This window comes from Pseudophryne corroboree, chromosome 7, assembly GCF_028390025.1.
Source record: "Pseudophryne corroboree isolate aPseCor3 chromosome 7, aPseCor3.hap2, whole genome shotgun sequence".
In the NCBI taxonomy this organism is placed as follows: Eukaryota; Metazoa; Chordata; class Amphibia; order Anura; family Myobatrachidae; genus Pseudophryne; species Pseudophryne corroboree.
This window is the reverse complement of record NC_086450.1, coordinates 65,131,403-65,419,760: the sequence shown is the minus strand read 5'-3', so window position 1 is coordinate 65,419,760 and position 288,358 is coordinate 65,131,403. Positions and strand designations below refer to the sequence as shown.

Sequence of the window (288,358 nt, the reverse complement as noted above, 5' to 3'; positions counted from 1 at the left end):
TCACATGCCCCCGGTGCCAAATATAGCCCCCCCCATGTGCCAGGTACACATATACCCCCCCCCCCAGTGCCACATATGCCCCCAGTGCCAGATATTCCCCCCCAGTGCCACATATGCCCCCAGTGCCAGATATTCCCCCCGTGCCAGATATGCCGCCAGTGCCATATATTCCCCCCCAGTGCCACATATGCCCCCAGTGCCAGATATTCCCCCAGTGCCAGATATCCCCCCTAGTGCCAGACATCCCCCCCCAGTGCCAGACATCCCCCCCCCCCCAGTGCCATATATGCCCCAGTGCCAGACATCCCCCCCCAGTGCCAGACATCCCCCCCCCCAGTGCCATATATGCCCCAGTGCCAGACATCCCCCCCCAGTGCCATATATGCCCCAGTGCCAGACATCCCCCCCCAGTGCCAGACATCCCCCACAGTGCCAGACATCCCCCCCCCCAGTGCCAGATATCCCCCCCCCCCAGTGCCATATATGCCCCAGTGCCAGATATCCCCCCTAGTGCCAGACATCTCCCCCCCAGTGCCATATATGCCCCAGTGCCAGACATCCCCCCCCCCCAGTGCCAGATATCCCCCCCAGTGCCAGACATCCCCCCCCCAGTGCCAGATATCCCCCCCAGTGCCAGACATCCCCCCCCCAGTGCCATATATGCCCCAGTGCCAGATATCCCCCCTAGTGCCAGACATCTCCCCCCCAGTGCCATATATGCCCCAGTGCCAGACACCCCCCCCCCAGTGCCAGATATTCCCCCCAGTGCCGCCGCCGCCGCTTATTGGAGGGACACGGAGGGCACAGATCGCCTCTCCTGTGTCCCTCCTGCTGCATCATCTCCGGCGGCCGCGGGTCTAATAGGGGGAAGTGACGTCCGTGAGCCAATTAGAGCTCACGTACGGCACTTCCCCCTATTAGACCCGCGGCCGCAGGAGATGATGCAGGAGGGACACAGGAGAGGCACACGCTGTGCCGTCCGTGTCCCTCCAACAAGCGGCGGCGGGAAGGAGAAAGCAGACTGACATGCGGGCGCTCGTCCGCATGTCAGTCTGCTGTAATCAGTGGCGCCCCCGCAGCCCCTCGCCCCCAAGCCACCGCGAGGACTGCGGGGGCAGTAGTTACGCCACTGATTACAGGCAACAAAATATCATACATTTGCCTGGAAGACATACTGTAATTCTCTTAAGGTGAAGATCACCTTGAATAATTTTAGCGTTTAATCTGCTTTATACTTACCTTTAGTATCTTTCTTGCCAAATATTCTCAGTATACAAAATGAAATCAATAATTGAGTGGTAGTTTACAATTGGCCACAAAGACTTCTTTTGATATTCCTTTAACTGTTACTTGTGAAATTAAAGGCACTTTAATGTTGCAGAAAGTTAATAGATATAAAAATCTATTGCACATGTGTAATTTAAATAAATAGAAGAACAAAGTTTTTGAGTTTCTTCTGTGATGTCAGCACCTAAAGGAAAAAAATCAAGATACGAGTCACATTGGTGGCTCACGGGTCACATTAGCAGCTCATGGGTCACAGTCAGGGGCAGATTGGGAACGAAAAGCGGCCCTGGAAAAATTTGTACTAGTGGCCCCACATGGGCAGCACCAGAGGTGTAAGGTCTAGCCATGGGCCATGGCAGCAGCACCCTCCCCCCAAGACTTTCCGGATAGTGGGCATGTCCAGCATCAAGGGGGAAGTTAAAAAGAAATAAAATTAAATATTATGAGCACATTATATGATACACCTTCAGAATTTAGGAAACTACATAATTCTTTAGAAAGATATATTTTCTTGCTTATTACACCAACCGTATCCCAATCACTATTCACTCAATTTTATATGTCAGCCAAGCAGGCAGACAGAGCATACACTAGATCATCTGCAATCACAGGCTAAGTGGCAAAGTAATTTTCATATATGCAAATTATTTTGCATCTTATACATTATGTCTATAAAAAGGACCACATGTCCTCAAACAAACAGGCCCTACTGGTGCGTCGGCCCACCGGGAATCTTCCCTGTAGACCCTATGGCCAATCCGCCTCTGGTCACAGTGGTAGTTCACAGGTCACATTAGCTGCTCATGAGTCACAGTGGTGGTTCACAGGTCACATTAGCAGCTAATGAGTCACAGCGGTAGCTCATGGGTCACAGTGGTGGTTCAAGGGTCACATTAGCTACTCATGAGTCACAGTGGTGGTTCACAGGTCACATTAGCAGCTCATGAGTCACATTGGTGGTTCACAGGTCACATTAGCAGCCCATGAGTCACAGCAGGAGCTCATGAGTCACAGTAGTGGTTCACAGGTCACATTAGCAGCTCATGAGTCACTGTGGTGGTTCACAGGTCACATTAGCTGCTCATGAGACAGAGTAGTGGTTCACAGGTCACATTAGCAGCTCATGAGTCACAGTGGTGGTTCACAGATCACATTAGCTGCTCATGAGTCACAGTAGTGGTTCACAGGTCACATAAGCAGTTCATGAGTCACAGCGGTGGCTCACAGGTCACATTAGCAGCTCATGAGTCACAGCGGTATCTCATGAGTCACAGTGGTGGTTCACAGGTCACATTAGCAGCTCATGAGTCACATTGGCATCTCACGAGTCAAAATTGAACAACTTGGGGATGGTGGATACGCCAAATGTCAAGAAGTTGGATTGAAGCACCACTGATTGCATTTCTCACTACTTATCAGGAGCAGAGTCCATGATGTCATTAAAGTCTTCCCCACAAAGTAGGAGAGAACAATAAATTCACTACATTTCTTAAGATCATAGCTATTGTACGGGGGATGCCTATAGATCTCTAAAAGTGGGAATTTGATCTAGAACAACGCACAGTCTCCTGTGAAAGTGAATTTATGATACTCCCCAGGAACTAACCATTTGTTTGAGTGGAATTGTAGGATCAGCCAACCTAAGGACTTTGCAAGGCCAAGATCTTACTACATACCAAGTGTGCTTCTAGGAGACGTATCAGCATTAAATTTTTTAGCTTCACTGAGGATCAATGACCGCTTCACCTTGTCAACCAGTCCCATCACATTACAGCAGAGTGTCTGAAGCAAGTTATTACCCACAAGCTTTTGCCTGCAGCTTCACTCATGTGGATGCCTTTTATTGCTCGTCGGAACTCATTTTACAAAGACAGTAGTGGCATCTAATATTGTGATGTATATTTTATATTGTAGATGTTGATTACAAAATGTCTTTGTAAACAATATTTGCAATTTTTCCTAAAGGATTAACACAAAAAGACGCTTGGGACTACTAACTCGTAAAGCTGCCCATAGGAGAAGCAGCTGGTCCTGAGATCTATGCCTACAGCCCTGAACGTTTGTCTCTGTACAGTACACTGATAAGCAAAAATCCACAATTTTCTAATTTTCTGCATGTAAACCACAAATTTCAATTCCAGGGTGAATCAATCTCACAGTCCAGACTAACTTCACTTTAGTCAATCAAATATTAGACCTAATTTAGAGTTGATTGTAGCCGTGCAAAATTTTACTCGAACTGCGCCCCTAAAGTGGCGGCCAAACGCCGCCGGCACGCTGCCTCAATCAGGCAGAGGCGATTGCAGGGCTGAGACGGCCCTCGGCTGTCTGGCATGCGCCGGTGCACTGTGGCGCAGGCGCAGTTCAGACCTGATCGGCTGCTGTGCGAAAATGCACAGCAGCGATCAGGTCTGAGTTAGGCCCATTATCTTGTAGATCAGGGGTGGGGAACCTTTTTTCTACCGAGGGCCATTTGGATATTTAGAAAATCCTTCGGGGGCCATACAAAAATTCTCAACGCAAAAAATTACCCTGCCCCCCAGTAGGTCTGCCCCTTAGAGGTACTGTGTGTGCACGCCTGAGGCGCGCACGCGCCCCAAAAAATGGGAGTGGCCAGTTAAAATGGGACGTGATACACATATGCCCCCAATAGTGCGGTGCCAGATCCACAATTGGCCCCACAGTGCCAGGTATACAAATGCCCCCACAGTGCCAGGTATACAAATGCCCCTCACAGTGCCAGGTATACAAATGCCCCGTCACAGTGCCAGGTATACAGATGTCCCCACAGTGCCAGGTATACAGATGCCCCTCACAGTGCCAGGTATACAAATGCCCCTCATAGTGCCAGGTATAGAGATGTCCCCACAGTGCCAGGTATACAGATGTCCCCACAGTGCCAGGTATACAGATGCCCCCACAGTGCCAGGTATACAGATGCCCCTCACAGTGCCAGGTATACAAATGCCCCTCATAGTGCCAGGTATAGAGATGTCCCCACAGTGCCAGGTATACAGATGTCCCCACAGTGCCAGGTATACAGATGCCCCCACAGTGCCAGGTATACAGATGCCCCCACAGTGCCAGGTATACAAATGCCCCTCACAGTGCCAGTTATACAGATGCCCCCACAGTGCAAGGTATACAAATGCCCCCCACAGTGCCAGGTATACAAATGCCCCTCACAGTGCCAGGTATACAGATGTCCCCACAGTGCCAGGTATACAGATGTCCCCACAGTGCCAGGTATACAAATGCCCCTCACAGTGCCAGGTATACAGATGTCCCCACAGTGCCAGGTATACAGATGCCCCCACAGTGCCAGGTATACAGATGTCCCCCACAGTGCCAGGTATACAGATGTCCCCACAGTGCCAGGTATACAAATGCCCCTCACAATAACAGTTATACAGATGCCCCCCACAGTGCCAGGTATACAAATGCCCCCCCACAGTGCCACGTATACAAATGCCCCTCACAGTGCCAGGTATACAAATGCCCCTCACAGTGCCAGGTATACAGATGTCCCCACAGTGCCAGGTATACAGATGCCCCCACAGTCCCCAGGTATACAAATGCCCCTCACAGTGCCAGGTATACAGATGTCCCCACAGTGCCAGGTATACAGATGCCCCCCACAGTGCCAGGTATACAGATGTCCCCACAGTGCCAGGTATACAGATGCCCCCACAGTGCCAGGTATACAAATGCCCCTCACAGTGCCAGTTATACAGATGCCCCCACAGTGCCAGGTATACAAATGCCCCCCACAGTGCCCAGGTATACAAATGCCCCCCACAGTGCCAGGTATACAGATGTCCCCACAGTGCCAGGTATACAGATGCCCCCACAGTGCCAGGTATACAAATGCCCCTCACAGTGCCAGGTATACAGATGACCCCACAGTGCCATGTATACAGATGCCCCCACAGTGCCAGGTATACAGATGTCCCCACAGTGCCAGGTATACAGATGCCCCTACAGTGCCAGGTATACAAATGCCCCCTCACAGTAACAGTTATACAGATGCCCCAACAGTGCCAGGTATACAAATGCCCCCCACAGTGCCAGGTATACAAATGCCCCCACAGTGCCAGGTATACAGATGCCCCCACAGTGCCAGGTATACAGATGCCCCCCACAGTGCCAGATATACAGATGCCCCCCACAGTGCCAGGTATACAAATGCCCCCCACAGTGCCAGGTATACAGATGCCCCCACAGTGCCAGGTATACAAATACCCCCCACAGTGCCAGGTGTACAGATGCCCTCCCCCCTCCCCTCTCCCCTCCGTACTGCTTACCGTGGGACACGGAGGAGAGCGCGGCTGTGGGGGTGGGAGCGGCGGCGTGTAGTACTTCAAACCAGCCGCCGGTTCGAGAGCCAATCAGAGCTCGCGGACCGGCAGCCGCGGCTCCTGATTGGCTGCTGGTCCACGAGCTCTGATTGGCTCACGGACCGGCGGCTGGTTTGAAGTACTACACGCCGCCGCTCCCACTCGACAGCCGCGCTCTCCTCCCTGTTCTGACAGCTGAGACACGCTGCCGCCGGACTGAGCGGCAGCGTGTCTCACTGACACAAGCTGGTGGGCCGGACCAAACGGCTTTGCGGGCCGTATACGGCCCGCGGGCCGGAGGTTCCCCACCCCTGTTGTAGATGCTAGGTCTGTTGCTACTTAACTTACAGTAAAGGCCCCCATACATTACTGCGACTTGTCTGAGGCACAAGTCGGATCCGATTTCCATTGAACTCCCCCGGCAGCTTGCCGTGAGTGCTTCCATCCGATTTGGTACTTGATGTGCCATTTTTACATGCGATTTATCGCATTCGATATATTGCATGCGGCTGCTGCTGCTGTGTGGGTGGGTGGGTGGGAGGGTCCAGAGAGAAGCCACTCAAGCAAAGACATCCAAGAAAGCGTATGCGATATATTGCGGTTGCTTAAATACTAGCAGCGATGTGCACATGACGACTGCGATTCTGATTTATCCTATGTGCAGCACGTCTGAACACTGACTCAGGCCCCGATGTGCACAGGACCGCGCATCGGATCAGATGTCAAAAACATCTGATTTGGCCACTTTTCACCCGAATTCTCTGACCAATCCACCAGAATCGGGTGAAAATTGGCCGTATCAGACAAATGTATGGGGGCCTTAACACTTAAGAGGTTGCAAGTAACAAGACCAGCGACTCTATGATATGTAGTATTTGACTTGGGGGGTAATTCAGAGTTGATCGCAGCAGCAAATTTGTTAGCAGTTGGGCAAAACCATGTGCACTGCAGGTGTGGCAGATATAACATGTGCAGAGAGAGTTAGATTTGGGTGGGTTATTTTGTTTCTGTGCAGGGTAAATACTGGCTGCTTTATTTTTACACTGCAATTTAGATTTCAGTTTGAACATACCCCACCCAAATCTAACTCTCTCTGCACATGTTACATGTGCCGGCACATTGGCGGAGACTACTGCGCCGTGCAGAGGAAGGGACCCACCCGGAGGTGCACACGGTCTCCCTCCTCTGTTAAAGCGCCCCTGGGTACACCCTTCGGCAACCATCCTCAGCCGGAAAAAAAATCATAGCACACAGGAAGTTCAGAGCATGAAGCCTACTGTATATTTCACTTGCAGGAACTGTGTATACTTTTGGAATTCCAGAGAAAAATCTGCGATGACAGAGATTCTATAATCCTCGGTCCTCTGTACTCTTCCCAAAGGCAGTATAGAATCATGATCTTTATAGTGTAAAATTTTGACTATGAACATACTGGAAGGATCCCCGGGAGGTATATTTAATAGTGATGAGCGGGTTTGGTTCCTCGGAATCCGACCCCCCCCCCCAACTTCACCCATTTTTGCACGGTCCCGAGCAGACTCGGATCCTCCCGCCTTGCTCGGTTAACCTGAGCGCGCCCGAACGTCATCATCTCGCTGTCGGATTCTCGCGAGATTCGTATTCTATATAAGGAGCCGCGCGTCGCCGCCATTTTTCACTCGTGCATTGGAGATGATAGTGAGAGGACGTGGCTGGCGTTCTCTCAGTTTCTGTGTTCAGTGTGCTGCAAATATCTGTGCTAAGTGTGCTGCAAATATCTACGTTCTCTGCCTGAAAAACGCTCCATATCTGTGCTCAGTGTGCTGCAAATATCTGTGCTCAGTGTGCTTTATTGTGGGGACTGGGCACCACCAGTATTATATAGTAGGAGGACAGTGCAGAGTTTTGCTGACCAGTGACCACCAGTATTATACGTTCTCTGCCTGAAAAACGCTCCGTATCTGTGCTGCATTGTAGTATATAGTAGGAGGACAGTGCAAAATTTTGCTGACCAGTGACCACCAGAATTATATCAGTACGGTACAGTAGGCCACTGCTCTACCTACCTCCGTGTCATCAAGTATACTATCCATCCATACCTGTGGTGCATTTAAGTTTTTGTGCGCAGTATATATATAGTAGTAGGACAGTGCATAATTTTGCTGACCACCAGTATATAATATATAGCAGTACGGTACAGTAGGCCACTGCTCTACCTACCTCTGTGTCATCAAGTATACTATCCATCCATACCTGTGGTGCATTTAAGTTTTTGTGCGCAGTATATATATAGTAGTAGGAAAGTGCATCATTTTGCTGACCACCAGTATATAATATATAGCAGTACGGTACAGTAGGCCACTGCTCTACCTACCTCTGTGTTGTCAAGTATACTATCCATCCATACCTGTGGTGCATTTAAGTTTTTGTGCGCAGTATATAGTAGCAGGACAGTGCATAATTTTGCTGACCACCAGTATATAATATATAGCAGTACGGTACAGTAGGCCACTGCTCTACCTACCTCTGTGTCGTCAAGTATACTATCCATCCATACCTGTGGTGCATTTAAGTTTTTGTGCGCAGTATATATATATTAGTAGGACAGTGCATCATTTTGCTGACCACCAGTATATAATATATAGCAGTACGGTACAGTAGGCCACTGCTCTACCTACCTCTGTGTCGTCAAGTATACTATCCATCCATACCTGTGGTGCATTTAAGTTGTGCGCAGTATATATAGTAGTAGGCCATTGCTATTGATATATTACTGGCATATAATTCCACACATTAAAAAATGGAGAACAAAAATGTGGAGGGTAAAATAGGGAAAGGTCAAGATCCACTTCCACTAGTCATGGCCGAGACGATGAAATGCCATCAATGTCGTCTGCCAAGGCCGATGCCCAATGTCATAGTAGAGAGCATGTAAAATCCCAAAAAATAAAGTTCAGTAAAATGACCCAACAATCTAAATCAAAATCATCTGAGGAGAAGCGTAAACTTGTCAATGTGCCATTTACGACACGGAGTGGCAAGGAACGGCTGAGGGCCTGGCCTATGTTCATGGCTAGTGGTTCAGCTTCACATGAGGATGGAAGCACTCATCCTCCCGCTAGAAAACTTAAAAGAGTTAAGAGGGCAAAAGCACAGCAAAGAACTGTGTGTTCTTCTAAATCACAAATCCCCAAGGAGAGTCCAATTGTGTCAGTTGCGATGCCTGACCTTCCCAACACTGGACGGGAAGAGGTGGCGCCTTCCACCATTTGCACGCCCCCTGCAAGTGCTGGAAGGAGCACCCGCAGTCCAGTTCCTGATAGTCAAATTGAAGATGTCACTGTTGAAGTACACCAGGATGAGGATATGGGTGTTGCTTGCGCTGGGGAGGAAATTGACAAGGAGGATTCTGATAGTCAGGCACCCGGGGAGACACCTGTTGTCCGTGGGACAAATATGGCCATTGACATGCCTGGTCAAATTACAAAACAAATCACCTCTTCGGTGTGGAATTATTTCAACAGAAATGCGGACAACTGGTGTCAAGCCGTGTGTTGCCTTTGTCAAGCTGTAATAAGTAGGGGTAAGGACGTTAACCACCTAGGAACATCCTCCCTTATACGTCACCTGGAGCGCATTCATCAGAAGTCATTGACAAGTTCAAAAACTTTGGGTGACAGCGGAAGCAGTCCACTGCCAACTAAATCCCTTCCTCTTGTAACCAAGCTCCTGCAAACCACACCACCAACTCCCTCAGTGTCAATTTCCTCCTTAGACAGGAAAGCCAGTAGTCCTGCAGGCCATGTCACTGTCAAGTCTGACGAGTCCTCTCCTGCCTGGGATTCCTCCGATGCATCCTTGAGTGTAATGCCTACTGCTGCTGGCGCTGCTGTTGTTGCTGCTGGGAGTCGATCATCATCCCAGAGGGGAAATCGGAAGACCACTTGTACTACTTCCAGTAAGCAATTGACTGTCCAACAGTCCTTTGCGAGGAAGATGAAATATCACAGCAGTCATCCTGCTGCAAAGCGGATAACTCAGGCCTTGGCAGCCTGGGTGGTGAAAAACGTGTTTCCGGTATCCACCGTTAATTCACGGGCAACTAGAGAATTGATTGAGGTACTGTGTCCCCAGTACCAAATACCATCTAGGTTCCATTTCTCTAGGCAGGCGATACCGAAAATGTTCACAGACGTCAGAAAAAGAGTCACCAGTGTCCTAAAAAATGCAGTTGTACCCAATGTCCACTTAACCACGGACATGTGGACAAGTGGAGCAGGGCAGACTAAGGACTGGGGGCAAATTCCAGCACGTCCCATGTTTTGCACATACATTGAATTTGATGGTGCAGAATTATTTAAAAAACGACAGGGGCGTGCAAGAGATGCTGTCGGTGGCCCGAAGAATTGCGGGCCACTTTCGGCATTCAACCACCGCGTGCCGAAGACTGGAGCACCAGCAAACACTCCTGAACCTGCCCTGCCATCATCTGAAGCAAGAGGTGGTAACGAGGTGGAATTCAACCCTCTATATGCTTCAGAGGATGGAGGAGCAGCAAAAGGCCATTCAAGCCTATACAGCTACCTACGATATAGGCAAAGGAGGGGGAATGCACCTGACTCAAGCGCAGTGGAGAATGATTTCAACGTTGTGCAAGGTTCTGCAAACCTTTGAACTTGCCACACGTGAAGTCAGTTCAGACACTGCCAGCCTGAGTCAGGTCATTCCCCTCATCAGGCTTTTGCAGAAGAAGCTGGAGAGATTGAAGGAGGAGCTAAAACAGAGCGATTCCGCTAGGCATGTGGGACTTGTGGATGGAGCCCTTAATCCGCTTAACCAGGATTCACGGGTGGTCAATCTGTTGAAATCAGAGCACTACATTTTGGCCACCGTGCTCGATCCTAGATTTAAAACCTACGTTGTATCTCTCTTTCCGGCAGACACAAGTCTGCAGAGGTTCAAAGACCTGCTGGTGAGAAAATTGTCAAGTCAAGCGGAACGTGACCCGTCAACAGCTCCTCCTTCACATTCTCCCACAACTGGGGCTGCGAGGAAAAGGCTAAGAATTCCGAGCCCACCCGCTGGCGGTGATGCAGGGCAGTCTGGAGCGAGTGCTGACATCTGGTCCGGACTGAAGGACCTGCCAACGATTACTGACATGTCGTCTACTGTCACTGCATATGATTCTGTCACCATTGAAAGAATGGTGGAGGATTATATGAGTGACCCCATCCAAGTAGGCACGTCAGACAGTCCGTACATATACTGGCAGGAAAAAGAGGCAATTTGGAGGCCCTTGCACAAACTGGCTTTATTTTACCTAAGTTGCCCCCCCTCCAGTGTGTACTCCGAAAGAGTGTTTAGTGCAGCCGCTCACCTTGTGTCACGATCCGGGTATCTGGACGCCATTTCTTACCCATCAGATGCCTCCTAAGGCTGGCTCAGCGCTCCAGGACCGGATCCCATCTGTTATCCTGATGTTTACATTCCTGTATCCTCTCCTGTCACTCTGAGACGCTGTCACAGTAAACGCCATATTACACCTGGCATGGCGTCTCCCGCGGCCTCCGCCGCCGTCCCTGAGCTTCTGCATGCAGAGTGTCTGAGTGGCAATTACGTCAGCCGCGGCCTCCGCTGTGTCCGCGTGGTTGGATGTGCACCTGTCAGCTTGGCGCCTCCTGTCTCCGGTGGCCGGCGCCGCCATACTGTTTTCATTACCACATGGATTACAAACCAAACTTCCCTCCAAGTGTCTGCATGGGCGCAGCCATCTTGGATTCTGTCAGCTGATCATTTCCACCAATCTGTTCTCAGTATTGATAATCTGCATAATTGCCTAGCCAATCCCTTCCTTGCTGCAGGTATAAATACACTGTGCCTGAGCAAGGAAGGCGTCATTGCTTTGGTTGTCAAACCTAGTTCCTGTTTGTCTCTCTCCTGTGATTGTCTTCCAGGTTCCAGCTCCTGTCTCAAGACTTCCACCATAGAGACCCGCACCAGCATTCCACCTGCGGTGTAGCCTGACTCTCCGATCCATTGTGGATTCATCTGTTTCCAGCTACAACATTACCTGCTTCCAGCCCAGCTTCCAGCAGAGTACAGCTTCTCTTAAAGGGCCGGTGTCCTTTCTACAGTTTACCACTCTCCACCGGTATTATTATTTCTCCGCTCTCAAACTCTACATTTCATTCATATTGCATCGCTCTCAAGCTTCATTTATTATTTAACTGGTTCCAGCCAGTATCCACTCCGTGCCAACATCTGTCTGGTTCCAACCAGAACCCACAGCAGCTATTTTATTTACAGCAGTCCAGCTTTCCCTGGAACACCAGCTGGTACGATCCTGGGCTTTCTTCATTGCTACAGTCAGGCCTGGTAAGGACTTTCCAACTCGCAGATCATAAGAACTGTCTCATACTACCAGAGCTCTGTGGCCCCTGCCACCCTGTAGTACCCAGGAACTGTACTATTTCTCTGCTGATTTTATGTTTCTTTTACTGCTACTGTGATGCATGGAGTTTGTCATAAATAAACATCATTGACTTTTATTCAAGTTGTCGTGGTCACGCCTTCGGGCGGTTCTTCTTCATGTTACTTACATGTCCAGGGGTCTGATACAACCTCCCAGGTTCCGGTACATCTCAGCCCCTACAACTGAGGCTGCCTCCCGTCAGCTCAGGCCCTCAGTTGTGACAGTAAGCACTGACCTAATGAATCCAGCCGGAGACCAGGATCAAGCGGCCAGGCCGATGCAAGAACTGGCAGCCCGACTAGAACATCAGGAGGCTGCACAGGGCCACATCATCCGCTGTCTCCAGGATCTCTCTACTCGGCTGGATGGGATTCAGACAACTCTCCGTGGATCAGGCGCGTCTGGTGCGTCAACCACAGTGACTCCAGCTATAACCCCACCCACCTTACCCATTTCTGCTCCACGTCTTCATCTTCCAACGCCAGCAAAATTTGACGGATCTCCAAGATTCTGCAGGGGATTTCTCAACCAGTGTGAGATTCAGTTTGAGCTACAACCTGGCAATTTTCCCAGTGACCGTACAAAAATTGCCTACATTATTTCTCTTCTCAGTGGCTCAGCCCTTGATTGGGCATCACCGTTATGGGAGAGGTCCGACACCCTGCTATCTTCTTACACTGCATTCGTGTCAACATTCAGGCGCATCTTCGACGAGCCAGGCCGGGTAACCTCAGCTTCATCCGAGATTCTCCGTTTACGCCAGGGGTCACGTACTGTAGGACAATATCTGATACAGTTCCAGATCCTGGCATCCGAACTGGCATGGAACGACGAGGCCCTGTATGCTGCATTCTGGCATGGTTTATCTGAGCGTATTAAAGATGAGTTAGCTACCAGAGACTTACCCTCTAAGTTAGACGAGCTAATCTCACTCTGCACGAAAGTTGATTTACGTTTCAGAGAGAGAGCAACTGAGCGTGGAAGATCATCTGCTCCAAAATCTTCTGCTCCTCCTCCTCGCCAACTGTCACCAACTAAAGATGAGCCCATGCAAATTGGCCGTTCCCGTTTAACTCCTGCTGAGCGCCGAAGACGTCTCTCCGAGTCTCTCTGTCTTTATTGTGCAGCTCCGTCTCACACCATTAATGCCTGTCCCAAACGTCCGGGAAACTCCAAATCCTAGCTCGCCAAGGAGAGGGCCGGCTAGGAGTAATGATCTCCTCTCCATCTCCTCAAGATTGTAATCTCCCAGTCTCGCTTCAAGTTGCTCAACGTTATCGGAACGTCATTGCCCTCCTTGATTCCGGAGCATCTTGGAACTTTATTACCGAAGCCTATGTTAAACGGTGGTCCCTACCCACCGAGAGACTTCCTTCGTCCATTTCTTTAACTGCCGTGGATGGCAGCAAAATTTTTGATGCAGTTATTTCTTTAAGGACTCTACCAGTTCGTCTGAGAGTGGGAGTTCTTCATTCCGAACTTATTTCTTTTTTAGTGATTCCAAGAGCCACACATCCTGTGGTCCTGGGCCTTCCATGGCTCCGTCTTCACAATCCTACAATTGATTGGACGACTACGCAAATCCTGGCATGGGGTTCCTCCTGTGCTGAGACATGTTTGTTTAAAGTATTGCCTGTCTGTTCTTCCTCCCCCAGGTCGTCTGATGTTCCACCTCCTCCATATCAAGATTTCACGGATGTGTTCAGTAAAGCTTCTGCTGATATCCTTCCTCCTCATAGAGAATGGGACTGCCCGATTGATCTCGTTCCAGGGAAGGTTCCACCTCGAGGCCGAACTTATCCGTTGTCTCTGCCTGAGACGCATTCTATGGAGGAATACATTAAAGAGAACCTAGCAAAGGGGTTCATTCGACCTTCTTCTTCCCCAGCCGGCGCAGGCTTCTTTTTTGTAAAAAAGAAAGATGGTGGTCTGCGGCCGTGCATCGACTACAGAGGTTTGAACGACATTACCATCAAGAACCGTTATCCTTTACCCCTGATTACTGAGCTCTTTGACAGAGTTAGCGGAGCTACCATCTTTACAAAGCTGGACTTGAGAGGTGCATACAATCTCATCCGGATCCGTGAGGGTGACGAGTGGAAGACCGCCTTTAACACCCGTGACGGACATTATGAGTACCTCGTCATGCCCTTCGGATTGAGCAATGCTCCAGCTGTCTTCCAGCATTTTGTCAATGAGATCTTCAGAGACATTCTATACCGTCATGTCGTGGTCTATCTAGACGATATCCTCATTTTTGCCAACGATTTAGAGGAACATCGTTTTTGGGTTAAAGAGGTTCTGTCCCGTCTCCGTGTCAATCATCTCTATTGCAAATTAGAGAAATGCGTCTTTGAAGTCAAGTCCATTCCGTTTCTAGGGTACATTGTGTCCGGTTCCGGACTAGAGATGGATCCTGAGAAACTACAAGCAATCCAAAATTGGCCGGTACCCTTAACCCTCAAAGGGGTCCAGAGGTTCTTAGGGTTCGCCAACTATTACCGAAAGTTTATACGAGACTTTTCCACCATTGTGGCGCCTATTACTGCTTTCACTAAGAAGGGTGCTAACCCGTCCAAGTGGTCTGAAGAAGCCATGCAAGCATTTAATCTTTTAAAACAAAGGTTCATCTCTGCGCCTGTTCTGAAACAGCCTGACATCGACTCTCCTTTCATCTTAGAGGTGGATGCCTCCTCCGTTGGAGTAGGAGCGGTGTTATCTCAGAGGGCTAAAGATGGCCATTTACACCCTTGCAGTTTCTTCTCCCGGAAGTTCTCCCCAGCTGAGCGCAACTATGCCATTGGCGACCAGGAGTTGCTAGCCATCAAGCTCGCTCTAGAAGAGTGGAGGTATCTGTTGGAGGGAGCTTCTCATTCAATCACCATACTTACAGACCACAAGAAACTGTTATATCTGAAAGGCGCACAATGTCTCAACCCTCGTCAGGCCAGATGGGCACTTTTCTTTTCCAGGTTCGACTTTCCAGTTCTGTCCGGGCTCTCAGAATCGCAAGGCCGATACCCTTTCCCGCTCATGGGAGCAAGAAAATGAGTCAGAGTCTTCAGACAAGCATCCTATTATAAATCCGTTGGCATTCTCCACGGTAGGGATGGACTCTACGCCCCCATCAGGGAAAAGTTTTGTGAAACCGATGCTAAGGAAGAAGCTCATGCATTGGGCCCATGCTTCCCGTTTTGCCGGACATACAGGTATCCAAAAAACCCTGGAGTTTATCTCTAGGTCCTATTGGTGGCCAACTCTGAAAAAGGATGTCTTGGAGTTTATTGCATCTTGTCCAAAGTGTGCTCAACATAAGGTATCCCGCCAGTCGCCTGCGGGGCAACTGGTTCCACTATCTGTTCCCCGTCGACCTTGGACCCATTTGTCGATGGATTTTATTACAGATTTACCCATGTGCAACAAGTTCAATACCATCTGGGTGGTAGTTGACCGGTTCACCAAGATGGCACACTTCATTCCTCTCACCGGTCTTCCGTCAGCTTCCAAGTTGGCTCAAGTATTCATACAAGAGATCTTCCGACTCCACGGTCTTCCTGAAGAAATTATCTCAGATCGAGGAGTTCAATTCACAGCCAAATTCTGGCGAAGTTTATGTCAAGTCCTCCAAGTCAAGCTAAAGTTTTCCACGGCTTACCATCCTCAGACCAATGGTCAAACCGAGAGGGTGAATCAGGACTTGGAGGCCTTCCTCCGCATCTATGTGTCCTCCTCTCAAGATGACTGGGTTCAATTACTTCCCTGGGCCGAGTTCTGTCATAACAACCAGTATCATTCTTCATCTGCTTCAACACCATTCTTCACTAACTTTGGATTCCACCCTAAAGTCCCTGAGTTCCAACCGCTTCCAGCAACTTCTGTTCCCGCAGTGGATATCACCTTGCATCAGTTTGCCAATATCTGGAAGAGCGTACGATCAGCTCTGCTCAAGGCATCGTTCAGGTACAAGAAGTTTGCGGATAAGAAGCGTCGAGCAGTTCCTGCTCTCAAGGTGGGTGATCGGGTATGGTTATCCACGAAGAATTTGAGATTAAGAGTTCCCAGTATGAAGTTTGCACCTCGCTATATCGGTCCTTTCAAGATTGAACAAGTCATCAATCCTGTTGCTTACAGACTTCAGTTGCCTCCCTTCTTAAAAATATCCAGGACATTCCATGTTTCCCTGTTGAAACCGCTGATCTTGAATCGGTTTCATTCCTCACTTCCTCCAACTCCGAAAGTCCAAACTCAACGAGGCGTTGAGTATGAAGTAGCCAAGATCCTGGACTCACGTCACCGTTACGGTCAACTACAATATCTTATTGACTGGAAGGGTTATGGCCCTGAGGAACGTTCATGGACCAATGCTTCTGATGTCCATGCTCCTGCCTTGGTCCGGAGATTCCATTCCAAGTTTCCTCAAAAGCCAAAGAAGTGTCCTGGGGCCACTCCTAAAGGGGGGGGTGCTGTCACGATCCGGGTATCTGGACGCCATTTCTTACCCATCAGATGCCTCCTAAGGCTGGCTCAGCGCTCCAGGACCGGATCCCATCTGTTATCCTGATGTTTACATTCCTGTATCCTCTCCTGTCACTCTGAGACGCTGTCACAGTAAACGCCATATTACACCTGGCATGGCGTCTCCCGCGGCCTCCGCCGCCGTCCCTGAGCTTCTGCATGCAGAGTGTCTGAGTGGCGATTACGTCAGCCGCGGCCTCCGCTGTGTCCGCGTGGTTGGATGTGCACCTGTCAGCTTGGCGCCTCCTGTCTCCGGTGGCCGGCGCCGCCATTACTGTTTTCATTACCACATGGATTACAAACCAAACTTCCCTCCAAGTGTCTGCATGGGCGCAGCCATCTTGGATTCTGTCAGCTGATCATTTCCACCAATCTGTTCTCAGTATTGATAATCTGCATAATTGCCTAGCCAATCCCTTCCTTGCTGCAGGTATAAATACACTGTGCCTGAGCAAGGAAGGCGTCAGTGCTTTGGTTGTCAAACCTAGTTCCTGTTTGTCTCTCTCCTGTGATTGTCTTCCAGGTTCCAGCTCCTGTCTCAAGACTTCCACCATAGAGACCCGCACCAGCATTCCACCTGCGGTGTAGCCTGACTCTCCGATCCATTGTGGATTCATCTGTTTCCAGCTACAACATTACCTGCTTCCAGCCCAGCTTCCAGCAGAGTACAGCTTCTCTTAAAGGGCCGGTGTCCTTTCTACAGTTTACCACTCTCCACCGGTATTATTATTTCTCCGCTCTCAAACTCTACATTTCATTCATATTGCATCGCTCTCAAGCTTCATTTATTATTTAACTGGTTCCAGCCAGTATCCACTCCGTGCCAACATCTGTCTGGTTCCAACCAGAACCCACAGCAGCTATTTTATTTACAGCAGTCCAGCTTTCCCTGGAACACCAGCTGGTACGATCCTGGGCTTTCTTCATTGCTACAGTCAGGCCTGGTAAGGACTTTCCAACTCGCAGATAATAAGAACTGTCTCATACTACCAGAGCTCTGTGGCCCCTGCCACCCTGTAGTACCCAGGAACTGTACTATTTCTCTGCTGATTTTATGTTTCTTTTACTGCTACTGTGATGCATGGAGTTTGTCATAAATAAACATCATTGACTTTTATTCAAGTTGTCGTGGTCACGCCTTCGGGCGGTTCTTCTTCATGTTACTTACATGTCCAGGGGTCTGATACAACCTCCCAGGTTCCGGTACATCTCAGCCCCTACAACTGAGGCTGCCTCCCATCAGCTCAGGCCCTCAGTTGTGACACCTTGTCAACAATCGGCGTACGAGGTTACTTCCAGAAAATGTGGAGAAGATGATGTTCATCAAAATGAATTATAATCAATTCCTCCGTGGAGACATTCACCAGCAATTGCCTCCAGAAAGTACACAGGGACCTGAAATGGTGGATTCCAGTGGGGACAAATTAATAATCTGTGAGGAGGGGGATGTACACAGGGAAAGGGGTGAGGAATCGGACGATGAGGAGGAGGTGGACATCTTGCCTCTGTAGAGCCAGTTTGTGCAAGGAGAGATTGATTGCTTCTTTTTTGGTGGGGGCCCAAACCAACCAGTAATTTCAGTCACAGTCGTGTGGCAGACCGTGTCGCTGAAATGATGGGTTTGTTAAAGTGTGCATGTCCTGTTTATACAACATAAGGGTGGGTGGGTGGGCCCAAGGACAATTCCATCTTGCACCTCTTTTTTCTTTCATTTTTCTTTGCATCATGTGCTGTTTGGGGACTATTTTTTGAAGTGCCATCCTGTCTGACACTGCAGTGCCACTCCTAGATGGGCCAGGTGTTTGTGTCGGCCACTTGGGTCGCTTAGCTTAGTCACACAGCTACCTCATTGCGCCTCTTTTTTTCTTTGCATCATGTGCTGTTTGGGGACTATTTTTTTAATCTGCCATCCTGTCTGACACTGCAGTGCCACTCCTAGATGGGCCAGGTGTTTGTGTCGGCCACTTGGGTCGCTTAGCTTAGCCATCCAGCGACCTTGGTGCACCTCTTTTTTTCTTTGCATCATGTGCTGTTTGGGGACTATTTTTTGAAGTGCCACCCTGTCTGACACTGCAGTGCCACTCCTAGATGGGCCAGGTGTTTGTGTCGGCCACTTGGGTCGCTTAGCTTAGTCATCCAGCGACCTCTGTGCAAATTTTAGGACTAAAAATAATATTGTGAGGTGTGAGGTGTACAGAATAGACTGGAAATGAGTGGAAATTATGGTTATTGAGGTTAATAATACTATGGGATCAAAATGACCCCCAAATTCTATGATTTAAGCTGTTTTTGAGGGTTTTTTGTAAAAAAAACACCCAAATCCAAAACACACCCGAATCCGACAAACATTTTTCAGGGAGGTTTTGCCAAAACGTGTCCGAATCCAAAACACGGCCGCGGAACCGAATCCAAAACCAAAACACAAAACCCGAAAAATGTCCGGTGCACAACACTAAATTTATCATTGGAATGCAAGGTGCTCTTTCCATGAATTCTCCTTTCTATATCATGGAGTATCTGCTTAAAGGCGTTCAGAAAAGATTCTACAGAAGCCAACTGACCTTTAACTGGTGATGTAAGATCCTCCAAGAAGGGAATACGGGCCTCAGCCACTTCCATCTGTTGGCTGATATTCTCTAAGTCTTGCTGCAAAAAGGTCAAACCTTCCGGTACTGCACCAAATGTGACCTTTCTTTCTGAATCGCCTTGGCCTGCAAGACTTGTTGCAGGGTGATGTCAGACCCAGGTGCGATGCCCTCCTCCATGCATCACCTGACTGCCTGCACCACTGAACAAAGGCTGCTTTCCATTGCTATTGCTGGCAGAGACAGGCAGAATGTTCCAAGCTGCTAGCCGCAGAAGAGTGATTGGTCTACCCTACTTTAATGAGAATATTACAGTCTATAAGAAGAACAGCAGCAGAGTTATATAATTCGTACCATAAAAGTTAGTAGTTGGTTCTTTAGGTGCTAGATCTTGAACATATCATGTTTCACATGCTGTTGATCACGCATGAAATTGAAAAAAAGTATAAAAATAGTATACATGGTGTAATCTATCAATGGAAATAGTCCACACCAATATTAAGGACAATAGTGAATGTCAACCACCAGCGTATGAATGTTACTCTACTCATGGTCAGTCTCTTACTGAGAAATAACTGTCATCACTAGGGTGAAGTATTTGACTGTGTTGACACATGTAAAAAAAAGAGGAGAACACTAGTACAACACTGTAAGGTAAAAATAATTTATTATTGGTAATGTTTACTATTTCAGAAGTAATTGTTTAAATTGGTGGTGACTGTGTGTGTTTTTTTTTTCTTTCTTCTTTTGGCGTTGTGCTATTCACACCCCTCTATTTTGTGTGCAGGTATATAATTAGACTGTAGAAACAGCTATAGACCCAAGGACATTTAGTAGGTTAGTGCAGCACCCAGAGCCGGCCCTAACCAATATGACGCCCTAGGCAAGATTTTGGCTGGTGCCCCCTAGCACCACTGCTAGTTTCGCCTCTGACCCTGCACCCCTTTCCCAGCACCATCACCCCTCACTCATAGGTGTACTTTTTTTTTTTTTTTTTTTTACACCTCCTGTAATTTAAATAAGAACAGTGTGCACATTCAGCACACAGGCCATAAAGGTATGTGTTTTTGCTGGCAAGGGGCATGGCCACACAATAGTACCCCCAATTCAAATTATGCCTCACAGTAGTGCAACTTTATTCACAATTTATCATCCGATAGTGTCCCTTATTCACGTTACATCACACAGTAGTACCACTTTACCTTATATACGTTACTCCTCACAGTAGTGCCCCTCATTCACATAACATCATACTGAATTGCTTCTTATTCACATTACACCACATCCTATTGCTCTTTACTCTTATTACACCACACCATATTGCTCCTTATTCACATTACACCACACCAGTGGCGGAACTAGCGAGCAGTGGGCCCAGGTGCGACAAAATGCTGTGGGCACCCCCCCCCCCCCACATCCCATCCAAGTCCACCCCCTCACCCCTGGAGAGGATCTGGTGAGGAGGACCTGCTCAGGGCCAGAGAAATGGAAACCCAGCAACAGTGCCGTAACTAGACATTTTAGCACTATGTGCAAGAAACGGCATCGGAGCCCCACCCCTGCATGAAAAACAGGGGCAATGCGCGCCGTAGGCGCGCGCAAAAATACATAGTGGCGTGGCTTCGTGGGGAAGGGGTGTGGCCACAAAATAATACCAATTCATAAAACGGTGCACAGTAGTCTCCATTCTTCAAATTATGCCGCACAGTAGCACCACTACACCAGGTAGAGACCCTTTTACACCTTACAGCGGATAGATTCCTCTTTTTACACATTACGGCAGACAGCGTCCCCTTTTTACACATTACGGCAGACAGCGTCCCCCTTTTTACACATATCGGCAGACAGCGTCCCCCTTTTTACACATTACGGCAGACAGCGTGCACTTTTTACACATAACGGCAGACAGCGTCCCCTTTTTACACATAACGGCAGACAGCGTGCCCTTGTTACACATAGTGGCAGACAGCGTACACTTTTTACACATAACGGCAGACAGCGTGCCCTTGTTAAACATAGCGGCAGACAGCGTACACTTTTTACACATAACGGCAGACAGCGTCCCCCTTTTTACACATTACGGGAGACAGCGTGCACTTTTTACACATTACAGCAGACAGCGTCCCCCTTTTTACACATTACGGGCAGGCAGATTCCCCCTTTTTACACATAGCAGCAGGCAGATTCCCCATTTTTACACATAGCGGCAGGCAGTCCCCCCTTTTTACACATTGCGGCAGGCAGATTCCCCCTTTTTACACATTGCGGCAGGCAGTCTCCCCGTTTTTACACATTGCGGCAGGCAGATTCCCCATTTTTACACATTGCGGCAGGCAGATTCCCCATTTTTACACATTGCGGCAGGCAGTCCCCCTTTTTACACATTACGGCAGGCAGATTTCCCCTTTTTACACATAGCGGCAGGCAGATTCCCCATTTTTACACATAGCGGCAGGCAGTCCCCCCTTTTTACACATTGCGGCAGGCAGATTCCCCATTTTTACACATAGCGGCAGGCAGTCCCCCCTTTTTACACATTGCGGCAGGCAAATTCCCCCTTTTTACACATTGCGGCAGGCAGTCCCCCATTTTTACACATTGCGGCAGGCAGATTCCCCATTTTTACACATTGCGGCAGGCAGATTCCCCCTTTTTACACATAGCGGCAGGCAGTCCCCCATTTTTACACATTGCGGCAGGCAGTCCCAACAAAGAAAGAAAGAGACAGAAAGAAAGAGACAGAAAGAAAGAATTATACTTACCCTCTCCGGCGTCTCCGCTGGCTCAGGCTCCTCGGTGCAGCGTCAGACGATTCCTGGGCTGGAGAGAAGGAGGAGGGAGGTGGAGGAGGGAGCCGCAGCAGCGCTGTGTCATTGGTGGAGGCGCTGCTGCCCCTCTGCTTCACTATAGGCTGTTCTCGGAAGACAGCCTATAGTGAAGCAGAGGGGCAGCAGCAGCAGCGCCTCCACCAGTAGTAAAGCGCTGCTGCGGCTCCCTCCTTCGGCTCCCTCCTCCTCCTTCTCCCCCATACCGCTGCTCCTCTCCTCTCCGGGCGGCTGTGCGCTGCGGGCAGCGGTTGCCCGCAGCGCACAACGGCATGTAATGAGTCAGTTTGACTCATTACATGCTTTGGGCCCCTGGACAGAGGCGGGCCCCAGTGCAACGCACTGGTTGCACTGGCGGTAGTTCCGCCTCTGCACCACACCATATTGCTCTTTATTCACATTAGACCACACAGTAGTGCCCTTTCTATATGTTACACCACACAGTAGAGCACATTATACACATAATGCCACAAATTGGTAATGCATTTATACACAGAATACCACACAGTAATACCCCTTACACATATGACACACATTATTAATGCCCTTATAAACATAATGCATTAATGCATTACACATTATGCCAACCCTTATTAATGCCCTTATATGCATAATTTCCCTTACACATATGCCGCACATTGTTAATGCCCTTTTACACATAATGACACACATAATGTCCCTTACACATATGGCGCACATTATTAGTGCCCTTATACACATAATGACACACATAGTGCCCCTTACAGATATGTTACACATTATTAATGCCCTTATACACGTAATGACACATATAGTTCCTGGCGTGAGTCAACTGGCAGCTCTGCTAACGCCGGGTGCCTATTTTTTTTATGAAAATGCATCTTATTTGCATTGCTATGTGGCTAGGATGCACAAGCAGCTTCTGCTGATTAAAATGATATGCAGCATGCCTATATACTGTGTGCGACTGTGGCTGTATCTGCATACGAAATGCTACACACAGAATATAGACATGCCGCATATCATTTTAATCAGCAGAAGCTGCGTGTGCCCCTAGGCATACCAGATGCCCTAGGCAATTGCCTAGTTTGCCTATGCCTAGGGCCGGCTCTGGCAGCACCAAGTCCCAGCTAGGATAACATTTGTGATACATACTGTATGACTATAAACAAGGAAACTATGTACAGACTGTAGTACAATGTGGAAAAGGAGGGGTGTCTGGAAAATGACTGCCAATTTTTAGAGCAGAAGCAAGATTTCCATTTCACCTGACCTCCAAGCCATATAACCTACCTTGTGATAGAAGGCTTCTATTTACAACACCCCAAAATAGCTCCCTGGTTGTGTTATCTTCTGTACATCCGATATCACTCCTATACTTTCCTGCTGGAAGCTTTTTAGACAGCTTCCATTTATGTCCTCACTCTATGGCCCCTCAACTTCTTCCTTGCTAACCCTGTTTTCCCCCCAGACGTGGTCCACGGTCACTTTGCATTGTTGGCTAGTGTATTGGCCAGCTGGTGATCCCATCTGGGTTCCATCAATTTTCCGATAAACATGACAAATGGGCAAACTTCAGTGTTAGTTTTGGAGGTGCTTGCCAGGTATTTGGAAAACTTATTGGGCGCTGGAAAGGGAACGAGCAGCCTAGGTTACACCTACGGGGTTTTCCTTCTTACCCCAAAGAATACAAATGTCAAGGGATGGTGGTGTACCTCGGGCGCTTGACCTTTTGGTGGACTTGTAGCAGAACCAAAGCAATGGTCACCTTACAATACAGATGATTGTATGGGTATGTATTTGCAAAACTAATCACATACAGGGTAATAATAAAATTAACACATTGTTTAATATTCCATAAAACAATATCATAAAAAATACACAATACAATGAGAGCGTACCAAAACGGTAAGCTAGGAGCCGCAGGTGTTAACAATGGGGCAGGGTGCTTGAAAACTTTACCCTGCTCTGGCCCCTAAGCTTATATGTGGATCGATGTCCCCGAATGGATGAGAATACTCGTGGGATGTTATTCAAAAAGGTGAAAACGTACCGGTAGGGTAAATCAGGAGCCGCAGGTGTTTGAAAAAAGCAGGGTGGTCCAGACTTCACCCTGCTCTGGCTCCCAAGTATTACCACTGGTCGATGTTGGGTGTGGCAACGGTCAGAGTCCTTCCTTAGGTCTAGTTGCTGAAGATCAGGTAGCCAACTTGATCAAGCCCTGAGGAAGAGATTACAGATCTCGAAACGCGTTGGCTACCTGATCTTCAGCAACTAGACCTAAGGAAGGACTCTGACCGTTGCCACACCCAACATCGACCAGTGGTAATACTTGGGAGCCAGAGCAGGGTGAAGTCTGGACCACCCTGCTTTTTTCAAACACCTGCGGCTCCTAATTTACCCTACCGGTACGTTTTCACCTTTTTGAATAACATCCCACGAGTATTCTCATCCATTCAGGGACATCGATCCACATATAAGCTTAGGGGCCAGAGCAGGGTGAAGTTTTCAAGCACCCTGCCCCATTGTTAACTGTTATGATTCCAGCACTCTGGTCTGAGGAGATTTTATAACAAGGACCTGAGCACTGGAACGTAATGCTGGGAAAGGAAGTGGGAATGGAAAATAGCCCCTGGCCCCCTAACTCCGTTGTCTCGCCCGTGTTATCAGAAATCCCTTGCGAGACTATGGTTGCTTGAGCCCATGGCAGCCGCGTTTGAAGGGCGGATTACGTCTGCCCAACTCCGATGCCCCCTCAGGTCTTAATGGGAGACAAAGGGAAATCCGAGACAGGGTGATGACAAGGGGCCCTCTAACTCAGCAACAAGGCCAGGGGCTAAGGTAACTTAAAACTAGAATATGTGCGGAAAAACCGCCAGGGAAAAGGACAACCAAAATACCCACTTGTCCACTCTCCTACCCGGCACCGCCGAGTTCCGGAGAGGACTTGTGGAAGCGGAACCCTCCGCAAATGCTCCGAAACAGAATACAAAAATAAAGCGGGCTGAGCCGCAGCACACGGCAGAGCCGCAACTCACGAACACCACACGAGATTATCTGGCGACCGTGGCGGACAATAGAGGACCAGAGACTTCTTGGGATGAGATGACAACTCCAAGATTCAGGAACCCTGAGGACAGGAATGACCGGACACAGCAGGACTGGAACAGACGTTCAGCAAACCTAAGCAGCATGCAGGAAGCTATTACCGGCGTCTGTGTGAAGCACTGAGAAAGTATTTAACAGGGAGTCCTCCAATCAGATGTTACAGAGCCAAATTAGAAAACATGCCGTGCAGCTGCCAGGCTGCACGAGCAGAGACAAGTGTGTGTATGATTTATTGATTGACCCAGCAACGGGGAACGCGGTCCGCCCGTGGCGTCCCCGTTGCTAGGGTCCGGGCGGCTCAGCACGCCTGGCGTCCCTGCGTTGCTAGGGAGCCGGCGGCTACGCGCGCACGGCGTCCCAGCGTTGCTAGGGAGCCGGCGGCTAGCACGCTCGGTGTCCCTAGTAGCTAGGCGCCGGGCCGCGAGGACATCGCGGACCCCGGTGCCTAACAGTACCCCCCCCCCCTTGAGGAGGGGTCAAGGAACCCCCAAAGCCAGGTTTCTGAGGAAATTCTCGAAAAAATGCCCTCTTGAGCCTAGGGGCATGAAGATCCTTATCCAGGACCCAAGACCTTTCCTCCGGACCATAGCCTTTCCAGTGAACTAAAAAATAAAGCTGACCCCGGGACAATTTAGAGTCAAGAACTTTCTCTACCAAGAATTCCTGTTGTCCCCGTACATCCACTGGAGATCTACCCTGAGAGATCCTCCGAGGAAATCTACTGGAAGAAACGTATTGTTTCAACAGGGAACAATGAAAAGTATTTCCAATTTTAAGAGATCTTGGTAAACGTAGCCGAAAGGCAACTGGGTTGACCTTCTTAATAATAAGAAACGGTCCAATAAGTTTGGGTCCCAGTCTAGCCGAGGATTGTCGAAGCCTGATGTTGCGAGTCGACAACCACACCTTATCTCCCACCTTAAAAGTGCAAGGACGTCGGAGCCTGTCAGAAAATTTCTTCTCTCGGAAGGCCGCTTTTCTGAGAGCAAGGTGCACTTTTTTCCAAATAGCTCTGAGATGGGAGGTCAAAGTTAGCGAGGAGACTGGAGAATGATAAAAAAAAGAATTGGCTCTGGGGTGAAAACCAAAAACTGAAAAGAACGGAGACTCTTTGGTGGAGGAATGACAAGAGTTATTGTAAGCAAATTCAGCCAAAGGGAGAAACTCAGACCAATCATTCTGAAGTTTGGCTGAATACAGACGCAAATATTGTTTTAATGACTGGTTGACTCGTTCGGTTTGCCCGTTAGACTGTGGGTGGTAACCAGATGTTAAAGACAGTGTCATCTTCAATGAGGCACAAAAACATTTCCAGAATTGTGCGATGAATTGTGGACCCCGATCAGAAACAATATCAGTGGGCAACCCATGAAGCTTGAACACATGGCGGAGGAACAAAACTGCCAACCCTTGAGCAGAAGGCAATCGGGGAAGAGCAACAAAATGAGCCATTTTACTAAAACGGTCCACTACCACCCAAATGACACAAAATCCAGCTGAAAGGGGAAGGTCAACCACAAAATCCATGGAAATATGAGACCATGGCCTGAGAGGAACAGCTAAAGGCATGAGTTGCCCGATAGGCAACGAACGAGGAACCTTATGCTGTGCACAAACCTGACATGAATGAACGAATTCCTTAACGTCTTTAGAAAGACTAGGCCAACACACTGAGCAAGAGACTAACTCCAATGTCTTAGTGATTCCCGGATGCCCTGAGACTTTGCTGTCATGAAATTCAGTTAAAACCGTGGCTCTCAAAAATTCAGGGACATAAAGACGACCAGCAGGAGTAAGTCTAGGAGCTTGGTGTTGAAGCTGGTTTAACTGGGTAAATAAATCCTGTGTGAGGCCTGCCCGGATGACCGAAGATGGAAGTATGGAGGTAACAGCAGGATTGCTATTATGAACCGGAAGAAAGCTACGTGACAGGGCATCAGCTTTTGTATTCTTGGAACCAGGCCTGAAAGTGATTATAAACCTGAAACGAGTAAAAAATAATGCCCAACGTGCCTGCCGAGCATTAAGCCGTTTAGCTGATTCAATATATTGCAGGTTCTTATGGTCAGTCAAAACCGAAATAGTATGTTTAGCTCCCTCCAGCCAATGCCTCCACTCCTCGAAAGCCAATTTCACCGCCAGTAACTCCCGATTACCAACGTCATAGTTGGATTCAGCGGAGGAGAATTTCCTGGACATAAAGGCACAAGGATGTAACTCCAGAGACTCCGGATCCTCTTGAGAAAGGACAGCCCCCACTCCAACCTCTGAGGCATCAACCTCCACAACAAAAGGCAATTCTGGATTAGGATGTCTGAGGACTGGAGCCGAGACAAAGGCTTGTTTCAAGGCCTGGAAGGACAATTCGGCTTCATGCGACCAGTTGGTAGGATCCGCCCCTTTTTTTGTCAGAGCTACTATGGGAGCAACCAGGTCAGAAAAAGAATGAATGAACCTCCTATAATAATTCGCAAACCCTAAAAAGCGCTGAATTGCTTTTGAATTAGTGGGTTGCGCCCAATTAAGGATGGCCTGGAGCTTCTTTGGTTCCATGGAAAATCCCTGAGGAGAAATTATGTACCCTAAAAAAGATACTTCCGTGACGTGAAAATCACACTTCTCCAGCTTGGCATACAAATGATTCTTACGTAACTTTTGAAGAACCAGACGCACCTGGGTAACATGTTGTTCCATCGATTCAGAAAAAATCAAGATGTCGTCTAAATAAACGACCACGAATTTCCCTAGGAAGTCACGGAGAACATCGTTAATAAGGTCTTGAAAAACTGCCGGAGCGTTAGACAGGCCAAACGGCATCACCAGGTATTCGTAGTGACCCGACTGAGTGCTGAAAGCCGTCTTCCACTCATCCCCAGATTTAATTCGGATGAGGTTGTAAGCTCCTCTAAGGTCAATTTTAGAAAAAATCACAGCAGAACGTAACTGATCAAAAAGTACAGAAATCAACGGCAAAGGATAGGTGTTTTTAACGGAGATCTTATTCAGGGCTCTAAAATCAATGCATGGTCTGAGGGAGCCATCTTTTTTCTCCACAAAGAAAAAACCTGCACTTAAAGGAGATTTTGATGGTCTAATAAATCCCTTCTTTAGGCTTTCCTGAATATAATTATTCATGGCCGTAGTTTCTGGCCCGGACAAAGCATATAATCTCCCCTTAGGCAAAGTGGCACCTGGAACTAGCTCAATTGCACAATCATAAGGCCGATGGGGAGGCAGAATGTCCGCATTGCCTTTAGAGAAGACATCGGCAAACTCTTGGTATTCCACAGGAATGAGTTCTGGAATGATTGCTGCAACTCTGACTGGATATGAAATACATTCCTTAGCACAAAATGTACCCCATTGGGAAATCTCCCCGGACCGCCAATCAATGGTGGGATTATGAAAGGCCAGCCAAGGGTGACCCAGAACAACAGGAACTGCCGGACAATGTGTAAGGTAAAATTCAATATTTTCGGAATGTAAGGCTCCTACGGTAAGTACTACTGGAGGTGTACGGTGAGTAATTATCCCATTAGAAAGCGGACCCCCATCTAAGCCATGCATGGTGATACATCTATCTAATGGTAACTGCGGAATGCCTAAGGTCTTAGCCCAAGTTAAATCCATAAAGTTTCCTGCAGCTCCACTGTCGACAAAAGCCGACACCAAAGAACTGAGGCTGCCAAAGGAAACCTTAACAGGGACTAAGAGAGAGTTGTTCGAGGAGATAAGCTGCAGACCTAAGTGAACCCCCTCACAATTCACTTGGTCAAAGCGTTTCCCGACTTGTTCGGGCAATTACGAGCAAAATGTCCCTTACAACCACAGTATAAACAAAGACCGGAATTTTGTCTTCTGGTTTTCTCTTCAGGAGACAGCCGGGAGAGACCCATCGGCATGGGCTCCTCGACGTCCTCTGGAATGGAATATACACAAGGACTAGACCTTACAGATGCTCCTCTTTCAGCCCTCCGCTCTCGGAGACGACGATCAATCTTTATAGCAAGCTCCATGAGCTTATCGAGAGTCTCAGGAGCGGGGTACTGGAGGAAGCTGTCTTTAATAGATTCAGATAAACCGAGGCGAAACTGACTGCGCAGGGCAGGGTCATTCCAGCCACAGTCGTTCGACCAACGGCGAAATTCGGTACAATAAACCTCTGCAGGATTTCTTCCTTGTTTGAGAGCGCGCAGCTGACTCTCAGCGGACGCCTCTCTATCTGGGTCATCATACAAAAGCCCTAAAGACTTAAAAAAGGCGTCTACAGATAACAACGCAGGATCCTCTGTTCTTAAACCAAATGCCCAGGTCTGAGGATCCCCCTGGAGTAAAGAAATAATTATCCCAACCCGCTGAGATTCATTACCAGAGGATGTTGGTCTTAAACGACAATAAAGTTTACAGGATTCTTTAAAATTAAAAAATTATTTTCTATCACCGGAAAAACGGTCGGGCAAATGCATCTTTGGTTCAGGGACTATCTTCGGGGAGGCTCGCAAAAGATCTTCCTGCGATCTCACCCGAAGAGAAAGATCCTGAACCAACTGAGTAAGCTCTTGAATCTGGTTTACTAAAAGCTGACCGGGATTCGGCCCTAAACCTGACGGATTCATGAGGCCGATAAACTCTCACAAAAACTGAATGAGAAAAAATTAAACCCCGTTTAATTTTAAGTTTTGGTTTGGCCGGTAATAATGTTATGATTCCAGCACTCTGGTCTGAGGAGATTTTATAACAAGGACCTGAGCACTGGAACCAGTGGCGTAACTAGAAATTTTTCTCCCCCAAGCCAAAAAATTCTTTGGCGCCCCCCCCATAATTGGCACTAGGAAAGGGACAAACATGTGCGCGCCGAAGGCGCGCGGTGCCAAAAAAGGGCGTGGTTTTGTTTAAATGGGCGCGGCTTCGCATAAAGAGGCGTGGCATTGCAGGAATAGACTACCTTATACCCCAGTTTTGCAACCTGCACGCCCAGACGTTAGCCACCACAGGAAAGAAAAATAATCCTGATTCATGCCAGGGCCGAAACTAGGATTTTTGTCACCCGGGGCAAGGTAGTCATTTGACACCCCCCCCCCCCCCCCCCCCGGCAAAAAAAAAAAATTCTTTTACAATAAATAAATAAAAATAATAATAAAAAAAATTAAAATAAATAAATACATGAATAAAAATATTATATATATATATATATATATCTCTTTCAGAACTTTTTTACCTGAAAAATTGCCTTTTCTAACATGAATTTCATATCCAGGAAAAAGTGTCCCCATTTTACACAGTACGACAGGCAAGTGTCCCCATTCCCCATTTTACACATTGCGGCAGACAGGTGACCCCATTTTACACATTGCGGCAGACAGGTGTCCCCATTTTACACATTGCGGCAGGAAAAAGTGTCCCCATTTTACACATTGCGGCAGACAGGTGACCCCATTTTACACATTGCGGCAGACAGGTGTCCCCATTTTACACATTGCGGCAGGAAAAAGTGTCCCCATTTTACACATTGCGGCAGGCACGTGTCCCCATTTTACACAGTACGCTGGCAAGTGTCCCCATTTTACACATTGCGGCAGGAAAAAGTGTCCCCATTTGACACATTGCGGCAGGCACGTGTCCCCATTTTACACAGTACGCTGGCAAGTGTCCCCATTTTACACATTGCGGCAGGAAAGTGTCCCCATTTTACACATTGCGGCAGGAAAAAGTGTCACCATTTTACACATTGCGGCAGGAAAAAGTGTCCCCATTTTACACATTGCGGCAGGAAAGTGTCCCCATTTTACACATTGCGGCAGGAAAAAGTGTCACCATTTTACACATTGCGGCAGGAAAAAGTGTCCCCATTTTACACATTGCGGCAGGCACAGGTCCCCATTTTACACATTGCGGCAGGAAAAAGTGTCCCCATTTTACACATTGCGGCAGGCACAGGTCCCCATTTTACACATTGCGGCAGGAAAAAGTGTCCCCATTTTACACATTGCGGCAGGCACAGGTCCCCATTTTACACAGTACGCTGGCAAGTGTCCCCATTTTACACATTGTGGCAGGAAAAAGTGTCCCCATTTTACACATTGAGGCAGGCACAGGTCCCCATTTTACACATTGCGGCAGGCACAGGTCCCCATTTTACACATTGCGGCAGGACGGTGGTGGAGGGAGAGAGAGAGAGAGAGGAAGGGAGAGGGACTGACTTACATTTGAAGCGGTTCTCGCCGCTCTTCAGCCGCCTCTCCCTCCTCGTCCGGTCTGCGCGGCTCCCCCTTCTCCCTCCTCCGGCGGGGTTTCGTGGAATGACGCGTTTGCGCCGTGACGTCACGACGCAATCGCGTCATTCCGCGAAACCCCGCCCCCCGAGCTGGGCACTCGGGAGAAGGGGGTTTCAACGTTATAAAAGTGCCGCGGCGGGTGTTAGGGGGTCTCGGCGCCCCCTCCAATCCGGCGCCCAGGTCGCCTGCCCCCCTAGCCCCCCCCTAGTTTCGGCCCTGTTCATGCCCCTTCCATTATTTGTCATTTTTCCTCCTTATAGTAATGCCCAGTATACATTATGCCACATACTGCAAAGGCCCTCAGACATTATGCCACACACAATAATGCACATGACACAATATGCACACACCGTAATGCCCCCGACACATTATGCCACACACCGTAATGTCTGTGACACATTTTGACAGGAATCGCAATGCCCGTTATACATTATGCTACACACTGCAATGCCCCTGATACATTATAGCACATACCACAATGCCCATGATATAGTATACCATACACCGCAATGTCCGTGATACATTATGACACACACCGCAATGTCCGTGATACATTATGACACACACTGCAATGAACCTGAGACATTATACCACATACCACAATGCCCATGATATAGTATACCACACACCGCAATGTCCGTGATACATTATGACACACACCGCAATGCCCGTTATACATTATGCCACACTGCAATAACCCTGAGACATTATACCACATACCACAATGCCCGTGATATAGTATACAGACACCGTAATGCCTGACACATTATGCCACACACCGCAATGCCCATTATACATTATGCCACACACTGCAATGACCCTGAGACATTATACCACATACCACAATGCCCGTGATCTAGTATACCATACACCGTAATGCCTGTGACACATACCGCAATGCCCGTTATACCCTATGCCACACTGCAATGCCCCTGAGACATTATACCACATACCACAATGCCCGTGATATAGTTTGCCACACACCGTAATGCCTGTGACACATTCTGACACACACCGCAATGTCCGTGATACATTATGCCACACACCGTAATGCCCATTACACATTAAGTCCTACATTAAGGCTTCTAATTACTTTTAAATTACCTGCTCGTTGCCAGGGGTTTCATGCTCTTGGTTCCATGCACGGTGCCAGGGGTTTTCATGCTCAGGGTGTCATGCTCGTTGCCAGGTGTTTCATGCACTCGGTGTCATGCTCGTTGCCAGGGGTTTCATGCACTGGGTGTCATGCTCATTGCTAGGGGGTAGTGCTTGTTGCTAGGGCTGTGCTCCCAGTGCCACATATGTCCTCAGTGCCAGATATTCCCCCACGGTGCCAGGTACTCACATGCCCCCAGTGCCAAATATAGCCTCTCCCCCCAGTGCCACATATGCCCCCAGTGCCAGATATTCCCCCACAATGCCAGGTGCTCACGTGCCCCCAGTGCCAAATATAGCCCCCCATGTGCCAGGTACACATACAGTGCCATATATGCCCCCTCAGTGCCCCCCCAGTGCCATATATGCCCCCTCAGTGCCTCCCCAGCGCCATATATGCCCCCTCAGTGCCCCCCAGTGCCATATATGCCCCCTCAGTACCCCCCAGTGCCATATATGCCCCCTCAGTGCCCCCCCCAGTGCCATATATGCCCCTTCAGTGCCCCACCAGTGCCATATATGCCCCCTCAGTGCCATATATGCCCCCTCAGTGCCTCCCCAGTGCCATATATGCCCCCCCAGTGCCATCTATGCCCCCTCAGTGCCCCCCAGTGCCATATATGCCCTCAGTGCCCCCCAGTGCCATATATGCCCCCTCAGTGCCATATATGCCCCCTCAGTGCCATATATGACCCCTCTGTGCCCCCCCAGTGCCATATATGCCCCCTCAGTGCCCCCAGTGCCATATATGCCCCCTCAGTGCCATATATGCCCCTCAGTGCCACTCCAGTGCCATATATGCCCCCTCAGGCCATATATGCCCCCTCAGTGCCCCCCCCCCTGTTCCATATATGCCCCCTCAGTGCCATATATGCATACCTCCCGCAGTGTCCCGCGATGGGGGGGGCAGTTGGGAGGCTCGTACAGTCACTGCTCTGCATAGCAGAGCAGTAGTGAATAGACGCTGTGCGCATGCGCACAGCGTCTATTCAGCGCAGACAGTGGGAGAGAGGGCATGCCAGCAGCTCACAGAGCGCTGGGCATGCCCCCTCAGTGACGAAACGGGGGCGTGGCCCGCGATCGCGGGCCCTCCGCGAAGCCACGCCCCCTTTTCATAGGACATGCCCCCCGACACGCCGGAGACTCAGAGGGACACAGGAGAGGCGCACGCTGTGCCCTCCGTGTCCCTACTTCACAGCGGGGGGCTAGTAACGACAGATTGACATGCGGACGTTCGTCCGCATGTCAATCTGCTCTAAATCAGTGGCGGCGCCCCCGCAGCCCCTCGCCCCCAAGCCACCGCGAGGGCTGCGGGGGCAGTAGTTACGCCACTGACTGGAACGTAATGCTGGGAAAGGAAGTGGGAATGGAAAATAGCCCCTGGCGCCCTAACTCCGTTGTCTCGCCCGTGTTATCAGAAATCCACTGCGAGACTATGGTTGCTTGAGCCCATGGCAGCCGCGTTTGAAGGGCGGATTACGTCTGCCCAACTCCGATGCCCCCTCAGGTCTTAATGGGAGACAAAGGGAAATCCTAAACAGGGTGATGACAAGGGGCCCTCTAACTCAGCAACAAGGCCAGGGGCTAAGGTAACTTAAAACTAGAATATGTGCGGAAAAACCGCCAGGGAAAAGGAAAACCAAAATACCCACTTGTCCACTCTCCTACCCGGCACCGCCGAGTTCCGGAGAGGACTTGTGGAAGCGGAACCCTCCGCAAATGCTCCGAAACAGAATGCAAAAATAAAGCGGGCTGAGCCGCAGCACACGGCAGAGCCGCAACTCACGAACACCACACGAGATTATCTGGCGACCGTGGCGGACAATAGAGGACCAGAGACTTCTTGGGATGAGATGACAACTCCAAGATTCAGGAACCCTGAGGACAGGAATGACCGGACACAGCAGGACTGGAACAGACGTTCAGCAAACCTAAGCAGCATGCAGGAAGCTATTACCGGCGTCTGTGTGAAGCACTGAGAAAGTATTTAACAGGGAGTCCTCCAATCAGATGTTACAGAGCCAAATTAGAAAACATGCCGTGCAGCTGCCAGGCTGCACGAGCAGAGACAAGTGTGTGTATGATTTATTGATTGACCCAGCAACGGGGAACGCGGTCCGCCCGTGGCGTCCCCGTTGCTAGGGTCCGGGCGGCTCAGCACGCCTGGCGTCCCTGTGTTGCTAGGGAGCCGGCGGCTACGCGCGCACGGCGTCCCAGCGTTGCTAGGGACCCGGCGGCTAGCACGCTCGGTGTCCCTAGTAGCTAGGCGCCGGGCCGCGAGGACATCGCGGACCCCGGCGCCTAACAGTTAACACCTGCGGCTCCTAGCTTATCGTTTTGGTACGCTCTCATTGTATTGTGTATTTTTTATGATATTGTTTTATGGAATATTAAACAATGTGTTAATTTTATTATTACCCTGTATGTGATTAGTTTTGCAAATACATACCCATACAATCATCTGTATTGTGAGGTGACCATTGCTTTGGTTCTGCTACAAGTCCACCAAAAGGTCAAGCGCCCGAGGTACACCACCATCCCTTGATATTAATTTTGGAGGTATCTGCAACGTAGACATTTCCGGTCGACATCTGACAGGCTGCCCCTTGCTGGAAGAGAATTTACCCTCTTTTGCATATCCACCAGATAACCACACATACAATGTCTTCCTTTTATAGGCTGTTAATGGACAACCTCTCTAATACCTTTCCACCATATGTTAAGGCATAGGTACTAGACCAGGGTCTGTCATTGATGGACAATGATTGGCAAAAAAAACCTTAAAGCCCATTTGAGCTCCATCTGTCTTACAGTTATGTAGACATAATACAAGATCTTAATGTGATGGTAGAGACAGCACTCCCTGCTTCATACTATGTTCCCCCTCCACTCCTGGTATCTGCTGGATATGCTCCTGCTCCTTAGGTACACTACTACACATATGGTGGGATTGACCTTTGATTTCCCCTTTTTAGTTGGATGTTATCAAAGTTTCTAAACAAATTCTGGGTGCTGAAATACAAACTAATTTGCCTTATTTAGGCAATGATGCCAGACCTGTCATAGCAATATTCTGTAATTCTCCCAAACCAACCACACGTAAAGATTGGTTCCAGAGCCCACTGCAATACCTTCTGATGAAACCGTTGTATGGATTAATGGAGAAACGCATTAAGGATTAGTGACGCTGCCCACAGCAGCTCTTGCATGCTGACCTATTTACCTCCACAGCCAGAGCTTCTGCACCAGCGGCACCTGCCTCAACCATCTAGCCGAGAGCTGTGCCCTCCCTCCCCATCAATCGAGCTGACATCACCGCTCCCACACCTAACCACGGACCTTGCAAGCTGACTGCCGGTCTCGCTGAGACCGTATGGAATCAGTGGTGAGCTAAATCATAAGGCGGCTGGGGAGGTAGTAGCATAGCGCATTCTCCACGGCTACAGCTGAGCAAAAAACGGCATTACAAAAGCACTCTCATTCCAGCTTCTTTTGGAACTTTTGAGATCTATAAACGTGTGCTGTGAGTAAAATAGTGGACTAACATTTGAGTTGTATCCAGTCTATCTGGACTATATGGTGGTGCACTAGTTGGCTAAAAACGTGCTGCAGCGTGTTCTAATATCAGCAGTGTTATATTGTTTTTATAATCTATGCACTTTATTTATTTTTACATTTATTTCATTTAATAAATTGTCTGAGACAAATATATTTAGTATTTTAGCGCTCTCTTGTGATACTTTATATATCATAACTTCTACTTTGATTACGAGTACCACAGAATACTCATATGGGAGCTGCTAATTTTTAAAGGAGACCGATAAGATTGATATCAATCTGTATTGTGAACAGAGCGCCTGATATTATAATTATATAACTGTATAATTGTCATCTGCCTAGTTATTACTTTATGTTCCTGGAAGATATGTTTCTTTCCTGAGCTGATACACTTTCAGATTTTAATGGGACCTGGTAGTACCCATGGATGGACTATAAGCTTGAGAAGCCTACAAAACCTACATAACTGTCGTCTCTCCAGGTCCAAAAGCATATTCTGGGTTAGGAGGAGTTTATCACTCCTCAAGGTACATATCTAGTCTTTTTAAGGCTCACATTCTGTGATTATTCCCCTTTCCTTCCCCCATTCTTCTCTTCGGTTTTCTTGTGCTAGTCTTGTGTTACTATTCCCTAAATTCTACTTAATCTGTGTATGACATTACCATGCTTTCTGCAAGCCATTTTATTACTTATTATTCCATACTTTTCATATACTCTATTGTTTTCTTGTATATTGTAATGTCTTTATTCGATACCCCCCTGTTATTTCTTTATATTTCTCAATAAAAACAGACTATACAAAAAAGACCCACGGATACGGTATATACTGCACACAGAGACTAAAAGGATGATATAGCATTGGAAGTAAATTGGCTATACATTGTCCATACATTGCTCAAAAGAAGTATGCACTGAAAAATGTGTATACAGTATATGTGAATATGCAGAGCTGTACACAGTTCGACAAGCTGCTGCTTCTGCATCTGTAGCATATGCACTTGATTTGCTAATAGTTGCCATCATCATCACTCTTTGGCCATAAATGTAGATGATTTTGTATTGCCCAATGCCCTTGCTTGGATGTGCCCCTATTTTTGAGCATTTACACTGCAAATTCACAAAAGGGCGTAAGTTCAACTCTGCCTAACCCCCTATAAGTCATTCATTTATAGACTCATGGCAAACTCACTGTAGCTTAATGCTAGAGCAACATGATAAAGTTATGTTTATTTGAACACCATGTGGTGTTTGCAGGCCTCTCTGTGTACTGAGCATGTGCACCAGCTCCTGCTCCAGTAAGAGGTAAAACTCCATGTTGAGCAGTTTAAAACCTCTGTCTGTCCTTCCTGCTCCTATGTACACTGATTTTTTTTTAACCAGCTCCCATAGAGCCTATCGCTCCAGTAGCGCAAGCAGATTAACCAGAAAACCCACCTGACAGACCAAATTTTTAAATCCTTTACGGAGCAGCTGTCCGTGATTTAAGCCCAAGTCCCTTACAAAGTTTGGCCCAGCCCCCTCTAAAGACCCATGAATCATGCTGCAAGTGGGTGGGGCATAATGATGCTATGCACCCGGCTCCCTTCCCCTGACTTAGCTGGCTGCTTCAACTGCCTGGCGAGTTAAGGTGTGGACTGGGCTGGGGGTTGCAGCTGCAATTGTGTATTTATACATAATGTGGCAAAGTAACCATGGCAACGCCGGCTATTTTTCAGGCAAAGTGGATTAAAACCACGCAAAACCAAAGTAACACCATATTGAATCCATCATAATTCAGTGAAACAGATCTGTATGATATACCTTTATGATCCCCCTATTCTCCTGCACCCACCTTAATCCTTGGTTTGCGGATGGCAGGGCGGTTGTGTTATGATCATTGATTAGGGGGAGTGGTATTCTTATTGGCTTTCATTGCCTCATTCTTGTTAGGTTCCTGGTGCTCAGAACAAGGGAGATGTTGCGTAGTGAGTCCTGAGCACCAGAACGTGACGCTGAAGTAAGGTGTGGTGTGGAAATTGCCCCTAGCACCCTACCTCCGTTGTTTTACCCGTGTGGTCAGTTCACGCCTGAGTGACTATGGTTTCTTGGGCCCACGGCAGCCGCGTTTGAAGGGCGGATTATGTCTGCCCAACTCCGATGCCCCCAGGTCTTAGCGAGAGACAAGGCGTGAACCGAGACAGGATAATAACAAGGGGACCTCTGACTAAAACAGAAAGCTAGGGGCTACTAACTACCCTAAAACTAAAAATATGTGCGGCACGCCGCCAAAGGAAAAGAGCAACCAAGGAAATGCTGTCCACTCGCCGACACAATACTGTTGTATACCGGCGGTGACAGCATAAGCAGAACCCTCTGCAAAACACCAGTAACAAAATATAACCAAAGAATACTGCGGCCTAGGCCGACGGACGCGGCAAAGCCGCTACTCACGGAACCGGTACAAATACTGGCAAACGGACAGGAACCTCCAATGTAGCCGACACAGACTCTCAGAACCGGAGGAGGAGGACAGGCAGAATCCCAAACGACAGACCGGTGGACACCAAGAAGCCAGAAACTCGACTAGGCACAGACAAAGCCACAGGACTTCTGGACAGGAACACTTCACGGCAGGACACAGGAACCGACACAGGAATCGACACGGGAACCAACACTGGAAGCAGCTAGACAGACACTGCTAGACAGGAGCTCAGGAACTGGCAGGGACTAGCTCAGAACGCAAGAACTCTGGAAGTCTAGAAACCTGGAATTATCACCAGCGTCTGTGAATTGCACTGAGCCAGCATATAACAGAGAGTCTTAATTAATTATGTCGTGCAGCTGCCCTGCTGCACAACTGAGAGGTGCAATCAAGAGACAGGTGAGGCTGAACACATGGTAACAAGCTGCAATTACACAGACTCACCACTGGCAGCAAACAAGAATATTCTTAAACCAGAGCAACGGGAAAACCTGGCCTGCAAGACAACTATAAACATAAAATAGGAATAAACCACTACCTGTGGTTCATAACAGTACCCTTTCCTTAAGGGTGAACTCCGAACACCCCATGACACCCACGGGGAACATGAACAGAAGTATAACATAAAATACATAACCAAAAATGCAAAACAGGAATGAGCCACAGCTGTGGCTCATAACATTACCCCCCCCCCTTGAGGAGGGGTCAAAGGACCCCAAAATTCAGACTTTCCAAAACAAGGGATACAAAAAAAAACCTGACACACTGGTCTAACAGAAACAAGCTGTGACAACAGCTTGTAACGGTGCCCCCCCCCCCCCCCTTGATGGTGGCCACTGGACACAAGACAAGGAAAGGGAAAAAAAATATTTTTTTTTATTTTATTTTTTAACAAGGCAAGAGTCAATAATCATTTCTTTTTCTTCTTCTTCTAATTTTTACAAAGTTCTTGAGGTCTGACCAAGGTAATTCCCCAAACATTGTCTGAACTGATGGTACCTCCCAGCAAGGCTGGGTTCAAATCAGAGATTGGTTTCTTAACCTTGGGAGCTGAACTTTCAGGCAAAGTACTACTATTAGAAGAAGAGAGAAAAGCACATCCTGCAGTCAAAACAACGGGCTGAGACTCTTGTGCCGAATTTACAGAATACGGTGAACTCTCAGCAGATAAGACGGGTGACCTAGAGGAACCTGAACCAATTTCTTTGGAACCATATCTCTTAATAACTGCATCACTAAATGCCGGGGGATCCTGAAGAATGGGATCTTCAGCTTTCATTAGGCTGGTTGCCCACTCAAAAGGCTCTCCTCTAAAGGAATATATCAGATAGAGCACAAGGTTCTCTGAAGTGATGCCCAGAAATGGTCTAAACAACAAAATGGTGTAATAGTGTTTGTAAAGCGCCAGAAATTGGACTAAGTCCCCATCAAAGATTATAGATGTTGAGATATCAACAGAGTCAGGATCTGCTTCCTTCCCATCTGACTGACTAGAGTGCTTTGCTAGGACCTGGTCACTATTGACATTACTCGAGGCTAAGACTTTCTGAACCCCACCTGGGGCAGTGACTTTCTGAACCCCACCCGGGGCAGTGACTTTCTGAACCCCACCCGGGCAGTGGCCTCCGGGAACCCCGCTGGGGCAGTGGCCTCCGGGAACCCCGCTGGGGCAGTGGCCTCCGGGAACCCCGCTGGGGCCAGAACCTCGGATTCTTTTACTGGGACCGGGCCGTCGGCCTCCCTCACTGGGACCGAGCCGTCGGCCTCCCTCACTGGGACCGAGCCATCGGCCTCCCTCTCTGAGTCGATAATTATCGAAACTTCTCCCGGGACTATGACTTCCGGGACTTTTGCTGAAGCTATAACCTTCAGAACCTCCACTAACGCTATGCCTCTTGAGTCCTTTCCTGGGGAAGCGACTTCTAGACCCTTCTTTGGGGCTTTGTCTCTCGAGACCCCACTTGGGGATATTACTTCAAAGATCCCTTCTGGGGTTTTGCTTCTCGAGTTCCCTTCTAGAACTATGGTTTTAGACACCTTCTCTGGAGTTGCGCTTTTCAAGTCTCTACCTGGGGTAACAGCTTCTGAGACCCCTTCTGGTATTGACACCTGAGCTATAATATTCGATGTCCCTCTATAACCTAGAGCATCGGGTACCGCTCCAGGACTCTGGGCATCGGGTACCGCTCCAGGACTCTGGGCATCGGGTACCCCTCCAGGACTCTGGGCATCGGGTACCGCTCCAGGACCCTGGGCACCGGGCACCGCTCCAGGACCCTGGGCACCGGGCACCACTCCAGGACCCTGGGCACCGGGCACCGCTCCAGGACCCTGGGCACCGGGCACCACTCCAGGACCCTGGGCACCGGGCACAACTCCAGGACCCTGGGCATCGGGCACAACTCCAGGACCCTGGGCATCGGGCACCACTCCAGGACCCTGGGCATCGGGCACCACTCCAGGACCCTGGGCATCAGGCACCACTCCAGGACCCTGGGCATCGGGCACTACTCCAGGACCCTGGGCATCGGGCACCACTCCAGGACCCCGGGCATCGGGCACCGCTCCAGGGGCTTGCAACTCTGCTTCAACAGGAAAATCAAGAGAGGAGAGAAACATTCTCCTTTGGTTCCTGAATCTATAATGGGGCTCCCTAGCCCAAGGACCCCAATTATAGGACAGAGTGCTTTTTAGTGTGGGTTGTGTGACAAGTACCTCTGCCACAGTAGAGACAGGAGTAGGTCTTGTATCCTGACTAAACTTGGCCAGAGGGCAGGACTTGTCGCCACACTTTGGCTTGCGCAACTCACAGGTCTGCAGATAGTGGCCTAAACCCCCACAATATAGGCATAAATCTAAGTTTCTGTGACGCAGACGCTCCTCTTCTGAGAGCCTGGGCTGCAGAAAACTTTTAAACCTTTTCTCTTTAATTAAATCTGAGGATTCACTTGTCACCATACTGTGAGCAAGAGTCTCTTTATAGGATGAACTCTCACCAACTTCTGGCAAAATAAGCAACATTTTGGTCAGAAGGTTTTGCAGTTGCTTTAAGGATTGCTGCAAAACTTCCAGCCGCTCAGGTTTCAAAGCACTGAAAGCAGAGTTCAGGGCTGAGAGAGATGCTTGCAGGGCTTGCATAGTAGGCATAGGAGGATTTCAAACTAGACAAGACAAGACACGATTCTAGACACGATTCTAAGACAAGATTCTAGACAAGATTCTTAGACAAGATTCTTAGACAAGATTCTAGACATGATTCCAGACATGATTCTAAGACAAGATTCTAAGACAAGATTCTAAGACAAGATTCTTAGACAAGATTCTTAGACAAGACAAGACTGGACTGGATTTTTAAACTAGACAAGACAAGACTGGGCTGGATTTTTAAACACCGGACTGGATTCTGCACACTGAATTCTAGACAGGACTGGATTTTTAAACACCGGACTGGATTCCGCACACTGAATTCTAGACGGGACTGGATTCTAAACACCTGACTGGATTCTGCACACTGAATTCTAGACAAGACACTGGACTGGGCCAAAAAAAGAAAAAGCTTTATTTCTTTTTTGTTGTATGGCTGGTGATAATGTTAGGTTCCTGGTGCTCAGAACAAGGGAGATGTTGCGTAGTGAGTCCTGAGCACCAGAACGTGACGCTGAAGTAAGGTGTGGTGTGGAAATTGCCCCTAGCACCCTACCTCCGTTGTTTTACCCGTGTGGTCAGTTCACGCCTGAGTGACTATGGTTTCTTGGGCCCACGGCAGCCGCGTTTGAAGGGCGGATTATGTCTGCCCAACTCCGATGCCCCCAGGTCTTAGCGAGAGACAAGGCGTGAACCGAGACAGAATAATAACAAGGGGACCTCTGACTAAAACAACAGAAAGCTAGGGGCTACTAACTACCCTAAAACTAAAAATATGTGCGGCACGCCGCCAAAGGAAAAGAACAACCAAGGAAATGCTGTCCACTCGCCGACACAATACTGTTGTATACCGGCGGTGACAGCATAAGCAGAACCCTCTGCAAAACACCAGTAACAAAATATAACCAAAGAATACTGCGGCCTAGGCCGACGGACGCGACAAAGCCGCTACTCACGGAACCGGTACAAATACTGGCAAACGGACAGGAACCCCCAATGTAGCCGACACAGACTCTCAGAACCGGAGGACAGGCAGAATCCCAAACGACAGACCGGTGGACACCAAGAAGCCAGAAACTCGACTAGGCACAGACAAAGCCACAGGACTTCTGGACAGGAACACTTCACGGCAGGACACAGGAACCGACACAGGAATCGACACAGGAACCAACACTGGAAGCAGCTAGACAGACACTGCTAGACAGGAGCTCAGGAACTGGCAGGGACTAGCTCAGAACGCAAGAACTCTGGAAGTCTAGAAACCTGGAAATATCACCAGCGTCTGTGAGTTGCACTGAGCCAGCATATAACAGAGAGTCTTAATTAATTATGTCGTGCAGCTGCCCTGCTGCACAACTGAGAGGTGCAATCAAGAGACAGGTGAGGCTGAACACATGGTAACAAGCTGCAATTACACAGACTCACCACTGGCAGCAAACAAGAATATTCTTAAACCAGAGCAACGGGAAAACCTGGCCTGCAAGACAACTATAAACATAAAATAGGAATGAACCACTACCTGTGGTTCATAACAGTACCCTTTCCTTAAGGGTGAACTCCGAACACCCCATGACACCCACGGGGAACATGAACAGAAGTATAACATAAAATACATAACAAAAAATGCAAAACAGGAATGAGCCACAGCCGTGGCTCATAACAATTCTATGATCTCTGATGAAACTACACAACCAGCCTTATGGGCCTGATTCTGAGTCAAATGCAGCTATTGGCTACGAGTTTATGCAATGCCGCTACAAACTCATTCCCTCGTGTACATCCATTCAGCTGAATGTGCAAGGTCTGAGCTACCCACTTTTAGCATCATGCATGCAGCAATACTGTCCTTATATACCACCATTGCTGGTACCATCAAAACTTGCACCAATCCTATTGTCGAAATCAAAAATATTACACACACACACACACACACACACACACGTGCAAACTCCAAACAGAGTGGTCTCTGTTCGTGCGCGCTGCCGTATTAACGCATGGCAAGAGTATATACGCAGTGGCGGTTCTTGCCACGGGCAAGCGGTACTTTTGCCCGGGGCGCCGCCTTCCGGAGGGCGCCGGCGCCATCCGGAGGGCGCCGCACCAGGGCAAGATCCGCCACTGTGCCCCCCGCAGTGCCCTGCGGTGCCCCCCCCCCCGCTTTGAAGGGAACCAGATTCGTAGCGTCTAGTTTCCCTTCATTGAGAAGACCTTAGTTGTGCGGTGCGCGATGACGTCATCGCGCACCGCACAGCAAAGGTCCTCTCCATGAAGGGAAACTAGACGCTACGGTCTAGTTTCCCTTCATGTAGAGGACCTTTGCTGTGCGATGCGCGATGACATCATCGCGCACCGCACAGCATAGTGGCACAGACACTAGGGGTCATAATTGACCTCTAGTGTCTATGCTGTTCTATGGGAGAGACGTAATAACGTCTCTCCCATAGATCGAAGAGAGGAGAGGAGAAGAGCGGCGCCGCCGGTGGAGGAGGTCTGCAGCGGTCTGGATCAGGAACGAGGATGGTAAGTATACTTTTTTTTTATTTAATTTTTTCTTTCAGCGTCGTGTCCACGCCCCCATTTGAAGCCACGCCCTTATATTTTGCCCGGGGCGCCACAAAGCTAAGAACCGGCCCTGTATATACGGTAGCAAACGCATTTGCACAGAAAAGCCACAAAGACATATTCAATATTTTAGTCACATAGTGCATAATATACACATAGTCTCCACACACTTTGTCTGCAACTTACCTACACTTAAAAGGTAAAACAACAGAGCTATTCAGGATTACAGGATCTGAGGGGATGGAGCAAGGTCAGGACTTAGTGTTTGGTATCCAGATGTGCAGTATTTTGTGATCTTCATTCCGGTTGCTATTTGCCGTTGAACGCATGTTTCTGCGGTTAGATATACGCAGAAATGTAATATTCACAAACTGTTATGATACTGTACTCAGGATATTTGGCGGGAACCCAGTGGCGAACACCTGCAAGTACACCTGGACCATGCATCGCCCATTAATTTAAACCAACCTATGACCCCTCATGTACTGTATATGACCTGCCCTCTGACCTATGAAAGAAGAGCTTACAGTTCCCATTGTACTGTATTTGGACACATTGTATAAAAGAGAGGCCTCTTGACCAGGCTCAGTCTCTATTTCTCTGAAGGTCATCTTGCTAAGACTGACTGAGTCCTGGATCCAGAAGCGCCCACGATCAAACATATGTATTGTTGTAGCTCTTCTCTGTAATATTGTTGTACCTTTTATCTGTATCTTTTGAGTAAATACTGTTGCTGCGTTAGACCACAACATTACATTTAACTACTGGTGTCGCACTGTCAAAGTCGAAAATATTAGACGCACACGCACCACGTGCAAACACCACACAGAGTGGCCTCCGTGCGTGTGCTTGTTCTGCCGTGTGTGCGCATACTCGCACGTTGCATATATTGGCTCATGAAGTCCTGCGTATTGGAGCGCGGTATGAGTAAATACAGTAGCATACGCATTCGCATGGAAAAGCCACAAAGACATAACTGATATTTAATCCACATAGTGCATAATTTACACATAGCCTACACTCACCACACCAGCAAGTTACATTTACTTTGGAAGTACAGGTTGAGTATCCCATATCCAAATATTCTGAAATACGGAATATTCCGAAATATGTAATTTCTTGAGTGAGACTGAGATAGTGAAACCTTTGTTTTCTGATGGCTCACAAACTTTGTTTAATACACAAAAATCTTAACAATATTGTATTTAATGACCTTCAGGTTGTGTGTATAAGGTGTATATGAAACATAAATGAATTGTGTGTATGTACACAAACTTTGTTTAATGCATAAAGTTATTTAAAATATTGTCTAAAATGACCTTCAGGCTGTGTGTATAAGGTGTATATGAAACATAAATGCATTCTGTGCTTAGACTTGGGTCCCAACGCCACAATATCTCATTATGGTATGCATTTATTCCAAAATACGGAAAAATCCAATATCCAAAATACTGCTGGTACCAAGCATTTTGGATATGAGATACTGAACCTGTATAACAACAGAGGGATTCATCTTTACAGGATATGAGGGGAGAGAATTAGGTTAGGAGGTGGTGTTTGGTATCCAGTTGTACAGTATTTCAAGGGCAATATTCCGATGGCAGTTTGCAGAAAGTAGCACGCTCCTGCGCATAGGTATGTGCAGGAGTACAATATTAATGTTACACTGTATTTACTGTACTCTTGATATTCGGCGGGAACCCAGTGGAGGACATCTGCAAGTGCACCTTGACCAGGCATCGCCCACCTATTCAAACTGACCTATGACCTCTCATGTACTGTAAATGACCAGCCCTTTAACCTATGGATGAAGAGATTACAGTTTCCTTTGTTTCATGCTTTGGACTATTGTATAAAAGCCAAGCCTCCTGGCCGGCCCCAGTCTATTCTCTGAAGGTCATCTATCCAGATTGACTGAAGACCGACACAGGGTGGCGCAGGCGAACAAACGTATGTATCCATTGGTTGTAGCCTTTTTCTCTAGTATTATATTATTTCTCTGTGAACCCCCTTTTAAGTTAATATTTTTTGCTGCATTGGACCACAACATAACATATACATTTGGTGTAGCATTCCTTTCCTGTTAGGGGTTAAATTGTAAAGGCCGCACAGGTAGCTATTTTGTGCTTTCAGCGTGATGGTGTGCTTACGCAGCGTGTACGCATTTCATAGAGGTTTAACCCACACACGCTAAGAGGTTGCAGCAGCATGAACATTTCTGTATTTAAGGTATTGCTTTTTCTTCCTGTAAGTTAAACGAACTTAACAATTGAGGGCTATGTCCGGTTCACCACATACGTATAGACTTGCAAGCCACACAGACTTTGATCTAGCAACAAATGGTGGAGACGCATCTTAAGTAACCTTGCATTGTGTTCAAAACTATCTTGTGTTGTTAGACCAAGTCTGTGCTGTATAGTCTTAGAAGTGCTGGTGTGAACCAAGGGACAAACAGGAAAAAAAGCTGTTTATTATTTGTGTGTAACTTTTGGCGCGAAAGAGGACACAAAGTGTACACAAAGCGTACCGGTACTTTGCATACATTCTCACATATTGTTGCCATGTGTTATAATAGTCATTATAGATCTGTGTGAAATCGGATACATTTATTTGCTATATATATATTTGAATTGGTGTGTTAAGGGAGTAATTATAAAAACACGAAACGCAGTTCCAGCCTAAACGTTTAGGTATACATTCAAAAGAGGATCATCTTTGTGGGTGACTTCTGGCGAATGTAAGAAACAAGTGTGTGTTGTGTTAGTGAGCAATAGTATTTTGTTGCTCACATTTATCGTGATATAGTGGGGATCAGTGAGTTGCGAACGCACGTTGTACACGTGGTACGGTACGAGAGGAATGTGTACAGGAACGCGCACGTGGCGCAGGGACATGCACGGTCGCGTGTTTACGCAAGGTTGCATAGAGTTGCGAGCGCAAGTTATAACCGCACAATAGCAGTTCAATTTACGGCAGGATAGAATACATTTATACTATAGCACATAACTATCTGATTTTAAAAGCAGATTATTATAATATTTTGTTTAAAGTGTACTACCTCTGGAACAAGCTATCAGTCAAAGGGAGTGATATTTTTCTGTACAGAAAAAAACACAGTGTATTTGTGTGAGCTGAAAGTAGGAGTGAACGTATTGAACCCTGGAAGAAGGGATCCCGTGGAGACATTGGGGTATATTTACAAAGATTCGTGTTTTGGCCGTTTTGAAGGGTGTTTGTACTCGAATGGTATCGGGTGCATTTTACTGCAACTTTTTGAATCCTGATACGATCATTCACTAAGCTGCCGAGTTTTGCACAATCGTTTTTTTCCGACGTTGATTCGTAATATCAGGCAGTGTTTTACGGGAGTGATGAGTAAAACACTGCCTGAAAAAAACACAAGGAATCCCGGCCGGGTCTGTGAGATCCGTGCAGGGCTTCATTGTGTACCTTAAAAAGTTGAATAAAGTCTTAAAAAATCTGGGGGTCCCCGAAAGTAACCTCACCGCTGACCGCAAAGTTCCCACCGATGGCTACAATGGAGCGCATAGGCGCTACATTGTATCTGTGCCGTGTGCTGCCTCACAGACACTACAGGAGCACACAGCCACGACAAGGCGCTCCCTGATTGGCTGAAGGGACCCTCTTTGACAGGAGTCAAGGGGGGTACTGGCAGTCGGGGAAAGGGGTCCCATATGTAAACATGGGACCCCTTTCAGTGCGTGGTCGGGTTTCCGTTTTATTATTTTGCCAAGTACGTGGATTATACAAAGGTCTGATTCTACACTGGATTATGTGAGTATAATTTTTTTCACAGGTACCCCAAGGATTCTACATGGAGAAGAGGACCGAGCCTCATGGGAACATAGGTAAGTATGTATGTATGGAGGTGTGCATGTATGTAATAAAATTATACTTTCACGGTGTGTGTGTCCTGTTTTTTTGGGGGTATTTTTTTAGTAGTAGTACTACAGGTACCAGCAGGCCCGGTTTTCCACCGCATGCTGGTACTTGTGGTTCTCCAAGTACCAGCTTGCGGGGGAGGCTTGCTGGGACTTGTAGTACTGCTACTAAAAACAATATTCACATTTTTTCAAAAGGCTATCAACCCCCCATCCGCCGCCCTTGGACAGCCTCGGGCTTCACCCCTGGCCCTTGGGTGGCTGAGGGGGGGGACCCCTTGATTTAAGGGGTTCCCACTCCTCCAGGGTACCTCGGCCAGGGGTGACTAGTTGGGTATGTAATGCCAGGGCCGCAGGGACCAGTATAAAAGTGTCCCCCGGCTGTGGCATCATGTACCTGGCTAGTGGAGCCCGGTGCTGGTTTCAAAATACGGGGGTCCCCTACGCTTTTTGTCCCCCGTATTTTTGGAACCAGGACCAGGCGCAGAGCCCGGTGCTGGTTGATTAAATATGGGGGAACCCCTGTCATTCTTTCCCCCATATTTTTTCAACCAGGACCGGCTCAAAGAGCCCGAGGCTGGTTATGCTTAGGAGGGGGGACCCCACGCAATTTTTTTTTTCAGTTTTTACACTAAACAGACCCTTTCCCATAGATAACCATGCACAGATCTCACTAATCCGTGCCTGGTTATCCAAACTCGACTGGAAAAAGCAGGTCTATTTTTTTGCTGCTTTTTTTAACGAATCGAAAAAAAACAGACCCGCACTTGAGCACTCAGAAACTAACACCCAAATAAGAATGAATAGCGAATGCCCGTATTGTATGAAATAACAGCCGTGTTTGACCGATGGTCTATTCATTCGTATTTCGGAACTTTGCAAATCAAACCATTACGAATACTCCAAACACTGCCGAGATTGGTGCTTAGTGAATTCCCGGATTGGGACTTAGAAAAAACCCCACAAATCGGACAAACTCGAATTCTTAGTAAATATTGGCCATTGAGTTAGCAGAGGCTCAGTGGCGTGAGGCCAGCTACCTTACATTATAAGCAGTGGTGCAAGTAGAAAAAATGTCCTACGGGTACTGTGTGTGCGCGCCGAAGGCGCGCGTGCAAAAAAATGGGTGTGGCCAAATGCCACATGGGGCGTGGCCAATGAAAATGGGGGCGTGATACACATATGGGGGAGGGGCAGATACACGTATGACCCCAATAGTGTCAGATACACGTTGCCCCACAGTGCCAGATATACATTGCCCCACAGTGCCAGATACACATAACCCCACAGTGCCAGATACACATTGCCCCACAGTGCCAGATACACAAATGTCCCCAGAGTGCCAGATACACAAATGTCCCCAGAGTGTCAGATACACATTGCCTCACAGTGCCAGATACACATTGCCCCACAGTGCCAGATGCACATTTCCCCACAGTGCCAGATACACATTGCCCCACAGTGCCAGATACACATTGCCCCACAGTGCCAGATACACAAATGTCCCCAGAGTGCCAGATACACATTGCCCCACCGTGCCAGATACACATTGCCCCACAGTGCCAGATACAGAAATTCCCCCAGAGTGCCATACATTGCCTCATTGTCAGATACACATTGCCCCACAGTGCCAGATACACAAATGCCCCCACTGTGTCAGATATACATTGCCCCCCGTGCCAGATACAGAAATGCCCCTACAGTGCCAGATATGCCCCCAGTGCCAGATATCCCCCAGTGCCAGGTATACATGCCCCCCTGTGCCAGATATCCCCCAGTGCCAGGTATATATGCCCCCCTGTGCCAGATATGCCCCCAGTGCCAGGTATACATGCCCCCCTGTGCCAGATATCCCCCAGTGCCAGGTATATATACCCCCCCTGTGCCAGATATGCCCCCAGTGCCAGATATCCCCCAGTGCCAGGTATAACATGCCCCCCCAGTGCCAGATATCCCCCAGTGCCAGGTATAACATGCCCCCCTGTGCCAGATATCCCCCAGTGCCAGGTATAACATGCCCCCCTGTGCCAGATATCCCCCAGTGCCAGGTATATATGCCCCCCTGTGCCAGATATGCCCCCAGTGCCAGGTATACATGCCCCCCCAGTGCCAGGTATAACATGCCCCCCCCAGTGCCAGGTAAACATGCCCCCCTCCCCTACTCACCGCTGCCGTCGACGTCCTGTCTGTCATGTGAGGGAAGGAGAGCGCAGCCTGCGCCTCTCGTTCCCCTCAGTCTCCGGCGGGTGTCTCAGTTTAATTCAGCGCCGATCCGTGAGCCAATCAGAGCTCGCGGGTGCGAGCTCTGATTGGCTCACGGATCGGCGCTGAAGTAAACTGAGACACCCACCGGAGACTGAGGGGAAGGAGAGGCGCAGGCTGCGCTCTCCTTCCCTCACATCAGCGGCGGTGCGGCGGGGACGGCGGGTGCGGCGTGGAGCAGGGGAGGGAGGGAGGGAAGGAAGAGGAGCGGCGGCCCGTCGGTGTGGGTACGGCGTACCCACGGCTAAATTCTTACGGGTACGCCGTACCCACCCGTACCCGCCCACTTGCACCACTGATTATAAGACAAATACGCTAGTGAGGAAACTTGCACAGGAGCATGATAGAGTATAGATTGTGAAGTAATTGAAGTTTAAGGTTTTTGTGTTACGCTCCGGCTGAGGAGCGCAGCTTGTGAATTCGACTCCAGTGATCGTAGGGCAGATAGATAGCAAGTATCTATACGCTGTGCGATTGGGACGCGCGTTTGTGTGTGCAATACGTGGTGCAACGTGATACTATTTGCGTTCTTTTGCATAAATTGCGTCATCATACGCGTCATGTAAAGCATACGCAAACATGATTTGTGTATAGTAGAAGGAAGTTTTCGCTGTTTCTCTCTCAGGAAAATCTTCAGGTAAAACATTCACTGGAAAGGGTGATCGATAGTCTGTTTCTCATCCTACAAAAAATTCCAGTGAATAGAAACCAGAAGCTGGTAGGATCCTCACTATTGGAGTGAGTCGTGGTATGGCCAGCGGAGAAGGAGCGAGTGAAAGCGCTAGGTTGACTTTCACCGTCTGATCGCATTGTGCATTTGGGGATTGTGTTTAAAAAGTCTGCAATGAGACCCAAGTGCACAAGCGGGAGGCATTTGGCAGCCAGGGTTCAGGCTGGAGAGCTGCGGCCCAGGGGGTCAGCTCGGTTGATAATGTGTGGGAAGTATGGTCCACATGCGGAGGCTTTTTGTGATGAATGGGTATGTATGACTGCTGATGATAGGGCATCATTCCCTAGGATGGGTAGTTTTGAACCAGAGGTACTGCAGAGTGTAAGGATTAGGATATGTCTGATCAAATCTAGGAAACAAAGGATCAGACATACCGACTGTTTAAATCTGTGGCAACAAGAGGGAGATGTGCAAAGGGAACTGGCTCGCACAGCAAGTTCCAAACCTGACAGGAAGGTGATTGCGAGCGCACCACCACCGCCATATGTCGATGGGGAGAAACCGGCTACAACCAATGATACATCGGTAAATGATAGCAAAATGCATAATCAGTGTGTTAACCCTAAACCCTGCAAGTTGTATCCCATTTTGAATTCTCCCCAAGGTTGTGAGGAAGACGATGAGCCTAGCATGATATCAGCACTCTCTCTAGCAGCTATAATGCAGGACACTCAGGTGGGCAAGGCCCAACCATTGAGAACAGTGGCGATGCCCCCCAGCGGAGGGGCGAGTGAGGTCATGTCTACCGGTAAGTATGGAACAGTCCATTATGCAGAGACAATAGCTCCCCGTATTATAGAGACAAACAGAAATGAAGTGGTTGAGCTAAACCCAGTTAGGGTGATTGCAGTCCCCAATGGGAAGACTGATAATCAGGGAGTAACCCCCACCAGGAACATTGCAATGCATTGTCCTTGTTCCCGATCAGAACTGAGGTCAATTATATCAGAATTCCCCGTTCCCAGAAAAGATCTAGTCGGATGCCAGAAATTTATTAAAGAATTGGGCAATGCCCACGAGCCCACAAACAAAGATTGGCGGACAGTGCTAAGAGCGAGTCTACCCTCAAATATTGACATCCCAAAATTCATAACCGATTGCAAATTAGATGTAGAAATGCCTCTCACTGATGTGTACGCCCAGGAGAATGTAAGGCAAATTAACATACAATTAGGATTGTATTTCCCTACTGTTGTTAAGTGGAACAAAATTTTCTCCATAAGACAGAAGGAATGTGAAATGGCATCCGAGTATTTCAATAGAGCACTACAGGAAATGGCTAGATACACTGGGATAGAGGATATTAAGGAAAATGCCAACCACAGGGATGTAGCTGTCTCTGTACTAATGGATGGACTAAAGGAGACATTGAGGACCAGAGTGCAAACCTCTCTGCCAAATTGGAGAGGTATCACGGTAGCTGCACTAAGAGAGTCCGCAATCGACCATGATCGAAACATCAGTAAACACAGGGAGTCGCAAGGGGATAGGTTGATGATGGTAAGTATACAGGCTCTTGTAAGGATGTCCAATCAACCTAAACCCCAGACCCCTGATGGTAAGAAACGGTCAATAACATGTTTTCTTTGCAGGAAAGAAGGGCATTTTGCCAGGGATTGTAGAAGTAACGGGACACATAACATATATAGACCCCCTAGACCTGAATATGAACCACGTTACCAGACACATAGCCAGGATGAGGGAACACATGGGAGGGATTATGAGCCGCATAGAGTGGAAACAAGGAGGTACCCACCGAGGAAGGACAGGCAGACCTCCGAAAACCCACAGTTATCCCCCACACATATTGTAGCTGCCAATGCCCTGCGGGAGGGTCCCATAACACAATAGAGGTCAGGTCATATCTGTAGTCTGCAGCCGGTGAAATTGATTGCTGGCCTTGGAAGTGAACCTGAGGTCATGGTTAATGTAGCTGGCATACCACAACCTATTCTCGTAGATACAGGGGTGGCCAGATCAGTGCTAAATTCCACCACAGGTGTAACAACCACGGGTAAAACGATTTCGGTAATGAAAGTAATGGGAAAAGTGCAGCAATACCCTTTGAGTAGACCTACAGAGATTATGATAGGGCCCTTGCATACCAAACATTCTTTTCCTGTTGGCTGCATCGGCTCCGACTAATCTGCTTGGCAGAGATTTGTTGTGAAAAATGCAGTGTGTCATAAACTGTACCCCTGAGGGTGTGTTCTTAGATGTCCCTGAGAACCATGCACAGGAGGTACAAGATATATTAGACACCCCTCAAAGGCTAATGTTACACTCCACCACTATAGACACATGTCCATCGCAGGTAGAGGAAATGATCTCACAAACACCGGGTTCCCTTTGGACCAGAGATGGACAGGACACTGGATTGATGGCGAATGTAGCCCCAGTAGTAGTACAAATAAAAGGTGGCAGGATAGCTCCAAAAATCCCCCAGTACCCTCTGAAGCCAGAGGTGAAATTAGGAGTATACCCCGTCATAGAATGGCTGCTACAGCAGGGCATCCTAGTCAGGACGTCCAGCACAGCCAACAGTCCCATCTTCCCTGTGAAAAAGAGTGGGGGGAGGGGTTACAGGCTAGTGCAGGATCTAAGGGGGATAAACAAGATAGTTGAGAGTCAATTCCCCATAGTGCCCAATCCAGCTGTCATCCTCATGCAAATTCCCTCCACCTACAAGTTCTTCACTGTCATTGACCTCTGTTCTGCATTCTTTGCTGTCCCTCTTCACCCTGACAGCCAATACCTCTTTGCTTTCACCTACAGGGGAGTACAATATACCTGGACTCGTCTTCCCCAAGGTTTCATTGACAGCCCAAGTATTTTCTCTCAGGCCTTACATGACTGTTTGCAATCTTTCTCCTTCATCCACTAGGGGCCACTGGAGTGTAGTTACAATGGGGAAATAGTAGGCAGTAAATGGGAGCTGGCACTTTAAAATTCTCACACTGTGGCTAGCTCCTCCCCTACTATCTCCCCTCCAAGGCAGTCTTAGTTAGTGCCCGATGTGAGCTGGTTCACTTGGGTTTAGCTGAAGAAAATTTTTTCTTTTTTCTTTATTTTTCTTTCTTACACTCACAGACTGGCAGCTCTGCCACTGCCAGTCTGCACCGTGGGAGCTGCCGGCGGGGTCCCATCGCAGCTGCGTGCGGCTCGGGATGGGCCCCGGCTGAGGGAGACACTGAGCTCTCCTGAGTTGGCCGGACACCGCTGCGTGCGGCGCGTGTCGGGGCCACTCCATCCAGCAGAAGATTCCGGCAGCATGGCAGCGGTGAGTATAAAGGGCCGGACACCGCTGCGTGCGGCGCGTGTCGGGGCCGCTACACCAGGAGACACCGCTGCGTGCGGCGCGTGTCGGGGCCGCTCTGTCGAGCAGTGTAACACCGCTAAGTGCGGAGTGTATCGGGAAGGACAGCGGTGAGTACAATCTCTCCCCTCTCCCCCCCCCCCTCCTTCCATGATTTATTATTTTACACTGTCTGTTTTCATATTTGCATATGTGGCCCCCTATACCGGAGCGTATAAAGGGCGCATTTGGGGTTTTAGATGGGAGCTTCAGCCCGCTCTGTAAGCGGGCTCAGCGATCTCCACTCCCCGGCCGCAGTATACAGGCAGCCGGTTATGCAGAGCTTATTTTTACACAAAATAAAAAAGTTTGAATTGGGCGCCAATAGTGGAGGGGGCGGAGCTAACTCCCGCTCCGTTCGGCGCTAAGCACTCTCCGCTCCCCGGCCGCAGCATACAGGCGGCCGGGGAGATACAGTCGCTTCCCGCTTCATGTGCAGCGGGTTTCATTTTTGAAATTGGCGCCGGAGCGGGGGGGCGGAGCTAACTCCCGCGCTGTAGGCTCATCGCTCTCCGTCTCCCGGCCGCGGCAGCTGCAGCAGCGCGTACAAGTCCCCGGCCGCTACAGCAGCGCGTACTCCGGCCTCTCCAGCACTTCCGCTCCACGGCCGCTCCAGTACCTCCGCTCCCCGGCCGCTCCAGTACCTCCGCTCCCCGGTCGCTCCAGCACATTTAAAAGGTGAGGCTGACATTCCCGCTTTGCTCAGCGGGCTCCCGGCGGCGGCTCCCAGCGCTCATGGTCACAGAGGGGGATTTTAGCTTTCTGTGCAGGGAGATAAGATATTGTGTATATCTCACTTTGGCAGCCATTTCTTCATGCATGAGAGTCCTCTGCCCGGCATTCCATACAAAAGGCTGTAGATCAGGGAGCCTGCTATATAACAGGAGCTGGGGATCAGCTCATTAAGGATTTAAATCTAGTGTGCAATAACAGTTTTTCACACAGTATTTATCTACCCTGTTGGGTGTTTGTTTGTGTATATAGATATTTGTATGTGTGCGGGTGTATGTATATATGTGTATATATATATATTTAGATATATATGCATACAATGCCAGATATAGGGGGTAAAACAAACCACTTCCGCAATGTTTTATAACGACAAAATGCCCCGCCTTGCCACATAACACTTTCCCCCATCTCCTCTCGCAGGCTGGCCACCATTTTGAAAAGCCAGCGGAACCTCCGAAAACATCTGGTGCACCTTAATTAGCGATACGCTACATACAGGGCGGGGTGTTGCCTACCCTTTATTATTCCTTGGTGTCACTGGGTACTAATGCTATTGGCAATTTGGGGAATGTGTATATATATATATATAAAACAGTGTGGCTCAGCACACTAATCCCCTAAACACCCAATCACAGAGGCCTGGGTTCAAGTACCACAACAGATACTTTTAGCGTTGCGGCTCAGTACGCTAGTAGCGGGTATCTCAACAGGGGGACAGGGGTTTTGAATCCCAACAGAGCACAGATAGCTCAGTCAGTAGAACAGCGCAGCGCTACGGGTTCACTAGAAAGTTTATATGGAATTGTGTAGGTCTCTACACATTATAGTGCAGACCTTACATAGTGCTGTGTTTATTTAACCCACCTTTTCTCCTTTCGTTTGTCTCACCTGGGATAGTCAAAGAATTCCCTCTTAGGTGTGAAGTATGCGGTGGAGCCATCTGCTTAGCCCTCCACGCACCTGCAGGACACTCCTGTTGGAACAGCTCAGATTACGCAGGTAATGTCACTGTTAACCAGAGACCTTGTACGTCATTTCACCTCTCCAGGTTTCTAAAAGAACCTTGCTAGCCTCCCAGATTACACGACTCGGCAGTGGAAAGGCCCCTCGGGGAGGAGGCGAGAGATGCCCAGGATACAGTGGAATGTCTGTTTTCGGTGCAATCTCAACCAGTGTCTCAGAATATCCAGGTGCATTATACAGCAGTTTGTCTGATACTGCAGGTAAAGAAGGCGGACACGTCAGATCCATCAGGGTTCGGCGCAGATGACGAAATGGTCCAGTTTCGGATGAGCTGGACAGGCTCCGGTAGGCGGCTTGCAGACACCCGCATACACAATTTCAGGTATAAAACAATGTTTGTTTTCCTATCTTTTCCCCGCAGAAGGAGGGAAATGGTATCAGAACCTCTCCAAGGTTTACCCTCGATGTATCACCGGTCCAACAAGCTGCCGTTTTCCTGAGGCAACATTGCTCAGGTATCCATCGAAGACACATATACGGCAGCAGGGTTCTACCTTGTCCGGAGCAGGTAGGTTGTGGACCAATTGTCCTCTAGGTTACAGGAGGAAACTGATATTTTGGTACAGGTCAGAATCACGATTCTGCTTTATCTTCTTTGGAGGTCTCCACGTCTGCAGACTCGGAACCTGCATTTTCGCTTGGGCTGTCTTAACCAGACGACCTCTGGGGCTGCAACAGTGACAGGTGAACATGAAATCCTACGGGGCAGATGGTTCAGGGGAAGGAACTATCTGCAGGATTTCTTGAACCATTGGAGGTAAGTCCACTTTTCTTTCTCCTACTGCTGCCCCAGCTTCAGGACAGACCTTTACCGGTTTTTCATCTAGATCTTTCCGTGCCTTTCAAGCTTTCGACTCCACACACGATAGCTATGTCGCCAGGGTGACAGGCTGAAGCAGCGGTTCAACATCCTCGGTCCAGTCCGAGTTTAGGTCATCCTATACACTCACTACAGGTCAAACCTTCCTACCAGCTGGAGGGTCCCAGGGTAGGCACATGTCGGTGGTCCTACGGGGAGTACTGAGAAGGATTGGGCGGTTACAGACTAGATTTTGCTGTACAACCTTTTCAGGAATCAAGAGAGTCATACTGCAGGTGGCACTCCATATGCTTTTAACCAAAAAGGATGTTGATCCCTGTTTCTCAGATATCCTTTGAATCGGAACAGTACTCAGGCCTTTGTTTTCTGTTCACGTTCCGAAGCCAGTTGACTAGGCCAGGCCTATTCTGGCCTTACAATCCTTTCAGTCTGTGATTGCTAGTTTTGAACAAGAAAGGGGGTTTTACGTGTCCCTTGTCTTCAGGGATGCCTGTTTACTGATTTCCGTGGGACGGGCTTTTCTCAGAGTCGCATTACAGGATTCTCATTTTCGCTGTCAGTCCTTTCCTTTCGGTCTCTCTTCCGCTCCCACAGGGTTCAGGAAGATCACACAATAACTCTTTTTCAAGGACAGTAGGTGACGTTGGTTCCCTAATGGGACAATCTACTGCTACTATCCCACTCTGTACATTAGGTGGCTTCGGAATATCCGGAGGTTCCAGGAGCTTCTGGTTCGACACAGATCCTATCTATGCTCCTCGTAGACGTTTCTCAACACGGTTCGTCAGAGGATTTTTCCTTCCTCGGCACCAGGTACTCTATTCCTTCAATCAAGTTGCGACGCAATGAGTGGTCGCCTACATTCCTCTCTGAGCGGAGGACAACAATCTTCTTTCCAGGTCAGACTCCCGGGTGAGGGAACATTCCCCGGAGTTTTGTCAGCCGGTCCGCTGTGGGCGGAGATTTCGGATCGACCTCAGGGCGTTCTGACTGACTCTTTAACCCTTTACTACTCTGGGACGTGAGCTCTGGCGGCAGTAGCCGAGGAGGCCCTCAGGGCTCCGGGGAGTTTTTTCTGGTTACTCTATCCTGCCTCCTTTTCTATTTCTACCTCATGTTCTGTAACACAGGAGGGAATTATGTGTGCTAGTCCTCTCGGTGGCGCTGGTTGGGCCACGCATGACTTGAAGATACAGATACACCTGTTGTCAGTAGAGGAGCCTGGGCTCCTACCTCGACTGGACTGTCTACTTCAACTGGGTCCTTTTTCTTTGTTCAATCTTACACTTGTTTCGTTTAAACGGGTGACTGTTCACGAGACCTCAGAAGGGAGGAGTTCCCTAGTTCGGTTAGGCCTACTGGGCACCGATTTCAGAAGTCTGTTACCTCTTCTCGCTTTTGCCACTTTTGGAAAACTTTATGGGACATAATAAGGATAAAAGGGGTTTTTCCCCTTCTTTCAGTTACCATTCATCTGTGGTTTCTCTGGGAGATTTGGCTCCGCTGCGCTTCAGACCACAATGACCGGAATTTTAGCTCTCTGCCTTTTTCGGTTTTTCTTCCAAAAGAGATTAGTCTAGCGACCGTAGGTTCGGCCTCTTTTTCAGGGAGTACTCTATTGGCAACTCCCCCAGCTGAGCTTCGGCCTCAGCAGTCGTTTCTTCCAGAGGGGATATCCATTTTTCAGATAAATCTGACACTAGTGTTTTTCGGTCCTCTTTGAAGGCTTGTCAGGGCTCGCCGACTCTCTCTACAGAGGTCTTCGGCTATTCGACGAAGTGTTTTTCTTCTTTGTCTCTGTACGATGCTCCCGTGCTAAATAGCCGGGGTCCCAGCGTACGCTGGGCCGTTGGATACATCTGACCATCAGACAGTCTTCTTGCCAGTTGCTAGGGAGCCTCCGTTTTACATTTCAGCAAACTTTGCGCGCGTTGTAAGACCTTCGTGGGCGGCTGCCCGTGAGGTCTCCATGAATACTTTGTCGGGCGGCTACTTGGTCAGACCGACATTCGTTTTGTCAAATTCTACAAGTTTGACACTTTTGCGGCCTCTGCATCACAGTTTGGCCGAGCAGTTTTTACAGGACTCTCAGCGCTCTCCCACCCGTTTTTGGGAGCTCTGGGACGTCCCCATTGTAACTACACTCCAGTGGTTCCTAGTGGATGAAGGAGAAATCAGGATTTTGGTACTTACCGATAAATCCCTTTCTCCGATTCCACAGGGGCCACTGGACGCCCGCCCAGCGCTGTTTCTCCTTGTATTTTGCTTAAAGGTTTGCAGATCACCATATGACTGCTTGTTGAGTTCAGGCTAGCCTGGTTTTTTGTCAGGTTCTGTTCCAGGTTTAGTTTCTGTTATCCTGGTTTACAGGGCGTCATTAACCTCCTCTTCCTTAAGGTTTGTTTATTCCATCTCTCATCGGGCACAGTTTTACGTAGACTGCCTTGGAGGGGAGATAGTAGGGGAGGAGCTAGCCACAGTGTGAGAATTTTAAAGTGCCAGCTCCCATTTACTGCCTACTATTTCCCCATTGTAACTACACTCCAGTGGCCCCTGTGGAATCGGAGAAAGGGATTTATCGGTAAGTACCAAAATCCTGATTTTCAACCTGAGAGTGGGTCGGTGCTAATACAATATGTTGATGACTTGTTGTTGTGCTCTGACTCATTGGAGTCATCCCTGGCAGACACTTAACAGCTTCTGTTTCATCTCTCCCAGACAGGACACAAGGTTTCAAAGGATAAGTTGCAGTTATGCCGGACTAGGGTTAAATACTTGGGACACTGCTTGGCGAAAGGACTTAGGCACCTGACCACTGACAGAATACAGGCCATCCGCAACATGACTCTGCCGCAAACTCAGCAACAGATCCGCACTTTTCTAGGAATGTGTGGGTACTGTCGGAATTGGATTCCTGGGTTCTCTATTCTGGCACTACCTTTGCAGAAATGGTCTCCTCGAACAAACCAGAACGTGTCTCTCATACAGAAGAGTCCGAACTGGCGTTTGAGAGACTAAAACAGTGTTTGTCACAAGCACCAGCATTGGGGATGCCAGACTACGAGAAACCTTTTGAATTGTACGGTACTGAAAGCGCTGGGTGCGCGGCAGGAGTCTTAACACAGAAGCATGGTGATGCCAGCAGACCGGTAGCCTACTACAGTGCACAGTTGGACACTGTAGCACGGTATCTCCCCACTTGCTTACGAAGTGTTGCAGCCATAGCTTTGTTGGTAAGTATAAGCGAAGACGTAGTGTTAGGACATGACTTGACCATTCATACACCACATGCAGTATCAGCCTTGCTAAACTCCACCCAAACCAGACATGTCTCATCCGCTCGGTTTACAAAGTGGGAACTATCACTGATGGCCCCTTTAAACATCACCATAAAGAGGTGCAGCACACTAAATCCTGCAACTTACTTGCTGAGTGTGCCTGGTCATGCACAAAGGGTGGAGGATGAGAATGATGGTGAAGGAGGATTTAGTGCAGACACTGATATGCATGACTGTGTGGAATACCTGAACCAGACTTTCACTGTGAGACCTGACATCAGTGACAACCCACTGGAAGGTGTAGACTTTACCTTCTGCACTGACGGTAGTTGCCATCGACAGATGGACTCGGGAAACCTGTGCACTGGATACGCAGTTGTAGATGATGAAGGTATCATAGAAGCTGAACCCCTTGGCCCACCTCACTCAGCACAAGTCGCTGAGCTGGTGGCACTTACCAGAGCATGTGAGTTGGCAAAGGGTAAGTCAGCTAATATATACATGGACTCTAGGTACGCCTTTGGCGTGGTGCATGATTTCGGGGCCCTGTGGCACCTCAGAAATTTAATGACGGCAGCTGGCACACCTGTAGCGCATGCGTCATTCATCAAGAGGCTTCTGACAGCCATACAGGAACCGGACAGAGTGGCTGTTATCAAGTGTAAAGCACACACTTACAACCAAGACCCAATTTCACTTGGTAACAGCCGGGCGGATGAAGCTGCAAAATCAGCAGCAAGCACCATCATACAAACTAACATCACAAAACTGATGACATTTAACACGGTAAACATGCAAGAATTAATCAAAATGCTAAATTTGTGTTCCCTACAGGAAAAGGCAGTCTGGAAGGTGAAGGGATATGGTCAGGAGTCCTCAGGACTTTGGAGAGATGGACACGGTAAGCCAGTGGCCCCCAAGGCATATCTCCCACGCCTAGCTGAAGCAGCACACGGTCTGACTCATCTGGGCAAGGAAGGTATGTGCAAATTGGTAAGAGCCTACTGGAGTGCACCAGGGTTCAATTCTCATGCAGGTAAGAAAGCAATGACATGTCTTACTTGCTTGTGGAAGAATATTGGTAAGACAATACCAATGGAGCCCTCCCATATCCCTCCTACAGACGGACCTTTCCAGGTAATACAAATCGACTTCATACAGTTACCACCCTGTAGGAATTTAAAGTATGTGTTAGTATGTACCGATGTCTTTTCAAACTGGGTAGAAGCATTCCCCGCTGCCACAAATACTGCCGTGTTCACTGCAAAGAAAATCGTGCAGGAATTTGTGTGTAGATATGGTATCCCTAGAATGATTGAAAGTGATAAGGGTACCCATTTTACAGGTGAAGTATTTCAGGTCATGTGCAAACTGATGGGTATTAATAGTAAGCTGCATACTCCATACCGGCCACATGCCAGTGCGAAGGTGGAGAGAATGAACAGCACTATTAAGACCAAGCTGAGCAAAGTGATGGATGAAACTAGATTGTTGTGGCCAGAAGCACTGCCACTAGTGTTATACAGCATCAAAACCACTTCCAGGTCACCGCTTAACTTATCACCCTTCAAAGTTCTTTTTGGACGACAACCCCATGTAATGATAGACCCCCAGGATGATTTGAAGTGCAATAACGAAATAACTGTACAATATTTGGTTAGGATGAGCCAGCAACTGAGAAACCAGCATAGGAATCTAAAACTTTAAATTCCTGACCAACCAAACAGTAATTGTCATGACATTGAACCTGGGGATTATGTGATGATTCAAAATTTTCTACGCTCATGTTGCCTCATTGACAGGTGGGAAGGACCGTATCAAGTGTTGTTGACCAGCACCACAGCACTAAAGGTTGCCGAGAGAGAGACTTGGGTCCACTCGTCCCACTGCAAGAAGGTCGCTGACTCTGAGAAAACTCGTGACAAAAAGAAAGGTGAAGAGAACCTCGTATCACTAGAGAATCTATTCCGGGAAAGCTGAGAGGCAGGACTGTTGGATGGCACCTGAGCGTGGAGAGCAGCAAAATCAAGGATGGTTGTCATAACATTTTTCTTTTTTTCACCCCCCACTACATTTTTCTTTTTCCCCCTATTCTATTTTTGCTCCTTAACGAAATGGATCCACACCAAGAGACTGTGTTCCGGCTTTTTCTAGTGACTCTGTTTTTGATCAGGACAATTTGTTTTTGTGAGGGACCCCGAGACGTCGAGCAAGTATCTGGAATGGGTTCTGATGGAGAGTACGGATTCGTAGGACCCCAGGATCAGCGCATCACTTTGGTCAAAGCTGGTATCAGTAAGAGATCTGGTAGTCACGGAGCTCGGAGGCAATGTGAAGGGTTATTGTCTGATGAATACTGCATATGTGCGCACTGCGATAACATAGTCAAAGATGTGTGCATCCAGAGATGTCAGTCAAACAGTAATATCGACATGAGCGGACATCCTTTGAGTGATTACCACTCATTAGTGGGTACGGTCTTAAACCAAACAGAATGCTGGGTGTACTCACAAGTACCTCAAGGACAGAGTAAGTCGGGATTAGTGCCATACCCTTTAACAATAGATGAGGTACTCGAATTACCGGTGGGAGACCAATGGACAAGAAATTCAATATATCTAGGCACCCTAGCTTGAAGCTCCACCAGTACCACGTAGATAGGTCACTATTGTGCTTTAACGTGTCCAATTTCCAGAAATCAGGAAATTGGGAAGTGACATGGAATAACCAGACAATGACCTTTTCACATAGAGCTGATAAAATACCTATCAACTCCGAACTTGTACGTAAGATAGCCGCAAGTGGGAAGTATTTTCGATATTAGTATACACCTGGGATCAAAACCATGTGGGCTGGAAAAGTGTTGCAGGGGTATTGTGCCCACATCATCCAGCCCGATACTTGTACTGAGCAAATGAGAGAACTGGGGACCGGTTTCTTTATAAGGAAAATATGTGATATGGTTTTGTTGCATTTTGTCCCTTATGTTCTTCCAGACGATGCCTATTTCATATGTGGAAGGAAAGCGTACAAGTGGCTTACTTCGAGCTCTGAAGGCTTGTGTTATATTGGCAGAGTACTACCAGAGGTTATGACCATTGCACATGACAAAATGAAAGACATTCACTGCAACTCTCAGACTCCTTATACTCATACACATTATGAACACATTGTCAAGAGACACCTCATAGATAGGACAGAGCACGCAGCCTCTGATTTGATCCATGAATCCACCGGGATTCAAATTCTTCTCACATTAGATATCACCCGTACTGCCAGAGGAATTATACATTATAAGTACATCCATGTGCTAGCGAACTTGATAGATAATATCACTGAGAAGTATGATTACACCTTCAGGTACCGTATTTTTCGGACCATAAGACGCACCTGACCATAAGACGCACCTAGTTTTTAGAGTAGGAAAACTGGAAAAAAAATATTCTGAACCAAATAGTGTAATAAAATATTTCATATTTAATAAACTATAACAGAATAGCCCTGCCTCCCTAGTTTTCACTGACCTCTAAGAGATATTTCCAGTTCTGTGTGATTTCTCAGACTCCTACAAGGATTCTGTACAGTGCAGCCTTCTGTGAGAGCGCAGCCTTCTGTCAGAGCCAGCATACACAGACACACACACACACACACACACACACACACACACACACACACACACACACACACACACACACACACACACACACACATCAGAGCCAGCATACACATAGACACACACACACAGACACACACACACATCAGAGCCAGCATACACATACACACACACACACACACACACACACACACACACACACACACACACACACACACACACATCAGAGCCAGCATACACATAGACACACACACACACACACACACACACACACACACAGTACCAGTGGTTCCCCGCGTCCAGGCTCTCAGCTAACGCTGCCCGCTGTGCACTCCTGAGGAGGGAGGAGGTGGGGGGGAGCGGGGGAGTCACATGATGCCCGCTCTGCTGCTGGGCTCTGAGATGCGGGCGCTCTGCTGATGACGGCGCAGCAGCAGCATCCAGGACCCGCCGCTACCCGCTACCTGCAACCTTCATCTGTGCTGGCTCTTATTCGCTCCATAAGACGCACATACTTTTCCCCCCACATTTTTGGGGAGAAAAAGTGCGTCTTATGGTCCGAAAAATACGGTATACGGGTAGGTAGCTACAGGCCTACAAGAAGGAGCTGGTCCAGCACAGGATGGTCTTTAATTATGTCACGGCTGTGACAGATGGGTACTGTGTTACTCTGGCAACTCAATATGGTGTGAAGTGATGTACGTATATTACGAATAGTACTGAAGACCCAACGGAGATCATCGATCAAAAGATGGACGAGATCTTGCAGTTGAAGTGGGAGTTCAGAAGGAAACACAACCTTACCTTGACGGCTGTGGGTAATGAATTGACCGGCTGGGCCTCATGGTTGAACCCACTCAAATGGTTCCCTGGGTTAGGAGAGTGGGCACAAAACATAATTGCGAGTGTGGGAAAGTTTCTCCTCTGTATCCTGGGTGTCGTCATAATTATCGGTCTGATATTCAGATGTGTTCGAATTTTGACGCGGCGTAAACACAGGACAAATTTGATGAGTCTAAGGAGCGAGGGCATTGTTACAGCGGCAGATTTGATATATGACCCAACCATAGAAACAGTGTTGTGATAAGGATTGTAAATGAATTTCATGGCCTGTTTCTTTCACCATCTTTTTGTTTTTCCTTCTCCCCAGAGACATCCACAGCCGGAAACGACATCAATGTACATGAATTTATGTGAATGTATTTTTATATGTCTTACCCTAATCTCTGCAATCTTCAGTTAATAGCACACATAGTCGATAAATGTTATCCACATATAATAGCATACACATACATTTCCCCTCCATGTATCATCAGATAAATGTGCTCCCCATTTGTTGGTATAAGAAGCCGGAAAGGTGAGGGCTAATGGCCTTTGCCTAAAAAGAGCTCAGTAGTGTTTGTTTGCCCATGTACAGACCCTTAATACGGGATGAGAAGGATTTAATGTATACTTTGCAGTACCTCGAAGCTTACTTAGAACATATACAGCACGATGATACATGCCCCTCAGACATTTAATCATACATATATGCTTTATCCTATCCCACTAGGCTATACATTTCCCACCTACAAATCTCCCCCGGTCACCCGAACTTTGTATATAATGTATATGTAATATTTTCAGTTTTATTAGTTACAGTGTGTGTGGCAGTTATTGTTTACTGCCAAAGGGTGGACTGTCAACGTTGAAAATATTAGACGCACACGCACCACGTGCAAACATCACACAGAGTGGCCCCCGTGCGTGTGCTTGTTCTGCTGTGCATGCGCATATTCGCACGTTGCGTATTTTGGCTCACGAAGTCCTGCGTATTAGCGTGTGGTATGAGTAAATACAGTAGCATACACATTCGTGTGGAAAAGCCACAAAGACATAACTGATATTTAATCCACATAGTGCATAATTTACACATAGCCTACACTCACCACACCAGCAAGTTACATTTACTTTGGAAGTATTACAACAGAGGGATTCAACTTTACAGGATATGAGGGGACAGAATTAGGTTAGGAGGTGATGTTTGGTATCCAGTTGTACAGTATTTCAAGGGCAATATTCCGATGGCAGTTTGCAGAAAGTAGCACGCTCCTGCGCATAGATATGCGCAGGAGTACAATATTAACATTACACTGTATTTACTGTACTCTTGATATTTGGCGGTAACCCAGTGGAGGACATCTGCAAGTGCACCTTGACCAGGCATCGCCCACCTATGCAAACCGACCTATGACCCCTCATGTACTGTAAATAACCAGCCCTTTAACCTATGGATAAAGAGATTACAGTTTCTTTTGTTTCATGCTTTGGACTATTGTATAAAAGCCAAGCCTCCTGGCCGGCCCCAGTCTATTCTCTGAAGGTCATCTATCCAGATTGACTGAGGACCGGAACCGGGTGGCGCAGGCGAACAAACATATGTATCCATTGGTTTTAGCCTTTTTCTCTTGTATTGTTGTATTTCTCTGTGAACCCCCTTTTAAGTAAATATTTATTGCTGCGTTGGACCACAGCATAACATATACAATTGGTGTAGCATTCCTTTCCTGTTAGGGGTTAAAGTGTATAGGCCGCACATGTAGCTATTTTGTGCTTACAGCGTGACGGTGTGCTTAAACAACGTGTATGCATTTCATAGGGGTTTAACCCACACACACTTAGAGGTTGCAGCAGCCTGAACATTTCTGTATTTAAGGTATTGCTTTTTCTTCCTGTAAGTTAAACGAACTTAACAGCATTCCATTCTTTTTTGGGATAAGGTGTATTCAGCCACACGTGACGCTGTATTGTGCGTATACGTGTCGGCACGTATACGCAACGTGTATACATACTTTAGCGGTTATATGCATATGATTAGAGGTCCGCAGCAGCTCGAACCCTAGTGTGATAAGGTACTGCTTTTCATTGTAAGTTAAACAAACGTAACACTATGCCTGCGGCCAGGGCCGGATTAAGCCTTGGGGGGGGGCCTGGGGCACTTAGGACAGGGGGGGCCTGGTGGAGGGGGGGGGGGTGTATATTAGATTGTGCATACTCCTCAACATGACCCATTCCAGGAGGGACAAAATGCTCTATACCTGGATTTCCCATTTACTATATGATTGGCATCACATGTGTTGAACTATTTCATTGATAAAAATAGGTATTTAAGCACAGATGATTATAATTATAAATTAAAAGGGAAGTCCAGGGAAAGAGCATTTTGTCCCTCCTGGAATGGGTCATGGTGGGTGGTATGGATTGTGTATATTAAATATAAACCAATGGTGTATATTAGATTTAAACTAACAGTTTAATATGGCCTGGGTACTGTTTATATCTCCACCGAATAGAGAAACAACTATTTTATAATGTTTTCATGTAGGGAAACAAAGACAATTTAAGCTTAACATACACATAAAAAAATTAAATCTATAATTTACTTGCAAAAATACAATAGCAGCAGCCTCTGTACTGCTAACACACTGGGACAGGACTCAGGAGGACTCTGTGTGTGTCTCTAGCTAGACATGAACGCTCTCATTAGATAACAGGTTACACAGGAGCCTGACACCCAGGCGGGAGGAGAAGCTGGGATCCCTGGGTCATTTACAGCTCTCTCCCCTCTGCTATCTCTCCTCTGGTCAGGAAGCTCCATCGGTAGCTCATGAAACCTGATACTCCTGTGCATACTGTCCTGCTCACATTCTGGCAGTCTGGTTCTGCTGCTGCACAAGAGGGAAAGGTAGTAATGTCAGTATGGGGTTCCCTTGAAAGAGGGGGGCCGGGGTACAGTATGCCCTGCATCCCCACCCCCTTAATCTGGCTATGCCTGCGGCTGTGCATTGTCAGTGCAGCCGATTGCATTAAAAGGGGCATGACACTCCCATAACATGCCCACTGAGTGGACCATTTTTGCATACTGCTTGCACTACTAGTCACTGCCCAGTCAACGCCCAGGAACAGCCATCACTTTTATGCAACATTTCTAATGAGGTCTGACCCGATAGCATGAGCACCGCTGTGCATACACTGTGTGGAATGCATGCGCAGTAGGGTTTCACACATTTCTGTGCATGCGCAGTAGCAAAAAAAACGCTCAAATACTTGAACATTGGCATTGAGTGCGGATTGCTTGTGGCTCTGACTTAGGCCCTTTGCAATCTTTATGTATAATTGTTTCTCTAACGTCCTAGAGGATGCTGGGACTCCGTAAGGACCATGGGGATAGACGGGCTCCGCAGGAGACATGGGCACCCCAAGAAAGACTTTGACTCTGGGTGTGCACTGGCTCCTCCCTCTATGCCCCTCCTCCAGACCTCAGTTTGATACTGTGCCCAGAGGAGCTGGGTGCATTTCAGGAGCTCTCCTGAGTTTCCCGTAAGAAAGCATTTTTGTTAGGTTTTTTATTTTCAGGGAGCCTGCTGGCAACAGACTCCCTGCATTGAGGGACTGAGGAGAGAGAAACAGACCCACTTCTCTGAGTTTCAGGGCTCTGTTTCTTAGGCTACTGGACACCATTAGCTCCAGAGGGAGTCAGAACACAGGTCTCACCCTGGAGTTCGTCCCGGAGCCGCGCCGCCGTCCTCCTCACAGAGCCGGAAGATAGAAGCCGGGTGAGTATGAGAGGAAAAGATCTTCAGAGGCGGCAGAAGACTTCATTGATCTTCACTGAGGTAACACCTCACAAACGGCAGTCACTGTAAGGGTGCAGGGCGCAGGGGGGGGGGGGGGGGAGGCGCCCTGGGCAGCAATATAAACCTCTTATTTGGCAAAAGAGAGCTTATATGTGGCACCCCACTAAGAGTACCATCAGTTTGTGTGTATTTATGTAAAGCAATAGTGTACTATGGGGTCATTCCGAGTTGTTCGCTCTGTATTTTTTTCTCGCAAAGGAGCGATTAGTCGCTAATGCGCATGCGCAATGTCCGCAGTGCGACTGCGCCAAGTAAATTTGCTATGCAGTTAGGTATTTTACTCACGGCATTACAAGGTTTTTTCTTCGTTCTGGTGATCGTAATGTGATTGACAGGAAGTGGGTGTTTCTGGGCGGAAACAGGCCGTTTTATGGGTGTGTGCGAAAAAACGCTACCGTTTCTGGGAAAAACGCGGGAGTGGCTGGAGAAACGGAGGAGTGTCTGGGCGAACGCTGGGTGTGTTTGTGACGTCAAACCAGGAACGACAAGCACTGAACTGATCGCAGATGCCGAGTAAGTGTGGAGCTACTCAGAAACTGCTAAGAGGTGTCTATTCACTATTTTGCTAATCTTTCGTTCGCAATTTTGATAAGCTAAGATTCACTCCCAGTAGGCGGCGGCTTAGCGTGTGCAAAGCTGCTAAAAGCAGCTTGCGAACGAACAACTCGGAATGACCCCCAATGTGTCCTGTACTGCATGCTTAATTTGTATTGGTGACAGTGGGTAGTATCAGCATCACATGGTCCCTAGCAGCAGTGGAGGCTCATGGAACAGAAGGAGATAAAAGAGGCTGCACTGACAGTTAGTGGCAGTTGGTCCTCAGTGCAGGGGAGCAGAGCTGCGCTGCAAGGTTTTCCCAGTGACCTGCGGTGCTGGACCTGTGGTTGTTTGTGCTGAAACTGGCAGTGGGGTTTCCGGTGATACCCCTGGTGTCTATCGTGTCCTAGCAGGTGTAGTCATGCCAGGAAGTGGACCAGGAGGCAGCAGCAGCAGGCCAGCAAGAGAGCTGGGTGGTGATACATATACCTGCTAAGAGTAGAGGCAGTACAGAGGCGGGCCTGCCCCGGAGATGGACACTTAATTAATGGCGCTCTGAGGATAAGACCCTTCTCCTCAGCAAATCAGTGGTTAAATCAGCAGCCATTCGGAGGCAGCCAGAGAGACTGGCTATTGTGACTGGTACCAGAGAAAAGGTCTGTGATAAAACACCTTGCACCACCCTGTATCATCACTTACACTGCAACTGTAGCACTGATAAAGTCCCAGTTTACAGGATTTTTACGCTATACAGCCACTACATCTTGACAGCATAGTTGGAGCAGTTACAGGCAAGGAGCTACAAAGTATCAAATGTAAAGACTGTGTAAGTGAGACTACAGATTAGAGACAGTCAATGAGAATCTGGAGCTTTTATTGACTATAATCCCTGTAATTAGTCAGCCAGGAAGAGCTGTTTGACTTGCAGCAAGTTAGTTTTACCAGGAGCAGCGCTAATTCATATGATAGGTTGCATCACCATGGTATACCATTCAGGAACAGTTAACCTTTGTTTGCTACTTAACCCGGGTGAAAAACAATAAGAGAGCTCTCAATACTCATTCAGCCGTGCACGTGCTCTAGGGGACTCCTTACCTTACCGACTTAAAGCGATTTGCATGCATACCCTGGTACAGGTAGAAAGGGAATTTATTGTATGACCTGATGTCATTGCAACCTGTATATTTTTATGGTTCATTATATATTGAATGTTGTGTTTATATTAGTCTAAAGCTTGAATTACAAGATTAACTAGCGGTTCACTATACCTAGCAGCCGGTATTTACTTTAGTATGGAAGAGTTGGCATAGTTCAGGGAAGTGTGTAGAAAAGCTAACCCGTTTGCCGGAACGCGACGCAGACTGAGAGACAACAGCTATCATTCAGTTCCTGCGCTAATTGTGTGTTTTAATTTGAATTCATTTTGTAAGCTTTTATACTGATTTTATGTAACCATATTGTACTCGCTGAGAGTATCTATCGAATTAACTCCATTGTCACACATAATAAATCGAAACCTCATTTGAAACTTTAGTATTATTACTCTGAAGTTGACTTCATTCACTCATCCCTATCATCAGAGCAGAACCACAACCATCCTGCACCCATACTACTTCCGGGTGTCACATTTATACAGCTGGACACTGTATATATGCATGAGCCCCCGACAATTTTACACTTTTAGCGGGACTGAAGCCTGCCGCCGAGGGGGGGGGGGGGGCTTCTCCCTCAGCACTCACCAGCGCCATGTTTTTCTCCACAGCACCGCTGAGAGGAAGCTCCCCGGACTCTCCCCTGCTTATACCACGGTAGAAGAGATGGTTTTAAAGAAGAGGGGGGGGCACATAATTCGGCGCAGATAATAATAACAGCGCTACGGGGTAAACATTAAATTGCTGTGTTTTTCCTGGGTCACATTGCGCTGGGGTGTGTGCTGGCATACTCTCTCTCTCTGTCTCTCCAAAGGGCCTTGTGGGGGAACTGTCTTCAGAAGAGCATTCCCTGAGTGTGTGGTGTGTCGGTACGTGTGTGTCGACATGTCTGAGGTAAAAGGCTCTCCTAAGGAGGAGATGGAGCAAATGTGTGTGTGTGTGTGTGTGGTGTCTCCGTCGACATCGCCGACGCCTGATTGGATATGTGAAATTAAGTGCTAAGATGAATTTATTACACAAAAGATTAGAGAACAGACAGGGAATCTACCCATGTCTGTCCCTATGTCACAGAGACCTTCAGGGTCTCACAACGCTCACTATCCAAAATAATAGACACTGATATCGACACGGAGTCTGACTCCAGTGTCGACTACGATAATGCAAAGTACAGCCAAAACTGGCAGAAAAGTATTCAATACATGATTATTGTAATAAAAGATGTTTTGCATATCACTGATGACTCATCTGTCCCTGACACGAGGGTACACATGTGTAAGGGGAAGAAAGCTGAGGTAAATTTCCCTCCTCTCATGAAGGAAAAGAGCGGGAATCTCCAGACAAGAAGCTGCAGGTTCCCAAAAAGAATTCTCAGGGAGTATCCTTTCCCTAATGGGGCCAGGATACGATGGGAATCTTCCCCTAGGGTGTACAAGGCATTGACACGTTTACCCAAAAAAGGTAGCGCTGACTTTACAGCTATCCTCAGGGATCCTGCAGATAGCATGCAGTAAAAGTACTTTGAAGTCCATTTACACACATTCTGGTACACTACTCAGACCGGCGATTGTGTCGGCATGGGTTTATAGCGCTCTAGCAGCGTAGACAGATACCTTATCAGCGGAGATTGAAACCCTAGATAAGGATACCATGTTATTGTCCCTAGTATACAGGGCCGGCTCCAGGCCTACTAGTTGTTATGATTCCAGTACTCAGGTCTGGGGAGATCTTATAGCAAAGGACCTGAGTACCAGAACGTAATGCTGGGAAAAGGGGTAGGAACAGGAATAGCCCCTGGCACCCTATCTCCGTTGTCTCGCCCGTGCTGTCAGAACTCTCTTGCGAGACTATGGTTGCTTGAGCCCATGGCAGCCGCGTTTGAAGGGCGGATTACGTCTGCCCAACTCCGATGCCCCCTCAGGTCTTAATGGGAGACAAAGAGAGAACCGAGACAGGGTGATAACAAGGGGCCCTCTAACTGAGCAATAAGGCCAGGGGCTAATAACTAACCTAAAACCAAGTATGCGCGGATTACCGCCAGGGAAAAGGACAACCAAAATACCCACTTGTCCACTCTCCTACACGGCACCGCCGAGTTCCGGAGAGGACTGTGGGAGCGGAAACCTCCGCAAATGCTCCAAAACCAGAATACAAAATTAAGCGGCCTAGGCCGCAGCACACGGCAGAGCCGCCACTCACGAAACCAAATGAGATACTCAAACGACTGTTGCAGGTAAATGAGGACCAGAAGAACTCCTTGGGTTGAGATGACAGACACCAAAAAACTCGGGAACTCTGAGGACAGGAACGACCGGACACAGCAGACCAGGAACAGATCAGCAAACATGAAGAGCATGCAGGAAGCTATAACCGGCGTCTGTGTGAGGCACTGAGAAGGCTTTAAGCAGTGAATTCCCCAATCAGAGTACAGAACCTAATTACCATGAATGTCGTGCAGCTGCCTTGCTGCACGACCAGAAGACATGTGTGTCTAGTTCAGTAATCATCCCTGCAACGGGGAACGCGGTCCGCCCGTGGCGTCCCCGTTGCTAGGGTCCCGGCGGCTCGGCGCGCCCGGCGTCCTAGCGTTGCTAGGGAGCCGGCGGTTCAGCGCGCATGGCGTCCTAGCGTTGCTAGGGACCCGGCGGCTCAGCACGCTAGGCGTCCCTAGTTGCTAGGCGCCGGGCCGGGCGGAAGTCTTGGACCGCGGCGCCTAACACTAGTACCCTGAGCGAGAAGATGTAAAAGCGCCCCCCCCCCCACTCTAGTAGGAAAACTGGGCGTGGTCTCTGGAAAAGTGGGCATGGCCTCATAACTTTATATTATTAGACTATAAATAAATATATTTTCACACCCCCTCTACGCACACAATTAGCAGCCTTACACATAACAGCCACAGTAGTGTTCCTTACACACAATGTCTCCAGTGTAGTGCCAGATACACATAATGTGCAGTGCCAGATAGACATAATATACCCCCAGCAGTGCCAGCTACACATGACATGCCCCGCAGCAGTGCCAGATAGACATGACATGCCCCCAGCAGTGCCAGCTACACACAATATACCCCCCAGCAGTGCCAGATAGACATGACATGCCCCCCAGCAGTGCCAGCTACACACAATATACCCCCCAGCAGTGCCAGCTACACATGATAGTGTTCACTTTTTAGGGCAGGGTGCTGATCACAGGGAGGGCATATTTTTAAGTTAGGAGGGCAAAATGATGTACATACTGTAATGCTTGGTGCTCATCTACCGTCATGGTAAAGCATGGACAGTGCTAAAATTTAGGGGCGTTGCTTCGTGGGAAAGGTGCGTGGCCACATAATAGTGGCAATTCGCATTACACCACACAGTAGTGCAGTTAATACAAACTGCACCAGGTACAACCTCCTAGACACTTTGCGCCAGGCAGAGCACGTTAGACACTTTGCGCCAAGCAGAGCACGTTAGACACTTTGCGCCAGGCAGAGCACGTTAGACACTTTGCGCCAGGCAGAGCACGTTAGACACTTTGCGCCAGGCAGAGCACTGAGACTCATTGCCTAGCCACAGACGCCTAGCGGGACAGGGACGTGCAGTCAGGGGAGGCAGTGCCTCCCCTGTCATTAAAGGGATTAAAAGAATACAGAGAAGATACTTATGGCATCTTCTGTGTCATAAGTATCTTCTTATAGTAATCTAGTCTTTCATAGCGTTTAAAAAATGATTTTGGAGGCACCTTTAACGGTGCCTCTCGCTGCTAATACTAAATGGCCGGAAGCAGGGGGCGGGCAGGGGGCGTGGCCATGCAGAGGGCTGTAAAAGCCCATTAAAAAAGGATTAGAAGCGGCACCTATAGAGGTGCCGCAGTGCAGCAGGGACGTGCTTTCAGTCATGAAAGCACGCCCCTGTCACAGTGATTGGGCAGCAGCAGCAGCAGATGCAGCAGCAGCAGCACTGACAGTGACCTGCATGCTGCTGTCACCGTCAGTGCTGCTGCTGTTACAGGGAGAGACGAGAGAGTGCCAGTGTCTTCTGCTGCAGTTAGTGGCAGACAGTGCATGTAAGTGTTTAGCACACACTGTCACACCACTGATTTATTCTTGTCCACTCACTGTCTGTCAGGTCTTTCATTAACTTATTAGCGCCACAATCGCGGCGCTGCCAAGTTAATGAAATCCCTGAACTTTAACACACATAGTCACTCATTAGTACATTCATTTCCCTGCAGCCCCCCCCCCCCCCATTCCCCACTCGAATTAAAACTTGATTTAACTTTTTATTCATTTTAGCGGCTGGGGACTTATACGGCGGCGGGCGGCTGCGGTACGGCGGGGCTTGTGTGGCGGAGCCGGGAGTTATGCGGCGGCGGCGGGCGGCCTCGGCGGGGCTTGTGTGACTGTGGCGGAGCTGGGCGTTATGCGGCGGCGGGAGGCCTCGGCGGGGCTTGTGCGGCGGAGCCGGGAGATAGGCGGCGGCAGCGGGCGGACGCGGCGGAGGCGGGCAGCGGGACTTCAGCAGCGGTAAGCGGCAGAACTTCTGCGGCGGGCGGCGAAACTCAGCGTTGTGGCTGCAGGTCTGGATCATGGATCCAGTCCCTGCAGCCATTACGGAAACTTGCTTGAGGTTCTTTCCACTAACAAAAATGGCGCTGCTGTGCAGAGCCATTTTTTAAATCCAAGATGGCCGCCGCGAGCCAATCACGGCTCGCCGCGTCATCGCCCCGCCCACCAGGGGCTGGCTTATAAAAGCCAGCACGAGCCCGGAGCAGGCAGTTCGTCGGCTGTGTAGGAGCAGAGAAGAGCTCCAGAAGAAAGAAGTCCTGGTGGGCGGTGGCCATGTAAGAGCTTACAGGCTGCTGCCACCCAGGTGAAGACGTCAGAAGTCCTGGGTGAGGGCAGCAGCCATGTAAGAGCTTACAGGCTGCTGCCACCCAGGTGAAGACGTCAGAAGTCCTGGGTGAGGGCAGCAGCCATGTAAGAGCTTACAGGCTGCTGCCACCCAGGTGAAGACGTCAGAAGTCCTGGGTGAGGGCAGTAGCCATGTAAGAGCTTACAGGCTGCTGCCACCCAGGTGAAGTCGGCGGAAGCCCTGGTGTGTCGGCAGCCGCGCAAAAGAGCTATATGGCGGCCGACACGCCAGGCGAAGACGGCTAAAGCCCTGGTGGGCGCTGTCCCGCCAGGTGAAGACGGCTAAAGCCCTGGTGGGTCGGCGGCCGCGCAAAAGAGCTATATGGCCGCCGACCCGTCAGGCGAAGGCGGCGGAAGCCCTGGTGGGCGCTGTCCCGCCAGGTGAAGACGGCGAAAGCCCTGGTGGGTCGGCGGCCGCGCAAAAGAGCTATATGGCCGCCGACCCGTCAGGCGAAAGCGGCGGAAGCCCTGGTGGGCGCTGTCCCGCCAGGTGAAGACGGCGAAAGCCCTGGTGGGTCGGCGGCCGCGCAAAAGAGCTATATGGCCGCCACCCGTCAGGCGAAGGCGGCGGAAGCCCTGGTGGGCGCTGTCCCGCCAGGGGAAGACGGCGAAAGCCCTGGTGGGTCGGCGGCCGCGCAAAAGAGCTATATGGCCGCCGACCCGTCAGGTGAAGGAGCAGATCAATAAAATACTTTAAAAAGACAGTGTTTTGTTTTTTATTTTAATATTTCCATTACAGGGGGACTATAGGTACCAGCGGGCCTTTAATGCCTTACATGCTGGTACTTGTGGTTCTCCAAGTACCAGCATGAGTGGCAGGCTTGCTGGGACTTGTAGTCCCATTGTAAAGGACAATATTACTTTTACACAAGCTATCAACCCTGCACCCACCGCCCAGGGGTGTGGGGGATAGCACCGGGCTTCAGCAAAGGCCTGGGGTACCCTGGAGAGGGGGACCCCTGTATTTGGGGGTCCCTATTTCTCTAGGAACCTGTGGCCTTTGCTGACTGGTTAGGGGGGCCTGAATGCTTTGGCCACGGGACCCCGTAAAGTGTGTCCCCTGGCTGTGGCATTACCCGCCCTTACTGGAGGAGCCTGGTGCTGGTTCTAAAAATATGGGGGATCCATACAATTTCCCCCCCCCATATTTTTTTAGAATCAGGCTGGCTCCTAGGGCCCGGTGCTGGTCCATTAAATAGGGGGGACCCCTACATATTTTTTTCCCCCTTTAATTTAGTTTTCACCTGGACAGTGTGCATAGCGAATATGTATATTAGGTGTACATAGCAGCGGCACTCTCTGGTGGTCATTCCGAGTTCGCTCGCTAGCTGCTTTTACACGTTTTTACATTGCACACGCTAAGCCGCCGCCTGCGGCATTGGCAGTGGAATCGGACTGAGATGTGGATTAGCAGATGGAGGCTGGGCGGTTGATGGCGGAGATTTTGTAGGCCATTGGTGGGGGCAACGGTAGTAGCGGACATTGGCTCGGCAGTGGTAGTAGTCATTGGTGGGACTCGACGGACATTATGGCTGCAGTGCCTCACCAGCCACTGACCTCACCGCACGCCACTGTAGCGGGAACACTACATGATATGCTCCCCAGCCGTGCCAGCTACACATGACATGCTTCCAGCAGTGCCAGATACAGAAATGCCCCCATAGTGCCAGATACATAAATGCCCCCACAGTGCCAGATACGTCCCCACAGTTCCAGATAAATGCCCCCACAGTGCAGATATGCCCCCACAGTGCCAGATAAATGCCCACACAGTGCCAGATAAATGCCCCCACAGTGCCAGATAAATGCCCCCACAGTGCCAGATACATAAATGCCCCCACAGTGCCAGATATGTCCCCACAGTTCCAGATACATAAATGCCCCTACAGTGCCAGATACAGAAATGCCCCCACAGTGCCAGATATGCCCCCACAGTGCCAGATACATAAATGCCCCCACAGTGCCAGATATGCTCCTACAGTGCCAGAAATGGCCCCACAGTGCCAGATACAGAAATGCCCCCACAGTGCCAGATATGCCCCCACAGTGCAAGATACATGCCCCCACAGTGCCAGATAAATGCCCCCACAGTGCAGATATGCCCCCACAGTGCCAGATAAATGCCCCCACAGTGCCAGATAAATGCCCCCACAGTGCCAGATACATAAATGCCCCCACAGTGCCAGATACATAAATGCCCCCACAGTGCCAGATATGTCCCCACACTTCCAGATACATAAATGCCCCCACATTGCCAGATATGCCCCCACAGTGCCAGATAAATGCCCCCCACAGTGCCAGATATGGCCCCACAGTGCCAGATATGCCCCCACAGTGCCAGATACATAAATGCCCCCACAGTGCCAGATATGCCCCTACAGTGCCAGATATGCCCCTACAGTGCCAGATATGCCCCTACAGTGCCAGATACAGAAATGCACCCACAGTGCCAGATATGCCCCCACAGTGCAGATATGCCCCCACAGTGCCAGATAAATGCCCCCACAGTGCCAGATAAATGCCCCCACTGTGCCAGATACATAAATGCCCCCACAGTGCCAGATACATAAATGCCCCCACAGTGCCAGATATGTCCCCACACTTCCAGATACATAAATGCCCCCACATTGCCAGATATGCCCCCACAGTGCCAGATAAATGCCCCCTACAGTGCCAGTTATGCCCCCACGGTGCCAGATATGCCCCCACAGTGCCAGATACATAAATGCCCCCACAGTGCCAGATATGCCCCTACAGTGCCAGATATGCCCCTACAGTGCCAGATATGCCCCTACAGTGCCAGATACAGAAATGCACCCACAGTGCCAGATATGCCCCCACAGTGCAGATATGCCCCCACAGTGCCAGATAAATGCCCCCGCAATGCAGATATGCCCCCCACAGTGCCAGATAAATACCCCCACAGTGCCAGATAAATGCCCCCACAGTGCCATATAAATGCCCCCACAGTGCCACCCATCCATAAATGTGCCGCCTCCCCCCCTCCCCCCCAAATACCTGCGGCGCTGAGAGGGGGAGGAGTGCTGTCCGATGGCGGGCGGGCGGATGGCCTGCGAGTGTGTGTCCGGGTCCAGGTGAGGGCGGACGGGTGGGCGGCCTCCAAGGCGCTTGTGTGCGCTATGCGCGCGGTGCCGGCGTCTGACGTTAGACACCGGCGCCGCGCAGCGCACATAGCGCACACAAGAGGTCACGGCGGCCGGGCCAACAATGCACAGGGCCGGCTCCAGCCTCGAATATGGCGGCGCCAGCGCGTGGTGCCCATTAAGGGTGGCGCCCTGCGCGGCCGCTCTATTCGAACATGCCTAGAGCCGGCCCTGCTAGTATATATATATATATATATATATATATATATATATATATTTATATGTAAAAGATGTTGTCTTATATATATATATATATATATATATATATATATATATAGTTAGCACCTTCATTTTTTGTTCCTTTAAGGTTAATGGACAATACCCCCGCAGGAAGCTGGCTGTGGATCGCACTCTTAGCGGTATCCATAGTAACGGAGGCCGCGCACCAGGAAGTACAGCAGTTGGTACTTCCTCTATGGATAGAGCCAGTTTACTCAATCCGGTTAAACGTCATCAAGACAACATTATCCCTTGGGTCAGTAATTCACTAGATGATTTAAAATACTATATTATTGACCATGTGCCAGTATCCCTTCGGGGTGGGGATCGGGCTAAACAATTGTTGATAAAAGAATCCCGTTGGATCATCCGTTTGGGCACTACGAATCCTATGGGTCTAAATGAGAAGATCAATTGGAATAGTATGCTTTGATACATTACAGTCACTGTGGTCATATAGCTTAATTCCTTGTAGCATTGATACACAGTATTGTTTGCATTGACCCTGTTCTTTAGCCTCTGAGTATTTTCTCTGATGTTATATGTTTTTAAATCTGTTTTGTTATTGTTCCTCTTCCCTGCAGTTCTCGTGCTGCAGCCACATCGGGATCCTCTGCTGGCTAGATGGAGCGCAGGAAGCTGGCTGTGGAACGCACTCTTAGCGGTATCCATAGTAACGGAGGCCGTGCACCAGGAAGTACAGCAGTTGGTACTTCCGGCGGGCGTGTAGTTTGAGCGCTGGACGGAGCGGGAATCGAGGGACAGGTAAGGGTATTTATGTAAGTGTTTTGTGTTTGTCTTTTGCTGTAGATGTTGTCCTGAGGACGGGGCAGTAGCTCCGAAAACGTTTGATGTATCAACATCTAATACAGATGTCTTTTTTCACCGCTATAAGTCTCTGAGTGCCATCTCTATTGCTGGATATTCATTTATTTGGAAGGGCACCTGAGCAGCTGGGATCTTTTACATTGAGTGCCGGCATACTGTGGATGGGTATATATAAGACTCTGTGATAGTGTAGGACCTGCATGAAGATGGGGTACCTTGAAAATCGGTATGCAGGCTTCCGTGCATTGGCCAATCCACCAACTAAATCCCCATCATTTATTTATTGAATTGTTGAGGATAAGTGAGTTTACTTTGGTGAGTGCTGGGTTCTTTGTTTGTATTTATTAGAGCGATGTGGTCATGGGCTACATGCACCCCGCCCTGTGAGTGGTAAGTACAGCTGTGTACCCCGCTTCTGTGGTGGAGAGTGCTGTGTTACATGCACCCCACCCTGTGAGTGGTAAGTGCATAGCTGTGCCCCGCTTCTGGTGTGGTGAGTGCTGTGGTTTTTTCTCTGTGTATAAGAGACGTTACTCTATTGGGTTCTAGAGTCAACTCTATGTCGATTTCTGCTAGACGTGTCCTGTGGAACATGCAATGGACAGGTGATGCCGACTAAAAGAGGCATATGGAGTTGTTGCCTTACAAGGGTGAGGAATTGTTCGGAGAGGGCCTCTCGGATCTCGTCCCCACGGCTACGGCAGGTAAATCAAATTTTTTGCCATATATTCCCTCACAATCTAAGAAAGCGCCTCATTATCAAATGCAGTCTTTTCGTTCCAATAAAAGCAAGAGAGCATGTGGATCGTCCTTTCTTGCCAGAGGTAAGGTCAGTGGGAAAAAGCTGCACAACACAGCTAGTTCCCAGGAACAGAAGTTCTCCCCGGCCTCTGCTAAATCCACCGCATGACGCTGGGGCTCCCCTGAGGGAGTCAGCTCCTGTGGGGGCACGTCTTTGACTGTTCAGCCACGTCTGGGTCCACTCACAGGTGGATCCATGGGCAATAGAAATTGTTTCCCAGGGTTACAAGCTGGAATTCGAAGAAGTGCCTCCTCGCCGGTTTTTCAAATCGGCCCTACCGAAAAACCCCTGGAAAGGGAGATAGTGTTACATGCGATTCACAAATTGTGTCTGCAACAAGTGGTGGTAAAGGTTCCCCTGCTTCAAAGAGGGCAGGGGTACTACTCAACTCTGTTTGTAGCTCCGAAACCGGATGGTTCGGTCAGACCCATTTTAAATTTAAAATCCCTGAACCTTTACTTAAAACGGTTCAAGTTCAAGATGGAATCATTCAGGGCGGTCATCGCCAGCCTAGAAGGGGGAGATTTTTTGATATCTCTGGACATAAAGGATGCATACCTGCATGTCCCCATATATCCTCCTCATCAGGCGTACCTGAGATTGGCGGTACAGGATTGTCATTACCAATTTCAGACGTTGCCGTTTGGGCTTTCCACGGCCCCGAGAATTTTCACCAAGGTAATGGTGTAAATGATGGTGCTCCTGCGCAAGCAGGGTGTCACAATTATCCCGTACTTGGACGATCTCCTCATAAAAGCGAGATCACGGGTGAAGTTGATGAGCAGCGTATCACTTTAACTGAATGTGTTACAGCGACACGGCTGGATTCTCAATATTCCAAAGTCGCAGCTGAATCCTACAACTCGTCTGCCCTTCTTGGGCATGATTCTGGACACAGACCAGAAAAGGGTTTTTCTTCCGAAGGAAAAAGCGCAGGAACTCATGACTCTAGTCATGAACTTGTTGAAACCAAAACAAGTGTCAGTACATCATTGCACTCAAGTTCTGGGAAAGATGGTGGCAACATACGAAGCCATTCCATATGGCAGATTCCATGCAAGGGCTTTCCAATGGGACCTATTAGCCAATTGGTCCGGGTCGTATCTGCAATTGCATCAGAGGATCACCCTGTCCCCCAGGGCCAGAGTATCTCTCCTGTGGTGGCTAAACAGTGCTCACCTTCTAGAGGGCCGCAGGTTCGGCATTCAGGACTGGATCCTGGTGACCACGGACGCGAGCATCCGAGGTTGGGGAGCGGTCACACAGGGAAGAAATTTCCAAGGACTTTGGTCAAGTCAAGAGACTTGTCTTCACATCAACATCCTGGAACTAAGGGCCATATACAACGCCCTACGTCAAGCGGAGATCTTACTTCGCAATCGACCAGTTCTGATCCAGTCAGACAACATCACCGCAGTAGCTCATGTAAACCGCCAAGGCGGCACAAAGAGCAGAGTGGCAATGGCTGAAGCCACCAGAGTTCTTCGCTGGGCGGAGAATCATGTAAGCGCTCTGTCAGCAGTGTTCATTCCGGGAGTGGACAACTGGGAAGCATCCGGGAGAGTGGGGACTTCGTCAGGAAGTCTTTGCGCAGATTGCAAGTCGGTGGGGAATACCCCAAATAGACATGATGGCATCCCGTCTTAACAAAAAGCTACAAAGGTATTACGCCAGGTCAAGAGACCCTCAGGCGGTAGCTGTGGATGCCCTAGTGACACCGTGGGTGTTCCAGTCGGTATATGTGTTTCCTCCTCTTCCTCTCATACCCAAGGTGTTGAGGATAATAAGAAAAAGAGGAGTGAAAACAATTCTCATTGTTCCAGATTGGCCATGAAGGACCTGGTATCCGGATCTGCAAGAAATGCTCACAGAAGATCCGTGGCCTCTTCCTCTAAGGCAGGACTTGTTACAACAAGGTCCCTGTCTGTTCCAAGACTTACCGCGGCTGCGTTTGATGGCATGGCGGTTGAACGCCGGATCCTAGCGGAAAAAGGTATTCCAGATGAGGTCAATCCTACGCTAATAAAGGCTAGGAAGGACGTGACATCTAAAAATTATCACCGAATATGGAGAAAATATGTTTCTTGGTGTGAGGCCAGGAATGCTCCTACGGAAGAATTCCACCTGGGCCGTTTTCTTCACTTCCTACAAACTGGAGGGAATTTGGGCCTAAAATTAGGCTCCATTAAAAGTTCAGTTTTCGGCCTTATCCATTTTCTTTCAAAAGGAATTGGCCTCATTACCTGAAGTACAGACTTTTGTGAAGGGAGTACTGCATATTCAGCCTCCTTTTGTACCTCCAGTGGCGCCTTGGGACCTTAACGTGGTGTTAAGTTTCCTTAAGTCACATTGGTTTGAACCACTTAAGACAGTGGAGTGGAAATATCTCACCTGGATGGTGGTCATGTTGTTAGCCTTGGCTTCGGCTAGGCGAGTTTCGGAATTGGCGGCTTTAATACATAAAAGCCCCTATCTGGTTTTCCATATGGATAGAGCGGAATTGCGGACCCGTCCTCAATTCCTGCCTAAGGTGGTCTCATCCTTTCATATGAATCAACCTATTGTCGTGCCTGTGGCTACACATGACTTGGAGGATTCCGAGTTCCTTGATGTGGTCAGGGCTTTGAAAATTTATGTGGCCAGAACGGCTGGGATCAGAAAAACAGACGCACTGTTTGTCCTGTATGCAGCCAACAAAGTTGACGGCCCTGCTTCAAAGCAGACTATTGCTCGCTGGATCTGTAACACGATTCAGCAGGCGCGTTCTACAGCAGGATTGCCGTTACCAAAATCGGTTAAGGCCCATTCCACTAGGAAGGTGGGCTCTTCTTGGGCGGCTGCCCGAGGGGTCTCGGCACTACAGCTGTGCCGAGCTGCTACTTGGTCGGGGTCAAACACCTTTGCAAAGTTCTATAGTTTGATACCCTGGCTGAGGAGGACCTCCTGTTTGCTCAATCGGTGCTGCAGAGTCATCCGCACTCTCCCGCCCGTTTGAGGGCTTTGGTATAATCCCCATGGTCCTTACGGAGTCCCAGCATCCTCTAGGACGTTAGAGAAAATAAGATTTTAAACCTACCGGTAAATCTTTTTCTCGTAGTCCGTAGAGGATGCTGGGCGCCCGTCCCAAGTGCGGACTACTTCTGCAAGACTTGTATATAGTTATTGCTTACATAAGGGTTATGTTATAGTTTCATCGGTCTTGGACTGATGCTATGTTGTTTTTCATACTGTTAACTGGGTAGTATATCACAAGTTATACGGTGTGATTGGTGTGGCTGGTATGAATCTTGCCCTTGGATTACAAAAATCCTTTCCTTGTACTGTCCGTCTCCTCTGGGCACAGTTTCTCTAACTGAGGTCTGGAGGAGGGGCATAGAGGGAGGAGCCAGTGCACACCCAGATTCAAAGTCTTTCTTGGGGTGCCCATATCTCCTGCGGAGCCCGTCTATCCCCATGGTCCTTACGGAGTCCCAGCATCCTCTACGGACTACAAGAAAAAGATTTACCGGTAGGTTTAAAATCTTATTTTTTGCCAGCTACTGCTATGCTCGCCTTTTTTTGTGCTTCAACAAAAAATGTGTTTATACCCCGCTACCTGTTTCTGTCTTCATTATCCTACTTTAATCCATGCTTGTGATCAGAGGCATTTTAACAAAGAGGAGGGGGGCCCACCCGGAGTCTGCCCACGGGCCCCCTCCTCTTCACGACGCAGTAGGCTCTGGCATTGACCCAGAGTCTACTGTGCACGCGCAGGTCTCCGGAAACATGGCATCCGCCATGTACCAGAGACTAAGGGGCAGATGTATTAAGCCTGGAGAAGTGATAAAGCAGTGATAAGTGCAAGGTGATAACGCACCAGCCAATCGGCTCCAATATGTACATTGTCAGTTAGGAGCTGATTGGCTGGTGCGTTATCACCTTGAATATATCACTGCTTTATCACTTCTCCAGGCTTAATACATCTGCCCCTAAAACCCTAGTGAGCATGCGCGGTGGCCATTTTGCCGATTATTGGAAAAGGTAGACAGTACGATAGGTCAACAGGTGCAAAAGATCAATAGGGTTAAACCAGCGGTTCCCAACCTTTTTTCTCTCCCATATCCCTTGATTAGGCTTTTAATTTATGAGTACCCTCTCGTCTCATAAATCCCCCCACCTTTCCGTCCTCACCAGAAAAATTTGTTTTTGTTAGGTATATATATATATATATATATATACACACACACACACACACACACACACACACACACACACACACACACACACACACACACACACACACACACACACACACACACACTCACACACACCTCAATTCTCTTCTCTATTGTCAAAGCCATCTTCACTTGCCTGCAACAAAAAAAGTGTTGTAACTTTTGAACCATAACTGCTATTTCAAATATGTTTGCAGCAATAAACTTTTCAGCAAATTCTGATGTTGTTTGACATGTTACACTACCCCCTTTCCCTTTCAGGGAATTGCAGTCAGGGGAGGCAGTGCCTACCCTGTCATTAGTGATTAAAATAATACAAAGAAGATACTTATGACACATATTCTGTGTTATAAGGATCTTCTTTATATTATGGTAATCATTTTCAGAGAAAATACCTGTTTAAAGTGATTTCCGCTGCCAATTGCAAGTTGCCGGAAGCAGGGGTGGGCAGGGAGCAGGGCCAAGCAACGGGCTGAAAAAGCCCATTAAAAAAATCACTGTAAGCGGCACCTTTACAAGTGCCTCAGTGCAGGGACGTGCTTTCAGCCCATATGAAAACACGCCCCTGTCACTGAAAGCAGATGTGATTGGGCACCAGATTCAGCACTGACGTGACCTGCATCCGGCTGTTACTGTCAGTGCTGTACAGGGAGTTAGAGAAATAGTGTCAGCCAGGGGCGGATTGGTCTGGCGGGACGCCTGGATGAAATACCGGTGGTCCGGTCCCGTGGTCTCTGCTCTGCAGGCTTGTGGTACCTGCTGCAGTGTTTTTTTTTTTAAAGGTCGTGGCCACAGTCCGTGATTAGGCCACGCCCCCAACTATGCCGCGCGGCCTGTCAGCGGCCCTGCTTGCTCCTCATGTAGCTGGCTCCTCTTCGTCTGGCAGCCCCCTTCCAGCGCTCATGCAGACATGCACATTCGGCTCCTGCTCAGTCAGAACGGGCCCCAGACAGATCCACTGCTGCAACAGAAACTGAGAGGAGAAAGGTGACTGGGGTAGGGCTGGGGTACAGGTGTGCAGGGCTGGGGTATACTGTGTGAGGGAGGTTGCTGGGTGCAGGTACGGGTGCAGGAGGGAGGTTGCTGGGTGCAGGGCTGGGGTACATTGTGTGAGGGAGGTTGCTGGGTGCAAGTATGGGTGCATGAAGGAGGTTGCTGGGTGCAGGGCTGGGGTATATTGTGTGAGGGAGGTTGCTGGGTGCAAGGCTGGGGTATTGGTTTGTGAGGGAGTTGGGGGTTGCCGCTGCCATCAGTCAGTGCCTCACCAGTCACTGACCCCACTGCACGTCACTGTTCCCTTTCCATTTGAAAAACTGACTTAGATTCAAGATGGCCGATTTCAAGATGGCGCCCATGTTTGGTACATATACATACCCTAAAAGATAGCCCACCTCATTCATACCTTACTGGAATATTCAGTTTTCCCATTTCCTGCACAGTTTTTGAAACAAAATGGTGTACTGCGACTTTTGAATCACCCTGTATATTCAATTCCACAAAATTCACAATACTGAGTGATTCAAATTCTTTCAAATACCTCCAAGTCCTGACTCCTGCTGCCCTGGTCCCCGCCTGCCCCTCCCCCCCCTGTCGATTTTAATACGATCTTTTGTACCTGTTGACCTAAAGCATGTTAACAATATGATGTCGACACATTGACTGTCGATCTATCATCCGGAACCCACACCGGACTGTATACTTCATTGTACAAAGGCGAGTTCTCGCCATTATCAGAGACACATTAAAAGCTGAGATAGCTATTTATATTCCATTGATTCCCCAATCAGCCACATGTAAATGCGTTCTGTTATCATGACATTTGCCCTTTGAAATCAACATGTGTGCAGTTAATAGCTCAACCTTCTCAGCACAATGTCCGAGGTTATTGCTCAATAAAGTAGTATATATTAAAGTACAGCTCTTCAAAGGCAGTTGGCAGACAAGCCTTATTCTGCAGAGTGAGGACATGGCGAGCACACATCTCTTGTTATATATTACAGTTACCCTTCTGTTAGTTACTTTTAGTCATGTAATACCAGTTGATGGTGGTAAAATTCTCGTTGTGCCTATAGATGGCAGTCACTGGTTAAGCATGCGCCCGGTGGTGGATTTGCTGAGGCAAAAAGGACATCATGCTGTAGTGGTTGCACCAGACATCAATATCCATCTTAAGACGTCTCAAGACTGTGAGGTAAAGTTCTACCCTGTGTCCTACTCCTTGGAACATCTACAGAATCAGTTCTCATCTTTCGCAAGTGAGCTTTTCACTGAAAGACCTTTTCTGCAGAAATTCTTAAAGATCAACGAGAAGATGAGGGAAGGAGCAGCCCTAATGTTACAGAGTTGTGTAGGAATGTTGAACAATACTCAGTTAATACAGTCCCTGGAAAAAATGAACTTTGATGTTGTCTTCACAGATCCTGCGATTCCCTGTGGTCAGATACTCGCAGAGCACCTATCTGTGCCATCTGTTTTCTTCTTGCGTGGCTTACCTTGCCATCTAGATTCTAAGGCCTCTAAATGTCCATTGCCATTATCTTACGTCCCACGGATGTTGACAAGCTTGACTGATCAAATGACCTTTCCTCAGCGGCTGACAAATTCCCTGTTTGACTTATCCCTACATTTCCTGTGTGATTTAGTTTATGCTCCCCACCAGTTACTGGCCTCCGAGTTCCTTCATAGAGAGGTCACTCTGCAGGAAATTCTCGGCCATGCAGCCATCTGGTTGATGAGATATGACTTTGTGTTTGAATACCCAAAGCCGGTGATGCCCAACATGGTCTTCATAGGAGGAATCAACTGTGCCACACAGAAGCTTCTTAATCAGGTGGGAATGCAAATATACATACATATATATATATATATATATATATATATATATATATATACATCCCTGGTGCGGCACTCCACTTCAGTAATCACTGCCTCCATTCCAAATAAACTGAAGTTTATTTGGATTGGAGTCAGTGATTATTGAAGTGGAGTGCCGCACCAGGGATGGCTGTATACTGCCTATTTGGTATTGTATTGTGAGGGCACCCACGCCACTATTACTTTAATGGAGTGCCGGACATTGGGTTTACAATATATATATATATATATATTTATATATATATATATATATAAAATATCTTAAACATCTGTCTTCCATGTTGTAGATGATTTAGTTTAATTAAATATTTTTTATTTATTTATTTATATATATATATATATATATATATATATATATTGCATAGCGTTTTATAGGTTAGAACTTACCATCTAAATTTCCTACCACATGAACAGACACTAGGGTTAATGTCAATAGCCAATCACCTTACAAGTACTGTATGTTTATCGCACTGTGGGAGGAGTCCAGAGCACTGTGAGGAAATCAATGCAAATATGGTGAAAACACACAAATGTCACATAGGTAGTGCCCTTGACAGAAGCAAATCCACGGTATCAATGCTGTGAGGAAAATATGTTAATGTATCTGTATATATGTGAGGGCAGTGTAAGGGACTGTGATTCCGGATAGTGGCCTTGCCATGGTTCTGGCTGTGATCTGGAGGCGGGGGATTATCTGTTCTGAGCACTGTCATAAGCGCTGTTCCCCACCTCTCTAGAGATAGGGGTCTATTCAATTCATGAAGCAGTGAAAAGAGTGGAGAAGAGAGTCAGTGGAGAAGTTGCCTATGGCAACCAATCAATGTTGAGGTAACATTTAAAAAGTGCATTCTATAAAATTATACAGAGCAGCTAATTGGTTGCCGTGGGCAACTTCTCCACTGGCTCACTTCTCTACACTTTTCACTGCCTCATGAATAATAGACCCCAGTGTCTGTTTCTGTTTGTTTGAAGTTGGTCATTATTGTGGCTGTACATTATATTAACCACTATGCACATCAGTCTATTACTTCAGCTTTTGGAATTCAAAGCTTTTGGAAGCTTGTTTTAGAATGAATCACTAGTACCCTGGCTAGTTTTTTGGGATTTGTATAAATCTAAATTCTGTGTAAGTATATGTCCTTTCCCAAAACTCTTACACAGTTTGTATTAATTCCCCTTGTCTGGGTGTGAGTGTGTCTTGCAGGAGCCCCTTCATTATGTTGGTATGGATCCAACACAGTTCTAGTTACTCCCTTGACTACACGTTTCATCTAACTGGAGACGTCTTCAGGGGAGTAAGCAGACATATCACTGAGCATCTCTACATATGCATCCTCTCTAATGAAGCTTAAATCAAGTAACAAGTGGCACAGTTTTGCACATCTGCCATTACTACACCTAGCACTGCATTTGCAGGGTCCGTTGATGTCTGTCTATATCATAGTGTGCATGCGTGACCTGTCTGGACCTTGCACATGCACATACTAGCGCTGGACATTTAGTGAGGGTGTATAGTGGACTATGGCCCCCATTTATCAAGCCATGGAGAGTGATAAATAGCACAGTGATAAAGTGCCAACCAATCAGCTCCTAACTTCCATGTCACAGGCTGTGTTTGAAAAATGACAGTTAGGAGCTGGTTGGCTGGTACTTTATCACCAAATTATTTGTCACTCTCCAAGGCTTGATAAATCTGGGCCTATATTAGTATTTTTGAAATAATTGAGCCATATTGAGCCACATGGATTTATTACATCAGATGCCACCCTAATGCCACCTGGTAAGCTACAAGAGTCACTTCCTGCACCCTTTATGCCATCAGAACCACTCATGCTCATTTATATGCCATCAGAGACCCTATGTGCCTTTTTATATAACATAGGAGTCCCCACACTCCCTCTTATATGCCATAAAGAGCCACCTAATTCCCCTTTATACATCATCAGACCACCTCATGCTACTTTATATACCATAGCACCCTCATGGCACTATATATGAGGTGAGGCTGTTAAATAACGAGACTGTATTTGTAAAAAATAACCCATATGTAATATCTATGAAGATAGTTTATGTGCATTAGCTAGATGAGGTAGTGTGCCTTTAAGAATCTGGCTGCACAGATGAACATGTGATCAGGAAGTAGGAGAGAGAAGGAGAAGGAGTGCAGCATGTGGATTTGATGTCTATCTATAACCATACAAGTATTACTTACCAATAAGAAATAAAATACATAATCTTCAAGTGGGGCAACATTGACCTTGTATTATCCCAAAATGGTTTTGCAAGTGTCACCCCTCTCGCACAGATAGTTTGGTTCACTGTCACACAGTGTTCAAAGAAGTTGTGTTTTTCCCATGCACCGTATAAAAATGCTTAGTTCAAAAGTAGTGCAATGTGTTAAAAAAAATTTAGTTAAATTGAACAAAATGCCCACCGAAGCTTTCCATACGCTAATAATCGAAGCTTACAGGGAAGATTGTAGGTCACGTTGCACATGTGTTTGAGTGGTGCAAAGATTTCACAATATTTTAGTTTCACTTCAATATATTAAAGGACTTTTGCAGCATTTTTCATAAAAATCAGCTCCAAACCCTTTCACTTTTATTTAGTAATCAGATCGTAATGGGAAATGCAATCTAGGCCAATTCACTAAAAAAAATGAAAATGGGAAAAAACACAGCAATGAGCCCTGTGATAATTACGCCAGCTTCATCTGGTATTATCACAGGGCTCACTGCGATATGCAGCCTTCAGCACAGCTTTCTCTGTGCGGGGACCAGGGCAGTGTGATCAGCTCTGTGTGTACGATTGACACACAAGCTGATCACTGTGTAAAAAAAAAAAATATATATATTTTTTAAATATACTCACCTCCCCCAGTTATCGGTGCTCTCCTCTGGCTCCGGTCTTCTAATCTCCGGTTCCTGCACTCTGACCCCGGTCATGTGATGCTGTAAACCATTTGCATTTGCAGCAGTTTGTGGTGTCAGACGACCAGGACACAGTGCATGAGCCGGAGATCACGTGCCCGGATTCGGAGGAGCGCACCCGAGCGCCAATCACTGGGTCAATATGCGGGGAAGGGGGGCAGCGGCATAGGAGGGTAGTCACAACAGGGGGGTCAACTTGGCAGCGGTGGTAGCGGTGAAGTTGGCGGTGCATGTGCAGCACACACGTGGGATATTTTTCATGGAAAGAACCCTGATAGTGCTGCGGAGTGTCATCACAGGGATAGCGCTTTCTCACAAGCTCTGTCCCTGCATGCGATTATTGATACATCTATGCGAGAGTTTGGTCGAATTTATCACCTGTCATCTACATCTGAGGATGCAGATGGTGATAAATTGGCCTGTTAGTGGCGGTCGTAAGGATGTCGAAGATGATGAACATCCCGGAAGGCCTTGCACATCAAAAACAAATGAAAATGTGCAACAAATTGTAGAAAATTGTTCGAATTGACCGTCGACTCAGCATCCGAATGATAACAGAAATGGTAGACATCGACAAAGAAACTGTTAGGCAAGTTTTGCATCAAGCGTTTGTGCTAAGATGGTTCAAAACCTTCTCCCTGTCAGGCAGAAAGAAAATCAAAGAAGCAAATTTTAACAGACATTTTGGACCAAATTTAAGTAGATTTGCATTTTTTAGATAAAGTTACCTGTGATGAAACATGGATCTTTCAGTACAATCCTAAGACAAAACGCCGGTCCATGCACTGGAAAACACCATCATCACCAAAAATGAAGAAAGCACATTAAAGCAAATCCAAATTTAAAGTCATGTTAATTGTTTTCCTTGATATCAATGGTGTTTTATGGTAGACTGGGTACCAGAAGGCGCAACAGTGAATGAACATTATTAGTAAAATGTACTATAAACTTTGTGGGAAAGAATCAGAAAAAGGTCAGAGTTGTGGAAAAATGGTTTCATCCTCCACCAACCCACACAGCTCTCTACCTGAGGCAGTTTTTGGCCGAGAAACAGATTGCAGTGCTAGAACATCCTCCAAACTCGCCAGAGCTAGCACCGTGTGACTTCTTTCTTTTCCCTAAAGTCAAATGTGTACTCAGTGGAACCCATTTTGCATCAGTTACTGAAACAGCTGACAGATACAGCACGGCTTTGACCAATGGAAAATAAGAATGCAGCAATATGTGGATGCAGATGGGGAGTATATAAAAGGGGAACAGAGTTACACACAGTCTCATTATTTATCTTGTACACCAAAAAGAGACACCTAATGCCACTTTATATATCATCATAGTATTCACTCTAGGAGTGAAAAGGGGCAGGGCGCCGGACTCCGCAAATTAGGGGGCGTGGCCACGCCTACGTCATTTTAGGGGGCGGTGCGGACCACAGATGCTACTATAGAGAGCGTCTGTGGCCGGTGACGTCACTTGTTGGGGGCGTGCCCAGCACCTTTGTCGGTGCTGGGCTTCCCCCAGCCCTCTACCAATGCGTGAATGGATGCCGCGCGCATGCGCACGGCATCTATACACGCCGGGAGGGCAGGAAGCGGGCGGCTGTTTTAGCAGGGCGCCGCAAAAGGGGCAGGGCGGGTTTTGCCTGCTAAAAAACGGGCAGGGCGCGGCGCCCTGCTAAAACAGCCTAGAGTGAACACTACATCACATATATATCTACATATGCCAGAGCACCATCATAACCCTTTATATGACAAAACCCCCTCATGCTCGGCGCTACTATGCCACCAGAGACACCTGAGGCCCTCATGCCCAGCTCTTATGTGTCATTAGAAACCCCAGATTCCCTCATCCGTGACTGGATTTACTTATCTTGAGGTCTAGAAATTGACGGGAGTCTCTGCATATACTGTAGGAATGATCTCAAAGGTTATTATGTAAACTTATCTGACGTTTGCCCTGTAAAACCGACACGTGCAGTTAATAGCTCAACCTTCTCGGTACAATGTCCTAGGTTATTGCTCTGTGACGTAGTGGATGCTGTTATTGTATATATTAACGTACACATCTTCAAAGGCAGTTTGCAGATAAGCTTTATTCTACAGAGTGAGGACATGGCCACCACGCATCTCTCTTTATATATTACAGTTACCATTCTGTTATTTACATTTAGCCATGGAACACTGGTTGAAGGTGGCAAAATTCTCGTTGTGCCTGTGGATGGCAGTCACTGGCTTAGCATGCGCCCTGTGGTGAATTTGCTTAGGCAAAAAGGACATCACGTTGTAGTGGTTGCACCAGACATCAATCTTCATATTCAGACCTCTCTAGACTATGAGGTGAAGTTCTACCCTGTGTCCTACTCCTTGGAACATCTACAGAATCATTTCTCATCTTTCGGAGTTGAGGTTTTCACTGAAAGACCTTTTCTGCTGAAATTTTTGAAGTTTATAGAGAAGATGAGAGAATCATCAGCCATAATGTTAGACAGTTGTGTACGAATGTTGAACAATACTCAGTTAATACGGTCGCTGGAAGACCTGAACTTTGATGTTGTCTTCACGGATCCTATGATCCCCTGTGGCCATATACTTGCAGAGCACCTATCTGTGCCATCTGTTTTCTTTATGCGTGGCTTACCTTGCCATCTAGATTCTAAGGCCTCTAAATGCCCACTGCCATTATCTTATGTCCCACGGATGTTGACAAGTTTGACCGATCAAATGACTTTTCCTCAACGGCTGAAAAATTCCCTGTATGACGTAATCTCATATTTCCTGTGTGATTCAGTTTACGCTCCCTACCAATTACTGGCCTCTGAGATGCTTCAGCGAGAGGTCACTCTGCAGGAAATTCTCGGCCATGCAGCCATCTGGTTGATGAGATATGACTTTGTGTTTGAATACCCAAAGCCGGTGATGCCCAACATGGTCTTCATAGGAGGAATCAACTGTGTCACACGGAAGCTTCTTAATCAGGTGGGAATTCAAATATATTTCCATATTTATCAAGTTTTGGAGAGTGATAAATTGCACAGTGAAAAAGTAAAAACCAACCAGCTCCTAACTGCCATGTTACAGGCTGTGTTTGAAAAATAAGAGCTGCTTGGTTGGTACTTTATCACCGTGTAATTTATCTCTCTCCAAGGCTTGATAAATCTGAGGCCATAGTATTTTTTTTATCTGAAACATCTGTCCTCCATGTTGTAGATGATTTTGTTTGATTAAATATATTTTCCTTTTTATTTATATAGTGCCTACATATTGCAGAGCACTTTACAGAGAATATTGAATCACTCCCTGGCTGGATGTACCAAAGGATCGCGGTACATCCTGCCACTTGCCGTATTTATACTAATGACATATGTACTAACATATGTCATTAATATTGCAAAGGACAGCTCTAACGATAAGAGCTGTCCTTTGTGATGTGCTGCGACTGCTGGACTTCCAGGTCTACAATCCGGGAGTCCATCGGCGCATGTGCAGACCACGGGGGATGCTGGGAGGGTCCCGTGACAGAACCCTTTCCACATAGCATTACGGAAGAAGCCCCATAGGCTTCTACAGGGTAGTTACCCTGTGCGTTGGAGACCCGGCGGATGGAGGTAAGTACATCCCGCCCCGTCTGGTTAGAGCTTACCATCTAAATTCCCTACAACATTAACACACTCACTAAGGTTAATGCTGTCGTAAGCCAATTAGTCTAAAGTATGTTTATCGGTCTGTGGAAGGAGCCAAGAGCACTAGGAGGAAACGCATGCAAATATGGGGAAAACACACAAACTTCACATAGGTGGTGCACATCATGGCTGAAGCAAATCCATGGCCCCATTGCTGTGGGGCAGAAATGCTAACGTATCTGTATATGTGTGGCTGATTCAGGGGGCCAGATGTAATGAAGTCTGAGTTCGCCGGAGATACGGTTTCCCGGCTAAAACCATACCTTGTACATGATTGCCGCTTTAAATAAAACGTCCGAGTTCGGCCGGGAACTTGCATGAAGTTGGTGACAATTGTGACTTTGTATTATATTAGCTGGTATGCACATCAGGTGTGGTATAGAAGATCTACAGTATTTATGCCGACAGACAATAAGTCAACACCAAATAGCTGAAAAGGTCAACAGATAAGAGTTCAACATGAAAGTGGTTGACACACAAATGGTTGACACAAGATTTTTCAGGTCAAATCTATCAAACGTATACCATGTCCGTCTGTGTACCAAGCCTTGGAGAGAGATAAAGTGGAAGATAAAGTACCAGCCAACCAGCTCCTGTCATTTTTCAAACACAGCCTGGCCCTGTAACATGACATCTCTACAAGGCTTAGTTCACAGGTTCTCAAACTCGGTCCTCAGGACCCCACACAGTTCATGTTTTGCAGGTCACCTGTAGATTTGTAAAATGTGACAGCTGGTGATACACAGTGCAGCTGCTGGGTGACTTGGAACACATGAACCGTGTGGGGTCCTGAGGACCGAGTTTAAGAAACACTGGCTTAGTTCATAGACTGCTATATTCTGTATGATTCTATGGGGTCTATTCTAGAGATGAGCGCCTGAAATTTTTCGGGTTTTGTGTTTTGGTTTTGGGTTCGGTTCCGCGGCCGTGTTTTGGGTTCGACCGCGTTTTGGCAAAACCTCACCGAATTTTTTTTGTCGGATTCGGGTGTGTTTTGGATTCGGGTGTTTTTTTCAAAAAACCCTAAAAAACAGCTTAAATCATAGAATTTGGGGGTCATTTTGATCCCATATTATTATTAACCTCAAAAACCATAATTTCCACTCATTTTCAGTCTATTCTGAATACCTCACACCTCACAATATTATTTTTAGTCCTAAAATTTGCACCGAGGTCGCTGGATGACTAAGCTAAGCGACCCTAGTGGCCGACACAAACACCTGGCCCATCTAGGAGTGGCACTGCAGTGTCACGCAGGATGTCCCTTCCAAAAAACCCTCCCCAAACAGCACATGACGCAAAGAAAAAAAGAGGCGCAATGAGGTAGCTGACTGTGTGAGTAAGATAAGCGACCCTAGTGGCCGACACAAACACCGGGCCCATCTAGGAGTGGCACTGCAGTGTCACGCAGGATGGCCCTTCCAAAAAACCCTCCCCAAACAGCACATGACGCAAAGAAAAAAAGAGGCGCAATGAGGTAGCTGTGTGAGTAAGATTAGCGACCCTAGTGGCCGACACAAACACCGGGCCCATCTAGGAGTGGCACTGCAGTGTCACGCAGGATGGCCCTTCCAAAAAACCCTCCCCAAACAGCACATGACGCAAAGAAAAAAAGAGGCGCAATGAGTTAGCTGACTGTGTGAGTAAGATAAGCGACCCTAGTGGCCGACACAAACACCGGGCCCATTTAGGAGTGTCACTGCAGTGTCACGCAGGATGTCCCTTCCAAAAAACCCTCCCCAAACAGCACATGACGCAAAGAAAATAAGAGGCGCAATGAGGTAGCTGTGTGAGTAAGATTAGCGACCCTAGTGGCCGACACAAACACCGGGCCCATCTAGGAGTGGCACTGCAGTGTCACGCAGGATGTCCCTTCCAAAAAACCCTCCCCAAACAGCACATGACGCAAAGAAAAAAAGAGGCGCAATGAGGTAGCTGACTGTGTGAGTAAGATAAGCGACCCTAGTGGCCGACACAAACACCGGGCCCATCTAGGAGTGGCACTGCAGTGTCACGCAGGATGGCCCTTCCAAAAAACCCTCCCCAAACAGCACATGACGCAAAGAAAAAAAGAGGCGCAATGAGGTAGCTGTGTGAGTAAGATTAGCGACCCTAGTGGCCGACACAAACACCGGGCCCATCTAGGAGTGGCACTGCAGTGTCACGCAGGATGGCCCTTCCAAAAAACCCTCCCCAAACAGCACATGACGCAAGGAAAAAAAGAGGCGCAATGAGTTAGCTGACTGTGTGAGTAAGATAAGCGACCCTAGTGGCCGACACAAACACCGGGCCCATTTAGGAGTGTCACTGCAGTGTCACGCAGGATGTCCCTTCCAAAAAACCTTCCCCAAACAGCACATGACGCAAAGAAAATAAGAGGCGCAATGAGGTAGCTGTGTGAGTAAGATTAGCGACCCTAGTGGCCGACACAAACACCGGGCCCATCTAGGAGTGGCACTGCAGTGTCACGCAGGATGTCCCTTCCAAAAAACCCTCCCCAAACAGCACATGACGCAAAGAAAAAAAGAGGCGCAATGAGGTAGCTGTGTGAGTAAGATTAGCGACCCTAGTGGCCGACACAAACACCGGGCCCATTTAGGAGTGTCACTGCAGTGTCACGCAGGATGTCCCTTCCAAAAAACCCTCCCCAAACAGCACATGACGCAAAGAAAATAAGAGGCGCAATGAGGTAGCTGTGTGAGTAAGATTAGCGACCCTAGTGGCCGACACAAACACCGGGCCCATTTAGGAATGTCACTGCAGTGTCACGCAGGATGTCCCTTCCAAAAAACCCTCCCCAAACAGCACATGACGCAAAGAAAATAAGAGGCGCAATGAGGTAGCTGTGTGAGTAAGATTAGCGACCCTAGTGGCCGACACAAACACCGGGCCCATTTAGGAGTGGCACTGCAGTGTCACGCAGGATGTCCCTTCCAAAAAACCCTCCCCAAACAGCACATGACGCAAAGAAAAATAAAAGAAAAAAGAGGTGCAAGATGGAATTGTCCTTGGGCCCTCCCACCCACCCTTATGTTGTATAAACAAAACAGGACATGCACACTTTAACCAACCCATCATTTCAGTGACAGGGTCTGCCACACGACTGTGACTGATATGACGGGTTGGTTTGGACCCCCCCCAAAAAAGAAGCAATTAATCTCTCCTTGCACAAACTGGCTCTACAGAGGCAAGATGTCCACCTCATCATCATCCTCCGATATATCACCGTGTACATCCCCCTCCTCACAGATTATCAATTCGTCCCCACTGGAATCCACCATCTCAGCTCCCTGTGTACTTTGTGGAGGCAATTGCTGCTGGTCAATGTCTCCGCGGAGGAATTGATTATAATTCATTTTAATGAACATCATCTTCTCCACATTTTCTGGATGTAACCTCGTACGCCGATTGCTGACAAGGTGAGCGGCGGCACTAAACACTCTTTCGGAGTACACACTTGTGGGAGGGCAACTTAGGTAGAATAAAGCCAGTTTGTGCAATGGCCTCCAAATTGCCTCTTTTTCCTGCCAGTATAAGTATGGACTGTGTGACGTGCCTACTTGGATGCGGTCACTCATATAATCCTCCACCATTCTTTCAATGGTGAGAGAATCATATGCAGTGACAGTAGACGACATGTCCGTAATCGTTGTCAGGTCCTTCAGTCCGGACCAGATGTCAGCATCAGCAGTCGCTCCAGACTGCCCTGCATCACCGCCAGCGGGTGGGCTCGGAATTCTGAGCCTTTTCCTCGCACCCCCAGTTGCGGGAGAATGTGAAGGAGGAGATGTTGACAGGTCGCGTTCCGCTTGACTTGACAATTTTCTCACCAGCAGGTCTTTCAACCCCAGCAGACTTGTGTCTGCCGGAAAGAGAGATCCAAGGTAGGCTTTAAATCTAGGATCGAGCACGGTGGCCAAAATGTAGTGCTCTGATTTCAACAGATTGACCACCCGTGAATCCTTGTTAAGCGAATTAAGGGCTCCATCCACAAGTCCCACATGCCTAGCGGAATCGCTCCGTGTTAGCTCCTCCTTCAATGTCTCCAGCTTCTTCTGCAAAAGCCTGATGAGGGGAATGACCTGACTCAGGCTGGCAGTGTCTGAACTGACTTCACGTGTGGCAAGTTCAAAGGGCAGCAGAACCTTGCACAACGTTGAAATCATTCTCCACTGCGCTTGAGACAGGTGCATTCCACCTCCTATATCGTGCTGAATTGTATAGGCTGGAATGGCCTTTTGCTGCTCCTCCAACCTCTGAAGCATATAGAGGGTTGAATTCCACCTCGTTACCACTTCTTGCTTCAGATGATGGCAGGACAGGTTCAGTAGTTTTTGGTGGTGCTCCAGTCTTCTGTACGTGGTGCCTGTACGCCGAAAGTGTCCCGCAATTCTTCTGGCCACCGACAGCATCTCTTGCTCGCCCCTGTCGTTTTTTAAATAATTCTGCACCACCAATTCAAGGTATGTGCAAAACATGGGACGTGCTGGAATTTGCCCATATTTAATGCACACACAATATTGCTGGCGTTGTCCGATGCCACAAATCCACAGGAGAGTCCAATTGGGGTAAGCCATTCCGCGATAATCTTCCTCAGTTGCCGTAAGAGGTTTTCAGCTGTGTGCGTATTCTGGAAACCGGTGATACAAAGCGTAGCCTGCCTAGGAAAGAGTTGGCGTTTGCGAGATGCTGCTACTGGTGCCGCCGCTGCTGTTCTTGCGGCGGGAGTCCATACATCTACCCAGTGGGCTGTCACAGTCATATAGTCCTGACCCTGCCCTGCTCCACTTGTCCACATGTCCGTGGTTAAGTGGACATTGGGTACAGCTGCATTTTTTAGGACACTGGTGACTCTTTTTCTGAGGTCTGTGTAAATTTTCGGTATCGCCTGCCTAGAGAAATGGAACCTAGATGGTATTTGGTACCGGGGACACAGTACCTCCAACAAGTCTCTAGTTGGCTCTGCAGTAATGATGGATACCGGAACCACGGTTCTCACCACCCAGGATGCCAAGGCCTCAGTTATCCGCTTTGCAGTAGGATGACTGCTGTGATATTTCATCTTCCTCGCAAAGGACTGTTGGACAGTCAATTGCTTGGTGGAAGTAGTAAAAGTGGTATTACGACTTCCCCTCTGGGATGACCATCGACTCCCAGCAGCAACAACAGCAGCGCCAGCAGCAGTAGGCGTTACACGCAAGGATGCATCGGAGGAATCCCAGGCAGGAGAGGAATCGTCAGAATTGCCAGTGACATGGCCTGCAGGACTATTGGCATTCCTGGGGAAGGAGGAAATTGACACTGAGGGAGTTGGTGGGGTGGTTTGCGTGAGCTTGGTTACAAGAGGAAGGGATTTACTGGTCAGTGGACTGCTTCCGCTGTCACCCAAAGTTTTTGAACTTGTCACTGACTTATTATGAATGCGCTGCAGGTGATGTATAAGGGAGGATGTTCCGAGGTGGTTAACGTCCTTACCCCTACTTATTACAGCTTGACAAAGGGAACACACGGCTTGACACCTGTTGTCCGCATTTCTTTTTTTGGTATTTTCACCAGGCATGTCAACGGCCATATTCCTCCCACGGACAACAGGTGTCTCCCCGGGTGCCTGACTTAAACAAACCACCTCACCATCAGAATCCTCCTGGTCAATTTCCTCCCCAGCGCCAGCAACACCCATATCCTCCTCATCCTGGTGTACTTCAACACTGACATCTTCAATCTGACTATCAGGAACTGGACTGCGGGTGCTCCTTCCAGCACTTGCAGGGGGCGTGCAAATGGTGGAAGGCGCATGCTTTTCACGTCCAGTGTTGGGAAGGTCAGGCATCGCAACCGACACAATTGGACTCTCCTTGTGGATTTGGGATTTCGAAGAACGCACAGTTCTTTGCGGTGCTACTGCTTTTGCCAGCTTGAGTCTTTTCATTTTTCTAGCGAGAGGCTGAGTGCCTCCATCCTCATGTGAAGCTGAACCACTAGCCATGAACATAGGCCAGGGCCTCAGCCGTTCCTTGCCACTCCGTGTGGTAAATGGCATATTGGCAAGTTTACGCTTCTCCTCCGACAATTTTATTTTAGGTTTTGGAGTCCTTTTTTTACTGATATTTGGTGTTTTGGATTTGACATGCTCTGTACTATGACATTGGGCATCGGCCTTGGCAGACGACGTTGCTGGCATTTCATCGTCTCGGCCATGACTAGTGGCAGCAGCTTCAGCACGAGGTGGAAGTGGATCTTGATCTTTCCCTAATTTTGGAACCTCAACATTTTTGTTCTCCATATTTTAATAGGCACAACTAAAAGGCACCTCAGGTAAACAATGGAGATGGATGGATACTAGTATACAATTATGGACGGACTGCCGAGTGCCGACACAGAGGTAGCTACAGCCGTGAACTACCGTACTGTACTGTGTCTGCTGCTAATATAGACTGGTTGATAAAGAGATGTAGTAGTATGTATGTATAAAGAAGAAAGAAAAAAAAACCACGGGTAGGTGGTATACAATTATGGACGGACTGCCGAGTGCCGACACAGAGGTAGCTACAGCCGTGAACTACCGTACTGTACTGTGTCTGCTGCTAATATAGACTGGTTGATAAAGAGATGTAGTAGTATGTATGTATAAAGAAGAAAGAAAAAAAAACCTCGGGTAGGTGGTATACAATTATGGACGGACTGCCGAGTGCCGACACAGAGGTAGCTACAGCCGTGGACTACCGTACTGTACTGTGTCTGCTGCTAATATAGACTGGTTGATAAAGAGATGTAGTAGTATGTATGTATAAAGAAGAAAGAAAAAAAAACCACGGGTAGGTGGTATACAATTATGGACGGACTGCCGAGTGCCGACACAGAGGTAGCTACAGCCGTGAACTACCGTACTGTGTCTGCTGCTAATATAGACTGGTTGATAAAGAGATGTAGTAGTATGTATGTATAAAGAAGAAAGAAAAAAAAACCACGGGTAGGTGGTATACAATTATGGACGGACTGCCGAGTGCCGACACAGAGGTAGCTACAGCCGTGAACTACCGTACTGTGTCTGCTGCTAATATAGACTGGTTGATAAAGAGATGTAGTAGTATGTATGTATAAAAAAGAAAGAAAAAAAAAACCACGGGTAGGTGGTATACAATTATGGACGGACTGCCGAGTGCCGACACAGAGGTAGCTACAGCCGTGAACTACCGTACTGTACTGTGTCTGCTGCTAATATAGACTGGTTGATAAAGAGATGTAGTAGTATGTATGTATAAAGAAGAAAGAAAAAAAAACCACGGGTAGGTGGTATACAATTATGGACGGACTGCCGAGTGCCGACACAGAGGTAGCTACAGCCGTGAACTACCGTACTGTGTCTGCTGCTAATATAGACTGGTTGATAAAGAGATGTAGTAGTATGTATGTATAAAGAAGAAAGAAAAAAAAACCACGGGTAGGTGGTATACAATTATGGACGGACTGCCGAGTGCCGACACAGAGGTAGCTACAGCCGTGAACTACCGTACTGTACTGTGTCTGCTGCTAATATAGACTGGTTGATAAAGAGATGTAGTAGTATGTATGTATAAAGAAGAAAGAAAAAAAACCACGGGTAGGTGGTATACAATTATGGACGGACTGCCGAGTGCCGACACAGAGGTAGCTACAGCCGTGAACTACCGTACTGTACTGTGTCTGCTGCTAATATAGACTGGTTGATAAAGAGATGTAGTAGTATGTATGTATAAAGAAGAAAGAAAAAAAAACCACGGGTAGGTGGTATACAATTATGGACGGACTGCCGAGTGCCGACACAGAGGTAGCTACAGCCGTGAACTACCGTACTGTACTGTGTCTGCTGCTAATATAGACTGGTTGATAAAGAGATGTAGTAGTATGTATGTATAAAGAAGAAAGAAAAAAAAACCACGGGTAGGTGGTATACAATTATGGACGGACTGCCGAGTGCCGACACAGAGGTAGCTACAGCCGTGAACTACCGTACTGTGTCTGCTGCTAATATAGACTGGTTGATAAAGAGATGTAGTAGTATGTATGTATAAAGAAGAAAGAAAAAAAAACCACGGGTAGGTGGTATACAATTATGGACGGACTGCCGAGTGCCGACACAGAGGTAGCTACAGCCGTGAACTACCGTACTGTACTGTGTCTGCTGCTAATATAGACTGGTTGATAAAGAGATGTAGTAGTATGTATGTATAAAGAAGAAAAAAAAAAACCACGGGTAGGTGGTATACAATTATGGACGGACTGCCGAGTGCCGACACAGAGGTAGCTACAGCCGTGAACTACCGTACTGTGTCTGCTGCTAATATAGACTGGTTGATAAAGAGATGTAGTAGTATGTATGTATAAAGAAGAAAGAAAAAAAAACCTCGGGTAGGTGGTATACAATTATGGACGGACTGCCGAGTGCCGACACAGAGGTAGCTACAGCCGTGAACTACCGTACTGTGTCTGCTGCGACTGGATGATAAATAATGATATAAAAAATATATATTTCTCTAACGTCCTAGTGGATGCTGGGACTCCGTCAGGACCATGGGGAATAGCGGGCTCCGCAGGAGACAGGGCACATCTAAATAAAGCTTTTAGGATCACATGGTGCGTACTGGCTCCTCCCCCTATGACCCTCCTCCAAGCCTCAGTTAGGTTTTTGTGCCCGTCCGAGAAGGGTGCAATCTAGGTGGCTCTCCTAAAGAGCTGCTTAGAAAAAGTTTTTTTTAGGTTTAAATCTCAGTGAATCCTGCTGGCAACAGGATCACTGCATCGAGGGACTTAGGGGAGAGATTTCCAACTCACCTGCGTGCAGGATGGATTGGAGTCTTAGGCTACTGGACACTTAGCTCCAGAGGGAGTCGGAACACAGGTCCTCCTGGGGTTCGTCCCGGAGCCGCGCCGCCGATCCTCCTTACAGACGCTGAAGACGGAGGTCCGGAAAGCAGGCGGCAGAAGACTCCTCAGTCTTCATGAAGGTAGCGCACAGCACTGCAGCTGTGCGCCATTGTTGCTACACGTCTCACTGATTCAGTCACGGAGGGTGCAGGGCGCTGCTGGGGGCGCCCTGGGCAGCAATATTAAATACCTTTAGTGGCAAAATAAATACATCACATATAGCCATTAAGGCTATATGTATGTATTTAACCCAGGCCAGTTTTCTTAAAACCCGGGAGAAAAGCCCGCCGAAAAAGGGGCGGAGCTTATTCTCCTCAGCACTCAGCGCCATTTTCCTGCTCAGCTCCGCTGGTGAGGAAGGCTCCCAGGACTCTCCCCTGCACTGCACTACAGAAACAGGGTAACAAAGAGAAGGGGGGCATAATTTGGCGATATTGATATATTAAAAGCGCTTATATCAAAAACAACACCTTCTAGGGTTGTTTATATACATTTATAGCGTTTTTGGTGTGTGCTGGCAAACTCTCCCTCTGTCTCCCCAAAGGGCTAAGAGGGTCCTGTCTTCGATTAGAGCATTCCCTGTGTGGCTGCTGTGTGTCGGTACGTGTGTGTCGACATGTATGAGGACGATGTTGGTGTGGAGGCAGAGCAATTGCCGGTAATGGTGATGTCACCCCCTAGGGAGTCGACACCGGAATGGATGGCTTTAGTTATGGAATTACGTGATAATGTTAGCACATTACAAAAGTCAGTTGACGAAATGAGACGGCCGGAAAACCAGTTAGTACCGGCTCAGGCGTCTCAGACACCGTCAGGGGCTGTAAAACGTCCCTTACCTCAGTCAGTCGACACGGGTACCGACACAGATGAATCTAGTGTCGACGGTGAAGAAACAAACGTATTTTCCAATAGGGCCACACGTTATATGATCACGGCAATGAAGGAGGCTTTGCAGATCTCTGATACTGCTGGTACCTCAAAAAGGGGTATTATGTGGGGGGTGAAAAAACTACCTGTAGCTTTTCCAGAATCAGAGGAATTGAATGACGTGTGTGACGAAGCGTGGGTTAACCCAGATAGAAAACTGCAAATTTCCAAGAAGTTATTGGCATTATACCCTTTCCCACCAGAGGTTAGGGCGCGCTGGGAAACACCCCCTAGGGTGGATAAGGCGCTCACACGTTTATCAAAGCAAGTGGCGTTGCCGTCTCCTGATACGGCCGCCCTCAAGGATCCAGCAGATAGGAGGCTGGAAACTACACTGAAGAGTATATACACACATACTGGTGTTATACTGCGACCGGCAGTAGCCTCAGCCTGGATGTGCAGTGCTGGGGTAGTGTGGTTGGATTCTCTGACTGAAAATATTGATACCCTGGATAGGGACAGTATTTTATTGACTCTAGAGCAGTGGTGGCCAACGCGTGGCTCTAGAGCCACATGCGGCTCTTTCTTTATTCAAATGTGGCTCCCAACACTCAAAGTCACGTGACCACAAGAGATCTGTAAACCGCTGCACTCCAGCCAGACATGCAGCAGCATTACGTAGACTGAGAACTGAGTGAGCCAAATACACATGGGGGAGCTGGCTGGAGTGACACAGGCGGGTGCTGGCTGGAGGGACACATTGGGGAACTGAAGTGCATTATGTGAATCTGGCTTTTCAATATATTTTATGCTGATCTGGCTTTTTCAATGAATTGATGTAGAAGTGGCATTTTTATTGTATTTTATGTTGGATCTGGCTTTTTCAATGTATTTTATACCAGGGGCGTGGCCTAGCAGGCACAAGGTCACACCCCATTTTTGCAAGTGCGCCTTCGGCTCGAAGTCGGCTCTTTGATGTACCTAACAAGATTTCTTGGCTCTTTGTCTCTGACTGGTTGGCCACCCCTGCTCTAGAGCAATTAAAGGATGCTTTTCTTTATATGCGAGATGCTCAGAGGGATATTTGTACTCTAGCATCAAGAGTAAGCGCGATGTCCATATCTGCCAGAAGAAGTTTATGGACGCAACAGTGGTCAGGTGATGCGGATTCCAAAAGGCATATGGAAGTATTGCCATATAAAGGAGAGGAATTATTTGGGGTCGGTCTTTCGGACCTGGTGGCCACGGCAACTGCCGGCAAATCCACTTTTTTACCTCAGACCCCCTCCCAACAGAAAAAGACACCGTCTTTTCAGCCGCAGTCCTTTCGCTCCTATAAAAACAAGCGACCAAAAGGACAGTCTTATCTGCCGCGAGGCAGAGGAAAGGGTAAGAGAGGGCAGCAAGCAGCCCCTGCCCAGGACCAGAAGCCCGCCCCGGGTTCTACAAAGCCCTCAGCATGACGCTGGGGCTTTACAAGCGGACTCAGGAGCGGTGGGGGGTCGACTCAAGATTTTCAGCAATCAGTGGGCTCGCTCACAAGTGGACCCGTGGATCCTGCAGATAATATCTCAGGGTTACATGTTGGAGTTCGAAAGGTCTCCCCCTCGCCGGTTCCTAAAGTCTGCTTTACCAACGTCTCCCTCAGAAAGGACGTCGGTTTTGGAAGCCATTCACAAGCTGTATTCTCAGCAGGTGATAGTCAAGGTACCCCTCCTACAACAGGGAAAGGGGTATTATTCCACACTATTTGTGGTACCGAAGCCGGACGGTTCGGTAAGACCTATTCTAAACCTGAAATCCTTGAACCTGTACATACAGAAATTCAAGTTCAAGATGGAGTCACTCAGAGCAGTGATAGCGAATCTGGAAGAAGGGGTCTTCATGGTGTCCCTGGACATAAAAGATGCTTATCTGCATGTCCCAATTTACCCCTCACACCAAGGGTATCTCAGGTTCGTGATACAAGACTGTCATTATCAGTTTCAAACGCTGCCGTTTGGTTTGTCCACGGCCCCTCGGGTCTTTACCAAGGTAATGACCGAAATGATGGTTCTTCTACGAAGAAAAGGCGTATTAATTATCCCTTACTTGGACGATCTCCTGATAAGGGCAAAGTCCAGAGAACAGCTGGAAGTCGGTGTAGCACTAACCCAGGTAGTGCTTCAGCAACACGGGTGGATTCTGAATCTTCCAAAATCTCAATTGACCCCGACAACTCGTCTGCTGTTCCTGGGAATGATTCTGGACACGGTTCAGAAAAAGGTGTTTCTCCCGGAGGAGAAAGCAAGGGAGTTATCCGAACTTGTCAGGAACCTCCTAAAACCAGGAACTGTGTCAGTACATCAATGCACAAGAGTCCTGGGAAAGATGGTGGCTTCTTACGAAGCGATTCCATTCGGCAGATTCCATGCACGGACATTTCAGTGGGATCTGCTGGACAAATGGTCCGGATCGCATCTGCACATGCATCAGCGGATAACACTGTCACCAAGAACAAGGTTGTCTCTCCTGTGGTGGTTGCAGAGTGCCCATCTGTTAGAGGGCCGCAGATTCGGCATACAGGACTGGGTCCTGGTGACTACGGATGCCAGCCTACGAGGCTGGGGAGCAGTCACACAGGGAAGAAACTTCCAGGGCGTGTGGTCAAACCTGGAGACGTCCCTTCACATAAATATACTGGAGCTAAGAGCGATCTACAATGCTCTAAGCCTGGCAAAATCGCTGCTTCAGGGTCAGCCGGTGTTGATCCAGTCGGACAACATCACGGCAGTCGTCCACGTAAACCGACAAGGCGGCACGAGAAGCAGAAGAGCAATGACAGAAGCTGCAAGGATTCTGCGCTGGGCGGAGAATCATGTCATAGCACTGTCAGCAGTGTTCATCCCGGGAGTGGACAACTGGGAAGCAGACTTCCTCAGCAGACACGACCTTCACCCGGGAGAGTGGGGACTTCATCCAGAAGTCTTCCACATGATTGTGAACCGTTGGGAAAGACCAAAGGTGGACATGATGGCGTCTCGCCTCAACAAAAAATTGGACAGATATTGCGCCAGGTCAAGAGACCCTCAGGCAATAGCTGTGGACGCTCTGGTAACACCGTGGGTGTACCAGTCAGTGTATGTGTTCCCTCCTCTGCCTCTCATACCAAAGGTACTGAGAATTATACGGAAAAGAGGAGTAAGAACAATACTGGTGGCTCCGGACTGGCCAAGAAGAACTTGGTATCCGGAACTTCAAGAGATGCTCACGGAGGATCCATGGCCTCTACCTCTAAGAAGGGATCTGCTTCAGCAGGGACCTTGTATGTTCCAAGACTTACCGCGTCTGCGTTTGACGGCATGGCGGTTGAACGCCGGATTCTAAAAGAAAAGGGCATTCCAGAGGAAGTTATTCCTACCTTGATTAAGGCTAGAAAGGAAGTGACTGTACAACATTATCACCGCATTTGGCGAAAATATGTTGCGTGGTGTGAGGCCAAGAAGGCTCCAACGGAAGAATTTCAATTGGGTCGATTCTTACATTTCCTGCAAGCAGGATTGTCTATGGGCCTAAAATTGGGGTCCATTAAAGTTCAAATTTCGGCCTTATCAATCTTCTTCCAGAAGGAATTGGCATCAGTGCCTGAAGTACAAACTTTTGTCAAAGGTGTACTACATATACAACCCCCAATAGTGCCTCCAGTGGCACCGTGGGATTTGAACGTAGTTTTGAATTTTCTCAAATCTCATTGGTTTGAGCCTCTAAAATCGGTAGATTTAAAATACCTTACATGGAAGGTAACCATGCTATTGGCCCTGGCTTCAGCCAGGAGAGTTTCAGAGTTGGCGGCTTTATCATACAAAAGCCCATATCTGATTTTCCATTCGGACAGGGCAGAACTGCGGACACGTCCTCATTTTCTCCCTAAGGTGGTTTCGGCTTTTCACTTGAACCAGCCTATTGTGGTGCCTGCGGCTACTAGCGACTTGGAGGACTCCAAGTTACTGGACGTTGTCAGAGCATTAAAAATATATATTTCAAGGACAGCTGGAGTCAGAAAATCTGACTCGTTGTTTATATTGTATGCACCCAACAAGATGGGTGCTCCTGCGTCTAAACAGACGATTGCACGTTGGATCTGTAGCACAATCCAACTTGCACATTCTGTGGCAGGCCTGCCACAGCCTAAATCTGTAAAGGCCCACTCCACAAGGAAAGTGGGCTCATCTTGGGCGGCTGCCCGAGGGGTCTCGGCATTACAACTTTGCCGAGCAGCTACGTGGTCAGGGGAGAACACTTTGTAAAATTTTACAAATTTGATACTCTGGCTAAGGAGGACCTGGAGTTCTCTCATTCGGTGCTGCAGAGTCATCCGCACTCTCCCGCCCGTTTGGGAGCTTTGGTATAATCCCCATGGTCCTGACGGAGTCCCAGCATCCACTAGGACGTTAGAGAAAATAAGAATTTACTTACCGATAATTCTATTTCTCATAGTCCGTAGTGGATGCTGGGCGCCCATCCCAAGTGCGGATTGTCTGCAATACTTGTACATAGTTATTGTTACAAAGATCGGGTTATTACTATTGTTGTGAGCCATCTTTTCAGAGGCTACTTCGTTTTTTGTTATCATACTGTTAACTGGATTCAGATCACAAGTTGTACGGTGTGATTGGTGTGGCTGGTATGAGTCTTACCCGGGATTCAAGATCCTTCCTTATTGTGTACGCTCGTCCGGGCACAGTACCTAACTGAGGCTTGGAGGAGGGTCATAGGGGGAGGAGCCAGTACGCACCATGTGATCCTAAAAGCTTTATTTAGATGTGCCCTGTCTCCTGCGGAGCCCGCTATTCCCCATGGTCCTGACGGAGTCCCAGCATCCACTACGGACTATGAGAAATAGAATTATCGGTAAGTAAATTCTTATTATATCACTACTGCAGCCGGACAGGTATATATTATATAATGACGGACCTGCTGGACACTGTCTGTCAGCAGAATGAGTTTTTTATAGAATAAAAAAAAAAACACCACACAAGTGAAGTCACACGACGAGTGTTTAACTTTTTCAGGCAATCACACAATATAGTATACTACTAACTAACTATACTGGTGGTCAGTGTGGTCAGGTCACTGGTCAGTCACACTGGCAGTGGCACTCCTGCAGCAAAAGTGTGCACTGTTTAATTTTAATATAATATGTACTCCTGGCTCCTGCTATAACCTATAACTATTAACTGGCACTGCAGTGCTCCCCAGTCTCCCCCACAATTATAAGCTGTGTGAGCTGAGCACAGTCAGATATATATACATAGATGATGCAGCACACTGGGCTGAGCAGTGCACACAGATATGGTATGTGACTGAGTCACTGTGTGTATCGTTTTTTTCAGGCAGAGAACGGATATATTAAATAAAACTGCACTGTCTGGTGGTCACTGTGGTCAGTCACTAGTAAACTCTGCACTCTCTACACTTCTACAGTACTCCTAAGTTCCAGTAAATCAGGTCAATCTCTCTCTCTCTCTCTTCTAATCTAATTGGAGAGGACGCCAGCCACGTCCTCTCCCTATCAATCTCAATGCACGTGTGAAAATGGCGGCGACGCGCGGCTCCTTATATAGAATCCGAGTCTCGCGAGAATCCGACAGCGTCATGATGACGTTCGGGCGCGCTCGGGTTAACCGAGCAAGGCGGGAAGATCCGAGTCGCTCGGACCCGTGAAAAAAAACATGAAGTTCGTGCGGGTTCGGATTCAGAGAAACCGAACCCGCTCATCTCTAGTCTATTCATGAATCAGTGAAAAGTGTGGAGAAGAGAGCCAGTGGAGAAGTTGCCCATGGCGACCAATCAGCATTGAAGTAACATTTATAATTTGCATACTATAAAATTATACAGAGCAGCTGATTGGTTGCCATGGGCAACTTCTCCACTGGCTCACTTCTCCACTCTTTTCACTGCTTCATGAATAGACCCATGTCTTTTTCCAAAACTCTTACGCAGTTTGTATTATTCCTCCTTCTCTAGTGTGAGTGTGTTTTCCAGGGGCTCCTTTGACATGTTGGTCTGCGGCCCACAAAGTTCTAGTTATTCTCTTGCCTACATGTTTCATCTAACTAGTCATTTGGGGAGTAAGCAAACTTATAACTTAGCATCTCTTTATATGCACCCCACATAATGAGGGATTCATCAAGTAAACATTGGCACAGTTTTGCACATCTGCCATCAGCACATGCTAGAGCTGCATTTGCAGGGTCTGTAGATGTCTGCCTATATCAGGCATTCCTAACCTCAGCCCTCAAAGCACACTAACAGTCCAGGTTTTAGCGATATCCATATTTGAGCACAGGTGACTTAGGGGGAGATGTACTAAGCAATGATAAAAGTGAAGAAGTGAGCCAGGGGAAACGTCGCCCATGGCAACCAATCAGTATTGATGTAACATATATAATTTGCATACTATAAAAGTATACAAAGCAGCTGATTGGTTGCCATGGGCAACTTCTCCACTGGCTCACTTCTTCACTTTTATCACCGCTTACTACATCTCCCCCTTAATTTTGATTCAAGCATATGTAATGAAGCCTGGATATCACTAAAACCTGTACTATTATACCCATTTTCCACTGTGACGGGTCTATCAACCAAGCAAATTTACTGGTCTCAGTTCCATGACCCTGGTCGAGAGCAGGATTGGGGACCCAGAACTTAGTCCGGGAAAGTCTCCTTTTCCACTGACCAAAATCCGTTCACGTGCAAAAATCCTAGATTTTTTTGTCAATGGAAAAGGGGTATCAGTGTGTACTGAGGACCAAGGTTAGGAATGCCTGGCCTATAATATAGTGTGCATACGTGGCATGTCTGGACCTTACGCATGCATTTACTAGCGCATACCTCCCAACATGACCCTCTCCGGGAGGGACACAATGCTCTGCTCCTGGACTTTTCTCTTAATTTATGATTGCCGGCACCTGATTTGAACAGGTTAATGGATAAGAAAGGTGTTACAGCACAGGTGATGGCAATCATACATTAAGAGGGAAGTTCAGGAGCAGAGCATTGTGTCCCTCCTGGAGAGGGTCATGTTGGGAGGTATGTACTAGCGGTTGCCATTTTGAGAGGGTCTATTGTGGACTATGGGGGTAATTCAGAGTTGATTGCAGCAGCAAATGTGTTAGCAGTTGGGCAAAACCATGTGCACCGCAGAGGGGCAGATATAACATGTGCAGAGAGAGTTAGATTTGGGTGGGGTGTGTTCAAACTGAAATCTAAATTGCAGTGTAAAAATAAAGCAGCCAGTATTTAACCTGCACAGAAACAAAATAAACCACCCACATCTAATACCCCTTTTCCACCTACGAGCACGGGTCGCAGCCGGTAGCCTGACACGGGAGCTGCCCGGCTGCGACCCATGCTCAGCCCCTTTCCCATCAGCAGTCACCAACCCGGCATATTGTTGGGTTGGTGACGCTGCTAGTGACGCGGCAGGGGCGGCGCTGGGAGATCACATGATCTCCCAGTGCCGCCCTTCCATACAGTGTAAACGGGAGCCGTGTCGCATCGACACGGCTCCCGTTTACACTACAACCCTACTCGGATCATTCCCGTGTTCTACCCAGGTAGATAGCCAGGTAGGATTCACGGGTCACTTGATCCGGGTTTTTGCGGGGGGACCCTTTTCCACTTGCAAAAAACACGGGTAAATGCACGCCCCCGTGCATTTACCTGTGTTTTTTGAGCTAGTGGAAAAGGGGTATAACTCTCTCTGCAAATGATATATCTGCCACACCTGCAGTGCACATGGGGGGTGATTCCGAGTTGTTCGCTCGCAAGCTGCTTTTAGCAGCATTGCACACGCTAAGCCGCCGCCTACTGGGAGTGAATCTTAGCTTATCAAAATTGCGAACGAAAGATTCGCAATATTGCGAAAAGACTTCTCTGTGCAGTTTCTGAGTAGCTCCAGACTTACTCTGCCAGTGCGATCAGTTCAGTGCTTGTCGTTCCTGGTTTGACGTCACAAACACACCCAGCGTTCGCCCAGACACTCCTCCGTTTCTCCAGCCACTCCCGCGTTTTTCCCAGAAACGGTAGCGTTTTTTCACACACTCCCAGAAAACGGACAGTTTCCGCCCAGAAACACCCACTTCCTGTCAATCACACTCCGATCTCCAAAACGAAGAAAAAACCTCGTAATGCTGTGAGTAAAATACCAATCTTCATAGCAAATTTACTTGGCGCAGTCGCAGTGCGAACATTGCGCATGCGCAATTAGCGGAAAATCGCTGCGATGCGAAGAAAATTACAGAGCGAACAACTCGGAATGACCACCATGGTTTTGCCCAACTGCTAACAAATTTGCTGCTGCTATCAACTCTGAATTAGGCCCTATATTAGTTGTTTTGAAATAATTAGGACATGTTTAGTCATTGTAATACTGCTTTGGACTCATACACAGTGCACTGTTGATAGCTGCTGACAGCTTTTTTTTTTTAACAATTTTTGGGTTGACAAACAATAAAGATTCATCCCAGGTGAGGTCATCTAAGATGCTAGATGCTAGGGGTATATTTACTGATTATTAGCAGTGGAGATGTTGCCTATAGCAGCCAAATAGATATTTCTTATCATTTATCTAGCACCTCCTAGTAGATAATAGGTAGAATCTGATTGGTTGTCATGGGCAACATCTGCATTTCTAAAAACCGCACTTTAGTAAATATACCCCTTAAAGTGGTATATTTACATCACCGACGCAGGCTTATACTGACTACATTGCATACGGACTATATAGCATACCTCCCAACATAACCCTCTCCAGGAGGGACAAAATGCTCCGATCCTGGACTTTTCTCTTAATGTATGATTGCCAGCATCTGTGTTGAACAGGTTAATGGACAAGAAAGGTGTTTTAGCACAGGTGATGGCAAGCATACTTTAAGAGGGAAGTCCAGGAGCAGAGCATTTTGTCCCTACTGGAGAGGGTCATGTTGGGAGGAATGTATATAGTCCATATTGCACCGTGTGTATGCTTTAGACCAGAGCTGGCCAAACCAGTCCTCGAGATCTACCAACAGTTCACATTTTCCAGACCACCTAGCTGGTGCACAGGTGTAGTCATTACTAATTAAGATGTGCTGCATTCATTCCTAACTGACAATTCTACATCTCTCCAGGAGGCCTGGAAAACATGAACTGTTGGTAGATCTCGAGGACCGGTTTGGCCAGCCCTGCTTTAGACTGTCAACTTGTGTGTGTGTAGTGCTATGGGGGTATATTCGATTGAAGTCGGATCCATTCCGACATGCATTTGTCGGAATGGATCCGACAAGGGCTATTCAATGCCATCTCAATTCCATACCTCCCAACATGACCCTCTCCAGGAGGGACACAATGCTCTGCTTCTGGACTTTTCTCTTAATGTATGATTGCCATCACCTGTGTTGAACAGGTTAATGGAGAAGAAAGGTGTTTCAGCACAGGTGAGAGCAATCATTTATTTAGAGGAAAGTGCAGGAGCAGAGCATTCTGTCCCTCCTGGAGAGGGTCATGTTGGGAGGTATGCAAACCGACTTTAAAAAAAGTCAAATTGAGATGCGGGAGCTGAGACGGGGGAGAGCCGTGGGCACACAGGGAAAAGCAGCGCTACAGCAGCGACTATAGCAGCGCAGCCGGAGGATGTGTCATTGCCGCAGCTCATGGCAGCGTCCACCCGACAGACGGACGCTTTTCGACAGACGGCAGCTTTCGACTTCAGTTGAATATACCCCTTAGACCAGGGCTGGCCAAACCAGTCCTCGAGATCTACCAACGGTTCACATTTTCCAGCCCACCTTGCAAGAGCACAGGTGTAGTCATTACTAATTAAGATGTGCTACATTCATTCCTAACTGACAATTCTACAGATCTCCAGGAGGCCTGGAAAACATGAACTGTTGGTAGATCTCGAGGACCAGTTTGGCCAGCCCTGCCTTAGACTGTCAACTTGTTAATAAAACATACCACACCCATAGTAACGCCCTTATTTATCAATGAATGATACATTTCTCTGTGAGTGATAAATTGCACCAACCAATCGGGTCCTGTCATTTTTCAAACCCAGCCTGTGATATGGAAGTTAGGAGTGGATTAGCTGGTGCAATTTATCACTCACAGTGAAATTTATCATTCATTGATAAATTAGGGCATAAGGCTGTTATAATTAGGTGCTCAAAAGAGTTTAATAAGTAATACAGCATTGAGAAGTTACATTCTAAATAGCACTAATTAAGCATATATAAGTATGGCTATATGGGAGTCATAACAGCTAATCACAAATAGAAAAAACAATAGAAAAAAAATAGGTAAGTCAGTTATGTGATCTAATAATAGACATAAATAAGGGTGCAGTAAGGAAGTATATATTGTCAAAGTCAGAAAAATATCTCTATGCACACTACCATATTTGCACCTCACACAGGTCCGTGCTGCGCATGCGTACGCTCTCCCGTACGTGCGCATACTCACAGTCGCGGGCACCCGCAGGCGCATGGTATGCGTATTTACGGTAGAGTTTATGCGATCGTAGCGTGCGACTCAATCATTACATATTTTCACTAATAATGTATTTTGTAGATCATGGTCCCTTTGATAGATTCTGAAAGTTTGGTTAATATAGAATGTTCATGAACAGAGAAATCCCTCTTTGTTTGATACGAAGGGTCAGACAGGAGTAATACAGTGGTGTTTAGTATCCATCGGAAGAATATTTAATTAGAAATATTCCGGTGTTGGTTTGAAGCAGATCAATCGCTCGTGCGAATAGTTATGGACATAAGAAGTTTATGAACATTTACTTTATTTGCACTTTATTACCCATGCGGCGGGAAACCCAGTTTCCCTCCCACCTGAGCAGTTGGAAATAGTCACAGCCCACCTGTATGAATCAACCTATGACCTTTTGTTATAATGCGAAGCCGAATTCCTGTGTCCAATGAACAATGAGATTGTAGGGACCATTGAATTGTATTGTGTGTGGGGCATAAATAGGCAGGCCGACCATATCCAGTCCACTCTCTTCAACGGTTCTCATTGCTGATAATCGGGAGCTGGATATCGAGGCGCATGCGATCGTTTCCCCTTGTGCGTAAGTGTTTCTCCGCAGCTATATTGATCTTCTTGTTATTGTGGGCCAATCTCTCTCAATTTCTCTCTCTCTCTCCTTCTCTTTCTCACTCATTTTTCCCTTAAATTGTATTGTATTGTATTTCTTGTGTAGTTATCTGGTTAGGTAGTCTATGTTATATTGTAGTGTATGACTTGTATTGTGTTTAACTCTTTTGCAAGTATAGCATTCATAATATATACTTTAGGCGTTGGACCCTGAGCACGGTATCTGTGTGTTTCTTATAGTATTAAGTATTCTCAGAGTGTCGGTGACGCTCAAACAGCTTTTAAGGTAATAAGGTTATACTGTGTTGCATTTACTCTCTAATATTACACTAAGGTTTTACTGCACAATACACTGTTTATGGTTTAGATACAAAGGTTTAATATAGTGAGCGTCAGCGCCGCTGGTGATCTCCTCGTGGTCCCGAGCGTTCGCTACGCTATAGCGAATCATTACTTTAGTCAACAGCCAATAACGTGCCTGCCTGTGATCTCTTGGCCGTGAGTGAACGTGACGCTTGAGCGTCTCGATCACGGCAAAGCGATTGTTACGCAACTAGCGTACCCTTACGGTACTTCATACATAAATAGCGTACAGTGTTCTTAGACCTCATAAAGGGTATTATATACGATAAATATTTAGCTTTATCAATATGGTATTGAAAAAGTTGTTAAAAACATAAAGGTGTACCATAAAAACAATATAAAACATTTGTAAAAAGTACTAAAGAGAAAATACAATAGAACAGTGGTTCCCAAACTCGGTCCTCAAGTACCCCCCAGCAGTTCATGTTTTCCAGGTCTCTTAACAGGACTGCAAGTGACATAATTTGCTCCACCTGTGGGTCTCTTAAAATGTGTCAGTGAGTAATGAATACACCTGTGCAACTGCTACGTGACCTGGAAAACATGAACTGTTGGGGGTACTTGAGGACAGAGTTGGGAACCACTGCAATAGAGCATAGATTCTCGAACTCAGTCCTCCGGACCCCCAAACAGTTAATGTTTTCCAGGTCTGCTCATAGAATCACAAGTGAAATAATGAGCTCCACCTGTAGATCTTTTAAAATGTGTGAGTAATCAATACACATGTACAGTTGTGCTCATAAGTTTACATACCCTAGCAGAATATGTGATTTTCTGACCATTTGTCAGAGAATATGAATGATAACTCACAAACTTATCTTTCACTCATGGTTAGTGGTTGGGTTAAGTCATTTATTGTCAAACAACTGTGTTTACTCTTTTTAAATCATAACGACAACAGAAACTACCCAAATGACCCTGATCAAAAGTTTACATACCCTGGTGATTTTGGCCTGATATCATGCACACAAGTTGACACAAACGGGTTTGAATGGCTACTAAAGGTAACCATCCTCACCTGTGATCTGTTTGCTTGTAATCAGCGTGTGTGTGTATAAAAGGTCAGTGAGTTTCTGGACTCCTGAAAGACCCTTGCATCTTTCATCCAGTGCTGCACTGACGTGTCTAGATTCTGAGTCATGGGGAAAGCAAAAGAATTGTCAAAGGATCTGTGGGAAAAGGTTATTGAACTGTATAAATTGGAAAGGGATATAAAAAGATATCCAAGCAATTGAGAATGCCAATCAGCAGTATTCAAACTATAATTAAGAAGTGGAAAATGAGGGATTCTGTGAAAACCAAATCACGGTCAGGTAGACCAACAAAAATTTCAGCCACAACTGCCAGGAAAATTGTTCGGGATGCAAAGAAAAATCCACAAATAACTTCAGCTGAAATACAGGACTCTCTGAAAAAAAGTGGTGTGGTTGTTTCAAGATGCACAATAAGGAGGCATTTGAAGAAAAATGGGCTGCATGGTCGAGTCGCCAGAAGAAAGCCATTACTATGCAAATGCTGCAAAGCATCCCGCTTACAATACTCCAAACAGCACAGAGACAAGCCTCAAAACTTCTGGAACAAAGTCATTTGGAGTGATGAGACCAAAATTGAACTTTTTGGCCACAACCATAAACGTTCCATTTGGAGAGGAGTCAACAAGGCCTATGATGAAAGGTACACCATTCCTACTGTGAAACACGGAGGTGGATCGCTGATGTTTTGGGGATGTGTGAGCTACAAAGGTACTGGAAACTTGGTCAAAATTGATGGCAAGATGAATGCAGCATGTTATCAGAAAATACTGGAGGAAAATTTGCACTCATCAGCCCCGAAGCTGCACATGGGACGTACTTTGACGTTCCAGCATGACAATGATCCAAAACACAAGGCCAAGTCGACCTGTCATTGGCTACAGCAGAATAAAGTGAAGGTTCTGGAGTGGCCATCTCAGTCTCCAGACCTCAATATCATTGAGCCACTCTGGGGAGATCTCAAACGTGCAGTTCATACAAGACAGCCCAAGAATTTACAGGAACTGGAGGCTTTTTGCCAAGAAGAATGGGCAGCTTTACCATCTGAGAAAATAAAGAGCCTCATCCACAACTACCACAAAAGACTTCAAGCTGTCATTGATGTTAAAGGGGGCAATACACGGTATTAAGAACTGGGGTATGTAAACTTTTGATCAGGGTCATTTGGGTAGTTTCTGTTGTCATTATGATTTAAAAAGAGTAAACACAGTTGTTTGACAATAAATGGCTTCACCCAACCACTAACCATGAATGAAAGAAAAGTTTGTGAGTTATCATTCATATTCTCTGACCAATGGCCAGAACATCACAAATTCTGCTAGGGTATGTAAACTTATGAGCACAACTGTACACCTGCTAGGTTGCCTGGAGCCGTCTGGGGTCCTGAGAACCGCGTTTGAGATATACTGCAATAAAGAAAGCATTAGGGGGGTGATTCATAAAAAGGATCTATTTCCTAGCTCTCATTTAAAAACATAAGTGGATAACGGAATGCAGTCAGGAGACCGTCGATCACAATACCTCCCCCGACATCCCGCCCCCTCACAATCCCAACGGTTGGCATGCCGACCAACAGGGACTATTCCCATTCAGGGGTGTCCACGACAACCATAGAGTGTAAATAGAACCTGTGGCGACTGCAGGTCATCACAGAGCCTGCAGCGTGGAGAGTGCAGCGAGCACGCAAGGGGCTTGTTGCACTCTCCTCCCCCCCCCCCCACTCCCACCCCCTTCCCCGCCAGCATTCTGCTGCCGGGATACGTATAGCACACCCGTGGATAACATAGAGTTAGACTGCGTAGGGAATATAATATGACAGTAGCAGCATAAACGCACCGTCTGGGATTGCGGAGCGCTGCTCAGTGCATCACTTTGGCCTGGAAGGGGTTAAGGTTTTTGTAGTGGGAGGAACGTAGATGGAGGAACCGGGAGGCTATTGGCTGGATTGTGGATAGGGGCTGTACTGCCATGGATATAGGTTGCTAATCCACCATTTCCTGCCTCTTTCAGTGTCTTCACGTAAGGCTGCAAGTATTATCCATTTAATTCAGTAATTTCCAGTTTCATTTTCCTTCTCTTTTTGCCATTTCTATCTTTCCTATTCCTACTTCTGCATTCACTCCTATTCCTAACTCTTTCATTTCCTACTGTGCCTCTCCTCTCCCCTGTGTATTACTCCGTGCTGTGACCCCTCAGCCCCCCCCTCCCTGGTACTATGGCGGCCCGTTCCCGTCCTACCCGCAGCGCTGGCCTCCCCGCCCGGCTTTTAGACTCCTCTGATGTCCTGCCGGGTCGGGGTAGCCCTGCTGCGGCTGCTACAAGGGAGACGAGTGCTGTGCGCGGCCGAGCTCGGCCGCCCGCCCGCGCTCCCCCACGTGCGCACTCTCCGTCTCCTTCCTCGCTGTGGTCAGCGGCGGTGGATGGAGCGCCGGGGAGCCGGAGGCGTCTCAGGCGGCCTGCCAGGGACGGTGTTCTGCCGTCCCTGGCCCCGCCGCGTGTTTCAGCGGATGGCCGCTCGGGTCACGTGGGGCGGGGACGGAGCTCCCGCCCTGCGGCCCGGCGGCTCTCCCCAGTCCCCAGCCTTGGCGCTGTATCTCCCAGTGGGCGGGTGGGGGGTTGCGCGGCTGCCGGACGCAGGCAGTCCGGCCAGCCAGCGCGTGCTGCAGACCTACCACGCAGCAGGGGGGCCCACAACACATCTCACATGGACCTGATTCAGATTAGGAACAATTTAAAAACAAGCAATTACTCCTGGAACAATGATGCAATGCAAGGGGTGCATTTATGTTTTCTACATACAGAGAAAATACTGATTCATTTTACATGTAGTGAATAACAGTCCTGTAACATGGCGCTGCACTCGCCCTCTGAGCACATTCAAGCCATCATCACTAAGTGCCCCCACGGGATGGGTGGGCCTTTCTTCCTCCTGAGAACCACCAGCCTGCTGCTCCGCCTAACATTTCTGCCTGTTTGCAGGGGGTGAAATGCAGGTAGTAGACCTCTGGTGAATGCCGTGACTCAAGACTCACCTGTTTGCTCACATACTTCATTAATGTCCATTTAGTTCCTAAAAAAATTACAACCCAAATACTTAGCTCTCTTTTCTGTTAACTTTATTATGGGGTATATTCAATTGAAGTTGAAAGCTACCGTCTGTAGAAAAGACGGCTTTTTCCTCCTTTTTTAGGTCGGAAAGGGGTTTCGACCTATTCAGTATAACCCCAAATTACATGACAAGTCGAGGAATTCGACTTGTTGAAAAGCAGGTGGATCGGCGGAATAGCTGCCGATCCACGTGCTTCTGTCGAAAGTGGTTTTGGCCCCCTTTTCGACCATCTCAATCCGACTTTAAAGACAGTCGAATTGAGATGAGGGAGCCGAGAGGAGGAGAGGGGGGAAACCAGCGGGGAGACGGGGGAGAGCCACGGGCAGACGGGGGAGAGCAGCGCTACAGCAGCGGCTATAGCACTCACAGCAGTGTCCACCCGGCTCCAGCAAGCGAGACCTGCTGGCGCTGGGTGGACGCTGCTGTGAGCGGTGGCTATGACACATCCTCCGGCTACGCTGCTATAGCCGCTGCTGTACCGCTCCTCTCTCCCGTCTGCCCACGGCTCTCCCCCGTCTCAGCTCCCGCATCTCAATTTCGACTTGTTTTAAAGTCGCATTGAGCTGGGATTGAATAGCCCTTGTCGGATCCATTCCGACAAATGAATGTACCCCTATGTATCTTGTGGGGTTTTTTTTAAATTCAAATGTAAAGTATTTTGAATCTTATTGATAAAAAGTACTATATAAATAACTATTACTATTATTATAATTATTACTATAGCCCCTGACCACATCTCAATCACTGAACACGTCTAAGACACAGTTATGCAACTGTAAAGTTGCATTGCCATAATGGGGTAAATTTAAGAGCTTTACAGTTTTGTAAATTTAGGTTTTCTGTAACGTTTCTGGCAAGTTGGAAATCATCATATGTATATGGTACCCCAGTAATGTGTGGGTGTTGTGGGTGCAGAATGTACAGACTGCAGGGACGTCTGGTGAGGTAAATGGCTGAGAAGGCATTGGTTGGTATCAGAGCCAGATTTACACACAATATATGAGCCCAAGGGTTCATGTGGGCAATATACACAGATGCAGCAGTATATACATGTGGGCATTATACACAGGTGCAGCAGTATATACAGTTGTGCTCATAAGTTTACATACCTTAGCAGAATTTGTGATTTTCTGGCCATTTGTCAGAGAATATGAATGATAACTCACAAACTTTTCTTTCACTCATGGTTAGTGGTTGGGTGAAGCCATTTATTGTCGAACAACTGTGTTTACTCTTTTTAAATCATAATGACAACAGAAACTACTCAAATGACCCTGATCAAAAGTTTACATACCCCAGTTCTTAATACCGTGTATTGCCCCCTTTAACATCAATGACAGCTTGAAGTCTTTTGTGGTAGTTGTGGATGAGGCTCTTTATTTTTTCAGATGGTAAAGCTGCCCATTCTTCTTGGCAAAAAAGCCTCCAGTTCTTGTAAATTCTTGGGCTGTCTTGCATGAACTGCACGTTTGAGATCTCCCCAGAGTGGCTCAATGATATTGAGGTCAGGAGACTGAGATGGCCACTCCAAAACCTTCACTTTATTTTGCTGTAGCCAATGACAGGTCGACTTGGCCTTGTGTTTTGGATCATTGTCATGTTGGAACGTCCAAGTACGTCCCATGTGCAGCTTCGGGGCTGATGAGTGCAAATTTTCCTCCAGTATTTTCTGATAACATGCTGCATTCATCTTGCCATCAATTTTGACCAAGTTTCCAGTGCCTTTGTAGCTCACACATCCCCAAAACATCAGCGATCCACCTCCGTGTTTCACAGTAGGAATGGTGTACCTTTCATCATAGGCCTTGTTGACTCCTCTCCAAATGTAATGTTTATGGTTGTGGCCAAAAAGTTCAATTTTGGTCTCATCACTCCAAATGACTTTGTTCCAGAAGTTTTGAGGCTTGTCTCTGTGCTGTTTGGAGTATTGTAAGCGGGATGCTTTGCAGCATTTGCATAGTAATGGCTTTCTTCTGGCGACTCGACCATGCAGCCCATTTTTCTTCAAATGCCTCCTTATTGTGCATCTTGAAACAACCACACCACTTTTTTTCAGAGAGTCCTGTATTTCAGCTGAAGTTATTTGTGGATTTTTCTTTGCATCCCGAACAATTTTTCTGGCAGTTGTGGCTGAAATTTTTGTTGGTCTACCTGACCGTGATTTGGTTTCCACAGAATCCCTCATTTTCTACTTCTCAATTAGAGTTTGTACACTGCTGATTGGCATTCTCAATTGCTTGGATATCTTTTTATATCCCTTTCCTGTTTTATACAGTTCAATTACCTTTTCCCGCAGATCCTTTGACAATTATTTTACTTTCCTCATGACTCAGAATCCAGACACGTCAGTGCAGCACTGGATGAAAGATGCAAGGGTCTTTCAGGAGTCCTGAAACTCACTGACCTTTTATACACACACACTGATTACAAGCAAACAGATCACAGGTGAGGATGGTTACCTTTAGTAGCCATTCAAACCCGTTTGTGTCAACTTGTGTGCATGTTATCAGGCCAAAATCACCAGGGTATGTAAACTTTTGATCAGGGTCATTTGGGTAGTTTCTGTTGTCATTAAGATTTAAAAAAGTAAACACAGTTGCTTGACAATAAATGGCTTCACCCAACCACTAACCATGAGTGAAAGAAAAGTTTGTGAGTTATCATTCATATTCTCTGACAAATGGCCAGAAAAATCACAAATTCTGCTAGGGTATGTAAACTTATGAGCACAACTGTACATGTGGGCATTATACACAGGTGCAGCAGTATATACATGTAGGTATTATACACAGGTGAAGCAGTATATAAATGTGGGCATTATACACAGGTGCAGCAGTATATACATGTGGGCATTATACACAGGTGCAGCAGTATATACATGTAAGCATTATACACATGTGCAGCAGTATATACATGTGGGAATTATACACAGGTGCAGCAGAACATACTGCAGGGAAATTTGAAGAGTTTTGATCACAGATATGTAGAAAAGGTACAAAATAGCAATATGGAATTATGTGTTCAATCCTGCGCTTCCTTGTTTAAACATGTAGAAAATGATACACCACAGTGATGACAGTATTTGATATGGGTGCACACAACACAAGCCACATATATATATATATATATATATATATATATATATATATAAATACTAAGCTTTTTAATATTTGTTAGAATGATCCAACATCTCTTTTGAAAATCTCATAGATACGAATGGGAACAAAAGGCGTCCTTTAGGTGATTAATGATGTTAGGGAAAAAGCAGATTTATTTAATAAATTCTTTTCATCAGTATTCACGAAAGAGGACAGGTTGACAAGAGTAGAGCATAACATAAATAATAATAATGACCCATTGCTTGGTACTTGCTTAAACGAGGGAGTAATCCGGGAGAGACTAAGGGCTGTAACACACTGGCTGTAACAAACTTTGTCCGGCTTTTTGCCATCCGGGAGAAACCGGCAGAGTCTTGCACACAAGACGGCTTTGAGCCGTGTGTGATGCTCTGCGCATGCGCAGCATTAGATACGGCTTGGGAAAAAACCGTTGTGTGTGAAAGCTCCCCTTCACACACACGGTTTACTGGCTGCAAAGACGGCCCGGCAGCCGGGCCTTCCAGTGGATAGTTCCGGCTGCAACCCAGCAGCCGGGCCGGGGCCGTGCAGTGTGAAAGGCCCTGTAGCCTCACACTGTTCATTACAATGCCGGCACGGGAAAAAGCCATCCGGCTTTTCCCGGCCGGCAAAAGCCGGCTCGTGTGTTTTAGCCCTTAGGGGCTAATTCTGAGTTGATCGCAGCAGCAAATATGTTAGCAGTTGGGCAAAACCATGTGCACTGCAGGGGGGGGGGGGAGATATAACATGTGCAGGGAGAGTTAGATTTGGGTGGGGTGTATTCAAACTAAAATCTAAGTTGCAGTGTAAAAATAAAGCAGCCATTATTTACCCTGCACAGAAACAAAATAACACACCCAAATCTAACTCTCTCTGCACATGATATATCTGCCCCCCCTGCAGTGCACATGGTTTTGCCCAACTGCTAACAAACTTACTGCTGCGATCAACTCAGAATTACCCCCTAGGTAAAATTAAGATAAATAAATCTCCTGGGCCGGATGGACTCCACCCCAGGGTTCTTATGGAACTCAACATGGAGATATCAAAACCTCTATATTTGATCTTCAGTGAGTCAATTAGATCAGGAATGATACCAAAGGACTGGCGTATAGCAGATTTAGTCCCAATATTTAAAAAGGGTATTAAAACGCTCCCCGGGAACTATAGACCAGTTAGCTTGACATCTATAGTGGGGAAAATACTAGAAGGTATATTAAGGGATAGCATTCTAGAGTACTTGGATACCTCCAAGGTTATTACTAGGAATCAACATAGATTTGTGAAGGACAGGTCATGTCAACCTAACTTAATAAGCTTCTACGAGAATGTGAGCAATAATATTGAACAGGGTCAAGCAGTGGATGTGATCTTTTTAGACTTCGCAAAGGCTTTTGACAAAGTTCCACACAGGAGACTAATTCTCAAACTAAGAGAGCTTGGGGTAGGAACCAGTATCTGTACTTGGGTGAGTAATTGGCTGTTTAATAGGGAACAGCGAGTGGGAGTTAAAGGGATGTACTCTGAATGGGCTTCAGTACTCAGTGGAATACCGCAGGGCTCAGTACTCGGGCCATTGCTGTTTAATATATTCATTAATGACCTAGGAGAGGGACTGGAAAGCACAGTGTCAATTTTCGCAGATGATACTAAACGATGTAGAGTAATTAATTCAGACAAGGATGTTGAGTCTCTACAGAAAGACTTATCTAGACTGGAGGCCTGGGCAGATAAATGGAGAAAGAGGTTCAATATAGACAAATGTAAAGTTGTGCACTTTGGGACTAAGAACAATCAGGCAACTTATAAACTAACTGGGGAAAAATAAGAATTTACTTACCGATAATTCTATTTCTCGTAGTCCGTAGTGGATGCTGGGGACTCCGTCAGGACCATGGGGAATAGCGGCTCCGCAGGAGACAGGGCACAAAAGTAAAAGCTTTAGGATCAGGTGGTGTGCACTGGCTCCTCCCCCTATGACCCTCCTCCAAGCCTCAGTTAGGATACTGTGCCCGGACGAGCGTACACAATAAGGAAGGATTTTGAATCCCGGGTAAGACTCACACCAGCCACACCAATCACACTGTACAACCTGTGATCTGAACCCAGTTAACAGCATGATAACAGCGGAGCCTCTGAAAAGATGGCTCACAACAATAATAACACGATTTTTGTAACAATAACTATGTACAAGTATTGCAGACAATCCGCACTTGGGATGGGCGCCCAGCATCCACTACGGACTACGAGAAATAGAATTATCGATAAGTAAATTCTTATTTTCTCTGACGTCCTAAGTGGATGCTGGGGACTCCGTCAGGACCATGGGGATTATACCAAAGCTCCCAAACGGGCGGGAGAGTGCGGATGACTCTGCAGCACCGAATGAGAGAACTCCCGGTCCTCCTCAGTCAGGGTGTGCCCCTGACCAAGTAGCTGCTCGGCAAAGTTGTAAAGCCGAGACCCCTCGGGCAGCCGCCCAAGATGAGCCCACCTTCCTTGTGGAATGGGCATTTACATATTTTGGCTGTGGCAGGCCTGCCACAGCATGTGCAAGCTGAATTGTACTACACATCCAACTAGCAATCGTCTGCTTAGAATCAAGAGCACCCAGTTTTTTGGGTGCATACAGGATAACAGCAAGTCAGTTTTCCTGACTCCAGCCGTCCTGGAAACCTATATTTTCAGGGCCCTGACAACATCCAGCAACTTGGAGTCCTCCAAGTCCCTAGTAGCCGCAGGTACCACAATAAGCTGGTTCAGGTGAAACACTGACACCACCTTAGGGAGAAACTGGGGACGAGTCCGCAGCTCTGCCCTGTCCGAATGGACAAACAGATATGGGCTTTTGTGAGACAAATGCCGCCAATTTTGACACTCGCCTGGCCGAGGCCAGGGCCAACAGCATGGTCACTTTCCATGTGAGATACTTCAAATCCACAGATTTGAACGGTTTAAACCAATGTGATTTGAGGAATCCCAGAACTACGTTGAGATCCCACAGTGCCACTGGAGGCACAAAAGGGGGTTGTATATGCAGTACTCCCTTGACAAACTTCTGGACTTCAGGAACTGAAGCCAATTCTTTCTGGAAGAAAATCGACAGGGCCGAAATTTGAACCTTAATGGACCCCAATTTGAGGCCCATAGACACTCCTGTTTACAGGAAATGCAGGAATCGACCGAGTTGAAATTTCTTCGTGGGGCCTTCCTGGCCTCACACCATGCAACATATTTTCGCCACATGTGGTGATAATGTTGTGCGGTCACCTCCTTCCTGGCTTTGACCAGGGTAGTAATGACCTCTTCCGGAATGCCTTTTTCCCATAGGATCTGGCGTTCAACCGCCCTGCCGTCAAACGCAGCCGCGGTAAGTCTTGGAACAGACATGGTACTTGCTGAAGCAAGTCCCTTCTTAGCGGCAGAGGCCATGAGTCCTCTGTGAGTATCTCTTGAAGTTCCGGGTACCAAGTCCTTCTTGGCCAATCCGGAGCCACGAGTATAGTTCTTACTCCTCTACGTCTTATAATTCTCAATACCTTGGGTATGAGAAGCAGAGGAGGGAACACATACACCGACTGGTACGCCCACGGTGTTACCAGAACGTCCACAGCTATTGCCTGAAGGTCTCTTGACCTGGCGCAATACCTGTCCAGTTTTTTGTTCAGGCGGGACGCCATCATATCCACCTTTGGTCTTTCCCAACGGTTCACAATCATGTGGAAAACTTCCCGATGAAGTCCCCACTCTCCCGGGTGGAGGTCGTGCCTGCTGAGGAAGTCTGCTTCCCAGTTGTCCACTCCCGGAATGAACACTGCTGACAGAGCTATCACATGATTTTCCGCCCAGCGAAAAATCCTTGCAGTTTTTGCCATTGCCCTCCTGCTTCTTGTGCCGCCCTGTTTACGTGGGCGACTGCCGTGATGTTGTCCCACTGGATCAATACCGGCTGACCTTGAAGCAGAGGTCTTGCTAAGCTTAGAGCATTATAAATTGCCCTTAGCTCCAGTATATTTATGTGGAGAAAAGTCTCCAGACTTGATCACACTCCCTGGAAATTTTTTTCCCTGTGTGACTGCTCCCCAGCCTCTCAGGCTGGCCTCCGTGGTCACCAGCATCCAATCCTGAATGCCGAATCTGCGGCCCTCTAGAAGATGAGCACTCTGTAACCACCACAGGAGAGACACCCTTGTCCTTGGAGATAGGGTTATCCGCTGATGCATCTGAAGATGCGATCCGGACCATTTGTCCAGCAGATCCCACTGAAAAGTTCTTGCGTGGAATCTGCCGAATGGAATCGCTTCGTAATAAGCCACCATTTTTCCCAGGACTCTTGTGCAATGATGCACTGACACTTTTCCTGGTTTTAGGAGGTTCCTGACTAGCTCGGATAACTCCCTGGCTTTCTCCTCCGGGAGAAACACCTTTTTCTGGACTGTGTCCAGAATCATCCCTAGGAACAGCAGACGTGTCGTCGGAAACAACTGCGGTTTTGGAATATTTAGAATCCACCCGTGCTGTCGTAGAACTACTTGAGATAGTGCTACTCCGACCTCCAACTGTTCTCTGGACCTTGCTCTTATCAGGAGGTCGTCCATTTTCTTTGAAGAAGAATCATCATTTCGGCCATTACCTTGGTAAAGACCCGGGGTGCCGTGGACAATCCAAACGGCAGCGTCTGAAACTGATAGTGACAGTTCTGTACCACGAACCTGAGATACCCTTGGTGAGAAGGGCAAATTGGGACATGGAGGTAAGCATCCCTGATGTCCCGGGACACCATATAGTCCCCTTCTTCCTGGTTCGCTATCACTGCTCTGAGTGACTCCATCTTGATTTGAACCTTTGTAAGTGTTCAAATATTTCAGATTTAGAATAGGTCTCACCGAGCCTTCTGGTTTCAGTACCACAATATAGTGTGGAATAATACCCCTTTCCTTGTTGTAGGAGGGGTACTTTGATTATCACCTGCTGGGAATACAGCTTGTGAATTGTTTCCCATACTGCCTCCCTGTCGAAGGGAGACGTTGGTAAAGCAGACTTCAGGAACCTGCGAGGGGGAAACGTCTCGACTTTCCAATCTGTACCCCTGGGATACTACTTGTAGGATCCAGGGGTCCTGTACGGCCCCAGCGTCATGCTGAGAACTTTGCAGAAGCGGTGGAAGGCTTCTGTTCCTGAGAATGGGCTGCCTGCTGCAGTTTTCTTCCCTTTCCTCTATCCCTGGGCAGATATGACTCTTATGGGAACGAAAGGACTGAGGCTGAAAAGACGGTGTCTTTTTCTGCAGAGATGTGACTTAGGGTAAAAACGGTGGATTTTCCAGCAGTTGCCGTGGCCACCAGGTCCGATGGACCGACCCCAAATAACTCCTCCCCTTTATACGGCAATACATCTTTGTGCCGTTTGGAATCTGCATCATCTGACCACTGTCGTGTCCATAAACATCTTTTGGCAGATATGGACATCGCACTTACTCTTGATGCCAGAGTGCAAATATCCCTCTGTGCATCTCGCATATATAGAAATGCATCCTTTAAATGCTCTATAGTCAATAAAATACTGTCCCTGTCCAGGGTATCAATATTTTTAGTCAGGGAATCCGACCAAGCCATCCCAGCTCTGCACATCCAGGCTGAGGCGATCGCTGGTCGCAGTATAACACCAGTATGTGTGTATATACTTCTTAGGATATTTTCCAGCCTCCTATCAGCTGGCTCCTTGAGGACGGCCCTATCTGGAGACGGTACCGCCACTTGTTTTGATAAGCGTGTGAGCGCCTTATCCGCCCTAAGGGGTGTTTCCCAACGCGCCCTAATTTCTGGCGGGAAAGGGTATACCGCCAATAATTTTCTATCGGGGGAAACCCACGCATCATCACACACTTCATTTAATTTATCTGATTCAGGAAAAACTACAGGTAGTTTTTTCACACCCCACATAATACCCTTTTTTGTGGTACTTGTAGTATCAGAAATATGTAACACCTCCTTCATTGCCCTTAACAAGTAACGTGTGGCCCTAAAGGAAAATACGTTTGTTTCTTCACCGTCGACACTGAAATCAGTGTCCGTGTCTGTGTCTGTCGACCGACTGAGGTAAATGGGCGTTTTAAAGCCCCTGACGGTGTTTGAGACGCCTGGACAGGTACTATTTTGTTTGCCGGCCGTCTCTGTTGACATTATCACGTAATTCCTTGAATAAGCCATCCATTCCGGTGTCGACTCCCTAGAGAGTGACATCACCATTACAGGCAATTGCTCCGCCTCCTCACCAACATCGTCCTCATACATGTCGACACACACGTACCGACACACAGCACACACACAGGGAATGCTCTGATAGAGGACAGGACCCCACTAGCCCTTTGGGGAGACAGAGGGAGAGTTTGCCAGCACACACCAAAAACGCTATAATTATACAGGGACAACCTTTATATAAGTGTTTTTCCCTTATAGCATTTTAATATATATATAGTCATATCGCCAAATCAGTGCCCCCCCTCTCTGTTTTAACCCTGTTTCTGTAGTGCAGTGCAGGGGAGAGCATGGGAGCCTTCCCACCAGCATTTCTGTGAGGGGAAAATGGCGCTGTGTGCTGAGGAGAATAGGCCCCGCCCCCTTTTCGGCGGGCTTCTTCTCCCGTTTTTCTGAGACCTGGCAGGGGTTAAATACATCCATATAGCCCCCAGGGGCTATATGTGATGTATTTTTAGCCAGAATAAGGTACTATCATTGCTGCCCAGGGCGCCCCCCCCAGCGCCCTGCACCCTCAGTGACCGCTGCTATGAAGTGTGCTGACAACAATGGCGCACAGCTGCAGTGCTGTGCGCTACCTTATGAAGACTGAAAAGTCTTCTGCCGCCGGTTTCTGGACCTCTTCACTTTTCGGCATCTGCAAGGGGGTCGGCGGCGCGGCTCCGGGACGAACCCCAGGGTGAGACCTGTGTTCCGACTCCCTCTGGAGCTAATGGTGTCCAGTAGCCTAAGAAGCCAATCCATCCTGCACGCAGGTGAGTTCACTTCTTCTCCCCTAAGTCCCTCGTAGCAGTGAGCCTGTTGCCAGCAGGACTCACTGAAAATAAGAAACCTAACAAAACTTTTACTCTAAGCAGCTCTTTAGGAGAGCCACCTAGATTGCACCCTTCTCGGCCGGGCACAAAAATCTAACTGAGGCTTGGAGGAGGGTCATAGGGGGAGGAGCCAGTGCACACCACCTGATCCTAAAGCTTTTACTTTTGTGCCCTGTCTCCTGCGGAGCCGCTATTCCCCATGGTCCTGACGGAGTCCCCAGCATCCACTTAGGACGTCAGAGAAATGTAGGAATAATGGTAGTGGAAAAGGATTTGGGTGTGCTCATCGATAATAAACTCGGTAGCAGTACGCAATGTCAAAATGCAGCAGCAAAAGCTAATAAGGTGTTATCATGCATAAAACGGGGTATGGAGACAACGTATGAGAGTGTAATCCTGCCTCTGTATAAATCATTGGTGCTACCACACCTGGAATATTGTGTACAGTTTTGGAAACCATATTATAAAAAGGATATCTTGGAGTTCGAAAGGGTTCAGACTGGGCGAGCCTCTAAACTGGTTAAGGGGTTAGAGGCATGGGACTATGAGGAAAGACTTAAAAGGCTTGATATGTTCACACTGTAAAAGAGGCGACTGAGAGGGGACATCATTAATATTTATAAATACATTAAGGCACAATACAAGGATCTATCAAACGACTTGTTTACCAAAAAAACACTACATAGGACACGAGGACACCCCCTGAGGTTAGAAGAGAAAAAATTCCATACCCAATGGAGAAAAGGATTCTTCACAGTAAGTGCAGTAAAGATTTGGAATTCTCTGCCAGAGAAGGTAGTAATGGTGGACTAAATCAATAAGTTTAAAAATGGATTAGATAAATTCCTGGCGGAAAAAAATATGCAGGGATACAGCATTTAATTAATATTAAAATAAAATATTTTTTTTTTTTTTTTTTAATGTACAGTAGGTTGAACTCGATGGACATTTGTCTTTTTTCAACCTCAACAACTATGTAAACTATGTAATCTGAAAAGACAACTGTGCTTCCCTCACATATGCATTTTCCAGCAGTGGATGGACAAGCACAGAGAATGATAATAATAGTACAGTAGTTTACGTAAAACAAGTAGATTTAATACAGATTGCACTTACAAAATAAAAAGTTAAAAATCACATGTAAAGCATCCTTATTGGCAATCACAGGAACACTGCGTATATCTCACGGAGTCCCACAAGTGTTTCAGCGTGGTACCAGCAGCTACAGCTCCGGAATCTGCAGTCACTCCTCCAGGATGATAATACACGCCAGCGGATGTCCAACAATAGGAAGTCACAGGGACCACACTTAACGCGTTTCGGATCTCACTGGGTCCTTCGTCAGAAGTGTGGTAAATGTCTCTAGCTGGTCCTTATAAAGGGCTTCCTAATTGATCAAACGTGTAAAACACCGGTATTGGTGTTCAACAGAGCGGAAATTATGTCATCCGGAAGTGAACGCTCTTTCGACGACAGATTGCCTTCCACCAATGCGTTCCACAGCTTTCCTCACAAAGGCGGGAGTGATACAACCAGGAAGTCAGTGTGTATCCTGGCGACGGTCTGCGTCCCCAATGCGTTCCACTTCACGAGTCCTGATCATATGTCCATATTTAAATTAAATACTAAATAATAGAACTCTGCAAAACATATAAAAACGGTAGTGAGGATAATGGTGATAAAGCTGATTATTTATCTTGAACTTAAGCTATATACTTATTAAAGACAACATACGCAATAGGCGCACGAGGTGCCGTAATGGTACGCACTTAGCGTAACAGACGCTAGGCCGTGGTCGAGACGCACGAGCGGCACGTTCGCTCACGGCTTACGCTTTTGGTATCGGGCACGCTATAGGCGGTCCGAGTACCGTAATGCTACGCTATTAGCGTAGTGGACGCTGTACCGCGAGAGCGGGATACAAGCGACGCTGACGCTCACAGATCTACACACAGACAACCTTGTAACAATACACTGTAAGGGTATGCTTACGCTGTAAACCTTATTACTGTAATACTACCACAATGTAACGCTGATTAACCTTTATGATATGAAAGCTGTTTGAGCGACTGAGACGCTCAATAACCCTTAGTAATAAATGATGAAATACACAAGACATGATGTAGATTTAAAAACCACTCCGGCTCTAACACCAGGTGGATGATTCTTTTAGTATAAAAAGGGGAAAACAATACATCTGATACACTACAGATCTAACATTAATACCTAAACAGAATATCTAGACATAAATACAAACATTAACAAATGATTGAAAATACAGATACATAGAATGAGAATGACTGGCATACATTAACCGGGTAACAAAGTGACCACAGAGAAACATACCATACGGGGAAACACTCGCAAGCGCGGCCGGATCCAGTCCTCCAATTATCCGACTGATAATTGTTGATGAGAGAGAGTCTTGTGTCACCAAGCCTATTGCAAGCTATATTTATTTACTAACTCAAGACATACTACAATAGATACTGTGTGCTCTCTTTCCATTGGTTAGGGGGTGGGACATGTACTGCACCTGGGATCATTGGTTAGTTCAAGAAGTGGGCGATGGCTAGGACTTGTTAGTATTCTAAATTCCTCTCTGGTTTTATTGTGGAAAGCTATTTGTTTTGGATCTTCCAAACAAACTCTGTCTCTGGGCTTTGTTTACCCCACCTTCAGTTGAGACAATTGACAACTCAGCACTCATTATTCTGGAGAGAAACCTGGTTCTATTCATAAACAAAGGTGTAAGCCCTCTTCATAGAATCTCAAAGCTTAGTGTAAATAAGGCTATTGTATTTAGTCTGTGGGAAATAAATGACTGAATTCTATTCACCTACCCTGCACTTGTGTAATTTATTCGGAATGCAATTAATCTTATTTTCTACTTCTGTGCATAACCATGAGCAGGAACTATGCGAATCCCTCCCAATTATCATAGGCACAACACCCCTTCAATACCCCACAGCTGGACACCAAACATTACCCTCCAAACTTTGTCTGAGCCCTCCCAGCATGCAAAGAGGAATCTCTCTGTCTAAGAGGTTTTAACTTACCATACTTGCTGACATTGTTTAAGGGGAATATTAACTATAATATATTATTACGCTATTTGGGTTAAATATGTCGCGATCGAGTCGCACGCTACAAGCTCACAAACTCCGCCGTATTTACACATCCCATGCGCACGAGACGCTGGAGCGTCCCTTACAAAATCTGCGGGGATGTGTACGCACGGGCGACCAGGCGACGAGCAGCATGCGCACACATTAGGGGTTAATACAAGGCATATGAATCATGATATTTTTCGACTCTGACAATGGGTTTTGACTTTAACCCTTATATTAAGGTAAACCACCACCATAGCAAGCAAAAGATCAGGTCTCTTAAAGTGACAGTGCATATAGAAAGGTAAATTAAATTACCACATAATATTAATAAAATCATTAAAAATACACCAAATAAAATAAAAAAAAGAGAACATTAAGTTAAAAAGCATCCTAGTTCGAAATCACTATTCAAGCCTTTAGGAATTAGAGTTTTTAATTGGTAAATCCAACGCATCTCAGCTTTCAAGAGTCGTTTTTCTAAGTCCCTTGTCCTAGTCTTTGGTAGGACTTGTTCTTTTCCACAGAAAAACTTAATGTGGCATTCTTTACATTGTGGGACTTTTTAAAGTGCGCCGACACAGTATGTGTGTCAAGGCCTTTTTGAATGTTGTATATGTGTTCGGCCAGCCTTGGTTTTAGGGCTCTCGTTGTTTATTTTTTATATATATGTGGTTCGTGCTGTGTGCACCCATATCAAATACTGTCATCACTGTGGTGTATCATTTTCTACATGTTTTAACAGGGATCCGGTCTGAAGATCGACAGTGTCTAGGTCGACAATGTTTAGGTCGACCACTATAGGTCGACAGTCACTAGGTCGACATGGATGGAAGGTCGACAGGGTTTCTAGGTCGACATGTGCTAGGTCGACAGGTCTAAAGGTCGACATGAGTTTTTCAAAATTTTTTTGGGGGGGGGATTTTTTCATACTTAACGATCCATGTGGACTACGATTGGAACGGTAAAGTGTGCCGAGCGAAGCGGTAGCGGAGCGAAGGCACCATGCCCGAAGCATGGCGAGCGAAGGCACCATGCCCGAAGCATGGCGAGCGAAGCGAGCCATGCGAGGGGACGCGGTGCACTAATTTGGGATCCCGGTCACTTTACGAAGAAAACGACACGAAAAAAAAATAAAAATCCTCATGTCGACCTTTAGACCTGTCGACCTAGCACATGTCGACCTAGAAACCCTGTCGACCTTCCATCCATGTCGACCTAGTGACTGTCGACCTATAGTGGTCGACCTAAACATTGTCGACCTAGACACTGTCGATAAAACGAACCACACCCGTTTTAACAAGGAAGTGCAGGATTGAGCACATAATTCCATATTGCTATTTTGTATATATTGCATTCCCTTACGTGTTTCTCTGCTGCATATCTTTGTTTTTAACAGCGCACATTTTTAACAGTTGAAAAAAAAACCCCTGTGTAGAGAAGGTAGGCAGGGGAGGAACTGCTTCACCTGCCAGAGACTTTTGCTCCAGTTTTAACTATAAAAATGATTAGAATAATACAAAGATGATATTTCTAATATATACTTTGTATTTTTCATATACTTTATACAGTCAAAACTCTGGCGTATACATTAGTATGACAGGAAAGGCTCTGCCTCACCTGCCTGACTCCACCGCATGTCACTGGTACAGGGATGTCGGGTGGTTCTCTTCTGGAAATTATTTCCTACTGTACCATGCCTCAGTGAAGAGTTAGAGTTTTCTCCAAAGCAATAGAGATACACCTGTGATACAAAGAATAACACGGTTTATTCCACAAACTGGGCCAACCAGTCACGGTTGAATAATCAGCAGGGCCCAATTAAGGGCCACATGGGCATGGGTCTGCAAATGTTCAAGGGCCTATTTATACTGAGAAGAGAAAGACCTGTGACCAATGCTGTGTGGGTGTGGCCAGAGCCATGTGTCTACACCCTACACCAGCGGTGGCCAACCCGCGGCTCTCGAGCTGCATGAGGCTCTTTCTTTAATGTGATGCGGCTACTGCTCCCATAACCGACATTGACAGCCTGCCTCCTCTGACAGGCGCACCACTGCCCCGCTCTGTGGGAAACGTGACATCACATCACATGAGGGCAGAGGCGGGGCTGAATACATGAGGAGGATGTGGATGCCAGAAGTCTCCTTCCCTGGATGCCGCATCATTCATTCCTTGTTAGAGCTGCGTGTGTGGGTCTTTTTTTTTTTTTTTTTTTACAGATGTGGTGCTGCTGCCTGAGTGGCAGCGGCGGCGGAGGGGGGCATCATTGTTTGGCCCTCATCACTGTTTGGCCCCATCACTGTTTTTTATGTTGGATCTGGCTTTTTTAATGTATTTTTTTAATGTATTCTATACCAGGGGTGTGGCCTAGCGGCCACAAGGCCGCGCCTCATTTGTGCGCGTGCACATGATGTCGGCTCTTTCATGTACCTAAAAATATTTTTTGGTCTTTTTTTGGCCTTTGTCTCTGAGTGGTTGGCCACCCCTGCCCTACACTATCAGCTTCAATGCCCCCTACATACATAACAATAGAAAATTAGCATGATTTGTGGAAAAATAGAAAATCAATTTTATTATACCTAGATTATGGCTGACTGTGTGGCCATGCTGCTTTGATGGGTATCCGTTCACATGGTCGACCATGTTATGGTCGACAGTCATTAGGTCGACCACTATTGGTCGACATTGACATGGTCGACATGGACACATGGTCGACACATGAAAATGGTCGACACATGAAAAGGTCGACATGAGTTTTTTTTACTTTTTTTCTTTTGGGGAACTTTTCCATACTTTACGATCCACGTGGACTACGATTGGAGCGGTAATCTGTGCCGAGCGAAGCGAAGGCACCATGCCCGAAGCATGGCGAGCAAAGCGAGCCATGCGAGGGGACACGGTGCACTAATTGGGGTTCCCAGTCACTTTACGCAAAAAAACGACACCAAAAAAAGTAAAAAAACCTCATGTCGACCTTTTCACGCGTCGACCATTTTCATATGTTGACCACGTGTCCATGTCGACCATATCAATGTCGACCAATAGTGGTCGACCTAATGACTGTCGGCCATAACATGGTCGACCATTCATACCGGAACCGCTTTGATGATGGGCCTATTTTTATGTGGGGACTGGAGTTTATGTTGAGGGCTATAGTTATATTCAACACCATTGTTAGTCTGGAAGTCTGGTACTGATAATCCGGATAAAGGAAATACCTCTAATATAACCTTTTCAAAGGTATAGTTCCATAACGTACATTTAAACAATACATTTCATAAAATTGCTTTAAAACAGTTGCAGCAAATAGTGCAAAATGCATAAAATGCAGCAGTGCTCTTGCATGTCAAAGGCACGTTTCTTCTTCTGAACACTTGAAGACCTGGGGCCAGATGTAATGAAGTCCAAGTTGGACTTGTACATGATTGCCGCTTTACAAAATAAATTTCGGACGGGAACCCGCACTTCCAGTCAACTCGGACTTCATTACATCCCGCCCATGGAGCTCAAACTGCACTGCATGGGAAATTATTGGGATGGCACTGGAATCCGCCACAATAATAAGGCTATTAGACAACGAGCATAGTTATTTATTACCAGTTATTTATATAGCACACACATAGTCCGCAGCGCTTTTGTCGGGAGTCAATTAACCTACCAGTATATTTTTGGAATGTGGGAGGAAACTGGAGTACCCGGAGGAAACCACGCAAGCACAGGAAGAATATACAAACTACACACTATTAGGACCATGGTGGGAATCGAACCCATGACCTCATTGTTGTGAGGCAGTAATGCTAACCATTTCACGCTAACCTCGTACTGCCTGTAAACGCACAGAGACAGAGCTACATGTGACTTTGGACTGCTAATTTGATGCATACTGTACACAGCAAATCCCAGACCAAGACTCATACACAGTATGGAATAAATTTGCAGATTAAATGAATGAACTCCTTGCGCAACAACAGACAGGGCTATTTTCCAAGGTCACTTTCCCAATAGCCGGGGAACTTGATTTGATGTCTATTACTGGCCAATAGGTGTAACCAGGTATTTGGTGGGCTTAATATCTCGGATTCGTCCAAGTGTCTCTGAAACTCTGCAAGTTGGATCGTCATCACCTGTGAGCCTGTGTCCAAAAGAGCAGACACCTCCACCCCTTTAACTTGGCTCTTTAGATGGCGACACTCTCCGACATATCGAGGCCACCACCCCGGCTTCGATGAACCTACTGACACATCTCCTCCCGAGGATTGGTCCCTCGCCTCGGGGTCGGGTCATTTAAAGACTCAATGGGACACTGCCTTTCGATGTGCCCACTCTGTTTGCACCGCCTGCAGATAGGTCTTCCTTGGGCATCAAATTGGTCCGTGGGGCGTCACCCCGATTCAAGTGGCATATCCCACCGCTGTCGTCCTTTTCCGCCTTGATCCCGGCGCCATTCCTCGTGTTTAGCTTCAGCCTGTTCCAGCCGTATTTCCTTTAATTCCTTCATCATCTCATGGATGACACTGGTGAGTGCCCCCAGTTGGTCCTAATCAGCTTGTAACTGTTGCATGGCGGTTCCTCTGGAGACAAAGGGTTCAGCCATCAGACTTAATTGCGAGTCTCCGTACACTCCCTTCTCAAGTGGCCACAACACAGTGCCATACTCGACGCCTGTATTTTGATTAAGGCCTAAGATGTCCATCATCGCCTCCTGGAACTCTGAAAAAGTGCACACAGGGTTTTGACGCCTCCACATCTGCAACTGGGCTCTTGTTGCTTCCCCTCTGGCTCCTTCTATGAGTAAATTTATCATAGTCTCATCCGCTTCCTCAGTCTCTTTTGGATCTCTAGCCTGTATTGCCCGCATGGCTTCTTGTAGCCCCAGTGCGAACTCCCATAGGGACTCATGTGGTTGTTGCTTCCGGACATACAGATGACCCTTTAACTCTGCAATTGTCTGTAAGTTGAAGATACCGGCCAACTTTTTCAAGATGCCATCAGCTGTCTCTCGCTCTTCATCCGACCAAGATCTCACTTCCCGTAATGCTGCACCTTTTAATTGCCCAATAATGACTTACGTTTTTTGATCCTCATTAAGGGGGTACAGCCTGAACATAGATCTTAATTTTTCTTTAAATTCTTTAACTGAACTCGTGCCAGCTGTCTTAGTATCTCCCGAGTATATGGGAAGTCATGGAGCCCCAAAATAATAAGGCATCGCAATTGGTGCAGTCTGTGATGTTGCAGCTGGTGGTGACTGGCCGTGTAAAGCGGGTAGCCTCCTTCTGCCTGTGGTCAATGCGGGCGTCTGAGGTTCCTCTGGTTCCGATATCCTGAATCCTGTTCGTGGACGCCAAGTTGTATTAGGTAAGTACTGAGGATGTGTTGTGCAGGTGCAGGTGGACGTACCTGGATTCTTCGCCTGGAGTCACCTTTCTAACCGAACCTCACTGCTAGAACCCTAGGCAGAGGAATGAGGAACCCCAACCCCAGAGGAGCCAATACAATGGTCACCACGCGTTAGGACGGTGACAGAAAGATTAATTATTCAGGAACAACTGGTCACCACTGGGAGATCAAGTGATCAAAGGCAAATAACATTTCACATATAAGGTAAAATAGTACATATGAAGAGGTACGGTACTGTCACGAACAGTAAGACTAGGTCACCTTATAATCAACCAAATCATTATACCATGTATGTAAGCATTACTAAACTGGTAGCTTGCAATCTTCCATTATGCTCACACTGGGCGGTCTAAACCTAGTGGTACCTATAATCTGCTTTTACCTAAGCATACACTCAGTTTATAGCGAACCGGAAGTCAGCTGAAATATCACAGACAATAGCCCAGTTCTGAAATGCTGAAGTTCAGACAGCAAATATACATCATTGGGTCAGCAGTTCAGTGAAAGTAGGCATGCGGATTCCTAACAGTGCTCAGTCAATAAAGGGAAGCATGCTTAAACTGAAAATGTTAGCAAGAGCAGTTTCTAAGCAGAACAGAAGGATTGAGGCAAAGCTGGCAATGCAGGCAGAAGGGTTCCGTTCCAGTGCACGAGGTAAAAGATTGCAAATGTGTTTCACAAAAGCAAGCTGACAGAATTTGGCAGTCTATAGGGAAATGCCGCTCATGACACAGCTCCGCCTACAAATAGGCACTGTAGCAGTCTCCAGTTAAATACCAAGCAAAGGTGAAGTAATAAAGCAATGCCGGTTCAAACATGCAAGCACTCAGGTAATTGCAGAAATTAGGAAGCCTTTAAGTTAACAGAGCACGGTTCCTTCTATAAGCAAGCCTCCTGTACTTTGTGCGCTGTACTGTAGTGGATCTCTATGCTGAGTGTCTATCTCTTTGGTTGGGATCTTGTCTGAGGAAAGGCAAGTCCCTTTTTAACTGAGGGTGTCTTTTAGTGTACCTAACTCACTCTCATGAGGTAACTTGCGGTTAAGTTGGCTTTAGACTGCGACGTTTACTGGCTGAAGCACTCAGAAGTCTCACTGCACTACAGGGATCAACTCAATCTTTCTCTCCCTCCTCTAAATCCTGCTCAGCGTTGTATAATGTCACTTGTTGGAGGGTGCTGGCTGGGGTAAATACCTGTCAGTGGCGGCAGTGCTCGGCGAATCCCCAGCTCACTAACAGTGGGACTGTCCCTGGTGCGGGTCTCCTCTTACTGCAGTGCAGCTTCTGTGGCTCTGGCTTCCCCGGCGGCTCTCCTGAGCGGCAGCAGGCGGCTCTCGATATCAGCGGCAGCTGGCGGCTCTCCCTTTCAGCGGCGGCTCTCCTCAGCGGCCTCTTCTCTGCTGCGGCTCCTCCCAGCAGCAGGCAGGCTGGCGGCAGTGGTTGGGTCCCGGCTGTGGTTGACGGCTTCCGGCTCCCGTCCTGTCAATGGCTGGCAGCTCCCGGCGCCCCGCTCTCCTCAGCGGCCTCTCCTCAGCAGCTCCACCGCGTGCGGCTCTCCTCAGTGGCTCTCCGTGCACCACCCCACATCTCACTCTTCCCGCTCTCCGGCAGCCAATCAGCTAGCTGTCAGCCTTCCCGCTCTGAGGGCCGCGATGGAAATTCCCTGGGTCCCAGTGTCCTCAATGTTAGAGGCGGCCAGTGACGTCACCTGTTTGGAAGGAGGAGGAGGAATTAACCCCTTCAGTGTCTGGGCTAGCAAGTGAACAAGGGCTCCTTTAGGAAATTAGGGGAGTCCAGTTCAGAGTGTCACATATTTACTAAAGTGTTTATAGAAGTGTTTATAGAAGTGGTGATGTTGCCCATAGCAACCAATCGGATTCTGGCTATTATCTTCTAGGAGGTGCTAGTTAAATAAGTAGAATCTGACTGGTTGCTATGGGCAACATCTCCACTTCTTTAAACGCACACTTTAATAAATATACCCCTTAGGGTTAAATTTAATGTCTTTGTATTAACCATTATGTTCCAGTAAAAATGGGCCCACCAAAATGGTGGCGCCCATGCAGTGTTCCCCCAAGATGGCCATTGCAATGTGGATAGAGGCTCTGCTGTTCCGACAAAGTGTACCACCACGATTTTTGGCTAAATCCAAGTTGGCTGAAGGACCTTTGACGTCACCACCACCTGACCCATGACAATAGGGGGGAGGAGCCATGCTTCAGACTCGGTGGCTCGCTTCGATCACCACCGGGTAACTAAAGGGACTAGTTGTTGATGTGCATAGTGAAAATGCCCACCGGCCTTGCTCCACCCCTGATTTCAGAGGTCCTTTAGCCCACTTGATTCTAGCATCTACCGCAACACAACCGCCAGAGCTGGTAGCAGGACAGTGCTGACGGGAAGCTGCAGCCAAGAGGGCATAAAAGGGGGCACTTTGGCGCCACTGTCTGCACACTGAGGAAGGGGAGCAGAGCCAGGGGACTGACTGTGGAGCAAAGGTCAAGTTAGCCTGGATGCAGGGCTGTAGAGAGGCAGACGCTGGGAAGCTGCAATGCAGGGAACATCAAACCTGTGCTAGCTGGGCAGCGGGCTATAGATCAAGGCAGCATATTCCTCAAGCCAGAGCTAGGCAGAACCTAAGAGAGCCAGTGCAAGGTTATCTATCTGGGAAGTTCAAGCAAGTTCCTGGACCAAAGAGGGAGACTCTTCTGGGTGAATGATGTGGAGGGTGTCTTAAATTAAGTCAGGAATGACTATTATTGTTCTAAGCTACCTGCTTTAATTAAGCAACTTGGAAACACAGAGAGAACTCTGCTTAAGCTATTTATAGCCATACAGAACTATTATACAGAAAACGGTAGGGGGGGGGGGGGGGGGGGGGGGAGGGGGCACTGACTGAGTCCTGTCTTAAATGGCCTGTACCAAAAGGGGTGTTACACCTGTTTGAAAGATTCTCCAGCAAGAGTATTCTGGTGTTAAGTTAATGGGAAGTCTCTAAAAAAGGGGTACTACAATGAAACACAGAACCTATCAGTAGGGTAAGAGGTTTACCAAGCCAACACTTGATAAATTGTTGGTTAATATCTAGAGACTTGGGTGGAGGCACTAGAAGACCAACATTAGCAAGAACATTACCCTTGGTAGAAGAAAGACCTCAGTCCAGTGAAGGTGATTCATGGTTACACCTAAACTCATATGAACATTAAAAAAATAAAAAAGAAGTATGTCTATCATTTTCTTTTTGTAAAATGTCTGTGGGAATAAAGAAAGTGGGTGTAGACCCTCTGCGCTGGTGTTTTGTATGAGGATTTGAAGTTGCAGCTGCTGTTGTTTAGAGTAGATTGTGATTCTAACCTCTGTGTGTGTGGTTATTGGGGGTTTCCAGGGTACAGTCAGGTACAGCCATTGGACAGTTATTTTTGCTTTGAATGTGTCTCCAGCACTGGTGAGCTGCAGTCCTATGCAGTACAGTGTTCTTATATACAAGATAAAAAAATTGGAGATAGACCTGTGTTGTGGGTGATAGAATAGACGTGGTAACCTCTTTCGCTTTTCTTGCATAGAAGATCATAAACGCACAACAACAACAACTCGATAATAATGAAAGTACCAGCAAATAGACTGTAAATTATGAGCACATATAGAGGGTTATTCAAGTTTGTTAGCAAAGCAAAAAAGTTAGCATTTGGGCAAAACCATGCTGCACTGCAGGTGGGGCAGATGTAACACGTGCAGAGAGATTTGGGTGGGGTGTGTTCAAACTGAAATCTATATTGCAGTGTAGAAATTAAGCAGCGATATATCGCATGCGATTTCTCGCGGCTTGATCAATCACATGCGATATATCTTATGCTAAAATAGCACAAAAGTACAAAATCGTATGGAATCACTCCCGGGAAATTTCAAGGGAAATCGCAACCGACCTCAGCCTCAGACATATCGTTGTAGTGTATGGGGCCCTTCCCTCTTTGAGCTATAAATGTAGATGCAATCAAAATGCACACGATTCTGTATTGCCCGTACACACTAGGTGATTCGCTCCAGGAGCGATATTGCCTAGTGTTTCCTCTCCAGGGTCGGGTCGTCAATAGTGTGTGTGTGATATCGCACAGTGACATCATGTTGCGGCTGACCCTAACATGCAGCTACTGACGATATTGTCAGATTGAGCTGCATCAACAGACGACACAGTGGGGCATTAATGCCCCCCCACCCCCAACCCCCGGGAGCGCGCATCAGCCGTCGTCAGCAGCATACACACTGGGTGATATTGTAAACAATATTTCTCTGGAGGGTAAAATGAGCGATATTGCTTACAAAATCTCCTGGTGTCTATGGCCCATTAGATGCGACCCTTTTTCTAAGCATGTGCTTTGCGAATTCATAAAGAATCCGGACTTCGTACGGACGTAATGGCTCCCATACATCAGCAATATCTTGCTGCAATTTCCAGATCCCATGATGGCTGGGTCGGGAAATCAGCGGATTCAGTTGTCGGATCGGCGGTGTTGTCGCGGCCATACTTATGGCAGCGCAGAGCCGGCCCTAACCAATATGATGCCCTAGGCAAGATTTTGGCTGGTGCCCCCTAGCACCACCGCTGGTTCTGCCTCTGACCTTGCACCTCTTTCCCAGCACCATCACCCCTCACCCATAGCAGTCCTTGTACCCCCTATATTTTAAATAGGAACAGTTCGCACATTTGACGCACAGCCCAAAAAGGGGCATCTTCTTGCTGGGAAGGGGCATGGCCACACAATAGTAACCCCAATTCCAATTACGCCACACAGTGCTGCAACTTTATTCACATTTTATCTTGCGATAGTGTCCATAATTCATATTACATCCCACAGTAGTATCACTTTACCTTATAAACGTTACTCCTCACAGTAGAGCCCCTTATTCACATTACATCACACTGAATTGCTCCTTATTCACATTACACCACACCTTATTGCTCTTTATTCACATTAGACGACACAGTAGTGCCCTTTCTATATGCAACGCCACATAGTAGAGCACCTTATACACATAATGCCACACATTAGTAATGCATTTATACACAATTCCACACAGTAATGCCCCTTACACATATGAGACACATTAATATCCTTATAAACATAATGCGACTTACACATTATGACAACCTTTATTAATGCCCTTTTACACATAATGTCCCTTACACATATGCCGCACATTATTAATGCCCTTATACACATAATGACACACATAGTGCCCACTACACATTTGCTGCACATTATTAGTGCCCCTATACACATAATGACACACATACAGTAGTACCCTGTTACACATATGCCGCACATTATTAATGCCCTTATACACATAATGACACATAGTGGCCACTACACATTTGCTGCACTTTATTAGTGCACCTATACACATAATGACACACATACAGTAGTATCCTGTTACACATATGCCGCACATTATTAATGTCCTTATACACATAATGACACATATAGTGGCCCTTTACACATATGTTGCATATTATTAATGCATTTTTACATGACACACATAATGCTCCTTACACATATTCTGAACACTACTGCACAACCAACCCACTCAAATGCACACAGCACTCACACTTCCACTAACACTGTGACCTCTGCCTCTGCTTGGATACAGATGTGTCCTCATAAATCTTGCATCAATGCTAACGTCGGGCACCTTTTTTTTAATGAAAATGCATCTTATTTACATTGCTATGTGACTAGGATGCACAAGCAGCTTCTGCTGATTAAACTGATATGCAGCATGCCTATATACTGTGTGAGACTGTGGCTGTATCTGCATATGAAATGCTACATACAGAATATAGGCATGCCGCATATCATTTTAATCAGCAGAAGCTGATGATGCCCATAGGCATATCAAATGCCCTAGGCAATTGCCTAGTTTGCCTATGCTTATGGCCGGCTCTGTGGCAGCGTATGTATGGAGGCCATAAGCAGGGGTGTATCTACCCATTGGGCAGGATGGCACTCGCCAAGGACGCCAGCCGAGCAGGGGGCGCCGCCCGACGGTGCCACCCTCGGCCAATGGGTGGAATCCCTTCATCCGTAGTGTCTGGAAATACTTGCTGTGCTGAGCTGCCTGCGCATTGCCTGGGATGGAGGTCGGAGGATCACTCAGCAGGCAAGGCGATGGCGCTGGTGTCCGGCACTGAAATGCACTACAGGGAATAAACTGAAAATAAACTACAACTCCCAGCAACCCTTGTTGTCGGGAGCTCCCGGCGGCAAGGGCTGCTGGAAGCTGTAGTTTATTTTCAGTTTCTTAACGTAGTTTGGTACGGTGCCGGACACCGGTGCCAGCTTCTGCCTGCTGAGCGATCCTACAACCTCCATCCCATGCAACTCAGCACAGCAGGTATTGCCAGACACTACGGCTATCTGCTGGGATGTTGTGGGGTGGGGACTAGGGCTATGTGCTGTGTGGGGAGGCTATGAATGTGCTGGGAGTGGCGGAGACCACTACTATGTGCTAAGGGTGGACTATAGCTATGTGCTGGGAGGCGGATGGGGACTATGGCTATGTGCTTGGGGAGGTGAAGGGCTATGTGCACGGAGGGGGACTATGGCTATCTATGCTGGCTGGGAACTATTGTTATGTGATGGGAGGGGGGTGGGGACTACTGTATGACTGTGTTGGGTGAGGTGGAGACTACGGCTATGTGCTGGGGGACTACGGCTATTGCTTGGGGAGATGGGGGCTATGGCTATTTCCTGGGAGGGGACTATGGCTATGTGCTGGGAGGGGGATGGGAACTATGGCTATATGACTGTGGAGGCTTATCTGGCACTGCAGGGGCATATGTGTATCTGGCACCATGGGGGCATATCTGGCACTATGAGGGCATATCTGGCACTGTGGGGGCATGTGTATTTAGCAATGTGGGGGCATATCTGGCAACATGGGGGCATATCTGGCACTGTGGGGGCATATGTGTATCTGACACTGTGGGGGCATATCTGGCACTGTGGGGCCATATGTGTATCTGGCACTGTGGGGGCATATCTAGCACTGTGGGGGCATATATGGCACTGTGGGGGCATATCTGTATCTGGCACTGTGGGGGCATGTGTGTATCTGGCACTGCGGGGGCATGTGTGTATCTGGCACTGTGGGGCATATGTGTATCTGGCACTATTGGGGTCATATGTGTATCACGCCCCCATTTTCATAGGCCATGCCCCATGTGGCATGTGGCCACACCCATTTTTTGGCATGTGCACGCCAAAGGTGCATGCACACAGTACTACTAAGATTGTTTTTCTACTTGCACCACTGGGTAGTGCACTGCACTGCACTTCTTTACATTACTATTGGGTGGCATTGCCTCCTCAGCCAGGCCAGGCACTGCTGATGTCTCCTCAGTGTTATAAGAATTACTGTGTGGGCATAATGTGTAAAAGGATCTGCTACTATGTGGGCATAATGTGTACAAGGGTTACTAATGTGTAGCGTAATTTAAATTGGGGGAACTATTGTATGGTCATGCCCTTTTCCCACAAGATCATGTCCCTTCTTTGCACATGCACCTTCCCTACTTCAAATATGGGGGGCGCCAGTCCCTTACTTTGCCAGGGGCGCCTGGACCCCTAGATACACCCCTGGCCATAAGTTCAACTCTGTATCAGCCCCTAAGTAATTATCTTTCAGACTCCTGGCAAACTTATACTGCAGCTGAATGCTAGTGCACCATGATAAAGTTAGGTTTCTTCTTTGAACACCATGTATTGTTTGCAGCGATCTCTGTGTACTGAGCATGTGTGTCAGCTCATGTAGCACTACAATAGGTGAAGCGCCATCATGATGAGTAGTATACAACCTGTGCCTGTCTTCTCCATCCTGCTGGAATCTGGGCCTTTGCTCCACAATAGACGTGAGAGCATTGCATTAGAGCGATGAGATAAAAGATGAACATCACAGGCATGGCAAAAATAAAAACAAAACTATAAAAATATAGCAGAAGAAGAGTGAAATCCCCTCACCACCACCACCACCTCATGAAAGGACATTCCAAAATTAATCGGTTTTAGCAGTAGCAGAAGTTTACAAAGAGAGAGGACTACTATCAGGACAACTGTCGCACTGGATTATACACCTTATTGCACAAAGGCGACTGCTCAAGTTAAGAGCTGAAATCTCTATTTACATTCATCTGACTCCTTAATCAGCCACATTTACAGCAACTTTGCTCTGTAAATGGGAATGGTCTCAAAGGTTGCAGTGGTTAATCCAACACATGAGGTTGATAGCTCAACCTTCTCAGTGACGTAGTTAAGACATAAATGAAAGTACAGATCTTCACAGGCAGTTTGCAGATAAGCTTTAGTCTGCATCGTGAGGACATGGCGATCTTGCCTCTCTCTTCATATTTGACAGTTACCGTTGTCTTATTTACTTTTATCCATGTAACATTGGTGAAGAGTGGTAACATTCTCGTTGTGGCTGTAGATGGCAGTCACTGGTTAAGCATGCGCCCTGTGGTGGACTTGCTAAGGAAAAAAGGACACCTTGCTATAGTAATGGAACCAGTCACCAGTATCCATCTTCAGACATCTCAAGACTCTAAAGTGAAGTTCAGCCCTGTGTCCCACTCCTTGGAACAGCTACAGAATCAGTTCTCATCTTTCGCAAGTGATGTTTTCACTGAGAGACCTTTTCTGCAGAAATTTCTAAAGATCCACGAGAAGATGAGAGAAGAAGCAGCCATAATGTTACAGAGTTGTGTAGAGACGTTGAACGATACTCACTTAATACGGTCCCTGGAAAAAATGAAATTTGATGTTGTCTTAACAGATCCTATGATCCCCTGTGGTCAAATACTTGCAGAGCGCCTATCTGTGCCCTCTGTTTTCTTCATGCGTGGCATACCTTGCCATCTAGATTTGAAGGCCTCTAAATGTCCATTGCCATTATCTTATGTCCCACGGATGTTGACAAGTTTGACCGATCAAATGACTTTTCCTCAACGGCTTAAAAATTCCCTGTATGACGTAGTCTCATATTTCCTGTGTGAATCAGTTTACGCTCCCTACCAATTACTGGCCTCTGAGATGCTTCAGCGAGAGGTCACTCTGCAGGAAATTCTCGGCCATGCAGCCATCTGGTTGATGAGATATGACTTTGTGTTTGAATACCCAAAGCCGGTGATGCCCAACATGGTCTTCATCGGAGGAATCAACTGTAACACACGGAAGCTTCTTAGTCAGGTAGGAATTCAAATATGGTATTTTTTTATTTAAAATATCTGTCCTCCATGTTGTAGATGATTTTGTTTAATTAAATATATTTACCTTTTTATTTATATAGTGCTTACATATTTTACAATGCTGTACATTCCCTGTCCGGTGGGAGCTTACCACCTAAATTTACTACCACATGAACACACTCACTAGGGTTAATGTTGTCGAAAGCCAATTAGCCTAGTATGTTTATTGGTCTGTGGGAGGAGCCTAGAGCCCTGGGAGGAAATCCATGCATATTGTACAGCCCTTTACAAAGAATGGTTAATTATTCACTGTCCGGTTAGCGTTTACCATCTAAATTATCTGTCAAGTGAATACACACTATAGGGTTAATGTTGTCAGAAGCCAATTTACCTACACGTATGTTTATCGATCCGTGGGAGGAACTAAGAGCACTCGGAGGAAATCCATGCAAATATGTGGAAAACACACAAACTCCAAATAGATTATGCCCATGGCAGAAGCCAAGCCCAGAGCCGGCCCTAGGCATAGGCAAACTAGGCAATTGCCTAGGGCATCTGGTATGCCTAGGGGCACAAGCAGCTTCTGCTGATTAAAATGATATGCAGCATGCCTATATTCTGTGTGTAGCATTTCGTATGCAGATACAGCCACAGTCTCACACAGTATATAGGCATGCCACATATCATTTTAATCATTAGAAGCTGCTTGTGCATCCTAGCCACATAGCAATGCAAATAAGATGCATTTTAATAAAAAAAATAGGCACCCGACGTTAGCAGAGCTGCCAATTGACTCACACTAGGAACTATATGTTTCATTATGTGTATAAGGGCATTAATAATGTGTAACATATGTGTAAGGGGCACTGTGTGTGTCATTATGTGTATAAGGGCACTAATAATGTGCAGCATATGTGTAAGGGACATTATGTGTGTCATTATGTGTATAAGGGCATTAACAATGTGCGGCATATGTGTAAGGGAAATTATCTGTATAAGGGCATTAATAAGGGTTGGCATAATGTGTAAGGCACAATATGTTTATAAGGACATTACTAATGTGTGTCATATATGTAAGGGGCATTACTGTGTGGTATTATGTGTATAAATGCATTACCAATGTGAGGCATTATGTGTATAAGGTGCTCTACTGTGTGGTGTAACGTATAGAAAGGGCACTATTGTGTGGTGTAATGTGAATAAAGAGCAATATGGTGTGGTGTAATGTGAATAAGGAGCAATATGGTGTGTTGTAATGAGAATAAAGAGCAATATGGTGTGGTGTAATGTGAATAAGGAGCAATATGGTGTGGTGTAATGAGAATAAAGAGCAACATGGTGTGGTGTAATGTGAATAAGGAGTAATTCAGTATGATGTTATGTGAATGAGGGGTACTACTGTGAGGAGTAACGTATATAAGGTAAAGTGATACTACTGTGTGATGTAATGTGAATAAGGGACACTATCGTATGATAAATTGTGAATAAAGTTGCACTACTGTGAGGCATGATTTGAATTGGGGGTACTATTGTGTGGCCATGCTTCTTGCCAGCAAAAACACATACCTTTTTGGGCTGTGCGCTGAATGTGCACACTGTTCTTATTTAAATTACAGGGGGTAGGAAAACAAAAAAAGAACTGCTATGGGTGGGGGGGTGATGGTGCTGGGAAAGGGGTGCAGGGTCAGAGGCGGAACTAGCGGTGGTGCTAGGGGGCACCAGGCAAATTCTTGCCTAGGGCATCATATTGGTTAGGGCCGGCTCTGGCCAAGCCAATTATATGACAGTATTAACAACTACATTACAGTGAAAATAGGCTCTGCTGTTCCAACAAGGTGTACCATGGTTATGGCTAAATCCAAGTTGGCTGAAGGACCTTTGACATCACCACAACATGACCCATGACAAAAGGGGGGAGAAGCAAGGTCAGAACATGGGACCCAAACTTCCGCTCGTCACCAGGTTAATTAGGGACTAGTTGTTGACGTGGATAGTAAGAGTGCTATCCCACCAGCCTTGCTCCTTCCCCTGACGTCAGAGGTCCTTTAGCCCACTTGGTTCTGGCATCTACTTCAACACCACCGCCAGGGGCAGAGAAAGCTGGGCAAATGGTTCCTTATCCCAGTGCTGTCCTGTGATTTCGCCAGCCTGAGCTGGCGTTATTATCACATTGCTTACTGCAGTGTTTTTTGACATTTATGTTTTAGTAAATTCGGCCACATAGCATTTCCCATTATAAGTATGGGGCATGCAAATGTGGGTTACAAAAAAAAAAAAAATTACAAAAGGTTTGGAGCAGTTTTTCACAAAAACTGCCCCAAATGCCCTTTAATACATTCAGGTGATCAGAGCCGGCCCTAACCAATATGATGCCCAAGGCAAGATTTTGGATGGTGCCCCCTAGCACCGCTGCTAGTTCTGCAGGAGATGCCTGGCATGAGTCAGTGGCAGCTCTGCTAATGTCAGGCGCCTTTTGTTTACAAAAATGCATCTTATTTGCATTACTATGTGGCTAGGATGCACAAGCAGCTTCTGCTGATTAAAATGATATGCAGCTGGCTAGGATGCACAAGCAGCTTCTGCTGATTAAAATGATATGCAGCATGCCTATATTCTGTGTGTGACTGCGGCTGTATCTGCATATGAAATGCTACATTACAGTGATTTCCAGGACTACACTGCAACGTAGCATTTTGTATGCAGATACAGCCGCAGTCACACACAGAATATAGGCATGCCGCATATCATTTTAATCAGCAGAAGCTGCTGGTGCCCGTAAGCATACCATATGCCCTAGGCAATTGCCTAGTTTGCCTATGCCTAAGGCCGGCTCTGCAGGTGATACTAAAATAATGTGAAAAGGGTATGAAAACACACACTTTTTCACATTATTTTAGAAAAAATAATGTTAATAAATAGGCTTCTTAGCCTCTACCACCTCTGATGGGAGGCTATTCTACTTGTCCATTACCCTTCCTGTTAAGTAATTTTTCCACAAATTTTACCTGAACCTCCCCCCCTCCAGTCTCAGTGCATGTCCTCGTGTCCTATTACTTCTCTTCATTTGGAGAATATTTCCCTCCTGCCTCCTGGACTTTGTTAATACCCTGATATATATGAAAGTGTCCATCATGTCCACCTTACCCTCTGCTAAAAACTATACATATTGAGATCTTTTAGTCTTTCTGGGTCAATTTTGTGATGTAGACCATGCACCATTTTAGTTGCCCTTCTTTGTAGAGTCTCTAATGTATTAATATCCTTCTGCAGATTTGGGGGCATATTCATCATCCTTTCAATGACACAATTTCTATGTTTCCCAGTGACAGGGCCGGTTCTAGACTTTGTGGCGCCCAGGGAGAAAGTTTCCATTGGCGCCCCCAATAGACAAAACAGGGTTAGTGCACACCAAAAATAGGGGCGTGGCTTCATAGGTCATAGGGAAGAGGCGTGGCACAGTTGTGCCCCCTGTAGTTTTGCACCGTGTAGCTGTGCCCTCAGTAGTTGTGCCCCCTGTAGTTTTGCCCTCAGTAGCTGTGCCCCCTGTAGTTTTGCCCCCTGTAGTTGTGCCCACAGTAGATTTGCCCCCTGTACTTTTGCCTCATGTAGCTGTGCCCTCAGTAGTTGTGCCCCCTGATGTTTTGCCCTCAGTAGCTGTGCCCCCTGTACTTTTGCCCCCCCTGGCTGTGCCCCTGTAGTTTTGCCCCCTGTAGCTCTGCCCTCAGTAGTTGTGCCCCCTGTAGTTTTGCCCTCAGTAGCTGTGTCCACTGTAGTTTTGCCCCTTGTAGCTGTGCCCCCAGTAGATTTGCCCCTTGTAGTTTTGCCCCCTGTAACTGTGCCCTCAGTAGTTGTGCCCCCTGTAGTTTTGCCCTCAGTAGCTGTGCCCCCTGTAGTTTTGCCCCCTGTAGTTGAGCTCCCCAGTAGTTTTGCCCCCAATAGCTGTGCCCTCAGTAGCTGTGCCCTCAGTATTTGTGCCCCCAGTAGTTTTGCCCACAGTAGCTGTGCCCCCTGTAGTTGAGCTCCCCAGTAGTTTTGCCCCCAATAGCTGTGCCCTCAATATTTGTGCCCCCAGTAGCTGTGCCCCCAGTAGTTTTGCCCCCCTGTAGATGTGTGCCCCTAGTAGCGGCGCTTACAAAAAATTAAAAATACTCACCAGCTCCGCTACTGCTTCCCGACCGCTGCTGCTGTCCTCCGTCTCCAGCCGCCGCTCCTTGGATCTATGGGAGAGACGTCATGACGTCTCTCCCATAGCGCCGCACACTGCACAGACCTCTAGCGTCTGCGGCCACTCTCACAAATCCGTGAAGTGCACAATGATGTCAGGCGCACTGCACGGCACCAGTAGAAGCTCTTGCCACGGCAGCGGCGACAACGCTCTCAGAACAGTGGCGCCCCAGGCAAAAAGCCTGCTTGCCCGTGGTAAGAGCCGCTACTGCCCAGGGAATGTAGAAATTGTGACAGTCATCAAACTCCCAAAAATATTTTTTTTCGGAGTTTGAAAGGGAAACTGTTTTCTTGAAAGGAAAACTGAGATGGTGTCAGCAGTGGGGGGTGCGGGGTGGCCGTGCGGCAGCCTGTTGGGACACACACAGGTGCCAGCAGCGGCGAGTGTGTGGTGGCCGTGCAGTAGTCGGCCAGCCCCGGGAGACATTATAGGTTCCGCCAGCAGGGTTTGCAGAGGGGGTGAGCCAGCTGCTGCATGGAGTGTGCAGCAGCGGCCAGCCCTGGAGGCAATCAGGTAAATAAAAAAAAAATATATATATATATATATATATATATATATAGATCAATATGCATTCGGCACTCCAGTTAGTTATTCAAAATAAATGCCCGGTGCCTTCTCAAATAGGGAATTCCCCTGAATCATATGCAAACATGAACGAGCGGCACTCACAGGACTTACATAAATGAATGGGACCTCAACTCATCAATTGCAACGTTTCGGTATTTATTACAACCGTCGTCAGGCTATACCTGACGACGGTTGTAATAAATACCGAAACGTTGCAATTGATGGGTTGAGGTCCCATTCATTTATGTAAGTCCTGTGAGTGCCGCTCGTTCATGTTTACATATATATATATATATATATATATATATAATTATAGAAGAACGGAGGAGACTTCTCAAAAAGCCCAGTTTTTCGGAAGTGATAGTTTTCTTATGGGGGCATGATGACTGTTTGTTTATTACCCAGTTTTGTTGTATCATTGTGTCCAATTGTAAAGCGCAACGGAATTTGCTGCGCTATATAAGAAACTATTAATAAATAAATAAATGATGAATACTGAAACAATTGTGAGAGAATTCACTGAGCATTGAAAACTAAAAATTCTCATTGCACAATTTTTTCATGATGAATATGCCCCTAGGCCTCAAGAATTGAACACAGTATTCTAGATGAGGCCGTACCAATGACCTATACAGTGGCATTATTACTTCTTTCTTTCTGCTGCTGATTCCTCTCCCTATGCAGCCAAGCATCTGACTAGCCTTCCTCATTGCTGTATTACACTGCTTACCTGCCTTTAAGTCGCCTGAAATAGTGACTCCTAGATCCCTTTCCTCCTCAGTAGTTTTCAGTGTAGTGCCATTAATACTACATTTAGCCTATGGATTTTTGAGACCCAAGTGATTGCGTCTGTACCGTATGTTTACGATTGTTGCAGCTGACCACTGTTATTCTTTTGATAGTTCAAAGGTAGCCCCCAATTTTTCTACATCTAATATATAAATAGGTATACCATTGTGGTTTTAGCAACAAGCACTGTGTGGTTTGTACTGGTTGAGTATAAAGGTTAGAGGTGCTAGGGCAGAGGTTAACTGAACCAATCTCTAGCGGACAGAAGACATGTCCATTACCCCTTACAACTGTTCTGATTCAGATGGAGGCACTGCCAATATAAATGGTGAGACCACAGGATGTTAGTAGCTACGTGAACATCACTTGTACACCTCATCACTCAAAAAGCCTGTACCAAAAGGGGTGTTACAACTGTTTAAAAGATTCTCCGGTAAAGGTATTCTGGTGTTGAGTTAATGGGAAGTCACTAAAAAAGGGGTACTATAGTGAAACACAGAACTTATAGTGTAAATCAGTAGGGTCAGGGGATTCCTGAGTCAACCCCTGATGGACTGTTGGTCAATATCCAGAGGCTTGGGTGGAGGCACTAGCAGATCAGGGGTGACCCCATCTGTGTCACCCCTGTCTGTCTACCCCTCCCCTTAGAATGTAAGCTCTCATGAGTAGGCCCCTCTTCCCTCATGTGCTTATCCTTTTCTTACTTTAATAATCCTCAACTGCCCAAATCCCGCAGTTTTTTGGCCACCTTGGAACTTATCTCTATGTCGTTTACTGGTGTAGTTATGTTTAGTTACTCTGTACTTGTCCTATATTGTCTTCAACTGTAAGTCACTGTTTTCCTGTTTTGATTATTTGCATATGTACTCTGTAAGTGGGTGCTGCGGAACCCTTGTGGCGCCATATAAATAAAGGATAATAATAATAATAATAATAATAATAATAATAATAATAATAATAATAATAATAGTAATAATAATCAGCCTTAGCAAGAACATTACCCTTGGTGGAAGAAAGACATCAGTCCAGTGAAGGTGAGTCAGGGTTACACCTAAACTGATATGAGCATTTACCAAAAACTAAGAAGCATGTCTATCATTTCCTTTTTGTAAAATGACTGTGGCAATGAAGAAAGTGGGTGTAGACCCTCAGCACTGGTGTTTTGTAGTGATGAGCGCCTGAAATTTTTTGGGTTTTGTGTTTTGGTTTTGGGTTCGGTTCCGCGGCCGTGTTTTGGGTTCGACCGCGTTTTGGCAAAACCTCACCGAATTTTTTTTGTCGGATTCGGGTGTGTTTTGGATTCGGGTGTTTTTTTCAAAAAACCCTAAAAAACAGCTTAAATCATAGAATTTGGGGGTCATTTTGATCCCATATTATTATTAACCTCAAAAACCATAATTTCCACTCATTTTCAGTCTATTCTGAATACCTCACACCTCACAATATTATTTTTAGTCCTAAAATTTGCACCGAGGTCGCTGGATGACTAAGCTAAGCGACCCTAGTGGCCGACACAAACACCTGGCCCATCTAGGAGTGGCACTGCAGTGTCACGCAGGATGTCCCTTCCAAAAAACCCTCCCCAAACAGCACATGACGCAAAGAAAAAAAGAGGCGCAATGAGGTAGCTGTGTGAGTAAGATTAGCGACCCTAGTGGCCGACACAAACACCGGGCCCATTTAGGAGTGGCACTGCAGTGTCACGCAGGATGTCCCTTCCAAAAAACCCTCCCCAAACAGCACATGACGCAAAGAAAAAAAGAGGCGCAATGAGGTAGCTGTGTGAGTAAGATTAGCGACCGTAGTGGCCGACACAAACACCGGGCCCATTTAGGAGTGGCACTGCAGTGTCACGCAGGATGTCCCTTCCAAAAAACACTCCCCAAACAGCACATGACGCAAAGAAAAAAAGAGGCGCAATGAGGTAGCTGTGTGAGTAAGATTAGCGACCCTAGTGGCCGACACAAACACCGGGCCCATTTAGGAGTGGCACTGCAGTGTCACGCAGGATGTCCCTTCCAAAAAACCCTCCCCAAACAGCACATGACGCAAAGAAAAATAAAAGAAAAAAGAGGTGCAAGATGGAATTGTCCTTGGGCCCTCCCACCCACCCTTATGTTGTATAAACAAAACAGGACATGCACACTTTAACCAACCCATCATTTCAGTGACAGGGTCTGCCACACGACTGTGACTGATATGACGGGTTGGTTTGGACCCCCCCCAAAAAAGAAGCAATTAATCTCTCCTTGCACAAACTGGCTCTACAGAGGCAAGATGTCCACCTCATCATCATCCTCCGATATATCACCGTGTACATCCCCCTCCTCACAGATTATCAATTCGTCCCCACTGGAATCCACCATCTCAGCTCCCTGTGTACTTTGTGGAGGCAATTGCTGCTGGTCAATGTCTCCGCGGAGGAATTGATTATAATTCATTTTAATGAACATCATCTTCTCCGATTGCTGACAAGGTGAGCGGCGGCACTAAACACTCTTTCGGAGTACACACTTGTGGGAGGGCAACTTAGGTAGAATAAAGCCAGTTTGTGCAAGGGCCTCCAAATTGCCTCTTTTTCCTGCCAGTATAAGTATGGACTGTGTGACGTGCCTACTTGGATGCGGTCACTCATATAATCCTCCACCATTCTTTCAATGGGGAGAGAATCATATGCAGTGACAGTAGACGACATGTCCGTAATCGTTGTCAGGTCCTTCAGTCCGGACCAGATGTCAGCATCAGCAGTCGCTCCAGACTGCCCTGCATCACCGCCAGCGGGTGGGCTCGGAATTCTGAGCCTTTTCCTCGCACCCCCAGTTGCGGGAGAATGTGAAGGAGGAGATGTTGACAGGTTGCGTTCCGCTTGACTTGACAATTTTCTCACCAGCAGGTCTTTCAACCCCAGCAGACTTGTGTCTGCCGGAAAGAGAGATCCAAGGTAGGCTTTAAATCTAGGATCGAGCATGGTGGCCAAAATGTAGTGCTCTGATTTCAACAGATTGACCACCCGTGAATCCTTGTTAAGCGAATTAAGGGCTCCATCCACAAGTCCCACATGCCTAGCGGAATCGCTCCGTGTTAGCTCCTCCTTCAATGTCTCCAGCTTCTTCTGCAAAAGCCTGATGAGGGGAATGACCTGACTCAGGCTGGCAGTGTCTGAACTGACTTCACGTGTGGCAAGTTCAAAGGGCAGCAGAACCTTGCACAACGTTGAAATCATTCTCCACTGCGCTTGAGACAGGTGCATTCCACCTCCTATATCGTGCTCAATTGTATAGGCTTGAATGGCCTTTTGCTGCTCCTCCAACCTCTGAAGCATATAGAGGGTTGAATTCCACCTCGTTACCACTTCTTGCTTCAGATGATGGCAGGGCAGGTTCAGTAGTTTTTGGTGGTGCTCCAGTCTTCTGTACGTGGTGCCTGTACGCCGAAAGTGTCCCGCAATTCTTCTGGCCACCGACAGCATCTCTTGCACGCCCCTGTCGTTTTTTAAATAATTCTGCACCACCAAATTCAAGGTATGTGCAAAACATGGGACGTGCTGGAATTTGCCCATATTTAATGCACACACAATATTGCTGGCGTTGTCCGATGCCACAAATCCACAGGAGAGTCCAATTGGGGTAAGCCATTCCGCGATGATCTTCCTCAGTTGCCGTAAGAGGTTTTCAGCTGTGTGCGTATTCTGGAAAGCGGTGATACAAAGCGTAGCCTGCCTAGGAAAGAGTTGGCGTTTGCGAGATGCTGCTACTGGTGCCGCCGCTGCTGTTCTTGCGGCGGGAGTCCATACATCTACCCAGTGGGCTGTCACAGTCATATAGTCCTGACCCTGCCCTGCTCCACTTGTCCACATGTCCGTGGTTAAGTGGACATTGGGTACAGCTGCATTTTTTAGGACACTGGTGACTCTTTTTCTGAGGTCTGTGTACATTTTCGGTATCGCCTGCCTAGAGAAATGGAACCTAGATGGTATTTGGTACCGGGGACACAGTACCTCCAACAAGTCTCTAGTTGGCTCTGCAGTAATGATGGATACCGGAACCACGTTTCTCACCACCCAGGATGCCAAGGCCTCAGTTATCCGCTTTGCAGTAGGATGACTGCTGTGATATTTCATCTTCCTCGCAAAGGACTGTTGGACAGTCAATTGCTTGGTGGAAGTAGTAAAAGTGGTCTTACGACTTCCCCTCTGGGATGACCATCGACTCCCAGCAGCAACAACAGCAGCGCCAGCAGCAGTAGGCGTTACACGCAAGGATGCATCGGAGGAATCCCAGGCAGGAGAGGAATCATCAGAATTGCCAGTGACATGGCCTGCAGGACTATTGGCATTCCTGGGGAAGGAGGAAATTGACACTGAGGGAGTTGGTGGGGTGGTTTGCGTGAGCTTGGTTACAAGAGGAAGGGATTTACTGGTCAGTGGACTGCTTCCGCTGTCACCCAAAGTTTTTGAACTTGTCACTGACTTATTATGAATGCGCTGCAGGTGACGTATAAGGGAGGATGTTCCGAGGTGGTTAACGTCCTTACCCCTACTTATTACAGCTTGACAAAGGGAACACACGGCTTGACACCTGTTGTCCGCATTTCTGTTGAAATACCTCCACACCGAAGAGCTGATTTTTTTGGTATTTTCACCAGGCATGTCAACGGCCATATTCCTCCCACGGACAACAGGTGTCTCCCCGGGTGCCTGACTTAAACAAACCACCTCACCATCAGAATCCTCCTGGTCAATTTCCTCCCCAGCGCCAGCAACACCCATATCCTCCTCATCCTGGTGTACTTCAACACTGACATCTTCAATCTGACTATCAGGAACTGGACTGCGGGTGCTCCTTCCAGCACTTGCAGGGGGCGTGCAAATGGTGGAAGGCGCATGCTCTTCACGTCCAGTGTTGGGAAGGTCAGGCATCGCAACCGACACAATTGGACTCTCCTTGTGGATTTGGGATTTCGAAGAACGCACAGTTCTTTGCGGTGCTACTGCTTTTGCCAGCTTGAGTCTTTTCATTTTTCTAGCGAGAGGCTGAGTGCCTCCATCCTCATGTGAAGCTGAACCACTAGCCATGAACATAGGCCAGGGCCTCAGCCGTTCCTTGCCACTCCGTGTGGTAAATGGCATATTGGCAAGTTTACGCTTCTCCTCCGACAATTTTATTTTAGGTTTTGGAGTCCTTTTTTTACTGATATTTGGTGTTTTGGATTTGACATGCTCTGTACTATGACATTGGGCATCGGCCTTGGCAGACGACGTTGCTGGCATTTCATCGTCTCGGCCATGACTAGTGGCAGCAGCTTCAGCACGAGGTGGAAGTGGATCTTGATCTTTCCCTAATTTTGGAACCTCAACATTTTTGTTCTCCATATTTTAATAGGCACAACTAAAAGGCACCTCAGGTAAACAATGGAGATGGATGGATACTAGTATACAATTATGGACGGACTGCCGAGTGCCGACACAGAGGTAGCTACAGCCGTGGACTACCGTACTGTACTGTGTCTGCTGCTAATATAGACTGGTTGATAAAGAGATGTAGTAGTATGTATGTATAAAGAAGAAAGAAAAAAAAACCACGGGTAGGTGGTATACAATTATGGACGGACTGCCGAGTGCCGACACAGAGGTAGCTACAGCCGTGAACTACCGTACTGTACTGTGTCTGCTGCTAATATAGACTGGTTGATAAAGAGATGTAGTAGTATGTATGTATAAAGAAGAAAGAAAAAAAAACCACGGGTAGGTGGTATACAATTATGGACGGACTGCCGAGTGCCGACACAGAGGTAGCTACAGCCGTGAACTACCGTACTGTACTGTGTCTGCTGCTAATATAGACTGGTTGATAAAGAGATGTAGTAGTATGTATGTATAAAGAAGAAAGAAAAAAAAACCACGGGTAGGTGGTATACAATTATGGACGGACTGCCGAGTGCCGACACAGAGGTAGCTACAGCCATGGACTACCGTACTGTACTGTGTCTGCTGCTAATATAGACTGGTTGATAAAGAGATGTAGTAGTATGTATGTATAAAGAAGAAAGAAAAAAAAACCTCGGGTAGGTGGTATACAATTATGGACGGACTGCCGAGTGCCGACACAGAGGTAGCTACAGCCGTGAACTACCGTACTGTACTGTGTCTGCTGCTAATATAGACTGGTTGATAAAGAGATGTAGTAGTATGTATGTATAAAGAAGAAAGAAAAAAAAACCACGTGTAGGTGGTATACAATTATGGATGGACTGCCGAGTGCCGACACAGAGGTAGCTACAGCCGTGAACTACCGTACTGTGTCTGCTGCGACTGGATGATAAATAATGATATAAAAAATATATATATATATCACTACTGCAGCCGGACAGGTATATATTATATAATGACGGACCTGCTGGACACTGTCTGTCAGCAGAATTAGTTTTTTATAGAATAAAAAAAAAAACACCACACAAGTGAAGTCACACGACGAGTGTTTAACTTTTTCAGGCAATCACAATATAGTATACTACTAACTATACTGGTGGTCAGTGTGGTCAGGTCACTGGTCAGTCACACTGGCAGTGGCACTCCTGCAGCAAAAGTGTGCACTGTTTAATTTTAATATAATATGTACTCCTGGCTCCTGCTATAACCTATAACTGGCACTGCAGTGCTCCCCAGTCTCCCCCACAATTATAAGCTGTGTGAGCTGAGCACAGTCAGATATATATACATAGATGATGCAGCACACTGGGCTGAGCAGTGCACACAGATATGGTATGTGACTGAGTCACTGTGTGTATCGTTTTTTTCAGGCAGAGAACGGATATATTAAATAAAACAAAACTGCACTGTCTGGTGGTCACTGTGGTCAGTCACTAGTAAACTCTGCACTCTCTACACTTCTACAGTACTCCTAAGCTCCAGTAAATCAGGTCAATCTCTCTCTCTCTCTCTCTTCTAATCTAAATGGAGAGGACGCCAGCCACGTCCTCTCCCTATCAATCTCAATGCACGTGTGAAAATGGCGGCGACGCGCGGCTCCTTATATAGAATCCGAGTCTCGCGAGAATCCGACAGCGTCATGATGACGTTCGGGCGCGCTCGGGTTAACCGAGCAAGGCGGGAGGATCCGAGTCTGCTTGGACCCGTGAAAAAAACCATGAAGTTCGGGCGGGTTCGGATTCAGAGAAACCGAACCCGCTCATCTCTAGTGTTTTGTATGAGGATTTGAAGTTGGAGCTGCTGTTGTTTAGAGTAGATTTCTAACCCTTGTGTGTGTGGTCATTGGGGGTTTCCAGGGTACAGTCAGGTATAGCCATTGGGGCGTCAATTGAACAGTTATTTTTGCTTTGAATGTGTCTCTAGCACTGGTGAGCTGCAGTCTTGTACAGTGCAGTGTATAGTACGTATGTTGTATTTATAAGATGCACCAAGATAAAACAAATTGGAGATAGACCTTTGATACCTTGCTGTGGGTGGTACAATAGACATGGTAAGTAACCATTCTTATTTCTTGTGTGGTACCCACGTTTGGGATACCACTACTAACCCCATCATGGCCTTAACCACAGCCAGTGCTGCCCGAGGAGTTCTGTCAGCTGGGCAAGTGCTGACAGTATTAAAAAATCCCCTCTCCGGTTGCCTACCAACGGCCCGGATCCTGGAGAGCGGGAATCCCTGGGGATGGGGATTGGAAGACGGAGGACGCTGGAAGAAAAAGGGGGAGGAGAAACCGAGGATATAGAAGGGTGCAGTGGGACCAGCGCAGGGGGAAGAGAGCCACCGCGCTGAGGAAGGGAAGCGGCTGTGTCCAGTGGTGGCTGGGAGACGAGACGCTGCAAGGATCAGTGGCAGCGGAGGGACGCGCTGACCGCGCGCAGGAGAAGAGAGCCGCTGTGGGGAGTGCCAGAGAGGGAGAGCTGCGGGTGTGACAGCCGTCACCGTACACCCGCAAGCAGAGCCACCAGCCGCCGCACCGAGCAGAGGGGCGGACGCAGGAACCAGGGGGACGGCTGGAGTTGCCCGTTCACTACACTGCGGGCAGATAACGGAGCCACAGGACCGGAGGGAGAGCCGCAGGGTGATCTGACTGGCAGGAGCCAGCAACACACACAGGTACTTTATCCACAGCCCCCCGAATTTGTGACACAATAGTACCTTCCCCGCACCATTCTACAAGCCAGGCCGCTCCAACCCATATCCCACCAGTTAACCAGCAACATATAGAAGAGACTGCCGCCAGAGTTTAGAGGCGAACAGCGGGAGCCTCTACGTTGATATAAGCACCCCGTGGCCATGACATCAGGGTTCCACCCATAGGGCACTACACCCGAAGCAACTTGATTTCCCCTGCCTTTCCTTTGCTGTGGAATACAAACACGGTTAATACCGTTGACCATTATTGTTGTGTGTACTACAAGCAGTCCGAGCCGCACACCTTCCTACAGATACTTACCTTACATCCACCGACGTCCGCCCAGGAGTCCACCGTTAGGATACAAGTGTTTTGTTAAAAAGGACGCTGACCGCAAACGCCCACTGTGGCGCAGGAACTGAACATTTGTGCCATTATGTGGACAGCTAGGAGGTGCTCCCACATTACTGCCAGGACATTCCTTACCCTAAGATAACGTTACCCTCCGAATTATTGTTCTTGCATGTGAAATATTTGATTGTTTGATCCAGTCATAGTTATACTTTTGAGAAATCTAAACTGTGAGCACTGTTATACACAGGGAAAGAAGCAGGGTATTGTGTTGATGTTTAACCTATGAAATTGATGCAAATGAGAATTGAGTTATAGCGGTGACTGATATTTTCAGTGCAATAAATGGTTGTCACCGCCTCCATGTGTAGTGGTCTTTGAGTATATTGTGTTTGGGTTGTCCTTCCGGGGTCCTCCTGGTCCTTCTGCCCCAGCCTCACAGGTGATGGGAAGAATAGTCGCTGGCCTCGACATCGTTGAAGAGCGGATACGGCTGACCACGAAAACGACAGAACTTCAGGTACGAACCCACTTTATAGTGATATTACACTTGCACAGAAGAGCATTAAGCACCACAACAAGACCTTGATAATAATGAAAGTACCAGCAAGTAGACTGCAAATTATGAGTACATATAGATGCAGAACTAAAGACAGACTTAGCGATGGTGCAGCGATAGAAGTAAATTGGTCATTCATTGCTCAAAAGAAGTACGCACTGATAATAAATGATATATGCCCATACGCCGAGCTGCATCCCAGCAAGCTGTCTCATCTGCATCTGTAGCAAATGTGCCTGACTTGTTTCCAGTTCTCATATCATCAGTGTGCAGTTTCACAGACACTGGCGTAACTACATCCCCCGCAGCCACTGCAGGGACATGGAGGCGACAGGCTTGGAGGGGCGCAGCAGATTCCCATGCGGATTAGCCGTCCACATGTAAATCTGCTAATGTGCCACCAAAAATGGCTGCCGTCTTGGAGGAGACAGATGTTAGAGGTCATACTTGACCTCTAGCGTCTGACTTCCCTGTCCCTGCGCAGCGCTGCAGCATTTAGTTGATTACTCCCATGCTGATCTTCGCCTACATGAGAACGCCCCACCCTAATCCAGTTCTGCCTCTTGTAGAAGATGTAGAAGCAATCAAAATACACATGATTCTGTACAGGGCCGGTTCTTGCCCTTGTGGCGCCCTGGGCAAAAGATAGGGGCGTGGCTTAATACAGGGTCGTGGTCAGTCACGCCCCCATTTGTAGCGCAAATGAAAGGAAGAAAAAAACAAACAACAAAGTATACTTACTATACCCCCGCTCCTGATTCCAGACCTGCAGACCTCCGCCGCCGCCACTCTTCTCCTCAGATCTATGGGAGAGACGTCAGTCATGACGTCTCTCCCATAGCACAGCATAGGCACTAGAGGTCAATTATGACCCCTAGCGTCTGTGCCACAATGCTGTGCGGTGCATGATGACATCATCGCGCACAGCACAGCAAAGGTCCTCTCCACGAAGGGAAACTAGACGCTTAGCGTCTGATTCCCTTCACAGCGAGGGGGGCAGCGCCACGAGGGGAAACTAGACGCGTAGCGTCTGGTTCCCTTCTCACAGCGGGGGGTGGGGGCACAATGGGGGGGGGGCACTGCTGGGGGGCACACTGCACAGTGGCGGATCTTGCCATGGTGCGGCGCCCTCTGGATGGCGCCGGCACCCTCCGGAAGGCGGCGCCCCGGGCAAAAGTCCTGCTTGCCCGTGGCAAAATCCACCACTGATTCTGTACTGCCCATGCTTGGAGCGCCCCTTTTTCTAAGCATGCGCATTGCAAACTCACAAAATATACAGTCTTCAAATGGGTGTAATGGCTCCCATACATCCAGGCCCGGCGCTACCCACTCAGCAAAGGGATGCAGTGCAGGTAGGCGCCAGGCTTGAGAGGCGCTCTCCGTGCCCTGCATCCCCGCAGCTGCGCTGCCTATCCCCCCTGCTGCTGCTGCCGGCAGCGGCACCGGCAGCTTTAAGCATCCTCTCCCCCTCCCTAACTGTGTGACAGCGCGCAGTGTTTACTCACTGTGCAGGAAGACCCAAAAAGGGTGTGTGGCTACACAGAACCGAGGGGCGGAGCTACAAGGGACCAGGCTGATCATGAGGAGGAGCAGGAGGACGGACAGCCAGCCAGACTTCCTTTTGTTAAGAAGGAGTAAAGAGAGTGAGTGAGTGAGCTTGAGAAAGTGTGTGTGTGTGTGTGTGTGTGTGTGTGTGTGTGTGTGTGTGTTTGTGTATGTAATTATGTATGTGTGTGTATCTTTGTGTATGTATGTGTGTGTATTTATGTGTGTGTATGTGTGACTGGGTGGGCAAAATGTGTGTAAGCGGCACTACCACAAGTGGAATTTTGTGTAAGCGGCACTACTACAGGGGGGATTTTGTGTAAGCCGAACTACTAAGGTGGCATTTTGTGTAAGCGGCACTACTTCAGGGGGGATTTTGTGTAAGCGCCACTACTACAAGGGGCATTTTGTGTAAGCGGCACTACTACCGGGGGATTTTGTGTAAGTGGCACTACTAAGGGGGCATTTTGTGTAAGCAGCACTACCACAGGTGGAATTTTGTGTAAGCGGTACTACTCCAGGGGGGATTTTGTGTAAGCACCACTACTACAAGGGGCATTTTGTGTAAGTGGCACTACTATGGGGGGATTTTGTGTAAGCAGCATTACTAGGGGGGCATTTTGTGTAAGCGGCACTACTACAGGGTGGGATTTTGTGTAAGCAGCAATACTACAGGGGGAATTTTGTGTATAAAAAGCACTACTAGGTGCGGTGTTATGTGAATGTGGGTACTATTGTGTGGCCATGCCCCTTCTGTGTAAGACCACCCCCCTTTTATGGTGTGCACCACAGACGTGCCTTTGTAAAGTATGGGAGGGCACAAATTTATAGTTTGCAGGGGGGCGCCGAACACCCTAGCACCGGCCCTGCATACATCAGCAATGTATTGCTGCAATTCCCAGATCCCCCGGCGGCTGGGTCTGGGAATCGGCAGATTGGCGGTGCTGGCAGGTCAGGGAATCAGTGGATTGTGGATTGACGGTGCCGACAGATCAGGGAATTGGGAAATCATGACTGTAGATGTATGGGGGCCAGAAGCATCAGCCCCTATGTCATTGACTTATGGACTCCTTGCAAACTTACTTAACTAAACGCTAGAGCAACACAAAATTATGTTTGTTTGAACACCAGAGGCCAGAGATGTAATGGTTTTGCTTTCTACATGATTGCCGCTTTTAAAAAAACTTCATAGTTTGTCCAGGAATCCGCACTACCGGCCAATTCGGACTTCATTACATCCGGCCCCATGTGACATTTGCAATCTCTGTGGACTGAGCATGTGCACCAGCTCCTGTAACACTGTAACGGGTGACGCGCCATCCTGGGCAGTATACAACCCTTGCCTGTCTTCTCCATCCTGCTGTAATCCGTGCCGGTGCCTGTGCTCCACAATAGTCATGAGGGCATTTCATTAGCGCTATGAACTCGCAAGGAGAGAAGAGATGACCATCGCAGCTATAGCAAAGCAAATAAAAGCTGTAAACATGCAACAGTAGAAGAGAGAAACACTCCTCCCCCCCCCCCCAATTGCCCCATCAAGAAAGGAATTTCTAAAATAAATCATTTTACCAGTAGCTATAACTAAATACCGATTCCGATGCTGGGAATCCTGATGTTAGATGGCCGCAGGGGGAACAAGCGCAACGGAGCTTGCTGCGCTCGCCACAGGTCCTATTCCCACTCTATGGGCGACCGGTGGGACTTTTAGATGCCAGGATCCCGGCGCCAGCATTGTGTCTCCTGACCGCCGGTCACATAAACGTATCCTGTCAAGACACCTGGCTGGTACACCGGACTGTACACTTTATTGCACAAAGGTGACTGCTCACATTAAAAGCTGAAATAGCTATTTACATTCATCTGACTCCCTAATCAGCCACATTTACAGTACACTTGCTCTGTAAATTAGAATGATCTCAAAAGTTGCAATGAGTTAAACACTCTCATGACATTTGCCCTTTAAACCCAACACACGCGGTTAATAACTCAACCTTCTCAGTGAAGTAGTGGAGACATATATGAAAGTACAGATCTTCATAGGCAGTTTGCAGATAAGTTTTATTCTGCAGAGTAAGGACATGGCGAGCACACATCTCTCTTTATATATTGCAGTTACCGTTGTGTTATTGACATTTAGCCATGTAACATTGGTTGAGTGTGGTAAAATTCTTGTTGTGCCTGTGGATGGCAGTCACTGGTTAAGCATGCGCCCTGTGGTGGATTTGCTGAGGCAAAAAGGACATCATGCTGTAGTGGTTGCACCAGACAGCAATATCCATCTTAAGACGTCTCAAGACTGTGAGGTGAAGTTCTACCCTGTGTCCTACTCCTTGGAAAAATTACAGAATCAGTTTTCATCTTTCGCAAGTGAGGTTTTCACTGAAAGACCTTTTCTGCAGAAATATCTAAAGAGCCATGAGAAGATGAGGGAAGGAGCAGCCATAATGCTACAGAGTTGCGTAGGGATGTTGAACAATGGGCCTCATTCCAAGTTGTTCGCTATTTTTTTCGTTCGCACAACATATTTGCAAAGTTGCGAATACGTTGTAAAATTGCGAACATCCGCCCCCAACGGTATTTTGCAATGTCGTACACAGTACTACACAAAGTAGGCGTATGCCAAATGACAACGCATTAATGCGAACCCATCGCATAAGCACAAACATCATCGTTAAAATCCGAACTCATCGTAGATTTACACATTCCTCTTAAATGTGCTCAAGTTTTTGCGGAAAAACGCACAGCAATAGGGTTTTTTCCCCTAATTTATATTACACCTTGCAATTCTAACTCAACAAGCGTACCTCAATTACAAATCCAATTAGTGTAATGATTGATTGTGTGCATGACCAATTAAGTCTGCAAAGAATACCTCAAGAACACTTTGTAGGCATAATTGGACATTACCATGTTTGTTTATAAATAAGTGTAATAGATGTGTAAACTGTGCCTGACATAATGTTAAATAGCATAATTTGGAGTGGAAGTTTAGTGTGTGAATGTATGTGTTTACATGTTTTTTAAAACAATAAGCTAATAACTGACCTAATTTGTATGTAATTAATAAGACTAATAATGGTAAGTTTTATGTGTGTTTTTTGTAAGGTAACCAATTTATGCTTGGCAATATGCTGTTATTTTATTGAAATTAAAAACACAACAAGCGCTTAACTGGAAAAAATAGTATTTTATTTGTATAACTTTTTTTTTTTTTTGGTAATATGTGTAAACTTTTTAAAAATAAATGATCAAAATTTTTCCAGCCTTTCAAGGTCAGACAGCATTGCCTGCAAATGTCCCTTTAGGCTGGCCACGATGCCTGCCAGGCTTGTGGGACCTCTAACGGCACCATCTGAAATGCAGAATATAAATAAAATTTACAACATAACTCACATTACCTATTACACCAGCAATCCACAAAGCACACTTTCATAGCAAAGGAAATACATCATGGATGTTTGAATGTAAAAACACTAGCATACCAACACACAAGCATGCTCAGCAATGTTTGTCATTGATAAATTACAATGTGTAAAAGTGTACCACACCATGATGTACATTTACTAAGATGGGATTTCTATTTAAGATGGGACGTTGCCCATAGCAACCAATCACATTCCACATCTCTTCTAGAAGGTGCTAAATAACTGAGACGTTGATTCTGATTGGTTGCTATGGGCAACATCCCATCTTGAATAACATTCCCATCTTAGTACATGTAACCCCATGCTGCCCTTCATTCACATCTGGAGTGAAGCAGACTTGTCTTTTGTGGTGTTTGCCCAGCATCATCACACTGCATATCAACATCTTCAGAAGGACAACATATCCTAGCATGCCCACACTCCCTGAAAGGCTGCCTAACTACCTAAGGTCAAACAGATTGTAAATTTTTACAAAAACATTTTGTGACTGTAACTTTCACAACACAAATCATTGTGTCCTTAGTCTGGCTAACAAAGTGAAGCATGCAAATTGAATGTGCAAATATTAGGAATACCCAGGCACAAGTGTAAAAGACCTACAACATACTAAACTCCACTCAGGTCTAACTGTTTCACTGGCAACCTAGCACATATAAACCCTGTTGTCCTGGCAACCCTGTCGACCTAATGAGTGTCGACCTAGAGTGGACAGCCTAAACATTGCACACATAGACACTGTACATCTAATGATACTCACATAAATGTTAATGCCACATCTATACCATGAAGACGAACACAAACATTTTCCTTGGGCCAAGATTGGCCACAGTACAACACTGCATGTATTTTAATTTTAAGTTTAAGTAGGTAACCAATACCTTTTTAAATGTTGATAAACTTACTTTCATCTGCCACATGCGGACTCCCCGGAATCTCCGCTGGGGCTTCTGCTGCCCACTCACTGGGTGGGGAATGGGGCTGGATGGGGGAAGGAGGCTGGATGGGGGTAGGAGGGTTGATTGGGGAAGGAGGCTGGATTGGGGGGGGAGGCTGGATTGGGGGAGGAGGCTGGATTGGGGATGGAGGAGGGATTGGTGAAGGAGGAGGGATTGGTGAAGGAGGAGGGATTGGGGTGCTTTTTTCAGAGGGTGGGTCAGATTGAGAGAGGGAGGGGGGCGGAGAGGCTGTTTGGGCAACAGAGGGGGAGTGGGCCAGAGAGGGGGACTGGGAAAGAGAGGGGGAGGGGGCCGGAGTGGTAGTTTGTCCTTCAGAGGGGGAGGGGGACAGAGAGGGGTATTGGTAAAGAGAGGGGGAGGGGGGCTGAGAAGGGGACTGGGAAGAAGAGGGGGATTGGGCAACAGAAGGGGAGGGGGGCTGAGAAGGGGACTGGGAAGAAAAGGGGGATTGAGCAACAGAAGGGGAGGGGGGCTGAGAAGGGGACTGGGAAGAAGAGGGGGATTGGGCAACAGAAGGGGAGGGGGGCTGAGAAGGGGACTGGGAAGAAGAGGGGGATTGGGCAACAGAAGGGGAGGGGGGCTGAGAAGGGGACTGGGAAGAAGAGGGGGATTGGGCAACAGAAGGGGAGGGGGCTGAGAAGGGGACTGGGAAGAAGAGGGGGATTGGGCAACAGAAGGGGAGGGGGGCTGAGAACTGGGTTGGTCTGGGCTCCCAGCAGCAGCAGCTTCCCGTTGTGCTCGGCCTAGAATGACATATGTAATATTTAGGTTGTAGCATGAAAAATTTAGTCCACAGCATATTCCTAACACACTGTTCTGTCCCATGTTAAAGACACAGGGGTAACATTAATACGTGTTTTTTGTTATTAAACGGATGATGTTGCCCACAGCAACCAATCAGATTCTACGTAACATTTATTAAGCTGGTGCTATCAGAAAATCGATAAAATCTGATTGTTTGCTATAGGCAACATGACCAGTTCTTAAAACCTCCCACCTTATTAATTTTTGCCCACTGAGCAAGTTATTGGGTTCAGTTGACAGCCTGTGTAGCAACTCTGTACAACAACATTCACTTTTTCAGAAGCACCTTGCTACACAGTTAGTACTGCTTGCCCTAACCACACACACTGTGTCATGTTTATTCTACAATAGTTTATTGTCAGTGTGCAAATTTTCACACTATCACTCAGTGAAAATAGGCACAGTTTAGGCTAAAATTCTCGGTGTTATTTACTGTAATATTTTACTTACTGCGCCTACGTATGTCACGGATTTGTTGGCGGAGTTCCGCCAACAGGTCCGGCATGCGCCTGCGGAGGTCGCTCCAGCGCCTCTCCAATTGAATGATGGTCCTCCTGCTGCGGACGCGGGTTCTCAATAAGCGGCGGACCTCCGCGTAGGCCTCGCGCTTTACCCTATTTGGGATAAAGGGCCCTGCGCGGCCTACGCGGCGGTCCATTACCGCAACCAGGACGCGCAGCTTGCGGCGGGAAAAAGCTGCTGCACGCATGATGGCAATGGCGTTTTCCATATATGGGCTTATATTTATAGTGTGTGGTGGCATGTGATTGGTTGTAATTGCATAGTGTCATCTGTAATAAACTTTATTGATATGTTTACATTAATGTGCAGGACAGTCTGTACAGTTTGCATGGGCGGAGATTCGCACCCGCGGAAACACACACACACACACACACACACACACACACACACACACACACACACACATATCATTGAGATATGGCTGCAAATCATAAACATATAAGTCTACATATATATATATATATATATATATATATTTAAAACAACACACACATTTTTTGATGCCCTATTTTTGGGCTTAGAAAAAACACAACTAAGTGTAACAATCTGTTTACTCACCACATTTTGCTGTAACAAACAGCTACACAAAGTCACAAATTTGTTGTTTTTTAGGATCAGATGGTGTTGATTTTTTAGGGTGAACAGATGCACAAGCCAAACAGAAAATGTAAAAGAAAATTTAAAATTTTTGATGTTTACATTCAAAACTACAAAATAATTTTTTTATTTTAAAAACATTGTAGACAACAATCTTACACAACATACATGATAAGGAGAACATTACATAAAAAACTGTACTGAAACAATATAAAATACTCGCAAAACTCACTCAGAAATGTGCTCACTCAGAAATGTCCACCTTGCTTCAGTAATTTTCAGCACCGGAAAACACACGCAGCTATAAATAGCTAAACACTCGTGCATACACACATGCCACCAGCAACATGGCTACTCGTGAGCAGATGGCAGCAGAGATGGACGAGGTGCAGAAGCAGATGGCAGCTTTAGCACATAGAAGCTTAGCACTGCGGAGGCAGATGCTTGACTTTGGCAATGCTGAGTTAGAAATAGCAGGACCCAGTACTAGACAAACTCCATCTTCTGATACCCAGGAGTTAGGAGTGAATCCCCTGCCAGACATAGATAGTGGGGAAACTGAGGGTGATTCCGGACTAGCAGCTCAAACACAAACTACACAAGCAGCTAGTGAAGAGGAAGATGGTGAGGAAGGACAGGACGATAGCTCACAGGCTACATCCAAAAAAAAGAAAAGACAGCCCGCCTTTACTAAGAGGGAGTTATGGGTTTTGGTCACACAGGCCATGCAAAAAATACATTGAGGACCCAAAAACATGGGTGCTGCAACCAAAGAGAGAATTTGGAGGGACATCACTGATTCTGTTAATGAAGTCGGCTCAATAGTCCGCACCTCGCAGGAAGTTCGAAGACGGTAAGTGTATATTGCCAGTTCATTTTATGTGCCAAGTATTATTAAAAAGTTAGTTAGATGTGATGTTGCCTATAGCAACCAAATGCATAACATGTGTACTATATATTAAAGCAGGTATTCATAATTTTTCTCTACCTTGCCCCTATTTTTCACCACATATGTAGTTGGGCCGACTTCAAATCCCGCCTGAAGGGCAAGAGGGCTGCGGAGTGGAATGCCTCGAGGGCAACAGGGGGAGGTCCTGCTGCCACTGTGGAATACACAGATCTTGAGGAGATGGCGATGGACTGTGTGAGCTACGAGGAGGGGGTTGGGGTGTCTCATATGGACACGGACCTGCCTGAAATACTCCATGCACATGACTTGCCACACATTCCATCTGTCCAGATACCAACTGGCCCCCCCACCCAACCCTCTGCTATCCCGGAAATCCTGACTGAAATAGCCAGGTATGGTGAGAGCCTGAATGCTTTTCAGGACAGGATGCTCTGGGGGGTAAGCCAGATACCTGTCTGGCTCACCGAGCACAGAACCAGTGTGGAGCAAGGTGTAGCTCAACTCTGCCAAGGTCTGGCAGAGATCAGGCAGGGCCAAGATCAACTCGCCTCCTCCTTCCAACAACTTGCCAATTCGATTCGGCAAGGGCTCCAGGACATCGCTGTCTCCCTTGCCCACAGTGGCAGAGAGCCAGCCACATCGGCTCCCTCCCCTCCCCCTGCCCAGGAAGAACATCCCACTGGGCAGGGCCCTCGAAGGTTGCTGCGCAGACCGAGCCATGAAGAACTACATCAGGCGGGGGGGGAAAAGAGAAAGTGATGTCTCTCCAGATGGGCAGCACCCATGTTTTACATGTTGCCTCGATGTTTTTTTTTATTTTTGGCTTGCGTGGCCAGAATGTAGAACTCCCTCAAAGTGAAAGGTTTTCTTTAAATTGTAGCCTGTGAGTTATTTGGCCCTACACCTGAGCCATCTTCCTCTTCCTAGCGTGCTGTGTATGTTTGTGTTTGTGTGTTGGTTCCGGAATCTACCTCAGTTCTCCTAAAAGTTTAGTCTGACTGGGGGTTCACTTAGTTAATTTAAAACATAATATTTTGTCAGAAGATGGGGTTACCATAGTACTGGGTTCTGCTATGTGCATTTTGCCACTGCCATCTGCTTGCTGCTATGTCCATCTCTGTATGTGATGCTCATTTGTAGCCATGTTGTGTTGGTGGTTTCAAATTTTTTATAAGTAAAAAAAAATTACTTTACAATTGTTTGTGTGTTTTATTAAAGGTTATGCACTCAGGAAAACTGTGCCCTGTAAACTTGAACATGGCATATTGCCATTTGTGGAACAAGGGAACAATCAGAATATTAAGACAAACATTGCATATTGTAATGTTAAATCTGTATGCCTTGCACAACACTTAATTGGCCATATAAAAAAACAAAAAAGAAAAGGAACTTGGGTTACTAGGGGCAACATGCCATAGTATTAAATATGGACACATATTCACACCAAAAAAAAAAAAAAACAGATTAAGTCACATTAAATGTAGGCTGCATTATGTTGCTCATGTCATTTGGTATGTACAAAGGAATATGTCTATGTCGAGAAGATTTAGCTGATGTAGTTTATAAGTTTGTTTAGTCACATTTGATATTATTTAACAAATAATTAAAACATGCATTTAACATCAGTTAATTTTTATTGGTCCCAAAAATACAGTGCATTATTTGTGAGTGTGTCAGATTTATTTGTGGTCACAATACAAATGTTAAGTGGCCATATAATTGCTGTTTGTAGTATTTTGTAAGAGCAGTGTTTGGCGAGTAATTGCTCAACAGGTGAATTCAGTTGCTAATTAATTGCTAATTAGAGCAGACACACACTTGTAACAGTACTTCGCAAGTGCTGAGTAGCTGCAGAATTATAGGCCCTACACACATGCCGATATTCTGAAAGATATGAACGATCTCGTTCATAAATGAACGAGAACTCGTTCATATCTTTCAGTGTGGAGACTCCAGCGATGAACGATGCGCGGCCCCGCGCTCGTTCATCGCTGATCTCCCGTCGGCTGTGCATGCAGGCCAATATGGACGATCTCGTCCATATTTGCCTGCACTTCAATGCAGCCGGGTGACGGGGGGAGTGAAGAAACTTCACTCCCCCCGTCACTGCCCCCCCGCCGCCGGGTTGCTCGTCGGCCGTATCGGCCGTCGGGCACCTCGGCGGCGCATCGCCGAGTGTGTAGGGCCCCTTACTCTTCGGCTGCGTCAAGATAGCGAACATTTCTTATGTACTTTTAACATAGGATACGCATTTTTGCCAAAAACACGCCTACTACTGGTTGCATACTCCCACACTAGCCGCCCACTTTCACGCCCATTTCGTTGGATTGCGAAGCCGTGCCTCTGCCACGCCTCTGTCACTCCCTGTTTTCGGTTATGTATTACGAGCAGATTTTAGTTTATTAATTCTGCACAAGCGTCGTATCGTTCGCGTATTTCCGCTTTTGCGCATGCGCAGTTTGAGATTTTTTGCCGTTTGCGATGCGATGAACTGCTGCGAACAACTCGGAATGAGGGCCAATACTCAGTTAATACGGTCGCTGGAAGAATTAAACTTTGATGTTGTCTTCACGGACCCTATGATCCCCTGTGGCCAAATACTAGCAGAACACCTATCTGTGCCCTCTGTTTTCTTCATGTGTGGCATACTTTGCCATCTAGATTCTAAGGCCTCTAAATGCCCAATGCCATTATCTTATGTCCCAAGGATGTTGACAAGCTTGTCCGATCAAATGACCTTTCCTCAGCGGCTGAAGAATTCCCTGTACGACGTAGTCTCATATTTCCTGTGTGATTTTGTTTACGCTCCCTACCAAACACTGGCCTCCGAGTTCCTTCACCGAGAGGTCACTCTGCAGGAAATTCTCGGCCATGCAGCCATCTGGTTGATGAGATATGACTTTATGTTTGAATACCCAAAGCCGGTGATGCCAAACATGGTCTTCATAGGAGGAATCAATTGTGTCAAATGGAAGCTTCTTAGTCAGGTGGGAATTCAAATATAGCATTTTTTATTTAAAACATCTGTTCTCCATGTTTTAGATGATTTTGTTTAATTAAATATATTTACCTTCTTATTTAAATAGTGCCTAAATACTGCTCAGTGCTTTACAGAGAAAGGTTAATTATTCACTGTCTAGTTAGAGTTTACCATCTATGGGGGAGATGTACTAAGCAGTGATAAAAGTGGAGAAGTGTGCCAGTGGAGAAGTTGCCCATGGCAACCAATCAGCATTGACGTAACAATTATAATTTGCATACTATAGAAGTATACAGAGCAGCTGATTGGTTGCCATGGTCAACTTCTCCACTGGCTCACTTTTCCAATTTTATCACTGCTTAGTACATGTCCCACTATGTTCTCTGTTACGTGAATACACACACTAGTGTTAATGTTTTCAGGAGCCAATTTACCTACAAGTAGGTTAATCGATCTGTGGGAGTAACCAAGAGCACTGAGAAGAAATCCATGCACATATGAGGAAAACACACAAACTCCACATAGATAGTGCCCTAGGCAGAAGCTAATTGCCCCAGTGTTGTGAGGCAGAAATGCTAATGTATCTATATATGTGTGGATGTAGAAAATATAAGGGGCCAGGACCGTAGACAGCATAGCCGGGCCTGGGTAATGCAGGGGGCATAGCCTAATTGTGAAGGCTTGACAACGCCACCTTCAGAAAATCAACAAAACCAAATTGTACTTTTGGAGCCCCAACCTGTACAGTGGAGCATCATGCCCCCCCAGCCAGGGGCAGTTCCAAAGGGGGTGATGATCATTGCGGTCGCCCTCTCCCCGTAGGTACAAAAGCCTCCCTGAACCTTCCGCAACCCAGCACAGAACAACGTATGCTGGGTTGGGAAGAAAAGCTACAGCTGCTTCCAGGTAAGAAAGCGAGGGGTGGGGGGTGGGGGGGTTGTGCGGCAGACCCAGGCCCCGCCAACAAGCCTGGTCCTGGCTATGAAGCACTTCTCCCCACATCCCTGCCACTCTCAGTGCCTCTGTAATTGGCTGAATAAAGATAATGAAAACAGATGTAAAACATTTTATATAATCTCTCATAGATCTCATTGAAATCATCAGGAGAAAATTTATTGTGTTAAAATAAAAATACAGCATACCTCACATTGGGCCTGCTTCAGACTAGGAGCAAATAAAGAGGAGCAAACAAGCAGTTTGCTCCTGGGACAAGCCATATTGCAATGCAAGGGGTGCAAATGTATGGGTGTTTTTTTTTACATGTATAAAAAACACTGATTTTTATTACATGCAGCGTACATATACTGGGCAGCTTTGTTTTCACACTGAAATGAAGAACTAAGCTAGGTCACACCTCTTCCTATCCTTATATCTCTGCACATTTTACATGTTCCCCATGGGTTCTGGTTGTAAACACAATTTGTGTGCCCCCCCCCCCCACTTATTTATTTATTTATTTACTTTTTTTTTTTTTTTTTTTTTAATGTTGCGGGCAAGCTTTTAGGCAAAATGTTTCTTTTGCCCTTGGGCTTACAGCGCATTTTGCCATAACGGCTTCATGCCTGAAAGAAGCCCAGATGGGGTTTGAAGGGGATAATGTAGATTTATAGTGCAGTTAGGGCATGTTATTGCCAGATGTGTTTCAAAATGGCCGCCAAACATTTGCTCCTGTTTGCAGAGCATTTTGTCCCTCCTGGAATGGATAATGTCTGAAGATCTGCATATATATATAGTACCCTGGTGGTGTTTGGGTGTTGTCAGTGCAGTCCATACAGAGTTGTAGGATGGTTCTCTAATGGATATTATTTCCCACTGTACCATGGCCCCGGCACAGAGTCAGAGTTTTTCCCAACGCAAAGGTTTTCCAAGCTAACGGCTAGTGGATTGCTGGTTTATATCCAGAGGCAATATAAAATCAGCCTTAGTAAGAAGGGTAAGCTTGGTGGAAGAAAATCCTCAGTCCAGTGAAAGTGAGTTAGGGTTACATTTGAACTGATAAGCATTTACAAGCATGTCCACCACGTTATGTTTGTAAAATGACTGTCTATGGGATTGAAGTAAGTGGGCGTAGACCCTCTATGCTGGTGTTTTGTATGAGGATTTTAAGTTTTAGGGTTCTTACCATTGTCCGTTGTTATTGGGTGGTTTCCAAGGCACACTCAGGTACGGTAGAAGGTGCACACCTGTATGCATTACTCACTGACACATTTTAAAAGATCCACAGGTGGAGCTCATTATTTCACTAGTGATTCTGCGGAGAGACCTGGAAAACAATAACTGTTTAGGGTCCTGAGGACAGAGTTTGAGGACCTGTGGTGTATAGCACGGTGCATTTATGTTCTTATATACAAGATAAAACAAATTGTAGATACAACTTTGATACCTTGCTGTGGGTGATAGAATAGACATGCATAGAAGAACATAAACGCACCACAAGTATTCAGCAATAACAATTTAAAGTACCAGCAAATAGATTGCAAAATATATAGATGCAGAACTACTGCAAAGAGATACTAAAGGCTGATGCAACGATGGAAGTAAGTTGGTCATACATTGCTCAAAAGAAGTATGCAGTGAAAAGATGTATACAGTATATGGGCCTATTCAATTGTTTTGGGCGTCCAAAAATCCAGCCTAAACGGGACTTTTTAGATGACCAAACAATTGTCACAATTCAATTGTGTTTGGGTGCCCATGAACATCGCGCATGTTGAACCTAAATAGACCGGGTTTAGCTGCCTAAAACAGCTAAACCCATCTAAACTCCCTACTTTGGGCGTTGAAACTCCCGTTTAGACGCCTAAAGTGCCCAGTTTCAACTACAACTGAGCGGTTCTGATTCCACAGAATCTGAACTGCTCCAAACAATGGGAATCTAAGCGCACCTGAGCCGCCAAACGCGGATTCGACATCGAGGCCGAGCGTCATCTTCCTGGCGTCAGATTCTTGTGGCACTTGCCACTTGGATTCCATATAACGTGCCGCGGACGGGACTCGGTACCATTCCTATCAATGCACACTGCTGTTTGCTTTGCTACTCTCTGCTGTTTAGGCTGCGCTGTAGCCATCCAGACTCCAGACTAATTCATACTTGCCTCCTCTCCCGGAATGGCCGGAAGGCTTCTGAAAATCGGGTGGTGCTTCCAGCCACTCGGAAAAGTTTGCAAGTCTCCCGGCTGGCAGCCAAGTCCCCACACGCCCAGGTGAAACACTCATAGACCCCTCGCAGTAGGGGTGCCGATGATGCGATTCGCATCATCGTGATCCCTTCCCCACTGTGCCAATAATCTCGGCATAGTGTAGCAGGGGTAGCAGGGGCGGGGCCATGATGACACAATCTCGTAGTCATGCCCCCTGCTCCTCCCTATCATGCCTACCTGTGCTGTGCCACATCCCTTGGTGCTCCCCACCCTGTGCTGCACCACGCCCCCTGCTGAGCCGACCTCCCAGAAGAAGCAGCCAGAATGTCAGCGACTATGGACTAATTGTAGCTGTGCAGTAGTGACTGACTGTATGTAGGGGCACACTGGGCTATACTCTGCTGTGCTGTATCCATCCAGACTCCAGATTAATTGTAGCTGTGCAGTATAGTGACTGACTGTATATAGGGGGACACAGCGCTATACTCTGCTGTGCTGTGTCTATCCAGACTCCAGACTAATTGTGGCTGTGCAGCAGAGGAGTCACTTTCTGTAATGACGCCCGGTGCAACGTTGCGCCGTGCAAAGTGGGTGGAGCTTTGGGAGAAGGGGTGGGGCTTCACAAGAGAGGCGGAGCTTCACTTCCTTTGACCCCCGTTTCTCTATCGTCCTAAGTGGATGCTGGGGTTCCTGAAAGGACCATGGGGAATAGCGGCTCCGCAGGAGACAGGGCACAAAAAAGTAAAGCTTTTACCAGATCAGGTGGTGTGCACTGGCTCCTCCCCCTATGACCCTCCTCCAGACTCCAGTTAGATTTTGTGCCCGAACGAGAAGGGTGCAATCTAGGTGGCTCTCCTAAAGAGCTGCTTAGAGAAAGTTTAGCTTAGGTTTTTTACTTTACAGTGAGTCCTGCTGGCAACAGGATCACTGCAACGAGGGACTTAGGGGAGAAGTAGTGAACTCACCTGCGTGCAGAGTGGATTTGCTGCTTGGCTACTGGACACTAGCTCCAGAGGGACGATCACAGGTACAGCCTGGATGGTCACCGGAGCCGCGCCGCCGGCCCCCTTGCAGACGCTGAAGAGAGAAGAGGTCCAAAATCGGCGGCTGAAGACTCCTGAGTCTTCATAAAGGTAGCGCACAGCACTGCAGCTGTGCGCCATTTTCCTCTCAGCACACTTCACACAACAGTCACTGAGGGTGCAGAGCGCTGGGGGGGGCGCTCTGAGAGGCAAATAAAAACCTTATTAGAGGCAAAAAATACCTCACATATAGCCCACAGAGGCTATATGGAGATATTTAACCCCTGCCTAACTTCAAAAATAGCGGGAGACGAGCCCGCCGAAAAAGGGGCGGGGCCTATCTCCTCAGCACACAGCGCCATTTTCTCTCACAGAAAAGCTGGAGAGAAGGCTCCCAGGCTCTCCCCTGCACTGCACTACAGAAACAGGGTTAAAACAGAGAGGGGGGGCACTGATTTTGGCGATATTGTATATATATAAAAGATGCTATAAGGGAGAAACACTTATATAAGGTTGTCCCTATATAATTATAGCGTTTTTGGTGTGTGCTGGCAGACTCTCCCTCTGTCTCCCCAAAGGGCTAGTGGGTCCTGTCCTCTGTCAGAGCATTCCCGGTGTGTGTGCTGTGTGTCGGTACGTGTGTGTCGACATGTATGAGGACGATGTTGGTGAGGAGGCGGAGAAATTGCCTGTAATGGTGATGTCACTCTCTAGGGAGTCGACACCGGAATGGATGGCTTATTTAGAGAATTACGTGAGAATGTCAACACGCTGCAAGGTCGGTTGACGACATGAGACGGCCGACAATCTATTAGGACCGGTCCAGGCGTCTCAGAAACACCGTCAGGGGTTTTAAAAACGCCCATTTACCTCAGTCGGTCGACACAGACACAGACACGGACACTGAATACAGTGTCGACGGTGAATAAACAAACGTATTTCTCATTAGGGCCACACGTTAAGGGCAATGAAGGAGGTGTTACGTGTTTCTGATACTACAAGTACCACAAGAAAGGGTATTATGTGGGAGTGAAAAAACTACCTGTAGTTTTTCCTGAATCAGATAAAATAAAATGAAGTGTGTGATGATGCGTAGGGTTACCCCGATAGCAAATATTGGCGTTATACCCTTTCCCGCCAGAAATTAGAGTACGTTGGGAAACACCCCTTAGGGTGATAAGGCGCTCACACGCTTATCAAGTGGCGTTACCGTCTCCAGATACGGCCGCCCTCAAGGAGCCAGCTGATAGGAAGCTGGAAAAATATCCTAAAAAGTATATACACACATACGGTGGTTATACTGCGACCAGCGATCGCCATCAGCCTGGAGATGCAGTGCTGGGTTGGCTTGGTCGGATTCCCTGACTGAAAATATTTTATTCATGTAGAGCATTTAATAGGATGCATTCTATATATATGTATGTGAGATGCACAGAGGGATATTTGCTCTCTGGCATCAAGATAAGTGCGTTGTCCATATCTCCCAGAAGATGTCAGGGACACGACAGTGGTCAGGTGATACAGATCCCATACGGCAGATGGAAGTATTGCTGTATAAAGGGAAGGAGTTATTTGGGGGTCGGTCCATCGGACCTGGGGACCACAGCAACAGCTGGGAAATCCAACCTTTTTTACCCCAAGTTACATCTCAGCTAAAAAAGACACCGTCTTTTCAGCCTCAATCTTTCCTTTCCCATGAGGGCATGCAGGCAAAAGGCCAGTCATATCTGCCCAGACATAGAGGTAAGGGAAGTAGACTGCAGCAGGCAGCCCTTTCCCAGGAAAAGAAGCCCTCCACCGCGTCTGCCAAGTCCTCAGCATGACGCTGGGGCCGTGCAAGCGGACTCAAGGTGGGGGGGTAGTCTCAAGAGTCTCAGGGCGCAGTGGGATCACTCGCAAGTTGACCCCTAGATCGTACGAGTATTAACCCAGGGGTAAAGATTGGAGAGTCGAGACATCTTCTCCTCGCAGGTTCCTGAAGTCTGCTTTACCAACGGCTCCCTCCGACAGGGAGGCAGCATTGGAAACAATTCACAAGCTGTATATCCAGCAGGTGATAATCAAAGTACCCCTCCTACGACAAGGAAAAGGGTATTATTTTTCCACACTATATTGTGGTACTGAAGCCAGACGGCTTGGTGACACATAGTCTAAATCTAAAATGTTTTGAACACTTACATAAAAGGTTCAAATCGAGATAAAGTCACTCAGAGCAGTGATAGCGAACCGGAAAAAAGGGGACTATATGGTGTCCCTGGACATCAAGGATTACCTCCATGTCCAAATTTTGTCCTTCTCATCAAGGGTACCTCTGGTTCGTGGTACAGAACTGTCAATATCAGTTTCAGACGATGCCGTTTGAATTATCCACGGCACCCCGGGCCTTTTTACCAAGGTAATGGCCGAAATAGATGTTTCTTCAAAGAAAAAAGGCATCTAAATTATCCCTTACTTGCACGACCTAAAAAGGGCAAGTTCCAGAGAACAGTTGGAGGTCGGAAGAGCACTATCTAAAGTAGTTCTTCGACGGCACGACTGGATTCTAAATATTCCAAGAATCGCAGCTGTTTTCCGACGATACGTCTGCTGTTCCTAGGGATGACTCTGGACACGGTTCAGAAAAAGGTTTTTCTTCCCGAGGAAAAAGCCAAGGAGTTATCCGACCTGTCAGGAACCTCCTAAAACCAGGAAAGGTGTCTGTACATCAATGCACAAGAGTCCTGGGAAAAATGGTGGCTTTTTACGAAGCAATTCCATTCGGCAGATTCCATGCAAGAATTTTCCAAAGGGATCTGTTGGACAAATGGTCAGGGTCGCATCCTCAGATGCACCTGCGAATAACCCTGTCGCCAAGGACAAGGGTATATCTTCTGTGGTGGTTGCAAAAGGCTCATCTATTGGAGGGCCGCAGATTCGGCATACAGGATTTGATCCTGGTGACCACGGACGCCAGCCTGAGAGGTTGGGGAGCAGTCACACAAGGAAGAAACTTCCAGGGGGTATGGACGAACCTGGAAAAGTCTCTTCACATAAACATTCTGGTACTAAGAGCAATCTAAAATGCTCTAAGCCAGGCGGAACCACTCCTGCAAGGAAAACCGGTGTTGATTCAGTCGGACAACATCACGGCGGTCGCCCATGTAAACAGACAGGGCGGCACAAGAAGCAGGAGTGCAATGGCAGAAGCTGCCAAGATTCTTCGCTGGGCGGAGAATCACGTAATAGCACTGTCAGCAGTGTTCTTCCCGGGCGTGGACAACTGGGAAGCAGACTTCCTCAGCAGACACGATATTCACCCGGGAGAGGGGGGTCTTCATCCAGAAGTCTTCCACATGCTAATAAACTGTTGGGAAAGACCAATGGTAGACATGATGGCGTCTCGCCTCAACAAGAAACTGGACAAGTATTGCGCCAGGTCAAGAGATCCACAGGCAATAGCTGTGGACGCACTGGTAACACCTTGGGTGTACAAATCAGTATATGTGTTTCCTCCTCTGCCTCTCATACCAAAGGTATTGAAGATTATACGGTGAGGAGGAGTAAGAACAATACTAGTGGCTCCGGATTGGCCAAGAAGGACTTGGTACCCGGAACTTCAAGAGTTGGTCACGGACGACCCGTGCCCTCTACTTCGGAGAAGGGACCTGCTACAACAGGGTCCCTGTCTCTTTCAAGACTTACCGCGGCTGCGTTTGACGGCATGGCGGTTGAACGCCAGATCCTAAAAGGGAAAGGCATTCCAGAAGAAGTCATTCCTACCTTGATTAAGGCAAGGAAGGAAGTCACCGCGAAACATTATCACCGCATTTGGCGAAAATATGTCGCGTGGTGCGAGGATCGGAGTGTTCCGACGGAGGAATTTCAACTGGGTCGTTTCCTACATTTCCTACAATCAGGATTGTCTATGGGTCTCACATTGAGATCTATTAAGGTTCAAATTTCGGCCCTGTCAATATTCTTCCAAAAAGAATTGGCCTCAGTTCCTGAGGTACAGACTTTTGTTAAAGGAGTACTGCATATACAGCCTCCTGTGGTGCCTCCGGTGGCACCGTGGGATCTAAAAGTAGTTTTAGATTTCCTCAAATCCCATTGGTTTGAACCATTGAAAAAGGTGGATTTTAAATATCTCACATGGAAAGTGACTATGTTACTGGCCCTGGCTTCCGCCAGGAGAGTATCTGAATTGGCGGCTTTATCTTATAAAAGCCCTTATCTAATCTTCCATTCGGATAGGGCAGAACTGAGGACTCGTCCGCATTTTCTCCCTAAGGTGGTATCAGCGTTTCACCTGAACCAACCTATTGTGGTGCCTGCGGCCACTGGCGACTTGGAGGACTCCAAGTTGTTGGACGTTGTCAGAGCCTTAAAAATATACATTTCAAGGACGGCTGAAGTCAGAAAATCTGACTCGCTGTTGATACTATATGCACCCAACAAGTTGGGTGCCCCTGCTTCTAAGCAGACGATTGCTCGTTGGATTTGTAACACAATTCAACTTGCTCATTCTGTGGCAGGCCTGCCACAGCCTAAATCTGTTAAGGCCCATTCCACAAGGAAGGTGGGCTCATCTTGGGCGGCTGCCCGAGGGGTCTCGGCATTACAATTCTGCCGAGCAGCTACGTGGTCGGGGGAAAACACGTTTGTAAAATTCTACAAATTTGATACCCTGGCAAAAGAGGACTTGGAATTCTCTCATTCGGTGCTGCAGAGTCATCCGCACTCTCCCGCCCGTTTGGGAGCTTTGGTATAATCCCCATGGTCCTTTCAGGAACCCCAGCATCCACTTAGGACGATAGAGAAAATAAGAATTTACTTACCGATAATTCTATTTCTCGGAGTCCGTAGTGGATGCTGGGCGCCCATCCCAAGTGCGGATTATCTGCAATACTGTATATAGTTATTGTTAACAAATTCGGGTTATATTGTTAAGGAGCCATCTTTAAGAGGCTCTTTCTGTTATCATACTGTTAACTGGGTTTAGATCACAAGTTGTACGGTGTGATTGGTGTGGCTGGTATGAGTCTTACCCGGGATTCAAATTGCCTCCCTTATTGTGTACGCTCGTCCGGGCACAGTACCTAACTGGAGTCTGGAGGAGGGTCATAGGGGGAGGAGCCAGTGCACACCACCTGATCTGGTAAAAGCTTTACTTTTTTGTGCCCTGTCTCCTGCGGAGCCGCTATTCCCCATGGTCCTTTCAGGAACCCCAGCATCCACTACGGACTCCGAGAAATAGAATTATCGGTAAGTAAATTCTTATTTTTTGTCACTCTGGGTGTCCGTGAGATGCGAGCTGCCCACACGGACTGCAATGCTGGCTTTTACACAGTGACAGGAGCCAAGTGTTGCACATAATGTTACAGTGCAGCCCCTGGCTCCTGTCACTGAGGAGGAGTTGGCATTTTGGTGTCACCCTTCGGCGGGTGACACCCGTGTTCGGGTCGCAACCCCTCGCACCCCCCTTGTGACGCCACTGCTGTGCAGTATACAGGGCCGGTGCAAGGTTTCTAGACACCCTAGGCAAAACTACATAATACCACCCCATCTCCCCCAAATACCCTCCGCCAGCCACTCACATACATAACTGACTTCTTTAAATATTATTAAATTAACTTTTAGATTTATGAACATCAAGCTAAAAATAATAACACTATAAAAATAATAGCAATTTCATTAATACTGTCTGCTGGACCACCATGTAATTCTAAGAGCATTTACGTGTCAGCCAGACAATACAGATAACATTTTAGTGACAGTAAGACAATACGAAGAGCGTTTAAGTGAACATGAGACAATACGGAAAGCATTATTGTGACCGCCATACAATATTGACAGCATTTTAGCGAATGCCCCACAATACTAAGAGTATTTTTGAACACCAGACAAATCCGGAGAGAATTTTTGTGACCAACAGCCAATATGGAGAGCATTTTAGTGACTGTCAGACAATATAGAGAGCATTTAAGTGAACGCCAGACAATAAGAGCATTACTCTGACAGCCATACAATATTGACAGCATTTTAGTGACTGCCTCACAATATTAAGAGCATTATTTTGACCACCAGGCAACATGGAGAGCATTTTTGTGACCCTTAAACATATCCTCTCATCATTAAATAACCTTCCTAAAAAATCATTAATTTCTTCAGCAACAACCCCATTCAACATAATTAGCCAATAATCATTAATTCCCTCATACCCACCATACCCTTACATTATTACATTTATAGTCATTAAGCAGCTCAATCTGCTCAATGTAATCTAAAGAATCAATTCATAACCTCAATAAAAATATTAAGATAACTATACAGGACTAACCCCTTACCCTATAATAAAATCCACATAGCTTACCCGTTAGATTTATTAACAGCCTCACCATCTCTCCCCTGCATCTCTCAACCACACCATCATCTCCCCCTTCATCTCTCACCACCCCCCTCACTTTGTGTCCCTCAGCCTCACCCTTCACTCTGTGCCTCTCATCCTCCCACCCTTCACTCTGTGCCTCTCAGATTCCCACTTTCACTATGTGCCTCTCAGCCTCCTACACTTCACTCTGTGCCCCTCAGCCTCCCCCCTTTACTCTGTGCCTCGCCGCTTCCCACCCTTCACTCTGTGCCCCTCTTCACACTGTTCCTTTCAGCCTCCCACACTTCACTCTGTGCCTCAGCCTCCCACCCTTCACTCTGTACCTCTCAGCCTCACCCCTTCACTCTGTGTTTTTCAGCCTCCCCTTCACTCTGTGCATCTCAGCCTCCCACTCTTCACTCTGTGCCTCTCAGCCTCCCACCCTCCACTCTGTGCCTCTCAGCCTCCCACCCTCCACTCTGTGCCTCTCAGCCTCCCACCCTCCACTCTGTGCCTCTCAGCCTCCCCCTTCACTGTGTGCCTCTCAGCCCCCCTTTACTCTGTGCCTCTCAGCCTCCCACCCTTCACTCTGTGCCTCTCAGCCTCACCCCTTCACTCTGTGCCTCTCAGTCTCACCCCTTCACTCTGTGCCTCTCAGCCCACCTTTACTCTGTGCCTCTCACCTTTCACTCAGTGCCTCTCAGCCTACCACCTTTCACTAAGTGCCTCTCAGCCTCACCCCTTCAGTCTGTGCCTCTCAGCCTCCCATTGAATCTGTGCCTCTCAGCCTCCCATTGAATCTGTGCCTCTCAGACTCCCCACTTCACCCTGTTGCTATTAGCCTGCTCCCCCCAACTCTATGTCTATCAGCCTGCACTGCACCCCCCCACCTCATTCTGTGTCTATTAGCCTGCACTGCATGCCCCCACCCTCATTCTGTGTGCCTCAGATCTCCCCCATCCCCATTAATTGGCAGCCTCCCTTGACTATAGTCTGTGTGAGTCGGTGGATGATAAGGCCAGCCATGTGCTGCAAGATAAACAGAAGAACAGAGAAGGCAGCTGGAGTCGCACAGACCAAGGAGCGAGATGTAATATCAGCATTGCGCTCCCGACAGCCTCCTCCGCTCCTCCTATGCCTCTTCCATGTTCGGGGGTGGGGTGGGGTGGTGGAGCTGCCTTCTTGCCTCCCGCGATACGGCGCCACTGTACTCTGGGTGTGATCACTGGGGTTGCGAGGGTCCACTATGGGAGATGCGATCGCGGAAGGATAAATACACAGTGCGGGGGTGTGTGGGGTGCTTACTGTCATGCGGAGTGGGAATATGCCGGCTGCTATCGGGGGATGGGGGTGTTAGGAGTACGGAGTTAGAAGCAGGCAGTGCAGAGCATGAGCCGGCTTATCACCAGCACACGGCTTACTTAAATAGAGCAGACTGCCTCCCAGGTAAAGTGTCTCCGGTCCCTGCTCCTCGTCTGACTCTCGCCTGAAGGAAGAGGAGGAGCTCAGCTAAGTAAAATATAAAATAGAGGAAGCCATTCATCGGAAGTGTGCGGCGCCCTCCAGTGGCCGGCGCCCATAGGCAGCTGCCTAAAGTTGCCTAATGGTGGCGCCGGCCCTGGCAGTATAGTAACTATATATAGGGACACGCTGCACTATACTCTGCTGTAAATTGTACTATTTGGTGCGCTGTTTTCATGCACATCTATCAGCCTTGTGATTCTACACAGTGATCTGCAAACTGCTAGTTAAAAATACAAAAAATATGTATATAGCTATTGTTTATTTGTTTGTACTGTTTGCACTGCAGTGCTTTATCCCATTGTGCTGTGTTTATGCGCATCTATCAGCCTTGTTATTCCACGCAGTGATCTGCAAGTTAAACATACTATATATATATATATATATATATATATATATATATATCGTAAAGTTCTATTGTTTGTACTGTTTGGTTCGTTGTACGCTAGTGCGCTTTCTTCATGTGTATCTAACCCTGTGATTCATGCAGTTAAATCGGATAACAGTTTAGAGAACACCAACTTGCTGCCACCAGTCATGATGATGACGATAGTCCAGCATCTACTAAAGTCAGTGCTCAAGGGCATAGCGGATCTAAGTCACGGCATCTAAAACCAAAAACCCAATATACAGTGGTAAGGAAAAAACACCTCTTATAAAGGGAAGCCTTCATGCTGAAAAACATAAAATTGCCAACATGCCATTCACCACATGCAGTAACAAGGAAAGGCTTAGGCCTTGGCCTTTATTTCTGAGTGGTGGTTCTGCAACTGTCAGTGATGCATCGTCTTCTGCCTCTCATGACGATGCAAGAACTTTTCACTCAGAGTATAGAAGAGGTGTCAAAAAAAAGAAAAGAAAAGAAAACCACTAAGGCAGTAGAACAAACTGTGTGACACGCCTGTGGTCAGAGACTGACCGGGGGAAGCCTCAGGCATAGGAGCAGACGTGTAGCCTGGATGGCTGGATAGGGTTCCTAGACATGTAAGATACCCTTGGAGCATGCACCTGAAGGCGTGACCAGAATAAGAGAGGATTGTGTAAAAGGTAAGTCTTATATTAAGCACACAGGTAAAGCAATCACAGCGGCAGGTGGTAGTAGACTCAAATATTAGCAATCGGTTAAACCCCAATGGAAGCACACAGAGTAGGTATCACAAAGTCAGTAATTGTCCTCAATGCACAGAAGTCAGATAAATGCTGTTGGTAATATTCAACACCAATATGGTGGCAATCATGGAAGATGCGTTGCTGGTAATGGGAGTCCATAGATGCAGACAGCTAACAACTGATACCGAGGTAATGCACCGATACTGACCAGAGAGAGATGATAGTACTGATGGTGCAGGGTTGATAGTGAATTACCAATGATGCTGAACCGATGGTGATGAGGAATCAGTGATAGAGCACCGATAGTGGAATGAATCGTTGATTGCACACCGATGGTAACATGAGTCGATGATGACACACCGATGGTAACAGGAATCGATGATGACACACCAATGGTAACAGGAATCGATGATGGATAACTGAAATTAACCAGAATCAATGATAGGTCACCGATGATATTGGGAACGATGCTGAAACATCGATGGAGTCAGACGGCATCACTGGATAAAAATTGGTGCAGGTCTATAAGTGGATGGAATCACAGGAGCTGGTAACCTGGAACTGCAGAGCAGAGAGAACAACCACAGACAGCAGAGACAATAAACACTAGGTTAGACAACCATAGCACTGACAACCAGGAAGTACTTTCTCAGGAATCTTACAACCACTGGGAAGTGGTGATTGGCTGAGCAATCAGTTAGGAAGCAGACTGTAGAGGATTGGCTGTAGAGACTCATGTGATCTGACCAAACATGGCTGCACCCATGTTTGGATATTGGAGGGAAAGTCTGTTTGGAAACAGCATGCTTGTGGCCTACAGTAATGGCGGTGGCAGCGGAGGCCGCGGGGAGCTGAGAGTGACATCCACCCGGACAAGAGGGACATGCTGCACGGCGGCAGCATCAGCAGTACTGGTTGACCTCAGGAGTGACTGTCGGATGCTGTGCTGCGCACTGCACACATACAATGCAGACGATAGCCGGACCTGGAATGCAGGAACAGTCTGGAGAGACACCTGAAAGGCAAGTACGTTTGGCCTGTCACCTGGATCGTAACATTGTGCATTCAGAACTGTCAAACATTCCGGACGAGCGATTAGGCATGTCCACGTTAGCTATTTGTGGGTATGACATTTCTCACACTGTCCTCATAGAGAAGCCTCTTTCACCTCCTTTAACCATATCTGCACCATTTGCACATGTGGGGAACAGTACAAGTAAAGATGGTGATGAGGGCATAATAGAAATTGAGGATTCATGTATGGAAGTGGAACAGGATGAATGGGATATGTGTGTACTACTACTATCTGACACTCAAGATGAGGATGTTGATAATGTTGTTTGTGTAAGTCAGCCACCAGTGGCTGCAGTTCTTGCCCGTGATAAAAAAAAGCCATTGTGATGCCTGGTCATAAGACCAAAAAAGCCACCTCTTGGGTGTGGGATTATTTTTAACTAAATCCTGACAATGTTTGTGAAGGCATCTGCTACATTTGTAAGACCAAAGATTATAGAGGTAGGGTTGTTAGCCATCTAGGCACCTACTCCATGTTACATAATTTGCGGCAAGTTCATGAAATTTATTTTACAAGAATATCATGTAATTAACACCCTCATCATCAACCTCCTCATTAGTGATCTGAGGTAGTCCATCCAAAAAATTGTATTATGGAGGCCCAAACAAAGCAAGCACTTCAGCCACAAATGTGTCAGTCCTTGTCGCTGAAGTGCTTGGTTTCTTAAATTGTGCATGTCCTTTAATATGTAACATAAGGGTGGATGGGGACACTAAGCACAATTCCATCTTGCACCACTTTTCTTTTCTGTCACTGCTGTGTGACAAGGGGCCTAATTCAGACCTGATTGCTGTTGTGTGAATTCGCAAGGCGGATGATTATCGATCAACTGCGCATGCGTATGGATCGTAATGCGCATGCGCAAGGCCAATCTGCTAAATAAATCAGCTTCTTTTTTGATTGCTAGGCGTACACAGGTTGATTGACAGGAAGCGGACATTTGTGGGTCCTCTGCAGCCGCTGGGCTGCCAAATGGCTAAACAACTGAATTGCTGCCACTGGGTGCCCTTTAGTGGTGGCTGCAGAAAAAAAACACTTGAATCAGCCCATATATGTCCATATGCTAAGCTGCATGCATCTCGAGAAGCTGTCACATCTGCATCTGTAGCAAATGCACCTAATTTGCTTCTAGCCCTCATCACCAGAGTGTAGATTCATAGAGGTGTTTTTTCGCTGATGTCCAGGTCAGCATAGTCTGCATTAAATGGCTAAACGCTACAAGCTGGTTCTTATCTGAGAGTTATTGTCATGACTCATCAACCACAATAATATCACTTCAGTGTTATTGTGCATGACCCATTAGCCACAATAACATCACATGACTGAGTCACCAGACTTAAAGGTCAGGCTGATGACACTTTAGGTGCATGTTGTTTACTTGTCTCTATAAAAGGTCTGGATATGCCCAAGACTGTTACTGTGCTATTGTAGCATCACAGAGCTGTACAGCTGTACAGTACATAGCCCAGGAGAGATTGATATCTTATCATATTGACTGCTGTTTATTTTCTGTCACCTATATCCTGTTATTTTCAGTAAAACCTATTTTGGCTTATAGTCAACTTGTGGACTAACCTCTTTGCTTACATCCATGGCTGGTTCTAGACCTTGTGGTGCCCATGGTGAATTTTTCTTTTGGTGCCCCCTTCCCCATTCAAAACAGGGACAGTGCACGCTGAAAGCATGCATAAAAAAATTAGGAGCGTGGCGTCATGGGGGAAGGGGCATGGCCCCTGTCATGAGCCACCGCTGTGGCTCATTCCTGTTTGCGTTCTGTTTATGTTTTTATGTTGTATTTCTCTATCGTCCTAGTGGATGCTGGGGTTCCTGAAAGGACCATGGGGAATAGCGGCTCCGCAGGAGACAGGGCACAAAAAGTAAAGCTTTTTCCGATCAGGTGGTGTGCACTGGCTCCTCCCCCTATGACCCTCCTCCAGACTCCAGTTAGATTTTTGTGCCCGGCCGAGAAGGGTGCAATCTAGGTGGCTCTCCTAAAGAGCTGCTTAGAGAAAGTTTAGCTAGGTTTTTTATTTTACAGTGATTCCTGCTGGCAACAGGATCACTGCAGCGAGGGACTGAGGGGAGAAGGAGTCAACTCACCTGCGTGCAGGATGGATTGGTTTCTTGGCTACTGGACATCAAGCTCCAGAGGGACGATCACAGGTACAGCCTGGATGGTCACCGGAGCCACGCCGCCGGCCCCCTTGCAGATGCTGAAATCAGAAGAGGTCCAGAATCGGCGGCTGAAGACTCCTGCAGTCTTCTAAAGGTAGCGCACAGCACTGCAGCTGTGCGCCATTTTCCTCTCAGCACACTTCACACGGCAGTCACTGAGGGTGCAGGGCGCTGGGAGGGGGGCGCCCTGGGAGGCAAATGAGTACCTATAAAGGCTAAAAATACCTCACATATAGCCCTAGAGGCTATATGGAGATATTTAACCCCTGCCTAATTTTTCTAAATAGCGGGAGACGAGCCCGCCGGAAAAGGGGCGGGGCCTATCTCCTCAGCACACGGCGCCATTTCCTCTCACAGCTCCGCTGGTCAGGACGGCTCCCAAGTCTCTCCCCTGCACTGCACTACAGAAACAGGGTAAAACAGAGAGGGGGGGGCACATTTATGGCGATATTTTGATATAACAAAGCAGCTATAAGGGAGCACTTATTATAAGGCTATCCCTGATATATATATAGCGCTTTTGGTGTGTGCTGGCAAACTCTCCCTCTGTCTCCCCAAAGGGCTAGTGGGTCCTGTCTTCGTTAGGAGCATTCCCTGTGTGTCTGCTGTGTGTCGGTACGTGTGTGTCGACATGTATGAGGACGATATTGGTGTGGAGGCGGAGCAATTGCCAAATATGAGGATGTCACCCCCTAGGGAGTCGACACCAGAATGGATGCCTTTATTTATGGAACTACGGGATAGTGTCAACACGCTAAAGCAGTCGTTTGACGACATGAGACGGCCGGACAATCAATTAGTGCCTGTCCAGGCGACTCAAACACCGTCAGGGGCTGTGAAACGCCCTTTGCCTCAGTCGGTCGACACAGACCCAGACACAGGCGATGACTCCAGTGGTGACGGTGACGAATCAACCGTATTTTCCAGTAGGGCCACACGTTATATGATTTTGGCAATGAAGGAGGCGTTACATTTAGCTGATACTACAGGTACCACTAAACAGGGTATTATGTGGGGTATGAAAAAACTACCTATAGTTTTTCCTGAATCAGAAGAACTAAATGACGTGTGTAATGAAGCGTGGGTTGCCCCTGATAAAAAGCTGATAATTTCAAAGAAATTATTGGCATTATACCCTTTCCCGCCAGAGGTTAGGGAGCGCTGGGAAACACCTCCTAGGGTGGACAAGGCGCTAACACGCTTATCTAAACAAGTGGCGTTACCCTCTCCTGAGACGGCCGCACTTAAAGATCCATCAGATAGGAGGATGGAAAATATCCAAAAAAGTATATACACACATGCAGGTGTTATACTACGACCAGCTGTAGCGACTGCCTGGATGGGCAGTGCGGGGGTAGTTTGGTCAGAATCCCTGATTGAAAATATTGATACCCTGGACAGGGACAATATTTTACTGTCGTTAGAACAAATAAAGGATGCATTTCTTTATATGCGTGATGCACAGAGGGATATATGCACACTGGCATCACGGGTAAGTGCTATGTCCATTTCGGCCAGAAGAGCTTTATGGACGCGACAGTGGACAGGCGATGCGGATTCAAAACGGCATATGGAAGTTTTGCCGTATAAAGGGGAGGAGTTATTTGGAGTCGGTCTATCAGATTTGGTGGCCACGGCTACAGCCGGGAAATCCACCTTTCTACCTCAAGTCACTCCCCAACAGAAAAAGGCACCGACTTTTCAACCGCAGCCCTTTCGTTCCTTTAAAAATAAGAGAGCAAAGGGCTATTCATATCTGCCACGAGGCAAAGGTCGAGGGAAGAGACAGCAACACGCAGCTCCTTCCCAGGATCAGAAGCCCTCCCCGGCTTCTACAAAAGCCTCAGCATGACGCTGGGGCTTCTCAAGCGGACTCGGGGACCGTGGGGGGTCGTCTCAAAAATTACAGCGCGCAGTGGGCTCACTCGCAAGTAGATCCCTGGATCCTGCAGATAATATCTCAGGGATACAGGTTGGAATTAGAGACAGATCCACCTCGCCGTTTCCTGAAGTCTGCTTTACCAACGTCCCCCTCCGAAAGGGAGACGGTGTTGGAAGCCATTCACAAGCTGTACTCTCAGCAGGTGATAGTCAAGGTACCTCTTCTGCAACAAGGGAAGGGGTATTATTCCACTCTTTTTGTGGTACCGAAGCCGGATGGCTCGGTAAGGCCTATTCTAAATCTGAAGTCCTTGAACCTGTACATAAAGAAGTTCAAGTTCAAAATGGAGTCACTCAGAGCAGTGATAGCGAACCTGGAAGAGGGGGACTTTATGGTATCCTTGGACATCAAGGATGCGTATCTCCACGTTCCAATTTACCCCTCACACCAGGGGTACCTCAGGTTCGTTGTACAAAACTGTCACTATCAGTTTCAGACGCTGCCGTTCGGATTGTCCACGGCACCTCGGATCTTTACAAAGGTAATGGCCGAGATGATGATTCTTCTTCGAAGAAAAGGCGTATTATTTATCCCATACTTGGACGATCTCCTAATAAGGGCGAGGTCCAGAGAACAGCTAGAGATGGGATTAGCACTGTCTCAGGAAGTGCTAAAACAGCACGGGTGGATTCTGAATATTCCAAAATCCCAGTTAATGCCGACAACTCGTCTGCTGTTCCTAGGGATGATTCTGGACACGGTTCAGAAAAAGGTTTTTCTCCCGGAGGAAAAAGCCAAGGAGTTATCTGACCTGGTCAGGAACCTCCTAAAACCAGGAAAGGTGTCTGTACATCAATGCACAAGAGTCCTGGGAAAAATGGTGGCTTCTTACGAAGCAATTCCATTCGGCAGATTCCACGCAAGAATTTTCCAAAGGGATCTGTTGAACAAATGGTCAGGGTCGCATCTTCAGATGCACCTGCGGATAACCCTGTCTCCAAGGACAAGGGTGTCTCTTCTGTGGTGGTTGCAGAGTGCTCATCTATTGGAGGGCCGCAGATTCGGCATACAGGATTGGATCCTGGTGACCACGGACGCCAGCCTGAGAGGCTGGGGAGCAGTCACACAAGGAAGAAACTTCCAGGGAGTATGGACGAGCCTGGAAACGTCTCTTCACATAAACATTCTGGAACTAAGAGCAATATACAATGCTCTAAGCCAGGCAGAACCTCTGCTTCAGGGAAAACCGGTGTTGATCCAGTCGGACAACATCACGGCAGTCGCCCATGTGAACAGACAGGGCGGCACAAGAAGCAGGAGTGCAATGGCAGAAGCTGCAAGGATTCTTCGCTGGGCAGAGAATCATGTGATAGCACTGTCAGCAGTGTTCATCCCGGGAGTGGACAACTGGGAAGCAGACTTCCTCAGCAGACACGATCTTCACCCGGGAGAGTGGGGACTTCATCCAGAAGTCTTCCACATGCTGGTAACCCGTTGGGAAAGACCAATGGTGGACATGATGGCGTCTCGCCTCAACAAAAAACTGGACAGGTATTGCGCCAGGTCAAGAGATCCGCAGGCAATAGCTGTGGACGCGCTGGTAACGCCTTGGGTGTACCAGTCGGTGTATGTGTTTCCTCCTCTGCCTCTCATACCAAAAGTATTGAGAATTATACGGCAAAGAGGCGTAAGAACGATACTAGTGGTTCCGGATTGGCCAAGAAGGACTTGGTACCCGGAACTTCAAGAGATGATCACGGAAGATCCGTGGCCTCTACCTCTAAGGAGGGACTTGCTTCAGCGGGGTCCCTGTCTGTTTCAAGACTTACCGCGGCTGCGTTTGACGGCATGGCGGTTGAACGCCGGATCCTAAAGGAAAAAGGCATGCCGGAAGAAGTCATTCCTACTTTGATTAAAGCAAGGAAGGAAGTAACCGTGCAACATTATCACCGAATTTGGCGAAAATATGTTGCGTGGTGCGAAGATCGGAGTGCTCCGACGGAGGAATTTCAACTGGGTCGATTCCTACATTTCCTGCAATCAGGATTGTCAATGGGTCTCAAATTGGGATCTATTAAGGTTCAAATTTCGGCCCTGTCGATTTTCTTTCAAAAAGAATTGGCTTCAGTCCCTGAAGTCCAGACCTTTGTTAAGGGAGTGCTGCATATACAGCCTCCTGTGGTGCCTCCAGTGGCACCGTGGGATCTCAATGTGGTTTTGGATTTCCTAAAATCTCATTGGTTTGAACCACTAAAAAAGGTGGATTTGAAATATCTCACATGGAAAGTGACCATGCTTCTAGCCCTGGCTTCTGCCAGGAGAGTGTCAGAATTGGCAGCTTTATCTTACAAAAGCCCATATCTGATTTTCCATTCGGACAGGGCAGAACTGCGGACTCGTCCGCATTTTCTCCCTAAGGTGGTGTCAGCATTTCATCTGAACCAGCCTATTGTAGTGCCTGCGGCTACAAGTGACTTGGAGGACTCCAAGTTACTGGACGTTGTCAGAGCATTAAAAATATATATTGCAAGGACAGCTGGAGTCAGAAAATCTGACTCGTTGTTTATATTGTATGCACCCAACAAGATGGGTGCTCCGGCGTCTAAGCAGACGATTGCTCGTTGGATCTGTAGCACAATCCAACTTGCACATTCTGTGGCAGGCCTGCCACAGCCTAAATCTGTAAAGGCCCACTCCACAAGGAAGGTGGGCTCATCTTGGGCGGCTGCCCGAGGGGTCTCGGCATTACAACTTTGCCGAGCAGCTACGTGGTCAGGGGAGAACACGTTTGTAAAATTTTACAAATTTGATACTCTGGCTAAGGAGGACCTGGAGTTCTCTCATTCGGTGCTGCAGAGTCATCCGCACTCTCCCGCCCGTTTGGGAGCTTTGGTATAATCCCCATGGTCCTTTCAGGAACCCCAGCATCCACTAGGACGATAGAGAAAATAAGATTTTACTTACCGATAAATCTATTTCTCGGAGTCCGTAGTGGATGCTGGGCGCCCATCCCAAGTGCGGATTATCTGCATAAATTGTACATAGTTATTGTTAACTAATTCGGGTTATTGTTGAAGGAAGCCATCTTTCAGAGGCTCCGCTGTTATCATACTGTTAACTGGGTTTAGATCACAAGTTGTACGGTGTGATTGGTGTGGCTGGTATGAGTCTTACCCGGGATTCAAAATCCTCCCTTATTGTGTACGCTCGTCCGGGCACAGTACCTAACTGGAGTCTGGAGGAGGGTCATAGGGGGAGGAGCCAGTGCACACCACCTGATCGGAAAAAGCTTTACTTTTTGTGCCCTGTCTCCTGCGGAGCCGCTATTCCCCATGGTCCTTTCAGGAACCCCAGCATCCACTACGGACTCCGAGAAATAGATTTATCGGTAAGTAAAATCTTATTTTCTGTTAGCATTTCAGGTTTTCACATGTACTCGTTTAGAGTACTGTGGTCAGTCTGTGTAGCTGCATCCTGTCTCCTGTATGTGTGGCCTGTGCAGTCTCACCTGTCAGATAATTAGGCCTCTATGTGGTGAGTCTGTGTAATTACAGCCTGTCTCCTGTATATGTGGCCTGTGCAGTCTCACCTGTCAGATAATTAGGTCATTACCTTGTGTCTGGCTTCCAGCCATCCTGATTGGGGCTTGCTTCCTTTATTACTCAGCCTGCCCTTCACCTGACGCCGGTGATAGATACATGTTCCTGCTTGTACTTGTGTCCGTGCCCTGTCCTATGGTAGAATCTTGAACCTGTGCAATTGGTACTGTAATACTACTTGTGATATCCTGTCCAGTTGGAATCCTGTGTACCCTGTGCTGACAGACTCCTGAGTTCATTACCTATCACCTGATTTCCTGCTTCAGTTAGACCCTGTCAGCTTGTATGGGATCCTGTCTGCCTGTGTTGGACCCATGATCCGGAGACCTTGTCAGATTGGTACCTGACCAGAACCAGCTGGCCTTGTATTCAGGTTTTTGTGGACTTTCAACACAAACACTGCTTGCCTGTATTTCTGTATTGTGACACCTTTGAGCATTGTTGCTTTCACAGTCTTAGTTTTGGTTTCCTTTTGTTCACTCTTGGTCTCTGTTGGTGCATTGTTATCTCGTAAGACCTGGGTGCATGGAGTCTGGGCGGACCTAATTTGCCCATTCAAACGCGGCTGCTATAGGAGAAGACTAGCTTTGCAGGTGCCAACCGACCACTGGGGGGAATAACAGAGTCAGAGGCTAGAGTAGATACTCAGATTGTAGCAGCCACAGAATAATACCAATTCACATTACACCGCACAGTAGTGTCCGTCAGTCACATTACACCACACAGTAGTACCCCTTATACACCCCAGGTAGACACCCTTATACACATTGTGCCAGGTAGAGCCTCTTATACACATTACTCCAGGTAGAGCCCCTTATAAACATTACTCCAGGGAGAGCTACTTTTATACACATTATGCCAGTTAGAGTCCCTTTTGTATACGTTGGCCAGGTAGAACCCCTTACACATGTTGTGCCAGGTAGAGCCTCTTATACACATTGCGCCAAGTAGTGCCCCTCTATAGAGAGAGAGAGTGTGTGTGTGTATATGTGTGTGTGTGTATGTGTGTGTGCCATCTGCCCCGCTGCCTGTGTTCCCATCACTCACCATCTGTCACCGGGTCCTGTCCACGAAGGGAAAATAGAGTCACCTGGTAGATCTCCTACCTCTTTCCTCTGTTCTACCCAGCTTTACGCAAGTAGCAGGGGTGGGTGGGGGGAGGACAGCCAATGGGGGTGGGGTGCTGGCAGTGGGAAGCGGCTAGTGCAGGCATCGGGTGGGCACATGCAATTCAGATGGTGCTGGCGTGGTGACTGCGGCCACGCCTTTAGGCAGCAGCACCCTGGGTGCCCACCCTGCTAGAGTGCATCTAAAACCACCACTGCTTACATCCGTGGTGCACTTACCAACTTGTAGGAATCTGCCAATATCATTTAGGTGAATACGACCCACTGATCTACGCCTTCATGAGTTTCTGCCTCTTTGGCCAAAAATGTAGATGTGACCAAAATGCACATGATTCCGTATTGCCCATGCTTGGCTGTGCCCCTTTTTGCTAAGCATGAACATTACGAATTCGCAAAGATATGTGGAGGAATGTAATTGTTTCCGAGATCACCGGAGGTGTGGGATGCCATATGATCTCTGATATATTTTTAAAGGGGCAATCACTTACTATGCTAAACCATGCTTTGTAAGTAATTGACCCTTTAAAAAATATCTGAGATCGGCCGGCATCCAGCATCTCCGGCGATCTCGGATGCCATACATCCCACTGAAGGTCCTCAACGGGGCATAACTTCAACTTTTTATCAGCCCCAAAATTTCATTTACTTTTATAGACACCTGGTATATGTACCACAGCTAAATGTTAGAGCAACACAATAAAGTTATGTTTGTTTGAATACCATTTGACACTTTCAACTCTCTCTGTGTATGAGTATGTGCACAGGGCCGGCTCGAGGGTTTTGAGCGCCCCGGGCAGGCGATGGGGGCGTGGCTTCATACAGGGGGCGTTGTCACTTACGCCCCCAGTACAGTAGTAGCGCCGATGAAATGATGTGCGGTGCGCGATGACGTCATCACGCACCGCACAGCAAAGGTCCTCTCCACGAAGGGAAACTAGACGCTTCGTGTCTAGTTCCCTTCGTGGAGAGGACCTTTGCTGTGCGGTGCGCGATGACGTCATCGCGCACCGCACAGTAAACGTCCTCTCCACGAAGGGAAACTAGACGCTACGCGTCTAGTTCCCTTCACGGCGGGGGACAGCGGCAGCAGGCAGCGGGCAGCGGAGGGCGCACGGCACATCAGCAGCGGATCTTGCCATGGTGCGGCGCCATCCGGATGGCGCCAGTGCCCTCCGGAAGGCGGCGCCCCGGGCAAAAGTCCTGCTTGCCAGTGGCAAGATCCGCTACTGTATGTGCACCCGCTCATGTTCCAGTAAGAGGTGCAACTACAGCTCGAGCAGTATACACATATCCTCCAACTGTACCTCTTTGGCCGGTGCAGTAGTTTTTTTATGGTCTGTACCGACCAAAAAGGGCTTTGTACCGGGTTTTGCCATCTCCCAATCCTATTCATTCCTACGGGAGTGTTGTGGGGCCACGCCCCCTTTACAAATTTGTACGGGTTTTCTGCTCAGCAGCTTTGAAGGGTATGTATACAGTGTGTGCCTGTCTTCTCCATTCTACTGTAATCCGTGTCTTTGCACCACAACAGACGTGAGAACATTACATTAGAGCGAAAAAGGTGAACATCGCAGCTGTAGCATCCCAAAAAAAGGTATAAACATATAACAGAAGAATGCTTTAAGAAACATAGTGATCTATGTACTAAGCCTTGGAGAGAAATAAAGTCGACGAAGATAAAGTACCAACCAACCAGTTCCTGTCATTTTTCAAACCCTGCCTGTAACATGGCAGTTAGGAACTGATTGGCTAGTACTTTATCTCTATCTTTTTTATCTCTCTACAAGACTTAGGGGTCTATTTACTAAGCCTTGGATGGAGATAAAGTTGCTGGAGATAAAGTACCAGCCAATCAGCTCCTAACTGCCATGTCACAGGCTGTGTTTCAAAAATGGCAGTTAGGAGCCGATTGGATGGTACTTTATCTCCAGTGACTTTGGGGCCAATTCAGACTTGATCGCTAGGCTGCGTTTTCGTACAGCGAGCGATCAGGTCTAAACTGTGCATGCGTATACACCGCAATGCGCAGATGTGTCACACGGGTACAAAGCGGATCGCCGCTCAGTGATGGCTTTGTGTGTTGGATCCATTCGCACGGGCCTTTGCAAGGAGATTGGCAGGGAGAAGGCGTTTGTGGGTGTCAACTGACCGTTTTCTGGGAGTGTTTGTAAAAACGCAGGCGTGTCCAAGCGTTTTCAGGGAGGGATCCTGAAATCAGTTCCGGTCCCAGACAGCCTGAAGTGTTCGCATCGGCTAAGTAAGTCCTGGGCTACCCAGAGACTGCACAAATTCTGTTTGTACCGCTCGGCTGCACATGCGATCGCACACTTGCAAAGCGAAAATACACTCCTCTATGGGCGGCGACTATGCAAATGCAGGACTGCTAAACACAGCTAGCGAGCGATCAGGTCTGATTTAGGCCCTTTATCTCCATCCAAGACTTCGTAAATAGACCCCTTAGTACAGAGACCCCATAATCTCCCCTTCCTCTACCCAAACAAAGTCTGTTTCAGAAATGGTTTACCAGAAGCAAAAACTACAAGGACAACTAGTACACTGGACTGTACACTTTATTACACAAAGGGGGTAATTCAGATCTGATCGTAGATGTGTCCCGGATCGCAGCAGCTGCGTTGTCCAGACCGCGCCCCACCAACAGTGTTCTAACGCCGTTGGCACGCCCCCTCCTGCAATCAGGCTGAGGAGATCGCAGCCCTGAGATGCTTTCGCATCTCACTGGGCTTCACGGGGTGCGCCCGCTGCAGCGATCCAGTCTGAATTAGGCCCAAAGGCAAGTTCTCACTTCTCACATTAAAAGCTGAAATAGCTATTTACAGTCAACTAATTCCCTAATCAGCCATATGTAAATGCGCTTCGCTAATGGGAATGATATCAAATGTTGCAATGGTTATTACACTAATCTGACATTTGCCCTTTAAAATCAACATATGCAGTTAATACTAAACTTAGCACAATGTCCAAATGTATTGCTCAATAATGTAGCAGAGACTATTACATATAAAAGTACAGATCTTCAAAGGCAGTTGGCAGATAAGCCTTATTCTGCAGAGTGAGGACATGGCGAGCACACATCTCTCGTTATATATTACAGTTACCCTTCTGTTAGTTACTTTTAGTCATGTAATACCGGTTGATGGTGGCAAAATTCTCGTTGTGCCTCTAGACGGAAGTCACTGGTTAAGCATGCGCCCTGTGGTGGATTTGCTGAGGCAAAAAGGACATCACGTTGTTGTGGTTGCACCAGAAGTCAATATCCATCTTCAGAACTCTCAAGACGTTGAGGTGAAGTTCTACCCTGTGTCCTACTCCTTGGAACATCTACAAAATCATTTCTCATCCTTTACAAGGGAGATTTTCACTGAAAGACCTTTTCTGCAGAAATTTGAAAAGTTCCATGAGAAGCTGAGAGAAGCAGCAGACCTAATGTTAGATTCTTGTGTACAAATGTTGAACAATACTCAGTTAATACGGTCGCTGGAAGAATTTAACTTTGATGTTGTCTTCACAGATCCTATGCTCCCTTGTAGTCAAATACTTGCAGAGCACCTATCTGTGCCCTCTGTTTTCTTCTTGCGTGGTATACCTTGCCACCTAGATTCTAAAGCCTCTAATTGCCCATTGCCATTATCTTATGTCCCTCGGATGTTAACAAGTTTGACTGATCAAATGACTTTTCCTCAACGGCTGAAGAATTCGCTGTTTGACGTAGTCTCATATTTCCTGTGTGATTATGTGTACGATCCCTACCAAAGACTGGCCTCCGAATTCCTTCACCGAGAGGTCACTCTGCAGGAAATTCTTGGCCACGCAGCCATATGGTTGATGAGATATGACTTTGTATATGAATACCCGAAGCCGATGATGCCCAACATGGTCTTAATAGGAGGAATCAATTGTGTCAAACAGATGTTTCTTAATAAGGTGGGAATTCAAATGTAAGGTCTATGTACAGTAGTAAGCATTGGAGAGTGATAAAATGGAGAAAGATAAAGTACCAACCAACCAGCTCCTAACTGTCATGTTTCAAACACAGGGGCAGATTTATTAAGCTCGGTGAAGTGATAAATTGGAAGGTGATAAAGGACCAGCCAGTCAGCTCCTAACTGTCATTTTTTAAACCCAGCCTGTAACATGGAAGTTAGGATCTGATTGGCTGGTACTTTATCACCTTCCACTTTATCACTTCACTAAGCTTAATAAATCTGCCCCTCAGCCTGTTATATGGCAGTTGGTGTAGCAGTTGGTGTGGTTTCCCTATTTGAATTTTGGGCTGCCTTCAACTGTCACTGGAGAATAGATATTTATCTTTTTTTTTATCAAACTTATCTCCATTTTTTTTTACATAATTATGTTTATTGAATATCCTCCTTAGTACGTAGACCCCATAGTATTTAATGTTTTTTTTTATACATGTAAAACATCTGTTCTCCATGTTGTAGATGATTTTTTTTTATTTCTGTAGGGCTTACATATTACTCAGCGCTTTACAGAGAATGCTTAATCACTCCCTATCTGGTTAGTGCTTACCATCTAAATTCCCTACCACATAAACACTCACACTAGGGTTAATGTTGTCAGAAGCCAATTAGCCTCCTAACAGAGTTATTCCCTGACCTACACATGTTTTGCAGAGTTATTCCCTTGCCTACACATGTTTTGGACAGAGTTATTCCCTTGCATATACGTTTTGGACAGAGTTATTCCCTTGCCTAGTGCCTACACATGTTTTGGACAGAGTTATTTCCTTTGCATATACGTTTTGGACAGAGTTATTCCCTTGTCTACTCGTTTTGGACAGAGTTATTCCCTTGCCTACTTATTTGATCTAACTGGAGACTTCATCAGGAAGTAAGCAGACATATCACTCAGCATCTTTACATATGCACTCTCCATAATAAGGGATTAATCAAGTAAGCACTGGCACAGTTTTGTACATCGATCTGCCATAAGTACAGGCTAGAGAGATGTTTGCAGGGTCTGTAGATGTCTGCCTATATTATAGTGCACATTTGTGGTCCATCTGGATCTTCCACATGCACATGCTAGCAGTGTCCATTTTAGGCCCAAATGTACTGCTAAGCCTTAGAAAGTGATAAAGTGCTGATGGGTAAGAGTGATAAATTACCAGCCAACCAGCTCCTGTCATTTTTCAAACACATCCTGTAACATGGCAGTTAGGAAGCTGACTGGCTAGTGTGTTATCACTCTTTATCCGTCTCCACTATATCACTTTTTAAGGCTTAATACATTTGGCCCTTTATTGGTTGTTTTAAAATAGATGGGACATATTTAGCAATTGAATACTGCTTTGGATCACACACTGTATTGATAAATGCAACCTGTACAGATAGTTAAAAAAAAAAAAAAAGAGTCAGACTTTTTTAAATCGCTTTTATCGTTGAACAATGTTTGGGGTGGAAGAAGTCAAACAAAATAGATTCAACTCAGGTGAGGTTGTCTATAGGGTTCCTACATCTTTATTTTCAGAATCCCAGATAGGGAGTGTAGTCAAAATCAGAATAGTGTCATAACCAATTTTAGTTCTCACATTTCAGACCATTTTCTTAGTACTCTAATAAAGACAGAAAAATGGATTTATGATATCAGATTCCACCCACATGACCCCTGATATGCCAAAAAAGACTCCTCATACAACTTGTATGCCGTCTGAGCTCATCATGTCCCTTTATATTACCTCAGGGCCCCTCATACTCTTTTATATGCCATTAGAGACCCTCATGCCCCTTTATATGCCATAAAGAGCCCTCAGTGCCAACTTATAAATCATCAGACCCCTCATGTTCCTATATATGCTAGTGTACCGTCATGCTCCTTTATATGCAAAGGCTCTTATAAGCTTAAAGAGAACCACCAGTCACCTCAGGTCTGGAGCTTTTAATCCATCAGATACATCTAATCTCCTCATGCCCAACGCTTATATGCCATCAGAGACCTCCGACCCCATCACCCTTGGCTGGGCTTACTTACCTTGTGATCTAGATGATCATTGCGGTCTTTGGAGATGCAGCAGTAGCACTAGAGCATCATGTGACTACAGTCGTCGGCGCAGGCGAAAGCCTGACTCAGAGGGTGTGGTGGACCACGGGTGGGGTCAGAGAGGTACAGTGTGGATTTCCAGACACTGGACATTCGGGATTACTGACAGACACAGGCTATTCAGGATTATTGACAAAGAGCCTGAATTCCAGACTGTCCAGAGTAAAACATAGATTGTAAAGCAGTTTTGGAATCTAATAGACATCAATAAATGTGCAGTAAGGAAGTATACATGATAGTGAAACAGTTGTTAAAAAATAAATATAGGAGTGGCATAAAAATAGATTACATTTTTTTTTATAAAAGGTAGAAAAGTACCAAAGATGAGATATGAGGGTCATAGGCGTGCGCAGCACATTTTATTAGGTGGTGCACCGTTGGAGGGGTGTGTCTAGCAACGCCTTTTGGGCGTGTCTAGCACCATCTATTGACGTCAACGCAATATAAAATATCCACCCTTGTGCCAATCCTAATAAAGCAGATACATTGTCAGATGTTGTGGTGTGCACCAAACAAACACCCATGATGGCACTCACTGACTCACTGCAATTGCACTGCTTCTCTTCAGCCTGGTCTGGCTCCCCCTCTCTTTCCCCTGCAAGCTGCAGCAGCTTACTTACAAGTCAGTCACTCACTGACAATGACAGTCGCAGACTAGTACTGCTGCTGCTGCTGGAAAAAACGAGTGACGTGTCAATGCTGCTGCCGACTGCCTGCCAGTATTGAATTTGTCTTCCTAAGAGGAACGCTGGCTGCATGCTGCTCCTCATCAGTGGCTGGTGTAGGCATAGCATAGAAGGAGAGAGGTTGGCATGTGTGACGGGTGGGCGGTGGCATCATTGATTTACCCAGGCGTCAGGTCAGTAATGCGGTCCTGACAGGGTGCAGCGCAGAGGGGACAGTAATCAGCCTGCTCTGCAATTGCTGCATCAGGCATGTGAGATCGAGGTGCCAGACATTAGGGGGTGCCTGTGCGCACCAAGCACCCCCCCTGCGCACACCTATGATGAGGGTGTTTCAAGTACGGTAACAAGAACTCTCATGTTTGCAGTGTTCTCTATTCATTATAATTTCCCACCAGGCCAGAGCAGGTAGATCACTGCTTTCCCACACGGCCATTAGACTGCGCCTCATATCAGTCATATTGTCCCAATATCAGGTCCACAATGTAATGAAGTCTGCTGAACTCAGACTTTTTTTAAAGGGGCAATCCTGTACAAGGTTAAACCATGCCTTATACATAATTGCCCCTTTAAAAACTGTCCGAGTTCAGCCAGCATCCCGTACAGCCGCCGAACTCGGACTTCATTACATTCTGCCTCAGGTGAAAGATAGCAGGGCCGGCGGAAACATGGCCACATACTGAGGTGCATAGTGTATCAGATTTTTGCATCTAAAGGCCACATCAGCAGCTGAAATTTCTAGCCAAATTGAGGTGCATGGTGATAATGTCACGTCACGGAAACAAGACTGGGTGTGGTGCACTCCCTGCAGTGGATGTGCTTGGCCAGCCGGATCGCTGCTCATCTTAAACTTCTGTCCTGTTTCCAAACCCGTTTCACATTATTTTACCTGAATGTACAGTATTATTGTGAAAAACTGCTCCAAATCCTTTAATTCTCATTTTGCAATTACCAGATCGCATTTCCCATACTTATAATGGGAAATGCGGTCTCAAAAAATAAATAAATTAAAAAACACAGCTGTGAGCCCTGTGATAGCGTAATCACAGGAATCACTGCGATATGCTGCCTCCTGTACAACTGTCTCTACAACTGTAAAATAACTGAAGTAGTCAAGATGAGTATTCCTTAACATAGGTTGGAAGTGTATATACATATATATATATATATATTCTTTTTATTTTTTATGTTATACAAATTATAACAACAGGTGCAGTTCACAGAACACACATATTTGCACTTAGGATATTTGCACGTTGTCGTCATCCAGTCTCTGCCGTGTGTGAGACAATACTAACACCTAATCAAACACATTATACCGAAACTGCTTGGTCTTTAGCATTAAATGATCAGTCACCTCAATGCTAACCACTCTGCAGTTCTCTCAATCTATGGCAGGCCTGATAATTGCTGATATAGGAAGGAGTGTTCAGCTCCTGACTCACCGTGATATTGACATAGTTCTTTCTGACCAGTCATTCCCAGAGGCCAGGCAGCTTCAAATGCAGAGAACTCACAAATGGCACCGACTTTCCCTTCTCTCCTGTTTCTCTGGATCTCTGTCCTGCTGGATTCCCCCAGGCCAGTTGAGAGTGGAAATTTACTGGTAATCGCTCAGGACACAGAAGTCTGGCTGGACATGCGAGCTATGGTGGAGAAAATCCAACAAAAAGGACACAAGATAGTGCTGGTGATCCCAGAGAACACAATGATCATAGACTCCTCCGAGGGTTTGACGGTGAAAACGTACACTGCACCCACTCTCCAGCATGGGCTAAGTATGGATCTAGAACCGTTGCCAGATCAGTCTCTGATGAGTTCCTTGCTGAGTGGCATAAGTACAGACTATAGAAGGATGAAGTATAGCGCATCTGTCCTTTCTCATACCTGTCTGGATCTTCTGGCAGACAAAGATTTGCTGAGTTACCTGGAGAGAAGCCTCTTTGACGCTGCACTCATGGATCCATTCTTTCCATGCGGCCCCATCCTTGCAGAGCACCTCCATCTCCCGTCCATTTACTTTTTATCATTGCTTCCTTGTGGATGGGGTAACAGGGCCACCAAGTGCCCCAGCTCGGATAACTATAATTTAGGTCACGTACAGATGGGTTTTGTGCAGAGCCTGCTCATTCGCTCACTGGCCTACATAGCTTGTCAACAAATTGAGACTGAGTTTTCAACCCTGGCCTCCCGATATCTACATAAAGAAGTGAAGATACTTCAGATTTTTAGTCAGGCTGAACTCTGGCTCTACAAATATGATTTTGCCTTGGAACCAGTCAAACCGTTTATGCCGAATATGGTGTTTGTTGGAGGACACAGCTGTGGTCTGAAGAGGAAAGTTGACCAGGTGAGTAGCCTTCCACCACTGCCAGCCACTGGGAGCTGTTTTTTGGCTGTTAATGTTTAGAACTTAACAAATCATACTTTCACTACTCAGCCTGTGAAGTAATCTGATATAATTGGTACCCAAATTGTGCTTACACAAGGATATCCTGAAATTATGCCATCTCATTAGAATGGACTATCTGTGTCAGCTGCACAATACTGTTATTAGCCTCATTCATAGCCTGTTTGAAGGAATCCACCTGCTCCAGCATCAGAGAAGCCATGGTCTCCTTAATAGCCCTCACTATGTCTACATAGGGGGCTGAGGAGGTCTGTGTGTCCCCTGCAAGGACAGGTAACTGCAGCAAATGAGAAGGGGGAGGAGAGGATGCAGGGAAGCACCCATGCTCAGGGGAGACAGTAGGAGATGGGAGAGGTGAAATCATAGGAGCTGTGGTGGCCATCTTGGATTTTCGCCTCTCAGCTTACCGGCGCTGCTGCGTTTGAGGGCATTAAAAGGGGAAAAACTTTTCCATATGGTGGAGGGGACCTTCCCCTACTCGGTGGAGGTACTGGTCTGGCAAATCAGGCCCTCAGGAGGCCTGGGTGAGGCTATATTGCTGCGGCTAGTGAGGATCTGTCTCACACTGCAGCCATCTCCAGAGGGGGCGTCTGAAATCATGCCCTCATTTCTATACAGTAACGCAAAGTGTAGAAAATTCACTTTTGTTGAAAATTTTAACTCAAGACAAATTTTGTTAAAAACATATGGGGACATCCCAGCTGATCTGGCCTTCTACGCGTCATTTGTCACTCCCGATGAGCAATGATCGTGCACATTCTGTAGTGTATAGTGTACATGATCTGTCTGACATAGTTCATCTTAAACACCTTAGATGACCTTTAGAACATACAGGGCCTGATTCTGCGTCAGGCACTGCAGCATCCGTGTGTGCATCTTTTGCTGGTCTTGCTTCTGTAACTTTATGCAAATACTGATACAGGTCCCTTTCTTTTCTACATACATGCTTCTGCGGGATGTAGTCAGGTGACCGTCAGTCCGGATCCCGGCGGTCAGCAGGCCGATGCTAGATCCCGGCAGTCCATGACACCCATAGACACCCACAGACACCCACAGAGTGGGAACAGAACCTCAGCGAGACACCAAGCCCGCAAGGGGCTTCGTTGCGCTCGCCCACCTGCCGGCATCCTGACGGCCGGGATACTGGTGTCGGTATGCTGACCGCTGGTCACCTGACCCCAACCCGCTTCTGCATGTGCATTCACTGAGATGCCCACTTTCATTGTCCTTAGACGCTTTAATATTGCTCAGCCCCATAGTTGTTAAGATAGGAAGTGATTTTACAATTTGCTGCGTTTTGTCTGTGTGTTTATGAGATTGAATAACAACCCTGATCAAATGACGAGGCACAGAGTAAAAGTTACTCCCACTTTCTTACCATGCAAAGTGCATCATTTTAGGTGCAATTTTAGCGCTTGTTTGCTGTGATAAAGGCATGGGACACCACAGCTAAATAGCTTCAGTGATAAGGAGATTGATATAAAATGATCAGTCGTTGGCCCCATGCATAATAGTCTTACACAACATTTCATAGGCACCGTTTCAAAAAAAAATAATGGTAATACCGCCAAATAATGAGTAACTGCTTTTATGTTAATCTTTAAAAAGTTTGCTTGATAAGCAAAGTTCATTTGATACTTTCCAATAAGTTAGCAATGATTATAATAGTATTGCACCAGATATTCAGCCTCTCTTCAGCAGACGCACAGCTGTAAGAGCTTTTGTACAGTTCAGCTCCTTAGCTGTGGACACAGACATGAGTGGCCAGTCCCTCTCCTGCATTGGCGTTCTAAGTCTGCTTTGTGTTGTGGCATTCAGGCTGACCGAAGGAGGAAAGCTGCTTGTTATACCACAAGATGGAAGCCACTGGCTCAGCATGCATAACCTGGTGGAGAAGCTATCTCAGAGAGGTCACCAGATTGTTCTGGTTGTGCCTGAAGTTCACTTACATATAAAGGACATAGATCGTCACACAGTGAGGACTTTTTCGGTGCCGTACACCAAAGAGTTTATGGACTCATTGATAACCGAAGCTGGTAAAGAGGTATTTGAACAAAGGACCTTCCTGCAGAATGTTAAGCGGGTACATGGTAGAATGGTAAATATTACCAACATGTTCGTAGGTGCCTGTGAGAGCTTGCTTCACAATGACACTCTCATCAGGTACTTGGATTCATGCAATTTTGATGCTGTGTTGAGTGACCCTCTCTCCCCATGTGGAGAAATAATAGCTCAACATTTATCTCTTCCTTCCGTGTTTTTCTTGCGGGAACTATATGGGCTAGACCATGTAGCTACGAAGTCTCCAACCCCACCTTCCTATGTACCCAGATTTTTCACCACCTACACTGACCACATGGACTTCAGCCAGAGAGTAAAGAACTTTCTACTGAGATCTTTTGAACATGTTGGATGTCATGTTTTGTATGGACCCTTTGTCCGTCTAGCTTCGGACTTCCTGCGCAGGGATGTAACCCTTGCGGACCTTTACAGCAGGGTCTCTATCTGGCTCTTGAGATATGACTTTGTGTTTGAGTTCCCCAGACCACATATGCCAAATATGATTTTTATTGGAGGCATCAACTGTGCCAACAAGAAGCCCCTGAACCAGGTAAAAACTATATTCATTTTGTAACATTGGGCGCAGCAAACTAGTACCTTTCAGGTTGGCTAGGTAGTGGGCATATCAGGAACTGGTAATTTTTTTATTCATTTTAAAAAGCGGTGTCATCTGCGTCATCAAAAGTATTCTGGCCCAAGTAAGTGTTGATTGTTGCTCAGCCATACAAATAGCCATAATATAGGTGAAATGTGCAATAAATGATGGTGTAATATGCTCTCTGCAGTATTTTATAGTGCATCTCTGCATAAGATGATCAGACTAACTGCTTATTGAGCAGAGTACACCACCGAATCACAGTTTGTAAGCCTGTCACTGCAAAGGTATCCGTCCATTTGGCTGGACCCATGGTAAGCTTAGATAAATATAGTTTCCGCCGAGTGTGAGAATGTATTAGGGATGTGGAGTAAGGGAAACTAATGCTGGCCATACACTACTAGGTCGATATGGGGGTATATTCAATTGAAGTCGAAACTGTTGTCTTGTTGGAAAGACGTCAGTTTCCGAGTGATTTAAGTCAAAAGGGGTTCCGACTATTCAATAGGAATTCCCGACTTGTCGGAAAACACGTGGATTGGCGAAATAGCTGCGGATCCACATGCTTTTGTTGGAAACGTGGTCAAATCCAACAGGTTTTGGCCCCGTTTCCGACAATCTCAGTACGACTTTAATTAAAGTCGGATTGAAGAGATGAGATGGTGGAGCGGGGACATGTTTCGAGGGGTGTGGGGACAGAAGAGGATTAGGAGGTAGAGACGGCAGGCTATAGGGCAGCAGGACAGCAGACTGGCTGTCTCCGCTGGTCTGTCACTCCCCCAGCAGCTATCTGGACACCGAGCCTGCTGCTTTAGTAACAGCACCGCTTCCTGTCCTACCTGCTCCTACATCCAGTCATGCGGATAGGTCAGCGCCTTGGCTGCCAGGTTTCGTGCGTGTGTGTGGGCATCTCTGATGACACCACCTCCTACCTCCTTCCTTCCTCTGCGGCGTGGCAGCGCCCGAAGCAGCCTACATCCTCCCAGCGGCAGCACCTCCTCCAGACTCCCATTTCCCCCTCAACGACGGCTGACGATCCTGGCACGGCTCCGCCATCTGCAGTTACCCAGGCACTCTCACCCGCTGGTCAGTAAGCAGATCTGATGTCGGGAACGGCCAAATCCGACAGTCGGATTTGTCCGCTCATTGAATAGTGGTTTGTCGGATCCTTTCCGACAATGGGGCTAATTCAGACCTGATCGCTGCTGTGCGCTACGGCGCCGGCGCATGGTAGACAGCCGATGGCTGCCTTAGCCCTATGATCGCCTCTGCCTGATTGACAGGCAGAGGCGGTCGCTGGGTGGGAGGGCCGGCAGCATTTGGCCACCATTTAGGGGGCGCGGTCCGGACAACGCAGGCATGCCCGGACCGTTGGGGGGGGGGGGGGGGGGGCGGTCCGTGGTGACTAGTAGCTCCATACCAACGCACAGGAGCTGCGCTGGTAGGGAGCTACTGCTACAGTACAAAAGCATCGCTGCTGTGCGATGCTTTTGTACTTGTATGACGGGGTAGGGACTGAAATGCGGGGCGGACGTGTCAGGGAAGATGATCGTAGATGTGCTAAATTTAGCCCCCAATGCTTGTCGGAAAGGATCTGACTTGAATTGAATATACCCCATGGTATGCTAACATTTACAAAGGCAGGTTTCTGCAGTTATTAATACTAATTAACTTGTATTACCTCTGTTCCTCTCAGTTCCTTAACAGGCTGTGCCAGACCCACCCCCTAAACCCATGATGTCATGACTTCGTGCCTAGGGGGTGGGCAGGGCCGGTGCAAGGTTTCTCGGCACCCTAGGCAAAACTTCTGCCTTCTGCCCCTTCCCCCTACCCACCCTTCAGATGAAAGGCATGCTGCTCTCACCCCCTCCCCCTACTCTGTTAAATATCTGCTGTTCTATCCCCCCAAAATCTGTGTGCATGCTGCTGCTCATCACCCCAGACTGTGTGCATGCCTGCTCCTTATCTCAACCCCCCCACCCCGCCCCCACCGCCTCACCACACCGCTGCTCTCGCTCTCTTTCCTTATCAATGCAGAGAGTGCACTGTGCAGCCACCCAGGGCCGTTTCTTGGGGCAGGCGAGCAGTGCAACCGCACTGGGCGCCCGCCGCGGCACTAACTGTGGCTCCCTGATTCCCCCTCCTATTTCTCCCTGAGTAACCCGCTCGGGGGGCGGAGTTTCACGGAATGACACAGTTGCATCGTTACGTCACGACGCAACCCCGTCACTCCGCGAACCCCCCCCCCCCCAGCGGAGTACAGAGGGGGATCCAAGTTAGGAAGAGGGAAAGGCCGGCGCGAGGAGCGACTGGTGAGGCGGGCCGAAGAGCGGTAATCGCCTCTGTAAGTATTCTCTCTCTCAATGTGTAAAATGGGGACTCCTGCCGTAATGTGTGAAATGGGGACTCTTGCCTGCCGTAGTGTGGGGGATTTAATGTATCAAGGGCATTGCGGTGTGTGGCATAATATGGTGCAGGGGGCATTACTGTGTGGGGCTTAATATGGTAGAATTTTTTTTTCCTGTGGTGGTCGTGATCTGTTGGAGCAGGGTCAAAAACTGGATTGTGAGGTAGTCTTTTCAGACGAGGCCATGCCCATTTAAATGAGGTCACACCCATTTAGATGAGGCCACGCCCCTTGCCGGGTGCGCGCGCAAGTTTTTTTTATCTAGGTGTGTGTGTGTGGGGGGGGGGGGGGGGAGGGGGCACATTTTTTTATGTCATGGGGGGGCGCATTTTTAAATCTCGCACTGGGAGCCAAATTGGCTAGAAACAGCCCTGCAGCCACCTTACCTGCAGGCTGCAGTGCAGAGTTGGAACTGAGTAGTCTGTGAAAGAGCCTGGAATGAAGAGCAGTGCCCCATGTCACCCCCAGCCAGGACTCCAGGAGCTGTCAAAGTTACTGCCTGTGTCGGGTGGAGGTGGAGCTGGAGGCTGCAATACGGGAGCTTAGCAGTCACGGCTACTGTAAGATACGCATTCTGGGGGATTGCAGTGGCTGTGAAAGGTAGGACTATGTTACCTTTTTTAGGCAGCTGTAGCAGGCCGCCCCCTCAGGTTCCGGCGCCTCTAGACTGCTGCCTAAAGCTGCCTAGTGGAAACTCCGGCCCTGGGGGTGGGACTGCCGGCTCTAGGAATTACAGCTCTGCCAGAAGCATCTGAAAGACACTCTGGGCAGCTGCACGGACTGCCATGGGACACTCCGGGTGGCACTGCAGTAGCACTACTGGCTGCAGGTGCTGTGGGGCAGTGACAGTGCAGCCCCCAGAAATCCTGCACTCTGTGCGACTTCTGTGCTTGCACACTCCTAGTTACAGCCCTGGTTCCTCTGCAATAGTATGCCATCCTGTTTTAGCACAGCTTTTGTCGGAAATGACGTCCATGCCGCTCTATTATGAATTTCAAACATAGTAAGCATGGGAGATCAGTGGCAAACGCAGGATTTGCATGGGGGGGTTTCCAGAACTGGGCGGAGCCAATCACGGGGGTGGGGACTGAGGTGACCCAGTATATGCTGGGTCCGTAAAACTAGTGTGTGTGTGTGTGTGTATTTATATATATATATATATATATATATATATATATACATACATATATCTACACACATATATATATATATATATATATATATACATACACACACACATACATATATACATATACATAGCATATTAAACATGCATACATATATATATATATATATATATATATGTACACACACATACAGTACACATATATATACACATGTATATATATATCATATCTGTGTGTGTGTGTTTATATGTATGTATGTATATACATGTGTATATATGTATGCACATGGATATATATGTACTATAATTAAAATAAAGTAGACTTTTATTGTACTTGCAAGTGCCACCAGGAAGACAGCAGGCTGCAGAGGACGCTAGACAGTCATTAATAATACTCATGCAGCTTAAAAAAAAAAAAATTTTTTTTTTTTTTTTTTTTTTTTTTTAGTGGAGGGGGGTTTCTGGGTACTCGGAAACCCCCCCTGGGTGCGCCACTGGAGATATTGGGATCATTTACATAGAATAAACAGCTGTCGTAGACCAGCAGCACGATAGTGCAAAGTGCACAAACTGTGGCAAGAATATTACGGGGGTAAATTGCAGGTAGTAGAACTCTGGTGAAGGTTGCGATGATAAACTCTCTTTCTCACAAAATTCCAACGGCCTCCACTCTATAAACCTTCAAAAATAGACTCAAGGCTCACCTATTTGTTCACACATTTAATTAATGTTTATTTAGCTCCGTAAAAATATACAACCAAATGCTTTTCTGTTTATTTTGTATCTTGTGTTTGTACGCAATCAAAATGGCTCTGGCATCTCAGTACACTCGGCCATTCTGTGCGACCGTGTGGTTACTTAGATGACCAATAATTGAAGGATCTGCGGACGCTGTGGCATTTGCATATTTTCACACTTTAGCTGCGTACAAATTTGCAGCAGCGAATGCATTAACGTTAGAGATGAGCGGGTTCGGTTCTCCGAGATCCGAACCCCCCCCCCCGAACTTCACCTATTTTACACGGTTCTGAGGCAGCCTCGTTATCTTCCCGACTTGCTCGGTTAACCCGAACGCGCCCGAACGTCATCATCCCGCTGTCGGATTCTCGCGAGATTCGTATTCTATATAAAGAGCCGCGCGTCGCCGCCATTTTCACTCATGCATTGGAGATTTAACGGAGAGCACATGGCTGCGTTCTCTCCCTGAAAAGCTCCGTAATCTGTGCTCAGTGTGCTGCAAATATCTGTGCTCAGTGTGCTGCAAATATCTGTGCTCAGTGTGCTGCAAATATCTACATTCTCTGCCTGAAAACGCTCCATATCTGTGCTCAGTGTACTGCAAATATCTGTGCTCAGTGTGCTGCATTTTGGTGACCAGCAGTATACATATAGGGGGTCATTCCGAGTTGTTCGCTCGCAAGCTGCTTTTAGCAGCTTTGCACACGCTAAGCCGTCGCCTACTGGGAGTGAATCTTAGCTTATCAAAATTGCGAACGAAAGATTAGCAGAATTGCGAATAGACACTTCTTAGCAGTTTCTGAGTAGCTCCAGACTTACTCGGCATCTGCGATCAGTTCAGTCAGTGTCGTTCCTGGTTTGACGTCACAAACACACCCAGCGTTCGCCCAGACACTCCTCCGTTTCTCCAGCCACTCCCGCGTTTTTCCCAGAAACGGTAGCGTTTTTTCGCACACACCCATAAAACGGCCAGTTTCCGCCCAGAAACACCCACTTCCTGTCAATCACATTACGATCACCAGAACGAAGAAAAAACCTCGTAATGCCGTGAATAAAATACCTAACTGCATAGCAAATTTACTTGGCGCAGTCGCACTGCGGACATTGCGCATGCGCATTAGCGACTAATCGCTCCGTTGCGAGAAAAAAATAACGAGCGAACAACTCGGAATGACCCCCATAGTACAGTACAGTAGGCCATTGCTGTATCTTGCAGCTCTGTGTCAAGTATACTTTCTCTGTGCTTTATTGTGAGCAGTACTGTATATAGTAGGACAGTGCAGCATTTTTGTGACCAGCAGTATACATATATAGTACAGTACAGTAGGCCATTGCTGTATCTTGCAGCTCTGTGTCAAGTATACTTTCTCTGTGCTTTATTGTGAGCAGTACTGTATATAGTAGGACAGTGGCATACGCGCACGCAGGGGGGGTTTCCGAGTACCTAGAAACCCCCCCTGGTCTCCGATCCATCGGCGCTCCCGTCCGTTTTTTTTTTTTTTTTAAATGAGGAGAAGTTTATGCAGCAGCTCCCTCCTCTTTACACTGTCCGAGTGACAGTGTGAACCTGGCTGCTGCCGCTGCTGGCTGCCTGTAGGGGGAGCTGCAGCGGAAGCGCGCAGCTCCTCTCAGGCAGTTCAAGGGGCCATGAGACAGAGCTACGTGAGGCAGTGTCTGCTGTTTTCGGCTCCCACTGTAGTGTAAGGTGAGGAGGGGGTTCTGTTCAATGTTAATGGATGTGTGTATTGCTATGTAAAATGTATAGTGTGTGTGTATTAATGTATGTATGCTAAGTACATGTATAGTGTGTGTAACTATGTATGTTTGCTGTGTGAATATATAGTGTGTGTATGTATATATGCTGTATGCATGTGTACTGTGTGTGCATGTATACTGTGTGTATGTACAGTATGCTGTGTGCATGTATAGTGTGTAACTATGTATGCTGTGTGTGTATGTATATATGCTGTATGCATGTGTACTGTGTGTGTTGTGTGCATGTATACTGTGCGTGTGTGGCTGTGTGCATGTATACTATGTTTGTATGTTTGCATGTATACTGTTAGTATGTATACTGTGTGTGTGTATGATGTGTGCATGTAAACTGTGTGTGTACACATGTATGCTGTGTACAGTATGTGTGTATGTCTATGTACAGATGTTCTGTCTGTGTCTGTGTGTGTGTATATATATGTATGTGTGTGTGTGTGTGTGTGTGTGTGTGTGTGTATATATATATATATATATATATATACACACACACAGCTTGTGCAGTGTGCTGGCTACTCAATTACGAGCACACACACACATACACGCGCGCGCACGGAAACCCCCCCATGAAAATCCTGCGTTTGCCACTGAGTGCAGCATTTTTGTGACCAGCAGTATACATATATAGTACAGTACAGTAGGCCATTGCTGTATCTTGCAGCTCTGTGTCAAGTATACTTTCTCTGTGCTTTATTGTGAGCAGTACTGTATATAGTAGGACAGTGCAGCATTTTTGTGACCAGCAGTATACATATATAGTACAGTACAGTAGGCCATTGCTGTATCTTGCAGCTCTGTGTCAAGTATACTATCTCTGTGCTGCATTATTGTGAGCAGTATATAGTAGGACAGTGCAGCATTTTAATGACCAGCAGTATACATATATAGTACAGTACAGTACAATAGGACATTGCTGTGTATCTTGCAGCTCTGTGTCAAGTATACTATCTGTGTGCTGCATTATACCATCCACCCAAGTGCTGTGGATTAGCTCTGGGGAGAGATCCACAGCAGCTGGGCTTTTGCAGAGTGGAGATTGCTACTGAGTTTTGGTCAATTGTCCTTCTGGCAGTATCACAGGTAAAGAGGAGATGGGTATGGACTATGGAGCAAAATCAGGGATGGAGGATACCCCTAAAAAGCTGTTTCATTTTCCCTGTGAGATTATTTTAAGAGTGTTCATGATGACTATTCATTAACATAGGGTGGAATTATCAATATTTTTATATATGTTATTAATTTTATATTGTAAATTATAACAACAGGTGCAGTTGACAACACAAACTTAAGATAGAGCTTTAGAATTAGATTATCAGTCACCTTAATACTAACCACTCTGCAGTTCTTTCAATCTATGGAACGGCCTGATAAATTACTGATATAGGAAGGTGTGCTCAGTGGAAATTTACTGGTAATCACTCAGGCTATGGTGGAGAAAATCCAACATAAAGGACACAAGATAGTGCTGGTGATCCATAAGAACACAAAGATCATAGATTCTTCCAAGGGTTTGGCGGTGAAAATGTACACTGCACCCTCTCTCCAGCATGGGCTAAGTATGGATCTAGAACCGTTGCCAGATCAGACTTTGATGAGCTCCTTGCTGAGTACCATAAGTACAGACTATAGAAGAATGAAGTATAGCGCATCTGTCCTTTCTCATACATGTCTGGATCTTCTGGCAGACAAAGATTTGCTGAGTTACCTGGAGAGAAGCCTCTTTGACGCTGCAGTCATGGATCCATTCTTTCCATGCAGTCCCATCTTTGCAGATCACCTCCATCTCCCGTCCATTTAATTTCTTATCATTGCTTCCTTGTGGATGGGGTAACAGGGCCACTAAGTGCCCCAGCTCGGATAATTATGATTTAGGTCACGTACAGATGGGTTTTGTGCCGAGCCTGCTCATTTGCTCATTGGCCTACATAGCTTGTCAACAAATTGAGACCGAGTGTTTAATCCTGGCCTCCCGGTATCTACATAAAGAAGTAAAAATACTTCAGATTTTTAGTCAGGCTGAACTCTGGCTCTACAAATATGATTTTGCCTTGGAACCAGTCAAACCATTTATGCCGAATATGGTGTTTGTTGGAGGACACAGCTGTGGTCTGAAGAGGAAAGCGGACCAGGGGCGGGATGTATTAACATATATTGCCGCCCCTCGCAGCGATGTTGATCGCATATGTACTAACACGGAGGCCCCCTGTGATACCTGTGAGGTGGTGTGCGGGGCGTCTCCGTCACCTCCCGCGGGTCTCCACACTGCCCGCATGCCGGGAAGCAGCAGCAGGCTGTCCCCGGCGCCTCCTCCTCCCCCCTGCAGCAGGAAGGACCTCCAGCTGCGTTTCTAGTGGGAGAAGATTACCTTCCAGGTCCAGACTGCCTAGAGGAAGGTATGCCGGGGGGTCAGCATCTGCGGTGGGGGGACGGCGGGTTGCAGCGGGCGGCGATACGAAGCCCATAGGCTTCTATGGGGTATCAAGGAAGGCGATACCCTGGGCGTCGAAAACCCGGCGGCCCAATCTTAGTACATTTGAAAATGCGGTAAAAATCCAGAAAACGGGGCTTTTACCGTATTTTTCCCTTAGTACATCCCGCCCCAGGTGAGTAGCCTTCAACTACTGACAGCCATTGGGATCTGCTTTTTTTTGTTAACGTTATATTATGGTTCAGAACATATACTTTCACTGATCAGCTTGTGAAATAGAGTCCGGTTTATCACCATTCGCATCTGATAATAACAGCCAAACTCGCACTGCACTGTATCAATTACCGCATGCAGGGACAGATCTTGCAAGAAAGCTCTGTCCCTGCGATGCCTCTCCGCAGCATCATCGGGGGACTTTAAAAAAAAAATATCCTGATGTCCTGCTGTGCATGCCATGCTCCACCATCGGGGTCCCCCTCACCCCGTCAAGACTACCCCTGCACAGCAAACAGCACCACCCCTTCCCCCCGGACTTATACTTACCAGTCCCAAGAGCCAGTGTCCGCTGCTTCCAGGAGGCTGCCGGGCGGGGGGTCCTTCTTCTGCGCTGTGGCCATCAGTGCTGTAGAGTGAGCTGGCGCTTTGCAGCGACACTTTACTGCACTGGAGTCACAGCGCAGCACATGGAGGACCCAATGGCAGCACTCACCGGAGCACCGATCCCCGGCTCCTTGGACTGGTAAATAGGTATTTATTTTTCTACCAGTGATCAGCTTGTGTGTCAGACACACAGAGATGATCACACTGGCCGAGTCCCGCACAGCTTTCTCTGCTGGGAGGCAAAGGAAACTGAGTAGAAGGCAGCATATCACAGTGCTGCCCTGTGATTTCGTGATTATCACAGGGCACACTGCTGTGGGGTTTTTTGTGTTTACTTTTGTTTTTGGTTTTTCTTAGTAAATTCGGCCATATCGCATTTCCCATTATAAGTATGAGGAATGCAGTGTGGGTTACTACAAAAATGTCAATTAAAGGGTTTGGAGCAGTTTTTCACGAAAACTGCTCCAAAAGCCCTTTAATACATTTCAGTGATGTGTGTTTCTAAAAATAATGTTAATAAATAAGCCCCTTAATCTGATACAATTGGTACCCCAAATGTGCTCACACAAGGATATCCTGAAATCATGCCTTCATTTATATACAGTAACGCAAAGTGTAGAAAATACATTTTTGTTGGAAATTTAGACTCAAGACAAATGTTTGTTAAAAATGTGTCGGGACAGCTCAGCTAATTTATCCTTCTGCGCGCCATTCGTCAGTCCCAATGAGCAATGATTATGCACATTCTGTAGTGTGTAGTGTACATGGGGGGTCATTTCGAGTTGTTCGCTCGTTGACGATTTTCGCAACGGAGCGATTAAGGCAATAATGCGCATGCGCATGGTACGCAGGGGTGGTCTTCAGTATGCCGACTGACGGGATCCCGGCGCACAGTATACCGGCGCCGGGATCCCGACAGCCGGCATACCGACACTTATTCTCCCTCATGGGGGTCCACGACCCCCCTGTGGGGAGAATAAAATAGCGCGGTGAGCGCAGCGAGCCCGCAAGGGGCTCATTTGCGCTCGCCACACTGTCGGTAAGCCAGCGGTCGGGCTCCCGGCGTCGGTATGCTGGTCGCCGGGAGCCCGACCGCCGGCATATTGTAGTGAACCCGGTACTCAGTGCGCATGCGGTAAGTATTTTAGCACAAAACTTACTAGATTTACTCACGTCCGAACTAAGAATTTTCATCGTTGAAGTGATCAGAGTGTGATTGACAGGAAGTGGGTGTTTCTGGGCGGAAACTGACCGTTTTCTGGGAGTGTGCGGAAAAACGCAGGCATGCCAGGATAAAATGCGGGAGTGTCTGGAAAAACGGGGAAGTGGCTGGCCGAACGCAGGGCGTGTTTGTGACGTCAAACCAGGAACGAAACGGGCTGAGCTGATCGCAGTGTAGGAGTAAGTCTCGAGCTACTCAGAAACTGCTAAGAATTTTCTATTTGCAATTCTGCTAATCTTTCGTTCGCTATTCTGCTAAACTAAGATACGCTCCCAGAGGGCGGCGGCCTAGCGTGTGCAATGCTGCTAAAATCTGCTAGCGAGCGAACAACTCGGAATGATCCCCATGATCTGTCTGACATAGGTGGTCATTCCGAGTTGATCGCTAGCTAGCAGTTTTTAGCAGCCGTGCAAACGCTATGCCGCCGCCCACTGGGAGTGTATTTTAGCTTAGCAGAAGTGCGAACGAACGGATCGCAGAGCGGCTACAAAGTTTTTTTGTGCAGTTTTAGAGTAGCTCAAAACCTACTCAGCGCTTGCGATCACTTCAGACTGTTCAGTTCTTGTTTTGACGTCATGAACACGCCCTGCGTTCGCCCAGCCAAGCCAGCGTTTTTCCTGGCACGCCTGCGTTTTTTCAAACACTCCCTGAAAACGGTCAGTTGACACCCAGAAACGCCCACTTCATGTCAATCACTCTGCGGCCAGCAGTGCGACTGAAAAGCTTCGCTAGACCCTGTGTGAAACAACATCATTCGTTGTAATAGTACATCGCGCGTGTGCATTGTGTCGCATACGCATGCTCAGAAGTGTCGATTTTTTGCCTCATCGCTGCACAGCGAACTAATGCAGCTAGCGATCAACTCGGAATGACCCCCATAGTTCATTTTAAACTTTATCACTTTTGATGACCTTTAGAACATATAGGGCCTGAATATACAAGTGTGCATCTTTTGCTGGTCTTGCTTCTGCAACGTTATGCAAGTACTATAATGACTAAACATGATTCTTTATGCAAGTACTGCTTCAAGTCCTCCCCTGGTGTACATACCTGCTCCTCTACTTTCATTGTCCTTAGACGCTCAAATACCGCGGCTCAGCCCATAGTTGTTAAGGAGAGAGAATTGACTACATAGGAGAGGAATGAGTTAAACATCCTGTGAGGGGTGGACCTAGCTGTGAGGAAGTACAGCCCTTAGGAAAAGGGGAGGGTTAGGATATATATAGGCCAGAAGTGGCCATTTTGGGTCTCTTTGCTAGTGATTTGTCTTCCCGCCCTCCCGCCCTATGGGTAGAGGTTGTGTTTTGGACACGGAGTGCATTGGCGTCTAATTGTCTGGCTGGGTTTATTCGTTGGCTATTTATCGGCGGAAAAGAACGGCAGTTTGTTAGTTGTATGGTTTTTTATAGGTAGTAAGTTTCAGTGCTATATGGTTTAGGTGCACTCACCTCCATCGACTTAATGGCCGCTCGACCACCCATCCGGGAGGCATCGGCAGGGCACCCAGGAGCGGTGGGAAGTCACTGTGGGGGTTGTGTTGACACCTATTACCGATTTTGATAGGGTGCTGGACGGTTCGGTCAGTTTACCATTTTAAGTTTACCAATAGTTTAATAGAGCCGTTCTTTTTTCTGCCACCATTATGCCGGCTGATTCGGCATCTTAACAAACTTTTTTCCAATTACAGGTTTTGCTATGGTTAGGGTCAAATAAATAGCTAGCAATTTTTCTGCCAAAATCAAGTCTCCGTGTCTTTATTTACTGGTATAAGAGGTATCTAAGGTTTACTTGAATAAAGGGGGTCCACCAAATATCACTAGGATGTTTAGATAGGAAGCGATTGTACAATTTTTCTGTGTTTTGTCTGTGTGTTTATGAAGTTGAAACTACCCAGATCAAATGACGAGGCGCAGAGTATAAGTTACTCCCACTTTATTACTATGCAAAGTGCTTAACTTTAGGTGCACTTGCACTTGTTTGCTGTGATACAGACATGGGTCCCTGCAACAAAATAGCTTCAATGATAAGGAGATTGATATAAACTGATCGGTAGATAGCCCCATGCATAATACTCTTACACAACATTTATTAGGCACCGTTTCAAAAAAAAAAAAAAAAAAAAATTAGTATCACCGCCAGATAATAAGTAACTGCTTGTTCATTTTGTACTTTTAATAAGTAAACAATGATTATAATTATGGGCTGAATTACACCAGCTATTCAGCCTCTCTTAAGCAGACGCACAGCTATAGTATCAGGGTTGTATTTAATTGAGCTCCTTGCCTATGCTGTGGACACAGACATGAGTGGCCAGTCCCTCTCCTGCATTGGCGTTCTAAGTCTGCTTTGTGTTGTGGCATTCAGGCTGACCGAAGGAGGAAAGCTGCTTGTTATACCACAAGATGGAAGCCACTGGCTCAGCATGCATAACCTGGTGGAGAAGCTATCTCAGAGAGGTCACCAGATTGTTCTGGTTGTGCCTGAAGTCAACTTTAATATAAAGGACATAGATCGTCACACAGTGAGGACTTTTTCTGTGCCATACACCAAAGAGTTTATGGAATCATTAATAACTGAAGCCGTTAAAGAGGCATTTGAACATAAGAGCTTCCTAGAAAATGTTAAGCGGGTACATGGTAGAATGGTAAATATTACCAACATGTTCGTAGGTGCCTGTGAGAGCTTGCTTCACAATGACACTCTCATCAGGTACTTGGAATCATGCAATTTTGATGCTCTGTTGAGTGACCCTGCCTTCCCATGTGGAGTAATAATAGCTCAACATTTATCTCTTCCTTCCGTGTTTTTCTTGCGGGAACTATATGGGCTAGACCATGTAGCTACGAAGTCTCCAAGCCCACCTTCCTATGTACCCAGATTTTTCACCACATACACTGACCACATGGACCTCAGCCAGAGAGTGAAGAACTTTCTACTGAGCTCTTTTGGATATGTTGGACGTCATGTTTTGTATGGGCCCTTTGTCCGTCTAGCTTCGGACTTCCTGCGCAGGGATGTCACCCTTGCGGACCTTTATAGCAGGGCCTCTATCTGGCTCTTGAGATATGACCCTGTGTTTGAGTTCCCCAGACCGCATATGCCAAATATGATTTTTATTGGAGGCATCAATTGTGCCAACAAGAAGCCGCTGAACCAGGTAAAACTATATTCATTTTGTAACATTGGGCACAGCAAACTAGGTAGTGGGCATATCAGGGATGGGTATTTTTATTTTTTTTGTCTTAAAAAGCAGTGTCACCTGCGTCCCTCAAAAGTATTCTGGCCCAAGTAGGTGTTGTTTGTTGCTCAGCCATACAAATAGCCATAATATAGGGGAAAATGTGCAATAAATGTGTTAGATATACAGTATATATATATATATATATATATATATCAAACCTATGATGTCATGACTATGGGGTGGGGCGATGGCTCTTGGAAATAGAGCTCTGCCCATAGGAGTTTTAATTTAGTCAACAAAAATTGTGATTAAAACTATTTCAAAAATAAGACTACAATTAGACTAAAATTAGACTAAAATGAAAACTAAAATCCACTGACTAAATCTTAACTAAGACAATGCAAAAAAAAAAAGTGACTAAGACTAAAACTAAATTTAAAATCTTTGGCAAAATTAACACTGGAAGTAGTATTTTACATTTTTAAAGAACAATTATGTGTTCTAGATATTTGCAGAAAATAAATATGACCTGCTGTGAAGGAAATAGGATTGTGTATTATGTATTGAACTTGTTTGTTCTAACAAACTTAAGGCATTCATTTTTATATGATATATGAGATTACTACGGTAAGTCAGACTCAGTATGTAACACATTCTGAGCCTAGATTACTAAACACATAGTTGATACCGCCTGTTGGGATGACGGTGGTCACATGATTGACAGCGGCAGAGGCGGGCTGGCCCGGGGGGCAGGGTGCCATGTGCCCCCCTGGCCACGCTACTGCCAAGGGTCATGGGCCGGCCGCCCCTTCCACTACACCAGCGGTGGCCAACCCACGGCTCTCGAGCCGCATGCGGCTCTTTCTATCTCTGCATGCGGCTCGTAAGCTCCCGCAGCGCCTCCCGCTGCCCTAGTCTGCAGTGCATAGCGCCGGCCCGTAAGCCAATCAGAGTTCACGGACCGGCAGCCAATCAGGAGTCTTAGTTGCCGGTCCGCGAACTCTGATTGGCTCAAGGACCGGCGCCTAAATAGAGAGAATCAACGCCGACGGAGAGTGGAGACTGAGGGGCAGAAGAGGCGCACACTGCGCTCTCCTGCCCTCACAGGCAGCATACTGAGCAGAGCAGCAGCGCAGCGGTGAGCAGCACTTGGGGGGGGACGGACGCAGTGTGGGGACATGTGTATCTTACACTGGGGGCATATCTGGCACTGGGGGGACATGTGTTTCTGGCACTGGGGGCATATCTGGCACTGGGGGGGGACTTGTGTATCTTACACTGGGGGCATATCTGGCACTGGGGGGACATGTGTATCTTACACTGGGGGCATATCTGGCACTGGGGGGACGGGTATCTGGCACTGGGGGACATGTGTATCTGGCACTGGGGGCATATCTGGCACTGGGGGGACGGGTATCTGGCACTGGGGGCATATCTGGCACTGGGGGGACATGTGTTTCTGGCACTGGGGGCATATCTGGCACTGGGGGGACGGGTATCTGGCACTGGGGGCATATCTGGCACTGGGGACATATATGGCACTGAGGGGACATGTGTTTCTGGCACTGGGGGCATATCTGGCACTGGGGGGACATGTGTTTCTGGCACTGGGGGGACGGGTATCTGGCACTGGGGGGACATGTGTTTCTGGCACTGGGGGCATATCTGGCACTGGGGGGACATGTGTATCTGGCACTGGGGGGACGGGTATCTGGCACTGGGGGGACATGTGTATCTTACACTGGGGGCATATCTGGCACTGGGGGGACGGGTATCTGGCACTGGGGGACATGTGTATCTAGCACTGGGGGCATATCTGGCACTGGGGGGACGGGTATCTGGCACTGGGGGCATATCTGGCACTGTGGACATATCTGGCACTGAGGGGACATGTGTTTCTGGCACTGGGGGCATATCTGGCACTGGGGGGACGGGTATCTGGCACTGGGGGCATATCTGGCACTGTGGACATATCTGGCACTGAGGGGACATGTGTTTCTGGCACTGGGGGGACATGTGTTTCTGGCACTGGGGGCATATCTGGCACTGGGGGGGGACATGTGTATCTGGCACTGGGGGGACGGGTATCTGGCATTGGGGGGACATGTGTTTCTGGCACTGGGGGCATATCTGGCACTGGGGGGACATGTGTATCTGGCACTGGGGGGACATGTGTTTCTGGCACTGGGGGCATATCTGGCACTGGGGGGACATGTGTATCTGGCACTGGGGGGACGGGTATCTGGCATTGGGGGGACATGTGTTTCTGGCACTGGGGGGGACATGTGTATCTTACACTGGGGGCATATCTGGCACTGGGGGGACATGTGTATCTGGCACTGGGGGCATATCTGGCACTGGGGGGACGGGTATCTGGCACTGGGGGCATATCTGGCACTGGGGGGACATGTGTTTCTGGCACTGGGGGCATATATGGCACTGGGGGGACATGTGTTTCTGGCACTGGGGGCATATCTGGCACTGGGGGGACATGTGTATCTGGCACTGGGGGCATATCTGGCACTGGGGACATATCTGGCACTGAGGGGACATGTGTTTCTGGCACTGGGGGCATATCTGGCACTGGGGGGATGGGTATCTGGCACTGGGGGGACATGTGTTTCTGGCACTGGGGGCATATCTGGCACTGGGGGGGGGGGGGGCGTGTATCTGGCACCGGAGGCATATCTGGCACTGGGGAGACGTGTAGCTGGCAGTGGGGGCATATCTGGCACTGGGGAGACGTGCAGCTGACAGTGGGTGCATATTTGGCACTGGGGGCATATCTGGCAGTGGGGGGACGTGTATCTGGCAGTGGGTGCATATTTGGCACAGGGGGCATATCTGGCACTGGGGAGACGTGTAGCTAGCAGTGGGGGCATATCTGGCACTGGGGGCATATCTGGCACTGAGGGGACGTGTATCTGGCACTGTGGTCATATCTGGCACAGGGGGTACATGTGTATCTGGCACTGGGGCAGAGACGGAACTACCGCCAGTACAACCAGTGCGTTGCACTGGGGCCCGCCACTGTCCAGGGGCCCAAAGCATGTAATGAGTCAAACTGACTTATTACATGCCGCTGTGTGCTGCGGGCAACCGCTGCCCGCAGCACACAGCCGCCCGGATAGAGAGGAGAGGAGCGCAGCGGTACGGGGGAGAAGGGAGGTGGGGGATGGAGCCGCAGCAGCGCTTTGCTTCTGGTTGAGGCGCTGCTGCTGCTGCTGCTGTCCTTCTGCTTCACTATAGGCTGTTTTCCGAGAACAGCCTATAGTGAAGCAGAGGGACAGCAGCAGCAGCGCCTCCACCAATAACACAGCGCTGCTGCGGCTCCTTCCTCCACCTCCTTCTCTCCTGCCCGGGAATCGTGATCAGAAGCTGCACCGAGGAGCCTGAGCCAGCGGAGAGGGTAAGTATAATTCATTCTTTCTTTCTTTCTTTGTGTAAAAAGGGGGAATCTGCCTGCCGCAATGTGTAAAAAGGTGGAATCTGCTTGCCGCAATGTGTAAAAAGGAGGAATCTGCCTGCCGCAATGTGTAAAAAGGGGGAATCTGCCTGCCGCAATGTGTAAAAAGGGGGAATCTGCCTGCTGCAATGTGTAAAAAGGGGGAATCTGCCTGCCGTAATGTGTAAAAAGGGGGAATCTTTGCCGCAATGTGTAAAAGGGGGGAATCTGCCTGACGTGATGTGTAAAAAGGGGGAATCTGCCTGCCGCAATGTGTAAAAAGGGGGAATCTGCCTGACGTGATGTGTAAAAAGGGGGAATCTGCCTGCCGTGATGTGTAAAAAGGGAACGCTGTCTGCCGTTATGTGTAAAAAGTGTACGCTGTCTGCCGCTATGTTTAGCAAGGGCACGCTGTCTGCCGTTTTGTGTAAAAAGTGTACGCTGTCTGCTGCTATGTGTAACAAGGGCACGCTGTCTGCCGTTATGTGTAAAAAGGGGACGCTGTCTGCCGTTATGTGTAAAAAGTGCACGCTGTCTGCCGCTATGTGTAAAAAGGGCACGCTGTCTGCCGTTATGTGTAAAATGGGGGACGCTGTCTGCCGTAATGTGTAAAAAGGGGACGCTGTCTGCTGTAATGTGTAAAAAGAGGAATCTGTTCGCCGTAAGGTGTAAAAGGGTCTCTGCAGTGGTGCTACTGTGCGACGTAATTTGAATAATGGAGACTACTGTGCACCGTTTTATGAATTGGTATTATTTTGTGGCCACACCCCTTCCCCACGAAGCCATGCCACTATGTATTTTTGCGCGTGCCTACGGCGCACACTGCCCGTTTTGTATGCAGGGGTGGGGCTCCGATGCCGTTTCTTGCACACACTGCTAAAATGTCTAGTTACGGCACTGTTGCTAGGTATCCATTTCTCTGGCCCTGAGCAGGTCCCCCTCACCAGATCCTCTCCAGGGGTGAGGGGGTGGACTTGGATGGGATGGGGGGGGGGGGGGGGCAAAGCCTTTTGTCGCACCTGGGCCCACCGCTCGCTAGTTCCGCCACTGCACTGGGGGCATATCTGGCACTGGGGGGGACATGTGTATCTTACACTGGGGGCATATCTGGCACTGGGGAGATGTGTATCTGGCAGTGGGGGCATATCTGGCACTATGGGGACATATATGTATCTGGCACTGTGGGGGGCGGGGCATATATGAATCTGGCACTGTGGAGGAATATATGTATCTGGCACTGTGGAGAAATATATGTATCTGGCACTGTGGGGACATATATGTATCTGGCACTGTGGGGTATATATGTATTTGGCACTGTGGAGGCACCCATTTTTTGGTGTTTTTATATGTATGTGGCACTGCACAGGGCAGGGGCGGATTGGGAACAAAAAGTGGCCCTGGAAAAATTTGTACTAGTGGCCCCACATGGGCAGCACCAGAGGTGTAAGGTCTAGCCATGGGCCATGGCAGCAGTACCCTCCCCCCAAGACTTTCCAGATAGTGGGCATGTCCAGCATCAAGGGGGAAGTTAAAAATAAATAAAATTAAATGTTATTATGAGCACGTTATATGATACACCTTCAGAATTTAGGAAACTATATTATTCTTTAGAAAGATATATTTTCTTGCTTATTACACCAACCGTATCCCAATCACTATTCACTCAATCTTATATGTCAGCCAAGCAGGCAGACAGAGCATACACTAGATCATCTGCAATCACAAGTGGCAAAGTCATTTTCATATATGCAAATTATTTTGCATCTTATTCATTACGTCTATAAAAAGAACCACATGTCCTCAAACAAAACAGGCCCCACAGGTGCGTCGGCCATCGGGAATCTTCCCTGTGGACTCTATGGCCAATCCGCCTCTGGTACAGGGGCTTTATTTGTATGTGGCACTGTACAACATGACTAAAAATGGGGTAATGACACAAGGTCATACTCCTACAAACGTCAAACCGAAAGGTGTGCGCATAAAAATGGGGTGTGGCTTTGTGACAACTATGCCACGCCCCCATTTTTGCTTGCGCGCCTTCGGCACGTGCATGATATGGCTCTTACCCTTAATTACAGATCTTTTCTGGCTCTTTGACACTGACTGGTTGGCCACCCCTGCACTACACAGCTCTATTGAAGCCGCGGCCGCACTGACAAATTTATAATAAAGTATCTTTGGGATAATTTACACCAGGCCTAATTTTTTTTAAATTAATAAATATTTTTTAAACAAAAAATACTCCATTTAAGATGGCGCCATTACTCATGGGCCAGTGCTCTGGACTTGCCCCCCAGGCTAAAAGTTGTCAGCCAGCTTCTGGATAGCGGCATCATGACAATGAAGATCCCGAGGACGGAGGGGATAAGTATAAGTACTTCTACCGCCCCCCCCCTTCCCCTACCCTAACCCTCAGAGGGTGGCAGCTAGGGCTAACCCTCCGGGGGGTGGTGTCCAAATCCTAACAGGAGCCCTGATATTTACTTTCCAGATGACAGCTATCAATTTTCTGACACCGGTCTCCCAAGGGGTTTTCTTCTCAAGGGCATTTTAGAGAATGATCTTCAGCATATCCAGTAAAATATCATTAAACTGTTTGCAATAGTTACTGTATGACTAAAACATTGACTAAAATTAGACTATAATGGAAATGTAGTTAAAAAAATTCAAATTGAGTATCTATAGTGTAATGTAATAGCAGTAAGCTGGAGCAAAGTGGTTGTACTCTTTTGGACTATCATGAAGAAACGCTGACGTTAGACAAAGAGACATTCAAACCTTTTCGGTTTACTATGTATTTATTCTTATTTTTCTTGTACTTAATAATGGAATATGTGGCAACACTAGAGTCCTAATTTATGTTTTATAGTGTTTAAATTCTGAACATTGCTCTACCTGGTCATTACTTTACTTTCTATACACTCAGTTAAAGCACATTTAAGATAGCATGCTTCCCACCATTTAGTAATGCAAAAGCAGGACAAAATAAGCTCCACCCCCCTCCCATCAAATCAGAAGTGCCAATGTCTGAACAACATGCTGGTTACTTTTGTGTAAGTTCAGGTCATTTCCAGGTCGTGATTGCCTAACCTAAACTGAGAAACTGGGACGTTTGCCATAGTCATATTACTTTTCACATACGTGTCAACTGTTCTGGTTTCCATTGGATAGTTTCAAAAATAGGTGAAGTTTTGTCCCAAAGTGAGTGTTTTGAGGAAGACTAGGGTTGGGATTTGTCTAGATCGGATGGAGCTTATTTTGTACCTATTTCACGATTCACATTGTTGAATATTGGTGCTTGGGTAGGCTTTGCATGACCAATTGCATTACTTTCCTGACTAGCTCTTGCACTTTTCCTTTTTACCACTGGTAATATTGGTATAACCCAGTATACACATACTGTATGCCTTTCTACTTTGCATCTGGGAGATTTATGGATTTGATGATGCAGTTTGTATTAAGACTCTAAACAATCTCTTGTATGATGCGTTCCCAGGAGGTTTGTTTACTCTGTTAAATGACCACAAGGTCTCTTGAGTCCCCAACATCCAAGAAGAGTAGTCAACTATGATTATAAATACAGTAATTGATATGCATCAGTACCATAGCTATAATACATTATCATACCTCTCCTCTTGCATCTGTGCATACTAAAGGGCCTAGTCATTTAGCAGAAAAAAAACCCATCTTTTGCGAAAAACAGGGCTTTTCCCTGCTTTGTGCTATTCATAGAGCGGGTTACTGTGGAGAACTTCCTGACTCCAGCGGAACCCCCGCTCCGTTGCTAAATTGCAGCACCATACTGTAGCATGGTGAGTGTGATTCATTGAAGGACGGAAAGCAGATTTGCCATCTGAGAATGGTGTATTCTGAACACCGTGATGAAACGTGATGATGTCTTCTGCCCAACATCCGTTCTGGCTATTCCCCCTTGATGTCCCAGTAGCCACTGCAGCCTCCCAGAGCTCAGCCACCGGGCATGCACAGGAAGGACCTGCCGCCTTCGCCTCCACGCTTTTCCCACTGGACCGCAGGAGAAGACAGGACCGCCGTAGACCTGGATACTGAATCGTATCACTGGAAAGGTAAGTATACATGAATTACTACTTAACTAATATGTATATCGTGTTGCGGTGTATAGTGAAAAGTAACAATTCTGTTTTGCTTTCTTTATGAATCGACCCCTAACTACATTTGTAATCATTTGGATTAAATATTTGTAAATACAGAGACTACCGCATGTCCATCTTCAGTGAACAACTTCTTCTACTTGTATACTCTGTAATTGCACTGTTTAAACACTTAAACTGGGAACGCACCTATACAATCGTCGGCCCATTCCATCGATATTGAGTGGACAGCTGATTGTATAGGTGTGTATGCAGTACCGATGCAGGAGCTTTAGCTGATAAACAGCTTATAACGCAACTGCAACAGTTGGGGTTGGGAGGTCGCATCTTATGTACTGCACAGCCACTGGCGGATCCAGGGGGGAAGAATAGGGCGATCACCCCCCGTAACACAGCCACTGACGCAATGAAGTGGCCAGAAGCCGGCAGCCAGAACATTGCCCCAGCAGGCTATCTCTCAGGCAGCCCTGCAAGCTCATTTGCCGGGCACCTGCTGAAATGCATAATGCGCTACCGCCACCCCCACCTCCGGCCGTCAACAGCTCCTGCTCCCGCCTCTGCCGTCATCAGCTCCCAATCCTGTACTGTCATCGGCTCCTGCCTTCTGCCGTCATCAGCTCCTGCTCCCACACTCTGTTATCGGCTCCTGCTCCTGGCCTCCCTCCTTCTGCCGTCATCGGTTACTGCCCCCGCACTGTGTTGCAGGCAAGCTTATACAGTACTCAGGTGTATGCTGATAAATTTACTGTGTGTAATAACACAGTGTACATACTGGATTGGTTACCTGTGACAGTTTACATTAGTTGGATTTTGTTGTGATGAGTGGTGTGCAGGGGTATTATTATATTGGGGTGTAGGGGTATTATTATATTGGGGTGTAGTGTTATTATTGTAATATCTCCCATCAATCCCTTTCCTCAGTTCTCAAGTGTATAGCTTAAGAAACTGGGTGCTGCAGATCCCATGTGATCGCCATATAAATTAAAGGATAATATATGCTATGAAAATGGGAGGAGTCAGGACTGGAATTTGGAGAAATGAGTAGCGAGAGGAGGAGTCAGAAATTTGAAACCACCCCCCCTATAAGAGATGTTTAGATCTGCTGCTGTGCACAGCCCACTTCCCTATCTCCACAGAGGAGCCACCTCACCTTCACTCCCGGCTCTGCTGCTGCCGCCGCCTCTGACACTGGGTCACGCTGGGTTCATTGCTAGGCTAATCAAGAGTGTTTAACCTGGTCAACCGAGGATTGGGAATGTGTGCACCCAGATTTATAGTTAGGAAGCTCATATAGTAACCGGGAGCTGTAATGATGCTAATATAACTGGACAAGTATTATGGAGAAAGTAAAATACGTATGTGTAGTATTGGCGATGGTATGGCAGAGTAATAGTACACACCATCAGATCTCTTAAAGTCAAGAAACATTCCAATACATAACCACAGGAGTGGTTTATTTAGCATACTCACTGTTATGCATATAACAAACTCTCAGCATGGAGCGGAGCTTGAGTGGAGCATACAGACCACCAGTCGGTAACTGTGTGTTGGTAGTGGTCCAGAATACTAGTGGTTATTAGAGTTGTGTATTGCAGTATATACAGAGTCACAAGATTGTGCCATGCATGCGCAGAAGACCACATGGTGGCCATCTTAGTAAAGGACTTGAGGCTTCCCCAAAGGAGCATCATGGAAACTGCACAGTAGCGCTCTCCAGGTTTCAGCAGAATTGTCATTTTGGAGTTAATAGTTTATTCTATTTGGACAGCAATGGTGGCTGACATGTGCATCACTTGCTTATAGGTGGTGGCTCCTCCACATTTTTCTCTTTTTACCATTCCTCTTAGATTCTCCAGCAATGCCAACTGTGCCGCACAGGTATTTGTCTTGGTTACTGTAGCAGCAATACTAATGAACTGGTTACCTTAATCGTGGAAAGAGATGAATTTGAAAAACCCGTCACTTGTTCACAAGAAATTTACTTGTTCAGCCGAGAGGGCTGGGAAGCGCAGGGCCGGGGGTCAATTCAGTAAAGATCCCACCAAATATCTTAGAAATAAGAGCAGCTTTTCAGGTGCTTATGCAATTTCTCCATTGTTGAAAGTTTGTTCCATTAAACTTCAGGTGACAGTGGTATACAATTATATATTTGGTAAATGTACATGATTTGATGAAAGTTTATAGCCCAACAAACAAAAACATCATGGATCAACTTACAATATTGTTCCCCAATTAGATAGGAATGATTGGGTCTTGAACCCTCATTGTTACAGAAGTATTGTGAAGAAACGTTGTATGCCAGAAAGATGTGATGGATCCTGATTGCCCAACATTGTTCTTTATATTTTGGCAAACTTGGAAGGCCTGGATGCCCTTTCTATACAGTGGTGTGTTTCTCTTCTACAATTCCAATAGGCTATTGTCATACTTCCACGTTGCTCTCACCGGCCTCTGGTTAACTTTCTTACCCACAAGGGTGATGGAGCCTACTTTGCTATCTCCAATATTCCCAGTTCCTTTTGTACAGTCTTGCGTCATGCATCAACCCATACAAAAGTTACATTTTGATGGTCTGGAAGTTGAGAAGTGGAGACTATTCTAGATAGGTTTGTCATTTCGGTGGTAGATTATATTCTGAAACCAAAGTAAAATGCAACACATCGCAGCATTTGAAAAACATATACAGTATGCATTAACATCAAGTCAGAATAAAGTATGGGGCTTTTTGGAGTTTGCATTCCAGAGAGGTTTGTGTGATGCATGCGAAAGGCACCAAAGATTAAGGTTTTTGGACTGTATGGCAGCTTATTGGACTCCATATAACCTAACCTGGACTTGGTTGGCTTATTTCATGCTGGCTCCAGGACTGGGTTTTTGTTTTGTTTTGAATATACGCACAATTTAAATCAAATTTTGAAGCAAAAATTGTCAAATTTATGACAAACAGAGGGGCACCTAATTTGATCAGGAGTCTCCAATGTAATGGGTCATAGTATGATCAGAGCAGGCCCTAGCCAGTATGATGCCCTAGGCAAGATTTTGGCTGGTGCCCCCTAGCACCGCCTCTAGTACTGCCTCTGACCGTGCACCCCTTTCCCAGCACCATCACCCCATACCTATAGCCTGCCTCAGTTTGGTGCTACTACCTCCTATATTTTAAATAGGAGCAGTGCACACATTCGGTACACAGCCCAAAAAGGGGCATGTTCTTTCTAGGAAGGGACATGGCCACAAAAAAGTACCGCCAATTCAAATAATGCCACACAGTAGTGCAACTTTATTAACATTATATCATGCGATAGTGTCCCTTATTCATATTACATCACACATATTCATATTACATCACACAGTCATACCACTTTACCTTATGTATGTTACTCCTCACAATAATACCCCTTATTCACATTACACCACACTGAATTGTTCCTTATTCACATTACACCACACCATATTGCTATTTATTCACCACACAGTAGTGTCCTTTCTATACATTACACCGCACAGTAGAGCACCTTATACACATAATGCCACACATTAGTAATGCATTTAAACACATAATACCACACAGAAATGCCCCTTACACATATGACACACATTATTAATGTCCTTATAAACATAATGCACCTTACACGTTATGCCAACCTTTATTAATGCCCTTATACACATAATGTCCCTTACACATACAGTATGCTGCACATTATTAATGCCCTTATACACATAATGACACATGATGTCCTTTACACATATGCCCCACATTATTAATGGATTTATACACATGACAAACATAATGCCCCTTACACACATGCCGAACACTATTGCACAACCAACCCACCCATACACAGCACTCACACAGGCACTAACACTGTGACCTCTGCCTAGATACAGATCTGTTCTCATATATCTTGCCTCAATACGCCATGCAGCTTTCAGCTCTGCCGTTTTTTGGCCAAAAATGCACCTTATTTGCTATGTGACTAGGATGGACAAGCAACTTCTGCTGATTAAAATGATATGCGGCACATCTATATTCTGTGTGTGACTGTGGCTATATCTGCATACGAAATGCTATGTTACAGTGATTTCCAGGAATACACTGTAAGTTAGCATTTCGCATGCAGATACAGCTGCAATCACACACAGAATATAGGCATGCCGCATATCATTTTAATCAGCAGAATCTGCTTGTGCCCCTAGGCTTTCAAAATGCCCTAGGCATTTGCCTAATTTGCCTATGCATAGGGCAGGATCTGAGTATGATCATCTGTTAGTCAGTTGTATAACCAGGGATACGACCATGCTCAGTTATCCCTCAGTTCCATGTCATGTGAGTTTAGAGTGTACTGTATTGGGAAACGCTTTTCTCTCTTTAGGATATATTTCAAAAGCAAAGTTCACTTGATATAATGATTAAGCAAATTATGGAACGTGTATACTTATTTAACCTGCCTTTGAAAAGCTTAATTGGCAGGAAAATAAGGACGTATCAGTCCATCAAAGTAGCCCTCCCACCGTGAATTACCATTTAATACTTAACTTTCCAAAATTGCTGTTTTCCCATCAGACATTTTTATGGTAATTGAATTAGTTTTTGTCAGCCATTTATGGTTATTTCACCATTTATATTACCAAAACATATATGCTGTATTTTTTTATGGAATACTTAACAGTTTTAAAATCTTGGGTATACAGTAGTTTAGATAAATCATATATATATATATATATATATATATAGATAGAGAGAGAGAGAGAGAGAGAGAGAGAGAGAGAGAGAGAGAGAGAGAGAGAGAGAGAGATAGAATGCAACTGCTCCGGCACTCCACGAAGTCCAATGCTGGACTGATGCTGCTCTGGTGCCCTCCCCAACCGGGGACCGGTGGTACACAATGGAAGAAACGAGGCGGCACTCAGAAACTTTCACTTCTATGATATAATTGTGCAAATAGTGCAAATGGTCACATCAACGTTTCGGGGACCTAGTCCCCTTCTTCAGGATAACAGTGGTGCAAAACAAAAGTGTTTAAATAAGGTTAGAAACACTTACCCCCTGACCCCATTCAGTCACATGCTGCAGCGTTTCTCTCTGGCCGCCCGCTTAGGACTTCCGCCCGGCTCACTGGCGCCTCGACGGGACCGGAAGTGACGGCGCGGGAGCGAGCCGCGTAACCATGGTAACCGCTCGAGGCCTACTCACTGAGCGTCTCCTCCTGGCCGCGTCTCTCTCACTTCCGCCCAGACGTCCACAAGTGCCGCGAGATCGGGAGCCACATCACGGAAGCCAGCTGCGTTACCGTGGTAACGCTGTCTGCTGTGAATACACATAATACAAGACAATAACATAAGTGACAAAATAAGATGACCTTGGAAGGTCAATGTAAAAGTGACATATCATGATAAAGTGCTAGTGCAAGCTACAAAACAGTTGAACACAACCATTAAAAACATCCAAAGGTGCAAAGACAAATGTACATAATGACAACTCTAATATTAAAATGACCTACTGATATATGTCAAATATGGCAACAACACATTTATTGGTGCCCTGTGGCTTGTTAAGGGATGGTGAAAGCACGAGCGCATAGCGCCCAGACTGCATGGCTTCACCTTTCTAAACATACTCTTGCTGGAACACTATTGGCCAGACGGAAATCACAAGAAGTTGATTAACCCCAAATTTTCATTCAGACCCTCAGGTTTCAGAGTATTCAGCCTGTGGATCCACATGGACTCCAGCTGCAATAACATACGGCCCCTATCGCCCCCCCCCCCCCCCCCCGTCGCGAATCAGGGACATGATCGATGATGCGATGTTTGAACGTGGCCATAGAATGTCTGAATGTCATGAAATGTTTGGCCACAGGTTGATCACCACTACCTGATGCCAAAGCATTTCGGATGGCCAGTCTGTGCTGGGCCATTCTGATTTTGAACTGGCATTCCGTTTTGCCAATGTAATACCGCCCGCATGGGCAGATGATGGCATAAATTACAAACTCCGTACTACATGTGAGTGGCCATTTGATTTTGTAATTTTTCCCTGAAAAGGGGTGGGCTATGGTGGTCCCTGGTGACATATGGGAACATGTTGTACAGCCAGTACATTTGAAACAGCCATTGCGCCTGGTCAGAAAGTGTGTGGAATTTACTCTAAGTTTTACCATGTCAGTTTTGACTAAAATATCCTTGATACTTTTACCTTTTTTGTAACTAGGCATGATGCGCTTGTCATGAAGCATCTTCAGATCAGGGTCTGATGCCACTATTGGCCATAGCTGTCTAAGTTGATGTTGCGTCTCCCTACTCGCCACATCATAATCACACACCCAGGGAATGATTTTAGACATGTCTTTAGTGTGCTTGGGCCTCACTGAAATGTCTTGCTGTGTGGCTTCTGCTTTCTGACGGGCTGATCGTACCAATGCCCGAGGGTTACCTCTTGCCAGAAATCTATTTTCCATCTCCTTCAACTGACTTGCCCTAATGGAGTCACTGTTATTGGCCCTACACACCCTCAGAAACTGAGAGTATGGCAGACCCCTAATGGTGGATGTAGGGTGAAAACTGTCGTATCGCAGAATCGTATTGCGATCGGTGGGCTTTCTGTAAAGGCATGTGGTGATTTTGCCCTCCTGTAGTTTGATTAAAATATCAAGGAAACAGATTTCTACTGGGCTGCTGGTCATTGTGAGTTTGGCTGGACTATCAGACTGGTTATGTGATTCAATCAATGAACTCAGCTCCTGTATCTCACCACGACAGAAAATCAACACGTCGTCTATATAACGATAATAGACAAACAATCTGTCAGCAATGGCCTTATTGGCCAGAAATAATTCACGCTCTGTTTCCCACATGAAGGCATTGGCGAACGATGGTGCCACGGAAGACCCCATGGCACACCCCGTTCGCTGCCTGTAGAACCTTCCGTCAAAGATGAAAAAATTGTGCGTCAGGGTAAACTGTAACAGCTCAATGAATAAATCAGTATCTGGCCCAGTATAAAGCACATTCCCCACAATTAGACGTCTCGCAGCTTGCAACCCCTGCTGGTGAGGAATGCAGGTGTACAGGCTGGTGACGTCCACCGTGGCTAAAGATACATCTGATGGAATCTCATCAATGGTACGAAATGTCTGTAATAATGTGCTGGAGTCCTTCAAATATGTACAAATGCCCTGAATGCACGGTTGTAGATAAGTGTCCAAGAAGATGGCCACTGGCTTACACAGAGACCCACGGGCAGAAATGATGGGTCTGCCCGGGGGTCTCTGTGCATCCTTGTGGACCTTGGGGATGGTGTAAAATAGAGGAACCACCGGTTTGTCAGGTAACAGCTTCTCAAAGATGTCTTCCGAGATCAAGCCTTCCAGCTTGGCCTGTTCCAACAGCTGTATTAATTCTGATTTGTACTCTGAGGATGGATCCTTATCCAAAGTGCAGTACGTCTCGCTATCTCCCAGCAATCTAAGGCACTCTGTTGTGTAATCTGTAGTGTTCTGAACCACTATAGATCCACCTTTATCGGCTCCACGGATTATAATGTCCTTTCTATTGCTTAACGCTTTCAAGGCCATTCTCTCATCATGCTGTAAATTATGGAATTGATGTTTGCTGGATTTGGGATCTGGATTCTCCAGCATTCTGTGAAAGGTTTTTAAGGAAGCGTTAGTGGAGACTGGATCAAAACGTGACTTTGGGCCCAGTTTCTGGACTCTTGGAGGCAGTGGTTGCTTGATGACCTGTGGAGGCTGTTTGCCAAAGTGCTCTTTGATCTTTAAAGTGCGGTGCAGTTTAAATGTGCTGATTTTCTTCTTAAAATCATCACCATAATTTGTCGGAACGAATGTCAAGCCTTTATTGAGCACCCGCAATTCAGATGGTGATAAAGGAGTGCTGGACAAATTAAAAATTAGTGCTTCTTCGCTCTCGGTGGCTTTGCTTTGCTTTTGCCTTTTGTTTTGTCTCCCTCGTCTGGTGAACTGGTGTTTCTTCCTCGACCCGCAATGATAGCGCGGGTCCTGACCCCTAAAGGGGTGTCACGCTTGGAATTTGCCGAGGCAGACCCATGGGTATCATCAGAGTCGCTGGCAGACGTTGTGCTGGTACCAATCCACCTCCTTTCTCTGCGACCTTGGAAAGATCTGGGCTTAGCCTGAGGGTTAGAGGAATTGCCCAACCACGGGTACACCCTGTGTTGAGTATAGTCCATTTGAACTTTGTTGAGCTTCTCTTTTTTGAACTTTAACAGATTCACTCTGTAAAGCTCCACCTGTTCTTTCAATTTAGACAACCATCCACTGGCTTTGACAGTGAGTAGGCCTCGAGCGGTTACCGTGGTTACGCGGCTTGCTCCCACGACGTCACTTCCGGTCCCGTCGAGGCGCCAGTGAGCCGGGCGGAAGTCCTGAGCGGGCGGCCAGAGAGAAACGCTGCAGCATGTGACTGAATGGGGTCAGGGGGTAAGTGTTTCTAACCTTATTTAAACACTTTTGTTTTGCACCACTGTTATCCTGAAGAAGGGGACTAGGTCCCCGAAACGTTGATGTGACCATTTGCATCATTTGCACATTTATATCATAGAAGTGAAAGTCTCTGAGTGCTGCCTCGTTTCTTCCATTGTATATATATATATATATATATACATACATACTGTACATACATATATATTGTCACATCGTCACTGCTGATACATAAATACATTTATATACATATACAGGTTGAGTATCCCTTATCCAAAATGCTTGGGACCAGCAGTATTTTGGATATTGGATGTTTCCGTATTTTGGAATAATTGCATACCATAATGAGATATCATGGTGATGAGACCTAAGTTTAAGCACAGAATGCATTTATGTTACATATACACCCTATACACACAGCCTGAAGGTAATTTTAGCCAATATCTTTTATAACAGTGCATTAAACAAAGTGTGTCTACATTCACACAATTCATTTATGTTTCATATACACCTTATACACGCAGCCTGAAGGTCATTTAATACAATATTTTTAATAACTTTGTGTAGTAAACAAAGTTTGTGTACAGTGAGCCATAAGAAAACAAAGGTTTCACTATCTCACTCTCACTCAAAAAAGTCTTTCGGAATATTCCGTATTTCGGAATATTTGGATATGGGATACTCAACCTGTATAGTATAGATTTCCCATCATAAAGGAAAAACTAAAATCATAGCTTGAAAATGACTTTTAAAACTTTTTATTAACACCTGAAGGGGGAGGGGTGGGGGCTTAATCTCACCCCTGGTGATGCTCTTTATACTCAATTAGCTCCACCCCTGATCTCTCAAAATCTGTTTTCATCCATTCAAACCTTGCACACATGTCCAGAAGAACCAACTTTGGGTGAAACTCTGCCCCTTTTGAAATCCACTAATCCGGACACATGGGTCCTGATTCTGTGTCGGACACTATGCCAATATTTGCGCAAATGGTCTATGATTTTCAGCTGTGTATGTGTCCATACCCTCCAACTGTACCTTTTTTTCATGGTCTGTACCGATTTTTGGCTCTCCAAACTTCCATTGAAAGTATAGGAAAAGGGGCGTGGTCACGCCCCTTTACCCACGGCCACGCCCCTTTTTCGGATTTGTACCGATTTTTCTGTGTAAAATGTTGGAGGGTATGTGTGTCTAAGGGCCTTATTCTGATTTGTTAGCAAACCAAAAAAGCACACTAATCGCCAAACCATGTTGCACTGCAGGCGGGGCAGATGTAACATGTGCAGAGAAATTTAGATTTGGGTGGGGTGTGTTAAAACTGAAATATAAATTGCAGTGTAAAAATAAGGCAGTCAGTATTTACCCTGCATAGGAACAATATAACCCACCCAAATCTAAATCTCTCTGCACATGTTACATCTGCCCCACCTGCAGTTAAGCGATTTGCGTTAGACAAACTAGTTAATTACCTTACATCAGAATGGGCGATGTTGGGGTACCTCCCGGGGACTACTTGTGTGGCTAAGGGCTGTAAAAAAAACTATTATTGGTCCTCTCAGCTGTAGCCAAAAAGTATTTTTAAACAATGGATTCACCCTATACCCTTTCTTTATTTATGTTCAAAGACAAATTATTTTACGTTTTTAAAATGGATTGGATAGAATCTTCCCTTTATAAAGATAAGAAGACAGAAAAGTTCTTTGCATTTTGGGAGAGCTTTATTGACACTTTAATATCAATATCAAAAGACAAGTAGAACATTGTTTAAAATCAGCACAAGACTGGTCTGGGAGAAGGCGGCGCAGAGGAGCTGAGCGCACGCCATATAAGCGCTGCAGTGGCGGATGGCAGGAGTGGGTGACCGGCAGCGGTGTGTGATACTAGATAGCGGTGGATGGTGCTGCCAGATGGTGCTCGCACAGTGCATTTGCGCTATGGGCACGGCACTACTGGCACACAGGTAGTTATGGCCCTGGAAACTGTATTGAACATTCCTGGGTGGTGACTGTGAGTTGGCTATTCAGATATGGGAGCACTTCGGATGCTTCGCATAACTGGTTGCGAACTCGGGGCCTAATTCAGAGCTGATCACTGGGCTGCGTTTTTTGCTGCCCTGCGATCAGACAGTCGCCGCCTACAGGGGGAGGGTTTAATCGCTGTGCAAGTGTGCGTTCGCTTGTGTTGCAGAGCTGTTCAAAAATCAGTGTGTGCAGTCCAGGACTTAATCTTTCTGTGCGATGGAATCCTGCTGATCGGGGCCAAGGAGATTGACAGGAAGAGGGCGTTTGTGGGTGGCAACTGACCGTTTTCAGGGAGTGGTTGGAAAAACACAGGCATGTCCAAGTATTTGCATGGAGGGTGTCTGACGTCAATTCCGGTCCCGGACAGGCTGAAGTAATCGCAGCGGCTGAGTAAGTCCTGGGCTGTGCAGAGACTGCACAAGATCTCTTTGTACAGCTCTGCTACACATGCGTTCGCACACTTGCACAGCTAAAATACACTCCCCCTGTAGGCGGCGACTATCTGATCGCAGCAGTGCAAAAATCGTTTGCTCGCGATCAGGTTTGAATTACCCCCTATATTCCCTATCACATGCCCACACATAAACACTAGGGTTAATTTTTGTTGGGAGCCAATTAACCTACCAGTATATTTTTGGATTGTGGGAGGAAGCCGGAGTAACCAGAGGAAACTCATGCAAGTTCAGAGACTATACAAACTCCACACAGTTGTCCATAGTGGGAATCGAACCCATGAGTTCAGTGCTGTGAGGCAGTAATGCTAACCATTACACCATCCGTATTATGCAATAAGTCTAGAGAGTTATCAAACCTTCAAGAGAGGACAAGTAGAGAAGTTGCTTATAGCAACCAATCAGATTTTAGATATCATTTATCCACTACATTGTATAAATGATAGCTTGAATCTCATTGGTTGCTAAAAGTCCTTCAAAAACTTGAACTAATCTATCATTGTAATTACAATAGAGGTGTTTGTGGCTAGACAATGCATTCTCACCTCCCCTAATCAGATACAGAGACCAATCATTGTAATTTAAATAAAGGTGCTTGTGTTTGTACAATTCATTCCCACCTCCCCCAATGAGATATAGAGATATCAAAGTTCATTGGTTTCACAATACCTTGGAAAAACATCAAGTCCCTCACTTCCACTGTTACATGAGCCAGTTACTGAGAATTAAAGCCTCTGCTCTGGCATGTAACTATGAAGCTGAAGAGGTCTGGGGATTTGCCATCTTTATATCAGTTTCTTCTTCTGGTTTTGGGATGTCTCCACTATTGTCAAGCTGGGAAACTTCTGGTGATCCCCATGGATGGAAGCCACTGGATGAGTATGGTCTCACTAGTAGAGAAGTTGGGACAACAGGGACATCATATTGTGGTGGTGGCTCCGCAGAGCAACATTCATATAAAAGCATCAACAAATTATGTCTTGAAGACATACACTGTGCCATACACAACAGAACAACTTAAGGAGCAGATGTCAAGATCCAGCTATGAGATGTTTGCAAAGCTTCCAACTATGGACAGATTATCGAAAGCCTTTGCAAAAATAACTAATATCTCCAGCCTGTTACTTACTACATGCCAGAGTCTACTGCACAATGAGGACATCATTGGGTATCTGCAAGGACTAGGATTTGATGCCGCACTACTGTCTCCTATTTTCCCATGTGGGCAGATTGTAGCCAAAAATCTTAATGTCCCCTCTGTTAATTTTTTGAGAAGTCTACCATGTGGAATGGACCTCTTGGCCACACAGTGTCCAAGTCCTATTTCCTATGTCCCCAGATATTTCACCAAGTACACTGACCACATGAGTTTACCCCAAAGGATAAAGAACACAATCCTGTGGTCCTTGGATGTCTTACTTTGTAAGTTTCTCTACAACAACTATGGCTACTTAGCTTCGGAGTTCCTGCAGAAAGAGGTGTCAGTGATAGACCTGTACAGTCGAGCCTCTATATGGCTCATGAAGTCTGACTTTGTGTTTGATTTTATCAGGCCGGTAATGCCTAATATGGTATTTATAGGAGGCATCAACTGTGCTAATAGGAAACTTCTATCCCAGGTGAGTACAAAGTGAGAAACAATTGTTCTTGCAGCATCTGTACTCTAGGGGGCAGAGTGTGCTGTCTTTTTCCTTTTGTAACTGAAACAGAAGTCGACCCCCCCTCACAACAAACGTACCAAGTAAATCATGTCATGCAGACTATATACGCTCTGCAAAACGGCACCCTCAGGTCCTACAGGTACAGTACCTGGAATAAATGTCTTTTTATTTAATCCAGAAATAATGTGGTCTTTCATCAATACCCTTATGGAAACAAAATTCAGCTTTGACATTGCCCGTAAGATACTGTGGGGCAGATGTATTAAGCCTGGAGAAGTGATAAAGCGCTGATAAAGCAGTGATAAATGCAAAGTGATAACGCACCAGCCAATCATCTCCAATATGTAAATTGACAGTTACGAGTTGTAGTGCCGGTGCAAGGTCTCTCTGCACCCTAGGCAAAGCTTCAGCCTTGCGCCCCCTCACCTGCAAACCCCCACCGCCACTTCCTATAGGGGAGCTGCAGGTGACTTTGTTCAGAATATGCTTTCACTTTAAAAGTCCTTGAGTGCCATCTGTTCTTACAATACTGTATATGGGGTCTGCGGGGGATACTGTACAATACTGTATATGGGGTCTGCGGGGGATACTGTACAATACTGTATATGGGGTCTGCGGGGGATACTGTACAATACTGTATATGGGGTCTGCGGGGGATACTGTACAATACTGTATATGGGGTCTGCAGGGGATATTTAATTCAGGGTTGGGTACAGAATGCTGCCGGTCAGAATACAGACAGCAGCATCCCAACCACCATAATGCTGATGTTTTGAATGAAATTAATTAACCTTCCTCTTCCCCTAACTCTCCCTCCCACGAGACTTACCATAACCCTCGCCGGCACACTAACATTCAGGATGCCGGCTGTCGGAATTCCGGCACCAGCATTCTGACATGTGTCGGGATTGAGGCACCAGTAATCTGAACACCAACACCCATCTGTCGAGGTGCCATCTACATCCTTTTAATTGTATGTGTATACATGCATATATTCACACAGACATACATATATTTGTATGCTCCTTATTGTGTTCCATTCCCCACCTGTAAGTTCATTACTACCTTATTAACATACAGAGACATCCTTCAGTTTTTTTGCTAGATGAACTCAGTGGTGCCCTCCTGTGGCCGGCACCCCTAGGCAGCCGCCTAAAGCTGCCTAATGGTAGAGCCGGCCCTGACGAGCTGATTGGCTGGTGCGTTATCACCTTATATTTATCACTGTTTTGTCAACGATTTATCACTTCTTCAGGCTTCAAGCAACTCCCAACCAGGGCCGCTGCAAGGGTGTTCGGCGCCCCTCCTGCAAACTATAAATTTGCGCCCTCCCTCCCATACTTAATAAAGGGACAGTGCGCGCCGAAGTTCGGCGCCCCGCTCTCCCAATAGGGCTTGAACTTAACACTACAGACCGGATTCCCGTGTAAACTCCCGAGTCAGTGACAGCCCCACACTGCTTACCCGCACGGTGTCCCGGCCAGCTCCTCACAATACGGCACGATCCCTCGGGTCTCCAGTTACTGTACAGCTGGAATGCGTTGGCAGCAAGGAAGGGTAATTGCTAGGGATGAGCGGGTTCGGTTCCTCGGAATCCGAACCCGCCCGAACTTCAGTTTTTTTTACACGGGGCCGAGCGACTCGGATCTTCCCGCCTTGCTCGGTTAACCCGAGCGCGCCCGAACGTCATCATCCCGCTGTCGGATTCTCGCGAGGCTCGGATTCTATCGCGAGACTCGGATTCTATATAAGGAGCCGCGCGCCGCCGCCATTTTCACACGTGCATTGAGATTCATAGGGAGAGGACGTGGCTGGCGTCCTCTCCGTTTATAGAGAAGAGAGTGAGACAGTAGAGAGAGACACAGTAGTAATTTTGGGGAGCATTAGGAGGAGTACTAGTAGTTACTTGCTGAAGTGATAGATAGTGTGACTGTATTATCTGACTTGTGGGGGAGACACTGACAGTGGGGAGCAGTTAGAGTCTGAGAGCAGGACTCAGGAGTACATATAACGTACAGTGCACACTTTTGCTGCCAGAGTGCCACACTGCCATTGTGACCACACTGACCACCAGTATAATATATATTGTGATTGTCTGCTTAGGAGTACTACTTGTTGCAAGTTGCTGATAGTGTGACCAGTGACCTGACCACCAGTTTAATAATCACCACCAGTGAGTTTAATATATATATATATATATATATATATAATTGTATATAATATATATATAATATTGTATACCACCTACCCGTGTTTTTTTTTTCTTTCTTCTTTATACATACTACTATAGAGTAGCTTACTGTAGCAGTCTGCGGTGCTGCTTAGCTGACAGTGTCCAGCAGGTCCGTCATCAGTCATTACATAATAAATATATCTACCTGTCCGGCTGCAGTACTAGTGATATTATATATATATATATATATATATTGATTTCATCTCATTATCATCCAGTCTATATTAGCAGCAGACACAGTACGGTAGTCCACGGCTGTAGCTACCTCTGTGTCGGCAGTCGCTCGTCCATCCATAATTGTATACCACCTACCCGTGGTTTTTTTTTTTCTTTCTTCTTTATACATACTACTATAGTAGCTTACTGTAGCAGTCTGCGGTGCTGCTGAGCTGACAGTGTCCAGCAGGTCCGTCATCAGTCATTACATAATAAATATATCTACCTGTCCGGCTGCAGTACTAGTGATATTATATATATATATATATTGATTTCATCTCATTATCATCCAGTCTATATTAGCAGCAGACACAGTACGGTAGTCCACGGCTGTAGCTACCTCTGTGTCGGCAGTCGCTCGTCCATCCATAATTGTATACCACCTACCCGTGGTTTTTTTTTTTCTTTCTTCTTTATACATACTACTATAGTAGCTTACTGTAGCAGTCTGCGGTGCTGCTGAGCTGACAGTGTCCAGCAGGTCCGTCATCAGTCATTACATAATAAATATATATACCTGTCCGGCTGCAGTACTAGTGTGATATAATATATATTGATTTCATCTCATTATCATCCAGTCTATATTAGCAGCAGACACAGTACGGTAGTCCACGGCTGTAGCTACCTCTGTGTCTTTTAGTTGTGCCTATTAAAATATGGAGAACAAAAATGTTGAGGTTCCAAAATTAGGGAAAGATCAAGATCCACTTCCACCTCGTGCTGAACCTGCTGCCACTAGTCATGGCCGAGACGATGAAATGCCAGCAACGTCGTCTGCCAAGGCCGATGCCCAATGTCATAGTACAGAGCATGTAAAATCCAAAACACCAAATATCAGTAAAAAAAGACTTTGTAATAGAATTTAGGTGGTAACGGTGTAGGGCGCCAGACCCAAGTGACAAAACTTATGATTAGAAGTTAGGTATATGTGGTCATAATCGACAAAACATTCATATAACAAATAATTGGATACGTTCCTTATTATTACTTGAGTTTGAGCGTGTAGAGAGTTCTGTTCCCCTCCTGAATCAGCAAATCTTTGTCCTCAGGATTTTTTTATAAATCATCCAATGTCATAAAAAACAAGAGGAGGAGAAATCTCGTATAACACCGTTTTATTCTCTTTTAAAACAAAATATTTGTAATAAACATCTAAAAACATGTATCCTTTATCAAATGCAAATAGAGCACATGCAGCCGGTGTACAGCTATACTGAGTGTGAGAATAGGATAATTACCAGATGGTCAGAGGAAACAAAGTCCTCAATACAGCAAAGGATCTTAAGCACCAGTCAGCCTCCCGGGAAATGGCGTTCTGGATTTTGTGGCAATCACCTCTCCCACAGACAGCAAAACGTCACCTTCAGCTGAGCCAACGCGTTTCAGGACTTGCTAGTCCCTTTCTCAAGGCTAGTGTGCTCACTACTGACAGATTACCCCTTTTATTCCCTGGCCGACCAATAGAATCTTCAATCAAAGATAAACATATTTCATGTGTGTTAAAACATGGCTCCCTCCATTTGTTGTATGCGGTTGCCGTGGCAACCCGTTCTGATCAGGCATTTTCCATAGGCAAAAAACAATAAAAAACGATAGATAATAAATCCCATATATCATAAACATTAACATATCTTATTCGACTATTTCCCCAGACGTTCTATACATTAATAATAACATTAAAAAGTCAGTGTAAACAAACTCCTCATGATCGCGATACGTCACTTCCGGTTGTTCTATCAGTGACGCTATTCGCTTCCTGTTCATAGTTCGTCACTTCCGGTATTCTCCGTTACTAAGCAACAGCTACAGTCATACTGTGCGTCGCGTCACTTCCGTTCCTGACGTGATGTTCCTCTATGTCTGCTCGGCTGATGACTTCCGTTGCTAAGCAACGAATCTAAACAAATTTTGCACATTTCCTTATCACTTCCACCTTTCCTCGTGGTGGGAAATATCAAGTCGTTTCCATCCAGGTTCATCTTTCGTTACATCATACTCTTATATTGCGGTAGTAGATTGCAAATTTGCAATCTACTACCGCAATATAAGAGTATGATGTAAGGAAAGATGAACCTGGATGGAAACGACTTGATATTTCCCACCACGAGGAAAGGTGGAAGTGATAAGGAAATGTGCAAAATTTGTTTAGATTCGTTGCTTAGCAACGGAAGTCATCAGCCGAGCAGACATAGAGGAACATCACGTCAGGAACGGAAGTGACGCGACGCACAGTATGACTGTAGCTGTTGCTTAGTAACGGAGAATACCGGAAGTGACGAACTATGAACAGGAAGCGAATAGCGTCACTGATAGAACAACCGGAAGTGACGTATCGCGATCATGAGGAGTTTGTTTACACTGACTTTTTAATGTTATTATTAATGTATAGAACGTCTGGGGAAATAGTCGAATAAGATATGTTAATGTTTATGATATATGGGATTTATTATCTATCGTTTTTTATTGTTTTTTGCCTATGGAAAATGCCTGATCAGAACGGGTTGCCACGGCAACCGCATACAACAAATGGAGGGAGCCATGTTTTAACACACATGAAATATGTTTATCTTTGATTGAAGATTCTATTGGTCGGCCAGGGAATAAAAGGGGTAATCTGTCAGTAGTGAGCACACTAGCCTTGAGAAAGGGACTAGCAAGTCCTGAAACGCGTTGGCTCAGCTGAAGGTGACGTTTTGCTGTCTGTGGGAGAGGTGATTGCCACAAAATCCAGAACGCCATTTCCCGGGAGGCTGACTGGTGCTTAAGATCCTTTGCTGTATTGAGGACTTTGTTTCCTCTGACCATCTGGTAATTATCCTATTCTCACACTCAGTATAGCTGTACACCGGCTGCATGTGCTCTATTTGCATTTGATAAAGGATACATGTTTTTAGATGTTTTTTACAAATATTTTGTTTTAAAAGAGAATAAAACGGTGTTATACGAGATTTCTCCTCCTCTTGTTTTTTATGACATTGGATGATTTATAAAAAAATCCTGAGGACAAAGATTTGCTGATTCAGGAGGGGAACAGAACTCTCTACACGCTCAAACTCAAGTAATAATAAGGAACGTATCCAATTATTTGTTATATGAATGTTTTGTCGATTATGACCACATATACCTAACTTCTAATCATAAGTTTTGTCACTTGGGTCTGGCGCCCTACACCGTTACCACCTAAATTCTATTACAAAGTCTGTTTTCCTGGGGAGTGGGAGACATCCCCCTTTTTGGTGGTTACAGTTTAGGCAGCCATCCCTGCGCATTTGTTAGGTGCTCCAAATCTTTTTTCATCAGTAAAAAAAGGACTCCAAAATCTAAAATAAAATTGTCGGAGGAGAAGCGTAAACTTGCCAATATGCTATTTACCACACGGAGTGGCAAGGAACGGCTGAGGCCCTGGCCTATGTTCATGGCTAGTGGTTCAGCTTCACATGAGGATGGAAGCACTCAGCCTCTCGCTAGAAAACTGAAAAGACTCAAGCTGGCAAAAGCACCGCAAAGAACTGTGCGTTCTTCGAAATCCCAAATCCACAAGGAGAGTCCAATTGTGTCGGTTGCGATGCCTGACCTTCCCAACACTGGACGTGAAGAGCATGCGCCTTCTACCATTTGCACGCCCCCTGCAAGTGCTGGAAGGAGCACCCGCAGTCCAGTTCCTGATAGTCAGATTGAAGATGTCAGTGTTGAAGTACACCAGGATGAGGAGGATATGGGTGTTGTTGGCGCTGGGGAGGAAATTGACAAGGAGGATTCTGATGGTGAGGTGGTTTGTTTAAGTCAGGCACCCGGGGAGACACCTGTTGTCCATGGGAGGAATAGGGCCGTTGACATGCCTGGTGAAAATACCAAAAAAATCAGCTCTTCGGTGTGGAAGTATTTCACCAGAAATGCGGACAACATTTGTCAAGCCGTGTGTTGCCTTTGTCAAGCTGTAATAAGTAGGGGTAAGGACGTTAACCACCTCGGAACATCCTCCCTTATACGTCACCTGCAGCGCATTCATAATAAGTCAGTGACAAGTTCAAAAACTTTGGGCGACAGCGGAAGCAATCCCTTCCTCTTGTAACCAAGCTCACGCAAACCACCCCACCAACTCCCTCAGTGTCAATTTCCTCCTTCCCCAGGAATGCCAATAGTCCTGCAGGCCATGTCACTGGCAATTCTGACGAGTCCTCTCCTGCCTGGGATTCCTCCGATGCATCCTTGCGTGTAACGCCTACTGCTGCTGGCGCTGCTGTTGTTGCTGCTGGGAGTCGATGGTCATCCCAGAGGGGAAGTCGTAAGCCCACTTTTACTACTTCCACCAAGCAATTGACTGTCCAACAGTCCTTTGCGAGGAAGATGAAATATCACAGCAGTCATCCTGTTGCAAAGCGGATAACTGAGGCCTTGACAACTATGTTGGTGTTAGACGTGCGTCCGGTATCCGCCGTTAGTTCACAGGGAACTAGACAATTTCTTGAGGTAGTGTGCCCCCGTTACCAAATACCATCTAGGTTCCACTTCTCTAGGCAGGCGATACCGAGAATGTACACGGACGTCAGAAAAAGACTCACCAGTGTCCTAAAAAATGCAGTTGTACCCAATGTCCACTTAACCACGGACATGTGGACAAGTGGAGCAGGGCAGGGTCAGGACTATATGACTGTGACAGCCCACTGGGTAGATGTATGGACTCCCGCCGCAAGAACAGCAGCGGCGGCACCAGTAGCAGCATCTCGCAAACGCCAACTCTTTCCTAGGCAGGCTACGCTTTGTATCACCGGTTTCCAGAATACGCACACAGCTGAAAACCTCTTACGGCAACTGAGGAAGATCATCGCGGAATGGCTTACCCCAATTGGACTCTCCTGTGGATTTGTGGCATCGGACAACGCCAGCAATATTGTGTGTGCATTAAATATGGGCAAATTCCAGCATGTCCCATGTTTTGCACATACCTTGAATTTGGTGGTGCAGATTTTTTTTAAAAACGACAGGGGCGTGCAAGAGATGCTGTCGGTGGCCAGAAGAATTGCGGGACACTTTCGGCGTACAGGCACCACGTACAGAAGACTGGAGCACCACCAAAAACGCCTGAACCTGCCCTGCCATCATCTGAAGCAAGAAGTGGTAACGAGGTGGAATTCAACCCTCTATATGCTTCAGAGGTTGGAGGAGCAGCAAAAGGCCATTCAAGCCTATACAATTGAGCACGATATAGGAGGTGGAATGTACCTGTCTCAAGCGCAGTGGAGAATGATTTCAACGTTGTGCAAGGTTCTGCAACCTTTTGAACTTGCCACACGTGAAGTCAGTTCAGACACTGCCAGCCTGAGTCAGGTCATTCCCCTCATCAGGCTTTTGCAGAAGAAGCTGGAGGCATTGAAGGAGGAGCTAAAAGGGAGCGATTCCGCTAGGCATGTGGGACTTGTGGATGGAGCCCTTAATTCGCTTAACAAGGATTCACGGGTGGTCAATCTGTTGAAATCAGAGCACTACATTTTGGCCACCGTGCTCGATCCTAGATTTAAAACCTACCTTGGATCTCTCTTTCCGGCAGACACAAGTCTGCTGGGGTTCAAAGACCTGCTGGTGAGAAAATTGTCAAGTCAAGCGGAACGCGACCTGTCAACATCTCCTCCTTCACATTCTCCCGCAACTGGGGGTGCGAGGAAAAGGCTCAGAATTCCGAGCCCACCCGCTGGCGGTGATGCAGGGCAGTCTGGAGCGACTGCTGATGCTGACATCTGGTCCGGACTGAAGGACCTGACAACGATTACGGACATGTCGTCTACTGTCACTGCATATGATTCTCTCACCATTGAAAGAATGGTGGAGGATTATATGAGTGACCGCATCCAAGTAGGCACGTCAGACAGTCCGTACTTATACTGGCAGGAAAAAGAGGCAATTTGGAGGCCCTTGCACAAACTGGCTTTATTCTACCTAAGTTGCCCTCCCACAAGTGTGTACTCCGAAAGAGTGTTTAGTGCCGCCGCTCACCTTGTCAGCAATCTGCGTACGAGGTTACTTCCAGAAAATGTGGAGAAGATGATGTTCATTAAAATGAATTATAATCAATTCCTCCGTGGAGACATTGACCAGCAGCAATTGCCTCCACAAAGTACACAGGGAGCTGAGATGGTGGATTCCAGTGGGGACGAATTGATAATCTGTGAGGAGCGGGATGTACACGGTGATATATCGGAGGATGATGATGAGGTGGACATCTTGCCTCTGTAGAGCCAGTTTGTGCAAGGAGAGATTAATTGCTTCTTTTTCGGTGGGGGTCCAAACCAACCCGTCATTTCAGTCACAGTCGTGTGGCAGACCCTGTCACTGAAATGATGGGTTGGTTAAAGTGTGCATGTCCTGTTTATACAACATAAGGGTGGGTGGGAGGGCCCAAGGACAATTCCATCTTGCACCTCTTTTTTCTTTCATTTTTCTTTGCGTCATGTGCTGTTTGGGGAGTGTTTTTTGGAAGGGCCATCCTGCGTGACACTGCAGTGCCACTCCTAGATGGGCCAGGTGTTTGTGTCGGCCACTAGGGTCGCTTATCTTACTCACACAGCTACCTCATTGCGCCTCTTTTTTTCTTCTTTGCGTCATGTGCTGTTTGGGGAGTGTTTTTTGGAAGGGCCATCCTGCGTGACACTGCAGTGCCACTCCTAGATGGGCCAGGTGTTTGTGTCGGCCACTAGGGTCGCTTATCTTACTCACACAGCTACCTCATTGCGCCTCTTTTTTTCTTCTTTGCGTCATGTGCTGTTTGGGGAGTGTTTTTTGGAAGGGCCATCCTGCGTGACACTGCAGTGCCACTCCTAGATGGGCCAGGTGTTTGTGTCGGCCACTAGGGTCGCTTAGCTTACTCACACAGCTACCTCATTGCGCCTCTTTTTTTCTTTGCGTCATGTGCTGTTTGGGGAGTGTTTTTTGGAAGGGCCATCCTGCGTGACACTGCAGTGCCACTCCTAGATGGGCCAGGTGTTTGTGTCGGCCACTAGGGTCGCTTAGCTTAGTCATCCAGCGACCTCGGTGCAAATTTTAGGACTAAAAATAATATTGTGAGGTGTGAGGTATTCAGAATAGACTGAAAATGAGTGGAAATTATGGTTTTTGAGGTTAATAATACTTTGGAATCAAAATGACCCCCAAATTCTATGATTTAAGCTGTTTTTTAGGGTTTTTTGAAAAAAACACCCGAATCCAAAACACACCCGAATCCGACAAAAAAAATTCGGTGAGGTTTTGCCAAAACGCGGTCGAACCCAAAACACGGCCGCGGAACCGAACCCAAAACCAAAACACAAAACCCGAAAAATTTCAAGTGCACATCCCTAGTAATTGCCTCACACAAGCACTTCAGCGGCACCCGGAGTGTTGAGGGAGTGAGAGATGTGGCCGCACCACAGCACGGAGAAAGCAGGAACCCAGACGCCGACAGCCGGGAGAAGGGACGCCAGCTCAGTGCAGGCCGCATGTACAGCCTCGGACTATTCAGCCAGGCAGTGCCTATGTATAAGGGACAGCGATGTGTTCCTGGTGCTTTCCGGTTTAGCCACGACCCCCTTACATCGCCAGCTCCTCACTCTGGGTTGCTGTTGGATGTCACGTGATGTCTGCAGCCCAGAGCACAGCAGAGAGAGCACCGAGACAGTCACAGAGGAGGAGCAAGAGCTGATGATGATGATAGACGCTGCACTCGGTGGCTCCTCTACTACAGCAACTGCAAATGGAACGGGGGACAACGAAGGAAGTGCCCCCTTCTGGGCTGGAACCTGGTGGCAACAGACTCCATTGTCTCCGGCAGTTCTGCCCCTGGACAGACACATAGATAGATAGACAGATAGATAGACAGATAGACACATAGATAGATAGATAGATAGATAGATAGATAGATAGATAGATAGATAGATAGATAGATAGATACGTGATAGATAGACACATAGGGGGTAATTCTGAGTTGATCGCAGCAGGAACTTTGTTAGCAGTTGGGCAAAACCATGTGCACTGCAGGGGAGGCAGATATAACATGTGCAGAGAGAGTTAGATTTGGGTGGGTTATATTGTTTCTGTGCAGGGTAAATACTGGCTGCTTTATTTTTACACTGCAAATTAGATTGCAGATTGAACACACCCCACCCAAATCTAACTCTCTCTGCACATGTTAAATCTGCCTCCCCTGCAGTGCACATGGTTTTGCCCAACTGCTAAAAAAATTCCTGCTGCGATCAACTCAGAATTACCCCGATAGATAGATAGATAGATAGATAGATAGATAGATAGATAGATAGACACATAGACAGACAGACAGACAGACAGACAGACAGACAGACAGATAGATAGATAGATAGATAGATAGATAGATAGATAGATAGATAGATACATGATAGATAGACACATAGACAGATAGACAGATAGATAGATAGATAGATAGATAGATAGATAGACACATAGACAGACAGACAGACAGACAGATAGATAGATAGATAGATAGATAGATAGATAGATAGATAGATAGATAGATAGATTAGATACATGATAGATAGACACATAGACAGACAGACAGACAGACAGACAGACAGACAGACAGACAGACAGATAGATAGATAGATAGATAGATAGATAGATAGATAGATAGATAGATAGATAGATAGATAGATAGATAGATAGACAGATAGATAGACAATCACACATAAAAGGAAAACTCACTTAGTTCCTCTGTACTGGTCCCGGTTGTGTCTATGTTACCTTCGTGATCAGGACCTGGAAGTGACATAACGAGAGGGCAGGAGAGAACTTCCGCCCTAACAGCACCTGAATGTTTTCTCCGTTCTCCGTTCGTTTGTGGTTAATTTTTTTTTTCTATGCAACATTGGACTCTCGCGGGATTGCTTCGCTCGCCACGCTTCGGGCTTGGTGTCTCGCTTCGCTCGCCACAGGTTACTATTCCAAATAATTTGTGACATGGACCCAGGGGCTTATGGGAAAGGTCCTCTCCACGAAGGGAAACTAGACGCTACCCCTGGCAGTACTGCAGTCAGCTGTATCTGCAGCTCTCTGCTCCCGGAGTGAGTCTCGCCCCCACACCTCCCCCTGCGAGCATCACTGCGCTGCCACAGGATGGAGGAGATGACATCAGCGGCGTGGCTTGAGTGGGGAGTAGAAGAGCCAGTATCCAGGCTGTCGGCTGCCGCTGCTTGTACAGTGATAGGCGCAGCGGCAGCGCACAGCACAGGGATTTAGAGCAGGCAGAGCGCCTCTCCTGCCTGGCGCCTACCTGCTTTGCATCCCTTTGCTGAGCGGGTTCTGCCGACTCTGCTCCCAATCCTTAGTACTAAAGACACACTAAACCTAGGTTCCCACTCTGTCCAATCTGACTGGTTGGAATAAAAATCTGGTAATGTATGGGAGTAAGGGGGAGATGTACTAAGCCTTGAAAAGTGATACATTTCACGGTGATAAAGTACCAGCCAATCATCTCCTAACTGCCATGATATAGGCTGTATTTGAAAATTGACAGTTAGCAGCTGGTTGGTTGGTACTTTATCACTGTGAAATGTATGACTTCTCAAGGCTTAGTACATCTGGGCTTTAGCGACAATCATTTGCTCCCAAACACTGGAAAATGAACAAAAATGGTTGATCACATAAATTGGTTAAATCAAACAGATTTAACCAATTTGCCTGAACAACCGTTTTTGGCAGTTTTCCAGTGAAAATGGACGTATCTCTATCTCTAGTGTTTTGAGCTGACTGCGCATGTACTGAATCGCATGATACTGTGTGCTTATGTACCGCACAATTTGTCTGACGTTCCAAGCATCATAGGCGCGTGTGTGCGGCATCTTGTATGAACGGAGGCCAGCGCGAAGTAGGTGTTTCTAGGCGGCAACTGGCAGCGAGTAATAAGAAGGACGGAGTGGTTATTTGTGATGGGAGTGTTACTGGAGAGATGTGTGTGTATATCTCAACCATTGTGTGATGCAGAGTCATGGATATGGAGAAGGGATGTCTGTTTCAGACAGATCTCTTGCATCTAGCAAAGGCCTGGTGCAAGTCCGGATTCTAATAATGACAACCGTAACCACCGTTACAGGGGAAATGATGTATGTATGATACCTTATACAGTACTGCACAGGACTATAGAGTATTTTCTACAGTGCATTTCTAGTTTTAATCTGGTACATTATCATGCACTAGCAGAAATATTTGATATATATTTATCAAAGAGCTCAGCTCATGGACTCTTTACTGATTAGGCAATCAAAATATGGCGGCTGGCCTTACCCACTCTGGAGACTGGCCACACCGCTAAACATGAGCCCCTACCACTGCATTCCCCCAGTGGGCCTTTCATGTGTCAGTCCGACACTGACCGCATCTGCAGACTGTAGAACAGTGGGCAGGATAGACTTGCATTTTCAGATGGACAGATTTGCAAACTAGTTTGGTCGATTGTCACATTTAGCATACGAAAGTGAGCACAGTGCCGCGCCGGTAAGGAAAAGTAGCCGCAGAAGTATCCGACTCAGAGTCAGGCCCAATGTGTCATGTTCAGCATTTGAAAAAACTGTAAGCATAAAACAAACTATTGCACACAAGTAATTAAAATATAAGTCTTAAGGGGGGTAAACACGGAGAGATCCATTCTTAAAATCTATGCAATCTGACCAGATTGCTTAGATTTTAAGCACAGATCACTCGTGTGTATGCCCCCAGCGATATGGATGCGCAGCCCCGCACGTCGCTGTCGCAGGTTCTAGATTGGCCTGATTGCGCTGAGCTGAGCGGGGGAGAGATGTGTGCTGAGCGGACACTGATAGATCGCTCAGCACACATCTCTGGACGTGTGTACCGGGCTTTACTTGGGGACATTAAAAGTACGTTCAAAAAAGTGAAATGCAAGAGGCAAAGGTTGCTGGTGTATTCTAGAGTAAAGGCAAGGTTACACAGTAGTGTAATATAGGTAAATAGCAAGTTATTTATCCCGGAATACTGGCTTTATTTTAAAGAGTGCACTGTGCTCCTACTATGTACAGAGATTAACCAACAATGGGGGTAATTCCAAGTTGATCGCAGCAGGAATTTTTTTAGCAATTGGGCAAAACCATGTACACTGCAGGGGAAGCAGATATAATATGTGCAGAAAGAGTTAGATTTGGGTGGGTTATTTTGTTTCTGTGCAGGGTAAATACTGTCTGCTTTATTTTTACACTGCAATTTAGATTGCAGATTGAACACACCCCACCCAAATCTAACTCTCTCTGCACATGTTATATCTGCCTCCCCTGCAGTGCACATGGTTTTGCCCAACTGCTAAAAAAATTCCTGCTGCGATCAACTTGGAATTACCCCCAATGTAGATAGATATGGTATCTCCAGCACTCTCCATGGCCATTCATTTAAACAGATCTATTTACTACGTGGCAGCTTGCAAATGTCGCAGCTTTCCATCGTGTTAAAGCCTGAAATTTAATAGGGCTTTACTTTTAATAGCAAAATGATGCCTGAATTCGGACTGTTGTCCCAAAGTTCCTGTTGAAAACTCAAAACCATGGCCCTCATTCCGAGTTGATCGGTCGCAAGGCGAATTTAGCAGAGTTACACACGCTAAGCCGCCGCCTACTGGGAGTGAATCTTAGCTTCTTAAAATTGCGACCGATGTATTCGCAATAATGCGATTACTAACTACTTAGCAGTTTCAGAGTAGCTCCAGACTTACTCTGCCTGTGCGATCATTTCAGTGCTTGTCGTTCCTGGTTGACGTCACAAACACACCCAGCGTTCGCCCAGGCACTCCCACCGTTTCCCCGGCCACTCCTGCGTTTTTTCCGGAAACGGTAGCGTTTTCAGCCACACGCCCCTGAAACGCCGTGTTTCCGCCCAGTAACACCCATTTCCTGTCAATCACATTACGATCGCCGGAGCGAAGAAAAAGCCGTGAGTAAAAATACTTTCATCATAGTAAAGTTACTTGGCGCAGTCGCAGTGCGAACATTGCGCATGCGTACTAAGCGGATTTTCACTGCGATGCGATGAAAAATACCGAGCGAACAACTCGGAATGAGGGCCCATGTTTTTTAAAAAGCTATCTTTTTAATAATAAACCTTCCTTGGTAGGTCAAGGCTCTCAATGTAGATATATTTTCATACCTCCCAACTTTGAATGTTCCTAAATCGGGACACTCCGCGCGGCGTAGCCGCGCGTGTCCCGAAAAGGGGGCGTGGTCTCGTATGGGAGGGGCGTGACTACAGTCGAGTGGGCGTGGCCACGCGTCGTGGGTCCGTTTTAGTCATTTTGGGGGCGTGCCCAGCGCTCCCTGAGCAGCTGGGCAGCCCCCGGCTCACTGCCTGCACTGAATAGATGTTGTGCGCGTGCGCACAGCATCTATTTAGAGATCACTCGCTGCTTTGCAGAGCAGAGCAGCGGGAGATCAAAGCCTCCCCAACTGCCCCCCCGCCCGCGGGACACTGTGACCCGCGGGAGGGACAGCGGGACAGTGTCTGAATAGCGGGACTGTCCCGCTGAAATCGGGACAGTTGGGAGGTATGTATTTTGTATATGCTATTATCATATAGCACACCAATAAGCAATTATATGACCCAGACTGAGTGTTATTATCACGTAGTGTTTGGAACCACCAGTATTAGAGAAGCCTTGATGCGGCCTGGTGGCTTAACCATATCTTTGCAAATATATGCAACTAAATCCCTGAATCTTCTATTATCATGTAGTGTTCAAGTCTTAAGGGGGTACTCACGGAGCGATCGCTGCTTAAAATCTAAGCAATCTGACTAGATTGCTTAGATTTTAAGCAGCGATCACTCCGTGTATACCCCTCAAAACGATAGCGATGCGCAGCCCTGCGCATCGCTATCGCTGGTGCTAGATTGGCCAATCTAGCAGGTTGCTCACTTCACCCGCTGGGTGAAATGAGCACCACCCCCCCCCCCCGTCCATCTCCCCCCGCACGCTCAGCACACATCGCGCTGTGCTGAGCAGGGGGAGAGATGTGTGCTGAGCGGTTCGCTCAGCACACATCTCTCCCTAGATCTGCCTGTGAATACGGCCTTTATTCTAAAATCTCCTCCAATCAGAAGATACATACTTTTGCACTGCCATCTTGACACACAGGTGCATGCGCTTCCCATAACAACGGATGTATTTGCACAAAGTAGATACAGGTTGAGTATCCCATATCCAAATATTCCGAAATACAGAATATTCGAAATACGGAAAGTGAGATAGTGAAACCTTTGTTTTCTGATTTCTCAATGTACACAAACTTTGTGTAATACACAAAGTTATTAAAATATTGGCTAAAATTACCATCAGGCTGTGTGTATAAGGTGTATATGAAACATAAATGCATTCTGTGCTTAGACTTAGGTCCCATCGCCATGATGATATCTCATTATGGTATGTAATTATTCCAAAATACAGAAAAATCCGATATCCAAAATACCTCTGGTCCCAAGCATTTTGGATAAGGGATACTCAACCGGTAGTTATAACCCTCTGCCATCTCGTTCTCTGAGTCTGAAGATATTTTTGTACCTAATTAAGGACAGAATAGAACATACTTTCTATTTCATCCATTTTCATCCCCAATCATGATTATTATTTTTTTAGGACCATAATTAATACTTTAAATTATAATAAAATATGATATTTATTTTTAAAACTAGATTCCTTTCTTTTTTTTTCCAGGAGTTTGAAGCTCTGGTGAACAGTTCTGGGGAACACGGCTTTGTGGTTTTCTCCTTAGGGTCGATGGTGTCTGAAATCCCAATGAACAAGGCTATGGATATAGCAGAGGCCCTAAGGTCCATTCCTCAAAAGGTAGGAATTTATTAAGGCACCAGACAACAAAATCTCTTCATTATCATGGAATATTAGTGATTATACTGTGGTGAATATTAGTGAATATAGACTAACAACACAGAGGAACTACATTTACTGTTCCATTACAGTCTACATCTAATGTCCATTATTGCTAGATTGAGTTCAGATGTATGTGTGGAAGGCATAGGCATTTCTTTCATGGGTGCAATTTGTGCAGTCCCACCATTCCCTGGGTCCAGTGGGGCCCACACTGCACCCATATTGAAGTCCCACGACGGGCGCTGAAAATCACTCCAAAAATGGCCTCCGCGCATGTGCAGTAGACAAAGTCTCCAGAACCATGGCGGGTGCCATCTTTCCAGAGACTTGCGCAAACGCAGAAGACTCCGGCACAGTGTCGGAGCCTACGGCGCCGTCGAGTGGCCCCTCCACTCGACGGCGCCGTAGGCCCACCCGGAGTCGGCACACGGGGCCCCTCCTCTCTTAAAATGCCCTGGTTGAAGGGGGAGATGTATCAAACCTTTGAGAGAGATGATTCAAACCTTTTTGAGTGAAATAAAATGGAGAAATTGCCCCCAGCAACTAATCAACTGCTAACTCATTTCATAGATTGTGCTAGACAAATGCCAGACGCTAATAGATTGCTTTGGGCTACTTCTCCATTTTATCCCTCCCCAAGGCTTGATACAGCTCCCCTTAAATGTACTTGTGGCATATACACTTGCGGAATTAGTCTCATGTATTTTTAAAAGCCAATCTGTTCATTGTAATTGCAACTGAAAAGCACTGCAAACTTAGGCCCTCATTCCGAGTTGTTCGCTCGCTAGCTGCTTTTAGCAGCAGTGCAAATACTAAGCCGCCGCCCTCTGGGAGTGTATCTTAGCTTAGCAGAAGTGCAAACGAAAGGATCGCAGCGCTGCTACCAAAAAAAATTGTGCAGTTTCAGAGTAGCTGCAGACCTACTCCTACCCTGTGATCACTTCAGACTATTTAGTTCCTGTTTTGACATTACAAACACACCTTGCGTTCGGCCAGTCTCTCCCCCGTTTCCCCAGCCACTCCTGCGTTTTTATCTGGCACGCCTGCGTTTTTACACACACTCCCCGAAAACGGTCAGTTACCTCCCAGAAACACCCACTTCCTGTCAATCACTCACCGATCAACAGAGCGACATAAAAGCGTCGCTAGACCTTGTGTGAAACTGCATCGGCATTTGTGAAAGTACGTCGCGTGTGTGCAGTGCGCATGCGCAGAAGTGCCGATTTTTAGCCTGATTGCTGCGCTGCGAACAACGGCAGCTAGCGATCAACTCGGAATGACCCCCTTAGTACGGATTTATGTGTAGGGATATTAAACACTTTAATGTTTGCTTATGTCAGTCTGACAAAGACAAATCTTGCATTAGCATAAGGTAAATCTGTCTCTGCAGTTCCTCATAAATACAGCCACTTTGCATGAATCAGCCCCTGTAAGTGCAGGCATGTAATGTAGTCACGCCAATGAAACATCCACAGCTGCTAACAAATGGTAATGGCATCTGTAATGAAAGTTAGGCTCCCTTGCTTGGGCAGTTTAAACTCCACAGTCCCAACAGCAGCAGTTGGTGAGTGAGTGCTTAGTGCTTGGAGTGCAACTTCCAGTGATGCAAAGCAATGTGGGAAACATTGACGCATTTCTATGACTTAGCATCAGTTTCCTCAGGAGGTGAGTAGCATCAGAAACTAACGCCAAGTTAGAGAAACGCGCCAAGGTTTGTGGACTCTGGCTGAAGCACAATGCAAGAAAGTATACGGAAAAAGTAGTGCAAGATCGATGAACCAAGCTGAGCAGATCACCGACAGAGGAGCAATGCAGGTGAGGTGTGGATGGACCCTAACAATGGTTTCTCAGTGTATGTGGGCAAAATCTTCATCATTGCTTATTGCCATGTTCATAACTAGCCCTGTAAGAATAGATTATACTATTTTACAGAATTGTAGACATACTGGGGGTTATTGAGGTTTATTAGCAAACCAAATAAACACACTAATGAGCAAAACCATGTGCACTGCAGGTGGGGCAGATGTAACAGGTGCAGAGAGTTAGATGTGGGTGGGTTATGATGTTTTTATGCATGAACATAATGGCTGCTTTATTTTTACACTGCAATTTATATTTCATTTTGAACACACCCCGCCCAAATCTAACTCTCTCTGCACATGTTACATCTGCCCCACCTGCAGTGCAACATGATTTTGCGCATTAGTGTGCTTTTTCGGTTTGCTAACAATCCTGAATAAGGCCCACTGTTTTTGTTGATGACATCAATGAACTGTGTAATGATTGATTTGTTTTAAATAAATAGTATGAAGAGGAAAATAACAATAATTTACATATAAATTAATGTATTCGGTATTAACAAGCTGGTGATCATGGAAACTACAGGAACTTCCCATCCGCCCCAGACTGCTGAGAAACACCCACTTTTGGGTGAAACTATTTCCTTTTGAAGGTCCGCAAGTCAGAACTGCCCAGCCAAACTTGGGACGGGTGCCATACTTAGTAATGTAGAAGGACAGGTAATTAATCACCATTACCCGTCTACGCTGACGTTATTCCATGCATTCCTTTTGAGCTCCCCATATAAAACCCAAATCCTGCACTATGTTAAGCAGCACAACATAGTCTAGCACTGTGGATGTATCTGATCTGGAGGGTTCTAGAGCCACACAGCCTCCTGTCACAATGAACGTGGATTTTAAATGCAACTAATTGAATACTTTCACAAAATTGGAGTAACAGCAAATTTAAGTTGTGATGAGGTGTGTACCGGGAAACATAATGGACAAGAGGAATACTATGGGCACGTGGTGTCTATGTAGTGGTAAACTGCTCACGCAATTGTTGTGTCTCCCCTCTCAGGTTATTTGGCGGTATACGGGACCAGCGCCTTCAAACCTGGGCAAAAACACTCACCTGGTCAAGTGGCTGCCACAGAATGATCTGCTCGGTAAGTATTCCTCTATACTACTTGGCTAGTGTGCTAAGGGATTGGATTAATGTAAATAACTAGGTACTGCCTGTGATGTTAGTGTATTAGAATTCTTAATATTTGAAGACACTCCCTTACTAATCTGTGTAAGCCTGAATTTTCATTGATGCTCCCTAGGACCAGGGGGATGCTGGGAAGTGGGTGGTACAGTGTGCAGTGTGCCTGGAGTTGGGGATGGAATAAAAAAAGCACAGCAGTGAACTCACATGTCTCTGTGTCCTGATGACTGGATTTACAAACATATGAACAAAACATGGTGTCAGAAGAAGTTTGACTTGGACTGCTAGTGCTCTCAGAGTGTGAAAGAATCTTGCAGAAGTCTGTGGCTGTGATACTCAGTGTCTGCAAAACCTGCTGTGTGCTCCTATCTTCAAACAGTGAGTAACCATGGATAAACTAGCTCCTCCAAAAGGCATGCTGATGTCTGGTAACTTGTCTGAAAACTGGAAAAGATTTAAGCAAAGGTTTAATATATATCTTGCTGCATGTGCAGCTGATGCAGAGGCTGACAAAACGAAGGCATCCATTTTCCTCCATGTGATAGGAGAGGATGTGCTGGACATTTATAATAGTTTTCAGTTTGATGAGGGGCAGAATATGGTGCTATCTTCTATAATGCAAAAGTTTGAAGATTACTTTGTGCCAAGGAAAAATGTGACATATGAAAGATATAAGTTTTTCACATGTGATCAGAAGTCTGTAGATGGATTTGATCAGTATGTTACAGAGCTGCAATCACTCAGTAAAACCTGTGAGTTTGGTGATTTAAAGGATTCACTGATTAGAGATCGTATTGTCTGTGGAATACCTGATAATGGACTCAGAGAGAGATTGCTGAGAGAGCAAGACCTAACACTAGAAAGGGCAGTGACTATGTGTAGATCTGCAGAAATAACTAGATTTCAAGCCGAAAAGTTACACAAGGAAGCTGATGTGCATGTAGTGCAGAAAACACAACCATGCAAACCTCCATTCTCAAGAATGAAGCAGTCTAAGCCACAGTATAATAAGGAAATGTGTAGTAGATGTGGACATGCTCACAATCCTAAAATGTGCCCTGCTTATGGTAAAACCTGCATGACATATGGTAGACTTAATCACTTTGCCAAATGCTGTAAAATTAAAAGTAAAACAACCAAAGTGCATGCTGTTAAACAAACAGAGGAATTCTTTGTGGATTGCATTGAACTTTGCAGTGCAGATAAGAAAGAATGGATTGTCCCTTTAACTGTGAACGAGATTGTCATTCCCTTTATGCTTGATACTGGCGCGCAGGTGAATTTAATATCTTTTCAAGACAATAAGACTTTTAGAGTAAAACCTAAAATTCACCCAGCCAAAGTGAAAGTTACAGGGTACACTGGGGAGGAAATTCCTGTGAAAGGTACATGCTTAGTGACACTGAAATATAAGGGACAACAGTTTAAAACATCTCTACTGATTGTGGATAAAAACGTGCAACAGATTCTAGAATTAAGTTCCTGTGAGAAACTAAGCTTGCTAAAGAAAGTTTTTATGGTGACATCACAAGTAGAAGATGACTGCAAATCGATGTTTACAGAATACAGAGACTTGTTTGAAGGTCTAGGTTGTTTGCCTGGAGAGCATAAAATAAATATAGACACGCAAGTTTCTTCAGTGATACACCCCTGTAGAAAAGTGCCGTTTGCGCTGAGAGAAAAACTGAAACAAGAGTTAAATCGCATGGAAGCCTTGGGTGTGATACAGAAAGTTGATGAGCCTACTGAATGGGTAAGCTCCTTAGTAATTGTTGAAAAGAAAAATGGACAACTCAGAATATGTCTAGACCCCAGAGATTTAAACAAAGCTATTAAACGAGAACATTTCAAACTACCAACCAGAGATGAAATCATGTCGCAATTTGCGGAAGCAAAATGGTTCAGTAAATTGGACGCATCTTCAGGATTCTGGCAAATGAAGCTAGATGAGGCCAGCTCAAAGCTTTGTACATTTAATACACCAGAAGGTCGATACAGATTTCTTCGACTACCATATGGAATATTGTCTGCTCCAGAAGTATATCACAAAAAGATACACATGATTTTTGAACATATTCCAGGTGTTGAAACAATGATGGATGACATTATTGTCTGGGGATCTACAAAGGAAGAACATGATTCTAGATTGAGACAATTAATGGAACTTGTCAAGAAAGTGAATCTAAAGCTAAACAAGGACAAATGCGAATTTGGCGTGAATACACTTACCTTTATGGGCGACGTGGTCTCGGATCAAGGTGTAAAACCAGACCCAAGGAAAATATCAGCCATAGTGAACATGGAACGTCCTAACAACAAAGACGACGTCAGAAGATTCCTAGGAATGATTACTTACTTAGGAAAGTTTATTTCTCAACTCTCTGAACGAACAGCCTCTCTTAGATGGTTGTTGGACAAGGATAACGAGTGGATGTGGTCACATGAACAAGAAGAAAGTTGGCAAAACTTGAAACAGATCATTGCAGAGCAACCAGTGCTAAAATTCTTTGATCCTGCGAAAAGAATAAGAATTTCAGCAGATGCTTCACAATTTGGCCTAGGCTCAGTGCTGTTACAAGAACATGAGGATACACGGCAACCAGTAATCTATGCATCAAGAGCACTGACAAGTGCTGAAACAAGGTATGCTCAGATAGAAAAAGAACTTCTAGCGATCACATATGCATGTGAGCGATTTCATCAGTTTGTGTATGGTCAAAAATTTACAGTGGAAACTGACCACAAGCCATTGATAGCTATCATGACTAAATCATTACATGACTGTCCCATGAGAATTCAACGAATGCTTATCAGACTACAGAAATATGATGTACACTTGCTGTACTGTCCCGGCAAATACATGTACATTGCTGATACACTTTCTCGTGCTGTGGACAAAAGTGAAGGTTCCAAAAGTCTGATGGATGAAGAGATAGAAGCCTATGTTAATTTGATCGTAGCTTCTCTACCAGTGTCTCTTGCAAGACAAGAACAGATTAGGAAAGAAACTGAGACAGATGACACAGTGAAAGTGTTGAAAGATATCATTTTGAAAGGTTGTCCAGCAGAAAAACATGGGTGCCCGCTGTCTATCCATGATTATTGGATGTACCACAGTGACCTTACAGTTGTCGATGGTATTATTTACAAAGGCAATAGGTTTGTCATACCTGCACGACTAAGAAAAACTATGCTGTGCAAGATACATGAAGGCCGCTTAGGAGAAGAAAAATGTAAGCGGAGAGCGCGTGAAGTTATGTATTGGCCAAGAATGAACCAAGACATAGCACAGACTATAGCTACATGTGAATTATGTCTTACGTATAGACCGAAACAACAAGTCGAGCCACTGAGTCCTCACGCAGTGCCAGAGAGACCGTACCAGAAAGTTGGCGCAGATTTGTTTGATTGTAATGGGAAAACGTACATTGTCGTTGCTGATTATTACTCTAACTACCCTGAGGTGAAGACACTACATACAACTACTAGTAAAGCCGTAATCAATTGCATGAAGTCAATCTTTGCAAGGCATGGTGTTCCTATGGAAGTTTTCACTGACAATGGTCCTCAGTTTTCCAGTGCTGAATTTAGACAATTTGCTGATGAGTGGGAATTTGTCCATACTACATCAAGTCCCCACTATCCACGCTCAAATGGGTTGGTGGAAAGTTCAGTAAAAACTGTAAAGAGTCTCATGATAAAAACTCAAGAAGGTAAAGAAGATTTCTACAAAAGTCTTTTAATCTACCGCAGTACACCTTTACAGAATGGACTTTCTCCTGCACAAATGCTGATGGGAAGGAGGATTAGAGCAAATCTCCCGATACATGATGAACTGCTTAATACACATAACTCAGCGTTGGTCAGACTGGGTAAGGAACGTCAACAGGCGAAACAGAAACTGTTCCATGACAGGCGAGCAAAAAGTTTATCTGATCTAAAATCGGGTGACCAAGTCCGTCTCAGAGATCACGAGAAAGGTATTTGGGTGCAGAAAGGTATTGTGCAAGCACAAGTAGCACCAAGATCTTATACTATACGTACAGAGCGTGGAACGGAAGTAAAAAGAAATCGGGTGGATTTAAGATCTCAACCTAACCATAATGAAGACAACATGACTGAAGGATACCCTTCATCTGACATGTATGATGATCCTGATAATGGTGAACAAACCACGATTCTAGAAAGGTCCAACATGGTAGATGAAACACAGACTGTGAACGAAAGACCCAAAAGGGAAATACGCAGACCTGAGAGACTCATTGAAACGTGTTAGATGATGTTCTTAATATGACGTTGTTAATTGTTACATTGAAGCGTACAGGGTTTATCTTTAAAGAAAAGAGGATGTGATGTTAGTGTATTAGAATGCTTAATATTTGTAGACACTCCCTTAAGGTGGGTACACACTATTAGATATATCTGCAGATCAATTGATCTGCAGATATATCTATGTACGGATCGGGCAGTGTGCTGTGCATACACACAGCCCGATCCGTCGGGGGACTGACGTCATGAACTGGGCGGGCGGGCGCTCGCGCCCACCCAGTTCACCTGTCAATCACCGCCGGCCGCCGCAGCATGTGTACGGGCGGTCGTCCACACACAGCGACGGGCCAATATATCGTTAGATATATTGGCTGTCGGCTGTGCTGCGCGGCCGACGCGATACGTCTGTGAACGACGGAGTTCACAGACGTATCGCCCGTACACACTGGCCGACGGTCCCGCGATGTATCGGCCGTTCAAGAGAACGGCCGATACATCGACCAGTGTGTACGGGCCTTTACTAATCTGTGTAAGCCTGAATCTTCAGTGATGGTCCCTAGGACCAGGGGGATGCTGGGAAGTGGGTGGTACAGTGTGCAGTGTGCCTGGAGTTGGGGATGGAATAAAAAAGCACAGCAGTGAACTCACATGTCTCTGTGTCCTGATGGATTTACAAACATATGAACAAAACACTGCCCCTAATTGGCAATGATCTGTGTGCAAGGATTCGGTTACCTTCTGATTCTGTAAAAATAAAAAAAATACAACTTTTTAGAAAACGGAATACTTTGTGGCATGCAATACAGTGCATGTTAGCAGGATGTTATCTTGTTCCAATATTTTTCATTTCCAAAGCAGGAGATTCAAACCTAATGTATAACTTTTTTTTTGTATCTCACCAGCTCACCCAAAAGCCCGAGCCTTCATCACTCATGCGGGCTCCCATGGCATCTATGAGGGTATTTGTAATGCTGTGCCCATGGTTATGTTGCCCCTGTTTGGCGATCAAATGGATAATGCTAAGCGGATGGAATCCCGAGGAGCTGGCATAACACTTAATGTCTTGGACATGACACCGGAAGATCTCAGCAACGCTCTGGACTCTGTGATAAACATTCCCAGGTAATTATAAAACAACAATATTATGAATAAGTTAGAGGGACACAAATGACTGCGCAGCTAGGGGTGTGGCCACTACGAGGCCTGGCGGTAATGGCGGACAGCCCTACCAACACCTCTGCTCTGCCCTTCTGACTGTTAGTGGGAGCCGGCATATGTACAATGAAGCCCAGTTTTGGCTTCACTGACCATGTACTCTTCTAAGTACATATGTGTCCTTGCTGGCCGTTGCTGCGAGTGGGTCGCACCTGTGGCCACATCACGATTGTGATTTGCTGCATCTACGTGCAACCTGTATGCAGGAGCGTACACCCCCATGCAATCCTTTAGACCATGGATACGTGCGCAGTACAAGCACGCGCCCAAGAACACACTAGTCGCAGAAAATGCGCGACGCTAGCGGCAGAGATGAGCTAGGACTTATCTGTATGTGCAGTAAATAACAAAACCTGCAGACAGAATAGAGGGGCATTGGGAGAGCATGTAGGGCCGTCTTTATAGCATTGTAGGCCCTGGGCAAAGCAATGCACTTGGGGCCCTACACCCATTAACGGGAACCAATTAAAAAAACATTGGGGTCCTACACTGTCTCTCTACATGCTAGCATACAGTGAATGGCTGTCAACACTGTGATTGGTGGATAGCTCCAGCCGTCCACCAATCAGCATGCCGACAGCCATTCCCTGTCTGTCTGCATTCTGAGAGGCAGGTAGAGAATGCGTGACCACCACTCACCCCTGCTCGAAGACCCCTACAATTGTGGGGCCTTGGGCAACTACCCAGTGTGCCTAAACATTAAGATGGCCCTGGTACCATGTCCTCAATTTTCAACTGAAGTCAGATTGTGATTAGGCATACAGTATTAAGTCACTCATTCTCATCAGAGCTTGTTCTGTTTAATCTCATTTACATCATCTCTAGGTGAGTAATACACAGACTCAATAGTAACCCTGAGTTCTATGTGATTTTTCATTAGCTACAAGGAGAACATTCAGCGCCTCTCTGCTCTACACCTGGACAGACCAATCCACCCCCTGGACCTCGCTGTGCACTGGGTGGAGTTTGTCATGAGGCATAAAGGTGCCCCTCACCTGCGCCCGGCTGCCCACGATTTGAATTGGATTCAGTATCACTCCATAGACGTCTTTGGCTTCCTACTCGCCGTGTTGATCACCACACTCTTTATCAGTATTAAATGCTGCTCCTTCACCTACAGATGCTGCTGTGGCAGAAAATCCAGACAGAAGTCCAAATCCAAAAAAGAATAGAGCAAGATTATTTAGAGTGATAACATATGTCGCCTGTAACTTCAGTCCACGATACCCTGTAATCTGGCCCATGATAAGGAGCAAAAACACTGAATTCTAGTACTTTAAGGGGAACTCCACCTTCACCAAATTTCTATTGTCCAAAAATATTTTATTAACACCCTTGGATAAAACAACACATGTGCTCAGTTCTGTACATTGGTCGCAATTGTATCTACCCAGCAAGTCTGTGTCATAACTATTGTCAATTATCTGTTAAGGGCAACAATATGCAATAAATCTGCCTGGAAGTTAAAAATCACTGCTGGTGAAGATCCAATTGATTTTATTTTGTGCCATAAGTCCCTTAAGTACCCTTTTTTTATATCACCTCAATATTCGCAATTAAATCATTGATTAGACAGCAGAATGCATATTCACCTAAAAATGTTCTTTTACCTATCACGTCTGGTGTTGCATGTAATAATATTTATTTATTAACAGTTTATTATATAGTGCAGTAAATACAGTGGGGATGTCATTGAATAGGAAAGTTTATGTGGGTGGTTCTGGTATTTGATAGGCTTGTCTGAAGAGGTGGGTTATCAGGGAACACTTGAAAGTTTGGAGACTAGAGGTGAGTCTTATTGTGCATGGGAGGGCATTCCACAGAGTGGGTGCAGCCCGGAAAAAGTCCTGTAATTTTGAGTGGGAGCGAGTAAAGCGTATGGATGAGAGACGCAGATCTTGTGCAGAGCGGAGAGGTCAGGGAGGGAGATATTGTGAGATGAGCGAAGAGATGTTGGTGTAGTATGGTTAATAGCCTTGTATGTAAGTAAAAGTATCTTATATTGAATATGGTAAAATACCGGTAACCAGTGGAGGGACTGACAGAGTGGATCCACAGACGATGAACTTCTAGCGAGGAATATCAGACTTGCAGTTACATTCATAATGCTTTCAATCCTCAGCCTAACATAAAATAAAATACAAAAAACCCCCACAGAAAATCAGTGTTTTTGAAAAACGGTGATTGATAAATGAACCCCAAAGTCCTTCCTTGATATTCCCCTTCTCTATTTGTGAAATTAAATGGAGAATCTGCTCTTTAATGCTGTGGACAGGGTAATAGATTCAATTGAACATAATTACTTTGTAGTAGATTTACTGAAGCTTCTAAGAAAATGGAAGTGGTTGTGTTGCCCATAGCAACCAATCATATTCTTGCTATTATTTCTTTACTGCATCCATTGTCGGACTGGGGCATGTAGGGCCCACTGGGGGAATGCAGTGGTAGGGGCCCATGTTAGGGGTGTGGCCAGTCTGCAGAGAGGGTGTGGCCTGCCACCTCATTGGTTTGACAACGTCTGGGCCCCTTCATAAATATATCCAGTAAATTCAGCTGCTGCATGCATGATAATGTACCAGATTAATAACAGATTTATAACAGCAATGCACTGTAGAAAATACACCATAGTCCAGTATAAAGTAACATATGTATAATTCAAATGTACAGTCTGGAACCTGGGGGGTCATTCCGAGTTGTTCGCTCGTTGCCGATTTTCGCTATACTGCGATTAGTCGCTTACTGCGCATGCGCAAGGTTTGCAGAGCGCATGCGCTCAGTTATTTTACACAAAAGTTATGTATTTTACTCACGGCATAACGAAGCTTTTTCATCGCTGTGTTGATCGTAGTGTGATTGACAGGAAGTGGGTGTTTCTGGGCGGAAACTGGCCGTTTTACGGGAGTGTGCGGAAAAACGCAGGCGTTCGAGTTGCAAAACGCAGGAGTGGCTGGAGAAACGGGGGAGTGGTTGGGCAAACGCTGGGTGTGTTTTAGAGATGAGCGGGTTCGGTTCCTCGGAATCCGAACCCGCCCGAACTTCAGGTTTTTTTACACGGGGCCGAGCGACTCGGATCTTCCCGCCTTGCTCGGTTAACCCGAGCGCGCCCGAACGTCATCATCCCGCTGTCGGATTCTCGCGAGGCTCGTATTCTATCGCGAGACTCGGATTCTATATAAGGAGCCGCGCGTCGCCGCCATTTTCACACGTGCATTGAGATTGATAGGGAGAGGACGTGGCTGGCGTCCTCTCCGTTTAGACTAGAGTACTAGAGAGAGACACAAATTTTGGGGAGCATATTATTAGGAGGAGTACTACTTGCTGCTGATAGTGTGACCAGTGACCACCAGTTTAATTAATCCGTTCTCTGCCTGAAAAAAAACGATACACAGTGTGACACAGTCACATACCATATCTGTGCTCAGCCCAGTGTGCTGCATCATATGTAATACTGTATATCATTATCTGACTGTGCTGAGTGCTCACTGCTCACACAGCTTAATTGTGGGGGAGACTGGGGAGCAGTTATAGCAGGAGTACATATTTTAAGTACAGTGCACACTTTTGCTGCCAGAGTGCCACTGCCAGTGTGACTGACCAGTGACCACTGACCACCAGTATTGTGATTGTCTGCTGACCACCAGTATATTGTGATTGTCTGCCTGAAAAAGTTAAACACTCGTCGTGTGGTGTTTTTATAAACGCATTCTGCAGACAGTGTACAGCAGGTCCGTCATTACATAATATATACCTGTCCGGCTGCAGTACTAGTGTGATATATATATATATTTTAATTTTATCTCATTATCATCCAGTCTATATTAGCAGCAGACACAGTACGGTAGTCCACGGCTGTAGCTACCTCTGTGTCGGCAGTCGCTCGTCCATCCATAATTGTATACCACCTACCCGTGGTTTTTTTTTTTTTCTATCTTCTTGATACTAGTAGCTTACTTTAGGAGTCTGCAGTGCTGAGTCTGACAGACAGTGTCCAGCAGGTCCGTCATTACATAATATATACCTGTCCGGCTGCAGTACTAGTGTGATATATATATATTTTAATTTTATCTCATTATCATCCAGTCTATATTAACAGCAGACACAGTACGGTAGTCCACGGCTGTAGCTACCTCTGTGTCGGCAGTCGCTTGTCCATCCATAATTGTATACCACCTACCCGTGGTTTTTTTTTTTTTCTATCTTCTTGATACTAGTAGCTTACTTTAGGAGTCTGCAGTGCTGACAGACAGTGTCCAGCAGGTCCGTCATTACATAATATATACCTGTCCGGCTGCAGTACTAGTGTGATATATATATATATTTTAATTTTATCTCATTATCATCCAGTCTATATTAGCAGCAGACACAGTACGGTAGTCCACGGCTGTAGCTACCTCTGTGTCGGCAGTCGCTCGTCCATCCATAATTGTATACCACCTACCCGTGGTTTTTTTTTTTTTCTATCTTCTTGATACTAGTAGCTTACTTTAGGAGTCTGCAGTGCTGAGTCTGACAGACAGTGTCCAGCAGGTCCGTCATTACATAATATATACCTGTCCGGCTGCAGTACTAGTGTGATATATATATATATTTTAATTTTATCTCATTATCATCCAGTCTATATTAGCAGCAGACACAGTACGGTAGTCCACGGCTGTAGCTACCTCTGTGTCGGCAGTCGCTTGTCCATCCATAATTGTATACCACCTACCCGTGGTTTTTTTTTTTTCTATCTTCTTGATACTAGTAGCTTACTTTAGGAGTCTGCAGTGCTGACAGACAGTGTCCAGCAGGTCCGTCATTACATAATATATACCTGTCCGGCTGCAGTACTAGTGTGATATATATATATATTTTAATTTTATCTCATTATCATCCAGTCTATATTAGCAGCAGACACAGTACGGTAGTCCACGGCTGTAGCTACCTCTGTGTCGGCAGTCGCTCGTCCATCCATAATTGTATACCACCTACCCGTGGTTTTTTTTTTCTATCTTCTTGATACTAGTAGCTTACTTTAGGAGTCTGCATTGCTGACAGACAGTGTCCAGCAGGTCCGTCATTACATAATATATACCTGTCCGGCTGCAGTACTAGTGTGATATATATATATATATTTTAATTTTATCTCATTATCATCCAGTCTATATTAGCAGCAGACACAGTACGGTAGTCCACGGCTGTAGCTACCTCTGTGTCGGCAGTCGCTCGTCCATCCATAATTGTATACCACCTACCCGTGGTTTTTTTTTTTTCTATCTTCTTGATACTAGTAGCTTACTTTAGGAGTCTGCAGTGCTGAGTCTGACAGACAGTGTCCAGCAGGTCTGTCATTACATAATATATACCTGTCCGGCTGCAGTACTAGTGTGATATATATATATATATATATTTTAATTTTATCTCATTATCATCCAGTCTATATTAGCAGCAGACACAGTACGGTAGTCCACGGCTGTAGCTACCTCTGTGTCGGCAGTCGCTCGTCCATCCATAATTGTATACCACCTACCCGTGGTTTTTTTTCTTCTATCTTCTTGATACTAGTAGCTTACTTTAGGAGTCTGCAGTGCTGACAGACAGTGTCCAGCAGGTCCGTCATTACATAATATATACCTGTCCGGCTGCAGTACTAGTGTGATATATATATATATTTTAATTTTATCTCATTATCATCCAGTCTATATTAGCAGCAGACACAGTACGGTAGTCCATGGCTGTAGCTACCTCTGTGTCGGCAGTCGCTCGTCATCCATAAGTATACTAGTATCCATCCATCTCCATTGTTTACCTGAGGTGCCTTTTAGTTGTGCCTATTAAAATATGGAGAACAAAAATGTTGAGGCTCCAAAAATAGGGAAAGATCAAGATCGACTTCCACCTCGTGCTGAAGCTGCTGCCACTAGTCATGGCCGAGACGATGAAATGCCAGCAACGTCGTCTGCCAAGGCCGATGCCCAATGTCATAGTACAGAGCATGTAAAATCCAAAACACCAAATATCAGTAAAAAAAGGACTAAAAAATCTAAAATAAAATTGTCGGAGGAGAAGCGTAAACTTGCCAATATGCCATTTACCACACGGAGTGGCAAGGAACGGCTGAGGCCCTGGCCTATGTTCATGGCTAGTGGTTCAGCTTCACATGAGGATGGAAGCACTCAGCCTCTCGCTAGAAAAATGAAAAGACTCAAGCTGGCAAAAGCACAGCAAAGAACTGTGCTTTCTTCGAAATCCCAAATCCACAAGGAGAGTCCAATTGTGTCGGTTGCGATGCCTGACCTTCCCAACACTGGACGTGAAGAGCATGCGCCTTCCACCATTTGCACGCCCCCTGCAAGTGCTGGAAGGAGCACCCGCAGTCCAGTTCCTGATAGTCAGATTGAAGATGTCAGTGTTGAAGTACACCAGGATGAGGAGGATATGGGTGTTGCTGGCGCTGGGGAGGAAATTGACAAGGAGGATTCTGATGGTGAGGTGGTTTGTTTAAGTCAGGCACCCGGGGAGACACCTGTTGTCCGTGGGAGGAATATGGCCATTGACATGCCTGGTGAAAATACCAAAAAAATCAGCTCTTCAGTGTGGAAGTATTTCAACAGAAATGCGGACAACATTTGTCAAGCCGTGTGTTGCCTTTGTCAAGCTGTAATAAGTAGGGGTAAGGACGTTAACCACCTCGGAACATCCTCCCTTATACGTCACCTGCAGCGCATTCATAATAAGTCAGTGACAAGTTCAAAAACTTTGGGCGACAGCGGAAGCAGTCCACTGACCAGTAAATCCCTTCCTCTTGTAACCAAGCTCACGCAAACCACCCCACCAACTCCCTCAGTGTCAATTTCCTCCTTCCCCAGGAATGCCAATAGTCCTGCAGGCCATGTCACTGGCAATTCTGACGAGTCCTCTCCTGCCTGGGATTCCTCCGATGCATCCTTGCGTGTAACGCCTACTGCTGCTGGCGCTGCTGTTGTTGCTGCTGGGAGTCGATGGTCATCCCAGAGGGGAAGTCGTAAGCCCACTTTTACTACTTCCACCAAGCAATTGACTGTCCAACAGTCCTTTGCGAGGAAGATGAAATATCACAGCAGTCATCCTGCTGCAAAGCGGATAACTGAGGCCTTGGCATCCTGGGTGGTGAGAAACGTGGTTCCGGTATCCATCATTACTGCAGAGGCAACTAGAGACTTGTTGGAGGTACTGTGTCCCCGGTACCAAATACCATCTAGGATCCATTTCTCTAGGCAGGCGATACCGAAAATGTACACAGACCTCAGAAAAAGAGTCACCAGTGTCCTAAAAAATGCAGCTGTACCCAATGTCCACTTAACCACGGACATGTGGACAAGTGGAGCAGGGCAGGGTCTGGACTATATGACTGTGACAGCCCACTGGGTAGATGTATGGACTCCCGCCGCAAGAACAGCAGCGGCGGCACCAGTAGCAGCATCTCGCAAACGCCAACTCTTTCCTAGGCAGGCTACGCTTTGTATCACCGGTTTCCAGAATACGCACACAGCTGAAAACCTCTTACGGCAACTGAGGAAGATCATCGCGGAATGGCTTACCCCAATTGGACTCTCCTGTGGATTTGTGGCATCGGACAACGCCAGCAATATTGTGTGTGCATTAAATATGGGCAAATTCCAGCACGTCCCATGTTTTGCACATACCTTGAATTTGGTGGTGCAGAATTATTAAAAAACGAGAGGGGCGTGCAAGAGATGCTGTCGGTGGCCAGAAGAATTGCGGGACACTTTCGGCGTACAGGCACCACGTACAGAAGACTGGAGCACCACCAAAAACGCCTGAACCTGCCCTGCCATCATCTGAAGCAAGAAGTGGTAACGAGGTGGAATTCAACCCTATATATGCTTCAGAGGTTGGAGGAGCAGCAAAAGGCCATTCAAGCCTATACAATTGAGCACGATATAGGAGGTGGAATGCACCTGTCTCAAGCGCAGTGGAGAATGATTTCAACGTTGTGCAAGGTTCTGCTGCCCTTTGAACTTGCCACACGTGAAGTCAGTTCAGACACTGCCAGCCTGAGTCAGGTCATTCCCCTCATCAGGCTTTTGCAGAAGAAGCTGGAGACATTGAAGGAGGAGCTAACACAGAGCGATTCCGCTAGGCATGTGGGACTTGTGGATGGAGCCCTTAATTCGCTTAACAAGGATTCACGGGTGGTCAATCTGTTGAAATCAGAGCACTACATTTTGGCCACCGTGCTCGATCCTAGATTTAAAACCTACCTTGGATCTCTCTTTCCGGCACACACAAGTCTGCTGGGGTTCAAAGACCTGCTGGTGAGAAAATTGTCAAGTCAAGCGGAACGCGACCTGTCAACATCTCCTCCTTCACATTCTCCCGCAACTGGGGGTGCGAGGAAAAGGCTCAGAATTCCGAGCCCACCCGCTGGCGGTGATGCAGGGCAGTCTGGAGCGACTGCTGATGCTGACATCTGGTCCAGACTGAAGGACCTGCCAACGATTACGGACATGTCGTCTACTGGCACTGCATATGATTCTCTCCCCATTGAAAGAATGGTGGAGGATTATATGAGTGACTGCGTCCAAGTAGGCACGTCAGACAGTCCGTACTTATACTGGCAGGAAAAAGAGGCAATTTGGAGGCCCTTGCACAAACTGGCTTTATTCTACCTAAGTTGCCCTCCCACAAGTGTGTACTCCGAAAGAGTGTTTAGTGCCGCCGCTCACCTTGTCAGCAATCGGCGTACGAGGTTACTTCCAGAAAATGTGGAGAAGATGATGTTCATTAAAATTAATTATCAATTCCTCCGTGGAGACATTGACCAGCAGCAATTGCCTCCACAAAGTACACAGGGAGCTGAGATGGTGGATTCCAGTGGGGACGAATTGATAATCTGTGAGGAGGGGGATGTACACGGTGATATATCGGAGGATGATGATGAGGTGGACATCTTGCCTCTGTAGAGCCAGTTTGTGCAAGGAGAGATTAATTGCTTCTTTTTTGGTGGGGGTCCAAACCAACCCGTCATTTCAGTCACAGTCGTGTGGCAGACCCTGTCACTGAAATGATGGGTTGGTTAAAGTGTGCATGTCCTGTTTATACAACATAAGGGTGGGTGGGAGGGCCCAAGGACAATTCCATCTTGCACCTCTTTTTTCTTTAATTTTTCTTTGCGTCATGTGCTGTTTGGGGAGTATTTTTTTGAAGGGCCATCCTGCGTGACACTGCAGTGCCACTCCTAGATGGGCCAGGTGTTTGTGTCGGCCACTAGGGTCGCTTATCTTACTCACACAGCTACCTCATTGCGCCTCTTTTTTTCTTTGCGTCATGTGCTGTTTGGGGAGTGTTTTTTGGAAGGGCCATCCTGCGTGACACTGCAGTGCCACTCCTAGATGGGCCAGGTGTTTGTGACGGCCACTAGGGTCGCTTAGCTTACTCACACAGCTACCTCATTGCGCCTCTTTTTTTCTTTGCGTCATGTGCTGTTTGGGGAGTGTTTTTTGGAAGGGCCATCCTGCGTGACACTGCAGTGCCACTCCTAGATGGGCCAGGTGTTTGTGTCGGCCACTAGGGTCGCTTAGCTTACTCACACAGCTACCTCATTGCGCCTCTTTTTTTCTTTGCGTCATGTGCTGTTTGGGGAGTGTTTTTTGGAAGGGCCATCCTGCGTGGCACTGCAGTGCCACTCCTAGATGGGCCAGGTGTTTGTGTCGGCCACTAGGGTCGCTTAGCTTAGTCATCCAGCGACCTCGGTGCAAATTTTAGGACTAAAAATAATATTGTGAGGTGTGAGGTGTTCAGAATAGACTGAAAATGAGTGGAAAATTATGGTTTTTGAGGTTAATAATACTTTGGGATCAAAATGACCCCCAAATTCTATGATTTAAGCTGTTTTTTAGGGTTTTTTGAAAAAAACACCCGAATCCAAAACACACCCGAATCCGACAAAAAAAATTCGGTGAGGTTTTGCCAAAACGCGGTCGAACCCAAAACACGGCCGCGGAACCGAACCCAAAACCAAAACACAAAACCCGAAAAATTTCAAGTGCACATCTCTAGTGTGTTTGTGACGTCAAACCAGGAACGAAAAGGACTGAGCTGGTCGCAATGGCTGAGTAAGTCTGGAGCTACTCAGAAACTGCTAAGAAATTTCTATTCGCAATTCTGCTAATCTTTCGTTCACAATTCTGCTAAGCTAAGATACACTCCCAGAGGGCGGCGGCTTAGCGTGTGCAATGCTGCTAAAATCTGCTAGCGAGCGAACAACTCGGAATCACCCCCCTGATCCTTAGAGCAGGAGGTGGGCCCCCTAGGCAGTGGGGCCCACCGGTCGTATCCCCTGTACCCCTGTGGGCCAGTCCAAGTGTGATTGCATCCTAGAAAGTGATAGAATCTGATTGCTTTGGCAACATGACCACTTTTCATTTTTTGAAGTTTTAGTAAATCTACCATTTGCTGGTTATAGCCTATTGTATCTCCTGCGGGATTACAACTTTATCTCACATATCTTTAACATGAATATTACAAGTAGTAATGCTTAACTTTATTGCCAATTTAAATAATACGCAGAGGCAATAATGTGTTGGTTACAAAAGATGAGTTTTTTTTATTCAAGAAATAAGTGTTCTGTGTTCCCTATTATACATATATATCATATAATACAGTATACAGGTTGAGTATCCCATATCCAAATATTCCCAAATACGGAATATTCCGAAATACGGACTTTTTTGAGTGAGAGTGAGATAGTGAAACCTTTGTTTTTTGATGGCTCAATGTACACAAACTTTGTTTAATACACAAAGGCCCTCATTCCGAGTTGTTCGCTCGCAAGGCGAATGTAGCAGAGTTACACACGCTAAGCCGCCGCCTACTGGGAGTGAATCTTAGCTTCTTAAAATTGCGACCGACGTACGCGCAATATTGCGATTACAAACGAGTTAGCAGTTTCAGAGTAGCTCCAGACTTACTCTGCCTGTGCGATCATTTCAGTGCTTGTCGTTCCTGGTTGTCGTCACAAACACACCCAGCGTTCGCCCAGGCACTCCCACCGTTTCCCCGGCCACTCCTGCGTTTTTTCCGGAAACGGTAGCGTTTTCAGCCACACGCCCCTGAAACGCCGTGTATCCGCCCAGTAACACCCATTTCCTGTCAATCACATTACGATCGCCGGAGCGAAGAAAAAGCCGTGAGTAAAAATACTTTCTTCATAGTAAAGTTACTTGGCGCAGTCGCAGTGCGAACATTGCGCATGCGTACTAAGCGGATTTTCACTGCGATGCGATGAAAAATACCGAGCGAACAACTCGGAATGAGGGCCCAAGTTATTAAAAATATTGTATTAAATGACCTTCAGGCTGTGTGTATAAGGTGTATATGAAACATAAATGAATTGTGTGAATGTAGACACACTTTGTGTAATGCACAAAGTTATAAAAAATATTGGCTAAAATGACCTTCAGGCTGTGTGTATAAGGTGTATATGTAACATAAATGTATTCTGTGCTTAGACTTAGGTCTCATCACCATGATATCTCATTATAGTATGCAGTTATTCCAAAATACGGAAAAATCCGATTTCCAAAATATCTCTGGTCCCAAGCATTTTGGATAAGGGATACTCAACCTGTAATACATATATATCATGGGTGTGGTTGATTAGGTCGACCACACTTAGGTTTACAGTGTATAGGTTGACCACTAATGGTCGACAGTAACTAAGTCGACACCCAAAATATGTTGACACAAGCATTAGGTCGACATGACAAAAGGTTGACATGAGTTTTTTCATTTTTTTAGTGCCGCTTTCTTCGTAGAGTGACCGGGAACCCCAATTAGTGCAACGTGTCCCCTCGCATGGCGAGCGTTCAGGCAAGGTGCCTCGCTGCGCTCGACACAGGTTACCGTTCCCAATTGTAGTACATGTGGATCGTAAAGTATGAAAAAGTTCAAAATATGGAAAATATTGTGAAAAACTCATGTTGACCTAGAGACCAGATACCATATATCATATAATACAGTAGAATTGTCAGTAGAGCTGATATATATATATATATATATATATATATATCAGCTCTACTGACAATTCCAGAGGCTCCCATATTCCTGGTCTCTAGAGAGACCTATCTAGTCCATACTTACCTACATTAGAGGGGAGAAGTAGGTGGGCAGTGATGAGGATGGGGCTCTGCTAATGCACTATGAGAGCCTATCCCTCATGGGGAAAATGACTCGATTGGACCATAATTGCATTCATTCATTGTGGCAGTATTGATAAATCTATGCTGGGTTTTCATTGGCTGGCACAGAGTGATGTGCTTAGTAAGTATTCGGGATACCACTAGTGTAGTGTATCAGATAATAAATTATAGTCAAGATTTTAAATGATGAAAAATAACTATGTACTGCCTCTAATTTTCATATTAACTATCCCAATTTCCAGGACACAGTTTGAGGGAGGAGGTTTAAGTATTTCTGACATTGGGTGAGATGTAGTAAGCCTTGGAGAGTGATTAAGTAGAGAGAGATAAAGTAGCAGCCAATCAGCTCCTACCTGCCATGTTACAGGCTGTGTTTGAAAAAGTGAGTTAAGATCTGATTATCACTATCCAAAGCTTAAGCCCCCTGGACATTTGCGGATACAATCCCCGACACACCGTCAGCGCCGATCCCCAATCAGGAGATCGGGGACATTAAGCATGTGGGTCCACGCCACCAACCGAGTGGGAATAGAACCTGTGGTGAGCGCAGCAAGCCATGGGGCCCTATGCGTGGTGAGCACCGCTGGGATATTGTATGTATCCTGTATGGACTGCGCTACCTGCACTGCTCTGGAGAAGCTTCAGAGATGAAGCTGCAAGGTAGGTAGACAGTGGCGTAACTACCGACTGTGCAGGGGGTGCAGCTGCTATGGGGCCTGAGCTGCTTCCAGGGCCTGCTGCTTCTCCCTTCACTCCTTTCCACAGCCAACAGCACCCCCCTCCCCTGCAGGCTGCAGCTATGCGGAGAATGTAGAGGGGGGCCCTTCCTGGCCAGCTCCAAGTCCCGGCTGCCGGTGACGCAATTCGCAAGTATTTTGGGGGCGGGCCTAATTTTGTGAAGTGCCCGCCCCCATCAGAGACCTCTGCTGTGTTCAGGAAGGACAGAAAATGTATCTCCTGCTTGTTCCCCCCTCTCTTTCCCTGATACTCTCTCCCTTGCTCCTCTCTCTCACTCTCTCTCTCTGAGACTGTCTCTCTCCCTAATACTGTCCCTCTCTCTCTCCCTGTCGCTCTCTCCTGCTCTCTAACTGACAGTCCATCGCTCTCTGATACTGTCTCTCCCTCATACTGTCCCCCCTCTTCCCCTCCCTGACACTGTCTCCCCCTTCTCTCTCCCTGACACTATGGGGTAAATTTACTAAGATTCGTATTTTCCCGTTTCAGGTCAAAGTTCAATCACGAATGACATCGAAAGTGTAAAACTGCAACTTTTTGAATTGATTACGACTAATTTACTAAGCTGTCGTATTCGGGTTTTTCTTTTGTTCCGATGTCGATGTCATTCGTGGTTTTTTTTCTATTTTTACGGCAGTGATTAGCAAAACACTGCCGACTTTTTTACAATGAATCTCGGCCGGATCTGTGTGATCCGTGCTGGGGTTCATTTTTTTTGTTTTTTTTTAAATTAAACACTGTCAAATATTTTAAAAAAAATTGCGTGGGGTCCCCCCTCCTAAGCATAACCAGCCTCGGGCTCTTTGAGCCGATCCTGGTTGCCGAAATATGGGAAAAAAAATGACAGGGGTTCCCCCATATTTAAGCAACCAGCATCGGGCTCTGCGCCTGGTCCTGGTTCCAAAAATACGGGGGACAAAAAGAGTAGGGGTCCCCCGTATTTTTAAAACCAGCACCGGGCTCCACTAGCTGGACAGATAATGCCACAGCCGGGGGTCACTTTTATATAGTGCCCTGCGGCCGTGGCATCAAAAATCCAACTAGTCACCCCTGGCCGGGGTACCCTAGGGGAGTGGGGACCCCTTCAATCAAGGGGTCCCCCCCCCCAGCCACCCAAGGGCCAGGGGTGAAGCCCGAGGCTGTCCCCCCCCATCCAATGGGCTGCGGATGGGGGGGCTGATAGCCTTTGTTGTAAAAGAAAAGATATTGTTTTTAGTAGCAGTACTACAAGTCCCAGCAAGCCTCCCCCGCATGCTGGTACTTGGAGAACCACAAGTACCAGCATGCGGCGGAAAAACGGGCCCGCTGGTACCTGTAGTACTACTACTAAAAAAATACCCCAAAAAACACAAGACACACACACCGTGAAAGTATAATTTTATTACATACATACACACATACATACATACATACTTACCTTATGTTCCCACGCAGGTCGGTCCTCTTCTCCAGTAGAATCCAAGGGGTACCTGTTGAAGAAATTATACTCACGAGATCCAGGGGTCCAGGGTCCTCGGGGAATCCAGGTGTAATCCACGTACTTGAAAAAAATAACAAAACGGACACCCGAGCCACGCACTAAAAGGGGACCCATGTTTGCACATGGATCCCCTTTTCCCGACTGCCAGAAACCCACTCTGACTGATGTCTAAGTGGGTTTCTTCAGCCAATCAGGGAGTGCCACGTTGTAGCACTCTCCTGATCGGCTGTGTGCTCCTGTACTGAGTGACAGGCGGCACACGGCAGTGTTACAATGTAGCGCCTATGCGCTCCATTGTAACCAATGCTGGGAACTTTCTGCCCTGCAGTTGACCTAAAGTGACGTCACCGCTGAGCAGAAAGTTCCCAGCATTGGTTACAATGGAGCGCATAGGCGCTACATTGTAACACTGCCGTGTGCCGCCTGTCACTCAGTACAGGAGCACACAGCCGATCAGGAGAGTGCTACAACGTGGCACTCCCTGATTGGCTGAAGAAACCCACTTAGACATCAGTCAGAGTGGGTTTCTGGCAGTCGGGAAAAGAGGATCCATGTGCAAACATGGGTCCCCTTTTAGTGCGTGGCTCGGGTGTCCGTTTTGTTATTTTTTTCAAGTACGTGGATTACACCTGGATTCCCCGAGGACCCTGGACCCCTGGATCTCGTGAGTATAATTTCTTCAACAGGTACCCCTTGGATTCTACTGGAGAAGAGGACCGACCTGCGTGGGAACATAAGGTAAGTATGTATGTATGTATGTGTGTATGTATGTAATAAAATTATACTTTCACGGTGTGTGTGTCTTGTGTTTTTTTGGGTATTTTTTTAGTAGTAGTACTACAGGTACCAGCGGGCCCGTTTTTCCGCCGCATGCTGGTACTTGTGGTTCTCCAAGAACCAGCATGCGGGGGAGGCTTGCTGGGACTTGTAGTACTGCTACTAAAAACAATATCTTTTCTTTTACAACAAAGGCTATCAGCCCCCCCATCCGCAGCCCATTGGATGGGGGGGGACAGCCTCGGGCTTCACCCCTGGCCCTTGGGTGGCTGGGGGGGGGGGGACCCCTTGATTGAAGGGGTCCCCACCCCCCCAGGGTACCCCGGCCAGGGGTGACTAGTTGGATTTTTGATGCCACGGCCGCAGGGCACTATATAAAAGTGACCCCCGGCTGTGGCATTATCTGTCCAGCTAGTGGAGCCCGGTGCTAGTTTTAAAAATACGGGGGACCCCTACTCTTTTTGTCCCCCGTATTTTTGGAACCAGGACCAGGCGCAGAGCCCGATGCTGGTTGCTTAAATATGGGGGAACCCCTGTCAATTTTTTCACCATATTTCTGCAACCGGGATCGGCTCAAAGAGCCCGAGGCTGGTTATGCTTAGGAGGGGGGACCCCACGCAATTTTTTTTTGAAAAAATAAGCACTTTCCCACCCCTTCCCACTGATATACATGCACGGATCTCATGGATCCGTGCATGCCTATCCAATCACGAATAAAAAAAAAAGGTCTGTTTTTTTTTAGCACTTTTTTACGAGTTGTAATTTTTCACGGCAGTGTTTGTTTTTTTTTTGCTTTGCACTTCTTAGTAAATGACCGAGATTCATACTTAAACAGCCGCGTTTTGACCGATGGTGTATTCATTCGTGATTTTTTTCCTAGGACTTCAAAATATTACGAATGCCCTCATCACTGCCGTGATTATTGCTTAGTAAATTACCGAGATGACACTTTGATGAAAAAACGGCATCTCGGTCAAAATCGGGAGCTTAGTAAATTTACCCCTATGACTCTCTCCCTCTCTGACACTGCCTTTCTCTCTCTGACACTATCTCTCTCGCTCCCTGACACTCTCTCTCCCTCCCTGACACCCTCTCTCTCTCTTTCTGTCACCCTCTCTTTCTTTCCCTGACACTCTCACTCTCTTTTGCTCCCCTCTCTCTCCCTCCCTCCTTGACAATCTCGCTCGCTCCCCTCCCTCTCTCTCTTCCTACTCTCCATTCTCTCTCTCTGACACCCTCTCTCTCTCTATCACCCTGATGCCCTCTTCCCCCCATCCCTTTCTCTCTCTTTCTCCTTGACACCCTCTCACTCGCTCCTGTCTCTTTTCTTCTCATTCCCTCTTTTTCCATAAAACTCTCTCACCCTCTCTTTCTTGCTCCTCTCTCTCTATCTTTTTTTCTCTCTCTCTCTCTCCCCCGACACCCCCAGAGTGTGTGTGTGTGTCTCTCTTAATCCTCTCACTCTCTCTCCTGCTCCCATAAGGGGCATTGTAGTGACAATAGCACGGGGAGGGCTTTCAAGATTTTGCTATGGGGCCCCCAAAGTTCTAGTTACGCCACTGTAGGTGGGCCTTCAATCAATTATACTTCTTACACTTACAGTGGGGCTAATCATATCCCTTTGTGGGCCACCAAGTTGGCATTACCCTGGTGGGCCCATCATGCCTCAGCTGGATCCTGTATTTTTACATAATTACTGGCGCTAGGCCCAGGAATTTTTTTTTTTTTATGCTGTCTAAGTGCATAATAAAGTTTAATATTTTTTGCCTCTTTGTTCCAAATCCTACCATCCAATCCTGCTATATATACCCTATATACTTTTTAAATTAAGTTAAGATTTTACAGGAGTATTAGAGAAAGTAGGAGGAAAAAAAGAGAGTAAATATATCATGCTACTGCTGACGTGAGACTCCAGATGGGTAAGTATTGAAGAAATGGGTGCAGATAGTGCGGTGTGGGCCCCCTGGACTCAGGGGCCCGCACATCTTGCCCCCATTATAGATACGCTGCTGCAGCATGTGAATGAGGCAAGATTGTGTGATAGTAAACTTGTAGAAGTGTTTGCATATTAAAATGGAACAAGTGCGCCACCTACTGGTGAGACTAGTTTCCTACATTAAAGCAGCTTCAGCTATGATGGCTATGAAGTGGCCACAGAGACATACTGTAAGGGCTGATTCTAGGATGAAAAATGCAAAATGAAAACAAGCAATGCCAGAGACTGGTCGAGGGGTGTTGCTGACTAACAGGGCCGTAACTATGTCAGCGTCCGGAGTCTTACCGGTACGCTGGGGCCGCGGGGCTGGCTTCCTTGGCGTTGTGCGGGCAGCTGCGGAGGTGGACTGCTGCGCCGGATCCGTGGGCAGCAGTAGCGGCGGTGAGGGGGTCCGCTCGTGGTGGCGGGACGCCGCTACAGCGGGTCGCACTTGCTGAACCGTTGCTTGGAGACCAGGGGCAGTGAGCAATGTGGCTTTGCAAAAAGGTCTGCATTACTGGGTGCCGCCATGTTGGAGACCAAGTTTTAAGCATAGTTCCTGTTTCCTGTTTCTTCCAGCCAATCCAGGGGAAGCTCTCCCTATAAAAGGGGGCTGGTTTAGGACAGGGACGCCAGTGCTTCAAGTTACAACCCTGTTGTAGGTGCTTTAGCCTGTGCTCCCAGGATTCCTGCTGTATTTTGGTTCCTCCTGATCCTGCTTGGTCGGTTCTCTGTTGCTGCTGCAGCCCTGCCGTTTCTAGCCTGTTACTGCCTGTGGAAGCGCTCCTGGAAAACCCGGTCCAGTAAAACTCTTTGGGCACAGTCGGTCCCGGGTCTTCTGCCTCGTCTTTCAAGCCACACTCCACAGATCTCCTTCACCAGCCACGCCTTTGTACCACTGACCACAGCCTGCAGATTATTATCTTCAAGCCTCGTTTTCCAAACCACAGTCCACAGTCCTTGTCTCCAGCCACGTTTTCAACTACCATCCACAGTTCCACAGTTCATCATCTACAGTCTCGTCTTTCAAATCACAGTCCACAGTTCTTCACCTCCAGCCACATCTTTAACCATTGTGCTTCAGCCTCGGTTCTCTACCTCAGCCCTGTACATAATAAATACTTTCCATTGACTCTCAAACCCCGCCTACGTTCTTCATTGCTCCGTGTCCCATGCGAAGGAACTATATCCAGCCCCCTCATCTGGTTCATTCATAGCCTGCTACCTCCTCGGGCAAATCTCAGCTGCCGGATCCTCAAACCCTGCCAGACATGACAAACTAGGTGTGTGCGAAGGGGGCACCGCACACAGCACAGGCGTCCTGTAGGCGGAACTAGCCGCATCCGTGATCTGTAAGTTCCTGCTGCAATGTACAGTATAGAAGCAGCTTCCCGACCTCTATCTTAGCCCCGCGCCTCTCACCCGCTGGTTTCCTCTGCTGCTCCCGGCCTGCTGCTACAGACTTATGCACGCTGCCAACGCCATCCTGTGCTCCCCGGCAGCTACACCCAGCACTCTGGCCCGCAGTCCTGGATTCCACCACCCCTGCTGTCACCCTGTATATGGCCCGTGGCCGCACGGCAGCTTCATTGGTAGCGCCTACTCGCATCACAAATGACGCGGAAGATGGCTGCGGAATTCGCTCCACCTCCACCACACAGGCTGTGACTGTAAGAGCACCAAGCTGCAGGTCTGTCACACTGAAATGGGGGTTATTTTAGATTGCAGGGTTTTTTTCTGTGGTGCTCCCCCTCTCAGTCATTCTTTCTCCCCCATCCCCGTCTCTTACCCCACCTCATTCTCTACCCCCAACATCTCACCCACTCCCCATGTCTCACTTTCCCACATGTCTCTTGCTCTCCCCCACGTCTCACTTACCCGCGCGTCTCGTCTCTCTCACTCTCCCCCACATCTCGTCTCTCGCACTCCCCCCATGCCTTGTCTCTCTCTCTCCCCACGTCTCGTCTCTCTCGCTCTCCCCTGCGTCTCATCTCTCTCGCTCTCCCACGCATCCTGTCTCTCTCACTCTCCCCCGCATCTCGTCTCTCTCGCTCTCCCCCTTGTCTTTTCTATTGCTCTCTCTCTCCCACGTCTCTTCCTTCGCTCTTCCCCACTTCTCTTCTCTCGCTCACCCCACACATCATGGCCCTCATTCCGAGTTGTTCGCTCGCAAACTGCTTTTAGCAGCATTGCACACGCTAAGCCGCCGCCTACTGGGAGTGTATCTTAGCTTAGCAGAATTGCGAACGAAATATTCTCAAAATTGCGAATAGAAATGTCACGATCCGGGTATCTGGACGCCATTTCTTACCCATCAGATGCCTCCTAAGGCTGGCTCAGCGCTCCAGGACCGGATCCCATCTGTTATCCTGATGTGTACATTCCTGTATCCTCTCCTGTCACTCTGGGACGCTGTTACAGTAAACGCCATATTACACCTGGCATGGCGTCTCCCGCGGCCTCCGCCGCCGTCCCTGAACTTCTGCATGCAGAGTGTCTGAGTGGCGATTACGTCAGCCGCGGCCTCCGCTGTGTCCGCGTGGTTGGATGTGCATCTGTCAGTCTGGCGCCTCCTGTCTCCGGTGGCCGGCGCCGCCATTACTGTTTTCATTACCACATGGATTACAAACCAAACTTCCCTCCAAGTGTCTGCATGGGCGCAGCCATCTTGGATTCTGTCAGCTGATCATTTCCACCAATCTGTTCTCAGTATTGATAATCTGCATAATTGCCTAGCCAATCCCTTCCTTGCTGCAGGTATAAATACACTGTGCCTGAGCAAGGAAGGCGTCAGTGCTTTGGTTGTCAAACCTAGTTCCTGTTTGTCTCTCTCCTGTGATTGTCTTCCAGGTTCCAGCTCCTGTCTCAAGACTTCCACCATAGAGACCCGCACCAGCATTCCACCTGCGGTGTAGCCTGACTCTCCAATCCATTGTGGATTCATCTGTTTCCAGCTACAACATTACCTGCTTCCAGCTCAGCTTCCAGCAGAGTACAGCTTCTCTTAAAGGGCCGGTGTCCTTTCTACACTTTACCACTCTCCACCGGTATTATTATTTCTCCGCTCTCAAGTTCTACATTTCAGTTCATATTTCATCGCTCCCAAGTTCATTTATTATTTAACTGGTTCCAGCCAGTATCCACTCCGTGCTAACAACAGTCTGGTTCCAGCCAGTATCCACAGCAGCCGTTTTATCTTCAGCAACCCAGCTTTTCCTGGAACACCAGCTGGCACAATCCTGGGTTATCTCCATTGCTACAGTCGGGCCTGGTAAGGACTTTCCATCTAGAAGATTATAAGAACTATCTCACACTACCAGTGCCCTGTGGCTCCTGCCATCCTGTAGTACCCAGGAACTGTATTTATTCTTTGCTGACTTTTACGTTTTCTTTTACTGCTGCTGTGTTGCGGAGTTGTCATAATAAACATCATTGACTTTTATCCAAGTTGTCGTGGTCACGCCTTCGGGCAGTTATTATTCATGTTACTTACATGTCCAGGGGTCTGATACAACCTCCCAGGTTCCGGTACATCTCAGCCCCTACAACTGAGGCTGCCTCCCGTCAGCTCAGGCCCTCAGTTGTGACAGTAAGCACTGACCTAATGAATCCAGCCGGAGACCAGGATCAAGCGGCCAGGCCGATGCAAGAACTGGCAGCCCGACTAGAACATCAGGAGGCTGCACAGGGCCACATCATCCGCTGTCTCCAGGATCTCTCTACTCGGCTGGATGGGATTCAGACAACTCTCCGTGGATCAGGCGCGTCTGGTGCGTCAACCACAGTGACTCCAGCTATAACCCCACCCACCTTACCCATTTCTGCTCCACGTCTTCATCTTCCAACGCCAGCAAAATTTGACGGATCTCCAAGATTCTGCAGGGGATTTCTCAACCAGTGTGAGATTCAGTTTGAGCTACAACCTGGCAATTTTCCCAGTGACCGTGCAAAAATTGCCTACATTATTTCTCTTCTCAGTGGCTCAGCCCTTGATTGGGCATCACCGTTATGGGAGAGGTCCGACACCCTGCTATCTTCCTACACTGCCTTCGTGTCAACATTCAGGCGCATCTTCGACGAGCCAGGCCGGGTAACCTCAGCTTCATCCGAGATTCTCCGTTTACGCCAGGGGTCACGTACTGTAGGACAATATCTGATACAGTTCCAGATCCTGGCATCCGAACTGGCATGGAACGACGAGGCCCTGTATGCTGCATTCTGGCATGGCTTATCTGAGCGTATTAAAGATGAGTTAGCTACCAGAGACTTACCTTCTAAGTTAGATGAGCTAATCTCACTCTGCACGAAAGTTGATTTACGTTTCAGAGAGAGAGCAA

General features: G+C 46.9%; 1 protein-coding gene and 1 long non-coding RNA gene across 9 annotated transcripts; one reads left to right on the top strand and one right to left on the bottom strand.

The window, feature by feature from the left end:
* The first annotated feature begins 86,382 nt into the window (after nucleotides 1–86,382).
* Nucleotides 86,383–268,345, top strand: LOC134944574 (UDP-glucuronosyltransferase 1-2-like). Of its 8 annotated transcripts, none has more exons than XM_063933244.1 (5): nucleotides 86,383–87,269; nucleotides 258,224–258,355; nucleotides 261,260–261,347; nucleotides 266,560–266,779; nucleotides 267,753–268,345. In XM_063933244.1, the coding sequence occupies exons 1-5, from the start codon at nucleotides 86,406–86,408 to the stop codon at nucleotides 268,042–268,044; spliced, it is 1,596 nt and encodes a 531-aa protein (XP_063789314.1). In that variant the 5' UTR covers nucleotides 86,383–86,405; the 3' UTR covers nucleotides 268,045–268,345. The 8 variants fall into 8 exon arrangements, with proteins under 8 accessions (XP_063789314.1, XP_063789320.1, XP_063789318.1 ...); XM_063933250.1 differs by lacking the exon at nucleotides 86,383–87,269 and adding an exon at nucleotides 93,049–93,215; XM_063933248.1 differs by lacking the exon at nucleotides 86,383–87,269 and adding an exon at nucleotides 147,000–147,256.
* LOC134944575 (uncharacterized) lies at nucleotides 168,265–175,863 on the bottom strand. Its single transcript, XR_010181901.1, has 3 exons — nucleotides 175,728–175,863; nucleotides 169,677–169,698; nucleotides 168,265–168,535 (listed from the first exon to the last, which is right to left on the bottom strand). It is a non-coding gene; the product is annotated as an uncharacterized LOC134944575 (long non-coding RNA).
* Nucleotides 268,346–288,358: the final 20,013 nt, after the last annotated feature.

What these genes read in the sequence shown, in the direction of transcription:
- LOC134944574 (XM_063933247.1), top strand. Translation starts at nt 241,161, where the DNA reads ATGAAGCTGAAGAGGTCTGGGGATTTGCCATCTTTATATCAGTTTCTT. An exon ending in ATAGGAAACTTCTATCCCAG is followed by an intron (nt 242,028 to 258,223) that starts GTGAGTACAAAG and finishes TTTTTTTTCCAG; the next exon opens with GAGTTTGAAGCTCTGGTGAA. An exon ending in GCCACAGAATGATCTGCTCG is followed by an intron (nt 261,348 to 266,559) that starts GTAAGTATTCCT and finishes GTATCTCACCAG; the next exon opens with CTCACCCAAAAGCCCGAGCC.